Consider the following 288,358-nt stretch of genomic DNA (forward strand, 5'->3'; position numbering starts at 1 on the left):
ACTGGCAACAGACCAAAGTTGTTGTCATCAAAATCCACCACCAAAGTCCAACTTGGTGAACCAATGGGTTTATTGTGATTACTTACAGGAACATTAACAAGGGGTTACTTGTAAGAGCAGAAATGACTCAATAGATAGGTGTATAACCAAAGCCCCCCCCCCCCATGTGTGTCAGCTCACAAAAGCTGGAAACCTGGAGCATTCTGTACAACCAACCCATAGGCAGCTTGGGATGGGACAGACAGCCCAGACTGGTTGACTGGTCTCTGCTTCTTCTAGAAAGCTTGGCTTATCTGAGCCTCTTCTAGGTAGATCATCTTATCTGAGAATGTCTTTCAACAGTCCTTACGGCTTTATATGAGCTTGGAGAGCAAGGGGCCTAGTGAATCTGGTAAGTTTTAGGTACTTCCTGAAGCTCTGAGTTGTTTACTTGATTGCTGAGCCTAAGGAGTGTAGTAAGAATTTTGGTTTCTTTAAAGACACATAAATATTATTAACATAATATTAATATGTTTTCATTTTAATTCTGGGAATGGAATATAAGGCTGCTTCAGATTGTCTGTGACAGCTGACTATGATTTGTCTCACGCTCTAGCAGGGTTGTGATTTTGCCAGCTGCAGATAGCTTCTGTGAATGTGTGACATTTGGAATTCTGGGAACTTTTCAGAGGATGTATAAATGCTAGAACCCCAATAATTAGTGGCTGGTTGGCAGCTTGGAGGTTGGCTGGGACTGGCTGGCTGATTGAAGGTTGGGCTGGTTGGCTGCTTGGTTGGTTTGTGGTTGGTGGTTGGCTGGTTGGCTGGTTGATTGGTTGTTGGTGGTTGGTGGTTGGCTGGTTGGTAGTTGGAAGCTGTTGGTTGTGGTTTGTCAAGTAGACATGTGTGAACAAACAAAAAGAAGAAATTATGTATCCTGATGGTGAAGATCAAACTTGCCCAAGGAACTTGACAACCCTAATCAGCAGGAAGTAGTCTAATGATATCTTCATACCCTTTCCCCCTATCCTTTTTCTCTCCTACCTGGTGTTAGAAGGCTGAAAGGATAGACAAAGAGAGGTGGAAAAGAGTGGAAGAAAAAAAGGAACCCAGCTACAAAGGAGCTTACCTCCCTCCAGAACATCCTATTAACCCACTTCCCTGTAAACATTGCCTTTCTTTTTAAAGATTTATGTATTTATTATATGCAAGTACACTGTAGCTGTCTTCAGATGCACCAGAAAGATCTAGTTACAGATGGTTGTGAGCCACCATGTGGTTGCTGGGATTTGAACTCAGGACCTTTGGAAGAGCAGTCAGTGCTCTTAACCACTGAGCCATCTCTCCAGCCCAAACATTGTCTTAAAATATAAGGGCTCACCAGGAGCCCACATGCTTAAGTGGTAGCCTGAGGCCCAAGATAGAGGCCATTCCTATCAAGAGGGCTACAGTGATACAGACACTGGGCTGAAACCAGCCTCATGCCTTGCCAAGAACTTTGGACATAGTGTTGGGGTCAGCAATCAGATGGGCAGAGAAGAAGAACCAGGTCCAGGAAAACACCATCTTCCTACAAAGTGCCTCCAGATTCCTCTGCTACCAAGGGTTAACACTGCAGTTACTGCAGAGGAAATAGCTTAAAGGATCTAGGCCAAAATCACAGTGATGTGCACAGAGCGTTGACTTAGCACTAAGACACAACAAATCAATACCAACACAGCAGACTTTAAAATGGCTGGAATAATCAGGTCAGGGAGTAAAAGCAGAGACAAACACAATGAACAAGCAAATGGGAAATCTCAGCAGGGATGGAAACCATAAAGACCAGAGTGGGCTGGAGCTGCAGGATGGAGAATGGCGGGCCGCCGACTTCTGACAAGAGAGCAAAACAACCCAAGAGGGAAAGGAAACTTTACAGCAAGTTCTACAGAATAAGCAGCGGGCAGCGGCTGGAGCCTGAGTCACTACCACACACACAATTCTTATAAGGGAAAACATCTAACTGAGGTTGGCTTACAGTTACAGAGGTTCAGTCCATTATCATCACGGCGAGAAGCCTGGCAGCATCCAGACAGACATGGTGCTGGAGAAGGAACCAAGAGCTCTACATCTTGGTCTGAAGGCAGCTAGAAGACTCCTGTGTCTCACAGTGGGCCGAGACTGAGCACATATATTACCCTCAAAGTCCCACCCCCACAGTGACACGCTTCCTCCACAAGGCCACACCTACTCCAAAAAAGGCCACCCTCCCCCAATAGTGCCACTTCCTGGGCCAAGCATATTCAAACCTCCACATTGCCTCACTCAGTATCTCTGTATTTGTATTGTTTGAGGCTACCTCAAGAAAAAAAACGTCATCACAGCAGCTCTCCTGTCTCAGTCTTCTGAGATTCCAGATCTGCGCCAAAATGCCCAGCACACTGCATACTTTTGAGACAGAATCTCACTGTGCTACCAAACTCCTAGACTTAACAATCCCTCCTAGTTATCCTGGAAGTTCTGTAAGACTCAACCAGTCTTAACTTACCGGACACCCTGAGTAGACCACAAGGAGATAGAAATTGATGCAAAACACAAGAGAAATTTTTATTAAAACCAGTATGCTGGGGCCACTCTGCACAAGAAGAGAGAACAACCTTGACCCTCTTGCTGTGCAGGCTTTTATACCCTCCTCAGGGTGCCGCCATTAAGTGCAAAGTGATTGGCAGAACAGTGTCACATTCAAACTAATTGGTTGTTAGGTGATGAGGTAGGTGGCCAACGGTCAGTCCTTCTGAATTCGTCCCCACCCTTAGGTCGGCCTCCCCCTCCCCTTTGTGGTCTGAGGAATGTAACTCAGCCTCTGACCTTTTTAAAGTTCCTGAGTTAACTCTTTCAGTTCAGGGTCACACCACCAGGACCAGCTCAGCTAATAAACTTTGAATTGCACTTTCACTGAAGTATTGTGGTGCATCTCCCTCTATCCTGCTGTCTACAGTACAGCCTACTTATTGTTGATTGATTACTTAAGCTCTCAAAGGGATCACATGACTGTCAGCAGCACAGTGCTTGGGTGCAGATATCTCCCGTAACATATTCAGACACTTAATGATGACACAAATTCAAGTAGTGATAGTTACATTGGTTGTGACCAAGTGTAGGTCTTCAAGCGCTCTGCTGCTGATCACGGCCTTTTGAGGAGTAGAATGCGGGAGTTGACTGTGCTTAACCCCACACCACTGCTGAGGTGGGTGCCAGGCTGTAGGAAATCGCCAAGACACCAAGACACTGCTTCGGGATGGGAAAAGCGCACTCTGAGAGGAAAGCCGGAGCTGATGGGGGGAGGGGGGTCCCCAGGCATGCAACGAGGCCAGGGCCATGGGTTTCTCAGACTCTTGGACATCCAAGCACCCCTGGGAATTGCAGAAGAGCTGAGAATGGAGTTGGAGGCCTGCGGGCTGCGGACAGCGTCTAGCCCGGGCTGGTGGGGTGGGGTGAGGGTGGGGTACGGGTGGGGGGTGGGGAGGGGAGCTCCAGCTTGTCCCAAGGGGTGATTGTCCTTTGCAGGTTTGGTGACCATGGCTGGGAATGCAGAGAGGCCTTCTGTGGGAGACTTAAGCTGCAGCTCTGCAGTTGAAGGCCTCCTCCTTGGCTCCCCACAGAGGATCTTGATGAAAGAGACAACCCATGGTTCTAAACAGTTTATTGGTCGTTCATGGTTGAAAATGGATGCATACTATAGCGTACTCGCTTCTCAGGGTGGGCCTGAGATTGAACACCTTTTGCAGGGAGGACTGTCTGGGAAGGGAAGCTTATTAGCTGAGCCCTCCGCCTGGAGCACCTCATTACCATGGGGCTCTGTTTTGGGCCTATGAGACCATAGACACGATTTCTTTTATGTGAGGAGCATGGCAGGGAGCCCAGAGTCACCTAAGCCTCAGGTGTGTGCCCACCAAGTCTCTGGCTCTCAACCTGTTCTACCTTACCAAGTTTCCTGGCATGGTTTTATGTCCCACAACCACAGGAAGCTGCTGGGTACTTTTTATGAATGAAAAGGTGAAAGTTCTCAACTTGGTATGGGAAGGGAAATGTTGCAGGAATATTTAAAAAGATCCTGCCAACTCTCCTACCCTGCCATAACACCAGGTCCCAGCCAGGTTCTGCTCCTGCTGTTCTCGCCCCCTCCCCCAGCTAATCTCCCCCAGCTAGCTCCCACAGCTCCCAGCTGTGTTCCCTCTCCTCCATAATTCCCTGTAAATAGGCAGGCCCACATTCCAGTAACCAAGTAAATCAAGACTCTTACAGCCTTTTATTTTGTGATGACATCATCCACACACACTCCCATATAGCCCTCCTTGCTCTCTTCCAGATGCATGGCATCTTATTTTTATTAGATATATTCTTTATTTACATTTCAAATGTTGTCCCCTTTCCTAGTTCCCCCCTCCCCCGAAAATCCCATAAGCCATCTCCCCTTCCCCAATCAACCCTCTCCTGCTTCCCTGTCCTGGTATTCCTCTACACTACAGCATTAAATCTTTCCAAGACCAAGGGCCTCTCCTCCCTTTGGTGTACAGTTTTAAAATAAATAATAAAAACAAAAAAAAAATTAAAAAGACTCTTAAAGCCAAATTAACCAATCAGATTTATGTATAAATGATATTACAATTTGCAAGATGTCAATACAATAATTTTAGAGCCAATTGATAATGATAAAGCCTTAAGCCAATTATTCTAAGCTTTTGATAACAGCACGTCAGATTCCATCTCCTCTCTCCTCCTCTCTCCTGCGACCTCTCTCACTCCCTAACTCCTAGCTCGGCCTCCCCTTTCCTGTCCAATCACAGACCTTCCACTGCCCCAGTGTGATTGGACAGGAAATATCCCGCAACAGGGAAAAGATTGTATGTCAAGGTTCATAAGATCTATGGCAAGGTATTGTTAATCTGTGGCTAATTTATGAATTAAAATTTATTCTAGATAGGAGTATCTAGACACACACAGGTGTAGATGTAGATACCTCTCAGGTGAGCATGTTGTGAGGAGATGAGGCATCTGGAGGAAGAGTGTCAATGGGAAAGTGCATTGACAGGCTTGGTTTTGAAGATTTAACTTTTATTTTACATCTGTGGGTGTTTTGCCTGCATGTATGTCTATGTACCATGTATGTGTAGCACCCACAGAGGCCAGAAGAGGTTATCAGATTTCTTGAGACTTAAATTACAGACAGTTGAGATTGCCATTGTCAGTACTGAGCATTAAACCCAAATCCTCTGAGTCAACTCTCCAGCCTGTAGGCCTAGTGGTTATAGAGCTCGTTTCTTGCTTCCCTGTCTCCTGACTGCCTGACTGGCCTCATGGTCCTGCTGCCCCTCCTTCCTCTTCAGGATGGACTGTATCTCCTCGGGGACTGTAATCCCAAAACAAATCCATTCTCCCCTTCTTCACTCTCATAGGGCTATTCTATCACAGTAACAGAACTGTAACTAAGAGAGATGTGCACATGCTGGCTAAAGAGAATGGGAGCTGTAATTTTGGATAGATATTTCGGTTCTCCTTAATAATGCAGTGTGAAGTTAGCTGCTGAAGTAGTGGATAAAGAGCTGTGTGAATACAGACCCATGAATTCATCTTGTATTAGGTATGAACAACCTACACAGACTTCCCTTTACAAGACGGCTTGGAAGCCTACACAATAGGCTTTCCGCAAATGTATAGAATTCACAGAAATCCAGAGTCCCAAAGAAACCTCATGTGCTTTGTCTATGAGCCAAAAAGAAGCAGATCTGGTCCCCAGCTCCACATGCAGACTAGCACAGCCTGTCCACAGCCTTCCACTTTCCCATCCCCAGATCTCGGGTGCTGCCTCCTTCCCCTCCCTGCTCAGACCCTGAGGTCATCTCAGTTACTCTCAAAACCTTGAGCTCCCACGGTTTTCTTCCTCCTGCCCACTACCAAATGGTCAAGCTTCGGATCCTGTGAAATCCTCAGAGGAGAGCATTTCACTCCCAAATGTCTTCTTTGAAGTTTGAGCCAAGCTCAATGATTAGGTGTCCATCCTGCTGTGAGAAACGAGAAGACAAGGAGACAGGTTGTTTGGAGCAGCTTCCTTAGCTTTCTGGAGTAATGGGTGTCAGGCCAAATGTTGTGCCAGTGACATCTGTTTCACTAGAAAGAACAAGAACCCCAAGAATTCCAGATCCTTTGCCAATCTACGGGTTATCTTAGAAATCATGAGTGTATCCAGAGCCTCCATACAGCCCACCACTGGCGCCTGTAGCTCTGGCACCAGGATAAACAGAGAGTTAAATTCTCTAATCAGGACAAGATCAGTGTGCTTCAAGAAGATTCCTAGGCAACCTTAAAAAACTGTGGTGTGGCTCAAAAGAATAAACTCTATTTCCTAGAAAACCAACTTCTATCGCATGATTTATTCTTTCAGGGGTTTTGTGGGATGACCATGAGAAGCAAGAAAGATATGGTGGGATGACTGCGATGATTAGGGTTGGGGGTTTTTAAGATTTATTTATTATGTATACAGTGTTCTGCCTGAATATATGCTCGCAGGCCAGAAGAAGGCACCAGATCTCATTATAGATGGTCTTGAACCACCATGTGGGTGCTGGTAACGGAACTCAAGTCCTCTGGAAGAGCAACCAGTACTCTGAACTATTTCTCCAGCCCATGATGACTAATTTTAATTGTCAATTTGATACAATCTAGAATCATCTGGAAAGGGACTCTCAAAGACAGATTGTTTAGATCAGGTTGACCTGTAGGCTTGTCTGTGGGTGATTATCTTGATCCTGTTGATCAAAATGAGAAGACTTGCCCACTGTATGTGGCACCATTCCCTAGACAAAGAATCTTGGCTTGTGAAGAGTAAAGAAACTGAGTTGAAAGGGGGCGGGGTATGACTGACTAGTATGGATACTATAGAATCTAAAAAGCTAATCATATATTTAGTCAGATCTTGTGATGGTCCGTGTTGGTCATCAACTTGACAAATCTGAAATTCGCTGGGAGATGAACCCTTCAGACACGCCTATTAGGTGCTGTCTTGATTGAATTAATTGTGTTAAGAAGGTCTGCCCACCATGAGCAGCATCATTCCCTGCCCGGATCCCAGGTTATGTAAGTGGAGGGAGAGGCTAAGGAGGAACACACATCTGTGGTTCTCTTTCTCCTGATGGCGGAGTCCATACGCCTCAGGCTCTAGCTGCGTTGATGGACTCTACCTTTGAACTGTGAGCCAGAGTAAACTGCTTTGTCAGAGTATTTTATCACAGCAAAAGAAAAACTTTAGGTGGCTCCTACTTAATCTTCTTCGTACTACATATGGACCAAAGGCCATCAAGGGAAAATTTTTATTTTAAAAGAAAAGAAAAGGAAATTAACAGAGTCCTTTGTGGTAGAAAATAAAGACCAACTGATAAGAACGAGAAAACGTTCATGCAGAGCTTGACCGTTTCTACTGTTGCTTCTGTTCAGTGGTGACACAAAGGCAGCATAGAAGGAGGGGTGGAGATGGGCCCTGTTGAGGCAGTTGGCTTGGGGACTGGACAAAAGACTCACTAGAACTGGTGCAGCCTGTGTGGCTGATTCGGAGAGCGCACTGGGCTTTCTATACGTGGTTCTGAGTTAGTCCAGGTACAAAATCTGAGGAAGTGGGCTTGGGAAATGACTTAGGTAGCCAAACACCAGCTTCAAATGCGAGTCTAAGCTCAGCTCCATAGCACCCGTGTACAAGGCCGACACACTGAGAAGTGTCTACAGCCTTATGCTGGGCAAGAAGTGACAGGCGGGTTCTTCCTCCACGTGGAGCTCTCAGGCCAGTCAGCAGAGGCAAGGAGCGAGTTCTGAGTTCCATGAAACACAACCTCAAAAACTCTAGGAAATAAGAAAGACGCCTGCCCAATGTCAACTCTTGGTTTCCATACACACACACACTCTCTCTCTCTCTCTCTCTCTCTCTCTCTCTCTCTCTCTCTCTCTCTCACACACACACACACACACACACACACACACACACACACACACACATACACACACACTTTTAAAAAACATGGAAGCTGCCAGTGTTTAGCCAAGTCTCATTTGCTTTGGGGCAGTTGCACAATTGCACCAGGAGCCGTTGTTCAGTTTTCTGGATTAGAAAGACGCAACAGCCTGATTTCCTTAAGTCTGAATCACAATGAGCAATCCTGTGTCCTGGGCCAGTCACCCTTTACAATTACTGTGACAGGTCCATTTCCTGTTCTGCTTTGTTTGTTGCTTTGGGTTCTTTTTCATATGCTTTTAGACTGGGTTTCTTGTATCCCAAAGCAGCTACAAAGTCCTTTCATAGTCAAGGATAACTCTGACCTCCTGTGCCTCAAGCGTCCACTTCCCAAATGCCTTAATTACAGATATGTGCCACCATGACCTGCCTAGAAACTTTTTATGTATTGTCTCTAGCTTATAGACTCTTAAACTGCTTCTCTCTTCCTTCTGAAGCATCTCCCTCTACAGACAGTAGGTAGAAAAGCAGCACAGAAACATTGTCTGGCCACTGTGTGGTTGTATCTAGTCTCTCAGCCGAGCAAGCTTGCTTATGCGTGGATTTAAGGTCACGAACACAAATGAGCGTGTCCCTTGGCAGCTTCTCTAGGCCTCTGTGCCTTTGTTCCCCCATCTATGAATAGACGATTACTGAAATTTCTACCTTAGAGAGTTTCAGAGATACTAATTCCAACAGAGGGCCATGGCACACAGCAAATGTATTATAATTATCCTCAAAACTTAGAGAGAGCTCCCTCCAGGCACTTCCTCTCAATGATTTTTGTTCTAATAATTCTTATTTCTATCACAGACTCTGGAACTCAGTAGGTACTCAGCAAATAATCTGGTAAATGAACAAATGAATCATGGGAAATCAGAGCTGGAAGGAATTTGATGTTCCATTTCAAATAGAAAGTACTCTCTTTGGCTATTTGCAAACACTCACTAAAACAAATCTAGAAACAAATTAGTAACACTAAAACAAATCTAGAAACAAATTAGTAACAACAGAAGCCTAGCCTTGTCCCACCATCCTCTTTGGAATTCAGCCCCCACCCTGTCTTTAAGCTAAGAGAAATCTTATTTGGAGCCATTTAACAAAAGAGGCTTCGTCAGGGGTCAGTCTCTGACTCTCAAAGATACCCAGGTGTCTTATCATTATTCTAGTGGTGTCTCGGTTGCTTCCACAGAGTCCCATTGGTTCCCTGCCTTTTGGGAAGCTTTCCTGCTCCTGCAGTGGGTCCTGTGGAAATTGGTGCCAGTGTTTACACTCTGACTCAGTGGTTTTCAAGGCTGCAGTGACTTTTTAAGTTAATGGAAAAATAACTGCAGGGCAAGATGTCTCTGACCTGTCTCCTTGACCTCGACGAAGCCAAACCAGCGGAGAAGTAGGACCCTGGGGCCTGGGAGAAGCTTTAAAGCTCCCAACCTTCAGTTGCTCTGCCTGGGAACATCACCGGTTCAAAGCCCACAACCACTAAAGTCCATCTTTCCATAACAACCCCCAGAATATAACCCCTGCTTCCAAACGGAAAAAAAACGATCCTGCTGCTGTCCCTCTGGTTTATGTCCTTTCTATCCTAGACCAGCTCACATTTCTCCAGCCCTCCTTTCTCATCTATATTTTGGATTGAAAGGATAGAAAATAATACAGCCTAACTCTAATGACCCCAAGAAATCAGGAGTTTAAAATGCTATCTCACTTTGTTAAAAACTAGGTAAAAGGTCACATTCCAGAGCCCGCCCTTTGTTTAGACCTAGCAGAAAGGCCTTGGATAGGTCTTCCTGGTCCCACAAGATAACTGGAAATGGGCTAAGCTTATCTTGCTTCTGTAAACTTATGCCATTACCCCTAAGCAGGACTTCACGCAGCTGTAGACATTATAGGAAACTAATTGGTCCACTGAGTGCGGGCTCCAATAATTTAAACTGATTAGCCTAAAAACTATGGAGTGGTACAAATCGATAGGCTCACATTTCACAGGTTCTCCATGCTAAGAAATGATTGGTTTGTGATTCAGGCTCTGTCGTAAACTTATAAGAGCTATCGCAATTTGGCACTCGGGATCCATAGTTCTCTAACCCTGAGTGGTGCACGGCTGTGGAACCCAGAATTCTGGAAATAAAGAAATCCTCATGCTATTGCATCAAGACTGTTTCTCACGAGTGATTTGGGTGTCACCTTCAGGGGTGTGGGGTGCTGGGGCATCCTTGTTTTTGGAGTCTTACATTTTTTGGTGCATGGGCCGGGAAGTGCGATTTCCTTTCACACGCGAGAACCAACTTGGAGGTAAAGGGGATCCCCTCTGGAATGTGTGTGTGCCGGCGATGTTTTCGTTCTAAATGTCCTGAGTGTTTGAGTGCGGCGCTGCTGTCTATGTGCCTTGGTTTCTGTTTGTTGGAATAACGGAGCAGATGTGGAATTCAGTTCCATGGTTAGTTCACAGCTGCCACTGTGGGTCGTAAGAACCCAGTGACAGCAGAAGGGGACGCCCTAGGGCTGCAGGCTGTAACCCCGGAGGACGCTTCGAGGGTGAGAGACAGGGGAGCCTGATTGTGGTTTTTTGGAACGAAGGGGACTGAGTGCTTCTTCTACTGAAAAAAAAAGTGGATGTGGAATCCCACGGGGTCAGAGGTTGCGCTTGGCGGCTGTTTGTTTAAGTCCAGATGTGGACGAGTGTGTTTGGAACACTTGTTAGTTTTGTGTGTCTTTGTCTACAGTTTGACCATTAGATGGTACCGCGGGTTTCTTTTCTGTCTGTTTCACTGGGTCTGGAAGCTTTTTGTTTTTGCTTACAAGCTTCTGGGGGCTCGGAGAGTCTGTCTGGTGCAGCGTGTTCGACTGGCTATGGCTAGAGTTGAGACCGCGGGGGTCTAGAGGAAGCTTTAGACCCAGGAGAGCTGAATAAGGCTCTCCTCCATCTGTAAACAGCAAGTCAGTAATGGCTGAAGCCATTTTCTGCTGGAATCTGGTATCTGGTGTCCTCTAGAGGCAAATTGCATGATTTTCCTTGCTCTGTGTGACCTGACAGTGGCAGGGTCAGGCTGTCTATGTGGTGGTGTTTTGTATTGTGTTTTGTGTTCTTGGACTTAGACAGATGATATTATTTTGACTTTGACTGAAAAGCAACTCTGTCTGTGGCGCCAAAATCAGGTCATGTGACTCAAGCACACCAACTTAGAACAAAAGGAGAGACAAAATACTTGGACTCTGACACCCCCTGGTGGGGAAAATAAGTCTTGACAAGACACGCAATGTGGCAGCTGCAAAAATTTTGGGTTTAAGTTGGTACAAATGGTTTATTTTATTTTAACTTGTTTAAATTGTTATGATATATGTGATGTTAAACTTTGTGGTTATATTGCTCCTCTGGGAGAGAGGTCAAAATAAGGGAGACCTCCAGAAGACTAGATTCTAAAATATTAAGTAAAAAAAAAAAAATCTGTCTTTGTGATACTAAAATCTTTATAATTGGTACTAAGTTCAAGGCATAAGTTCTTATTTGATATAGGTTTTATTTTGATACAAAATCAAGGCTTTCATTGGTATAAATACTAAATTTGAAAGTACAGGATTTACACCCAGTTCTTTGTTATTATTACTTATCTGAGATATGTTTAAGCCTATGAGTTTAGGGCTAAATAGAAATATAAGGCTCTGAGTTTATTGTTAGGGTGTTTTCTAGGTTTTAATCAGAAATAGCTGAAGATAGTTTAATAGACAACAGTCCACATTAATTTACATAGATAGTTGGATTTCAAAATGTCAAAAATCCATTGTATATGATGTTTATGTCTTAAAAGCTATGTTAAGCTTTCTCTATATTTTCAGTTACTATTGGTCACTCTTAGATTTCTGATGGTATTGAAGATTCACAGACAGCCCAAGCTGTTTAATCCTGAGAAAGCTGATATAAATTTAAATGATTTTCAAGTGACATAAAATTTAAAGCTAGAACATAAGTCAATTCTGACAATGTTAATTCTTAAGTTGTATTGCCATATTCTTAAGCCATATTAGGGAGTCACGCCTCATGGTGGGAACTTGACTTTGGTCAAGGACAATCCTTGGCTTTGGGCAGGAATCTGACCTTAGGGCATAATAGGGAAGTAGGTTACAGTAGGAATTTTTATCCTAGGGTAGAGTGCTAAGAGTGTACTTGACATTGGTCAAGGTGAACTTCTCCCAGCCTTTGTTGATCATGGATTCCTGTGTGTAAGACTGCCCCAATATGGCTCTGTACATGTCCTCCCTTTTTTTATTAATTTGAACACGAGGAGGTAGAAAACAAGTGGATAAATATCTTTCATAAGAAGGCGGGCCTTAACCAGGAGGGGAAGCATTGACCGTAATTCCTCTTAAATATTGTATAACGTCTTTTTCAGAGGAGGGGTAATAGGCTCCCTTATTATTTTAAGGACAGCCTCTCGACGTTAACCCCTATGCAATTAGGTGTACTTCCTGGGGACTCAGAAGCAGAAATTTACCTCCCCATGCAGTGCTTTGCCTCGCACGTCTCGCTGGTACCCATGTTTGTTCATAAACAAACACACATAGATCTGAGTTCTATGTGGCTCCCTCTTTGGAGATCCACTTGTGTAAGTTTTGAAGCCAGGGGGGTCTGCAAGTGTCTTTAACAGACATGCAATCTCTCCATCCAGGTGAGCCTGGGTGGAGACAGCCAGTCTGCTTAACAGACAAGGTCAAGAGTTAAAGGTGGAATAGGATTAACTTGTCCGAGAAGTATCCAATTCAGTTGTAAATTAACAACTTTAAGGACCCAAAGCTTGGCCTCTGAGGTGGGAGAGGTAGCCTTGTGTATCAAGAAATAAGCTGTTACTTCTCAGGAAAAGTGGAGACTATATGTTAAATTAACACAGCTGGCTGAAGATTGTTAGCCATCTTCAAAATTGGAATCTTCAATATTGGAATTATTTCTAGACCAGTCTATGGTTGAGTCAGCTGAACACAATAAGGAGAAGAGTCATTTTAACTCTTCTTTAGATTAATTTTTCCTAAGCTAGCTTAACAGTCTCCAAGTTCTGTCCCACAAAGTCTAAAAGCTTGAAGCTAGGCAATTTATCTAACCTGGGACATTTAACAATTAAGGTAAGTCAAGAACATATACCCAATATAGCTCTTATGTTACCATGGTCTGGGCATTTAGCAAGCACACAGTCAGCATATCTTCTGCAGCATTCTGTGGAAAAAACAGAGGACATGCCTTCTCCCCCAATATTAAATCAGGATCATGGCATATGTTAATAAGTGAATTCCTTCATTTCACCTAGACATCAATATGTCTAATTACAAGATGTCATATACATTTAGCAAGGAGTTTCTTGGCATCCAAATTTTAAAATTTTCTTAAAAACATGCAAGCATAATATAAATGATATGCACAGGTACACGATTTCCCCTCTCTTCTCCCTTCTAAGAAGATATTGTTTTATTAATTTAAGTTGGAACACAAAGTATAACCCATAACATAGGCAATAACTATGTAATTATATAAAATAAACATAGCATTTTTAGTTGTTTTTTCTGTTAGAGCAGTTGTAACTAGACAGCCTAAAAATGAATCATTAGTCAAATGTACATATTTTTTAATCTTCTAAATTAGAAATATGAATATCATTTATCTGTAATAACTAAGTCCTCTAGGATTAACACCCTTACGTGGTAGAGGTAGAAATTGAGGACATCAAGAACAAATCTTTATAATTTGATGTGTACAAAATATAAAATTATTTCAAATACCTAAAGGACAGTCATTTAGAGAACATATCCTTTGTTCTTAGAAATTTGAATCACATTTGTATAAACTGTAGAAATTAAGAATTAGCAGTATTAAAAATGGACCAATTTTAAGCAATTATAAACCATGAGCTATATATATATCTACTATTATTAAAAGCTTGACTTTTAACATCTTAAAAATAGCTGCTATAGCACCCAATTCAGGTATCTGTGTTGAAGCAGGGAGAAACTTAAAGGAATGAACATGTGATCTGATAGTACAAATTATCTTTTGGATAACAATTATTAATTTTGCCTAAAAATGTTTGCCATGTAATAGACCAACCATTAATAATAAATTTGATTGTTGCTTGAAGCAAGGAACAAACGTTTCCTACCTTGAAAACAGAGGTTTAAGACTTTCTGTGGCAAGCTTAAAATGAGGTAAATATAAGATAAAGCCAATTAATATATCCTAACAACCTTTGAAAGCCATTTACCTAAAAATTCTAAAAGTCCATAGGAGCAAGGGCCTGTAACAAACATTCTATGAACATTATACACTGAAAATTTTAAGATCTTAACTTCTAGTATTGAAACAGAGACAAAACACTTTTTTTTTTATCTGTCCTAGGATCCACCTTTAGTCCTTGGCAAGGACTAGATCTGAGCCTTTTAACTAAGACCAGACCCAAACCTGCTAGGACGTTTTCAGGATTAAACAAAAGAAACCTGTAATTCCATGGTCAAAGGAACCTACTTGATATCAAATACATTTCCACAGAGATATCCTTTTTAATCTTGGAGGGTTAAATTTTGCTCCTACCATTGTAGCCTATAAACTTGTGGAAAAGTGGCAATGGGCCTCTAAAACCCATAGCTGCATCACTCTCAAAATTATCATAATTACAAAATGTTAACAATTATGAGCCTGCAAACTGAAAACTGTAGCCAATGACACACTGATTTTTATTGTAACTCAATGTTTTCTTGTAATATTAGAGCACAATTGTAATTTTGGAAGCAAATCCCAATTTTAAACAATCTATTTTCTTTAAAATCAATGGCAAACACATATTTACAGCACAAGGTTTGTCTGCCAGTTCTTATGTTCAAGTGTATGACAGTGTAACTTATTAAAGAGACAATATTTTAAATCTTAATCTTCATTAAGTCCAATCTCTAGGCCAAGATTTACATGAAACACCATGCCAATTTAGGAGCGTCCCAAAGGCCTGTATTTCCTGGATTGCGTCATGCCACGTGTTGTTTAAAATGGCGACTACCCTAAACTACCAGCTTTAACCATCATGCCACGTGTTGTTTAAAAATGGCGACTACCCTAAACTACCAGCTTTAACCTAACTTTTGTTAATAACATTATACCTTTTAAATCATGTCCAGTGACTTAAGCCAATACTCTATAGTCAAGACATGCAAAATATACCTTTAAATCTAATTATAAACAAGAACCAAGCATGAGTGGCGTTAGGCCACATGTAGTTAAGATGGCTCTAACACTGAATCACCAGTTTTAAACTAACCTTTTCTTAATAACACTATACCTATTACATAATACCCAATTAATTTATAACTCTTAAGTCAAGAAATGTAAAGCCTTATACCATTAAAACCAATTAGAAACAAGTATAAAGCGACTACATGAATTTCACAAGCCAAACCAAAGTCTTCTCAAATCTTGAGGTTTCTGGGCTTTTAAGAGCGGCTTTTCCCCCAGCCATGCTTGCCTCTTGGGTGAGTGAGCTACGCTGCTGCGGCGCGCCTTTAAATCAATCTCCACACAAACTGTGGCTGGCTCAAGAGGTTGCCAGCAGATGAAATCCTTACCAATTTTTCTTTTTAACATGAAACAGTCATTCACACAAAGACACAGAGAGGACATAAACATACACATAGACAGTCGGTGCACCGGGACAAACACGGAAAGATACACAGAAAGTTAAGCGCACTTGTTAAGCAATTACATCCATTTTCCTCTTTAAACAGCTCTTAGAAGCTGTGGACATATGCCTATTTTTAAAAACCCCTTTCTTTTCGCCGAAATCAGCTCTTACGAGCTTTGGGCAAATGCCTACCAAATTCCTTCCCCATATTTCCCTATCTTTTCAACCCAAGCAGTCACTGTGCCGGGCCCGCACAGTTGCTTGAAAAACCGTATCCTTCCTACACTCATAACAATAGACACGAATTCACTAGCGCTAGTTTTGACCTCTATGTTGCTTACCGTGTGGATACTACTTCTTACCACCTTTTCTGCGAAGCTTCGCTGGATAGGGCTACCTCAGGAAATTCTCTCGTACCAGGTCGTCCCACGTTCAGGCGCCAATTATGTAGCTGCCAGCAGCCACATGTAAACCGGGTTACCTGTTGAGAGAATTTTGGGGTTATAGGGAAGAGGGGCGAAAAGAAAGTGCGGCTAAGACAATGTTCACTGATCAAAGCCCGAAACTTTAATGGCGCCAGACCTTTTAACAGTTTGGGCAAACCCTTCCCCCCAGACTCCAGGCTGAGTTCCGGTGGAAGTTGTCTAGCTTCTCTTGGAGGTCCTCGTCTTGACTGCTCCGGCAGCTGGGTGGGTCACCTGCTTAATTCAGGAATTCCTAGACCTGGAGGAACAATGAACTTAACCTTTACTTCGAGCGCTCCACCCTGGGTGGAGAAGGATCCTGGCTAACTGGGAGAAGTTAACCTTGACCAAAGTCAAACTCTGACCAAGTGCAAGACTGCCCCAATATGGCTCTGTACACCTGTGCTAGTCAGGATCCTGCTCCACCTAGGGTGGAGAAGCTCTGTGAAGGTTGAGCTCATTGTTCTTCCTGGTCTACAAATTCCTGAATTAAGCAGGTGACCCAAAGAGTCAAGCAGTAGAGTCAAAAACTGCCAGTTGACTTCACTGGAACTCAGCCTAGGGTCTGGGGGGAAGGGCCTGCCCCAACTGTTAAAAGTTCTGACTGACATTAAAGTTCCAGCAACCCAGTTCAAAGTAGTGGCAGGCAGCTATGGAATACAACATTAAGTGCTAATTCTTACAGTCTTTTAAGATAATACAGATGAAAAGGGTTTTGTTTAGTTGACAGGGATGATAAACTAAGTGTTTTGTCTATCTTATAGTTTATAGTTTACAAAATGGTAATAATTATGCTCAATTGATATTTAGAGAGGACCACAGAGTGGAGCAGGAGAGGACCTGAGACCACCTATCCTGATACCATGGTAGCTCTCTCACTAAGGGTATATTTCCCAAGAGACTAATTAATCTCTTTGAGACTTTTATTTGTAATACGGGAAGCCAAAAAGATTACCCCCCCCCCCCCGACAAAAGGTGAGAGGCAGCTGACAGACCAACACCAGACTCCATTGGCAGGTCTCGAGGGCATGGCAGCCCATGAATTTGACCAAGGTATGTAAGGTTAAGCAGGGACCAGATGAGTCACCTGCACCTTTTCTAGAGCAGCTCATAGAGACATTCTGCCAATATACATGCTATGAATCCAGGGGCTTGGAATATAAAGCTACTATGACAATGGCTCTTATAGACAGGGCTAGTAGAGATATCAGGAAAAAGCTTCAGAGGTTAGACGGATTTGGTGCAGGTTGCTGAGAAGGTCTGTAGAAGGATTTAGTAGTGTCGGTTATTGAGAAAGTTTGTAGAGAGATTTAGTAGTTTGCTGAGACAGGGAGACAGAGGAGGAGAAGAAATGGAGAAAAAGAAAGAAAATGACAGAGAAGGAAGGAAGCTACAGAGAATCCTGAATATAATAGTTAAAAAAAGCAGAAAAGGGAGACAGAAAAGGACCAGTGTGCATACTATAAGGAAAGAGGCCACTGAGCCAGAATGTGCCCTAAGAAATAGAAGCCGGGAGCAGGAATTCCCAGGTCTATGGAAAAGTGCCCCCAAATGGCAAACCCAGGTGAAGACAGTGACTAGGGGAGATGGGTTTTCTGACCACCTCCCCCAACCCAGGATAACTGTGGGAGTGAAAGAGAGACCCACTCAGTTCTTGGTGGACACAGGGGCTCAACACTCGGTCTTCCAAGCCAATGGCGCTGTTTCCAAGAAAAGATCTTGGATCCAAGAAGCCCCTGGCACCAAACTGTATTCATGGACTACTTGAAGAACAGTGGACCTAGGGATGGGATGGGTAGCCCATTCATTTAGGGTCACTCCAGGCTGTTTCTACTCTCTGTTGGAGGAAGACATACTCTCCAAAATGGGGAGGGGGGCACATACGCTTCCTGCCCAACGGGCTGCAGTTTACTGGCCCAAAAAGAGAGACTGACCCCTGCTGAAAGTTGCTACTGACCAGAGCAGTTTTCTCCATGATAGAAGCAGGTGCTGCTATGGTGGACGGCACAAATGTCATCTGGGTAGAAGAATCTTTACCCCTCCTGGCATGTCAGTGCAGAAAGTGGAGCTCGTTGCTGCTATGGTGGACGGCACAAATGTCATCTGGGTAGAAGAATCTTTACCCCTCCTGGCATGTCAATGCAGAAAGTGGAGCTCGTTGCCCTCACAAAGACCTTGGAACTTGGAGCTCCGAAGGCTCCGACGTCTTTGCGGCCCAGAACATGGGTCACCGACTATTCAAAGAATATTCTTTAATTTATGAGGCCTAGTGTCACCACACCAGGAGTCAACGCACAGAAGAGCCACTTCCCTCACTTATTGTAGAGTGCAGACAACCTTCTTGCACAGTCAGAGAGGGGAGTGGTGTGCTTGTCCAAGGATCAGTTTCCCCAATCACAGAGCTACAGGTGCACAGCTTCCACCAATGACAAGCCAGGGCTGAGCACCAGTCCCAAGCCTGTAATCTGCACGAAGGCCAGGCTTTGTGCTGAGTCATGGGAGGTGGTACTCTCCAAGTCCCGAGTCAGAAGAGAGCTAGCAAGAGTTGGGGGAGGGGAAGTACTAGAGAGATGGCACAGCAGTCAAGAGTAAGCACTGCTCTTGCAGAGGGTAGAGTTGGGTGTCTAGAACCAACCTGGGTGAATCACAGTTGCCTGTAGCTCCTGCAGCGCCCTTGACTTACCGAAGGTACAGTTGCCTGGGTGGTCATACCTGAAGGCCTCCCGAAGGAGCAGGTGTTTCTGAGGTATCCCTGGTTACACAGTGTGCCCTGTGGGTAGGGTATGTGTTGAATCTTCAAGGTATCTGGAAAGTGCTAATTTAATACCCGAACCTTCTCAACCTACCAGGGCCCTGAGTGAACCACGATGCAAAACGCAGGAGGAATATTATTAAAACCAGCATGCTGGGGCCACTCTGCACACGAGGAGAGAACGACACCTCCCCACTCCCACCCCCACCCTCCACCCACTCCACTCCCTCACCCCCCACCCCCCACCCCCACCCCCCCCACTCCCCACCCCCATCCCCCACCCCTCCACCCACTCCACTCTCCCACCCCCCACCCCACCCCACCCCCACCCCTACCCCCCCACCCCCCACCCCTACCCTCCACCCCCCCACCCCACCCCCCCACCCCACCCCACCCCCACCCCCACCCCCCATCCCACCCCCCATCCCCCCACCCCCACCTCCCCATCCCCCCACCCCACCCTTAGGTCGGCCTCCCCTCCCCCTTGTGGTCTGAGGAATACAATGCAGCCTCTGACCTTTTTAAGGTTCCTGAGTTAACTCTTTCACTGGAAGCAGGCAAGAAGTCTAGCTGGTTACCAGGAGAAGGGTGAGTAGTGGACAGGTGTGTGTTCTAAGCAGCCAAGGACAAAGGAAAGTTTTGATGCTGTCTGTCTGAGAGCCAAGGGGCACAACTCTCTTCAGATGAAGAACATGTAAGCACTAACCAGTGCTCACAAGAAATTCTATTATATCAGGACTAGGGAAACAGCTTAGCAGGTGAAGAGTAGATAGTGCTCTTATAGAAAGCCGGAGTTTGCTTCCCAGCACCCATGTCAGATTACTTACAATCTCCTGTAACTCCTCCAATAGATCCAAAGCTGCCTTCTTTTCTTCTTTCTTTTTCTTTTCTTTCTTTCTTTTTCTTTCCTCAATTTTTAGAGACAGGGCCTCACTATGTAGCTCTTGCTGTCCTATTCCTCCCAAGTGCCATGCTGGGGTTAAAGGCATGTGTCACCACTGCCCACAATGTCTTCTCTGGCATCCATGAGTACCTGTATTCAGAGATATATGCTCCCACACAGATACATGCATGAACATAGTTAAACGATCTATTTTTAAAGCTCTTTTTGTCTTATGCATGTGAGTGTTTTGCCTGCATGTGTACCATAGGCATCGACAGAAGACATCAGATGCCTTAGAACTAGAGTTATTAGTGGCTGTGACTTGTGAGTTGTCATGCAGATGCTGGTGACTGAGTCCTCTGCAAAAGCAACAAGCACTCTGAACCACTGAGCCATCTCTCCAGCACCCAAAAGATCAATTATTAACATTCTCAATGTCTTCAGCAGTCCTTAACTCCTAGCCAGAGAGGTTTAGGGAGAATTGGGCACTCCTGACTCTTCATCATCAGCCACAGAACCATCCTCGTGCCAATCTCCACCCAACCTTGCCCCTGCCAATCACTGATCTATACTGTACTATCTCTACCATTTTATTCCCCTCCAGTGTCCCATCAGTGGGAAGGCACAGTATATAACCTTCACTCAGCACAAGGTCCATCTGCAAGGTTCTACACACCAGCGGTTGGTGCTGCTCCTTTGCTGAGTAGTATTTCAGTATCTGAGTGTACCGTGCATTATTTATGCTCTACTTGAGGGACCTCTGGGTCGTTTCCAGATTTGGGAAATTATAAAGCTGCTATAAACACAGATTTCATTTCTCTTGGGTAAACACCTCGGAGTGGGAATTTGGGGCTGCTTGGTAAATGTGTAACTGTCGAACTGTCTTCCAAAGAAGCTGTGCATTTTCACAGGGACTTTCCAGTTGCTTTTCATTCCCACCAGAATGGTTTTTAAAGCTATTCTGATAGGCATGTGGTGGTATCTCATTGTGGTCTCAATTTGTACTCCTCTAATTGCTAATTATGTTGTTCATATCAGCGTGTACTTATTTCCCATGCACAAACGGCCCTTGGGAATGTATTAAATCCTTTTCTCATAGCTTCAGAGTCTAGTTTCTTTGACATCTGAGGTTCATGAGTTCTTGCATATCCAGGAATCAATTCTTTTATTAGCTATGTTTTGCAAAATTCTTCCGCGGTTTTGTGGCTCATCCTTCCCTGCTCTGTCCCTCCCTCCTTTCTTCTTCCCCCTCCCTTCTGCATATGTACATATGTACATATGTGTGTGTGTGTGTGTGTGTGTGGTTACAAGAGTTGTGTATACATATTTCATATGCTTGCACAGGCCTACAGTTTACAGCTAACATCTTCCTCAGCTACTTTCCACAGTATATGTTAAACCAGTTTTCCTTCCTTCCTTCCTCCCTCCCTCCCTCCCTTCCTCTCTCTGTGTGTGATATGTATGTGGAACATCTTTTGGGATTCAGTCCATCCTGTCACCCTGTTGAGGCAGCCTTTCTTTGGTGTCTTCTAGCTGACTCTCCAGCCTCCTCTGCACTGTAGGAGCGCTGAGATCACAGATTGTCAGAGACCAAACCCGAGAAAAACAGACCCTCAACAGCCCTCACCTTGAAAGTTCACTGACCTTGCGGTTTATAGCTGAACCCACCCCCCTTCTTCACACAAGGCTGATCAACCGATCAATCAATCCAATCAATCGGTCCTTTACCCAGCGAACACCTGGGATGGTCTGGGCAGAACCAGCATTCCAGGAAAGCTGCAGATGCCTCGAGCGGAGTCAACTCCCACCCCGATGACCTTTCCTCCTTCTGTGCCTTTAGCTTTCCCCTCAGCCCCTCCCTACTTCCTCTTAAGATGGGTTCAAAGCCAGGAGTTTTGCGGTTCATTAAAGAGGCCTTGACAAAGAACACCCCATTTGCTTGGCCTTGCTTTTCTTTCCTGCCCATTCTCTCTTTCGGGCTTGGGTCCTCCTCAGCTCCCCTAATTACTAAGTACTGCGGGTTGGGACAACAGATGTGTGTCAGTCAGCACAGATGACTTTCTGTCTGGGTCCCAGGGATGGAGTTCAGGTCTGCATGCCTTCTGTGCAAGCATGTTTGCACTCTGAGCTATCTCCACTGCCCCGAGCCAGAGGTCCTAGCTGAGTGGAGCGTTCTCCATTTGGACTAGTCTGGTTAGCCAGCTTGTCCCAGGATTCCCTTCTTTCGTTGCTTCCACTGATGTTACAGACAGGCTGTCGCCCACACCCAGCAGTGTGTGGAGTGGGTCCTGAGAGCTAAACTCTGATCATCACAGTTGTTCATAAAATGCCTTATTGAGGGTGCTGGAGAGATGGCTCAGGGGCTAGAAGCACTGGCTGCTCTTCCAGAGGACCTGAGTTCAATTCCCAGCAGCTTACAACTACCTATAACTCCAATTCCAGGGGATCTGGCACTCCCACACAGACATACATGTAGGCAAAACACAAAATCACATGAATTATAAAGAAAGAAAGAAAGAAAGAAAGAAAGAAAGAAAGAAAGAAAGAAAGAAAGAAAGAAAGAAAGAAATGTTTTACTGATCCTACAGCTGGCCCTTTGTTTCTTTTTTATTGGTTATTCTGAGACAAGGCTTCATGCAGTCCAAGCTAACCTGCAGTTTATTTACTATATAGCTATGGCTAGTCATAAACTCCCTGATCCTCCTGCCTCTGCCTCCTCGGTATAAAAAAAAACCATGTTCAAGATCCTCTCTCCCAGCCAGGCGGTGGCACATGTCTTTAATCCCAGCACTTGAGAGGCAGAGGCAGGAGGATTTCTGAGTTCAAGGCCAGCCTAGTCTACACAGTGAGTTCCAGGACAGCCAGGGCTACACAGAGAAACCCTGTCTCGAAAACACAAAAACAAAAACAAAAAAAGATCCTCTCTCCCTTCCTTCTTTCCCTCTTTCCCTCCATCCCTCCTTTCTTTCCTCCCTCCTTTTGTATTACCCCCCTCCCTCCACCACCACCCCCTGTCCAGCCCTGGAATAGCAGCAGTGGGCCCAGAGCCCTGTGTACAGTGAGCACACACTCACACCATCTGAATCATCCCGGCCCTATAAGAGACCTTTATATTGGTTCAAGTTAATTTTTTTCTTTTGTGATTTGTATTTTGGTATTCCATCTAAAAAAGCTTAGCTTAAACCAAATTCCAATTTTACAAATATTCTCTGTTAGTAGCTTTACCATGTAAGGTTTTATATTTTTTATTTTCTTTTGTGCTCGTTGTTTCCCAGTTTTAGCAACATGGGGACTGATCTCAGAGCCTTGTGCATGCGAGGCTGGGCTCTGCCTCTGAACCACATCCCCCGCCCCTTTATGTTCATTTTTGTGATCCATCCTAAGTTATTGTATCCAGGGTGTGAAGCAGAGATTGGCTTTCTTACGGAGGGAGGCTGTCTATGTGCAGATCCAGTTCCCTGGAAGACTATCTTTCTACACTGCATCATCTTCAAGGCTTTGTCCGGCATCAGCTTTCCTTATTCCAGTATTTCCTTTTCTGAGCCTCCTCCCTCCACACCAGAGACCAGCAGATCTCAATGTCCCTTCCTCGGAGCCATACTGTCTTGACTCTTGTGGATTCACAGAATGGAAGTTGGCTCATATGAATTGTCTGACACTGTTCTTTTTCAAAAGTATTTTGTTTCTAATCTTTTGACTTTCTACGTTTATTTTACTTTATTTTTTATAAGAAAAAGAACACAGAATTTATTACACCCTAAGGCATACAATATTATCTGGCCTTGGAGATATATAGGTCAGTATACTGGAGTCACAGTATAGCTCAGGCTAGCCTCAAACTCCACAGTCACCCTGTCTCAGCCAGACTGATGGGATTACAGGTGTGACCCACCACACTTAGTTCTCTCCATGTGCATTTTAGAATCAGATTGTTTTGGGTTTGGGGTTTTGAAACTAAGTCTCATATAGCCCAGGCTGGCCTTGAACTCACTATGCTACCAAAGATAACCTTAAACTCCTAATCCTCCCTCACGGTGCAGGAATTACAGTCTTGTCTCAGCTCAGACTCTGCTCCTCTCTAAGGGTCTCCATGCTCGTAGCGGCTATCAACTGAAATCCACACTGTTGTTCATGGTATACCACAAAGGTAGGCTTAGCTGGTTACTCCTGCAATCCAGATACTGTGGAAGCTGATGTAGAAGAAGGATCCCATGTTCAGGGCTACCCTAATCTTCACAGTAAGACTCTATCCAAGAACAAAATGGCAGTGATATGGAAGCATGCTCTCTAAGGGTCTCTTCCTCAGAGATACTTTTAATTGTTAAAGAATTAAAAGAGTGATAGGGACACCAACCCACCCACAAAACATTCCACCCACAATTTATCCTGTCTACAAGAAATGAAGGAAGGGGGATAAAGCAGAGACTGAGGGAATGGCCAACCAATAACCAGCCCAACTTGAGACCCACCCCAAAGGCAAGTACCAATCCCTACAACTCAACTATTAATAATACTGTTATGCTTGCAGACAGGAGTCTAGCATGGCTGTTCTCTGAGAAGCTCCACCCAGCAGCTGACTCCACCCACAGCCCAACAGTGGATGGGGCTTGAGGGCTCTTATAGAAGAATAGGAGGAAGGATTAGGGGCCCCAAAGGGGAGAGGAATTCCACAGGAAGACAAACAGAGTCAACTCACCTAGACCTGTGGGGTTCGCAGAGTTTGAACCACCAAAGAACATACAAGGGCTGGACCTAGGCCTCCCCTCACATATGTAGCAGATGTGCAGCTTGGTCTTCATGTGGGTCCCGAACAACTGGAGTGGGGGCTGTCCCAAAAGCTGTTGCCTGTACATAGGATATGTTCTTCTAGCTAGGTTGTTTTGTCTGGTCTCAGAGGAAGAGGAAGCACCAAGCCTCAAAGAGACTCGAAATCCCAGAATCAAAGGGGGTGGGCTACCTGGTTAGAGGAGAAGGGGAGGGAGGGGGGAAGAACTGTGTGTGTGGGGGGGTGAATGGGAGGGGGCAATAAGCAGGGTATAAAGTAAATAAAAAATAAAAAAGAATTAAAAGGCAGGAAAACTCTCAAGCCCCAACAGGCATCAGCAGAGAAAATCTCAAACACAGCAGACGTAATCAGTCCATTAAAAAAAAAATCTCAAACACAGCAGACGTAATCAGTCCATTAAAAAAAAGAAGCTTTTAGTAGGGATGGAGAAACACGGCAAGATCCATCAAGGCAAGGGCCCTCTGCAAAGCAGGAAGGAGACTCTAGTCCCACTTCTCCTGGAGAGTTGAGGTTTTAAGAGTATTTAAGGGCCTTCCTCCCAAACTTACTGTAAATCAGTATTAGGTCTCAAACCCTGGCATAGCCAGCTGCCACCCTAAACTCCAGCACAAGGGCTGGACTGGGCTGCTCTTCCTCATATAATCAGGCCATACTCTGTATCAGGTAGAGACTGAGGGATGCTGGGAGAACCTGGTGGCCAAGTCCACCCATTTTGATATGTTAGACACCTTATCCCTTAGTCCTAAGTTTGAGACCTAACAATGAGTTTGAACAGAGACAGGGTGGCTAATAGGTCCACTGTGACCGTAAGTATGTCCTGATCTGGCTGGAACTAGCCCTCTAGTTCAATCACCAAGGGGCCTATAGGAGAGAATAAAAGCCAAAATGCCTTTTGTTTTAACAGGCTTTAATCTCAGGTCAGCCATCTTGGAAGTTTGCCATGTTTATTACCTAGACATGGCTTTGTCCCTATCTCTACCTGTCTGCCCAAATCCTTGCTCTGGTTCTTTCTATAACTCAAAGAAGGTACTTGACAGCCCTAAGTTCAACTCTCTGCTCTGTAAATGGTGGACACGCAGTATCTATTTTTATAGAATTGTGTGTATTCCCCGCTAACACTAAGGACAGAATGGAGCCGTTGGCGTAGCTCGGTGATAAAGCTCTTGCCCAATAGGCAGCAGCAGACACTGGGTCAAGTCCATAGCACCACAAAAAACAGAAACAATAGTTGCACATAATAAGTCAGTGATAAACGTTAGCTATGTTATTTTTCTCTCAGTCTTTCTCCTCTCTGAAATCCTATTAAAATAAATGCTGGACTCTACTGATTTTCCCACTGAACCCTCTAGAGGATTTGAGGCTTTAAGGCAATACCAGCCAACATATCAAATTACCATGGCCATCCTGGATGATCAATAAACTCTGTGTGGCCACCCCTCTCCACCACCACACTTCAGACGCCATGTGCTTTGTGGTAAAGGACCAGGCTGAACTCTGGTTGCTGTGTCCTGTGACACCAGGAACATCTGTGACCTCTGAAACAGACAAGCAAGGCCTAATTCTCTGGCTGTACAGGATGTGGAAATGGTTTGCCCCACAGCACCAGGGTTATCTGAGAGAAAAGCTCCAGTGTCCCAGATGTACCAGGCTCTCTGCAGGGAGGCTCAGACTCGCCTACCTGAGGTAGGTGAGCAGCAGGGCCGAATCAATGCTATATACCTTTTTTCCTAAATATTTTAATAATTTTTTTCCAAAATGACCTAATCCATGCCCAAATTCTTAGTAAATCGTTGATGTATAGTTCTGTGAGCTTTGAGGTCCGGTGCCTACACAGAGAGGAGGAAACTGCTGTGTCTTTCAGCTCTCAAGCCTCTGTAGAAATCTGGGCTGAAAATATGTGTGAACAATAACCTGAGAATCCCAGTGACATATTTTTGAGCAATATAAAATCTCCTACCCTGCCATTCCAGACTAACCCAAGAGGGCAGTGTGCTCAGTTGTATTTCGTTAAGGAAAGAAAATGCAAGTAAACATTACACTGCTCACATAATTATTGGTAGAACAATGTGTGTCAAATATATTGCCTCATTAACCCAAAACTGAATGAACAACAGGAACATCAGAGCTGCTGAGGTGGCCCTGAGTTGGTCTCAGCAGAACTCCTCTCAATGCTTAGAAGACAGAAACCCAACTTTGTTATGAGTGAGTACTTTTATTTCCACAGGGAAAATAGTTCTCATTTAACCCATTCCCACTCTCTTATAAAACAGACACTTTTGGCAGATAATAGCGTATTAAAAAACGTGTTGGGAGCTGGACATTGGTGCCGCACGTCTTTAACACCAGCACTCTGGAAGCAGAGACAGGTGGATCTCTGAATTTGAAGCCAGCCTGGTCTACATGAGACTCTCTCAAAAACCAAAACCAATCTGTTTCTAAAATGTAGGTGGAGAGGTTAAGTATGGTAGCTCACATCTGTAATCACATCTGGGTGATCTAGAATCACCCAGAAGCAAGCCTCTGGGCTTGTCTGTGAGGGTCACGTAGATTGGGTTAAAGAGGTGGAAGACCTGACCATTGTGGGCGGCACCATCCCCTGGGCTAAGTCTTAGACTCGGCAGAAAGGACAAAGCCAGCAGAGCACGAGTCTTTCTCTCCTTCCTGATTGTAGCTGCCCCAAGCCTCGCTGTCACCCTAGACTGACTGTTCCCCAAACTGTGAGCGAAAGAAACCCCTTCTTCTCTAAGTTTCTTTCATCGGGCATTTTGTCACAGAAAGGCAAGTGACTAACACAGCATCTGAGCTCTGGTACCTCCTGAACTGAAAAGATGTAGCAATTCTCTCCAGTGTGAAAACAGAGGATGAAAAGCATCACTGTGCATCCCCACAGTCTTCCAGTTCCTGGTGTGATTCAGAAAGTGTGCTGACAGCAACGTGAGCCTGCATTAGAGTGTGCTGAAGACAGAAAGAAGTGTAGCCCACTGCAGGAGCCCTGGGCCCAGGGGATGGGGTGAAACCTGAACACACAGAGCCTTCTCCCTCCCCCCACCCCACCCCCTCCTGGAGCTCAATTTCCCTCCAGTTGTGTCTCTGCAGCAGCTCACAACTGCCTCTAGTGGAAGGCAATCCTCATTTTCTCTGTCACACACTGTTTCTGTCGTCGTTCCTTCCCCAGTTATCATCAAGTCAAGACATTCTCCGGGGAAATCACTGTAACCTCTTCGGGGTGTGCTACAAGCCCCTCGAAGGTGATTCGAGTGCGCCCAGGTGCTGGATTAGAGGAGGAAATCATCATGAGCTGTTGAAAAGCTCAGCTGCTGCTTCTGCTAAATCACTCGTCAGCTGGGACGGCCAGCGGCCAGCAGCAGCAAGATGCCTTGCTGACAGGATTAGCCTCTTGCTCTTCTGGTGAACCACACGCAACCTCTTTGCTCTAAACAGACTGCCACTGGCTGTGATGTCACCATTCTGCCAACACTAAGTCACAGAGAGGCGGTGAAAATACTTACCAGACCAAATTGAGATAAAGGTTTCAATAAGCAGCCTGCTATTAAACAGACATAAACACAGCAGGCCAGTTCTCAAGGAGAGTCACTCTGCTGAGGAGGAGGTCCTTTTGTGGCAGTTAAGAAAAGCTACATGGAGCCGGGCAGTGGTGGCGGACGCCTGTAATCCCAGCACTCTGGGAGGCAGAGGCAGGCGGATTTCTGAGTTCGAGGCCAGCCTGGTCTACAGAGTGAGTTCCAGGACAGCCTGAGCTATAAAGAGAAACCCTGTCTCAAAAAAACCAAATCCAAAAAACAAAACAAAACAAAAAACAAAAAAAAAAAAAAAAGAGAAAAGCTACATGGCTTTGTATGGGACAAGAATTTGAATAGCTAAGAGGAAGGCAGCTCACTATCTTGTTAGGTGGTGTCTTAGGGTTTCCATTGCTGTGAATAGACACCATGACCATGGAAACTCTTGTAAAGGAAAGCATTTAATTGGGACTGGCTTACAGGCTCATTATCATGGTGGGAAGCATGACACCACGCAGGCAGACGTGGTGCTGTAGGAGGGACTGGATCTGCCGGCAAGAGGAAGTGACTATGACATGCTTCCTGCAACAAGGCCACACCCACTCCAACAGGGCCACACCCACCCTAGCAAGGCCACACCTACTCGAATAAGACCACACCCACTCCCGCAAGGCCACACCTACTCGAATAAGACCACACCCACTCCCGCAAGGCCACACCCACTCGAACAAGGCCACACCTACTCGAACAAGGCCACACCCACTATAACAAGGCCACACCTACCCGAACAAGGTCACATTTCCCAATGTAAAGCCCAACCAACCTTCGTTTTGAAGAAACTCCATTTTGTGCAAAACTAGGGGCTAAACTCCAGTTCCAGGAAGAAAAACCACAAAGTCCACCTGAACAAACATCCTGTGACAAACCCCCACCCCTCAGCAGCAGCCAGTCAGGCTACAATAGCAGGGTCATGGTACACAGAGATAGCCTAAGGCATCCTGCTGAGAACAGATAACCTAGCCACCCTGTGTCAGGTGGTTTTGCCCCCATGTTTGGTTCCTGCAGATTATGCCAGAAATGCAGTTTTTAAAATACTAACTTGCTGACCCATATGGAAATTCTCCAAGCTTGCTGTAACCACAATAATTACCCTGCACTGATAGACTCTAACCCACTGCTGTGGGGACCTTGCTCTTGAGTTCATAATAGAGACCCTTATGTGTTTACATCAGAACTGGCTCCTCCGAGGTAGTCTTTGGGGTCCCTCCCACACACACTTAGGCATGACACTAACAGTACCACTCCCTATGAGCCAAGCATTTAAATACGTGAGTCCATGGAGCTATTCCTACCCAAACCACCACAGGTAATGAATGCTAAACCCCCCTTTGTCCTTCCTCCAGACTGGCTATTTGGGGTGAGGCCCCAGGGCCTTTGGGAGTTAGGCTCCAATTGCCTGTATGAGACATTTATATAGGTCAGAGTCAGTGAGCTCCTAGCAGTCCATGTCTACCTGTTAGAGGGTGAAAGATGACGATTGTGATTTTTGGCCTCTAATTTTGCATCTTCATTTGCTGCTGCCTTTGCCAAAGGCTCTAGCAAACCTCCTTAAATGTTCCTTATGGTTCTTACAGCTGTCAGTAAAGCCTGTAAGAAAATCGGAGATGAAGTTCTTGTGGTGGGGGCAGGCGGCAGGAGGGGGCAGCGGGGTGGGAGGCTCTGGAGAGGGGCCAGCTCCCTCTCCCATTTCCTGTTCCTGCTTCCGATCTAAATGGCTTTGTTCACTTGCTTTGATTTTTGTAGCCATTTCCTGTAGATCAGGCCTGGCCTCCAACTTCTGTCTAGCAGAAGATGGTCTTGAGCTCCTAATTTTGAACCCTCCTGCCCCCCTTCCACCCTGTGAGTGCTTTCAAATTTTCAGGTTCTCTACTTGTTCCCACCTCACTGAAATGACTCCTGCACAGAAAATATTCATGGAGCAGAATCTCAACAAACGAAAACTCAATAACAATAATGTCCCCTACTGTAGATTCTGCTGGCAGCTGGACTCCACGCTATCTTTGGGTCTTTCCTTTCCCATCTGTTAAATGGAACTGTACTTGGGGTAGGTCCACCTTTAGTCTAAATAGGTCAATTGATAGGAAAAACAAAAGAAGCTATGATATTTTCAAACAGAGAAAAAGAGATTTGTTTGTTTGTTTGTTTTCATAGGGTTTCATGTATCCTAAGGTCACCTCAAATCCACTATGCAGCCACCGACAATCAAATGTTGATTCCCCTGTCTCCACCTTCCTAGTATTGGGATTCCAGATATGCACCCCAACACCTGGCTTTTAATGCTTTGTTTTCTCCTCTCAAGGACCCAGAATTGAGCTGTACACTCCTGGAAATATTAATAAGCTCTACTTTCCCAGAGCAATAACAAAGAGCCTCTAGTTCATTAAACTTGCCTGATCCGAGCTAGCAGCTGCTACGACCTGGAAATAACACAAGTCTCTCTGTTACGGGCTGGGTTGGTCTACTTGTCAACTGAAGGGAAAAGTTGTTAGAGCAAGGAGACAGATTTAATTAAAAACCAACAAGCCAAAGATGGAGTCTCTTAGTAGGTGTTCTATTGCTGTGAAGAGACACCATGACTGGCTGGCTTACAGTTTCAGAGGTTCAGTCCATTATCATTGTGGCAACATGCAGGCAGATGCTGGAGCTGCAGCACCACATCCTGATATGTAGGCAGAGAGAGAGACTGGGGCTGGCTTGGGCTTTGAAACCTCAAAAACCCAGCTCCAGCAACACACTTCCTCCAACAAGGCTGTACCTACTAATCCTTCTAATCCTTTCAAATAGTAACTCTCCCTGGTGACTAGTATTACTGACTGGGTTGATGAACACATGAACCTATAAGGGCCATTCTTATTCAAACTACCACACAGGGCTATCACATACAAAAACATGTTAGGGGATCCAGACACAGAGAGAGATTTTATTGGGAGAGAAAGAGAGAGCATTGAAGCAGATAGAAAGGACACTTGCTGAGTGGGGTCTACACCCTCAATAGCATTTATTTTTTCTCTTCCACTAGAATATCCCGAGATAACAGCTGACCTTTGTTGCCCAAGCTACTCTATAATTCTTTAAACAAACACATCACTTATTTCCCTTTGAGTTAAACATTATTCTACTTCTAATTAAATGTTCTTCCAATTAAAGAACAACACTCCAAAATGCTCAGCCCATTTTCTGGTGTTATTGAAGACCATTAGATATATACTAGGTTCTGTAAATCTAGCAAAAATTTACTGATGGGGTCATTTTTACAATTTGTAATTGGAGTTTCAAGAGCTTGGACTCTGGCAGCCCCAGAAAGCTACTCCACCCATCATGTCAATTAAAGGAACACGATAGAGAAAACAGACAAAAGAGGTTTATTGTTTATTTTTGTTATCCCTTTGTTCTCTCTCTCTCTCTCTCTCTCTCTCTCTCTCTCTCTCTCTCTCTCTCCCCCCCCCCCCCAGAGTCCTAGCTCTGGCTGGCCTAGAATTCACTATCTAGATCAGGCTGGCTTCAAAGTCACAAAATATTAACCTGCCTCTACCTCTCAAGTGGTGGGATCAAAAGAGTATACCACCATGCCCAATCAAAGAGATTTGGCCACATCAGGAGGAAGAACAGACAAAAAAAAAAACCGCTCAGTGACCCCCCCAACCCCCCACACGTGAATGTGTGTGAAGGATGTCAGAGGACAACTTGGAGGAGTCCCCTCCGTCTCCATGTGGGTCATGTGGCTGATGGTAAATGCCCCATCAGCAAACTGTTTAGGTTTAAACAGAGGATGGGTTCTGGCAAGGGTCAAGGGTCAAGGGTCAAGGTACAGAGGTGAGCAACCTGGCTGGCCTAGAATTCACTATCTAGATCAGGTTGGCTTCAAACTCAAACTCACAAAGGATGGACCTGCCAGGTGAGGAGTCCTGGTCAAGGTGTGGCCCTGCCCGTCATGTCTCCGTCTGAGTCCTGCAAACGTAGTCAGAAGGTCTTATTTGAGGGGACAAGTCAGTCCTCAGGTGATGGTTCCTCCTGCCTTCTCTGGAGGAGGGGTCTGCCCGCTGGGGTGTGGCTTTTCCAGGGAGCCGGGATGACTGCTGGTTTAGGAGCGTGAGCTATCTCAGGGTCCTCTGGCAAAGTAAAGGGGATGGAGATACACGCAGAGATGTCATCTTGCCTGCGTCAGTCATCTGTGGGCTCACGTAAGAAGTCAGGGCTTTCCAACAAAAGCAGCTTCACAGGGGCTGTTTCAAAACCAACGCAGAGCACTACTGAATACCACCATTCATCTTGTTCTCACTGGCGAGGCCCGTCAGGCCTGCAGAGGCCTCGCGTGCAGCTGGAGGCCAGGAGAGAGGCAGGGCCTGGTGTGTGTGTGTGTGTGTGCAGGGGGTAGGGGGTGGATTTCAGTGAGGACTCGATGAGGTCTACTTAGACTGAAGGCCACCGCTTGAGGGTTTGGAGGCCAGACGTTTGCAATTATAGGTTATGAACATTTCTATTTATTTGTAGTTTATTGTAGTTGGGCATGGTTGTACAAACCTTTAATCCCAGCCCTCGGGAGCAGAGGCAGACAGATCTGTGTGACTTCAAAGTCAGCCTGGTCCATAGGTTCCAGGTCAGTCAAGGCTACATAGTGAGAACCTATCTTTAAAACAAAACAAACAAATACACATACATATGTATATGTGTGTATATATATATGTATGTATGTGTATATGTATATGTGTGTGTGTATGTGTGTATATATATATATATAATATATATAATTTTGTATGCATGTGTGTACTATAGAAGTGAAGAGAGATAGAGAATTCAGATGTAACTGTGTGTGTGTGGGGGGGGGGGGGACTGTGTCCCTGAGGTTTATTCGACAGGCTTACTGCTGTACCCCTATTTTGACCTCACATTTCTCTCTGGGACCAGCGAGATATGGAGGTACTGGCTGCTTCAGTAGGATGGGGTCCCAGGAGCTCAAACTGAAAGATCAAAGCGGAGCTTCAAACTGAGTTGAGCCTCTGGGTTCACGGCCTGGCGAAGGCTGACCCCTGGTGGCTGTACCGGGTCTTGCAGCTGCAGCCCGCTTGCCCTGGCTAGGCTCTTGCAGACCTCTACCAAGAGCCGTGGGGAAAGAAGCCAGTGAGGCAGGTTCAGAGCCACGTGATACTTTTCAAATCTATCAGCCAGACAACAAGAGGCAAACATCATAAACTCATATCGTTAGTCTTAGGTAATTCAGGAGCAGTAAGGAGGACAGCCTGGGAAAGGGTGGGTGCGTTGGTTGGTCAGGTTGGTTTAGTTTGTTTGCCTGCTTGTTTCTTCAGACTGTTTCTCTGGGTAGCCGTGGAAACCTCCAACTTGAAACTTTGCTGAGGATGATATTGAATTAATCCTCCCACCTCTGCCTCCCGGTGCTGGGACTACGGGTATGTTCTTCCACGCTCCGCGGTAGACGCAGGATCCCGCATTCCTATTATTCTGTGTCTATGTATATGATGGCCGTCCTCTTCAGGCACAGGGCAGGACGCCTGGTACAAGAGATGCGTTCAGGTCAGATGGCCTGACAGTACACTTCTCGGGATGCAGCCCTATTGTTAGGAGATAAGTGACTGTATTCAGAAATGCCCACAGGTGCTCTATCTTAGGATACTTCTTTTTGAACCCCAACAGTGGCAAGCACGGCCCGCCTGAGTCTGCCTTGGGAGGCTGTTGAGGAGATGGATCTGGCCACAAAGAGAGTTAAAGAGACATGTCTTACTCCCTCCACAGGCCTGAGGAGACTTACCTACTGGCTCTTTCTTCAGAACAACTTGGGTGACTTTACAGAGCTCTCCCGCCATCCTCACAGGTCCACTAGCTGCTTTCTCCCCAGAAATCAGGCTGCACCCCACTGATTGCTCTCATAGAAACCTGGCAACCCAGCTGTTCTATAGCCAAGTATCCCTCCTGCAGCTGCAAGCCCAAGACAACCTTGAATTATAAGTTTACTCTATTTAAAGAGGTAGTTTTATTTGTGTATGTGTCTGTGTATACTGTGTATGTATACGTACCCTGACATGTCAGGAGAGGAGGGCATTGGATCTTTTGGGGCTGGAGTTAGAGGTGATTGAACGCTGCTAACAGGGGTCCTCTGCAAGAGCAGCAACTAGGAGTAACTGATGAGCCTATAACTTTAGTCTTTAAACCAACAACTCTATTACGTGGATGGGTATTTTGCCGGTATACATAGCTGAGCGTTCTTGTAGAGAACAGCCAGTACTCTTGGCCACTGCACAACCTCTCCAGCTCCAGCATTACTCTTATACAGTGCCTTTCGCTGAGACTTTTAGCACACAGGCCCCACCTCAAACCTAAGACAGAGAGAAATTCCCTCTGTGGTGTGGAACTGAATGGGGGGGTGGTGTCTGTCATTTTCCCTTCAAGTCATGGAGGGGAAGAGCTGGCCCTTACTATCTACAAGGGCCAGATCTCCTAATGAAGCTGGCTCTGGACCAGAGCCCTGCTTTTGCAGCTCAGGCTGTGACGCAGGTGGGGGTCTGTGCTGTGCTTTATGTCAAGTTGACACAAGCTACAGTCATCTGAGAAGAAGGAACCTCAGTTGAGAAAACGCCTCCATAAAATGGGGCTTTAAACAAGACTGGAGGGCAATTTCTCAGTTCGTGACCAATGTGGGTGGACCCAGCCCACTGTGAGGGGATGCTCGGGGGCTGGTGGTCCTGAGTTCTACAAGAAAGCAGCCTGAACAAGCAATGAGGTGTAATCCAGTGAGCAGCACTCCTCCATGGCCTCTGAATCTGCTCCTGCCAAATAAATCCTTTCCTCCCCAAGTTGGTCTGGTCATGGTCTTTTTTGACAGCTATAATTACTTTAAGACAGAGATCCAGGTACTCATTTCTTTGGTGATGGAATGTAGTTCTAAGTTATCAAATCATCACTATGTTTGTCTGCCTCAGATGGACAGCAGTAAGGCAAATAGGTAGGGAGTGGACATAGACATCACTCAAAGCCTGGGCCTCCATTCTGGGCTGTTCCCATCAACTCCCAGCTCCCTGCCTGGACAGAGAAACCAGCACAGCTAACACCCCCAGGAAGCACTCTGAAAGAGCTGTGTGCAAGGGAAATCCCAAAGGTGCAAAGAAAACACCCACATCACTACCTACTGTCTACAGTTGCCCTCACATCACCTACCTAGTGTCTACAACCCCTCACATCACCTACCTAGTGTCTACAACCCCCCAAATCACCTACCTAGTGTCTACAACTCCCCCAACATCAACTACCTACTGTCTACAACACCTACACACATCACCTACCTACTGCCTACAAACCCAAACATCACCTACCTACTGCCAACAACACCCCCCACATCACCTGTCTACTCTTTACAACACCCTACATCATCTACCTACTGTCAAAAGCCTCTACACATCACCTACATACTGTCTACAGGCCCCCACATCACCTACCTACTGTCTACAACCCCTAAACACATCACCTACATACCGTCTACAATCCCTCCCACATCACCTACATACTATCAAAAGCCTCTACACATCACCTACCTACTGCCTACAACCCCCACACTTCACCTACCTCTCTACAACCCCCACACATATATAGCTTACCTACTGTCTATAACCCCACATCACCTACCTACAGTCTATAACCAGAAACAAACATAACCTACCTACTGTCTACACCTCCACATCTCCTACCTAATGTCTACAACCCCAAACACACATCACCTATCTGTTACTACTTTGTTTCCAACCCAATTCCCCGGTAAAAGAAAGCTCAACATAATCAGTTGACAAAACAAGCTATAAGCCTAGATTGGGCAGATCTCCCACTACACTACTCTATTCCATCTATATTATCCCATATAACTTGTGGCTTCTCCAGGCCACGGACTTCTCTCTCTGAAGCCTCTCCATCAATCCTCGAGATCCGTTGTAAATTAGCAGCAGGTTCTAGTATTGCTCTTGCCATATACTTCCAGTCTTGCAGGATTATTCTATTTTTAATAGCCCAAAAAGTCAGAATTTGCTTTACAAATGGCGAATGCATTCCAAAATTAGTGACACTTTCCTTAAATTTTCTTAGACCTAACACATCCACAGGTTGCCATTCGAATTCCTGATAACCCTGTAGATGATCACCATCTGAAGGTCTTTGTTGTATATTGACCAGATAGACTAAAGGTTGTGTTTTTATAACCTTTGGTTGGCTTTCTCTACTTTTATCTTCTATTTCTACCTGAGTATTTTCCTTTTCCCTGAGTTCCTATATTTTCTGTTCAAGGTTCTACCTCCACATTTTGATCTTTTCTTTATATTGCAATTCTGATGGTCTACTGTCCATTTTATTTTGATTGATTAATTTTAAAAGATTATTCTCCAAGTCTAGCTTCCAATCCTCATTATTTTCTCTCTGCTGCTCAGTCTGATTTGTGAACTGCTGCATTCTTTGTTCTAGCGTCTTTTCTAACTCCTGTCTCCCACCTTCATTCTCCTTCTCTGTCTCTTATTCTGTTCTATAATTTCCTGGGTCTTCAATTCTAGTGTTTCCTCTAGGTCACATTGCCAAGTTTTAAATTTCTCTTTCTGGTTTTCATGCTGTTCTATAATTTCCTATATCTTCTATTCTAAGCCCTGCTTCCATAATCTTAGCTTCTCTTTATGTTGTAATTCTAATATTGCAGTATCTGCCTTATTTTGACCTATGAAATCCTGAACCGCCAGGCAGTGGTGGCGCACGCCTGTAATCCCAGCACTCTGGGAGGCAGAGGCAGACGAATTTCTGAGTCTGAGGCCAGCCTGGTCTACAGAGTAAGTTCCAGGACAGCCAGGGATATCCAAAGAAACCCTGTCTCAAACAAACAAACAAACAAAAAATCCAAAAAACAAACAAACAAATAAAAAATTCTGAACCTTTAGTTTTAGTGTTACTTGTAATCTCTTTTCTAAGGCAAGGAATTTTTTGTCTAGAACCCTGTCTTTTGAGATGACATAGTAAATCAAGAGAATAAGTATTGGACTATCAATGACTTTTTCCTTTAAATCCATCCCTGTCAAATCATTGAAAATATCATCACATAAAGCCAAAAAGGCGTTTATTGTTTTTATTTTCTTTAAGTATCAAGATGCTATATATTTGTATATTTGTCTTAAATGAATGAATTACCTGGCCTGGAACTCTTTTGTACCATAAGTACAAATAATAATAATAATAATAATAATAAGTCTCCCGATTTATTCCCAGGGTTTAAGGGGCAGTGAACTTTTTATCTCAGGATTGTTAGGTTCTAAACAATACGTTGGGCACCATTTTGTTGCTGCTTTGTTTCCAACCCAATTCCCCAGTAAAAGAAAGCTCAACTCAATCAGTTAACAAAACAAGCTATGAGCCTAGATTGGGCAGATCTCCCACTACACTACTCTACCTATCTACTGTCTAAAATACCCCATATTGCTTACCTACTGTTCTATAACCCCCCACATGACCTATCTACTGTCTTTAACCCCACCACATCACCTATTTACTGTCTACAATGTCCACACATGTCACCTATCTACTGTCTACAACCCCTGACATATCCTAGCTACTGTCTATAATACACCCACATCACCTACCTACTGTCTACAACCCCCACATCACCTACCTAGTGTCAACAATCCCACACATCTCCTATCTATCATCTACAGCCCCTCCACAACAACTACCTACTATCTACAAAACCCTATCAGCTACCTACTGTCTACAACTCCCACATATATCACCTACATACTATCTACAGTCCCCCCACATCAACTACCTTCTGTCTACAACTTCCACATACATCACCCACCTACTGTCTACAACCTCACATCACTTACCTACTGTCTACAACCCTTCCCTGTGCATCATCTATCTACTGTCTACAACCCCACATTACCTACTGCCGCAGTCCAAACTCAGCCGCAGGATAACCAGGATCCTCTTGGTCCAGGAAGGCACGGGTTCGGCACAAATGACACACAGACACCAAGATGGTTTTGGGATCTGAGAGTATTATTCTGGGTATCCCCTAGTCCAGTCAAGTTAAAATCTCAAATTAAGCCTCACATTCATCTGTCCAAGCTTCAGTTTTCTCAGGCAGTACAAGGTGTTTGCCATCGTCCAGTTGGCCAATTGGCGCATACTGTTAAACTGCTTCTTCATCGTGGCCCTGCTGTCTCGCTAGCCCAGGAGCTGGGGAAGGACAGCTCCCGCGCCTAGCCTCCCGGGCGAAGATGGCGGCACTGCAGAGCTTGGGGAGTCACCTGGCCTGCACTGTCCTCACAAGAGCACCTCAGCCTAGTTCCGTCTGCCACATTCTTCTATGTGCCATGCCCAGGGCCGCCCTAGGTGCCCTGCGATTAGCTCCGGCTGCAGCCCCTAGTCCCAGCCTGGTGAACTAACCGGGGAGTCTCTGTGAGTAAAAAAATATAAACTGTATCCTGAACCACACCTGGATAAGCTAAGAAGGTTGTGTGGGTCAAAGACTCCCTAGGTGGGGTCTGCAAAACAAAAACAGTTTCTCTCAAGCTTCCTTTGAGGCAAATCACACCTAAATAAGTTAAGAATGTTGTTTGGCCTAAGACTCCCTAGGTGGGGTCTGCCAAGGTCTTTAACAGACTTTGGATCTTTCTATCCAGGTGGTGGAGACAGCCTGTCTGATTAACAAACAAGGCCAAGAGTTAAAGGTGGAACAGGATTAACTTGTCTGCAGATGTCCCTGAGGTATTCAATTCAGTTGCAAATTAGCAACTCAAAAGACTGCAAACCTGGCCTCTGGGGTGGGGGAGGCAGCTTTGAGCTTTGCACCAACTCAAATGTAAATTCTTTCTAATTTGCCTAACACCCAACTGTGCAGCAAGGACTTTGTATGAGGTTCCTCAAATGTAAATATCTTCTAATCTGAGCCTATTGCCCAAATTCACCCATCCTGCAAGGGTGACTAAAAAACAAAAGGAACTTGTAATTTTAGGATTCCTGGGAAATTGTACTGCCTGCTATTAGTGCTTTTTATGCCATATTTGGAGCCATACTTCATATATATCCTGTTGGGAGGTAAATGGAATTACATAAACCACTGGAGCAGAGCGTTGCAGAATTTTTTGGCTACAAGATGGATTCTCTTACATTTTAATTTGCTTGGTTTTTCTAGGTCCCGGCTACTAGGAAGGAGGAGAATTTTAGAAGTATAGTAAATTACCAAGTAAGATTTTCAGCTTCTAAATAGAGGTGTTCTGCAAAGTCCCAGGAGACATTTCTCGCCTCAGTCTGTAAAATTTTGTTTTACAGGTTTCACTGGGGCCACTGCAGCAACCTACCAACTGTCTACTACCCCCCACATCACCTACCTACTGTGTACAACCCCAAACACACATCACCGACTTACTGTCTACAATCCCACACGTCTACCTACTACCTACAACCCCCTCATCACCTAGCTACTGTCTGCAAAACCCACACATCACCTACTTAATGTACAACCCCCCCTACATCACCTACCTACTGTCTAAAACAACCCACACCGTCTACCTACTGTAAACAACCCCCCAGATCATCTTCCTACTGTCTACAACTCCCCCATATCACATAATGTCTACAACTTCCACACACATCATCTACCTACTTTCTACAACCCTCCCAGATCTCCTACCTACTGTCTACAACTTCTACACACATCACCTACCTACTGTCTACACCCCCCCATATCACCTACCTCCTGTCTACAACAAATACCTCACATTACCTACTGTCTACAACCCCCACATCACCTACTTACTGTCTACCACACCCCCATATCAACTACCTACTGTTACAATACCACACATCAACTACCTACTGTCTACAACTACCACACATCACATACTTACTGTCTATAACTCCTGAACATATCACCTACTTATTGTCTACAACACATATCACCTACCTACTGTCTGCAATCTCCCCCATAGTCTACCTACTTTTTACAACAACCCCACATCACTGAACTCTGGTCTACAACCTCCCATATAACCTACCTACTTTTTACAACCCCCACATCAGCTATGTACAGTCCCTGACATCACCTACCTACTGCCTGACCCCCCCATATCACCTACCTACTATGTACAAGCCCAAAAAACATCACCTACCTACTGTGTACAACTCCCACAACATTACCTACCTACTGTCTACCACCCTGCACATCATCTACCTACTGTATAAAACACCAAATACAGATCACCTGCTGCCAGGAGCCATTCTCACTTAGATCTCAGAACCTACTCCTTCCAGCCCTCTTACATGCTCAAGAAGAAATATTAGCTCTCAGGTTTGCAAATATCAAGTTGGTCAGCACATACAGAGCTTATGTTGGTTAGAACAAACAGAGCTCACCTGCAGTTAGGTTACTATAGCAATCTCTTTCCACTTCACCTCCTCGTGATCATTTTAGTTTGCCAACTTCCTTGAAATCCAGCCAGCTTTGTCATGAGATTCTGAGAGACAATTCTGAGAGACTACTTCCTAGAGACAATGTTTAGAGACAGTGCTTGCCCCCTGAGAGACTGTTCCTCGTAGACAATGTTTGCCCCCTCATACTCCATCCCTACATCCTGCTTGCTTTCCTTTATATTGTGATGTGTAAAACAATAAAATTTGCCCACACACATCACCTAGTTACTGTCTATAACACCTAACATCACCCACCTAACTGTCCACAACCCCAAACACACATCATCTACCTACTGTTTATAACCTGCCTACATCACCTACCTACTGTCTACAACCCCCACACATCATCTACCTACTGAACAAACCCCTATAACACCTACATAATGTCTACAACACCCCCACATCATGTTCCTACTGTTTACACCCCCCACATCACCTACCTACTATCTACAATTCCCAAGCATCACCTACCCACTGTCTACAACACCCCACATCACTTATCTACTATAGAAACACCTATATCACCTACATAATGTCTAAAACACCCCACAGATCAGGCACCTACTGTCTTCCAGTCCCCAACATCTCCTACCTACTGTGTACAACTCCAAACACAGATCACCACTTACTGTCTATAACCCCAAACACACATCACAAACCTACTGTCTGCAAACCCCTGCATCACCAACCTACTCTCTACACTCACCTATTGTACAATACCCTTACATCACCTACCTACTGTCTAAAACTCCCCCAACATCACCTCCTACTGTCTACAACACCCCCACATCACCTATGTAATATCTACAACACCAACACACATCACCTACCTTCTGTAAACCCCCACATCATTTACCTACTGTTACAACCCCTCCACATTACCACCTACTGTCTACAACACCCCCCACATCACCTACCTAATGTCTACAACACCCCACATCACCTACCTACTGACTACAACCTCCCACATCTTCCAACCTACTCTCTGTACACCCCATATAACCTACCTACTGTCCACAACTTCTACACAAGTCACCTAACTACTGTGTACAACCCCCTACATTTCTACCTACAATCTACGACCCCCACATCACCTACCTACTACCTAAAACATCCCATATAACCTATCTACCGTACAAGCCCCCTACATCACCTACATACTGGCTAACCCCCCCCCCCATATCACCTATCTACTCTCTATATACCCCACATTATCTACTTACAGTCTACAACCCCCCACATAAACAACCAACTGTCCACAACTTCCACACATTACCTATCTACTCTCTACAACCCTCCACATCTCTACCTACTATCTTGTCCCGACCCGCAGGACAGTCAACAGGGTTCCTGGAGCTACCTAAAAGAAAGGCAATGGGACAAAGACACAAAAAGACTGACAGCAAGTCTAATCCCAATCAAGCTGTCAAATTTTAATTTTTACACAAGTCAATATAAAGGGAAGTTTACAAGGTTTGGGAGGGGTAAAGGGGGAACAATCTCAGGGGGCTGACATCATTTCTAAGAAACAGTTTCTCATAATTTCTGGGTAATGCTAGTTAATGCTGCTGGAATTTTGGCATGATAAAGGAGAGGTCATGAGGAGGTGAAGTGGAAAGGGGTTGTTATAGTAACCTATCCACAGATGAACTTCAAAAGGAGGGGATTTGAGATCTAGGTAGGAATAGTTCCTGGCATGGAGATCTAAGTGAGAATAACTCCTGGTATCGAGGTCTCCTGGCACTGAGAGCCAGGTGAGGATGGCTCCTGGTATGGAGAGTTCTTTGGCATTGAGATCTAGATGAGGATGGCTCCTGGCACTATCTACAACACTCCATATCACCTACCTTCTGTCTACAAACCCCATATCCCCTACCTATTGTCTATAACCCCCTACATCACCTATATACTCTCTATACCCCCAACATTATCTACCTACTGTCTACAACTGCCTACATCACCTACCTACTGTCCACAACTTCCACATACATTATCTACCTACTTGCCACAACCCCACCACATCACCTATATTGTCTACAACCCCCACACATTACCTACCTACTGTGTACACCCTCTAAATAACCTACCTACTGTCCAAAACAGCCACATCATCTAACCAATGTCTATACCCTCTCATCACCTACCTACTGTCTACAACCCCCCACATTACCTACCCACTGTTCACAACTTTCACACACATCACCTACCTACTGTCTACAACTTCCCACATCTCCTATCTACTATCCACACCCCCCCCCCACATTTCCTACCTTCTGTCTACAAACCCCCACATCAGCTACCAGCTACTGTCTACAACCCCCATATCACCTATCTTCTATCTACAACCCCCACAGTATCTACCTACTCTCCACAACCTCTACATCACTTACCTACTATCTACAACAATCCATTACCTACCTACTGTCTTCATCCCCCACATAGATCACCTACCTCCTGTCTACAGTCCCCACTCACATCACCTACCTACTCTATACAACCCCTCCCACATCACCTATCTACTCTCTACAATCCCCATAATACCTACCTACTGTCTACAACTTTCACATATATCACCTTCCTACTGTCTATAGTCTTTCCCACATCACTTCTCTATTGTCTACAACCCCCCACATCACCTATCTCTTGTCTACACCCCCCATTTCATCTACCAACTGTCTGTCTACAATGACTCATCATCTATCTACTGTCTATAACTCCTCCACATCACCTACCTATTGCCTACAATCCCCCACCACATACCTACTGTCTACATCACCCCCACAAAATGTAAATACTATCTACAACACCTACACATCACCTACCTAGTGTTACAAACCCCAAATATTACCTACCAACTGTCCACAACTCCCACACACATTACCTACCTACCGTCTACAACCCCCCACATCTCCTAGGTAATGTCTACAACCCCCCACATCACCTACCTACTGTCTACAACACCACAAATCACCTATCTACTGTGCACACCCTCCACCTCACCTACCATCTATACTCCCATCACTTACCTACTGTCTACAACCCCCCCCCACATACATCGCCTACCTATAACTATAACTTACACACACCTCACCTAACTACTGTCTACTACCCCCCACATCTCCTACCTACTGTCTACAACACCCCAACATAACCTATCTACTGTCTACAACCCTACACTTCACCTACCTTCTGTCGACAATGCCCCATGTCACCTACCTACTGTTACATCCCCCTACATCACCTACCAACTATGTACAACCCCCATGTCACCCAACTATTATCTATATCACCCCATATCACCTACCTACTATACATAGTCTACCTACTGCACCCCCATATCACCTACCTCCTGTCTATACCCTCTTAGTACCTACCTACTGTCTACAACCCCTTCACATCACCTACCTACTATCTACAACCCCTTCACATCACCTACCTACAATCTATACCCCATATCACCTACCTACTGTACAAACCCCTACATCACCTTTATTATGTCTACAACCCTCCTACATCTTGTACCTACTGTCTACACCCCCTCATCACGTACCTACTGTCTACAGTTGCCCACATCACCTATTTACTGTCTACAACTTCCCCACACACACACGCACACATTGCCTACCTACTGTGAACAACCCTAAACACAGTTCAACTACTTACTGTCTACAACCCAAAACACACATCACTTACCTACTGTGTACAACTCCTGTTGGGCCGTGAAAGGCAGTCTGTGTTCTGGTTGAGCCGGGTTTAAACCCTTGTGACCCAGTAGAGAATTCTACGAGGGATGAAAGGTCTGTTTGCCCATGCGCCTATCCACTTAGGCTCCTGACACAAGACTTCAGCATTCCATAGTTCTGTGGCCATCAGTCACAGAGGGCCTTGCCCTGAGCCCCTAGTATTCCGGCTGGACTCCACCCCCACAGTCACCTGGCAACATCCAGGTATGCCCCGCCCCATGGTTACCTGGCAACAGCCAGGTAGGCCCAACCCACTATAAAAGGAGGTGCCTTGCCCCCTTCTTTCTATCTCGCTCCCCTCTCTGTCTCACTCTCTCATCTCCTGACCCCTTGCTCCCCATTCCCTTTCCCCTCTCTCCATGTGGCCATGGCCAGCTTCTACTTTTCTACTCTGTCTCTCTGTTTGTCTGTCTGTCTGTCTCTCTCTCTGTCTGTCTCTCCGTCTCTGTCTCTGTCTCTGTCTCTGTCTCTCTCTCTCTCTCCTTTTTTACAATAAAGCTCTAAAACCATGGACTGCCCCCTTTCTGGACTCGCTGTACTGGAACAATAGAATAGGCCTTCCTCTAAGGAGCTACATCTACTCTCCCACCAGGGAGGCCTCTCCACGTTCCAACCATGATCCACACCAAGTCCAGCGGCCAACAGCCGCCAAACCAGACCAAGGATATTCTCGCCCGCGTGCAGAACCAGCCAGCGCCTCTTCCCCCACCCCTTTTCCCTTTTTTCCCTTGACCTAGGGCCACTGTTGTCCCGGAGCCCCACCCGTTCTCAGCTCTTCTATGGTAGCCAGTGTCATTCTGTGATGCCCAAGAGTTAGAACCTATTGTCCCTGGCTTCTGTGAGACCCAGGGACCAAAGACTGAGCTTTCCCCAGCCCATTCCCCAGAGCAGAGTCCAGCGTCCTCGCAGGGCTGTGGGCACGTGGGGTCATACGGACTGTGGGGTCGTGCAGCAGTCTCCCACGTCTGCCCGACAGTGCCGTTTCTGGCGGGATGCGGGTTTCCCCTCCCTCCTTTTATTTCCCCACAAACTCCCACACACATCACCTACCTACTGTCTACAACCCCTACACATCACCTCCCTACTGTCTACAATCCCCCCTTATCACCTCCCTACTGTCTACAGTCCTCCCCACATTACCTACTTATTGTCTACAGTTCCACATCGCCTACCTACTGTCCACAACCTCTCCACATCACCTACCTCCTGTCTGCAGTCCCACACACACATAGACACACATCACTTACCTACTTATTACAGTCCCATTGTTACCCATCTAGCCAGTGTGTGAATGCTGAACCGCACAGGCTGCCCCTGTGCAGGGGATTAAGGGATGGTGGAGCTACAGCTTAGCTTCTGAGAGTGCTGCCTGACAGCCTATCTCCTTCACTCTTTGGAGACCCTCACTCTCTAAGCTCAGAAACTTATACACTCTAATGTTTATGAATTCCTTTGCTCTGTGGGTTACTGTTGGGTCTCCAGGCCTTCCCTCTTCCCCAGGCTGTGAGTACCAGGACTTATTGAAGAGCTGGGGAAGTCCATCTCACCACATTGCTCCCCTGAACCTGGAAAGAATCTTTACTATTGAAAACATGGAGGACTCTGACACCAATGCTAGATGATAAATCACATTGGTTTCAATGTCCGCTCCTCAAATCCACTTGCTGAAGACATAATCCCTGTTATAACAGTGTTGACTGGCAAGATGGCTCAGCGGTTAAGAGCACTGAATGCTCTTTGGAAGGTCCTGAGTTCAAATCCCAGCAGCCACATGGTGGCTCACAACCATCCGTAATGAGATCTGACGGCCTCTCCTGGAGTGTCTGAAGACAGCTACGGTGCACTCACACATAATAAATAAGTAAATCTTAACAAAAAAACAAAAAAACAAAAAACAAACAAACAAAGCAACAGAGTAACTTTGCCAGGCGGTGGTGGTGGTGGTGGTGCACACCCCTTTAATCCCAGCACTCTGGGAGGCAGAGGCAGGCGGATTTCTGAGTTCGAGGCCAGCCTGGTCTACAGAGTGAGCTCCAGGACAGCCAGGGCTACGCAGAGAAACCCTGTCTTGGGGGGGGGGGGGAAGTGTCAGCGAGTGGGCTTTGGGGAAGGTATTCGGTCCTGAGGGTTCTGCCCTTGTGAGTAGGTTGATAAAAAAGAACCTAACAAATTGGCCAAGGCTGTGTCCATCTAAGGCAGGAATGTCACCTGAACTGGTGAGTTCAAGACCAGGTTGGGCAATATAACAAAACTCCATCTTAAAAATGGGGTAGGAGGGGCTGGAGAGATGGCTTGGCTCAGCAGCTAAGAGCACTGTCTGCTCTTCTAGAGATCCTGAGTTCAAGTCTGAGAAACTACATGGTGGCTCACAACCATCTGTAATGGGGTTCAATGTGTACTCATATAATGCGATAAATAAATCTTTTTTAAAAAAAAAAAAAGTGTGGACAGGATTCAGCTCCTCAACTTTCCGCCGTATGATTTTTACTCTCATTGTAATCTGGGTAAATAGAGTAAGCAAGAACCACACCACAGCCTGAATATTATTTGCAGTTTTCTCCACAAACCACTTAGTCCATTCAGTCTCATTCAGCTTCTCAGAATACAAATGAAACCCTGCCAGATTCTTCACCAGACACAACAGCCTGTAACCCCATTCCTGGGAGAGGCCCTACTCCTCTCTGCAACTCTAGAGCCTGGCTTTCACCCTCCACATCTCTATCAGTATTCTAAATCTCTGTGCACCTCCCAGAATGGTGCAGTCAGCAATTCAGACAGCATCTCAGAGGTGCTCTAGTTTACAGATCCAAACTTCTTCAAACACCTCCTGAACCATTTCCAGAAGTTCATAAACCACATGGTCAGCCACAATTGGTAGCACAGGACTTTAATTCCAGTACTCAGGAGACAGAGGCAGGTGGACTTCTGTGGGGTCAAGGCCAACTTGTTCTACATAGTAAGTTACAGGACAGCCAGGATCGTATAGCAAGACCCTGTCTCAAAAGTCAAAACCCAAAAAACAAAACTAAACAAAACAAACAACCGAAGGAACCAAACCACATGGTCAGGTACTGAGTGACCTCATTCTCTGGTATCAAATGCCAGACAAGGACCCACCTGAGAGGAGAGGTTGGCTCAAAGCCATGGTATTAAAAGAATGTGGTTCATCATTGCAGGCAAGTGTCTGGTTAGTTATTGTCAACTTGATGCAAACTTAGCTGTACCTGAGAAGAGGGAGTCTCAGTTGAAGAATTGCTCTTGTCAGACTGGCCTGTGGGCACATCTGTAGGGTATTTCTTTGGTTGATAATTGATGGAGGGAGGCCTAGTCCACTGTGGGCAGCCCCACTCCTAGGCAAGTGGTCCTGAGTTATATAAGAAAGGAAGGTGAGCCGGCCAGAGGAAACAAGAGAGAAAAGAGCATTCCTTTGTGGTCTCCACTTCAGTTCCTGCCTTGGTTTCCCTTAACCATGAACTGTATAACTTGGAAATCAAATAATTCCTCTCCTCTCAAAAGTTGCCTTTGGTCAATGTTTTATCACAGGAACAGAAAACCAAACTAACAAAGCAAGGCATGACAGCAGATGGCTCCTTAGTGGAAGAGCGGTAGGCAGCTACTTGCTTATATTCAGGTGGATCAGAAAGCAGAAAGGAGACAGGAAGTGAGGCCAGGATATAAACGGCAAGACCTACCTTAGACCTCTTCTGCACCTAAGCTCTGCCTTCCATAGATTCCACAACTGCTCAAGGCAGCACCGCCAGCTGGTGTCTCGGGCTCACTCACCTGGGGCTGACTGTTACTGATGATTTCTCATGTGCTCTGAAAAGCATGTTTTCCAGTGACCTGCTCGCCCAACCTTCCAGGTAACTGGGACTACAGCTTGTGCTGGCTAGCTGCTAGCCTCCATAGCTAAATTGCATGGTTTGTGGTTTACATTTTAGGAATAGCTACTTCCTAAAGCAAACTATCAAATTATTTTTACTTAGTTCCAATCTAAGCCTGGAGCCAAGGGCTAGGAGAGTGTTGTTTATTTCATTTCTGAACACTACAATTATCTGAGAGACCTTAACTAAGTGCCTTTTCCTCTCTCAAATAACTGCCAAATGATACTCTGTGCTAGGCAGTTCCGAGCACTTAATGGAGAGCCAGTCACTGAATTCTCCCAACAACCCTTTGGGATGAATGCTATTATTTGCCAATGGCCATGTTTAGTGGGGAGGGGTGGGCTGGGAGCCCAGGCCTCGCACATGCTAAGCACATGCTCTGCAACTGAACTGTACCAACACAAAATTTGGTCCCATTGGGACTGGCTGGGCAAGATACAAAGGCTCTTTAAGGAGCTTAATAGAGAAAATAATACCTGCATCAGTGCCAAGTACATAGAGGCGAAGACCCCAATCATAGCCATAGATTTTGCATAGCTGGTAAACTTAATTTGTAAAGGTATGCACCATCCCTTTGTAGAGGGATTGTAGGCCTTGCAAGACTCATCATCTGTTTGAAAACTAGCTGGGGGTAAAAAATTGTGTTTTACTTGGATGAAATCCCACGAGGAGAAGTCCAGAGGCTCTCCCAAGGGTCCCAAACAACCAAAGAAAATCCTGTGGATGTCTTAAAGAAAATAAATGGCAGGCCATGTTCTATCTGGTCTACACTTGAAATCTGTAAAATTTAAATATATGGCCTTTTGATACCCTGAAGGGGGGCAATCAGTAGTAGCCAATATCTCCCCTTTAATCTGTTTATAATTTGTTTAATTTTTAGCTAAATAAAATTGGCATGCAAAGAGGGATGTTGAGTCTGTAGATGTCTGTGGTGTCAGCATTAGTAAGGGGCATCCAAGGGTGTTGAGGACTGTGGCCATTTTCAATGATTATAATCAGCATCATTCTTTGTCTCAGTGTTGGCATACTTTGGCAGCTAGCATGTTCCTTCAGCATCCTGCAGAAAAAACACAAACATGCCCTCTTCTCTACACTCAGAGAGTTCCCTGGCATTAAAATTTTAAAATTTTTGTGGTATATAGAGATGTGAGTCTCCCCTCTTTTATTATAAAAATATTGTTGTAAAGTTCTATGGGCCTGTTCCATAATATCTTGTCTTTGCGAATTATAAGGAATCTCAGTAATATGACTTATATTGAATTGTTAATAAAACATCTCAAATGACTTACTATAATAATCAGTTATAATATATGTCCTAATCTGATTTGGAACATTCAGTATAGAACAATACCATATGTAATGACTAATTTTATTTTGTTGTTGTTGTTGTTTCTTCTGTTAAAACAGCTGTAGCTAGAAAGCTTGAAAAGCTGTTAATAATCATATGCATATTTTTTAATTAACTTTTAAAATTGTATTTGTATGAATCATTGTAAAATTTAAGAAGTAGTAGAATTTAGAAAAGAAACAATTTTAAGCAATTGTAAGCCATGAGCATATATGTATGCATATATATATATACATATATATATATACATATATATATATAATCACTATATAAATCAAAAGTTTGATTTTTAACATTTTAAAAAGAACAGCTACAGCACCCAATTCAATTATCTGTGCTGAAGCAAGGGGAAACTCAAAAGAATAAACATGTGATCTAGTTATATGAGCTTTACTCTCACAGTAGATGCATTTTTATAGAATGCATGTATAAATCTATAAAAATATAAAAACATGTATGGAGGCAAATTTTTAACAATTTATCTTTTAGATAACAATTATTAATCTTGTCAAAAAGGTTTGCCGTGTAATAGATTATCAATAATAATTAATCTGATTGCTGTTTAAAATAAGGAACAAACATTTCATCGTGCTCTTAAAACATTCCTTTTAAAATATTTCTAGGATTTTATCTTGCAACACTTTGTTATTACACCAAATCTTCATTGGAGGATGTCAAAACCATATTTGGAGAGATTTTACATTAATGTTCTCTTTGTTAAGGAATGGAAGTATATCATAAACTGTTAACAAATACTTATGGTAGCTTTCTCCAAGTTATATCTCTCAATATTTATTTTGCATTTACCTTGTGTCTTAGTCAGGGTTTCTATTCCTGCACAAACATCATGACCAAGAAGCAAGTTGAGGAAGAAAGGGTTTATTGAGCTTACACTTCCACGCTGCTGTTCATCACTAAAGGAAGTCAGGACTGGAACTCAAGCAGGTGAGGAAGCTGGAGCTGATGCAGAGGCCATGGAGGGATGTTTCTTACTGGCTTGCTTCCCCTAGCCTGCTCAACCTGCTCTCTTATAGAACCCAAGAATGCCAGCCCAGGGATGGCACTACCCACAAGGGGCCCTCCCCCTTGATCACTAATTGAGAAAATGCCCCACAGCTGGATCTCATGGAGGCACTGCCCCAACTGAAACTCCTTTCTCTGTGATAACTCCAGTCTGTGTCAAGTTAACACCCCAAACCAGCCAGTATACCTTGAGAACATCAGAGGCTTAAATCCTCTTATGGAAAACTTAAAGCAGTGTCTTAGCCAAAAAAAAAATTATCTTAACACCTTTTGAAAATCATTTTCTTAAAAATTTTAAAAGCCCATTGTTAAGAACAAGCCATTTCTTGAGGAAGAACTTTCTAATGAAATCATTTTATTGGTTTTTAAAAGTTAGCTTATGCTCTTTTAAAGTTAGAAGTAAATGCTTTTATAATTATCAGTATCCACAAAGCAAAAAGCAACCATTTAAATCTATAATGATTTTGTATGTAGTAGACAGGCCAAATTTTAATGCCTTTGTAATTTCTACATAGCCTTATTAATCTTTCACAGATCTAAGTTTGAACTGTATTTTGAACCACATCTGTATAAATCTGTTAAAAATGTTCTTTTGGCCAGAAACTCTCTAGGTGAGGCCTGCAATATAAAAGCTGTATCTCTCAAGCCTCTACTGAGGCAGCTCTGAGCTTTGTATTAACTCAGATGTAAATTTTCTCATCTGAGTCTATCATCTCTAAGACCAGACCTACATCCACCAGTCCTGCAAGGAGTAGCCTGTAACCAGACCCCATTGTATGAAGGTCAAATAACAAAAGGAACCTGTAATATCAAAGCAGAACTACAATTTTTTAAAGCAAAACCCAGTTTTAAACAATCTTTTCTCCTAATATTAACGGCAAACACATTACTTTCACATTGCAAAGTTTGTCTATCATCTTGTATGTTTGAATGTATGACAGTGTAACTTATTGAAGAGACATTATTTTAAATCTTATTTTTTATAAGTCTGATTTCTAGGATAAGAACCACATAAAACATTATGCCAATTTAGAAGCATCTCAGAGGCCTGTTTTTCTTGGATTGTGTCATGCCACATGTTGGTTAAGATAGCTTTAACCCTAAATTACGAGTTTTAAACTTACCTTTTGTTACCATCATTATATTTTTTAAATCATGTCCAATAACTTATGAGCCAATACTCTATAGTCAAGACATATAAAACATTTATACCTTTAAGACCAATTAGAAATAAAAATAAAGCGATTGCCTGATTCTCATGAATTTAAACCAAATACATTTTTTCCAGCTGTAATTTCAGGAGAATAAAGTACTTTGAACCCAATCATCACCATGGTAGAAATTTTTCTAGGAGAATTAACCATTCCCACTTGTCCTACAGGTTGAGGCTGCTGGCCCTTTAAGAAGTAGCTTTTTCTCCAGCTGTGTTTGACTCCTAGTTAAGAATGTGAGGCACCTCAAATCAGCTTCCTCTTTGTAAACTGTGACTGGCAGGACAGCCAGTAGATAACATTTTTTTTTACTTTTTTTTTTCTTTTCAAAAAAAAAAAACAAACAAAGAAAGAAAGAAACAAAAAAATTAAAAAAGGCTGGGTGGTGGTGGCACACGCCTGTAATCCCAGCACTTGGAAGGCAGAGGCAGGCAGATTTCTGAGTTCGAGGCCAGCCTGGTCTACAGAATGAGTTTCAGGACAGCCAGGGCTACACAGAGAGACCCTGTCTCAAAAAAAAAAAAAAAAAAAAAACAAATCCAAAACAAACAAACAAACAAACCTTTTTTTTTCCTTTTCAACATAAAACATAAAAACAACAATAATTCAGCCAATCAAAACAATAGACAACATAAATTGACACACATATGGACAGGTTTTGGTGCACCAAAGACAGACAAAAGACAGAGAGGGAACTTGATGTCCCAAAGAGATCCATATATCTTCACCAGAACTAAGGACTTCTCCAGTAGGATTCAGAGAGAAAACAGGATGTCTCCTGTTTTCCTCTCCTCCCCAGGAGAGCTTTGAAATAGCTTTTAACCATTTTTCTTTCTTTTTTTTTTGATACCATATCCTGCACATGGAAAAACTACTTTTCTGAAACCTGCTTTTTCTTTGGTTTAAGATTTAACTCCTTATCTTCTTTTTCTTCTGGGAATTCTGCCAGAGAAGGGAGGGGAGGCACAGTGGCAACTGTGATAGTTACTCCCCCAGCACCTTGCTTTTTTAACCTCTATTGGATTCATAAAAAGAGAAAGAAGTTTAAAGAATGTGATATATGGTGATGTAGGGAAGGGGGTGCCTAGGTGAACACACACAGACATGGTATACAATAAGGTTTATTCAGGACATTGACAGAGGATGAGAGTCAATGGGGTAGTGGAGGCAGAGAAAGGCAGAGAGAGTGTGTAGATAAGTACAGACTGGCCATGACCATGTGGAGAGAGGTGGGAGGGGAGGAGAGCCCAGAAATTTCTTTGCAGTTCAGGACTTAGATTCTGCCCATGAGCGGTTTTTACTTTTGATTTCTCCGGCCGCTTCAGCTGCCTCCGACTTCCAAAGAACAAATTCTCCCCCAGAGATCTCAGCTCAGGCAAGGTGGATAAATTCCTCGTGTGTGAGCCAGCCCTTGGTGGAAGATTCTAAGTGCCAAAGTGAAGGGAGCAGTCCGCCCATCGGCTGTAACTGTGGACTTTAATTTTTAAGTCAAGGGGCTTGTTTTGGCTCTGGCTTTTTCTGGGTATTTGTCTTTGAAATAAATCCTGAAGTTAGAGTGACCATTTGTCTTTCTAACTCTCCTAGCTCCTTTAAGAGAGCTACTTGCTCCTTGCAGCTATCATTTGGCAGAGAGAAGAAATTTTTTTCAGTGGCTCTTCTGCTGGCAGCTTTCTCCTCCAAGCTGGCTTCCTCCCTGGGAGATAGAGTGTCATCACCTGAATTATGACTAGATTTCAGAGTTTATAGACAAGGATAGACATTGGTCTTTTTGAGAAATAAGGTAAAAGAGCAGACATACACAGAGACTGTTTTAAATGTCCCTCCTCCATATCTGTCAGAGGTGGGAGGGATAAGAGAGCACAGAGACAGTGTATGGATGAGCACTTTTTCAGAGAACTAGATCCTGGAAGCCGGAGGAATTCTGAATAATGTCATTAATTAATCAGAGACCAGTAGTTAAAGGCAGTAACCAGAACTCCCCACCCCCACGCCCGACCAAAAGTTGCATAGTAATCTCTAAAACAATTACTTACTCTAGCCCTTGTTTTCTTATCTATGGTTCCTTCCTCTGGGAACTGGGACAATTTGTCTGACATAATACTTAAGACCCTAAGTACTTCTCAAAGAAGTACCTAAGATATCCTTTTCTTAACCCTTAACCTTGTGTCTTGAGCCTTAAAACAGGCTGAATAAATTCTTGTCCCATGAGGTCTCACCTTCCGAGACGTGGTTCGGTGGAGATTTTCCCCTGGCTAAGCTCTGGCGGGTCAACTGTGCCTTGACCTAATCTGCTCCTGGAGCTGTATGTGAAGGGTCCTCCTTCTTTCCTATGGCCTCCTTCCTCTTAATTGCTCCACAGGTACCTCACTGTTGGGCGCCAGAGTGTCCTGGCCTGCAGGACAGTCAGCAGGGTTCCTGGAACTACCTAAGAAGAAGGTGAGGGGCAAAAGACACAAAGAGATGAACAGCAAGTCAGTATTCGGATCAAGCTGTCAAATTTTTTATTTTACACAAGCCAATTTAAAGGGAAGTTCACAAGGTTTGGGTAAAGGGGGAACAAGCTCAAGGGGTTGGCATCATTTCTAAGAAACAGTTTCTCATAATTTCTGGGTAAAGCTAGTTATTGCTGCTGGAATTTTGGCATGATAAAAGGGGGGTCATGAGGAGGTGAAGTGGAAAGGGGTTGCTAGAGTAACCTATCCACAGATGAACTTAAAAAGGAGGGGGTTTTGATATTTATGTAGGAATGGTTCCTGGCATGGAGATCTAAGTGAGAAGGACTCCTGGTATCGAGATCTCCTGGCATCAAGGTCTAGGTGGGGATGGCTCCTGGTATGGTGTGGGAAGCCATCCTGAGCTATTCGGACTATTGCTTACTCATGGCCCTAAGGTGGTGGCTGCTAAAATACAAGAACAGTTAACTGGAGCCTCTCCCGTGGGCATTGGTTTAGCCATTGTCTCGAGATAACTGCAGAATGGTCCTGCCTGCATCATCACCTGCTGACTCCGGTAATTGCGGTGGAAGGAAGTCCTGAGATAGCTCCGGCCTGTGCAAACACCTGTTGTCTCCACCGGAGGACCCTTATCTCTTCCTGCTAAACTGCTAGATTGCCCTTCCTTCCTTTGTCCTTGCCTTGGGGTACGCCCCTCCTGAAAGCCTTAAAACCTGTGTACCCCAGAACATTAAACGAGGCTTTGACACAACTCAGAGCGACTCTGTCCTTCTTCGTGCTTGGCCTCCGTCCCTCTCTCCACCCCCTTTGACCCGCAGGTAGCACCCCTTCGGAACCCTGGAATAACTGACCCGCGGGACGGGTTACAGTATGGAAAGCTCTTAGCATTGAGATCTAAGTGAGGATGGCTCCTGGCATAATCCCAGAACTTGGGAGGCAGAGGCAGGTGGATTTCTGAGTTCGAGGCCAGCCTGGTCTACAGAGTGAGTTCCAGGACAGCCAGGGCTACAGAGAAAAACCCTGTCTCGAAAAACAAAAACAAAAACAAGAACAAACAAAACAACAACAACAAAAGGAATGCTATTTCTGCCAGGGCATGTGATTGTGCCCTTTGGACTGTTTTGTAACTGCCCTGTAGGGCTGGGTAGCCATCTCTTGATCCTCCATAGCCAAACAATGGTAATGTATTTGCATGGCTTGGCTGCTAAGTTATCTACCTGTTGTTTGATTAGGGTAGTGAGGCGATTAAAAGCCTGCGGTCCAAAAGAACACAACAATAATAGACCTACAAAGGGTCCCAGGATAGTGGGTAAAAGGGTGAGCCATAGAGAGGTGGAAAACCAATTTTCATACCAACTTTCTCCCTGTTCTCTTTCTCTCTTTCATTTTTCTGTCCTTCTCTGACTCTTCTCATGCTATCTCTTACAACTCCTGTTTTACTAGTATAGAAGCAGCATCCTTCTTTTAAGGCTGCACAAAGTCCACCTTGTTGAAGGAATAGGAGATCAAGCCCTTGCCTATTTTGGAGGACAACCTCAGCTAGGGAGTCAATGAAGTCGGAGAGATCATCTATTCCCTGTTGAAGGCGTTGGAAATCTTGGGCGATAGTAGCACTGAGCTCTATGTACCTGGAGTTGGAAAAAACAAGGGAAGAGATACTTGTCCCCACTCCCACAGCTCCGAGACCAAGTAGGACAGAGATAGTAATGGCAGAGATAGGTTCTCTATGGGAGTGGTTCAAAGAGGTGGAGTCAGCAGTGGATTGATCCCATAGGTGGAAAAAAATCTTCAGAGTGGTAATAAACTAAACAAGGAACCATCTTAATAAGGATGCAAAACTCAGGGAGCTCTGCATCCTTTTAACTTTGAAAAACCAAGGCATAGAGGCAAGGTATGAGGCCATCAAGGTATGCCCACCAGGTTCTATTGGGGGTGGGGAGGCAGAATAAAAAAAAATGCCAGGAGAGAGGGAAAAGGTTTCATTGCACAAGTGAGCATAGGCTGAGGGGACATTCATTCCACTAGTGATCACACAAAGTCCCAGGCCAGATATTTGGGTTAATGAGAGGCCTGGCCCTTCTGCCAACAGCAGCGTTGGGGATTATTAACACGTAGGGGATCACCGAGAACGGCAATTGCCTCACAAAAGGGTGGTTGGGAATGGTAGCACAAGCAGCAACCTTCAACAAGCTCAGGGGAAGTTTCATTTAAGGTGAGAAAGGTCTGATTAACTAAAGAAAGGACAAGATTTTTAGTGGAAGGTGGTTTCTGGGGGCGGGGGGGTAACAGGTAGAGTAGTGGTTAGTGGCCAGAAGATATAAATCTTGCTACTAGGCAAATTTTCTTTTCTCCTCATATGCATGGCTTCTTTTACAGAAGTCCAGTGGCTACCCCAAGGGTCCCAAACAACCAAAGTAAATCCTGTGGATGTCTTAAAAAAAACAAAGGGCGGGTCATGTTCTATCTGGTCTACACTTTAAATCTGTAAAATTTAAATATATGGCCTTTGACACCCTGAAGGGGGGCAATCAGCAGTATCCAATATCTCCCCTTTAATCTGTTTATAATTTGTTCAATTTTCAACTAAATAAAATCACCATGCAAAGAGGGATGTTGAGTCTGTAGATGTCTGTGGTATCAGCATTAGTAGGAAGCATCCAAAGGTGTCGAGGACTGCAGCCATTTTTAATGATTATAATCAGCATCATTCTTTATCCCAGCATTAGCATACTCTGGCAGCTAGCATGTTCCTTCGGCATCTTGCAGAAAAAAAACACAAACATGTCCTTTTCTCCACATTCAAGAGAATTCCTTGGCATTGAAATTTCAAAATTTTTTGTGGTATACAGAGATATGTTTCTCCCCTCTTTTACTTATAAAAATATTGTTTTAAAGTTCTATGGGCCTGTTCCATAATATCTTGTCCTTGAGGATTATAAGGAATCTCAGTAATATGAGTAATATTAAATTGTTAATAAAACATCTCAAATGACTGACTGTAACAGTCAGTTATAATATTTGTCTTAATCTTATTTGGAACATCCAGTTTAGAAAAACAACATACACAATGACTAATTTTATTAGTTGCTTCTTCTGTTAAACAGTTGTAACTAAAAAGCTTGAAAAGCTGTCAATAGTCATATGTATATTTCTTAATTTTTTTTAATCAGAAATATGAGTTACATCTATTTGTCTTGATTAGGTCTGAATCCTCAAGGATTAACACTATTATGTGGTACATGAAGAAATTGAGGACACTGAAAGCAAGTCTTTATAATTTGACTTGTATATTTTTTAGAAATATCAAATTATTCTCTTAAGTTATTACTATTTTGATGATACAAAGAATATTATTGTATGGCCAATTGTTCCTATGTAAGGCCTATAGTCTGCCTGGGATATAAATCTCTTGTGACCTTGCCTTAAGGAGTCTTGTCCTGGCTAGAATGAGCTCTTTTTTAAAGATTTATTAATTGATTATATATAAGTATATTGTAGCTGTCTTCAAACACACCAGAAGAGGGTGCCAGGTCTCATTACAGGTGGTTGTGAGCCACCATGTGGCTTCTGGGAATGGGCTCTTATATTTTTGGTTGTGAGCCTAGCCTTTAACAGCTGAGCCATCTCTTCAGTCCCTGAATCATCTCTCAAATGTCCAAAGGACAGTCATTTAAAGAACTTATCTTTTTTTTAACTTTAGTTGTATTTGTATAAATAGTTGTAAAATTTAAGAATTAGCACAATTGGGCTGGAGAGATGGCTCAGCGGTTAATTGCACTGACAGCTCTTCCAAAGGTACTGAGTTCAAATCCCAGCAACCACATGGTGGCTCACAACCATCTGTAATGAGATCTGATCCCCTCTTCTGGGGTGTCTGAAGACAGCTACAGTGTACTTACATTTAATAAATAAATAAATCTTTAAAAAAGAAGAATTAGCACAATTAAAAAAAGAAACAATTTCAAGCAATTGTAAGCCATGAAACACACACACACACACACACACACACACACACACACACACATATATATAATCTGTCCTGACTGCAGGACAGTGAACTGTGTCCCTAGACCACCTAGGAGAGAACATAGGGACAAGAGACACAAAAGACGGACAGCAAGACAGTATTCTGATCAAGCTGTCAAATTTTATTGTTTTACACAAGGCAATATAAACGAAAGCAAGCAAGGTGTAGGGAGAGGTAAAGGGAGCAAGCATTGTTTTGGGGGAACAATCTCAGGGGGCAAACATTGTTTCTCAGGAACAGTTTCTCAGAATTGTCTCTCAGAATCTCATGGAAAAGCTGGCTATTGCTGCAGGAAATTAACACAATAAATTGATCACGAGGAGGTGAAGTGGAAAGGAGTTGCTATGGTAACCTAACCACAGGTGAGCTCTGTTTGTTCTAGCCCACTCAGGTGAGCTCTGTATGTACTGACAACCTTGCTACTTGGCTAATCTTGAAAGCTAGTATTTTTCCTTCTAAAAGCAGACTTGAAATGGCTGAGAGGAGGAGGTTTCCTGGTCTATGTGAGAATGGCTCCTGGCAATTATCAATATACAAATTAAAAAGTTGATTTTTAATATTTTAAAAATAGCAGCTATAGCACCCAATTTAATTATCTGTGCTGAAGCAAGGGGAAACTCAAAAGAATAAACATGTGATCTGATTATATGAGCTTTATTTCCACAGTAGATGTATTTTTTTTATAGGATGTATGTATAGAAATATAAAAGCATGTATGGGAGCAAATTTTAACAATTTATCTTTTGGATAACAATTATTAATTTTGCCTAAAAAGGCTTCTCACGTAATAGATTAACAATCAATAATAATCAATTTAATTGTTGTTTGAAACAAGGAACAAACGTTTCATCAGGCTCTTAAAACATTCCTTTTAAAAAATATTTTTATGATTTTATCTTGCAACATTTTATTATCACACCAAATCTTTATTGGAGGATATTAAAACTTTATTTGGAGAGATTTTACATTAATGCTCCCTTTGCCAAGAAATGACAGTGAACACATATCATAAACTGTTGACAAATGCTTACAGTAGCTTCCTCCAAGTTATGTCTCTCACTATTTCTTTTGTATAAATATTTTGTATGTTCTCTACCTTGAGAACATCAGAGGCTTAAATCCTCTTGTGGCAAGCTTAAAGCAGTGTCTTAGTCAAATAATTTATCTTAACGCCTTTTGTAAATCATTTACTTAAAATTGTTAAAAGCCCATTGGTGAGCCAGGCAGTGGTGCCACACACCTTTAATCCCAGCAGTTGATAGAAAAACCCTGTCTTGAAAAACCAAAAAAAAAAAAAAAAAAAAAAAAAAGAAAGAAAGAAAGAAAGAAAGAGAAACAAAGCCCATTGTTAAGAGCAAAGACCTGTAATAAAATTCTATGAACAATATATATTGAAACATTTAAGGTCCTAGATTCTTGTATTGAAGCAGAGACAAAACATTTCTTCCCACATAAGGTAAAGCTATTAGCCATTTCTTGAGGAAAAACTTTCTAATGAAATCATTTTATTGGTTTTTTTTTAAAGTTAGCTTATGCTCTTTTAAAGTTAGAAGCAAATGCTTTAAAAATTATCAGGATTCACAAAGCAAAAAAACAACCCTTTAGATGTTAATAATTCTGTATGGAGTAGGCAGGCCAAATTTTAAAGATTTATTTATTTATTATATTATGTAAGTACACTGCAGCTGTCTTTTTACACACACCAGAAGAGGGTGTCAGATCTTGTTACAGATGGTTGTGAGCCACCATGTGGTTGCTGGGATTTGAACTCAGGACCTTCAGAAGAGCAGTCGTTGCTCTTAACCACTGAGCTATCTCTCCAGCCCTAGGCCAAATTTTAATGCCTTTAAAATTTCTACATAGCCTTATTAACCTTTCACAGATCTAAGTTTGAACTGTATTTTGAACCACCTCTGTATGAATCTGTTAAAAATGTTCTTTTGGCCAGAAACTCTCTAGGTGAGGCCTGCAAGATGAAAGCTGTATCTCTCAAGCCTCTGCTGAGGCAGCTCTGAGCTTTGTATTAACTCAGATGTAAATCTTCTCATCTGAGTCTATTGTCTCTAAGGCCAGACCTACACCTACTGGTCCTGCATGGAGCAGTCTGTAACCAGACCCCATTGTATGAGGAATTACAGAAGGAACCTGTAATTTTAGGATTCCTGGAAAAATTTTACTAGCTGTTTCTAGTAGTCAAAGGAGCCTGTTTGATATCAAATAAATTTCCACTGAGATCTCCTTTTTAATCTGGAAGGGGGTAAATTTTGCTTTTACCACGGTAGCTAATAAACTTGTGAATAAGTCGCAACAGGACCATACTAGTCACAGCTGTTTTTAACCTTTATTACTCTTGAAATCATCTAAATTATAAAATATGTTAAGAATCATGAGCCTTCAATCAGACTGCAAACTGCTGTCAATGGTGCACTGTCAAATTTTATTGTAATTTTAAATTTTCTCTTATACTGTTAAAGCATAACTACAATTTTGGAAAGTAAAACCCAATTTTGAACAATCTTTTCTCCTTAAAATTAATGGCAAATGCATTACTTTCACACTGCAAAGTTTGTCTACCAGTTCTTATGTTCGAATGTATGACAGTGTAACTTATTAAAGAGACATTATTTTAATTCTTATTCCTTATAAGTTTAATTTCTAGGATAAGATCCACATAAAACATTGTGTCAATTTAGAAATATCTTTGTTTTGTTTTGGGGTGGGGTAAGAGAGTGTAGGAATGATGTCTGGGAAGAATGTTATTTCAAAGAGCCCTCTCCTTCAGAAACTAATTTCTAGAGGTCAGGCCATTATGAGGAACTCTGAATAATATCATTAATCAGTGATCAGTAATTAAAGGCAGTGATGAGGATTTTTTCAGGACTGAAAGTCTTATAGTAATTTCTAAAACAATCACCTACCCTAGCCCAAGTTTTCTTATCAATCATTCCTTCGTCAGGGAACCAAGGACAAATTTGTCCGACCAAGTCTAAAAAAATTCCCAAGATCCTTTTCCTTAACCCTGGTCCTGAGAGACCCCAACTCAATGTTTTTAGACCCCAAAACAACTAGCCCAGCACAGAGTAACTTGTTTTTCTGCTTTCAGCTTGAGAAAGATAACCCACCCTGTTCTAGTTCCAAAGTTTAACTATACAATGTGCCAAGGACGTTTGTTCCAGATAATCTCTAACCTTCCTTAAGGCATAAACTATTGCCTGACTTCCTCATTCTGTACTTCCCCATTCCATGCATAATTTGTCCTCCACCCCTTGCCTTGTGCCTTGTGAATTGTGTCCTCCACCCCTTGCCTTGTGATTTTCCCTTTAAATACCCCTGACTTCAGTTGCACGGGGTCCCACAGTCCTCTACCCCTGTGCGGTGTACGGCTGTGGACCCCAGAGCTCTGGAATAAAAGAAATCCTCATGTTATTGCATCAAGACCGTTTCTCATGAGTGATATGGGTGTTGCCTTCCGAGGCGTGGGGCGCTGGAGCGCCCTTGGTTTTTGGGGGTCTTACAGTCCCTCAAGTCTTGAGAGATTCTTTAAGCCCCGGGATTGCTGAGAAAATGCTTGTCCCATGTCTTACCTTCCACTCTAAGACTTGCGCCATGATCATTTTTCCCTGGCCAAGCTCTGGCCACTCAACCATGCAAACGACTCCTGGAGCTGCACTGAAAGGCCCTTCCCAAGTAGGATGCACAGCATTCTCTCCCAGAAAACTCCACAGGGGGCCACGTGTTGGGCACTAGAATGTCCCAACCTGCAGGACAGTCAACTGGATTCCCTGAAGCACCTGGGAGAGAATGGGGGACAAGAGACTCAGACAGACAGCAAGACAGGAAATCTGATTAAGCTGCCATTTTTTTTTCTCACACCGAAATATAAAGGAGAGCAAGCAGGATATAGAGAGGGGGGATGAGGGGGCAAACATTGTCTCCAGGGAACAGTCTCTCAGAAGGGTAGGAGGGGGCAAGCATTGTCTCTAAAATTGTCTCTCAGAATCTCATGGGGAAGCTGGCTGCATCTGCAGGAAGTTGGCTAACTAAAATGGTCAAGAGGAGGTAGAGTAGAAAGAGGTTGCTATGGTAACCTAACTGCAGGTGAGCTCTGTTTGTTCTTACCAACACAGGTGAGCTCTGTTTGTACTGACTAGCTTGCTATTTGGCTAACCTGAGGGCTAGTATTTTTCCTTGTAAAGCAGGCTTGAACATGTAGGGTGGCTGAAAGGAGGAGGTTTTGAGATCTATGTGAGAATGGCTCCTGGCAGATGTCAGTTACCCACGGACATGTCTCTTTCTGACAAGTAGGATGGCAATTCCCAGGGAGGTCTTGGGAACATCAACTATACTTGACCCCTACTGGAAGTAGAAATCTTATTACAATTAGATGCAGGTGTCTCTCTTATGTTGGGGTTCATCCCAGAGGGAGTTTGTAAAGGCAAATAACGTAAAAGCTCATACACGGGTGTGGGAATGCTGTTGGGTGATTGGTTCGTGTCCAAGCTAATTGTAGCTATCTGTACAAAGCAGTTATACTGTCTTCTGTTGTGACTGGTGTCCAAAAACAACAAAACACAGAACATTCTAATAACAGCATATGAGAAAATTTCCTTATGACATTGGAAACAGCAGGAAATGACAGGCTAGACAGGTAGTAGCTACTTAGGCCTTCACACACATAAAGTGGACCAACTGCACATGTATGTGACCCCTCATTTCTGGGATGATATCACTTTATGATAAAATAAGGATTGTGGTTCAAGCTTGTCCAGCATGCCCTGGCTCTAGTCTGCTTGCTGCCTCAACTATGGATTCTGAAAAGTCCCAACTCACTTCAAAAACAAGAGAATAGGAAAGTATTAGCATGTTATCATTCCTTCTAGGCTCTACCCAACAGTTACCTAGCAATGCTAGGTAAGCCTGGCTTGGTAGAAAAAGGACGGTTTGGCCTCTCCCTCTGATGCCTTTGTCTCTCCAAACCTTTTCTCTCTCTTTGACCCGTTTCTCTCCCTCTCTTTCCTCCCCTTTTCTTCACCTGTTCCTGGCCAGCCTTTCCTCCTTTCTCCTTCCCCCCTCTTCCCCCTCTCTCCTCCCTCTTCTCCTCCCACTCCTTCCCCTTCTCCCCACCTCTTTCCCCTCTCTCCTCTTTCTCTCTCTCTCTCTTTCTCTCTCTCTGTCCTTTTCTGTCTCCTCTCTTTCTCTGCCTCTTCTCTTCTCAATCCCTCGTCCTGTGCCCCTAAATAGACTTCTTTCTATACTAGACCATAGTATGGATTGTACTGAGAAGGCTAGGCTGATTCTATGACAGATTTCAATTGACAGTTCAGAACTAGGCAAGCACCCAGGCCTCAGAAGCTGCCCAACCTCCTGGCCTGAGGCAAGGACAATGGGTCAGCAGCAGTTTCCAGACTTCCTTTAAGTACTTCCTCAGTGACAGTTTCCAGACCTCCACAGCAAGTTTCCAGCTCCCGCACCCCAGTAATGGAATGTAGAGATAGAGCCAACAGATTAACATAGATGTCACCTACCCTGGAATTCCAATGTGTTTTAAACCAGGCCTGTGACCTCACTTGGTTGTCTCTCTATCTTGGTAATGGGAGACCCCAGGATGCCAGATTTCTGCAGAATAAAACACACTTTGTGTTTACATACCATTTGAGTCCAAGGTATCATTCTTTGTTGAATCATGGACCCTTAGAGTATCTTTGGTAAGGGGAGGGATGCCTCAGCACGGGCCTGCTGAGGTACCCCCTTTCACTGCACCACATCACAGTAAATCAGAAAGGAAAGGAACGTATAGGAGAGGAGAGGGGAGGAGAGGAAAGGGAGGGGAGGGAAAGAAGGCCCAATACTGATTGGCAGGTCCAAATCTCAAAACAGTGTGCATGAACAGCAATAACAGCCTTGGCTCAGATCACAGTGGACTATAGGATTTGCTGGTCGGCACTCTCAGCCTTCCTGAGGAACCTGTGAAATGGTTTCTGTCTGCAGAGAGCCACTTTCCTATCTCTCCTGCAGATGAGGCTTCTGGCTGGCTATTGACGTGTCCCTGTGGTGTGTACCAAAGTCAGTGGCAGCCCTATTCACTTGTTCTTCATCTTCCTGGCCCTTTCTACCCCCTCTACCCTAAGCGCTCACGCTGTTCCAGTTCACAGGCTTCCCTCCCTACCAGTTGCTCATTCTCCTTATAAGCTGCATGATTTTTACACACACACACACACACACACACACACACACCTTGACAGTTTGGAACTTTTCTTTTCCATTTTCTATCCATGGAGTGGCCGCTTCAGTGGATCTAAGATCCACTGTGCCTTCACTTACACTGACCAACCAACCAACCAAACTCCACTGTGTTTCTGACTCTACCTTCCTTTTTTTAAGATTTATTTATTTATTTTATGTATAGGAGTACACTGTAGCTGTCTTCAGACACACCAGAAACGGTCATTGGATCCCATGGGATCCACCATGTGGTTGCTGGGAATTGAAGTCAGTGCTCTTAATTGTTGAGTCATCTCTCCAGCCTCTGACTCTACCCTTATATCTTTCCTTTTGAGTTCTGAATTCTCCTGACTCTTTCTCCCCCATAGTTACCTTAGATCCCAGAAGCAAGCCTGACCACTGAACAGAACAAAGACATTACTTCCTAAGCAACAGAGACCTTCTTGGCACCAACATAGCTCTACAAGGTTCATCCTAACAGGAGTGTCCCAACCCGCAGGACAGTCAACACGGTCCCCGGAACTACCTAAGAGAAAGACTAGAGACAAGAGACATGAGAAGACGGACAGCAAGTCTGATTCTGATCAAGCTGTCAAATTTTTATTTTACACAAGCCAATTTAAAGGGAAGCTCACAAGGTTTCAGAGGGGTAAAGGGGGAACAAGCTCAAGGGGTTGCCATCATTTCTAAGAAACAGTTTATCAGAGTTTCTGGGGAAAGCTAGTTATTGCTGCTGGAATTTTGGCATGATAAAAAGGGGGTCATGAGGAGGTGAAGTGGAAAGGGGTTGCTATAGTAACCTATCCTCGATGAACTTCAAAAGGAGGGGGTTTTGAGATCTACATAAGAATGGTTCCTGGCATGGAGATCTAAGTGAGAATGACTCCTGGTATCGAGATCTCCTGGCATCAAGATCTAGGTGGGGATGGCTCCTGGTATGGAGAGCTCTTGGCATTGAGATCTAAGTGAGGATGGCTCCTGGCACTGTGGAAACCTCCAACCCTTGCCTTTGTTTCTTTTTCTTTATCATGCTGGAAGCACTTTGAGGAGGAATTTCAGTCATCAGACTCTTTCCCTTAGGTCTCTGGAAATTCTGCAGAGAAGAAGGCAGAAAGAATGTTAGAGCCAGAGGGATGGAGGTCACCAAGCCCCTCTAAATTTCAACCTATGGGTTGCCTCCCTTGGGGGGTCAAATGACCCTTTCATAGGGTCATTTCACATATCAGATGTCTTGCATATCAGATATTTTCATTACTATTCACAATAATAGCAAAAATACAGTTATGAAATAGCAACGAATTAATTGGTTGGGAATCATCATAAGATGAGGAACTATATATAACAGGGTTGCAGCAGTAGGAAAATTGAGAACCACTGCTCTATATTAACATGAGCAAAGTTCACATGCACTCAAGGGTCTCAGTGGCTCTGCACTCTGCACCTTGCATATGTATCATGGATTCCAGTTTAGTATTCTTATGGGATTCCTGAGTTTGAGAACACGTGGATCTCTCTGATTCTCGTGCCTTCTCTTGGGTTCTATTGGTTTGTTTTGTCTAATTCCAGTATGTTTGCTAGTTTGTGTTTCATTTTATTATGTTTTATTATTATCCCTTAGAAGCCTGTATTCTAATGAGAGACAGAAAGAGAGTAGATCTATATGGGAAGGAAGGTGGAGGGGGGACTAGGAAGAACAGAGGGAGGGAAATTAAAAAAAAAAAAAAACAACTGGTGGCACATGCCTGGGATGCAGAGGCAGGAAAGCCAGGAGGTCAAGTTCAGATAGTTTGAGGCCAGCCTGGGCTGCATGAGACCTTCACAAAAACTGAAAAAAGGTCAATTAATTAAATAAAAAGCACATATGGCAGTTTTCTACAGATAGATCTAGTACATGTTGTTTGTTACTTGTTTCATATGAGAAATAATAATAATTTAAATTAATAATAAATAATAATAACTAGAGAGTTGGAATCATTGTTATTAGAGTTTTAGAGGTCAAGTCTGGAACTAGCAGCCCCAACAGGCCTGGCCAACAGCTCCCAACATCCCAATTAGTGACAAATTCCAGTTAAGGGCAAAGAAAGGAGACTTCTGCAGTGTATGCTCACTGGGGACAAAGACAGCAGCCCAGTGATGCCCACATCCATCTGACTGGTGGAAGGCAGGACCTTAGAGTAGGTTAGACTTGCATCTCCCTGACAACTAAAGGAGGCTGAGATCTGCACCCCATTTTTCAGTTGGATTATTTGTTTTCTTGGGTTATTTAGTCTCTTGAGTTCTTTATATATTTTGAATATTAGTCCTCTATTTGGCTATGGAGTTGGTAAAAATCTTTTCCCATCCTGTAGGCAGCTGCTTTGTCCAAATGACAATGTCCTTTGCCTTACAGAAATTTTTCAGCTTTTGTTTCTTAATAATTTATTTTTGGAACACTGACTGGTGTTTTGCCTATTTGTATATCTGCATGAAGGTGTCAGATCCCACGGAATTGGAATTACACAGTTGTAAGCTGCCATATGGTTGCTGGGAATTAAACCTAGGTCTTCTGGAAGAGCAGTGAGTGCCATTAACTGCTGAGTCTTCTGTCCAGACCGGGTCCCATTAGTAATTGTTGACCTTAGTACCTGTGCTAACAGTGTTATGCTCACAAAGTCTTTTCCTGTGCCAGTGAGTTCAAGGCTATTCCTTGCTTTTTCTTCTATCAGGTTCAGTGTATCTGGTTTTATGTTGAGGTTTTCAATCCATTTGGAGTGGAGTTTTGTGCAGGACAAGTAATATGGATCTATTTGTATTCTTTTACATGCAGCCATCCAGTTGGCCAGCACCATTTGTTGAAGTTGCCGTCTTTTTTCCAGTGTGTATCTCTGGCTTCTTTATCAAAAATCAGGTGTCCATAAGTGTGTGGATTTGAGACTGGGCTTTAAACTCGACTGTATTGAGCAATATGCCTGGTTTTGTGCCAGTGCTATGCTGTTTTTATTACTGTTGCCTTGTAGTACAGCTTGAAATTGATCCTGGTGATACCTTCTGCAGCTTATTCAGAATTCAGGATTGCTTTAGCAATTCTGGGCTTTTTATATCCATTCCTGGAGCCACTTGCTCTGCCTGTTTGTTGCCCATTGAGTCTTTTCCCTTTGCACGTCCTGGGCAGTGAATACTCACAGTGGCTGACTTCATTAGGACATCTAAGAGGTCCAAGATTTCCTGTTGGTTTCCTCTGATGTGAGCAGTCCTCTTGGCATATACCCTGTGGACTTGGGCTGTGGCAAAGGCATACCTGTTATCCATGTGGCTGTTGATTTTCTTGCTGGTTCCAAGTTCCAAGATCTTGGTGAGGGCAATGAGCTCCTCTTTCTGCATTGACATGCCAGGGGGGGTAAAGATTCTTCTACCCAGATGACATTTGTGCCATCCACCATAGCAGCACTTGCTTCCATCATGGAGAAAACTGCTCCTGTCTGTAGCAACTTTCAGCAGGGGTCAGTCTCTCTTTTTGGGCCAGTTAGCTGCAGCCTGTTGGGCAGGAAGCATATCTGTTCCCCTCCCCATTTTGGAGACTATGTCTTACTCCAACAGAGAGTAGGAACAGTCTGGAGTGACCCTAAATGAATGGGCTACCCATCCCATCCCTAGGTCCACTGTTCTTCGGGTAGTCCATGAATACATTTTGGTGCCAGGGGCTTCTCGGATCCAAGATCTTTTCTTGGAAACAGCGCCATTGGTTTGGAAGACCGAGTGTTGAGCCCCTGTGTCCACCAAGAACTGAGTGGGTTTCTCTTTCACTCCCACAGTTATCCTGGGTTGGGGGAGATGGTCGGAAAACCCATCTCCCCTAGTCACTGTCTTCACTCAGGGCTAACACCTGGGTTTGCCGTTTGGGGGCACTTTTCCCAAGACCTGGGAATTCCTGTTCCCAGCTTCTATTTCTTAGGGCACACTCTGGCTCAGTGGCCTCTTTCCTTATAGTATGCACACTGGTCCTTTTCTGTCTGCCTTTTCTGCTTTTTCTAACTATTATATTCAGGATTCTCTGTAGCTTCCTTCCTTCTCTGTCATTTTCTTTCTTTTTCTCCGTTTCTTCTCCTCCTCTGTCTCCCTGTCTCAGCAAACTACTAAACTCTCTACAGACTTTCTCAATAACCTACACTACTAAATCATTCTACAGACCTTCTCAGCAACCTGCACCAAATCCTTCTAGCCTCTGAAGCTCTTTCCTGATATCTCTACTAGCCCTGTCTATAAGAGCCATTGTCATAGTAGCTTTATATTCCAAGCCCCTGGATTCATAGCATGTATATTGGCAGAATGCCTCTATGAGCTGCTCTAGAAAAGCTGCAGGTGACTCATCTGGTCCCTGCTTAACCTTATATACCTTGGCCAAATTCGTGGGCTGCCATGCCCTCGAGACCTCCCAATGGAGTCTGGTGTTGGTCTGTCAGATGCCTCTTTTGTCTGAGGGGTAATCTTTTTGGCTTCCTGTATTACAAATAAAACAGTCTCAAAGAGATTAATTAGTCTCTTGGGAAATATACCCTTAATGAGAGAACTACCATGGTATCAGGATAGGTGGTCTCAGGTCCTCTCCTGCTCCACTCTGTGGTCCTCTCTAAATATCAATTGAGCATAATTATTACCTCTCTCCCAGAGGAACAATATAACCAAAGTTTAATATTACATCAATCATAACAATTTAAACAAGTTAAAATAAAAGAAATAAACCATTTGTATCAACTTAAACCCAAAATTCTCCCACCTGCTACATTGAGCATCTTGTTAAGACTTGCTTTCCTTTTCAGGGGGCATCAGAGCCCAAATATTTTGTCTCTCCTTTTGTTCTAAGTTGGCGCGCTTGAGGCGCGCTTGAGTCTTGTGACCTGATTTTGGCGCCACAGAGTTGCTTTTCAGTCAAAGTCAAAGTAATATTGTCCGTCTAAGTCCAACAACACAAAACACAATACAAAACAACACCACATAGACAGCCTGACCCTGCCTCTGTCAGGCCTCTAGATTCAAGAACATAGAGCAAGAAAATCACACAATTTGCCCCTAGAGGGGCCCAGTTTCAGACACCAGGCGTCCCTGCACACATTACAGAAACTAGACAAACCAGATTTACAGATGGAAGAGAGCCTTATTTAGATCTCCCAGGGTTCAGCTTCCTCCAGACCCCTGCGGTCTCGACTCTAGCAGTTGCCCGTCGAGCCCAGCACCAGACAGGCTCTCTGAACCCCAGAAGCTTGCAAGCAAAACCAAACAGAACCAGATCAGAAAACTAGATGGCTGGGAAGGCGTATAAGTTGTCCAATTCAGTAGATCTACCGTGTCCTCTCCGAAATTCAGACGGGAATCTATCTTCCAGGGTCTCTGGAGTTCTCCCAAAATACCCGGGAACGTCTCCCCGGGTTGCAGCCTGTGGTACAGAGCACATCTGCCCACCACGGTCCTCTGGGTCTCACGAACCCGAGAGAACAGCTGTTCACCGAAAACGTGCGTCTCCTCAGATACAGAAAACAGAGCAGTACAGACATTCAGGATACAGACACCAGCCGGCACACACATTCCAGAGGGGATCCCCTTTACCTCCGAGTTGATTCTTGCGTGTGAAGGGAAATCGCACTTCCTGGCCAATGCACCAAAAAATGTAAGACCCCAAAAACTGAGGGTGCCTCAGCACGCTACGCCTTGGAAGGCGACACCCAAATCACTCGAGAGAAACGGTCTCGATGCAATAGCATGAGGATTTCTTTATTTCCAGAATTCTGGGTTCCACAGCAGTACACCATGCAGGGGTAGAGGACTGAGGACCCCATGCAACTGAAGTCAGGGGTATTTAACGGGGAAAAAATCACAAGACAAGGGTTGGAGGACACAATTCACAAGGCAAGGTGAAAACATGCATGGAATGGGGAAGTACAGAATGAGGAAGTAAAGAAGATTAGAGATTATCTGGAGCTAGCGTCCTTGGGGCACGGTATAGTTAAACATTGGAACTAGAACAGGGTGGGCTATCTTTCTTAAGCTGAAAGCAGAAAACAAGTTACTCTGTGCTGGGCTAGTTGTTTAGAGGTCAAAAACATTGAGTTGGGGTCTCTCACTTCCATCTACAAACCAACTTACCTACGTTGTTTGGGATTAAAGGTATGTATTAAGGACTCTGCATTCCAGCCAGAGGGATTAGTGTATGGCCTGTCTGCATTCCAGCCAGGTCACACAGACCTAGGTCCCCGGATGTGATCCCTTGCCAGAGCAGACATGTTGCTGGGTTAAAATTCCTCTACAATTGTTCTTTCAAGAGCTGTGAAGAATTGTGTTGGGCTTTTGATGGGGATTACACTGACTGCAGATTGCTTTTGGTAGGATGTCCACTTTTACTTTATTAATTCTAATAATCTATGAGCATGGGACATCTTTCTGTCTTCTGATTTCTTCTCCTCCTCAAACCCCTCCTCCTTCCCCTCTCCATCCTCTTCCTTTTCTTCTTCCTTCTCCTACTTCTAATATGTGTCTTTTAAAACAGGGTCTATCTCACTCTCCCAAGTCCAGGCTAGTCTGTGACTCACTATGTAATATTGACCTCAAACTCATAGACTCCCAAACCTTAGCACAACTGACTTCTGGGATTGTGGAATTCTGGTTTCTTTAAAAAAAATTATAGTAGAATTATATAAAAGAATTATAAAAATTATAAAAAAATAAAAGAATTATAATAAAATATTTTTGTTTTAATCCCAGGGGTGGGATATGGAGCTGCTTCACAGTAGCTGATTATGATTTTTCTCATGTATGGTTTTGCCAGGCGCTGATAGTTTCTGCAATTGTGTGACATTTGGAATTCTGGGGAATTTTCCAGAGGGTATATAAATGCTAGAATCCTGATAGGTGGGTTGTTGTTTGGTTGGTGTTGGGTTACTGGATATTTGTGGTCACAGTTTGTTAAATAGTCATGCGTAAAGAAGAGGAAGAGAAGAAGGAGAAGGAGAAGGAAGGAGAAGGAGGAGGAGGAAGGAGAAGAAGAAGGTGAAGGAGGAGGAGGAGGAGGAGGAGAAGGAGAAGGTGAATGAGGAGGAAGAGGAAGAAGGAGGAGGAGAAGGAGGAGGAGGAGAAATTAGATATCTTTACAGTGAAGATAAAATTTTTCCCCAGGAACTCAACACCCCTAATCATCAGGAAGTAGTGTAATGATAATAATATCACTCCCTTTCCAATCCTGAATCAGAATTAAGATTATTTTCTCTCTCTCAAGTAGTGTTATAAGGCTAAAAGGGTGGAATGAAAGGTGTGCCTTCCCCCAGCCTAGAGTAAGCTAAACAAACCTGATGGTTTTACAACCTGGCTGAAGTCAGCAGCCTGGCCTGGCACCATTTGCAGTTCCCTACTGGAGCTTTGAGGAGTTGACCACCTGCTGAGCTTGCTTTGCGACTCAATCCAGCTGAAACAAAGGATGGGTTTGGGGGTTTTCCCTATATAAACGTAGAGCTGAAAATTAAACTTTGGATCTTGATCAGAAACCTTTGTCTTGGCTTTATTCTTCTCTCGGCCCTCATGTCATTTTTCATTTCCAGCCTCTCTTTCAGGTACCCAGTTCTCCATGGCTGCTGGACAGCTAGAGAAAGGAAGTGAGAAGTCAATTTTGGATTACCCAGTGTTAAGGCCCAGGTAACTGCCATTTATTAATTTGTATTACCCAGTGTTAAGACCCAGGTAAATGCCAGTCTAGCCTGCCATTCCATGCTGTTACTAATGTCATAAGGAAACTTTCCCATATGCTGTTGCTGCTGCTACTAGGATGTTCTGGCCTTTGGTGTTCTTGGAAACCAGTCACAATAGCATTCAGAAGAACTGCTTTGCACAGTTATTCACAATAAGCTTGGACCCAAACCAACTGCCCAGCTGCACTTCCTGCACCCGTATATGATCTTTTATGGTTTTTGCCTTTCTAAGCTGCCCCTGGAATGGACTCCAAAATAAGAGAGACACCTGCTCCAATATAAGAAGCCATTCCAAATAAGACTTTCATATTGCTTAGGAGTCAAGTAAAGTTTAAGCTCCCAAGACCTCCCTGGGAACTGACATCCTACTTGGCAAAAAGAGACATGTACGTGGGTAACTGACACCTGGTTGGCAAGTTAGGACATGGATGTTAGACAAGGCAAGTCCCCTGCCACAGCTGAATACCCCCAGCCAATGGGAACAGGATAAATGTACAACAAAGGCATGTTCCTAAGGAAATCCCCTATCACTAACGCCTGATTAGTGGAGTAACTTGGCATGGATGTTAGTGGATTTTAGGCTTGAAATCTCTATTGGATTCTAGCTGGGATACACAGTTCAGTTCCTGAGTCTGGACTATGTCTCTGATTGATCAGTCTTGGGGTGTGGCATTCAATAAGTCATCCTTGTGTGGCTGAGATCAGTGTTTGAGTGGTTTGTGTGGTGACTCTAGATCCAGCAATATGTATGAAATACATTTGGATACACAGTGTGTGTGTGTGTGTGTGTGTGTTTAGAGAATGGAGGATAATCTTGAAGAACCAGCTTGCCTATATTAGGCTTAAAAGCTACATATGTTATAATAAAGGCATATTAGGTTCATGCCTGTTTATGATTAAACCTCTATTCCTCAATGATTGGACTATGTGCTACCTGTAACCTTAACTACAAATGGTTCTGTACTGCCTGTTCTAGGAATGATAATCATGTTTCTGTCTTAAAAAGTTATTCATAATCATCTTATAATCCTTCCTTTGTTTCAAAAGGTTATATGTCCATCTATGACTACCTTGCTATGACCACCTTGCAACTATGTCTTCATTTCAGGACAAATCCCCCATTTGAACTCCCCTATCCCTGAGCTATAAAAGTCTAGTCTTTCTCACATCCAATGCTGACCTCTTGAGCCCCACCTCAGGGTGAAGCAGCTTGTGTACATGGATAAAAAAATGATGATTTGAGTCAGTAGTCTTTCTCCTCCCATCTTTTGGATTAACAGAATGTCTTTGGGTTTTGATAGGCTTATTTAAGAGTAAAGTGAGGCAGGAATAAGGAGGCTATTAAAGGAGTAATAGCATGGCTAGACAGAATTAGGGATGGGGATAGTGGGGGCTTGGAGGAGAGCTCAGGCTCTGGACCAGACACAGTCTGCATGGTGGGATCTCTGAAGAGAACCAGCCTCTCTGGCAGAATATGAAGCATCTTATAGCTAGCTCTCTGAGGATGAGAGATTTCACAGCAAGAGTAGCAACCAGCCAGACAGTGGTGGCTCACGCCTTTAATCCTAGCACTTGGAAGGCAGAGGCAGGTGGAGTTTTGAGTTAGAGGCCAGCCTGGACTACAGAGTGAGTTCCAGGACGGCTAGGGCTACACAAAGAAACCCTGTCTTGAAAAAACAAAAACAAAAACAAAACAAAACAAAACAACAACCACAGAAAAGAGCAGCAACCAGGCCGGTTCCCAGGTAGGAGGCGGGGAAGGGGACAAACACAGGATGTGGCACCTCTTAGATATAAACTCACTTCCCAAGTGAGTTGTCAGGGCACTGGGAACTCAGCTAGGATTCACACTGTCTCTGTAGGATGCCCATGAAAGGGGAAGGGCTGCTGTGAAGCTGCTGGGGACCAGCCCAAACCACGACTATCCCTGAGGATTCGATGTTTGGAGAAAACTATGGATCCTTGTCCAACACCAGAAATATATTGGCAAGGCCATTAATATCCTGGGGTCAGGGCATAGGGGGAGCGGCAATTCTGGATCCCAAGTCTTCCTCTCTAAAGGTTTTGCTATTGATTTCGAGTCTTATGTGTGCTGGGTCTGTGATGATGCAATGCACTTGAGAAATCCTGTGTTCCTTTTATATAGCATTGCTGGATTAGCTTCCTGTCCCATTATGTGGTAATTTTCTGTTGACTCTGTTCCATTTGCCCCTGAAAATAGTATATATGATTCTGTACTTAATAAATTTGCTTCCATGAGTCATGAGCTCATGCAGACCTCCTGATCCCAACTTTTCTGTCTTCTTCATTTCTGATCCCCTGGACCAGGAACAGGATCTTCAGGAAACTGTCACTGAAGAATGACCTGCTAATCCTGTGACAGGGTAAGATGGTGGAAAGATTCCTCTATCTTATATTCTTGCTGAGGACATTTCAGGTTTAACTAAAATGTGATGCCCTTGATAGAGAATCCCATGGAAAATTACTCTGTTCTAGGAACCAAATGTCAGGATGTCTTATCTTATTCTGCTTGTGTGGAACCCCTCCAGATAACCAATTAATTTAGATTTGGTTAAACTGACTGCTTACACAAACCTCCCTCTCCAGCTAACTGCTTCTCTTAGCTTCTGTCAAATTGCTTACTTGCACAAAGTACCACCTACATGCTGTTGAGCAAGATGCCAAAATGTGGTTTTTGTCTTCAAAAACCCTGTTCTTTGGACACTTGGGGCTACACCTGGGTCTCCAAATAACTGAGTGTAGTTCTATCAGGCAGGAATAAAGACTTTCAATTTGCTATAAATGATAGTATCTAATGTCACACCAACTCCAGTAGATTCTATGTGACAAGTTCCACAGACTGAGGCGTTAGACTCCAAAGGGAGGAGGTCTCCTGGGACCGGTTGTGGAACTCTCTAGCTAGAGGATTGTCCTGACCCGCAGGACAGTCTACAGGGTTCCAGGAACTACCTAAGGGGAAGGCGAGAGGCAAGAGATACAAAAGGACGGACAGCAAGTCAGTATTCTCAAGCTGTCAAAACTTTTATTTTACACAAGCCAATAAAAAGGGAAGCTCACAAGGTTTGGGAGGGGTAAAGGGGGAAACAAGCTCTAGGGGTTGGCATCATTTCTTTCTCTTTTTTTTTGTTTGTTTTTTTTTGTTTGTTTGTTTGTTTTTTGAGACTGGGTTTCTTTGTATAGCCCTGGCTGTCCTAGAGCTCACTCTGTAGACCAGACTGGCCTCGAACTCAGAAATCTGCCTGCCTCCGCCTCCCAAAGTGCTGGGATTACAGGTGTGCGCCACCACCAGCCGGCTTTTTTTTTTTTTGCATCATTTCTAAGAAACAGTTTCTCATAATTTCTGGGTAAAGCTAGTTGTTATTGCTGCTGGGATTTTGGCATGATAAAAGGGGGTCATGAGGAGGTGAAGTGGAAAGGGGTTGCTATAGTAACCTATCCACAGATGAACTTCAAAAGGAGGGGGTTTTGAGATTTACATAGGAATAGTTCCAGGTATGGAGATCTAAGTGAGAAGGACTCCTGGTATCGAGATCTCCTGGCACCGAGATCTAGGTGGGGATGGCTCCTGGTATGGAGAGTTCTTGGCATTGAAATCTAAGTGAGGATGGCTCCTGGCAGAGGATAATTCTGAGCCATAGTTCTCAGGGCAGATTTTTGCTTCCCCTCTTCCTTTTTCACAAGATGATCCTAATAGCCTGGACGAGTAAAATGGATAAGAATCCGTTCTTTGAAGTAGAGTCACTGGCCATAAACTCTTTTCTAAGAACTGCAATGCTTTGTCTTGTAGTCATTTACATAATTACAACATAACCTCCCAACAACATGTAAATTTATATGGCTATGCCTGTGTAGACAGGGTGGCTCTGACACTGTGGTATGGAAAGCATTGATTAAGTACAGTTTTAAATTGAATTTCAAGAAGTTTTTACAAGGTGAAAGCTAGATGTTAGATAAGGATTACTCACGGAAGCTCATTAGGACCTAGGGAGTATGACCAAATGTTCTTAAGGACCTTTGAACTCTCTTTGAAGGTTTGCTGTTAACTACAAGTGACTCTATATTCTAATCAGGAAGATTGATGTCATCTGTGATTGATCCTCTAAATCTGTTACATGGGAAGCATTATACCTGATTGATTTTGCATTTCCTTGTGCCAAGTGGTTAATTGTTCTTTGTGCCTGCTTCACTGGATACATCTTTTGAAATGGTAATACCAACTCCTCATGTATAAAAGCCCTTGCTTGAGAGCTGCTAAATACATTCAGATTCAAACCGCCTCTGTATTTGTTTCTGTTTGTCATCAACAAACCCGTGCTGTCCTGAGTACCAAAAACCCTGATTTTCCCTCGGTCATGAATCCCCCGGCTGGGTGAGTCCATGGCAGCCTATGTTATCTCTGGTGCACTCCCTGAAACAGTCCAGGTGATAAAGATGTGGCTAGATTCTAATATTACATTCTGTCTTAGGGTTTTATTGCTATGAAGAGACACTATGACCGTGGTAATTTTTGTAAAGGAAAACATCTAATTGGGGCTGGCTTATAGTTTCAGATGTTTAATCAGTCCATTATCATCATGGCAGGAAGCATGGCAGTATGTAGGCAGACACAGTCCTGGAGAACAAGCTGAGAGTTCTACATCTTGATCCACAGGCAGCAGAAGGAGACTGTGTGCCACACTGAGCAGAGCTTGAGCATATATGACTTTAAAGCCTACCTCCACAGTGATAATTTCCTCCAACAAGGCCACACCTCCTAATAGTGTCATTCCTTATGGCCAAGTGTATTAGCTATGGTTTCTGTTGTTGTGAAGAGACATCATGGCCAATGTAACTCTTTATTTTATTATTTTATTTTTTCGAGACAGGGTTTCTCTGTGTAGCCCTGGCTGTCCTGGAACTCTGTAGACCACGCTGGCCTCAAACTCAGAAATCTGCCTGCCTCTGCCTCCCAAGTGCTGGGATTAAAGGCATGCTGCACCACCACCGCCTGGCCCAATGTAACTCTTTAGAGGGCAAACATTTAAATGGAGTTAGTTTACAGTTTCAGAGGTTCAGTCCATTACATCATGGCATGTAGCTTGGCAGTGTCCATACAGACATGATGCTGGAGAAGGAGCTGAGAGTTCTGCATCTTCATCCAACTGCATCCAGGAGAGACTGTCTTCTGTAAGCAGCTAGGAGGAAGTTCTTCTTCTATATTGGCCAGGGCCAAAGCATAGGAGCCTCAAAGTCTAACCCCATAGTGACACACTTCCTCCAAGAATAGCATACCTCCTAACAGTGACACTCCCTGGTCTAAGCACATTCTAAACCACCACACCAAGTATTCAACACATGGGGGCCTTTCTTAATCAAACCACCACACAGTCTTACAGGTGTTGGTCCTCACTTGAACCTTGTTTGAGACAAGGTTTTCTTGTTCTTGTATTTACATAGATAAAAGCCCTCAAAATCTACTAGTAACATATCTGTGTAAATCAGAAGTGCTGAAAAGAAGCTGCATCTGCAGAACTGATTGATTAAAATGCTGTACTATCCTGAGATTGGGATGCTCTAGGTCCAAAGAGCAGTTGCTTCATCTTTGCCTAGGTTTAGACTCTGAACAGCTATTTCTTTTTCTTTCCTTTTTTGAACAGCTATTTATTTCTTGCCCATCTCTTGTGTTGGAACTATCTGATAATCCAACCTGCCTCCATATTGAGACTGAAAATAATCTTATAGCAAAGTCAAACTAGGTTTATTCTTATATCTGCTTTTCAAGGATTAAGCTATGCTCCAACTGTTACCCTAACTGCGAATGATTCTATACTGCTGCTCCAGGAAATAGCATTGTTTCAGGAGGTTGTTATGCCCTTTGTCATGACATTTTTCCACATTTCCCTTGTCATGGCCACACTGACATAACCTTGTTGTTATGATTTCATTGTTACAACCAACTTGTCCTGGCCACTTTGTGATGCCCACGTTGTAATGACCCCTTGTCATGACTCCGTTGTCGTGAGCATTTCACTGTAACTCCCTTGTCATGACTCCTTTTCTGTGTCTCCCTTGATTGGATCACCTTCTTATGAGTATCTGTTGTTATGACTACCTGTCATGATCACCTGTTGGTGTGACTGCCTCATTATGATCATCATGTTACCTTTGTTCCAGGAGATTTTTATGACAAACTTGTTATGTCTATGTTCTGGTTCTGTGATTTCTACTCTGTGCCTATCAAATATGCCATTTGGAAAATCCTCACTCTTGAGCTATAACAGCCTTATTCCCCATGTCCAATGCTCATCTCTCTCTCTCTCTCTCTCTCTCTCTCTCTCTCTCTCTTTTTTTTTTTTTGGATTTGGTTTTTTCGAGACAGGGTTTCTCTGTAGAGCCCTGGCTGTCCTGGAACTCACTCTGTAGACCAGGCTGGCCTCAAACTCAGAAATCTGCCTGCCTCTGCCTCCCAGAGTGCTGGGATTACCACCACATCCCAGCGCCCAGTGCTCATCTCTTAAAACCTGCCTTATGGGAAGACAAACACCCTGTTTCCCAAGTGCTGAGAGCAAGGGTGTGGCCTATGATACCAAGTTTCTTTTGTTTTTGTTTAGTCCTCTGTGTGTGTGTGTCCAAATCTTTATGGAGCCCAAGTGTGGAGATCAGAGGTGATTCTAAGGATAGAATTCAGTTCACCAGGCTTGGCTCCAAAGCACCTTTACATGCTGAGCTGTTTTTGCCCAACAAAGCAATTTTTGATTTTTTTGTTTTCTTTGGATTTGGTTTTTTCAAGACAGGGTTTCTCTGTATAGCCCTGGTTGTCCTGGAACTCACTCTGTAGACCAGGCTGGCCTCGAACTCAGAAATCTGCCTGCCTTTGCCTCCCAGAGTGTTGGGATTACAGGCCTGCGCCACCACCGCCCAGCTTAAAGCAAATTTTTTTTAATCCTTTTACCAAAGTGAAGGTGTTGCTAGCTAGAGCTAATTCCATACTTATTAGAGCTGAATTAAGTCTCCCAATTTCTTTTTCTTTCTTTCTTTCTTTCTTTTTTTTTTTTTTTTTATTTAGTTTTTTTGAGACAGGGCTTCTCTGTAACAGAACCCTGGCTGTCTTGGAACTGTAACCAGGGTTGTCCTTGACCTCAGAGATCCATTGGCTTCTGTCTTGAGCAATGGGGTTAAAGGCACACACCTGCACACTCAGCTCCAATTTCTTGAATTTGAATAGGAGCTTTAATTTTCTAAAAGTCTTGTAATCAACCTGGCGGAAGGAAGAAATTCTGAAGAGAGACACCCCTTTGGCTATCAGACAATTGAAAAAATTTACCCAAAGAATTGCAATTTCTCTAGGAATATCTTGGTGGGGAGGGTAAGGCTCCGTAGTTAGACTTCCTCTAGTTAGTCTGAGGAAGAACTTGGTTTCTGGAGATTTCACAAATATCTGAAACACGTTGAAACACCTTGAATCACACTTCTGGAGCTGAGATTATGGTGGGCCAGACTACCCCTTGCCAAGACCTCTCTGGTTCCCGTTACCCTGTTTAAACCTAAACCTCATGTCAGTATCCCAAAGATGAACTTTGAGGGGGGTCTGAACTTTATCCTCCTAATGAGGCCCTTTGAATAAATCTTTCTCTGGTTGCAATTGTCTCTTTTATTCAACTATTGAGGATGAGTGGGTGAGTCTGGCCAGGCTTTGACGCTAAACATTACCTTAGCAATCTCAGTTTCTAAAATATAAAAAAAATTGGGTACACCTATGCCAAAGGGCTCAGATAAGACTGTGGAGGAGCTTAACTGCTCACCTCATAGTAAGGCGTGAACTAGTTAAGGCAGTAATGGGCCAAGGAAAGTTTTGTGGCTAGCTGGTCTTGCACTTGGCATTCACAAGTGCGCTCTGCACACTCTGTACGTGGCAAATGCTAACAGTCCATTTCTCAGCTCCTTGCAGTCCAACCGCAGGACCGCCCGCAGCTCCAGGTGTTTCCGGAGCAAGTTCGTTGCGGCTTCCCGCAGGGTGCACCCCGCCGTTCCAGCAACCAGCAACCGCGCTAGCCACTTCCTTCTTCTACGTGCAGACACGCCAGGGTAGCTAACGCGAGCCCGAACACTTTCCAAAGGCCCAGTTTCACGGCCCGCCAACCCGAGCGTGAGGGAGGGACCCACGTCGTCCCGCCCACCGACGCCTGGGCACGTCGGAGGCGGGGGGCCCCGCCCACCGCGCAGGCCGAGACGCCTCTGGATTGGCCACCGGGCTACGGGTGCTCGGATAGGACGCCCCCCCCCCACTTTCCCGCCAGCAGCGGCCGCGCGGTGGATGCGGTGCCTTTAGGCGCGCGGAGTGGTGGACCGGTCGGCCTGTCAGCCTTCATCATGTCGCGACAAAGCACCCTTTACAGCTTCTTCCCCAAGTCCCCGGCGGTCGGCGACACCAAGGACGCCGCAGCTGGGGCCTCACGCAAAGGTGCCGCCGCCTCCCGATCCTCTGCTTCCCGCGGCAGGGATGCGGCCTGGAGCAGACCTGGATCTCGGCCCGCGGCGGTATCCGCCTCGTCGCCAGAGGCAAAGGATCTCAACGGAGGGGCGCAGAGGCCAGCCGCGCCGACCGTGCCCCCCAGGTAGCCGGCTCCGGGCTGAGGGAGGGGGAGGCTGCTCAGTGCCGGGCGGCGGGAGGAGGGGCGACCTGCCCGGGAGAAGCGGGGCGCGCTGCAAGCGCACTCCCACCTTGGGGGTGGGGTGGTGTGGGGTGGGAGGGGAGGCTCGTGCGCGGAGGCCCCCTCCCCCGAATTGGCCAGGGCGGGGAGAGCGTCCTGCTGCGGTCCGTGCCCGAGGGGGCGGGGCGGGACGGGGAGGGGGGGAAGGGAGGGAGGTTCCCCCCCCCCCCCAGCGCGCCTATGGCGGAGACGCCTGGAGGGGAACTCTTGGGTTGCAGGTGGAAGTTTGTATGTAGTGAAAGCGGTGTTCCAGTTTGGAATCCAGAATTTCACAGGAGGGCAGAGTGCGGAAGCTTTTTCGCAGTTAGTGGGTGTTCGGAGTGTTGGGCAAGAAGGTTTACTGGGGAAGCTTGCCTGGAGTTGTACTCGCACTTAGTGAATTTGGCTGTCCTTTGTAGGAGCAACTAGGAACATTTTTAAAAGCCCTCTTGTTTAAATACATAATGTAATGGTGACCGTTTAAGTAAGAGACTAAAAAAATAAGATCAAATCGTTAGCTAATGGTTCTTCGCAGCGATTCCTTCTCTTCTCTCTTCTCTCTCTCTCTCTCTCTCTCTCTTTTTTTTTTTTTTAGGTTTTTCGAGACAGGTTTTCTCTGTGTAGCCCTGGCTATCCTGGAACTCACTCTCTGTAGGCCAGGTTGGCCTCGAACTCAGAAATTACGCCCCCCAAGTGCTGCCGCAGCCATTTCTGATTGGCTGGATTCCAGGTTTCCTACAGGAAATGTTAGATTTTTCAAAGTTTAACTGTAATTGTAGGGGCAGTCGGTGCGTGTGTGTGTGTGTGTGTGTGGGGGGGGTGGTTCTTGTTTTTGTGGTACTGCGCCTGGAGCATAGGACTTTGCAACCTGTACCACCGAGCTTTCGTGTATTGCCTGCAGTTGTGGATTTGAATACAGGAAAAGGCCACTGGAGTAGTCTAAGGTTGGAGGTTGTAACTGAGAGCGCTTAGTGTGTTCAGGCCTGTTAGAGAATTATTAGTAGGCTCTGCTTGTGGGGAAAATAAATGTAGCACCTGATGAGAATTGAATACTTACTTGGATGTGAATTGGTTTTGTGGTATCCAAAATAAAGGCACACACTTACCTTACTATAAGGTAGTTTATGTATTTTAACGTATCCTAATTATAAAGTGACCTAAAGCCAGATTCCATCCATACTACTAAGTCCAAATAAATGTCCTTGGATCCATTTCCTGGGATTACAGGCTCTGGTCTTTTTAGTCTCAGTTAGAACACCCCTCGCCCCCCAACACAGACACACACACACTAGTATTAGAGGTTTGTCTGTAGACTTTATTAACGTGGTATCTATAACTAGTTTAAATTTGCCATGTCTTGCTTTGTAGACCACATTGGCCTTGAGTTTGACAACCCTGTTCTCAGTGTTTCTGGAACATGTTCCCCCCCTCCCCCCAGCCCTGGAATGCTAGAATACAGCCGTGCGCCATTCTTTGACCTTCATACATAGATGAAGGTGGCTTTGAACTAAGTTTTCTGTTTTCTTCTCTCAAGTGCTGGGCTTACAGGCCTGTGCCTCCGTGTGTCTAGCTTCTGTTTTCAAAGAGTCAGTTAAAATGTTTGTTGATGAGTTAGTTTTACAATTAATAGTTGGTCCCACAAGCACTAAGTATAATCCACAGTCTCCCAGATAACCCGAAAGTGTTTTGCCTGTGACTGAGCACAGGCAAATTTTAAAGATTTATTTCATGTATATGAGTACACTGTTACTGTCCTCAGACACACCAGAAGAGGGCATCACATCCCATTACAGATGGTTGTGAGCCACCATGTGGTTGCTGGGAATTGAACTCAGGACCTCTGGGAGAGCAGTTGGTGCTCCTAACCGCTGAGCCATCTCTCCAGCTCCTGTGTTTTACTTCTTAACTGCCTTTGAAGTGCTGAAGTGACTTGCCTTGACTCCTGTTTTTTGTGTCCACCTAGATACCTTCGCCCTCATTCACCCAGTATGGGTGGCTTTGGCAACACTTGGAACTGTCACCATGACCACTGTCTAGATGTAGTAATCAATGTAATGTTTGCACAAGCTAAAATATAAAATAGCCAGGAAGGGTAAATAAAAAATATCTGTAGTGTAGTGTCTGGGGAACACTGCTAAGCTTTGCAGAAAAACAAATGTTACAAAGCTACTCCAAAACCGCCCTGGCCCTGCCTTCCTCAATTTAATTGGTTTGTCTGTAAAAAGTGCCTTGTCCCTGAGCTTTGGTGCTGAGAGACAGTTTGGAGGCCTTAACCTGCTTTTGGTTTGAGCATTATTAAAGGACTCTTCTGCTCTTAACTGGCTTAAATAGCATGTTGGTGGTAACTATTTGACTTACATGTTGAAGTCAACCCTTTAATCCCTGCACTTGGACAGCTTGATCTCAGGCGGGTGGAGGCTAGTTTATTTAGAGTTCTAGGCTAGCCAGCACTACATATTGAGGATATCAAAAAAGTAAAGTTTATTTTGTGTTTATGGGTGTTAGGACTGCATGTGTGTCCATACCACAGGTATGCCTAGTACCTGTGAAGGGTAAAAGGGTCATGAGCTCCTATGTGGGTGCTGAGATTTGAACCTGGGTCTTCTGGAAGAATAGCCAGTACCCTGCTTCTCTGAGCCTCATCTCTAGGCCCTTGATTAATATTTTGAGATAGTCTCTTGTATCCTAAGCTGGCCTCAAAACTTGCTGTGTAACAGAGGACAACCTTGAACCTCTGATTCCTCTGCTTCTGGATATTTGCTTTGGTTTTTCGAGACAGGGTTTCTTCATACAACACTGGCTGTCCAGGAACTCGTCTATAGACTGGGCTGGCCTTGAACTCAGAGATCCACCTGCCTTTGCTGGAATTAAGGGTGTGCCCTACCGATGTCCATTGATCTGTTTAAAACTTAAAACGTTACGGAGTACAGTATTCTGGTTTCCTCTTGGGTATCAGGAAGAGCCAGTGTATGCTATTGGGGCAGAGAAGATAAGTTTGGCTAATTTCTCTCTTTCCTTCTCTTTGGTTATAAAGGACACAATTTAGGAACAGGTAACAAGTGTATTTTGCTTACATGCATGTATGTGTTCCCATGTGCATACCTGCTACCCGAGGGAGGCCAGAAGAGGACCTCAGCCTTTGTAGTTACAGATCATTGTGAGCTGCCGTGTGGGTGCAGGGAATCGAACTTGGTTCCTATGAAAGAATGCCAGTGCTCTTAACTGCTGACATCTCTCCAGCCCCGTTATTTTTATATTTTTAAAAATTACCTGTTAGTCTGTATTCATGCTATAGTAAGTTGTTAGTGTATGTATGTCTGTATTCCTGCTATAGTAGGTTGTTAGTGTATGTATGTCTGTTTTCATGCTATAGTAGGTTGTTAGTGTATGTATGTCTGTATCCATGCTATAGTAGATTGTTAGTGTATGTATGTCTGTATCCATGCTATAGTAGATTGTTAGTGTATGTATGTCTGTATCCATGCTATAGTATAGGTTGTTAGTGTATGTATGTCTGTATCCATGCTATAGTAGGTTGTTAGTGTATGTATGTCTGTATCCATGCTATAGTAGGTTGTTAGTGTCTGTATGTCTGTATCCATGCTATAGTAGATTGTTAGTGTGTGTATGTCTGTATCCATGCTATAGTATAGGTTGTTAGTGTATGTATGTCTGTATCCATGCTATAGTATAGGTTGTGGAAATCAGAGGACAATTTGGAGTTGAATCTTCTACCGACTGTCCTGGGGATAGAACTCAGGCCATATATTGACTTTGGTATTTTTTTTTTAGACAGGGTTTCTCTCTGTAGCCCTGGAATGCACTCTGTAGACCACCTGTCTCTGGCTCCCAAACACTGGGATTAAAAGTGTTTGCCACCACACTTGGATACCTTGACTTTTCTGAAAAAATAATTACACTATTGGGGTGGGGCATGTATGGGAGATGGGTATGACTGTGTAAATTTTGGCACAGGGTGTGTCTGGAGTTCAGGACAATTTGTGAGAGGCACCTTTACTGAGGTACTTCAACTTGCTGAGCCATCATCACGCTGGCTTAGTCTGAATCCTCCCTCCCTCTCTCTCTCTTTCGAGACTGAGTCTGTATGTATCCCAGGCTGACTGTGAACTCACAGAATCTGCCCCTGTTGTCCTCATCGTCTTTGTCGTCATCATTGTCTTGTCGTCTTCCTCCTCCTCCTCCTTCTTCCTCCTCCAACTCCTCTTTTTTTTCCCTCCCGAGACAGGGTTTCTCTGTGTAGCCCTGGCTGTCCTGGAACTCACTCTGTAGACCAGGCTGGCCTCGAACTCAGAATCTGCCTACCTCTGCCTCCCAAGTGCTGGGATTACAGGCATGAGTCACCACTGCCTGGCTGCTGCTGCTGCTGCTTTTCTTTTTTCTTTAAAGATTTACTTATTTTATGTATACGAGTACACCATTGCTCTGTCCGACACACCAGAGAGAGCTTACGATTCCATTACAGATGATGGTTGTGAGCCACCATGTGGGAATTGAACTCTGGAAGAGCAGTCAGTGCTCTTAACTGCTGAGCCATCTCTCTAGCCCTGCCCGTTTTCTGAGTGCTGAGATGGAAGCTGTGCCTCATCAGTTCATACGGGGACTGGGAGATTGGATGGATTGCAAGTATTTTAGTTCAACACACAGAAGGAAGCCACCTAAAAGATAAGCTGGGCACGGTGGCAGATGGCCTGGCACTGGGGAGTTAGATCCTGATTTGGCCAGCCCATCCTATTTGGCAAGTTCTAGGCCAGTGAGATTATGTTTCAAGACAAAAAAGGTGGCTGGTAACTGAAGAATGACACCTGAGGTTGACCTCTGGTCCCCATATCCTTGTGTATATATAATTTGCACACCTGTACACACACAAAGCTAAGCTTTTAGTATTATTAGAGAGATCTGAGCCTGGTAAGATGGCTTACGAGGTAAAGTGGCTGCTGCCAAGTCTGATAACTGAGTTTGAATCCTGGAATCTCGTGGTGGAAGGAGATTTATTTATCCTTGGCTTTCATGTGCATGCCACAGCAGTTACGCAACCACACACGGACACACGTTAGGAAAAAGGGGAAAGGAGCCTGAGCCTTGCATCAGCCAGTGTCTGTTTTATTGTACCACTTCTGGAAAATGCCAGCCAGCCTTGACCCCGGCTTCTTTCCCCTGCAGCAGAAAAGTCTGTCTTGGCTGATACAGAGGTTAACCGGGAAAATTCTCCATGTGGGGAAATATATCCATTACATTTAATAGCATAAATAAAGGGGTGCTTGGAAAGTTTATGTTCTCTTCCCTCTTAAAGATTTAAGAGAACTTTGTTGGTGGCACTCGCCTTTAATCCCATCACTGGAAAACAGAGGCAGGCATCTGTTTGATGCAGTCCTTGTGAGTTCCAGGATTGCCAGGACCACACAGAGGAGCTGTCTTAACAAAACAAAACAAAACACCCCAAACAGAACAAAACAAAAAAAGATGTAGAGAACTTGTTTTTCCAGATGTGATTGGCTTTGTGGTAAACTGGATGAAGGGAAGGGAAGGTCTGACAAGATTGAAGGCCAGCCTCTAGTTTCCCCTGTAGTTGACCCTGACCCTGTTAGTGGTGAGGACTGTGGCTTTCCCTGAGGCCCTGATGTATGGAGAAGGAACTTACTAAAGTTCCTTGTCTAAAACCTGGTGTTTGGTGAGGCCAGTAATAGCCCTGCTCAGGGCTTTGGGGAAAGCTTCTGGACCCTGGAAACACCCTGCCTCCTACGGAGAGGCCAGTGGCCAAGGGCTGGCTATGGTGTTCAGTCCCAAAGCAGTTTCCTGCACTTGAGATACCCTTCAATACCCTGTGTTCTCTTTGTACAGCATTGCCTGATTAGTTTCCTGCTGACTTTGACCAATCTCCCTTCTGCCCCCAGGCTGTAATTTAGATGCCATACTTAATGACCCAGCTTGGCACCTTAGCATGTGCAAAGCCTCCTGACCCCAGTTTTCATATCTTTATTTTTTTCATCCTCTAGTTTGTCCTCAGAAATGTGTACCCAAAGAAAAACTTGTTGGACCAGGCCAGATTAGGAAGCAGTTATGTGGCTGTCTGAATTGTGCAGGTACAGCTTCTTAATGGTGACCCATGAAGTGAGCCTTAGGTGATGTTCATAAACTGTTGTATGGTCACACTATAGGACCTGAGATTGAGAGCTGGTCCTTCTAAAGAAGGGGAGCAGTATAAGATGGTGCTCATATTACAGTTGTAGTCTAAAAGTAATCTTTTTCCCACTTGAGTGCTGGGGATGGTAGCCATAGCTATGCCCATGTTAGGCAAGTTCTATAGCAATGATGTATGTCCCCAAATGAGTGTGTATCTGCACACAGACATATTTATTTATTTATTTATTTATTTATTTATTTATTTATGTCTTTTTTCGAGACAGTTTCTCTGTGTAGTCCTGGCTGTCCTGGAACTCACTCTATAGACCAGGCTGGCCTCCAACTCAGAAATCCACCTGCCTCTGCCTCCCAAGTGCTGGGATCAAAGGCGTGTGCCACCACCACCCAGCCACAGACACATTTTTGAGATAGATCTTGTAATCAAGGATGACCTTAAGAAAAATGATCGAATTCCTTCTCCTTTTTGTGTGCCATCATGCCTGGTTGGTGATATATTTTCGGAAGCGATACTAATACTTCATGATTGGGTCTAAGTCAGATGACTTGAAATGACTACTCCAGAAATGCATCAAGTATTCTTGCTGTAGTAATGTGCTTACTTTAATTGTTGTAAGGTGCTGAGGAAAACTTGCTGGGCTCAGAGAACATTGCTATTGCTACTTAATATGCTTGGGCAGTAGTTGTTAGTGGTCTTTCTATTGTGGACGGGATTCTTGTATGTCTGTTGCTTCTGAGTTCTCTTCTCTGTCTCTTCTTTCCTCAGAGACAACCTACGAGAACCGCATCAAGGTTTGTTTTTTTTGAGACAGGGTTTCTCTGTATTACAGGCATGTGCCACCACTGCCTGGCCTGAAGAATGAACCTTTGACAATTTTTCATAGGAATGTGTATTCAAAAGTTAGGTACTTGTTAACAGAACTAGTTTGGTGAGGGGAAACACCTTGGATGTTGAGAGTACATAGTAGCTCAGCTGGAACAATTCCAGGCTAAATTTAATGAATTAGATAATATAATTAGCAAGCTAATAATCATGACTTCAGGTCTTGTGGATTCTGATATGTGCTGAATTACAGTATAGCAATGACTCACACTGTGGAGAGCAAGGCTCCTTCCCAGTGACAGTGCTCTCTGTGAGGAGCTGCTGAAAGCTTGGTCTCTGGCTTCCCCTTGAGGAAATACAGAGAGCAGCCTGGCTGAGGAGCTGACAGGCGCCTGACCTTCGGGAGCTAGAGAGCAGAAGTTTCTGAGAACATAAAGTTTTAACTACAAAGTGACCAAGCTGTTCTGACTGTTCTGACTAAGACAAGACAAAATAAAGTTAACAGTTCTCTGAATCACCCCCACCCCTCCTGCTACTGGGTCCCAGGGAAGGCCACAAACTGTCAACAATCTTATTGCAAAAATCCCTCTTGACCAGTAAATTTCAAAATATATTACTCATAGTAATCCACCCCCCTTGCAAATAGGGTATAAAAGATGTCTGCTTTCTTTGTTGGGGTGAACTCTCCCTGCGGGGATGAGTGACCCCAACGTATGTGGAACAATAAACCTCATGTTCTTGCATCAATCTTTTCATCAAATTGTGTGCTCAGGTTGTGTGCCTAAGCTCAAACCCTGAGGGGCTGTTGAGTTACACTACTGTAAGTTTGTTTTGTGACTGACAGGATACAGTCTGAATTTTGTCATCATTTTAAGACCAAGAAACAGTTGTTCATTGAGTACCAGTTTATTATTGGCTTGTTAAATAAGCATTGTCTTAACTTGCTTGTGTTACTAGAAAAGTTCCTTGAACCTTCTGACTTGCCAGACGCCTCCAAAAGAGCCTTAATGACTTCCTTAAACCTGTTTGTGGGTAATTGCCATTGAGGTAAGGTAGCCAAATAGTAACTGGCGCGTGCATGCATATATATATTTTTTTTCTTTTTTTCTTTTCCAACAGTTCTTGTGACTTCTCACCAGGTGATTTGGTTTGGGCTAAGATGGAAGGTTACCCCTGGTGGCCTTGCCTGGTTTATAATCATCCCTTTGATGGAACATTCATCAGGAAGAAAGGGAAATCTGTTCGTGTTCATGTACAGTTTTTTGATGACAGTCCAACAAGGGGCTGGGTTAGCAATCGGATGTTAAAGCCATATACAGGTAAGAGATGAATGGGGTGGGGGTGAGTCGTGAAATCGTGATGCGTGTGCTTCCTTTGCAAATGAAGGAATGGAGAGAGAACCAAGAGTTTGACTATACTTTTTACTTATCTGTTTTATCTTGGTGAATGTCTGTTACTCTATATAAAATGACCTCTTACAGCATCTGGTGATAAATGGGTTCTTCAGGACTAATTTTGACTTTAAAACTGCCTGGGCAAAATAAGAGTCAGGAAAATGTTTGTATTGTCATTGTGTATGTGCAATGTTGTGTCTTGGTCTTTAAATTTTTATCTTCTTTAAAGTTCCCATTTTTTGGACTGAAGGTATAGTTTGGTGATAGAGCCTTTTGCCCAGACAGTGCACAAGTGCAACACTTTCAGTGCAGAGTGCAGGGGTGGGGGTCGGGGATGGGGGGTTGGCAGGTGGATTGGGAGGGAGGACGGGACGGGATGGGACTGGACACACACTCCCATGGTTAGCTCTGGCTGTCTAGGCTAGTCTCAAACTTGTAAGAGTCACTTGCTTCTGCTTACATTCCAGAGTGCTGAGATGAAAGGGACAGAGGGAGCTTCTCTTTACTTTCTGAGACTAAGCTGTGCAGGCTACCTTGACCTCACTTAGTAGCCTAGGCTGGCTTTGACGGTTTTTGTTGTCTTGTTTTTCATCAGTGTGTTCATGTAGCCCTGGTGGAAGTTGAAATAATGCATGTTTTAATGCATTAGCCAGCCGGGTGGTGGTGGCACAGGCCTGTGATCCCAGCAGTTGGGAGGTAGAGGCACGTGGTAGGCGGTTTTCTGAGTTCGAGGCCAGCCTGGTCAACAGAGTAAGTTCCAGGACAGCCAGGGCTACACAGAGAAACCTTGTCTCGAAAAACCACCCAAAAAAAAACCATTAGCCAAGAACATGGATGGAGGGAAAGGCCTCCTTTATTCCAATCAAGTGTTTATGGGGGGAGTGTGGGTGTGCTGTGGTGTGTGGTGAAGCTAGGGTGGGTACTCTGGGAAAGATTCAGAGCCACCTTCCTTCCCACTGATAATGTTTGCTGCACTTACAGATTTTGTTCTTTAGAGAGATGAGAAGTTGTACCTTCAGCTTGTCTTAGATGGTCAATAAAAGATGTTTCACTGAATTTTAGGTAGTCCTGTTTTCTTGTACAAAAAAGGCCATATAATACTTTGGATCTGTTTTAATTTATACATTTGGCTACTTTTTTTTCCAGTCATGGTTATATTTGGGCAGAAGAACATATCAGAGACACTTCCATTTCTAGTCTCTTAGAAAAGAAATAGGGTTTTAAAAATTATTTAATATATGAGTGCTGTCAGCATGTACACCTGCAGGCCAGCAGAGGGCATTACCATCATTACAGATGGTTGTGAGCCACCATGTGGTTGCTGGGAATTGAACTCTGGACTTCTGGAAGAGCAGTTGGTGCTCTTAACTGCTGAGCTATCTCTCCAGCCCCAAGAAATGTTTTTTTACCATTAAATTTGTGATATTATGCTTCTGTTGAATAGAGAGAAGTTCTCACAATAATAATGAAAAAAAAGTGGTAGGGATTGTCCCTGGCCATGTACAAGATAGGCCAGCACCCAGCCATTACATTACATTCACATGAAATAATTCTTAAATGAAAATGAGTTTTATTTTACAGCAGGGGGTCTTTGAAATGTTGCTTTTTGGTGTTATTAGGATAAAACTTTATTTTTTTTAATGATAGGCCCCTTGTTAAATTTATTTTCTGTTGTTTTTTTCCTGAGACAGTTTTTATGTAGCCTGGGTTAGACTCCATCTCTTTGTAGCTGAACATGCCTTGAGATCTGATCCTCCTGTCTCTCCCATGTGCTAGAGATTATATTTAGTATTACCACTCCTGTTCAGCATAGTGCAGGGTTAAAATCCAGGGCCTGGGCATGCTTAGCAGGCACTCTACCAGCTGAATTACATTCCTAGCCTTGTTATTCAGTTGGGACAATTTTAGAAAGAGTTCTAACAAACCACACTTGTATCTGCTTTGAGGTTTTTCATACCTTGACCCATGATTCTGAGACATTAGAAGAAAGACTTAAGCGGTCTTAGATGACTAAATGGCAAAATCAAACAAGTAAAATTGAAGATTCCTATGTCATTGCTACTTTTTCCCTGATCAGCTTTTGATCTATGCATATTTGATCTATAAAAATTATAACTGATTATAACTTCTTGTTCATGTTATAAATTGGCCAACTCTTCAGCCACCTGGCTCATATTTATAAGTATATTTCTAGGTTCAAAGTCAAAGGAAGCCCAGAAGGGAGGTCATTTCTACAGTTCAAAGTCTGAAATACTCAGAGCAATGCAGCGTGCAGATGAGGCCTTAAGTAAGGACAAGGTTGAGAGGCTTAAGCTGGCAGTGTGTGATGAGCCTTCAGAGCCAGAAGAGGAGGAAGAGACAGAGGTCAGTTATTCCATTCTCTTGGGGGTAATGGGGGAAATGATGTGCATGTGATAAAGTGAAAAATAATAAAATATAGCAATTTTATGTGACTGCACCATTTTGTTTGTGCATGCAGACATCTGTTCTCCCTGGATTTTACCTTATTTAGAATTTCAACAGTCTCTCTTTTTTTTGAGATAAACTTTGTACCTGAAGCTGGCCTCAAGTTCAGAATCTTTGTGCTTTTCAAGTATTGGGATTACAGGTTGTTACAAATGTTGTCTCCCAGTCCAGGGGATTGAACCCAGGGTCTCAGATATGTTATGCAAATACTCTTCCACTTCGCCCACCCGCTCCCTTAGGAAAAAAAACTATTTTTTATTTGAGACAGAGTATCACTGAGTTGCTCAGGCCAGCCTAGAACTCTTGCCTCAAGCTCATAAGTTATACCAGGTTCCGTTTATGTTTAAAGTTAGGAAAGAACAGTTTCTCACGGTGTGTGACATTGAAGCCTATGAGTAAGATTGCACAGGGCTCATGGAGCACATGCTGGCCTTGAATTCACCAAGGAAGGGAGGCTAACTAGCGAGTCTCCTGCCCCTGCCTCCTACTGCTCCTGCCTCTTCAGTGTGGAGGCCAGAGGTGCACATCAGCATGCCTGGTTTATGAGCTGCTGAGGATCAGACCTAGGAGCACCTGAGCTCCATCTCCGCCCCGTGCTGCCTCACTACAGAGGTCCTCACAGCTCAGCTGCTCAGTGCTGCAGTCACAGCATTGCTTCCACAGATGCACTTTCCAAATTTTGCTTTGTTTTGATTGATTGATTGATTGATTGCACCAGAGATTGAACTAAGGACCTGTTTTATATTTACAAAACCCTTTCTTTGGCAGGTGCATGAGGCTTATTTATCTGATAAGAATGAAGAGGACAATCAAAACGAAAGTGGAGAAGAGGCACAGCCTAACGTTCAGGGGCCTAGGCGAAGTAGCCGGCAAGTCAAAAAGCGAAGGGTTATCTCCGACTCTGAGAGTGACATTGGTGGTTCTGATGTAGAGTTTAAGCCAGACACTAAACAAGAAGCCAGCAGTGACGAAGTGAGCAGTGGAGTTGGGGACAGCGATAGTGAAGGCCTAAGCACCTTTGCCAAAGGTGCCCCAAAGCGGAAGAGAGCCGTGGCTGCTCATGGTGGACTTAAAAGGAAAAGTATGAAGAAGGAAACAGGCTCAGCCAAACAGGCAACTCGTCTTCTGTCAGAAACCAAGAGCACCTTGAGTGCTTTTTCTGCCCCTCAGAATTCTGAATCCCAAACCCACATCAGTGGAGGAGGTAACAGCAGCAGTGGACCCACTATTTGGTATCACGAAACTTTAGATTGGCTCAAGCCAGACAAGAGAAGAGATGAGCACAGGAGACGGCCCGATCACCCTGATTTTAATTCTTCCACACTGTATGTGCCTGAAGACTTCCTCAACTCTTGTACTCCAGGGATGAGGAAGTGGTGGCAGTTCAAGTCTCAGAACTTTGATCTTGTCATCTTTTATAAGGTGGGGAAGTTTTATGAATTGTATCACATGGATGCTGTTATTGGAGTCAATGAGCTGGGACTGATATTCATGAAAGGCAACTGGGCCCATTCTGGTTTTCCAGAGATTGCATTTGGCCGATTCTCGGATTCCTTGGTGCAGAAGGGCTATAAGGTAGCACGAGTGGAACAGACTGAGACTCCAGAAATGATGGAGGCCCGATGCCGCAAGATGGCACAAGTATCTAAGTTTGATAGAGTGGTGAGAAGGGAGATTTGTAGGATCATCACCAAGGGCACACAGACCTATAGTGTGCTGGATGGTGATCCCTCTGAGAACTACAGTAGGTATCTTCTTAGCTTCAAAGAGAAGGAGGAAGACTCTTCTGGTCACACACGTGTATATGGTGTCTGCTTTGTTGACACTTCACTGGGCAAGTTTTTCATAGGCCAGTTTTCGGATGATCGCCACTGTTCCAGATTTAGGACTCTAGTGGCACACTATCCTCCAGTACAAATTTTGTTTGAGAAAGGAAACCTCTCAACAGAAACCAAAACCGTCCTGAAGGGTTCACTGTCATCTTGTCTTCAGGAAGGTCTCATACCAGGCTCCCAATTTTGGGATGCCAGTAAGACTTTGCGAACACTCCTTGAAGGAGGGTATTTTACTGGAAATGAAGATAGTAGTACAGTGTTGCCTCCAGTGCTTAAAGGTATGACCTCGGAGTCAGATTCTATTGGGTTGACACCAGGAGAAGACAGTGAACTGGCTCTCTCTGCTCTAGGCGGTTGTGTTTACTACCTCAAAAAATGCTTGATTGATCAGGAGCTTCTGTCAATGGCTAATTTTGAAGAGTATTTCCCCTTGGATTCTGACATGGTCAGCACAGTAAAGCCTGGTGCTGTCTTTACTAAAGCCAGTCAGCGAATGGTGCTAGACGCAGTGACATTAAACAACCTGGAGATTTTCTTGAATGGGACAAATGGCTCTATTGAAGGGACTCTGCTAGAGAGGCTGGATACTTGCCATACCCCCTTTGGCAAGCGGCTCTTAAAACAGTGGCTTTGTGCCCCCCTCTGTAGCCCTTCTGCTATCAGTGACCGTTTAGATGCTGTAGAAGATCTGATGGCTGTGCCTGACAAAGTCACCGAAGTTGCAGACCTACTAAAGAAGCTACCGGATCTTGAGAGGCTGCTGAGTAAAATTCATAATGTTGGGTCTCCCCTAAAGAGCCAGAACCATCCAGATAGCAGGGCTATAATGTACGAAGAAACGACATACAGCAAAAAGAAGATCATTGATTTTCTCTCTGCTCTAGAAGGATTCAAAGTAATGTGTAAGATTACAGAGCTTATGGAGGATGTCGCTGATGGCTTTAAGTCTAAGATCCTTAAGCAGGTTGTTACTCTACAGACAAAAAGTCCTAAAGGCCGCTTTCCTGATCTGACTACAGAACTGAACCGATGGGATACAGCTTTTGACCATGAGAAGGCTCGAAAGACTGGACTTATTACTCCAAAAGCAGGGTTTGACTCAGATTATGACCAAGCACTTGCTGATATAAGAGAGAATGAACAAAGCCTCCTGGAGTACTTAGACAAACAGCGCAGTCGGATTGGCTGTAAGAGCATAGTCTACTGGGGAATTGGTAGGAACCGCTACCAGTTAGAGATTCCAGAGAATTTTGCTACGCGTAATCTACCTGAAGAATATGAGTTGAAATCTACTAAAAAGGGCTGTAAACGATACTGGACCAAAACAATTGAGAAGAAATTATCTAATCTTATAAATGCTGAAGAACGTAGAGACACATCTCTAAAGGACTGCATGCGACGTTTGTTCTATAACTTTGATAAAAATTACAAGGACTGGCATTCTGCTGTAGAGTGCATTGCAGTGTTGGGTAAGGCTTTAGTAACCCTTTTTGTCCCATCTGTAAACCTATGTTTAATATGGGTGTGTGTGTGTGTATACACATATGTATATACTTATTTTGCATCAAACTGACTACATACATTGCAATTTAAGTAACTAAAACTTAGGTTATAGCCTTATGACAATTTCTATATAGTCTTGGAATAGTTTCAAATTTTTATCAGAGGGAATTATTTTCAAGTTTCTTTTTAAAAACATTTACTGGCACTAGGTAATTTCCTGATTTGTTTAAGGATCCATAGCCCAAGCGGACCTCAAACTGCTAACACTCCTCCTGCCTCAGATCCCTAAGTGCTAGGATTAGAGGACTGGGCCACTATTTTCCAGCTTTTACAATTTTATTATGTCATGTGGGGATCAGATCTAGAGCTTTGTGCACTCTGGGCTGTTTAAACTCTGCCACAGAGCCATTTTTTTTTTCTTTGAGTTAAATTTGCATGGAAATAAGACTAAGGCTGCATCTAGGCTTTCTGTGAGCCCTTTGCCTTGATTAGTGTATCTGGAGCCATTGAAGCATCAGCTTGGTTGGTGCGGGGTATTGAGCAGTGCTGGGGAGTAAATGTGGTGCTTTAAGCACAGGCTCTACCACGCAGCTAAGGCGCTATGACGCGGAGGTCTGTAACCGAGCTCATCTAAGCAGTGAGCAGATGTACTACAGTAGAGAGGTAGAACCCTCTCACAGCACAGGTGCTCTGAACTGTGCTCCTTTTAATGTCATTGTCAACTTTCCCCCACAGTCAGTACTAGCTGTAAAGTCACTCTCAGACATACCCTGTGCCACTAGTGAGAAGTACAATACTTTATTTTGTGTGTTAGGAGTTTCAGCATGCAGTAGTTCTTATGGGGATCCCTTTCCACAATATGGATCCTGGGGATTAAACTTGGGTTGCTGGCAAACACCTTTGATCTGAACCATCTTGCTGGTCAATTTTTAAAAAGACATATAGGAACAGGCACACATACTGTGTTTACCCAACAAGAAATTAACAAATTGATCAAGTCTTACATACATTCTCTTTTGACAGATGTTTTACTGTGCCTGGCTAACTATAGTCAAGGAGGAGATGGTCCTATGTGTCGTCCAGTAATTCTGTTTCCAGGAGAAGACACGCATCCCTTCTTAGAGCTTAAAGGGTCCCGACATCCCTGCATTACAAAGACCTTTTTTGGAGATGATTTTATTCCTAATGACATTCTAATAGGCTGTGAGGAAGAAGCAGAGGAAAATGGTAAAGCCTATTGTGTGCTTGTGACAGGACCAAATATGGGAGGCAAATCTACACTCATAAGACAGGTAGGTAATTTCTTCATGGTTAATTAATTAGAAAATCATTGTAATCTAGTCCATTTTCCAGAGAGCAAAGTTACCTAAGAAAAGCAGAGGGAATCTCCTTGTATAATTAAAATTTGTCTCCTCAGCCAGATGGCTCTTAGCCCAGATGGCTCTTAGCTAATGTTAAGGAAAGCTGGTAAGAAACACATGATTGCCGGGCGGTGGTGGCTCACACCTGTAATCCCAGCACTCTGGGAGGCAGAGGCATGCGGAATTCTGAGTTCGAGGCCAGCCTGGTCTACAGAGTGAGTTCCAGGACAGCCAGGGCTACACAGAGAAACCCTGTCTCGAAAAAAACCAAATCCAAAAAAGAAACACATGATTATCATGACCAACAAAGGAAGGAGTGGAGGTTTTAGAAAGTATATCCATGTTAATAAAATTATAGAGGTTATATAATAAAATAATGTACTGATTTATTTTGGTGCCTAGCAAAAAGGATTGAGCCCAGGACTTTTTTTTTTTTTTTTTTTTTTTAATGTGAACATAGTCTTACTGCTGAGCTGCACCACCAGACATCCTGTCTGCCCCCTAGTACTATTACAAATTAAGACTTGTTTCTGCTCCTTGATTTTGTCCTTTTAGAGGAAATTTTGAAAAGGCTGTAATAGTCATATCATTGTAATGTATTATGCTAACAAAATTGGCCGTATTGTATATATTTTTCAATTTTAAAACAAGTATAGGGCTTGTTTTCTGAGATAAATGTGCTAGGCCCAGGACTGGTTCCCAGCATCTGTAGTTAAAGCCCAGACAGAGGTCTTCGTTAGCTAGGCTTCGCTTGTGTGGAGTACCAGACTCCTACCATCGACTCTTGAATGTGTACTGTGTGCAGAAAGGCTTTTAAATGCCAATCATAATAATACCTACCTCCCATCTCCACAGGCTGGTCTGTTAGCTGTAATGGCCCAGATGGGTTGTTATGTGCCTGCTGAGAAGTGTAGGCTCACACCAGTTGATAGAGTGTTTACTAGACTTGGTGCCTCAGATAGAATAATGTCAGGTGAGTTTTTTTTTCTCCACAATTCAGTTGGCAAGGATAACCTGCCTTTTGTTTTAAACTTGGTGTTATTTATTAAAAAGAAAAATCACAGCATCCATGTTTATAGTTTCAATTCTTGCTCGTCATATAACAAGGTATAACCTGCTGTTAAATCAGTTCTATTTCTTTTTTTAGGGGAAAGTACATTTTTTGTTGAGTTGAGTGAAACTGCTAGCATACTTAGGCACGCTACAGCACATTCTTTGGTACTTGTGGATGAATTAGGTAAGACAGTTTTTGTCTAATGCCATGTCCCCAAAAGCTACTAAGAATGTTTCCTGCTCCAGCTGTCCTGCTGAGGTGCATTGTCCAGCTCTCCCTCTTTTAAATAAATGATTCATATACATCAGTCAAGAGCACGCAGATCTGCACGGTGTATATCTCTACTGTGCACGCCATGGGAGGGAGGCCCCTGGATGGCCTGCCCTTTTCTTCTCTCTTGGTTTTGAGACACAGTTGCCCAGGTTGGGCTTGAAACAGAGATTGCTGAGTCTTCAAGCCCACGTGAGCACGCTCAGTTTCTCCTTTCCCATGCATGATGCCACTGAGCTGCTGGAGGGTAGGCGGCCCCTCTCCCCACCTTACCCTTCTGCATTCCCTCTGTACCCGACTTGTAGGTATTTATTCTTGTCATGAGATGTACATCTCTTAATGTACAGTAATTTCACTTCCACAGGAAGAGGTACTGCAACTTTTGATGGGACAGCGATAGCCAATGCAGTTGTTAAAGAACTTGCTGAAACCATAAAGTGTCGAACACTGTTTTCTACACATTATCATTCATTAGTTGAAGATTATTCTAAAAATGCTTATGTGCGCCTAGGGCATATGGTATGTGGAATCAACCAGACATTTTTTCTGTTGGCATAAAGTAAACAGTAAAACTGATAAAATAAACTCTTCTTTCTTGAAGGCATGCATGGTAGAAAATGAATGTGAGGATCCCAGCCAGGAGACTATTACTTTCCTCTATAAATTCATCAAGGGAGCTTGTCCTAAGAGCTATGGCTTCAATGCAGCAAGGCTTGCTAATCTTCCAGAGGAAGTTATTCAGAAAGGACACAGAAAAGCAAGAGAATTTGAGAGGATGAATCAGTCATTACAACTATTTCGGTAATTATATCAGCATAATCTTCCTATAGCTGACTTTAAAGACTTGGGAGGGCTGATACAGAGACAAAAATCAAATAAATTTTCTTTTTTCTTTAAAGGGAAATTTGTCTGGCTAGTGAAAGGCCAACTATAAACGGTGAAGCTATCCATAGATTGCTGGCTTTGATTAACGGATTGTAGACTACATTGGAAGCTGAGTTGGCTTTTGAAAAAGGTGGTAAATTCAGACAACATTATGATCTAATAAACTTTATTTTTTAAAAATGACCATTTTTTCCATTTTCTTTCTAGGAAATTAAACCCTTTTAATTCTTATCTACCTTCTACATAATGGTTATTGAATACTCCACAATATATTAAGTCTAGATGTTATGGTACATGCATACACTTTCAGGCTGTTTATACCCACTGTCACCAATACACATAAATGGGGGGAGGGGTGCTATGAAACTGTATAGAGCTGTATATATACTGGTCTCAGCTTAATGCAGGAAATTGCTGTAATTTCCAGCTGTTTTGTCTAAACTGTTCAAATAAAAACTATGAACAGAGTTCAAATACAGGACTGTTTTGAAGAGACTTTCTAAAGTGTACTTTAAAACATAGTAGTTTTTACCTTTCACAAAACTGAGATACAAGAATACTTTTGTTTTACAGTGCATCCCTTCCTAGGAAGTCTCATTAGAACACTCACTTTTCTAGGGGTGATTTTTGAATGCTGCACAGGAAAGGGGAGGAAATAATAGTCTTAACTTTTCTTAAAGGATACCAGAAACATTGCTGGATATAATTTAAGATTAGTGTTTTTCTCTTTCATAGAAAGAACGTACATACTGGGACATGAGTACAGTTACAGCAAGTCTAGGTGTGCTAACAAAACAGGGCACATTCAAGTACAATAAGATTTGCTTGAAATTAAAAACAAACTACATGAGATTAAAGCATTAAAATCATATTCTCAATCTGAATACATGTTAAAAAAAAAAAAACTCAATGCAGAAGTGCTAGCTCACATTTTTTACCATAGTACAAAAGCAATCGGTACCCATGTCCGCAAAGGCAGCGACAAAGCTGCTTGTCTATTGAAGATTACGACTGCAAACCAGGCTGCATTCAATGCTAGTTGTGAAAACACCAGCCTTTTCAGAAGTTGGCATCTGTACAAAATTGCAGCTTATTTCTTCACTTCTGTCCCTTCAAAAGTCTTTACACAGTAATGCTAAAATACCCAGCTCTGAGATCCTGAGTCACTATATTGCCACTTTCTTTTTGGTAGCTTGAGCTTCATAGTGTCAACTGACCTTGTGTATCCATTTTCAGTACAGTCTCTTTCTGTAGCATGGGCAAGTATTTTATCTTCCAAAAGATGTTTAAGTTATGTTAGAATGGCAGGACTTTTTCTTTAGGGAAGGAATTCAGTTGTGCTGCAACGTATTAGATTCTATAGGTGGAGCAGAGTCATATAATGTATCTGTATCGTGTGTAGGCTCACCAGCTAATGTACAAGGATTGGACAGTGTTCCAGCACCACAGTCACAGAAAAACCTAAAGCAAAATGAGAATCCAAGAATTAGCAAAGTGAAGGGAAATAACTGGGTAACATAGTGACACATGTACTATTACATACCTATCATGTCTAATGAACTCTACATCATGTCCCTGGTGGCACTTCTTAATGCAGTTCACACATATGGCGTTTCGATCTGTGGTGTTACAAGTATGACATCTAAAAAAGCAAAATCTTGTATTATTGAACTTGTCAGAAATTCACAACACTGCATCTATGTCTGAATTTCTTTGTGGCTTTGAAAGGGAACTAGATTATTGTATTTGCTCAGGAAAATCTGGGTTATAAATACAGGCAGCCATGCTTTTAGTCCCAGCACTCGAGAAGCAGGGACAGGTGGATTTCTCTGAGTTCAAGGCCAACCTGGTCTATATAGCAAGTTACAGGGACTACACAGGGAAATCTTGTCTCAAAAATAGTTTGTATCATTTTGAGGATGAGAAGAGTCAGAACTAAAGCGGTGGTGTGTGTGTGTGGGAGACTTAGAATATATATGTAAAACTTGTAAGCAATCATTCTACATGCCCCCCACCCCTGGTATCTAGTCTCTGATGTTAGGCAATGACAATTTAAAGGAATCACTTCCACTTTTCTGTATTCGATCTGAGTAATTTATAAATATACCTGTAGAAGTCGTGCATGGGATAGCTGGTATAACTTGATATTTTATATAAACATTGTCCTCTACTAACAGCCTTTTCTATGGCATCTTGATTGTTCATTATTTTGTTATCTGTAAAAACAAAAAAGTTTTCAGTAGCCGAGGATACAATTATATGTAAGGATACAAATAGGTTTGTTGTCCTTGTATAAAACATTCCAACTTCTAGAACAAGCTTTTAAGGAAGACTCAACACTGGTCGTTTAAAAGTGCTGCTAAGTTGGAGAGTGACAGAAGGAATCAACAGTGCTTTGCTTTGTGGTCACTAAAGAACTTACAAAAGAACATACCTTTCATTGTCACATTAACACCAGATGCTAAAAATAAGCCTCCAAATCGGTTGTTAAAGATCTGATTGCCTTCTAGTGTTGCAGTTGCATGATTTGTAATTTCAATACCTGAAGTGAGATTTATAAACAAATAGATGCATGTCACTTTACACCATTCTCAAACTCTCCAAGCTGGGAGGGGTAAGCTGGTGCTCTTTGACCTGTTTGCTAACTAGCTAAAGAACAAACCAAGTAGTTAATCACTAACAACATTCAGGTTTGACTGCTGGTAAACTAGGGGGATTTTTAAAAACTACTGCAAAGTGGAACAGATGGAAGCAGACTGGAAGAAAGGATAAAGCTACTCAGAAGTATGTGGAATTAGTACAATTCTAAATGGTTATTTGAAGTAATGAAAGTAACCAGCTCTTGTCTTTTCCTTTTAACATCTAGAAGTTGTCAGAAGACTCACTTATTTCCATCTGAGTAAATTTCAAATAGGGTCTCTCCTAATAACATACCTTCTCTTAAAGAAGAACCTTTATAGTTACAGGTTGTAAATCAAGCCACAAACAAAGAAAATACAAACCTGCAGCAAATCCATCAAATATTCTGTTTTTTCTTAAGACTGGATGACTGTTAGTGCTGATAAGAACACCTGCTTGAGCGTTCCTGAAAATATCATTTTCTTCAAGGAGACCTACAATGAAAATATTTAGAGTAAATATTTTTAATTTAGATTAATATATAATATATATTATAGAGCAGATGTTGAACCAGGATCTCATTGTATAGCCTAGGCTGGCCTACGTGCTGATCAGCCATCTAGGTTAGCGGAAGCACTGCCAGCCACGCCCAGCACCTGCAGCAAGCTCTGCTGGCCCCTTTTACTTGGCTTGTTTAGCACTGCATTATAAATTAGCCCCTCTTTAGTTCAAAAGAAGGTTTTAGTAATTTGCAGAATTATGACCATTTTCCTTATTCCTGTCTTTCATCTGATACTCTTATATTCAGTTTTTGAGGGTTTTAAAAATCAATTTGCATATGAAGACTTAAGAGTATTCTAGTTTATAGACAACCTGTTTTTAGGTGCTGAAGTAGGTCAGTGGTTAGAGCACTGGCTGCTATTTTTCCAGGGGACTTGAGTTTGAGTCCCAGCACTATACGGTAACTCACAACCACGGTTAACTCCAGTTTTAGGGGATCTAAAGCTCTCTTCTGGCCTCTGTAGATATCAGGCATGCACAGTGTTACACAGACTTTAATAATAATGAATAAAATTGCTACTGCCTGTTTTAAATACATTTACATTTTATTTTAGCAAACATCTGACCTCAGGTACTGCTCACTGTGATGTTCTCTCATCCTTCCCTTGCATGGGAAGAGCCGATAGACAACTGACACCAGCCCCAGCACATCCCATCTATTTATTTTCCTTGCATGTTTGTGCACCATGGGCAAGCCAAAGAGTCCAAAAGAGGGCATTAAAATTCCCTGGGATTGGAGTTAAGATAAGCTACCATGTAGATGCTAAGACTTGAACCCAGGTCCTGTGCATGACTAGATTCTCCTGCCCCATCCCCACCCTTCCAGGCATGCAACCATTTCCTTGTAACTTTCTAAATAACTTCTTGCCTAACATTTAGCAAGTCCCTGCTGCTAACCAGCTTGCTTGCTTGTCTTCCTCATTCTCATTTATTGAATATATCCATGAATTCAGATGTGCGCGCGTATAGGTCTCTGGCTACTTAGTGAGATATGGGGACTAAAGCACTTTTACAGTATCTCGTGGTCCTCGAATGAGATTAAGACAGTTAAAACCCTTGAATGCACATAGAAAACTTTACCCAGTTCAGTTCTGTTAACTTCTTAAACATTCTAAACCACTTTCAGTTTCCTTCAGATTCTGTTAACAGTGTGCTACTCCACAAAACTGTAGATTTTATGGATGTCATACTGTTTTATTCACTGTGTGAAAAATTAGCTATCTCTACCACAGTGTTTGGTACAGAGATGTTCCATCAGGCATTAAAAAATAAATAATAGGCAAACAATTATATTTGGAAAGCCCTCTACCAGTTGACTATCTAGAGACATAGCTCCAGCTACTTATTTTATTATAGATACCTCAACACCCTGCAATGAAAACCAAGCCTTCTGTACTTTTTATTGGGGGTGTGGGGAGGGCAGGCTCACACTGAGCCCAGATTGGCTTTAGACCTGTGCTACTTCTCGAACCCCAAACTTCCAGGTACTGACATTAGGTGTGAGCCACTACAGTAGTTATCCTCACTGTAGTTACTAAAAAATCTAATTTCCATCACTGATGGGATCATCACTGTTCTGATGTAGTGAATTATTTTAAATACTAGTAATTCTTCATGTGTGATAATATAGTCTTGGCTTGCTGACACTGGAGCAGCAGTCAGTGCTTTGGTCTCAGTACTGTCTCCCAATCTATGAAAGATAATCACTGTGGGCTACTGCCTCAAGGCAGGAGCTGGCTTTACTGACCAGGATCAAGCTGGCTATGTTCTCTAACAGTTATAGAACCAACACTTGTTTGCTAGAGTTGCAGGTGTTTACATACTCATTAATTTTTGCTAGAGTTGCACGTGTTTACACACTCAATTTGTCACATCTTCTGTACTTGACTTTAATGTTAATTAGGATAGTAGAAGGACCAGAGTGAGGAGTTACAATTCTTACCTTCAAAATGCTTTCTGACAACTGGCAGAGTTAAGGTGGTTACAAAAGATGGAAACACTATAAATATTCATTTGTCTAATTCTAGGTACTAATTTCTTAAACCATCTAAGGATGTGATATAAAGTTTCATTCATCTGAACGAATTTTACCTGGTGATGTCACTGAACATTAAAGATAGAGAAGAACAACACAAAACTGGGTTTTTTCACTAATGAAAAATTAACAATACCTCGACCCCCATTAAATATACAGATGCCACCATCTCTCCCATCGTGGATTTTGTTTCTTCTTAACGTAGGATTACTATCTGTTTTAATCCAGACTCCAGCCATTGCATTGTCAAATATCTCATTGTCTTCTATGCAGCCTAGACCTATAAATGTAAAATTTAGATTTTAATGTAAATTATTATTTAGAAGGTATATTCCTAAAGCTTATTAATGCAGAAAAAATGATGGGTTAAACATACCAGAATTATAAACTAGAATTCCACCATTCTGTCCTCCCCAAATTTTGTTGCGTCTAATTTTGGGGTTACTTCCAGTCCTACGAGTGAGAAAAAGAAATCAGTATCATTTCAGTCATCCCCATTTGTATATCATCGTTTACAATAACAAGCCACACTCATCATGGAAGAACTCCATACGGCCAGTGAGATGGCTCAGCCCTTACACCATGGCTGACGTCCTGAACTCACATGATAGAAGGAGAATTGAATTGAAAGCTGTTCTCTGAACTTGACATCTGTACCTTTGTGCACATACCTGCCCACATGCGTACACAAAACAAAAGCTCTTTTATAAATTAGCTAGTACTTAAAAGTTTGATTAATCCTGTTTTTTTCCACAGAACCACATTTTGTGTCATTTAGCTACAGAGCCTCCATAACTAAGTTAAATGACTTTACATCTCTTCTCATATAGAAGTTAACCGTTCAATTTATAATCATGGAAGACTCTTAGGCCAGGTGTGGTAAGTGGTATATGACTTTAATCCCAGAATCTGGGATGCAGATAGCTGGATTTGAAACCAACATGGTCTAAATAAAGATCCTGTCACAAAGAACAAAATTCAAACATCCCTCTACCCCAAAAGTCAGGATTCCATAAAATATTAAAGAGTAGATATAAACAGTCATTCATGCTAGACATGGTTCTAAGGCACATATTTAATTCTAGCATTAGAACTGTGGAAGTCGAGTCTAAGTCAGATCTGACTTCGAAGCTAGCCTGGTCTATAGAGTAACTTTAAAAGTTTGTTTAATAACTATAGCATAAAACCAAAAGTTTCCATTTTACAAAATGCCAATGACATGCCAGGAATAGGGTAGGGTAGGTGGCAGCTGAGCTACTCTGGACTGCATAAGAGAGAAATGGGCTCTTGTGGCATCTAGTATTACCTCTTGAATAGGAAAAGCTAAATGTGCAAAGACAAGTGAATGCACACAACAGAATGCCCATTAAATACACAATTTCTATAGTCCTTCCCAAAAGAAAGGTAAGTAAGAAAGCATTTACCTTATCTGAACCCCTGAATACATATGATTGTAGATGTCATTATCTTCTAGAACACCATGTCCATTGTCATAGAAATAGACACCAACCTAAATTTGAGGGGAAAGAAAGGAACAACTCTTTCACATCCTACTTTTTTTTAATAAAGCATTACTGATACAAAGGAGACCAAGTAAGTGCACTTGCCTGCTTGCCACTGTGTATCCGGTTTCTTCTCAGTACTGGTGTGCTGCCCGTTGTCACCCAGACGCCAGCCAGAGTGTTGCTGTAAACTTCATTCTCTTCTATTACGCCTTGTCCCTTTTCATGCTGAATGCAAGTTAAACTGGTTACTGTACATGTTGTCACAGCAAACAGTCTAAATGTGCTCCTCCCTCATCAGTTCTGCCCTCAGTTGTAGTGTTTAGGCTTTGGTTTTTTTTTTTTTTTTCTTAGCTAGGTAAAGAAATGATGACAACTTTCTCCTTTTCTAGTGTTAGTAACTGAACCTAAGACTTGTGAATTAAGAATATGCTCAGCTATTAAGCACACTCACTCCTTCCAACACTGTCTTTTCCCCTAGTCTTTAACTGCTCAGCTATTCTGCAAGCTTTCCCTGCTCGTTACTAAGGTTGTCAGGCTTGTGGCACAAGCACCTTTACCAGTTGCACCATCTCACTGGGCCCCAAACTGCCCTTCCCCCTTGAGACAGGGCCTTCAAGTATAGTAAGGGCAGGCTGGAACACGTTGAGTAGAGCAGGCTGATCTCAGAGACCTGCCTGCCGCTGTCTTCTGAGTGCTGGAAGTGCAGCTGTGGGCCACTACACCCAGGACAATGATGATTTGTAGTTTCCTTAGTTCTTTCACATTTTTTAGACAGGCTGGCCTCCAACTTCTGATCCTCCTACTTCTTCCTAAGTTGGGTAACACACCATCATAATATTTTTTGAAAGGTAGCTTCTACTTGAATTTAATCTTCTAAGGCTTTTAAAATACCAACTGTATAGTTTTTATACTTTAAACACATCATACTAAGAGGAAAAGCATTTTTTTTTAAAGGAACACTTTTTAAATGTGTAAACATATCAAACGGGTTTCATTTAGCAAAGTTATTAAAACTTTGGCTGTAAAACCACTCCAAAATAATAAGGTCTCAACGATATCAGAATTTTTTTTACCACCTTCAGAAAAAAAAATTTAAGATTGAGGTAGCTGTTTCATTTTAAGGTTCTTTCTTTTGGGGGTGGCAGTGGTAGTTATAATTTACACATTGCTTTTATAGAATTTCAGATTCACAGTCACACTGACAAAACTCCAGTGTGCCACACAACACAAAGCAGACGCCTCGTGCGGTGAGTCACCCTGTAAGGGTAGCTGGGGGCAGAGCACCTGCAGGCTTGGCTCTGTGTTTCATGACTTGGCTGTAATGCCTGAGACCCACGTGGCAGAAGGGAAGAGCTGATTCCCACCAGGGGTGTTCTCACCTCCCCGCTGAGAAGCGGCTGGCATCCCCTACCCACAAACACACACATTTATGTACCAAAGTACTCAGCTACATACATATCAAAACTAGAAATCATTTATGTATTCAAAGGAAAACTAAGACTAGTACTTAGTTTACATACTAAAGATACAAATTCATAATCCAGAAGTTTAGTATATATTCCTGTCACGTGTTTCTCTGTGTCAAGCTCCCCATGCAGCCAAGCTGGTCTCAGATCTTTCTCTCACTGTGGTAATTTATTCCCTTCTCACGAAGGGACCCTTCCTAGCACACCCACAGCCGCCACATCTTTTTTGTTTCTAAGTGGGTCCTGGAGTCATCCTGCCTGCATGGCAAGTGCAGTGCCCACGAAGCCACCATGCAGCCTAGGTCCATGCTGGGATTATGGGCCTTCAAACCTGGCTACCCTAGCTCTTTTTTAATGACATAAGAGTCGGGAATTTAACTGATATTTTTAATATACGGCTTGAACATGAGAATTAAGAGAAACAGAGATACTTAGAAAGATGTCTCCAGGATCATGCATATATGGTTCTTTTTTTAAGTTTTTGTTGAGACAGGGTTTCTCTGTGTAGCCCTGGCTGTCCTGGAACTCACTTTGTAGACTCAGAAATCTGCCTGCCTCTGCCTCCCAAGAGCTGGAATTAAAGGTGTGGGCCACCACCGCCCAGGGCATATAAGGTTCTTACTAAGTCACTTTTTGAAGTTTCTCCTTCCTTCTCTCCCATTTCTTGAAGGATCTCATGTTGTCCAGGGTAACCTTGAATAGGCTTATACAGCCTACCATGGCACTTGGTACTTCTGATCCTCCTGCCTCTTCCAAATCCTGGGATTATAGGCTTGGGGGCTATGAGGCCTGGTTTAAGTGGTGGTGGGAACTGGATCTACTCCAGGTAAGCACTCTACCAATGAGGCACATGGCTAGTCTTGGGCCTTGATTTTCATGCACAAGCTTAAGTAACAACATTCATTAACTTACCACATAAATCCCACCATGTTGTCCATCATGAATTTTGTTATGTCGAACAATAGGACAACTGTTTGTCCTGATCTGAATTCCTGCTAACGCATTACCTATTTAAAAATAAAGTTTACAAAGTCAGTGTTTAGAACCCAGTAGTGGGAGTAATTTTACGTCAGGCAATAGTAGCAATTCATGTGCTAGAATCTTAGTGAGCATTACGAGATAAAGTTAAGAGGACTAAAGTCTAAGTAGATGCAGAGCCGTGGGCAGATGAATAGTAGAGAGCAAGCAAGCCAGGTTGTCAAATAGTCTACTTGTTTCCAATATGACTTAGAGCCAGTGTTTAAGCCACTTCATGCTTGTTTTCTAACAACTAGAAGCATTGTGTCTCTCTCACAGAACAGATGTGCATACCATGTGTCTGGCACATGGTTTGCTGAACTACAGTGTTAGTAAGGGGCACTTCCCTTACCTACTGACCTTAAAGTAGACTGGACTTCAACATTATTAGATATTTAGTGAATGCAAGAAAGTCAAACACAGTCCTTAGGTCTAGGGTCTCATTTATATTTTCCTGAGATATTTGGGATAGTACCCAGTATACATAGCATTGAGTAAATGTTTAAGTATCCAAGAATAATCTTTGACACTTTATATTTTTAAGTTTTATCATTGTTTTCTGTATTATGTTCTCATGAATATCCATGGATCACAGACTCATAGACACCCTGGAACTGGAGTTACAGATGGTTGTGGGTACTTTGACTTGAACCTGGGTCCTCACAATTGTTAAGCCATCTTCTACTCTTTTATTGAGACTTACAGAGGTACCTCAGCAAACACACCACGTTTATGTGACATGTGACCCAAGAGGTATGCGATTCCTTGCCCTAATGTGCTACAGAACTGCTCAAGGTCTCCAGAACAAGCAGGTACTCAGGTTCATCAAGAAGAGGGTGGGGTACAAGCAGAGGCAGCACAGGCAGCTATGGGAAAAGTGCGTGCCGAGGCCAGCCGCCCCACATGTCTATCCACACACATAGATGTCTCCTCAGTCAGTAATCCATGTGTGTCGCATTTGTATGCACACATCCACACAGAGGGAAGAAAAAACAAGCTAATGTGTAAGTTTTACACAACAAAATCATATACTTGCCATAAATGTCATTTCCTTCTATAAGGCCTCGTCCGTCACCAAAGATGTAAACTCCTCCTTGATTTCCATTAAATATAGAATTCCCCCTATAATGTGAAATGAGATTTTAAAAAATCATATACTTAATAAAGCTTATTTTACTATCTGTGGTAATATGAAAATCATTTAGCTTCTTGGGGCTTAAAAGTTTCTTAATTTGCAAATTATGGCTGCCTGATTAGATATTTCTAAATTCTCTTTTAGTCCTTTCTAGTACTAAGGGCTGGGAAAAAAAACAAAAAACCCTACCTATTATCTAAAATGCAAAAGCATTTATTTATGTCTACTTTTGCAATGCTGAATTAATACAAAGACTATTACTGGGCAAGCTCTGAGCTACATCTTCAGATCCTAAATAATATTCCTTTTGCTGTTTTAATTTTTTTTAAAGAGTCTCAGTATACAGACCAGGCTGGCCTCAAACTTGTGGGGTTCCTCCACCCTCTGACTCCCAAGTGATAGGAATATAAGTGATAAGTATCACTCCCAGCTCCAAAATTAAACACTTAAAACAATTTCTTTAGCTGGCTTAGAAACATATAATGAAAGTTTGCAGTATGTTTTCATAAAGCTAATAGATAACTTGACAATTAAAACTAAATCAGCCAAGCATGGTACTGCATGCCTTTAAACCCAGCACTCAGGATGCAAAGGTAGGTGGACCTCTGAGTTCACAGCCAACCAGATACACAAAGACCAGGTACCTCATTGAAACAAAACAATGAGCAACACAGCATTTTCAACTGCTCATAAAAGAACAGAACAAACAACATAAAAAAGTGAAATAATTATACTCATTTAGATGCATCCAGAAAAACCCATTTTACATCAATCAGTGTGTGCACGTATATTGTGCAATTGGTTTTTATTTTTTATTATTTCTAAAATTTTATGCGTGTTTTGCCTGCTTTTATGTATGTGTGAAGGTGTTGAATCCCCTGGTGGTAGAGCTATAGACAGTGTGAGCCACCATGTGGGTGCTGGGAATTGAACCCAGGTCCTCTGAAAGCGCAGCCAGTGCTCTTCACCGCCACTTCTCCAGCCTCACACACAAAAATATTTTAAGAGCAAAACAAAAACAAAACCAACCTGTATCTGTAATTATGCAAATACCTTATTGTTGGGTCACTATTTGAGGTAATCCATACGCCTGCGAAGTTGTTTGCATAGATTTTATTCTCTATAAATTGTCCTCTTCCTTTCTCATGGACATATATTCCTCCGGTCTGCCCATGGTGAATTTCACATCGAACCACTGTGGGATTAGCATAGGCTTTTACCTCAAAGCCTGCTATCCTGTTTCTGTGTATGTTGCAACTTTCAAAGTAGCCCTGAAAAAAGTTAAGATCTGTATGTAAAGGCTACTTTCTAAATAGAAATGAAACAAAAATGAAAAACTGACATTAAAGTTCAAATGATAATACAGAAACAATACAGATCTTCTTTCTTTTTTTGAGACCGGGTTTCTCTGTATAATCCTGGTTGGCCTGGATCTCAACAGACCAGGCTAGCCTGGAACTCAGAGACCTGCTTGCCTCTGTAAGGAATAAAGGCATGTGCCACCATTGCCCAGCAAATTTTCTAGTTACTATAAATGCATTCAAAGGTAGGAAAGAAAAGCATGTAAAGTTGTACTCAATAAATGTAATTATGTACTTAAAACGTATTACCCTTTGGGGCTGAAGTCATAGAAAACTGTTGATTATTTTTATAAACACTGCCCAACTGCAGCTGAATAGACAGACGGCTCTAGGCTCTATAGCTAGGAGCGCTTGCTGTCCTTGCAGAGAGCTTGGGCTTGGTTCCCAGCACCAACTCACAGCCATGTCTTTAACTCAAGTTCCAGGAAGGCCAAGAATGTGCTCTGGCCTCTGGGCACCAAGCATGCATTTGGTACATACATGCATACAAACAAACAAAACACTTACACAACCAATTACAACAGATTGGTTGGAGGGTGGTAAAAATAATTGCCTACTCTGTTTAATCCTCAAGAGCATAAAAAGAGAAAAATAAAAATAGTTCCAATAAATCGACTTGTAGAAGATGACCTACAGTTAGGCACAACAGGCACAACACACAGGCCTGGATGCTCTGCAGGCTGATGAATAGAAGACTGACCTACAAACAACCACTAAGTATGGTGGCCTATGACGCACCTGGATGGCAAAGGAAAGGCAGAGGCAGGAGGATGAAGAGTTCAAGCCCAGCCTTGGCTACATAAAATGTTTGAAATCATCCTGGGTTATATGAGATCCTGTCTTAAAAACAAACAAACAAACAAACAAAAAAACCCATCTATTTTGTTAAGATATAACTCCAGTAAAATTATACTGGAAATATAGCCAAACTGTAAAGCCAAACTGTAATATGAACTTATATTCATTGTAATAAAACTATAAAAGCTCTTAAAATTTTATGTAATTTTATTAATTACCATAAAGTAGGAAGTGCAAGAGACTCACCATGAAATAAACCTCTCCAAATTAAAAAAAGAGCCAAAACATGGTGCTGTATGTTTATATTCCAGACTTCAAAAGACAGGAAGGGATCTTAAGTTCAAGGCCAGCCTATGCTATACAGTAGAACCTCTACTAAGTAAATAAATAAAATTAAGTAAAATTGGAGGAAGAAAAAAAGAAAATGGTATTTCCATTGAAATCAGTGCCCATAACCCAAATTATAAATTAATTTACAAAGCATCTGCCAAATCTTGCATACTCTGAATAAAAAAGACACTAATTTAATGTTACCACAGAATGTCCTTAGAGTAGAGTTCTCAAGTAACAAATGTTACTAAGGCAAGCAGAGGATCTTTTATTGAAGTTAAAAGGCTATCTGGCTTGTCTTTCTGAAACTCCCATTGGCAGTTATTAAGACTTAGGGTAGGGCCGGAGAGATGGTTCAGCAGCTCAGAGCACTGGTCGGTCTTCCAGAGGACCCAGATTCGATTCCCAGAACCAACAAGAACTCAAAACCGTCAACAGATCTAATACCCTCTCTTCTGGGCACCATGGGCACTATATACACATGGTACACAGACATACATGTAAGCAGAACATACACTATATGAAAATGAAGGGGGAAAAGAAAGACTTAGAGGACAGGAGCTGCTGCTAACAGTTTATAGGTAGGGGCCCCTCTCATGTGTGCACCAAAACCAACCCAACTCCTAAAATATTAGAATATACCTCTTCCCCAAGCCAAACTCCCAAATACTTGGAACCTCAAACCAGCTGTGTTTAGAGGCATGGTCTCTGGAAAGTGATTAGGACTAGATAGGACCACCAAGTGGAGCTGGTATGATTGGATACAGGCTGTTTGCTAAGAAAAAAGTGACGAGACCAGGAGAATTTGGAAACATTTTTATGTAGCCCTGGAACTGTAAGATCATAAATGTTTTCAAGATTTACAAAGGAATTTGTTGGCCTGGAAAGACAACTCATCCATTAAGAGCACCTGCTATTCTTGTAGAGGACAAGAGTTGAATTCTCAGCATGCATATAGTTCATAATCATCTGTAACTCCCGTTCCAGAGGATGCCCTCTTATGGCTTGTGTGTGTGTGTGTACGTGTACACACTCTAGGCATGTCAGTGTACAACTTTAAACCCAGTGCTCAGGAGGTAGAAGCAGGTAGAGCCACCACCGCCTGGCTTGCAGTGTAATTTCTAAGCCAGTCAGAGGTACATAGTGAGACCTCATCTCAAAAAGAATCTCCCAAAAGATTATGAGCAATGGGATAAAGCTGATTGAAAAGTATTATTTGGCTAGCATACGCCTGTAATCCAGGCACTCTGGGAGGCAGAGGCAGGCAGATTTCTGAGTTCGAGGCCAGCCTGGTCTACAGAGTGAGTTCCAGGACAGTCAGAGCTACACAGAGAAACCCTGTCTCGAAAAAAAACCAAATCCAAAAAACAAACAAACAAAAAAAGTATTATTTATTTCCTTATTTGTAAAAGACAGGGTGCTCAAACACACAATTAACAATAATAAACTCTGAAGTTATAGCAAAACTTTTTACTTTATTTTTCTTAATTTCTTTTAAGCCAAAGTTTAATTGTTTTTTAAATCCCAAGGCAGAAAATCACTTGGGTGTTTGTATATATTAAGTGGGCACATGTATGTGGAGGAGCAAGCAAGCACACATGTGCGCACAGGGTAGGCTAGGGTCAGTCCAGGTGTTTCCCTCCATTTGGTTCACCTAATTCTTTAACAACTGTCTGTAATCTGTCATCAGTGTGGCTTGTCCGTGTGGGCACAGGTGCTCTTGGATCTCTCTGGAGCTGCAGTGCAGGCAGTCATGAGCTGCTGGAGCCTTTGAGGGGGAAGCACTGCTAACCTCTGAGTCTCTCCAGCCCTCTTCCACTTATCTTTTGAGAAGGGGTCTCTCAATGAGCCTTGAGCACCCTGATTTGACTAGATTAACTGACTAATTGGCTTCTGGTTTTATCTTATCTCTTATTTCCTTGGATCTGGGATTACAGGCAAATAATGTAGTACTCAGTGTTTTAGATGGATTCTGAGGGTCCGAACTCAGGTTCTCCTGCCTGTGCAGCATCCATTCTACATAATAAGCCATCTCCCAAGCCCTTAAAATCTCTTATGATTTATTTTAGGCTTATAGGAATTTAAATTCTAGGAATGTAGTATACACAGAAAAAGATAACTTAAAAAAACTGACCAATAAATATGAATATATTTAAAGATAAATAATAAACAAGTATGCGGTTTTAGTGTTTATTTTGATGTTCTTTGTAGTTCTAGAGAAAACAAAGCAAAATTTTAGAAAGGACATGACTTCCAGCGGTGCAGTGCCAGCCCAGGATGAGCTGGAATCGGGCTGTAATGGAAATCACGGCACTAAGGGATCCCTCTCAGCTGTGTCTGTCACAGCACAACAGTACAGCAGCAAGCCCACAAGATGGACAGGCCACAGATACACTGCTTTTTCCTCACAATCTGTAATGTGTTAGAACGCCTCTCAATAACCTTAAATGGAACTGTGTAAATCCATTAACACTGTGTTGAGTTTTTTGAAAAATACTATTATAATACTTGTAAACCCAAATCTGTAAAGAAATCCCCAGAAAACCCGCGTACAGAGTATTAAGACAAGGAGAAATTACTGAAGTGAACTTTAGTAACTAACCATCCCCACAGGTCCTTCATCAATGAGGAGCCTGTACTCAGGCTACATTACCTTTGTACCTCTATTTGTGAATGACAGAAAAGCATTCATAAATATACTTGAATTGTATATAACACTTGGACACATCCTAAAGAAGACACAGGAAGAAGTATAAACATACAGTACCATTAAAAAACAAAGATGGTTTTATTTTTGTCTTATGTATGCGAGCACATTGTAGCTGTCTTCAGACACCAGAACAGGGCACGGGACTTTATATCAGAAGGATGTGAGCCACCATGTGGTTGCTGGTAACTGAACTCAGGACGTCTGGAAGAGTACTCTTTACAACTGAGCCATCTCTCCAGCCTGAAAATGACCCTGAGAACAACTTCTTAACAATCTTATTTCAATATGCTTCTAATAATTATCCAGACTCCCTCTCTCATCTGTCAGTAATAGAGCTCTATTTCAATAAATATGCCCCCTCCAATCTCTCTCTCAGCCATAGAGGCTAGTCTTGAGTTTGTAGTCTGGAAGACGTCTTCTCCTATGTGCTAACATTGCAGGAGTCAGCAGTGAGCCTTCCTTCTATTCTCCTTCTGTTTGTCTACACAGATGAAGCCACAGTCTGAATGTTAGATAGACTGGTTTCTTACGTTATAGGGCTGACACTGACTGAGTTAATGTAGAAACTTGGCTTCTGACCTAAACTCTTTAGGTCTAAGCAGCATTTGAAAGATGGTATTCATCGTGGTTTAGTTCATCTGGAATCCATATTGTTCTTTGCACCCACTTTGCACCTTGGACCCACTGTGGTCAGGTAGTGTAACTAATACACCACAGCAGGCAGGTCTCCCCACAGTCCTATTTGTCACCACCTTTCCCGTGTCTCTGATGCCTATAACATAGAATGCTGGCAAATGCTGTGTGAGGAAGACATAAAATCAAAATAGAACATCTAAACGTTAACTATCTTGTCTATCAGAACAGAGTCTTTTATGTAGGCCTGACCTGCTTGGAACTTGATATATACGGCTCAGCCTGGTCTCAAACTTCTGGTGAGACTCTTGCCTCTGGTGTTGGGATTACAGGCCTGTTCCATTACAGTTATCACTATTAACACTATTCTAGAATAATGACCTGAGGGAACTCTAAAAGTCAAGTCTAGAAGATTATGTAAAATAAACAGCCAAATTTAGGTGCTCAATAATTTCTGCCTGTTAAAAGATGGCTTGGTAGTTTTGTTTTATTTTTCCCTAGCACTGTTTTAATATATCCAAGGTTGGCCTTGATTCTGGATCTCCCTGCCTCTACCTAGCAATGTCAGGATTATAGGATATTGGCATATGGTCATACAGAGAAATAAAATGGAAACCAAATTAACAATGAGAGAGGCTGGACAGAACACTTGCCTACGTTCTCCAGGTCTGAGGCTCGACTTCAATACTGCTCTCTACCAAAGCAAACAAAACAAAGGAACAAACAAAATACGCCTCAACAACTAAGACTACTATGTGCAAAGTATAAACACTACAGATAAGCTGTATTAGACTCACAATAGTGCTAAGTAAGAGTGCTTTTTTTGGGGGGGGGGGGCTCATTTTTGGAAATTCTTATTGTACCTGATATGGAAATAGAAATACAGACTCAGACATACAGACACATACCCTTTCCCCATTGGATTCCATGAGATTTCTACATACATTCAGTCACGAGAACTACTGGGTCAGGCTTCAAAGATCATTATCAATTCGATGAATTCTACCATAAACATATTTTACTGGATATGATGCTTTGGGCATGAGAATTCATAGAATTTTAAAGTATGACTTAAAAATATAGTAATAACCCTTCAATTCAGACAATTTGATATAAAATAACGTTGAAGCAGGATATGTCAATCGGCAGAGCCAGCTTTTATCACAAGGATAACTCTTACCATGCCATGATCGAATGTGAACACACCAACATCACGTCCATGGTGAATGTGATTCCGTCTAATAATTGGATTTCCATGATTTTTAACCCAAATCCCAGCTAATGCATTATTAGAAATTTCATTATCTTCATATATTCCCTACAAAAATGAGAAATAAACATTAGTGCAGTTTCAAGTATATTACTAAAAAATAGTTAAGATAAAAAAGTCCAAACTAAGTACCTGTGCATGATCTGTTATATAAAGTCCGACATTTTCACAGTCACTGATGTTACAATGCTTGATAGTGGGACATGCTCCCTGACCACTGACACATACTGCAGAACCAACTGTAAGAAAAATATTTGTTAAAAAGCCTACTAAGGAACACCACCACAGGTTTACGCCACACAAACCAGAAAGGAAGCAGGAACCTGTGCACGTGCTTCGGATTATACAGTGGTCGATAATAGGGCTGCAGTTGACTGTGATCTCTAAGCAGTGGTGTGCGTTGTGATGCTGAGCAGATTTGTCATCAGGGTTGAACTGAAAAGTAGAAATTTTATTTGAAATAACAACTACTGAATTACCTAATTCAAAAAGTATTTCAAAATGAAAATGTTCTTACTCTTATTGTCATATATCCAACATAAGCATCTTCAGAACCTTCCATAAAAACGAAAGTTGAATCTCTAGTGTTTTCAATGATAACCTTGTCTGCAACTTTCCCAGGTGCTGTAGAAGACATTATAAACAAACAGCCTTTACCTGTTCAGTCAGTGAAGTATTTGTAAAGAGATGGATGATTTCCACCCTCCCTCCCTCCCCCCCCTTACCCCCTGCAAAAGGCAGGCTCAGGATGGCCTCAGACATGACATCTTCCCAGTGCCTCTTCCCCAGTGCCAGGGAGACCAGCCTGCCTCACCATGTCCAGCTGAGGGTGCTTAAAGCAGTAGTGAGCACTAGACTGAAGGTCGCTCAGTACATAAGAGCACTGCCTGCTCTTCCAGAGGACCCGAGTTCAATTCCCAGCACCCACATGGTGGCTCACAATCATCTGTAATAAGATCTGATGCCGTCTTCTGACACATGGATGTACATGCAAATAGAACACTCACATACATAAACGAAAACAACCACAAAAGCACATCAGCCCACAGGGAGTGATCTCTTTATTTATATTAACTTTCAATATGACATCCATTTTTTTTTTAAGATTTATTTATTATTGTATGTTGCTGTCTTCAGACATCCCAGAACAGGGATGTCAGATCTCATTATAGATGGTTGTGAGCTACTATGTGGTTGCTGAGATTTGAACTCAGGACCTTCGGAAGAGCAGTCAGTGACCGTTGAGCCATCTTTCCAGCCCCCTGAGCTATGACATCCACTTTTAAAGTTGAAAGTTTAAAACTAAGAGCAGCAAGCTTTCTCTTGTCTTTAGAGAATGATGGCACTGGGGCTTGAAGAGGTCCTCAGACATGCTAGCTAAGTGCACTCTCAATCCCTCGCCTCTCTTTATGACAGAGGTGGGGAGGGGCACAGAGAGGCAGCATGTGCAAAGTGCATCAGTAAATAATATCGCTAGCTACCTTTAAAGTGGTCTATTTAATGTATTCTCAAAAAGAAATCAAATATGGAGTCAATTCTTGAGATAACTTATCAATATATAATAAATATCTCATTGCATTTAGTGCTAGAAACTTGACTTTGTAAAAAAGCACTTAAGTTTTATCATTCATTTCTTTAAAAACACAGCAATAGGGGCTAGAGATAGAGAGCTGGCCCAATGATGAAGAGCCTGGTCCAGATCCCAGCACTCACATGGTGGCTGGCAACCATTTCTAACTCCAGTTCCAGAGGCTCTTATGCCCTCTTCTGACCTCTGCAGGCACTGGGCAAGCACATGGTACACACGTTTACAAACACACAGAACACATGAAATAAAATAAACAAATCTAAAAGACAAAAGCAGTCTATCCCAGTATTACCATGAGTGCTACGGAGGTCACTCAGGGTGAGTGCTTGTACAGTAAGGATACACAAGGTCCTAGGTCTGAGCTCCAGCAGCACAAAAAACAGAACCAAAGAACCCAGCATGCTTGTTTTCAAAAGAAAAATAATATACCTATTTTTCTTTTTAAATGAGTAACTGAAGGCAATTGGAGAAGCCAATGGCATCAAACCCCACGTGCACCTGTAACTAACCTTTCTACTTCCACCTCTCTTATGTGAAGTAATCCAAGTATCTCCACTGCTGTGCTTTCCCATCATTAAAGTATTAGCAAATTCCAACCAGATTTTAAGCCACTAACACTAAAAAAAGACCTAATATGTAAATGAACTAATATGAGAAGTGCTAAAACTCTAACAATAATGAGTTTCAAAATACCTGCACCAATCATAGTGATTGGAGATTCAATATATATCCATTCATCAGTATATATTCCAGAATGAACAAAGATAAGCCCATCAAAATGTGCTTCTTGTACTCCACCAAGGGCATCTTCAATAGTATCATAATACTAGAAAATAAAATAAAATAAAACTGTCAGTACAGAACAGTTACTATGTAACGTCATAAGTACAAATGCCAAGACTAGATGTGCTCACAGAAGGAGAGAACAAATGTCACACAGCAATAACAAGGGAAACAAAATGGAGGAGGTCAACAAAGACACGTTGTATTTGAAAACAGTGTAATAAAACCCATATGCCAATTACAAAACAAAAGCAAACATACCAACATATTTTCTCTTCCTTTATATCTTGCAGGATTACTATAGAAATGTTCTGCAAATCCCGGCTTTACATGTGCACCTTTATACTAAGATGTCAAAAACAAGAAAAAACATTGTCTACTGTAAAAAAAAAAAACCACTTTATTTTAAATCAATATATCAAAGTGTAACACTTATTAAATATAAAACAATTAACAACTATCCCAACTAATTTCCAGTCATACAGTACAAGGAAGAAATCTATTCATTACTATATAGTAAGGCAGGCAGACTTTCAATTTTGCCACTACTATTAGTTTGGGCTACATAATTCTTTGACCTGGGAGTTGCCCCATGAAGTGGAGGGTTCGGTATTATCTGTGGCCTCTGCCAAGCTTAATACTAAATGTAAGTGCCCTCTTCTGCTTTGTCAAACAGAAGTATCTCAAAACTGTCAAACATTCCAACATTTAAGAAAGCAAAACCACCCCTAGCTGAGAACCACTCAAACTGATGGACTAGAAGAAAGTTCAACTATGAAGGGTATGGCATATGTCTACAATCCCAGCACAAGTGGAGGTAGACATGGGGGGCAGGTCTTTGAGTTGTAGGCCAGCCAGATTGTAGGGGGAAGAGGAGGGGGGAGGGAGAGGGGGAGGGGAGGAGGAAGAGAGAGAGAGAGAGAGAGAGAGAGAGAGAGAGAGAGAGAGAGAGAGAGAGAGAGAGAGAGAGAGAGGGAGGGAGGGAGGGAGAAAGGAAGGAAGGAAGGAAGGAAGGAAGGAAGGAAGGAAGGAAGGAAGGAAGGAAAGAAGGAAGGAAGGAGGAAGGAAGGAAGGAAGGAAGGAAGCTATATGTGGAATTTTTAAGTTACTAAAACCTAAGTAATGCACAAATTTAAACAGATCCACTACAATCATAACTGCTCATGCTACTGACACTTCCTCTATTTTTCTTTCCTTTGAGACAGTCTTATGTGGTGACAGAGGCTGGCCTTCAGCTTGTGATCTTCCTGCCTAGATCCTGCGTGCTGGGATTACAGGTGTGTGCCACTGTGCCTGCAGCTTATACTCTAGTCTTGGACACACTTATTTATTTAACAAAAAGCTTTAAATTATGTAGAGTTGTGTGCGGATATGTGTATGTGAGTGCAGTTGGCCGAAGAGGAAGGACATTGGATGCCTGGAGCTAGAGTTACAGGAAGCTATGAGCTGCCCATGTGGTGCTGGGATCTAAACTCAGGTCGTTAGAAGAATAGGGCATGCTCTTAACTCCTGAGCCATCTCTCTCTGGAGGACTTATTTTTTTAAAGAACTGTGTCTACAAATACATAAGTCTGTATTTCATACCAACTGTTGAAAACTCTCTTTCCATGGATTTGGATGTTCATATTCTTCTGGATTAATTTGGTAGAATTTACCAGGTTCAGGATGCATCATAGGCCGGGTATATTCAAATACTTCCATATATAATCGTTTCCTGGGGAGGGGGGGGGAGGAAATAAAGATATCCTTATTAAATATCCTCCTGATTAAAAAAAATATTAAATATAAATTAGCTGAATGACCAAAATGTCAGTGAGGATAGCCAAATTAAATACCATAATATAGACATTAGTTAATGTAGTAGTTCCCGAGACGGTGATGGTGGTGTACGGTCTTCTCCGTCGTCCAGGCTGGCTCTAAGAGAGCCTTCTACCTTACCCTTCTGAGTAGCTGGGATCACAGACATGTACCAGCACACAGACAAAATACCTTTTTTTCCCTTGCCGACAGGATCTCACTATGTAGTCTTGGCTATCCTGAAACTCATTTTGTAGACCAGGCCAGCCTTGAAATAACAACGATCCACCCACCAATCCATGCTTCCCAAGTACTGGGAGTAAAGGTGTGTAGTACTATACCCAGCTGATGAAATACTTTTTTAAATTACTAATTTTAAAAAGGTGGGCAGTAGTGACACATGTCTTTAATCCCAGCACTCAGAAGGCAGAGGCAGGCAGATCCAAACTCAAGGCCAGCTAGGTCTACAGAGTGAAGTTTCAGGACAGCCTGGGCTACACATAGGAAAACCCTGCCTCAAACAAACAAAATTAAAAATTAAAAAGCCGTGTGTGGGTGTTTTGCGCACACGTACATGTGTACATTCATACACACACACACAAACAAAAGTATATACCACATTTGTGCTGTGCCTACAGAGATTTGAAAAGATACTGGAACCCTACAACTGGTTGTGCTCTTAACCACTGACTCACCTCTCCAGCCTGGGAAACACGTTCTCCCCAGACACACAGCCCGCAGTCTCACTATGTAGCCTAGGCTTGCCTGCGCAACTCTCTATAGGCCAAGCTGGTCTTGAACTCAGCAAGCCTCTGCAGGGAATGGACTAAGGGCATGTGCTACCACACCCAACTAGCTCTACTTTCACAATGAGGCCGCAGTCCCTGGGAAGCCTGTGCGACACTTGGGTATATCTCACTTCACCTGACTCTTCTTTGGTAAGGCCACACACATGCTCCTGGCATGTTCTATTTTCTTCTGAGCATCTGTCTTCACACAGACAGAGTCTATACTGAAGTATCTTTATTAAACCCCAACTCTGCTTCATAAAAACAGCAAACAACACAGTAAAGATGAAGAGTTGGGAGTGGTGGCATACTGCGGTATCCCAGGCTGAAACAGAAGGCTCAGTAATTTAAGGGCAGCCTCAGCTACAGTCATTTTGAGGCCAGCCTGTGCTATAGAAGATTCTGTCTTCTACCTGACTCCATAAATAAAGATTTCCTCACAAATCACTCAGTTGTTATGAACTTGTAAATGACAGAAATAACTTCTTGTTTATAGCATTTCTTGGATTAACAAGTTCTTCACATTCCACAGACAACAGAATTTGTAAGCATTTTAATTTTCTTTTAATTACTTAGTTGTAACTAGAACCCACACTTCCACTCCCTTCCCTGCAGTCTTGGCATCACATGTCATCTTTCTCGGTAACAAGGAAGAGGTCTCACTCACCACAAAATTGGATCATTAGCAAGCTCACTGAAGCGTTTACACACGCAAGCAGCTCTACAAAGATCTTGTTCCAGCAAATAAGAGAATATTTTTAAAACTACTTCATCTGGTAGCTTCTCCTGAAGATACTGTTCAGCAGGTGCTGCTAAAAGAGATTAACAGACAGAATGAGAGCCATTGAACAGGGATGACTTCCTCGCTAAAGACATTATTTTATCTAACAAACAGCTTGTACCTTTACTGATACACTTTCCCTTTATCTTACATATATGTATACACACACATATACAATGTGTTATCTGGGTTTTTGTTTGTTTGTTTGTTTGTTTTTGTTTTTTTGCTGTTGTTTTGTGTTTAAGGCAGTCTTGAAAAGTTTCTTAGCAGCTGGGCAGTGGTAGCGCACGCCTTTAATCCCAGCACTTTGGAGGCAGAGGCAGGCAGATTTCAGAGTTTGAGGCCAGGGGGGTCTACAGAGTGAGTTGAGTGAGTTCCAGGACAGCCAGGGCTACACAAAGAAACCCTGTCTCAAAAAAACAAAGACCAAAAAAAAAAAAAAAAAAAAGAAAGAAAGAAAGAAAGAAAAAAGAAAAAAAGAAAAGAAAAAGAAAAGAAAAAAAGAAAAGAAAAAAAAAAAGAAAAGCTTCTTCTTAGCCTGGTCTTGAACTCACTCTGTAACTTCCTTTTCCAGTCCCAGCCCTTCAGCCCCCCAGGTAGCTTGGGTTATAGCTATACCACTTGGCTTGGCATGGCTATTAAAAAAAAAAAAAAGAGCAGGGCGGTGGTGGCCCTGTAATCCCAGCACTCTGGGAGGCAGAGGCAGGTGGATTTCTGAGTTCAAGGCCAGCCTGGTCTACAGAGTGAGTTCCATGACAGCCAGGGCTATACAGAGAAACCCTGTCTCGAAAAACCAAATCCAAAAAAAAAAAAACCCCAAAAAACCGAGAGAGAGAGAGAGAGAGAGAGAGAGAGAGAGAGAGAGAGAGAGAGGGGAGAGAGAGAGAGGGAGGCTTATAAAAATAAGACACAGGCTAGAAAGATAGCCATCATGTAAGTTTGCACCGGTCTTGCAGAGGACCCATTTTTGGTTCTCAGCACCTATGACGTGAAGCTCACAACAGCCTGTAAATCCAGCTCCACGAAATCTAATGCTCTCTTCCAGCTTATTTAGGCAACTGCAGTAGTCTCCTCACAAAAGCACACATAATTAAAAATAAAAATAAATTTTAAAGTAAGTTAAAGAGGGAACGATTAGGGCTCTAATGTATTTAATAGTAACTACTCAATATATTCAGATATTTAATTTTCAGTTTCACTTACCACCACCACCACCACCACCACCACCACCACCACCACCACCACCACCACCACCATTAGAGTCTCTATATGGCCCTGACTGTCCTGAAACTCTCTAGACCAGGATGGCCTTTGAACTCAGAGATACCCCTGCTTCTTACTCCTAAATGTTTAAAGGTATGCGTCACTATTCCTAGGCTCAAATATAAACTTTTAAAACTCATTTTGCTTTTTTTCTTCTTCTTCTTCTTCCCATTCAAAGTACCTGAGAGATCGTGTGACTTTCCAGACACTCTTGCACGCTTTGCCCGATGGCCGAAGTTTTCTGTAGTTGAAGTAGAGGCACCCTTCAAAACCAAGAAGAAAACTTATCAGTGAAGTATTTCTACTGTGCATAATTCTCAAAACGTGTGACCCATTCTTTCATTACAGAAACAATACAATTAACCAACCTCCATACTGTTCTTTGTAGGACACGCTGTTCTTTTTGGCAAAAGAGTTTTTCTACGAAGTTGGTATGGACTATTTTGTGCACCAGGGCCTGATTCTTCTGCAACCATATCTGCAGGAACATCATCTGTAAAGATAAAAGAAAAATGGTATCCATCTTTTTACTGAAATCTCAAATGTGGCAAGAGAAGGGAAGAATAGAATTTGTTATGGAATTCCAGTCAATTGGATGAATTATCTGACAGAACTTGGAAAAACTTGAAGAAGAAAGGGGGAGGGTGAAGAGATGTCTCCTCATGGAAAAGAGCAGGACAGAGCAGAGCCAGGTGAGCGGCCGGGCAGGCCAAGTGCAGGCTCACCTCTGTGTGCCACCCTGCGGAGACACAGTGGGGGCGGGGAGGTGTGCCCACAGAGCGGTCTGAGAGGTGGTGCTAAAGATTAAGAACATGAAAAAATTTTGCAACAGGGGGGGAAAGGGAGCGACCTTAGGTAGAGCAGGAAGAAAGTCTCACCAAGCTGAGGTGAGAGCAGAGACATTACAGTAAAATGAGGCCAACTAACTACATGGGATAATGGGAGCCTGATTTCTGTTCAAGAAAACAGCTGTAAAATGTGTGTGTATGTGTGTGTGTGTGTATGTATGTATGTATGTATGTAACAAAAAACAAAACCAAACAAGCAAAACTCCAGGAACTCCAGGAAGCACCAGTAAACATTTTTGATGTTGAGCCTGGAATTAAAGGTGTAAAGTGTGAAGTTATGATTTCCAGGCAGGGATATAGGAATGCAGATGTAAACCCTTGGATGTACATGCCGGCCTAGCACTCTCCACATCTAAGAACACAAAGCTTCCCAACATAATGAGCATGGAAGTAGGTGGATCTTGCTTCTGAATAACATTTTCTATAAAAGGGAAGTTTCACACTTGTTGGAGCAATGGTAGATCAGGGCGGTTGGGCAGCAAAGGACAAGCCTAGATTATCTTGTGGCTGAAGGAAATGATATAAATAAAGGAAGTGGACCTGAGCTTGAAAAGGCAAAAGTATGCTAGAGCATCAAATACCGCGAAGGATGGTCTACTCCATAGAGCGGCATGATATAAATCCCGAGACGCACGTCAAGTACGGCATGCAGCTCCCTGCCCAGAGCAGGCGGGGACAGAATACACGCGAACCATGGTGCAAGCTGAAAGCCAACAGCAGTGACAGACTGAAAGTGCACCACCTCACAGCACAGTTTCTACAAGATTCCTGACAAAGATGGACAACATGAATCAATTATGAAGAATCAAGCAAAGCTGTGAGAGCAAACGTTCTATAGGATTTGAAGAGATAGGGTGAGACTAAATGCAACCTGTGGCTCTGGTGAAAAGAACACTTCCTACTCCCGCCACCCCAGTATGTGAAATCTGGAAACCTAGAGTAGAAGACAGAATGTTTTAGTGTTAACCTCGTGGCTCTTTAGGAGACACTTTTGTTTGTAGGGTACATACACTCACATACGAGGGAATAAAAAGGCAACTTGGCTCTTAAAGAGCTGGGGACCTCTGTAGCTTGGATTTTTAAAATCTTGAAAATCTTCGATAGTATAAATTCTTAAAACATAAACACCACCGGACAAAAGAAAAAGATCGTTGGGGGGGGGGGGGGAAATTACTGCAATACATTACAAAGGGGCAATGTGTCCACAAATCAATATATGATTAATAGGCTAGTTTCAGGGGTACATAAGATGTGGACAGTTCCAAACTAAGGAAATACAAAGAAAAACTACAATGTGATAATTTTTATCTATCACATTATTCAAGATCCAAAAAATTCTTTACACACTAGTGTCATCAAGAAGAGGAAAGAATGCCAGGTGGTGGTGGTAGTGGTGGTGGTGGCAGCGGCCTTTAATCCCAGTGCTTGGGAGGTAGAGGCAGCAGATCTCTGTGAGTTCAAGGCCACCCTGGTCTACAGAGCAAGTTCTAGGACAGCCAGGGCTACACAGAGAAACCCTGTCTCAAAATACCGGAGAGGAAAAAAAAAAAAACCCACAAAAACACAAAGAAAGAAAGAAAAAAAGAGAAAAAGGAAAAAGACAGTGTGGCGAGCTGTCGCTAGGCTGTCACATGTCTGGCAACTTATCCTGCACGCATACACATGTGGAAAATCAGTAGGACATACCCAGACATTCACTGCAGTAGCTATTCTACTACAAAGCAACCACCAAAATAATCATCTACCAGCTACAAAACGAACTATTTTATGGCTGTTACAAAGTACAAAGCAATTCTGTATAGTATGATGAAGAACTACTTCCAAGGTTAGTAAACAAATCAGGGATGAGAATTATAGCTTAGTATGAGTGCCTATTATGTATAAAGCCTAAACTGCAAACACAGACAAAACAATCACTTAAGCAAAACAACAACAACAACAACAACAAAAAACCCTATACATATATCTATATATGGAACTGTTTAGGGGACATACATACTCTCCACAGTTTAGCAGTCAATTTGAAGAGGCTGTCTTATGCTGTGAACAGATACCATGACCAAGGCAACTCTTATAATGACTTAACTGGGGCTGGCTTACAGGTTCAGAGGTTCAGTCCATTATCATCATCATGGTGGGAGCACGCCAGTGTCCAGGCAGACATGGTGTGGGAGGAACTGAGAGTTCTACATCTTGTTGCAAAGGCAAACAGGAGAACACAACTTCTAGGCAGCTAGGACTAGGGTCTGAAAACCGAGGCCATCCATAGTGACACACCTACTCCCAACAAGCCCACACCTATGCCAACCTCCTAATAGTGCTACTCCCAGGGCCAAAAGTATATAAACCATCGGAGTCTTTTTGGCCAACAAAAAGACAGGCTCAGTGGCCAAAAGCACTGGCTGCTCTTGCAAAGGACCAGGGTCAGTTCCTGACACCTACATGGTGGCTTACAACTCTAGCTTCAGGTGACCTAACATCTTCTGACCTCTTAAGGTACCAGTACCAGGCAAGCATGCAGACAAAGTCCTCAAATTCATAAAGTAATTTAAAAAAATGTTCTTCCTGGCTCAACAGAAGCATCTTCTAACCAGTAGATGGGAAGCAGATCCCTACAGACACACATTCCAGAAGAAGCTAAACTGCAGAATCACTATTTTGCAATCGCTTAATGACTAGACTTAGCCACGGAGTGGCAATCATCCCCAGTACAGTGAAAGGAAAAACCATAAGACTTTGTATTTCCTCATGAAAGAAGAGAAGCCCGCAGCACAACAGCATAATTAGCTGAAGGTTTCCTGTTACTTCAGTTCAACACTGTGCTTAGCTGGGTGTCAGGGCACATGCTTCTTAACCCCAGCAGACAAGAGAAGGACACACACACACACACACACAGCTGGAGAACCAAGAGTTTCAGGGTATTCTGGGATGCATCACAAAAACTGTTCTTTTTACATCATTTTCAAGTAAAGCCTTGAAAATTAAGTTTTGCACTGTAGTCAGAAACTAGTCAGCCCTGTGACACTGGTTATTTGAGGAGTCGTCCCTTTTGTGCGTTAATACATGGCTAAATTTTACACTTCCACATCAGTCCATCATTGAAGGACATCAGACAGGAGCCTGAAGGCAGAGCTGATGCAGAGGCCACGGAGGATGCTTCCTGGCTTGCTTCCCATGGCTTGCTCAGCCTGCTTTCTTATAGAACCCAGGACCATCAGCCCAGAGATGGCCCCATCCACAATGGGCTGGGCCCTTCCCCATCGATCAGTAATTAAGAAAACATTTTACAGCCCAATTTTATGGAGGCATTTCCTCAACTGAGGCTTCATATCAAGTTGACATAAAACCAGGCTGTACATCTACCAACTGAGGTATTCCTCCAGACCCTATAGCCTACATTTCAGAGGACAACTTAAAAATCTCTAGCCGAGTGGTGGTGACGCAGGACTGCAATCCCAGCACCAGGGAGGCAGAAGCAGGCGATTTCTGAATTCAAGGCCAGCCTAGTCTACAGAGTGAGTTCCAGGACAGCCAGGGCTACACAGTGAAACCCTGTCTTGAAAAAAAAAAAAAAAAAAAAAAAAAAAAAAAGGAAAATAAGTAAGTAAGTAAATAAATAAATAAATAAATAAGTGGAACTGACGTTAACTCTTCCTATCTCCAAATTTCTAATTTTTTGACATTGTTTTTTTTTCCCTCTAAAATGATAGAGAAGTATTCCCCCAAGACAGATCTGGCATTCAAGATGCAATAAAAATATGATTTATTATATAAATAAACAGAACGATAAAGACAATGGTCCATGATAGCTTTCAAATACTAAGTCAATTAGGGCTTTGCTATGGAACTTACACATACACACAGACACACACAGACACAGACACAGACACACACATAGACGCACGCATACATACAGACACGCGCACACACGCATGCATGCACTACAATTTTCATAAGGAATTGGAACCACTGGGGTAAGGAGGGCCCTAAGAAAATAATCAGGGTTCTTAATTTAAAAGTAAATATTTAAAGACTTTAAAGTAGCAATGAAAATGTATTAGGACACGAGTAACAATCTGGTATCTATCTAGCATAAGGCTAGAATATCTTGACTATATATCTATATCTATATCTATCTATCTATCTCTATCTCTATCTCTATCTCTATCTCTATCTCTATATCTATATATATATATATATATAGAGAGAGAGAGAGGGAGAGAGAGAGATTGCAGAATATAGTTTATGGAAATTTATAGAAGTTATCCCTCCACACACAAAGACTATCTATATCCCAAATTACTTACCAGAGACACAAATTCAGACTGGAAATAGTGACGTCTGTGCTGGTAACAACCGTGTGTTTAGAAACAGCTCCAAGTATTATAGTGCAAAGAACTATCACTTGACAACTGTTTCTAACACAGTTGGAAACCACCACAGCCTTTTCCCAATTAAAAATACTCATGAATAAACTGAAACAAAGGCAACACTTATTTTAAATTTTCTTTAATCTTTTTTTTTTTTAACCTAAAGCAGAGGTATTTTAAGATAGAGAATCCAAAAGTATTTTAAATCTGCTTTTGAAAAGCAGATTTCATGTGCCATACAATGTGTAATCAGACCATTCTGGTAATATTTATGTTACAAAATTTCAAAATTTAACAATTCAGTAAGTACAATGCTACATAATACCCTGCAATAATGTATTTGCTTATATGAACAGATATACATCTGTTAAACTTTCACCACCACTTAATCCCTCAAAAGATAAATACATTTTTTTGTTAAAGTCAAAAGTTATCAAAGTGTCATTAAAGAGCATCTGTTCCAGAACTGATTAAATTTTGTAGCTTTAACTTGAAAACTAAAACCATCTCTCTCTACTCCATTCCCACTTCAGCGGCCTCTTTCTCCGTTTCTGAAACAGGGTTTCTCTGTGTAGTTCTAGCTGGCCTCTAATTCATATCTGCCTGCCTCTGCCTCCTGAGTGCTTGCTGAGATTAAAGGCATGAGCCACCATGTACAGCAACTTGCATAAGTTTTAATTATTTCCAAGATCAATAAAAAATTAGCTAGTTAAAGTGGTAATTAAAAAGCAATGTTAATCCCAGCATTCAGGAGGCAGAGGCAGCCTGGCCTACAGAGTGAGTTCCAGGACATCCAGGGCTACACAGAGAAACCCTGTCTCGAAAAATAAATAAATAAAATAATAATAATAATAATAATAATGATAATAAATTAAATTAAATTAAAAAGCAGTGTTATACCTGTATAGCAGGTGATATGACTGGAGCATCAAATTTAGCATAATAACCACTGACCCCAATCAACAATCTTAACTTTAGACTAAGATTTGGAGAAGTCAATTAAATATTATTTTCACCTGTAGCCCTCACTGTAACTACATTTTCAAAATTCCACCACAAAACTATTCCAGGAGACGTAAACCATGTAAAACTTGAAAGCAGGCCAGTGAGTAAGGCATATATGAGCTGTTTCCAACATGTAAAGGGAATATACATGAATCCAGCTTAGGAAAAACAGTACAGTCTGCCTCTAGTTTTATTTTCACATAAAATTTAGAAACTTCTAAAAATGTCTTTTACTGATATATATTTACTGGAGAAAGAATAACCAAGATCAGGGAATTATGAGATGCAAGATGAGAATAAGGCTATCTTTTTAAAAAAAAAAAAAATTAAGATTAGTATGTCTACGTAAGGCTTTCTGAGGTCAGAAAAGGGTGGTGGGTCCTCTCAAACTGGATGTCCAGGTGGTTATGAAGGATGTGGTTGTGAGGAACAGAACTCAGATCCTCTGCGTAAGCAGCAACTGACTGCTGAGCCATCTGTCTGGCTCCTATTTTATTCTTATAAGCATTAACTATTTAACTGAGGGTGGAGATGGCTCAGCAGTTAGGAGTACTTGTTGTTCATACAGTAGACCCAAATCCAACTCCCAGCACCCACACAGCCACTCACAGGTGTCTATAACCCCAATTCCTCCCTTTGGCCTCCTCAGGGACCAGACACACAACTGATGTACAGAAATACATGCTGGCACATCACCTAAATATATACATGAGAAAAGATAACTGCACTCATCTGCTCTCCTTCCAGTAAAGTAGTTGTCTTAGCTGACAGTGCCTCTGCTTAGTCGTCCATCATTAACTATAACCACAGTACAATGTCTAGGACTGTTTCTAAATAAAACAAAACAAAAACAAAACCCCAAAACACCTGTATCACCTAACAAGGCAGTCATGGTTGTACAAATCTTCAATGGCTATGGCAGAAGGATAGTTTATGATCAGCTAAGGTTTTATAGGTTAAATTGCTAACTAAGGCACTATCTAAATACAAACTGTATTAAGTATTATCAAGTACACTGGTTGCCAGTAGTATTTTAGAAGCTTGTAGAAAAAATACAATGCAATGGGGCACAAAAGAAAATCAGTATTAACTGGATCACTTCAGTACAATGTAAAGATACAAGTTCTAGAAAGACTGGCCATTGTTTAGAATCTGGTGTTAGCCCTGTCCTGTTTAAGAATTTGTGTGTTTGTGTGTGTACACATAAGGAAGATATATAGTAATGGCTTCTCTACTCTTTTTCAAATTGTTTAAAACATTTTGACAGTGTCTCCCTGACTTTGGAGCCCACTGGCTGGCCAGGACACTCCTGGAATCTCACTGTCTCTGCTTCTCCAGTTACCTTGTTTTTGTTTTTGTTTTTAAAAAAACAGAGCTGAGGACTGAACCCAGGGCCTTCTCTACCACTGAGCTAACTCCCCAACCCCGTCCCTGCTTCTCCAGTACTGGGATTATAGATCCATGCTGCTGGCTGGGCCTACCTGATTTCCATGGATACGGAATGAAGATCTGAATTAGGTCTTCATGCTTACACAGTAAAGTATTTTACCAATTGAGGCTTCTCCTGGCCTCACTTTCTCATACTGAAACTTGAACTCCATTTATAAATTTTCCCTTTGTCTACAAAATGGAAATAACTAAGTAGGCCAGCAAGTTGACTCAGTAGGTGACAGTGCTTACTGGCTGACAATCTGAATTCTTTTTTTTTTGTTTTGTTTTGTTTTGCCAAGACAGGGTTTCTCTGTGTAGCCCTGGCTGCCCTGGAACTCACTCTGTAGACCAGGCTGGCCTCAAACTCAGAAATCCACCTGCCTCTGCCTCCCAAGTGCTGGGATTAAAGGCGTGCGCCACCACCACCTGGCTCACAATCTTAATTCTTTTAATGCCCAGAGCCCATGATGGAAGAACTATGGAAAGATGTCCTGACCTCTTACACACGCAGGTGCGCACACACTCTACATTCTTGAAAATGGAAATGTGTCAGGGCTGGAGAGATGGCTCAGAACTTATACTGACTGCTTTTCCAGAGGTCCTGACTTCAATTCCTGGCAACTACACGGTGGCTCATAACTATCTATAATGAGATCCAGTGCCCTCTTCTAGCATGAAGGCATACATGTAAGCAGAACACTGTATATAAATTAATCTTTAAAATTTTTTGAGATGTGTCATGGTCAGATAACTTAGTAATTATTATCTAACTGATAATAGTTAGTGCCTGGTAAAAACACCTCAATATTAGCTATTTTTTTTATAATTGAGGTGGGACAGTGAAAACTATGAGAACGAATATAAAATTTATTATAAATCCCAGGTAAAAGATTTCTTTTAATATTACCCCATCTAATATCTGGAAAATCCTATGAGGCAGAAATAATGATTACAAAATACATCTCATGATAGGTCTGAAAGAGCAAAAATTACAGAATTAAATTCATAAATGACCAGGGCTGACTGACAGGTAGAAACAAGCAATACTGTTTCCTTTAAGTACAGGTTCACCTTGCAGGGCTGTCACAGAGCCGATGGTGTAAGGCATTTGTTAAAGCTGGGAAAAGGCAGCAGCTTGCCAGTTAGTGTGATTTTTTTTTTAAACTATAGAACTACAAATACAACAAAGAACAACTGTCACTGTGGATGTCAAAGCAACAGCTTTCACTGTTAGTCACAAAAGAAGTGAGGCTCTTCATTACACTATCAAACACAGGGAAGATAGAATAAGGCACATGGCAGACATCCAGACTTAACTCAGTCAAACTAATAAATACAGAAATAAGATGAAGACAGGATCCATCAAGTCACGCAGTCTCCATAAAGGAACAAGGAGGGCAGAAGCTCCAAGATAAAAGAGTACCACTCTATCTTTGAAGAAGACTCAGGCAACTTTTCCAAGAGTAATAGCAGCATATAGTATTTAAGAACAACCCACTGGAACTGAAGAGGGCTCATAGGTTAAACGCACAGGCTGCTCTTTCGAGGACCTGGGTTCGATTTCTAGCACCCACATAGCAGCTCATAAATGGCATAACTCTGGTCCCAGGGGATCTTGTGCTGTTCTTTGAGGTCACCAGGCATGACAGTAGTGCAAAGATATACATGTAGGCAAAACATCCATATGTATTAAAATAAAGTCAACAACAGTCCATCAAAATAACTAAGAACAATCTCTTGAGTGGCCCAGAGATATAGTGATACTATGTACTGGAGAAGGAAATATACTTCTGGTACATATTTAGCATTACAGAGTTATTACATACATTCATATTCTTAATAAGGTGAACACAAGTATATTTTCAACTTCTATGCTCAATGCACACACAAATCACTGAACAACTTGTACAGTTTGCACACATCACCAATACAGACACCCTTAATAATGCAAATGCAGAACTTAATCCAGGGTAGTGTTTCAGTGAAAAGCAAGAGCCATAATGTCATCATTATGCTAAAGACAGATCTACAGCTATCAACCAAAAGGTTTAAGGGAATTAAAAGTAAGTTAATCACCACAGTAGAACTCAATAGACAGTGTAACACAGAAATGACTGGAAACACTCTGAATGGCCAAATTCATCTACTTTACTCAAAACCTACCACTTAGAGCCATCTCTTTATGCAAAGTCTTTCAATTAAGACAACAAAATTCCAAGTCTATATGCCTAATAGTACATGCAAATTTTCTAAAGATTACAAAATAAGTGCACAGCAGTTAACAGTAGGTAGTGCTCTTGCAGAGGACCCAAGTTCATTCCTAGCATCTGAGTTGTTTACTCACAACCACCTGTATTTCTAGCTGTATAAGGATCAGATGCCTCTAATTTCTGGGGACACCTATATTTGTACAGACATGGAGACATCTGTTGAGACTTATACCTGGAAATTACTAAACACAATAATCTTTTATATTCCCATATATACAAATTGCTACACTAGACAAAATACAAGACAGATCATGTAAAACTTAAAGACTATGACTATAAAATAGGATGCTGTATTTGTAGTGGAAATGATTTATATAAAAGAAGCTATATACAGGCATATACTATCACAGAAGAGATGCAAGGGTAATTAGGAGTTAAAGCTAGTAATAAGCTACATAGTTGGAGTTGAGAGCTAGCTTGAGGTAAATGAAAACACTGTTTCAATGCTCTGGAAAGATGACTCAGCTAAGTTAAGAACACTTGTTGGTCCTACCTGGGTTCAATTCTCAGAAGCTACATGGTGGCTCACAACCATCTGGACAGCTACAGTGTACTCATATACATAAAATAAATAAATAAGTAAATCTTTTTAAAAAAAGAAATGCAGTTTAGACTTATGGGGCTCATTTGAATGGACAACAGAGGAACTTTACAGATAAGAGACCAACCAATGTAAGATGAAAAAATAGGTGTTCAAAGACGGAGACCCCATAAGCTCAGTCTTAAGGAACTTAAAGGCACCGGCTGAATATTCAAAACCAGTAGATGCAAGAGTACAAAAATATTTGTACGCAAGTCTATAGTCTCTGTCTGATGGGATGCAGAAATCAAGGCAGATAAATTCAATTTTATGCTTATTTGGGCAAAAATATGAAAGAATGTATTTCAATCTCCTACTTATGAGTTTTATCAAAGTAAATGGAACATCACATTAAAGAACAGCAGATGGCGCCAAAATGTCATTTAAAATACTGCTTTTGGGTTACTATAAATGAAAACAATTAATTGAAACTGAAGGTGGAATCCAGGAGCCATCATAGTAAAATGGGAGAATATCAGTTGGAATAACAAGGTATTAAAGTTTCACGTGGTACTGTTATTTGAAGACAGGGCCGCATTACACAGTCTGCCAGACTCCTAAGTGCTGGGACTCTGTCTGGCTGTCACGCCGTCAATTTTTCTAGCCGTCCACCAACAGTACAGAATCTCCCTTTTCTAATAAATCAACCAAACAAAACATCTATATCTATTTTTAAAGTAAACAGGCACTTAATGAGAGACTTCATGTTGCTCCTCCCAATGATAAAGGTATATAGAATTTAAATCTATGTCAGATTTAAATGAAAAAATAGGTGTTCAAATATGTCAGGCTGCACAGAAGTCAATATTGTTTCTGTTTCTTGGTGTTAAAGGATTTCTGAGCATTTAATTCCAAATAATTACAATATTTTCTGGGTAGGAAAGAGGCTTAGAGCTAAAGGCACTTGCTGGGCATGACTGGCAAACTCAGATCTTCCCAGTTTGATCACCATATTTATGTACACATGCATACAAACCCACACTAGCCCCACCACACACACACTGACACACTTAAAAACTTTTACCACTGTTCCAATTGGTTAGCTCTTGCCAGAAATCACATAACCAGGATATTAAAAGAAGACTATTTGACACCGATAGTTAGCAAATGTAAATGTCAATTATGAATATAAGATTTTAATCCTTATCTTAATTAAAAATTTAACCCTGGAATCCAACCAACACTAATAAAAACTTTAGCTTTGGGGTCAGCAAGAGAACTTGAGTGCCCAGTCTAGAGACCTCTTGACCCCTGGATCCGTGAAAGCGTGGCAGGTGCAAACCAGCTTCAGAAGGCCCCTCTCTGCCCTCCCTGGTGCCACGGCACCACCTCCCACCCCAACACACAAGAACAGAAACACTTCAGAAAAAGATAAAGAGATATGACAAGCCATAATCACACAGCTAACTTTGCCTCACTGGAAACTGAGGGGTTGGTCTCCACCCTGTTTTTAAGCCCAAGACAGGGAAGTGCAGACGGTGTCACCTCAGCTGCACACTGAGTGGCCTGCAGACCGTGCAGCACTGGCCAGCCCTGCGACTCATCTCACACACCCAGCACCACGGCAGCGGCAGCTCAGGCCAAGCCAATCTCAGGCAGCACTCTTTTAGGGTGGTGGAGGCTGTGAGATGGCAGAACCAAAACCAGGTGAGTGCTGTACTGTGCCAGACTGTAGGGAATCATCCCAGCTCCCTGAGGGAGGAAAGCCACAAGGCCAGGCTGACAAACTGACTTGGGCAAAGCTGCAACTGTGGAAAATCAGAAAAAACTGACTGTATGAGATTTGTTTTTATGTTTAAATATTAGATCAGATTTAATTTACACCCTAAAGAAATCAGGCAGCCTGGAGAAACGTGCAGAATCAGAGAAGAGTGAAAATCAAAACCTACTCTACAGGGAGAAGAATAACAACTCAAGTCCAAACCTCAAAACATGGACAATGTACATTTCTTTCTTTGGATCCTCCCTCAACAGCAATTATCATAGTATCAGACATATTACTGCTAATTACCAATTAGGACAAATCTAAAACAACTGTTCGAAGACTTAACTTTAACATTAGTTTCGAATATAAGATTTTTTTGCTGCATCCGAGTCTGTGTCAACGTAGGAAATAAAATCCAAACTAAGCTCTTGTTAAATTAACTCAATAAGAAGAACTGCTGAGCCATGGAGCAGACAATAATGGTCAGGCCAGCAGAGGCTCGCCTGTTCCTGACCCCAGGAACATCAGTAGTCAAGAGACTGAGGCAGAAGAAGAGCAAGGCCCCAAGGCAAGCCTGGGCTACAACACAGGGAAACCTCATCGTAAAAAACAAAACAAAATAAAACAACCTCCCCCATAAGCTAATTATTAAATAAGAATTCTACTTAGCTTTTTTGTTTGGGGGAGGGGGGATGTCCTGAAATAATCAGTCACTGGCTGGCTTTATAGAAGATGTTCTAATTTAAGGTTGGCAAATACCACAGCAAATAAAATATTTTAATTTCTAGTTAAATAGCTCATTTATATGGATCTGAAACAACTCCGCTATAGAAACCTTCAGTGTACTCTATACACTCAGATCACGAAGGCATCAATTTAGTAGGATGTCCTAAAAATGATTTGTAAGTGGCTTCTAATACAAGAGGCATAAGGATTTTATTTAAAGTTCCAATATTTTTATTAAACCTAACTGGGGTTATAGTACAAAAATTTTCAAAAGTGTAGACCAATTTTTAAGAAATACAGCATCCTCCACACAAAGGTAAATAAATCTTAAACAAGACTTATGGTTAACAAAAAAAAATGGTATATTTTCTGGAATCTTAAGCTTATCTCAATTAAAAAGTTATCAATTTGATCATATTTACAAAAGCATGTGAATATAATTTCATTGATATTCCATTTGTAATACCAAACTAATTATAGTAAATAGAATCCATCCAAAAAGTATTCCTATTCATTTAATAAGTTAGTCGTATGCTAGCTGTGGTGGCAAATGCTTATAGTCCCAGCACTTGAGGCACAGGCAGGCAAATCCCTAGTCTGAGGCCAACCTGTTATCAGCCAGGCCATGATAGTAAGACCCCTTTTCAAAAACAAAATCAAAGCACAAAAAATTATTGTGTTATTTATAAATAGTGGCTTGTGTCAAGGCTGAGTCTAAATCTACAAAGGTCAGGTAAACAGCTAGTTTATTCAGGAGGTCAATGGCAGACATATACATTGAGGATTTTGTTTGACACAGAAGAAGGGAGGAGGGACATAACAGAAGCACGCCTCTGGGATTTAATTCTGCTTTTCAGATCGAGAATGAAGCTCTCTACTTGCTATCTGAAACCAGAACACACGTTCTGCCTGTTGTGGCAAAGTGTTTTTTTTTAAAGGGAAGTAACATATGCTGATACATCTAAGTAAATAAAAACACCCCGAGTACTTGATAGTTTCATTTCAATTTCCTAAACTATAACTGAATACAGGAGTGTAGTCTTCTATACATACAAACTGCCATACTATCAATAAAAAAATCTGAAAACAAACCATGAGTGAGCCGGGCAGGGGTGGCACACGCCTTTAATCCCAGCACTTAGGAGGCAGAGGCAGGTGGATTTCTGAGTTCGAGGCCAGCCTGGTCTACAAAGTGAGTTCCAGGATAGCCAGGGCTACACAGAGAAACCCTGTCTCAACAAACAAACAAACAAACAAACAAAACAAACAAACCATGAATGAGTGCAGCAGGAACTGCTGCGGCTCCATCTGTGACAGGCCGACCTGTCTGAGTGTGGAGGGGATGAGCATCTAGGAAGACCCAGGACCTCTCAGACTAGCTCTTAAAACAAAGAACGTCCTTCCTCACCGTTGCCTGCTAGACGGAAGCTAGATAGATAATGTATAGATAATTTGCAACATAAAACTCATATTTAAGAGAATGGAGTGGACTAATAAAACAGGAGCCTAGGTCTCTTATGTCACAACAGTGCTTTCATACCAACTGTAGGTGCTAACTTACCTCTAAGTCTCCATCCAAGAGGGAAACCCTCTTACCTTTCCCCTACCCTTCTGTGCATGTGATGCATGCCTGTATGTGTTCACAGAGGTCAGAGGGTCAAGGATAGACGTCCTGCTCTACTGTTCTCCATCTTATTTTTAGAGTTTTTTTTTTTCATGTGTATGTGCTTGTGGATGGGCTCATGTGGGAAGTGCCTGTGGAGACTAGCAGAGAGGACGCAGGGTTCCCAGCTGTCTGCTGAGAGCCAAACTTCAGCCTGTGTGAAAAGCAGCAGCAGTCTAACTGCTGAGTAATCTGTACAGCGCTAGCGCCCTCCCTCACTGACTCTGGAGGGCACCAGTGGACCCAGGGAGTCCCCCATCTCTGTCCCTCCAGGTACCATGCCAGGCTTTCTAAGTGGACACTGGAACTCGCAAAGTCCAAGTCCCTAAATATTTTCAAAAGTTGTTTGGGGGGGGGGGTCCTTACCAATTTTGACAGATCTAATTTTAAAAGTAGTTTTAAAATTTATGTACATGTGTATGTACAGAGCTCAAAAATTGTATCTCCCAGGGATGAAGTTACAAGCACTTACTTGTGTCACTTTATGTGGGTGCCAGGAGTCAAACTCATGTCCTCTGAAAGAGCAGTAAACCAATGAGCCACTCCAGCCCCAAATTAATTCTAATTAATTTACACAGAGCCAAAGATTTCACTATGTTCATATAAAATCTTCAACAAACCTAAGATACTCGTGAAAACAGGATGGCTATTACAACCAATACAAACTGTTCAAACAGATTATACTTTTAAGATGGAGTGGACTAATAAAACAGGGATTTATCTGTAACCTCCATGAGCCTCACTCCCACAACTTGAAGATAGCAGGAAAATAATCACTTATTGGAATGACTTGTTAGGATTAAATATAGAAGAGAAAAGAGGCAAAAGGGGGTTAAAAAGTATTAACTGGGAAACAAGTCAAAATGGTCATTTTAAAAGCTAGAAACAAGACCTGGAAAGATGGGTCAGTGGTAAAGAGAACTTGCTGCTCTTGCAAGCACCCAAGTTTAGCTCCCAGCGCCCACAGGGCAGCCCACACCCATCTGTAGCTCCACTTCTAGGGGATCCCTCTGGCCTCTGTGGATGACGCACATAGAGGCACGCACATGCTCCTTAACGCTGCTAATTACTAGCTGAAGGGGCAAAACCAGGAGAGATCTCTGAAAGCCTCATACTGAACCGTTCATACCGAAGGTTACAGTGGAAAGGACAAACATATTTATTTACAGCTCTTTGGTCAGAAATACGTATGCAGGCCAACAACGTGGCCCAGACAGTGGCAGGTGGGAAGGCAACAAGCACAACTCTGTCGTTAAATGCAGTGATGGGATTGATACTGCCATGTGTGCCCAAGGCAGCACAAGCAACTCAGATGACGTGTCCCTGATGACCCTCACTCCTGCCCTCTCCCCCATCCCTGGGTCCATTGATGACCTCCAGATTCAGAGACAGAGCTGCACAGAGAGCAGTCAAGAGTGTGTGCTGTGCTTTTTCAGAAGTCTGAACTCTGGTTCTCAGCAGACAGCTCCTAGTGTCTGTAACTGCAGCTCCAGGGAACCCCATGTCTAAGATCTCTGCTGGCCTCCACTGGCACCTCCCACATCCCCACCTGCCCATGTGACTCAATGGAGAATTCTCTTCAGTTTACAAAGGTACATACACTAGGCTCACTTTACAGGCTGTCTCTGTATACTATATAGGAGCCACTTCCAGATGGATAGACTAGTATTGCACTCCATTCTAGGCACCATTGAAGGGCAGTGATAAGGAAAATAGCCAGACATACAGTTATATACCAATCCAAAAACTGTGATCAATGGGTGGTCAGGAATTTGATCCACAACTCAAAGTTGGGGATGAAGAAATCTGGAGAAGGGGTATATGGTTAACTCTGGCTATGAAGACTTCTGGCTGCTCTTTCAGAGGACCTGGGTTCAACTCCCAGCATCCACATGGCAGTTCACAACTATTTGTAACTCCAGTTCTAGAGGATCTGGCACCTTTACAGACATACATGCAAGCAAGCAAAACACCAATGCATATAGAATAAAAATATATAAACCTAAAAAGAAAAAAGAATGGGGCTGGAGAGACGGCTCAGAGGTTAAGAGCACTGACTGCTCTTCCAGAGGTACTGTGTTCAAATCCCAGCAACCACATGGTGGCTCACAACCATCTGTAACGAGAACTGATGCCTTCTTCTGGTGTGTCTGAAGATAGCAACAGTGTAGTCATACTAAATAAATAAATAAATAAATCTTAAAAAGAAAAAGAATAATAGTCTTTGAAGATTGTTAATACTTTATAGGGATGGAGAAAGGATATACAAGCAACTATGTAGTCTCTGAATTAATGTTTAACATATGTACTGTTTCTTCAGTAGCCAGGATCCACAGGCCTAAGAATCAAGAGATAAAAATGAGAATGTTCTTTTGCCTTTAGTAACTCACAAACAAAATTTTTTTTGTCAGTGTGAGCATATACTCTTCTAGCCTAGAGATCTCAGCTCCAAAAGAAGAAATAAATGCTTCCATCAGGAAATAAAGCTATTCCACTGAAATGCAAATTAACATTGGCATGTAGCATCTTTGAACACTCATGTATCTGAATCAAAAAGGAATGGAGTTATTAGGCTGAATATTTTATCTGGATCACTAAGAGGAAATTGGATTGTTACTGCTAACTCTGAAAGGGAAAAGAAAAAGTATGTTTGAAATATAGGAGATTCTCCAGGTCACAGCATAGCATCACTGCTTAGGTACTGAAAGGCAACAGAAACCACAGCTCAGCTCTCAACTTTCAGACATGAGGGAAATTATGACTAGCTGAGGTACTTGCTAAAGGCAGAAAGAACACAGAATAGGTAGCAAAAGGAAACTGTCATGAGCAGCAGCTATAATCTTCTAAGAAGTACAGAAACAAGGACATGTTTCTTCCTCATGTGTGCATGTACAGAACATACACCGTCCTGTGGTGAGGGCGGAGTAGACTGTAGTCAGGACACGCACAATAAGCACTCTACCACTGAGCTATACCTCATTCCCTGCTATTGTTTTTTTCTGGGTTTTTTTGTTTGGTTGGTTTTTGCTTTTTTGTTTTTTAAAGACAGGATCTCATATGTAGCTCTGTCTATCCAAGAACTCAGAGATCCAAATGCTTCTGCCTCCCTAGTGCTGGGATTAAAGATGTGCACTGTACCACCTGCAAGTCTTGACGCTTTAAAAAAACAAAAAACAAAACAAAAAAGTGATTTATTTATGAGAATTATCTCTAATGAGATTCTGCCAAGTATGGTGGTGTATGCCTTTAATCCCAGCACTCAGGAAGCAGAGGCAGGTGGATTTCTGTGAGCTGGGGGGACAGCCAGAGATTTTATATATGACTTAAGAAAATAAATCTGGGTACCAAGTGGGAAGGGGATAGAGCTGTAACAGTTAATTTTATGTATCAATCTGTAAAGTGTCTTGGGATAAGATGAAAATTTAAACCAACAAACTATTTAGAGTAAATAAATAGCTCTCCATAGTGCTGAATGGATCTCAGTAGCTAAAGATTTGAATGGAACCAAAATATCTATAGCCTCCAAACTTTATCTGTACCATCAACTTTTCTGGGTCTCAAGCCTACTAGACCACACACAGGTTTTAAATGCCAGAGACCACACAACTATATGAGCCAATTTTTTTAGTAACAAATACATGTATCAATATATACATACTTGGTAATAAAAGAAATGCAAATACAGAAGCAGATACATATTTGTAAATTTGGACATTGAGTCCCAAGATTATAAAACAATGCTACTAAAAACGTGTTTGTTAGCCAGGCAGTGGTGGCACATGCCTGTAATCCCAGCACTCTAGGAGGCAGAGGCAGGCGGATTTCTGAGTTCGAGGCCAGCCTGGTCTACAGAGTGAGCTCCAAGACAGCCAGGGCTATACAGAGAAACCTTGTCTCGAAAAAAACAAATCCCAAAAAACAAAAAACCGTGTTTGTTAATGGAGAAATTAGCCTATTACTTATTTTTCTCATTACCATGACCAAACCAAAATTAAAAACAAAAACAAAAAGATACCTTATAGGGAAAAGACTTGTGGGAACTATGGTGAGATATCTCTGAGGAAGATGCTTGCTCATGTCATGTCTTTGATTAAAAAAAAAAAAAAAAAAAAAAGCTAGACCAAAACTAGGGCTAGGCTATACCTTCCAACAAATTGCCCAGGTCCTCTTCCAAAAAGTTCCACAGCCTTCCAAAATAGTACCACAGGCTGAGAACTAAGCACCCAATAAATACACAAGCCTGTAGGAGAAAGTTCAGATTCAAAATATTACTTTTCACAAAAAGAATGCCATATTGACATATAAGTTTCGTGCTAGGGCTTCTAAAGGACCATTTTTATTTTACACTTGTCTCTAGTTTTGTATTTGTGTATATATATTTTGTGAGGAAGTTAGACACAGTCTGCAAGAATCCCTTCTCTCCTTCTACCATGTGGGACCCAGGGACTTGGCAACAGGTGCCCCTGCCTACTGAGCCATCTTGCTTACCCTCGCTTTATGCCACAGCTACTGTATTAATAGCTCTAACCCCCTTTAATGTGACTAGGGGTACCTTGATAACTCTGAAACAATTCTAAGTCTTGAAATAAAAAAGCTTGCTACCACAGAGTAATAAAGAAGGTCATACTTAGGTTTCAGCACAAACACTGGGGAGTGTACGGCTCTCCTTGTGGGCTTTCCTGGGAGGAGGTTGTAGGGAGCGGCAAACTGACCCCAGGGCTGTGTGTGTGTGTGTGTGTGTGTGTGTGTGTGTGTGACGGCAAATGCTCTAACACCCAGTCTCGGCTCTCACTTTGTGTCTAGATAGGTCACTTGTCTCCTTTGATGTCACGCTGGGAAGGCATGTTATCCTTGGGAAGGCACTTCTAGAAAACTAGTATTTAACCAGGCAAAGGTTAAGATAACAGAGCTTTCACTTTTTCATGGACAGACAAACTTCTCACTTAAATCTTCATCTTAGGTTTGAAGACCTGTATCTGTATCGTTCTGTAATCTTTCCCAGCTTGGCCTTGATAGTAGATAGAAACAGTAGATAGTAGATAGATGCCTAACTGCAGAGACACAGGAGAGAAGCTGGACTTCTATCTGGTTTTATCAAAGTCTTACTCCTACTATAGACCCAGACTTGAGAGAAACCGGTACCTCTAAATCATCTTTCTGGCTTGTTCCTTGTAGCTTCCATACAGGCTTACTTTCAACTTTATTGGGCACACTAAATTTGTTATACCTTACTTTTTGATTTCCAAAGTGATTTTGTGTGTATGCATGTATGATATTTTCCTTTTCTGTTTTTGAGTTCAGACATGTACAAAAATGTTTTAATAGAGTAAGGTGTGTGTGTGTGAGAGAGAGAGAGAGAGAGATATAGAAGGAAGAAACAAAGATATACACTCTGGAACTGGAATTACAGAGGGTTGTGAATCATGCAGTGCTGGGAACTGAACCCAGGTCCTCTGGCAGAGCAGACAATATTCTTATACACTGAGCCAACGTTCCAACTACAACTTGCAACTTGTGTTTTTTATAAAGGACCCTTTCTGGAACTCTTAAATACATTTTGCTAGTCCATTAATTGTGACTGACCATACTTGTACTACCTGATTAGTACAACTGGTCAACTTCCCACTGTTCTTACACTTATGCTGCAGTGTATCATTTACTACCTGTGTGCAAATGAACCTCCTCAGGGAACGTTTTCTATCACTTTATGGACAAATCACGAAATCTTGAATTTTTCCCCCTTTTAACTTTTCTGAAACAATAACTCAACTCTCTAGCCCAGACTGGCCTCACAGTCTAGCTGCCTCATCCTTCTGAAGACTGAGATTATAAGGTATGTGTCACCATGCTTGGCTGTAAGAAAATTAGTAGGAAGGATCTAAACACAGTCTCTTGTGCTAAGCTTTTCATATATTTTCTATGTTTTTCTAAAAATTGTGTTTTATGCTTTTTGTTTTATGTTACAAATATTTTTGAATGACTGACTTGATTATTTTTATTCTTAGAAACATATAGAATGGAGGGGTGTGGTATACAAACCTTTAATTCTAGAATTTAAATCAAGGTCTGTGTTATAGTGAAACTCTGTCTCAAAAAAAAGTACATTTATTCATCAGAAAAATCTTGTCTACTGATGAGTTAGTTCTCTTGAGAAAATCCATATAGGATATAATATCAAGACTCATAAACCAGGCACAGTGGCATGTACCTTGTCCTAGCACTCTGGAGGCAAAGACAGGTGAATCTCTGAATCTGAGACCAGCCTGGTCCAGCCAAGCTACAAAGAAACCCTGTCTCAAAAAACAACAACAACAACAACAAAAAAGACTTCTGGGTTGAAGAGATGGCTCGGCACTTAAGAGCACTGACTGCTCTTCCAGAAGTCCTGAGTTCAAGTCCCAACACTATACTTGGAGGGTATAGATTTGAATAAAACACATTAATCATGTATGTTGTGATCTAATATACATTGTATACATATACATTTTCAAACAAAAGAATTTGCAAAAATAATTTACCAAAGAATACCCAAAATACACTTTATGTATGAAATTCTCAAACACATTTTTTAAAAACCAGAATTATAGGCTGAGATTTCATTTACACAACTGACCTTACTATTATCAACATCAGAGTACAGCATAGCAATATCCAATAAAATTGGATATGAGGACTGCAATTCAACTCAGTTATGGCAAATGGCCACTTAGCAAGCATGAAGCCCTGTGTGCAATGCCCAACAACATGGTGTATACTGGGCATGGTGGAACACACCTGCAATCCCAGAACTAGAAAGGAAGAAACACCTGGAGTTCAAGGTCATCTTTAATTACACAACAAGTAGAGGCTGGCCTGACCTATATCTGATACCTCATATAAAAAGCAGAAGGAGCTTTCTACAACGAAAACCTCCCCTATCTGTGCAGCTGAACATAGTCACAATAATATGGGAAAAAAAAAGCCTTAATACATCCTTCTACATAACCACCCCAAATGCAGTCAACCAGCATGGCTGAGAAACACAACTTTAAACTTACTAATTTTAACTGATTTAAATATAAAGTCACATGTGACAAATGGCTATCAAACTCAGGTCTAGAGTGCTATTTCTTTTGTTGTATTTAACTGACTTGTATGTCCCTCAACTTCTTTTGTATCTTTGGAAGGAAGATGCAGTATTTATTTGAACAATGCAATGAAAAAACTAAAATTACTGTTTTACTGTTGGATATTACTTATCAGCTTTTCTTTTTAGAAGATTCTAAACATTCTTAGTTTCTTACATTGGTCATTTTCCAGCATAGTATGAATAATGACCAAGTTTACGTAATTAAATAGCAAGGCATTTCAACATATAGACAAAATAAGATCACTAAAATTCACAGTATACCTTAGCATTTATAAATCTTTTTTTTTTCTTTTAAAGACAGGCTTAGGCCAGGTGGTGGTGGCACACACCTTTAATCCCAGCACTTGGGAGGCAGAGGCAGGCGAGTTTCTGAGTTCTTCTGAGTTCGAGGCCAGCCTGGTCTACAAAGTGAGTTCCAGGACATCCAGGGCTACACAGAGAAACCCTGTTTCGGAAAAACAGGGGGGGTGGAGAGGGCTTAGTGTGTAACCCTGGTCTGGCCTCATGATCCCTCTACCTCTGCCTCCAGGAGACTGGGACTATAAATCAAAGATATTCATATGGGATTGTGAGATTAAAAACTCTTAAGTGTTTAAAAAAAAAAAAAGTAAAACCATAAAATTTCAGCTAGTGTGTTAGAGGCTAAGCTTTCGGTGCTACAGACAACTGTCAAGAGCACTGGCTGCTGCTGTAGTAGTCCCCAGTTCATTTCCCAGCACCCATATGGTGGCTCACAACCAACTGTAGCTCCACTCCCTTTTCTGATGCTGGTTTCTGGCCTCAACAGGTGATGTACACATGGTACAGACACATACAGAGAAAACTTGCATATACAGAAAATAATAAAGTAAAAACATTTTTTTAAAAGATTAAACTTTCCTTTAAATTGGTTATTTTAGCCAAGAAAATATCAATTTCCATGATTTCTATTCTTCTTGTGGATATTATTTAAGAAAAGTAGCAGCAACAACCCAGTACTTACAGAGGGAGTCATAATTCGACTTATACATAAGAAAATGTAAGATAAGAAGGTGAAGCAATTAGTAAGGGAGGAGGGACAAGCCAGGGTACCCCTCCCCTCCCCCCTTTTTAACTATGTTGGCCTTGACCTGGTGACTCTGTCTCTAAGCTACAATTCACTCAGGCAGCTTGGGTGTAGAGTCACAGGATATTTCTTCAAGAAGGCTCAAAGCCCTTTAGTATGTCAGTTACAAGTTGATATACTTGTAAACAAGGAAAGTAGCATTTGAGAGTGGAAACAGGGTATTACAAGTGTGAGACTAGCCTGGACAATAGAGCAAAACAAAGTAGCATTCTTGACATAATAAACTCCTCTCTCTCCATGTTTGTTGCAGTCTGAAACTTTGGTTCTATTTTTAAAATAAGGGGTGAGTATGGGGGGGGGGAAGGGAGAAAGAGATAACAACTTGATCTATCGATATATTTAACAATTTTGTGCTCATCACTATATTGCTTATATCTTTCCATCTGGTTTATTATTCTGCAGAAATACATCCTTTGCTTCTTGCATCAAGCTTTCCTAAGTAACTGATTTTTAGTTTTCTGTGCAGTCTTATTTTGAGCCTTATCTTGACTTGACTGTTAATAGTTTAAGGTGTTAGGGAAGTGGATATATTTCACACTATATTTCAAAGAGCATCCTATTATCTTCTGAAAGTAATGACAGTGTCTACTACTATTTTGTTTTTTGTTTTTCATTTTCATTATTTGAACTTCTAGAAGTAAAATTTGGATTTTATTCTACTAGAGAAGCAATTGTTCCACAATCTGCAATTTCAATTTGAAACTCAGTCAAATAAAAAATTTACTTCTGGGGGGAAAAATTTTAAAAAATATTTCTATAAGTACTTTGCCTGCATGTGTATCTGTGTACCATGTACACGGCCTGGTACCTGTGGGGCCAGAAGAGGACATCAGCTTCCTTGGAACTGAAGTTAGAGAACCTGGGTTCTCTGCAAGACCAGCAGTGTTTTTAATCACTGACCTGTATCTCCAGTCCTCTGGAATAAAAAACTTTCAATCATCATCTCATTAGATACTGTCTTTAAAATTATTGGGACACAAAACTTATATTCTCATTCAAGAGAGAGTGTTTCAATAACATTCAATAAAGGTGTTAACATCATAAGGTTAGTAATTCCTGTGTATCTTTTAACTGGTTTGCAAATTAACTGCAACATAGTTTCTGAGAGGTAGAAGGTGTGTTTACCCCATTCTAGCAACTTTTCATTTGCTACCCTCTCTAAACTTAAACTTCCCATCCCAGAAATGAGGTCTTTAATTACTATAGGTAACTGCTCCTTATCACCAGCAGGTTAGCACAACTTATATACAGAAGATGTTAGCTAGCTTTGTTTTTTTAGCCACCATGACATGTAACTTAGAGATGCCATGTCCCTAAGAGTATCTATCCTCTTTTAAATTCTTCTTTGACTCTACACTCTACTTTTTTGGGTGGCAAACACTAATTTTGTACTCTCCCAAATGTCCATAAATACAGTTTTCTACTATATAGGAAAATACCCTTAGCTACATCTTATTTCCAAGCTATATTCCAGTAGACTCCTCTATTTACTAAGCACACGAGTAGTGAATACATTGGCTTTTGTTCTTCTTTTAAGCCCAAAATGATGGCTTACACCTTTGATTTGTTCTTTCAAGTTTTGAGCAAATAAGTTTCTTAGAATTATCTCCTAATGATAGGGCACTTGGGGGTGTTTCCAACCTTCTACCACTACAAACCATACTACAAAATAAGCTGGTTATATCTGCCATGTAGCAGGTATGTAAGTTAAGTTTTAGGAAAGTTATCTGCTGGGTCAAATATTGAACATATCCTTAGTGGTAGAAAGTACTGCTCAATGGTACTTAGTGGTAGTGCCATCCACAGGCACTACTGCAAGTTCTATATCACAGGAATCTGTGAGTCTCACTGCAGCGGGAGGCTCAGCAGCATTTGCCTTCTTATGGGTGGTTGTTTGACTTAGCAAAACATCTTCAACCTTTATTCACGGGGTGTGACATGCTTTTTTTGCACACACCACATTGTCTACATACCAGCAGAACACATCATCCAACCTTTATGTTCCTAATAAATAGGTCCAATGTTACTATAACATTGTAACTTCAGTTTCCTCTTCTGTGAATAAGGCAGTGTTCTCCAAGTTCCATGTGTGATTTCAAGAATAGTGGGGCTGGACATGAGCAATCTTTAGCTCCTACACTACTCCTGTAATAAATGTAGCTCTACTATGCAGTCTAATTTCAATACCTTAGAAATTACGTGGATAGATTGCTGGGACGTGGCTGTTCACCAGTCATATGATGATCAGTTTTTTCTTTGTACAGTCTTTAATGTAGACATTTCAGTCAGTTGGCTTCTCTTACCAGTTATCCTGCTGTACTGTCTTGGTTTTTATCTACAGAGATTCTAATTCTAAGTACTTGATCTACTGTGGTTCTGGTAACTTTTCTTTTCTGCTTTGTTTTACTTTTTGAGACAGGGCTGCATGTAGCCCAAGCTGGCCTCAGACCCTGCCTCTCCCGTGCTGGGCTCACAGGGAGCCTTACTCCCCGCAGAGCTTCTGATCATCTCTCACCACTGGAGCATCACTGTTTCCACAGTCACAGCCAATGCTGTTCTGGAATTCACTTAACAGTCCAGACCGGCCTCAAACTTACAACCTTCCTTCTTTATAAGCTAATAGAGAAAACAGGCATACTGAGAGTATACGCAAGGACCACCATCCCTCTTCGTCCTTCTATTAACTCTCCCTCCCCGCCCTCTAAGACACAGTCTCTTAGAGCTCAAGCTGGTCTTAACTTAAACCCTCTATGAAACTAAGAATGATGTTGAACTCACAATCCTCCTGGCCTCCACCCTGCAAATCCTAGAATTACAGGTATGTGTCACCATGCCTGGCTTCTCATTCTAGGCTAGCCTAGGCTATAAAGTGAGACCTGCAATCAAACATTCTCATTCATTCATTGATTCATTGATTCATTGATTCATTCATATTCATACCCCCCCCCTTTCTAATGTATCGTTTTGTGCTTTGGTTAAGTTTCTGCTACCATGACTGCTTTAAAAAAAAAAAAAAAACAGAATACACTGGTTCCAAAGGATTGGGCAGGGCAGGGCAGGTGACACAATGCTAAGACCTCCCAATGCCAGAGACCAACAGTTTCTGAACTGTGTGTGTGCTTCAGCACTGCTCTACTTTCTCTTCCTTCTCAGATGAACCAGACACTACTGCTATGGACTCATTACAACTGCCTTCACCTTGAGCCCCCCACCCCTCCAGGAAGTACATGCTGTCTGCCCTTCTCAGGTGCTTCTGATAGCCTTAACTAATCATACTCTTTCATTTTACTGAAAATGAGAAAGGGTTTTTTTCCTTTCTCCTTTCTTTTTTATAGTTTCTATAGGAAAAAAGACACAGGCAAAGGCAGCTGCTATTTGTCCCAAAGACTATTAACTGTCTGTTAGGGTTTCATTTGTCAATGCTGGTTTTGGAGAAACAGAGACTCTCAATACTGAAATTCATAGCATCTTTCTTTTGGTTTTTCTCTATGGCACAACTTTAAAACACAGAAAAAATAATGGTGATTCATATGTCTAGTACTGATTGAGTAAACTTCAATATACATGTAAAGTATTATGCACCCATTAAGAACCATTTTCAAAGAAAGGTACATATGCTTGTATATTTCTAGTGGATAAATAACAATATAAAAGTAAACATTACAATATAATGTCTAATAGACACAATTTTTACAAATTTCTATGTTTTAGATACTTTCACCAAATGAAAAGAAATAGTTTTCTTAAGTTTGTTAAATTGTTGCTATTTTTACCTTTTAAACATCCTGAATTAAAAAAAATTGTAAGACTGTAATTTATTACTTATTACTTTCTCTTCCTTTCAGAAAAAGGTAGGTAACTGCAGCACAATTAGTGATTAACCTTATGTAACAAAGAAGGCTATGCTTCTTGGAAATATTTTAAAACCTTTTATATGAGAGACAATCATTACTGGTATAGTATAATATAGTTAATTAAAACTTCATCCAGGCTGTCTAATCAGAAAGAAATGGTTTCTAGTCTACTAACATTTCCTAAACTTCTGTTCTGTCGTATGCAAACTATATACATTATCTGTCTAATGAGGGCTATTACTAAGGGCTAAGACTAAAAGGCATTTAGTGCTTCCCTAGAAGAGTAACCAATAAGTAACGATTATTATTGCTATAAATTGTATTTATTACCATTATTAGAAATATTCTACATTGTTTCCCATGTGTCAAGTAAAATAACAGGAAAATAGATGCTTCCAAAAAAAAAAAATCTTGTCATGCTTAAAATAAATTATAGTTTCTATTGTATATTACAAGTCCATGGATTGATATTATACACTTTTAAAGAAAAATATGCTCCAGTTAAATATTTAGCAAATTTATCTGTCAAACAGCATTATTGCTTGGAAATCTTTGTCTGAAATGCTTGGGATAAGAGTGTGACTCCTCCCATCTCAATTTTTTTGAGACAATGATCCAAAATTCACTAGAGGTAGAGGCTGGTCTGTAGGATGGTTCTGAATGCCAGTTTCTCCAGCCTTCGTGTACCAAAGTCTGGGATTACAAGTCTGCCCCACTACAATCACCAGGTACGTTTGACTTCTATCTGCCTGGATTACCTACTCAATACTGCTAAACCAAAACCCACAACTGAAAATGTTCAGAAATCTGAAAATCATAAGCACCAGCATCTGCTGTATCAGAAAGTTTGAGTTCAGAGCACTCCAGACTTTTAACATTTAGGATCATGTAAGACAGTAACTAAATAATATTACTACTACATAAAACATTGCAAAATATTTACTGATAATTCATCACTCATTATGGATCCATAAATTGGCCTTTCCAGTAACAGTGGAAAAGTAAGTACCTGAGGTTGTAATATAGGTAACTGCAAAGGTGGCATAGGAAGCCAGGTGTGGTGGCGCACATAAACTTTTAATCCCAGTACTCAGGATAGAGGCAGAAGGATCTCTGTGAGTTCAAGGCCACCCTAGTCTATACAGAATAAGTTCCAGGACAGCAGAGGCTACACAGAAAAACACTCTCTTAGAAAACAAAACAAAATAAAAAAAATTACTTGACAGAAGTGGTAGCCCATAACCCCAGCATTTGGGAAGAAGAGACCAAGTAACATCCTAAGCCCAGTGTCTGGCCAAACTAAACCAACCCACAACAAACAAATCTACTTTCTCTGAGCATCTCTGGGAACCATTTCAACCCCAGTTGTCCCATATATATTTCATGTACTCATTCATTAACATTTCATCTTTCCATTAATGGGAATTACACAATAAACAAATCTGGCAATTTTTACCAAACTTTAAAAATACAAGTCCCTCCAAACTCATCCTGTTTACAGTCATTAGTCATCAAATATATACTTTTGGTATATCGACTATGTCTCAAGAAAACCTAATAAATGGAGTGCAAAAAAAAAAATTTCCAGCCAGGCGGTGGTGATGCATGCCTTTAATTCCAGCACTTGGGAGGCAGAGGCAGGAAGATTTCTGAGTTCAAGGACAGCTTGGTCTACAAAGTGCGTTCCAGGACAGCCAGGGCTACACAGAGAAACCCTGTCTCGGGGAAAAAAAAAAAAAAGAAAAGAGAAAAAAGAAAGAAAGAAAGAAAGAAAAAAGAAAAAATCTTTGTGATCCAATGACATGAATTTATGAATCTATTTCCTGAAACTGTGACATAAACATGCAAAGATACTAGCATAAGATTAATTGCTACAGTTCAATAAAGGCAAAAGTTAAAAACCTATCAATCAATAGAAAAATACTCCAATAAATAAAGTGTATTTACATAGCAACTATTAAAAAATGAGTGATGGATATAGACAAATATTCGGGGTATCTTAACTAAAATGCAAAACTTAAATCACAAACTAACTCCTGTATATGCTGTACCTTCTTTTTAATTAAAAAGGTGATTATATACAGTCAAATCAAAAAAAGTGGACTCCTCCATGAGGCCTTCGAGTGCTGCGAGCAGAAGCATGCACCTCACCCAACTGACACGTCTTACTTTTTATTATTTGTTTCCTGAGGCAGGTGCCCTGGAGCCCAGTATGCAGCTGAGGATGACTTGAGCTTTGGGTCTCTTGTCCCTCCCAGGCGTTAAGTGTGCATCACCATGCCTACTTAAGTGAAGCTGGATAGCAACCACAGATACTCTGTAACAGAGCTTCATACTTAGCCCAAGACATGTAAATAACCCTGCAAGCTGACGCCATGTGTGCTTGCTGGCTGGAGCCTCGCTGGAGCCCATATCTGTTATACTCATTTCTCTCTAAGAGTATAAGTTTTCTAAGAGTCTACTTTCTTTGCTTGTCCATGTCAAAAAAATATCTGTCTTAACAAAAACAAACTGGGGCTGGAGAAATGGCTCAGGGTTAAGAGCACTGGCTACTCTTCCAAAGAACCAAGTTCAATTCCCAAAGAACCCAATGGAACCCACATGGCAATTCACAACTGTCTGCAATACCCATTCCCGGGAATTCGACACCCTCATACAGACACACATGCAAGCAAAACACTAATGTACATATAATAAAAATAATTTTTAAAAAAAGTTACTTTGATTTCTTGTTTCTTTTTCAAATTTGTTATCTATAAACCTACTAAAAATGTTTAGTAGTGCAAATCAGTAATTATATCAACGAAGTTGGGTCCAGAGAAAAATACGAGGAATGAAATCTAAGTATCTACTGCAAACCGCTGCCATTATTTTTGTGAGCTTACAACTTTCCTAAGACTACTTTTAGAAGTTTCCTACAACTGATGAAACACAAAATACAACTGTTCCATAAAAACTTTATTTAAATTTGTTTTTATTACTCCTTTGTCGAAGGAAAGAAGGAAGGAAGCAAGCCTGCCAGATTCTTTTTTTTTTTTTTTTTTTAATTTTTTAAAAATAAGTACATTGTACTCATTCAGACACACCAGAAGAGGGCATCAGATCCTACTATAGATGGTTGTGAGCCACCAAGTAGTTGTGGGATTTGAACTCAGGACCTCTGGAAGATCAGTCAGTGCTCTTAACTGCTGAGCCATCTCTCCAGCCCAAGCCTGCCCAATTCTTAAAACAATCAGTAGCCTTTTTCTTTCTTCCTGACAGGGTATAATGTAGACCTGGCTAGCCTGGAAATCACAGAGATGAGGCCTCCTGTGTGCTCTACCATGTGCAGCTACTCAAGGCTTGTGTGTTTTATTCTTTTAACTTAATGTTTTTATTAATTTCACATATGCACATCCCAATCACATTCACCTCCCCGTCTCCCAGACCCTTAAACATTTTTAAATGTTTTTTTTTTTGTTTTTTTTTTTTTTAAGACAGGGTTTCTCTATGTATCCCTGGCTGTCCTGGAACTTGTTAGACCAGCCTGGCCTTGAGCTCAAAAGATCCAACTGCCTCTGTCTGGTGTTAGCCACCATGTCCTATTACTTAAGCTTTTAAATGGTATTAATTGTCAAATTTAGTACTTGAGCATGCTAAGAAGTCTTTCCACTAAGCTACATGCCAGTTCATTAACCTTTAAAAAACAAACATCTTTCTCTTCTTCTGATAGGTCTAAGATAGGCATAAACAGGTAAGTTTTCTCTTGGTCTAGGTTTATAAGAATCCTATAAGATGATCAGATAATTGAATAGACAAATCAATTAAAAATCTAGTGACTAACTGCATTTCAAAGACTCCTACTATTTTGAAAACAGTTACTCCCAAACATATTAGGTCTCACAAACCAAAAGTAAGAGGGTAGGGGGTGGAGACAGCTCAATAGGTAGATGTGCTTTCTATGCACCAAGAGTGAGGACCTTGGTTTTGTTATTTCCAAAACCTACACAAAACACCTAGTTTTGCCTAGGCCTGGAAGCCTCTAGCCTCCATATAGTCTAACTAGGCCTATGATGTTCTCAGTTTCTGACACTTGCTGCTGAGTAAGATCACCCTTTGTTTTTTCTGAGCTCTAACAGGCCGATTTAACTCACCTGTTCTGGTTCAAACTTTTCAAGCTGACTGATTCAATCTGGCTTTTCTCTGGGCCTCTCCTGAAATCTGTTTTAATCTTCTGGTTCGTTCTCATTCTCTGGCTTGTTCTGTCTTAACCCGTGTCTAGTTTGTTCTCTCTTCAACCTGTCTCTGTACAAATGTCTGGTCAAACTGTCTCCTCTCTCTTACTGCCACTCAAGTGGCTTCCCTTTCCTCTCCTCATGAGAGTTGGGCGTATTCTATTCTGTCAAATCCATCTCTGATTTGTCACTTTGCCTGACACTCAATCAGACATCACTTTCAAACATGGGTGTGCTTCCTTCTACAAACTAACTTTACCTTCATAGTTAGGGATTAAAGGTGTGTGCTAAGGGGCTGAGCCACACCAGAATTTTTTTCAGTTAAATAACAATCTCAGGGTTTGGTGTGATCCAATATCCTACAAAAGATGAACTAAAAACCCTGACTAAAATGAGGTGGCAAGCAGCAAGAAGCAGTATCCAAGGCTGTTCTCTATCCACCTCACAAATCCTGACCCATGCACACATCATATATACAAATCATTTTAAAACTGATGATGGAACAATTCCTTTAATCAATTTCTTTCAACACCTCATGAACTAGTCAGTAGTCATTATTTTCACTAGGGTCAAACTCAATTTTATGAAAAGCACCGAACAGCCTTCAATCTATACCACTGGTATTTAAGAGAAGAGCCAATTATTGTAACAAAAACAAATTTTCCTTTCAAACCATTCAGTTTACCTGGACACTAAGTTTCTGCCTATTTGCTATCATGATGTAATTGATACATGAGGATTCCTATGCTACACTCTGGTTTACTCTGGAAAGAGTTGCCTATTCAGTGGTCCAGATTTTAATCTTTAACTTCTGAACTAGGTTCTATTCAGTTCCTACTCACAATAACTTTAGCCGATTATCACTGTAAAGTTACTATGGTTATACCAAAACTGTTGACAATTAATAAATATTTGAGTATACTGAAAAATAAAGTTTTAAACTTTTTTCTAACTTAAAAAAGAATTACATTGAGGATTACATCATTAACCAAGTAGTATGACTTTATTTCATAATCAAAAACACTGGCCAGGTGTGATGGTACACACCTTTAATTTCAGCACTCAAAAGGCATAAAGGCAGGGGCTGGAGAGATGGCTCAGCAGTTAAGTGCACTGACTGCTCTTCTGAAGGTCCCGAGTTCAAATCCCAGCAACCATATGATGGCTCACAACGTACGTGCGCGCGTGCGCGCGCGCGCGCGCGCGCACACACACACACACACACACACACACACACAGGGGGTGTTGACAGGCAGAGGCACAAATGCTGGGAAGATAACACACGCTAACTCCAGCATTTGAGAAGCTGAGCTGCCCAGGCTTGGAGATCACTTATGAGTGTGAGCTATGAAGGAAGACACTGCCTTTAAAAAAACAAAAAGGCATATACAAGTAGAAGGATCTTTTTGAGTTCTAGACCAGCCTGGTCCACAAAGGGAGTTTCACTGCAGACCCAGCTAATATAGAGAGAGCCATCTCAAAAACAAAACCAAACTTACTAAGCCACACCTTTCTTTTTTTTTTTTTTTTTTCTTTCGAGACAGGGTTTCTCTGTGTAGCCCTGGCTGTCCTGGAACTCACTCTGTAGACCAGGCTGGCCTCGAACTCAGAGATCCGCCTGCCTCTGCCTCCCAGAGTGCTGGGATTACAGGCGTGCACCACACCCTTCTAACCAGTTCCTTTTATTTGGTCAAGATCACTCAAGGCGAGCTTTGTTGTGTTGACCTGTGCTGAGGATCCACAGATCTCCATGAAACCTCACTGTTGATGCTATTTCTGGCAAGCCCATCCAAGACTCTTAGAATCTGGGAAAATATTTTAGATATTTCCCATAAAAGAAATTAGACAGTACTTATCTTTCAGTGACTGGCTCATTTTATTTAACAGAATGTTCTCACAATAGTCAGTGTCACTGCATATTGTAATATCCTTTTTAAAGGTTGAATAACATCCCTGTGTAAGTGTGTGTATACTGTTTATCCATTCACTTATCAATAAAGTGGGTTATTTTTACACCTTCCTTACTCTGATCTTTATGGCTATGAACCTGAGAAGGTCAGCATCTCTTCAAGACACAGCTTTCTGTGTCTAAGAACATAGCCCAGTTGGAGGGCTGACTGCTCTGCAAGAGGCTCTAGGTTTGATTTCCAGTAGGAGGGGAAGTATTGATTTTGACTCTCTTTTGAGTCAATAAATGGGTAATATACTGTTCTTTTTAGAAACCTCCAGTCTTTTTTCTATAGGAATTCTACTATTTTACATTCTAAGAAAAGTAATACAAAGGCTCCAATCCCCCATTGCCCCCTCTTGTCTTTCAGGGAGTGAGGTGCTAAGGATTGAATACAGGACCTTGCACAGGCTAGCAGGAGCGCAACCACTGAGCTACATTCCTAGCCTTGTCTGGCTGTCTTTTTTAAGGTTAAGGTTTTCAAGTGTAAGTTTGCATGAGTTTGTGTGCACGCACGCATGCAGGAGTCCCCGGGGACAGGAGAGCTGGGACTGGAGTGCAGGCTGACGGTGCCATGTGTGTGAGCGAGTCAGGCTGGGTCCCTCACACTACGCACATGGCTAAGCACTCTTAGGCCCCGCTCCCAGCTCCCCATCATTTTTTGCTGCTGTTGTTATAAATAGTACATCCTACAGGGGTGGTGATCTTAAGTTTCACTTGAATTTCCCTGATAGTAAAAGATACCAAGTCTTTTTTCACATATTTGCTTGCTAATTTGTCTTCTCTGGAGAAATCTCTTAAGTCTTTGTCCATTTTTAATAATGTTATTAGTTTTTCTGCTATCACAGCTGTACATACACTACTTGAAAAATAAATAAAAAGAATAATCGCCAGTCAGTGATGGTGCACGCCTTTAATTCTAGTGCTTGGGAGGCAGAGGCAGGCAGATTTCTGAGTTTGAGGGCAGCCTGGTCTACAGAATGAGTTCCAGGACAGCCAGGGCTACACAGAGAAACCCTGTCTCGGACAACCAAAACCAAACCAAACCAAAACAAACAAACAAAAAAACAAAAAACAAAAATCATTTTACCTTTACCACCCTAACTTCTTACCTAGTTTCTCATCTAAACCTTTTAGATAGTTACCAACTCAGGAAGGCATGCTTCCAATTTCTGCTTGTTAAAACATGCATACAATAGGTATGCCAATTTTTCTAGCCACCTAAAATCAGACTTTTAATGTAATAAGTTTCATTCATACTCCTGACATCCAGTTTTTCCCAGCTTAGGTTTTCAACTCTTGGAGATTCCAGATAAGGTTTCAAATCAATAACTCAGAAATAGAGTATAGATTTCCTGTGAGATCAGAAAGCTCCATATGAGAGGCGCCCTGGGCGCTAACTGCCACGGCACCTGTGAGAGACCTGCTAGTGTTTGCTCTCTGCATTGAGAGGTATTTAGACTCTTGCAACATACAATTTAATTTAAACTCATCTTCCTACTTTTAATTCCTAGATAAGGGCAAAAAAAGGTGCAATTAAATAAGGACATCACCATGACAATGAAAAGTGCCACTGCGTCCTAGGGGTAGTGACTTTAAAAACAACGTGCATAAAAAAGTTCCTGAAATGTAATCGTTAGGTTTCGTGGTGGTGGTGGTGATGATAAATAGCTTTGATCCCAGCACTCCTGAGGCAGAGGCAGGTAGATTTCTGAGTTCAAGACTAGCCTAGTCTACAGATCGAGTTCCAGGACAAACACAGAAACCCTGTCTCAAAAAACAAACCAGACAGATGCTAAGACGCGGAAGGTAGCCATCTCTATGAAGCTTTTGTGGACAGGAAAGACAAACCTCAGCATAGACTGACAAATAATAAGAGCAGACTTAAAATAACAAACTCCTCCTCCTCCCCCTCCCCCCTCCCCCTCCTCCTCCTCCAGCTACCATATCATCCATTTCAAGCAAGCAGTTCCTTAAAAGAGCTTGGTCTGTCATTCTCAGGGGATATCTGTATCCTAGGGGACACGAGCTTAGAAGTTACTTTAGCATGAGCTTTTACTTGAGAACTTAGCAAGGAGGCTGATTTTTCAACCTTTTCTATGTCAGGAATGATAAAATCAAGGACTAGAAAACAAATAGCAAAATATGCCTCATGTTCTTTGTCAAAGTTTACAATTCTTTAAAAAATGTGTTTTAAGCATTTATTTATCCCATGTATATGGGTCCTTTGATTGCATGAATGTCTTTGCACGCTGTACATGTCTGGTACCCAGTGGCCAGGGTGGGTATCTGATCCCCTAGAATTGGGGTTACAGATGGTTGTGAGCCACCATCTGAGTGCTGGGAATCAAACCCTGGCACCCCTGGACAAACAGCCAGTGTTCCTAGCTCTGAGCCATTACTCCAGCCCCAAGTTTTTATAACTAGTATATGCTGACTATAAGACAATAAGGAGGAATTAAGAATGAACAGAAAACCAGAGAATAGGAGAACTGTTTTTTGCTAGGTGTTGAGGGAGCATACCTTTAATCCCAGCACTAACTAGGAAAGCGGGTATATCTCTGAGTCCAATCAGTATTTATCTACATAGGGAATTCCAGGTCAACCAGGGCCACTTAGGAATACCCTGTTTGTTTGTTTGTTTGTTTGTTTGTTTTTAAAAAAAGGATATGTTCTCACTATATAGTCCATGTTGGCCTGGGACTCAATTATGTGCCCAGGCTGGTCTTAAACTCATAATTCTCCTGCCTCTACATGTGGCGCCTGTCCAATGCAAGATACTTTAAAGCTATTAAAAGGGACACACTTAAAAGGACTCAGAAGTTTAAATGTAGAAAGAAAAATACTTAGGACCACTTCAGTAGCATTAGTTCTTAAATACTCAAAAATCACATGTCCAAGTCTGAAATATTTAAAATTCCTAAATATCAAAAGCTGTCCTCCTCCTTGAAATCAGTTAACCTGTAACTGATGAGGGGATCATGAAGTATATTTATTTTCATGGTAAAATTGAAGACTAATAATGAGATACATCTCCAATTCTCATTTCAAAGTTTTATTTTCAGACAGAAACTCCCTAAATTGCCCAGGCTGACCTTAAATTTATAATCATCCCGTCTCAACCTCCTGAGTAGATGAGATTCCAGGCACTGATAGGTGAACTTTTTTTTTTTGTTTTTTTTGTTTTTTTTGTTTTTTTTTTTAGATTTGGTTTTTTCGAGACAGGGTTTCTCTGTATAGCCCTGGCTGTCCTGAAACTCACTCTGTAGACCAGGCTGGCCTCGAACTCAGAAATCCGCCTGCCTCTGCCTCCCAGAGTGCTGGGATTACAGGCGTGCGCCACCACCGCCCGGCAGGTGAACTTTGAAGTACTGACAACAGTACTTCTTCTGGGCTAGACCGATAGCTTGGTGGGTAAAAGCACTTGCTACACCAGTGTGGAGGTCTCGTTCCGGCCCCCAGAATCTATGTAAAAGCTGGACAAGTACACAGAGCATCCGTAATCCCAGCAGTCCTGCAGGAAAATGGAGGCGGACACAAGCCAGTCTCCAAAGCTTGCAGGCCACCTAGTGTGGACAAATGGAAAGACACTCTCTCAAGGTGGGAGGTAAGGACTGAACCCAGGCATGTCCTCTGACCTCCACACATATGCTATAGCATACAAGCACCCACAACTCACACACAAAAGTGCACATGCACAGAGACACTTAGAAAACAGGCACAGTGGTGCACATGTTAAATCCCAGCTACTTAAGTAGGACTGCTTGAGCCCAATAGGTCATGGTTAAACCAGGTTCATAGTGATCCCTGACCCTTGACGATGGTGATAGTGATGATGGAGATGGAGGAGGAGGAGGAGGAGGAGGAGGAGGAGGAGAAAAGGGTGGTGGGGAACAAGCACAAATGTTTACAAAATGTCTAAGGCATAACCCAGGCATAATCATGTGTATGGCATAAAACTCTTTTTAACAGTAATATGACTATCTGCAAAAATGAAAACAGAGGAAATGGTAGTTTCTTCAAATATTTTTTAGGATTGTAAGTCCCAAATTGAATGTCAAAGTAATACTGGCATAATCATGAGAAACAAGGTTCTCCTTTCTTCAAACTATCTATCTTCCATTTCTTGTAAATTTCTTTGGGTAAACACAATAATATATGTTGATTATATGTCGTGGGCACGTGCGCACTAAATTATACAATATAGTGCTCAATGACTGTAGCGTTCGGCTAAGTTGTAGCATATTTAAACAATGTAACACTGTATAAGAATGAACGCCCTCATGCTGTAAGCCTTTCCATTCCCGTGAATGAAGGCCACACACACTAAAGGCAGGGACACAGGAGAGCGCAGCGCGAGTCTATTTACATAGACTTAAAGCATGCGCACCTAATCCACGAGACTGGAGGGAAGAGCTGAGAGCAGCAACAGGTCTTCAAGGGACTCCCAGGTCGCCAACAATGCATGTCTTCATCTATGTGTTGGTTACACGGTTCCATGCATACTTTGATTGCAAACCTGATTTAGCAAAAATCACTTCTGTAATGTATACACACACTTGTGGGTGTAAAGCAGACTTTATGATCCAAATGTCCTTTACTGATTCCAGGGATTCATACATACCTACAACACTTCAACCTATTCCAAATCTACTTCAATACCAATCCTCAAACCAAAATCAGAGTGGGAAACCCTAAGAAAATCAAATTCTGAAGCACGTTAGGAAAAGCTGTGTGTAGAATGTGCTGCTTGCAAAATAAATAAATAAATAAATAAATAAATAAATAAATAAATAAAAAATTTTAAAAAAATGTTTTTCTGCTTTCCCCTACCCAAAATCACCGAATTTCACTTTCTGCTTTAAGCTGGGCCCAAAATATTAAAGAACCCAGTACTGCCCGGCAGTGGTGGCTCGCGCCTGTAATCCCAGCACTTGGGAGGCAGAGGCAGGCAGATTTCTGAGTTCGAGGCCAGCCTGGTCTACAAAGTGAGTTCCAGGACAGCCAGGGCTACACAGAGAAACTCTGTCTCAAAAAAACCCAAAAAAAATTAAATTAAAAAAAAAAAAAAAAAAAAAAAGAACCCAGTACTCAAGATTCTTAAAAATGTAATGACTTCAGAGTATTATCAGTCATCCACACACAACTGTGAATTATAATTTATTTAGTGGCTATGTTGGCATATATCTAATCTTGTAAAAAGAAGAAACATAAACATTTACCCAATTTTTTATACTATAAATCACTTTGTTAAAACATTTCAAAAAAAAAAAAGTCTTTTTTTTTTCTTTTCTTTTTTTTTTTTTTCTTTTTTGAGACAGGGTTTCTCTCTATAGCCTTGGCTGTCCTGGAACTCACTCTGTAGACCAGGCTGGCCTCGAACTCAGAAATCTGCCTGCCTCTGTCTCCCAGAGTGCTGGGATTACAGGTGTGCACCGCCACCGCCCGGCCCAAAAAAGTCTTTTATTTCCACCTCATTCAAACAAGTCTCTGATCTTTCTTAGCTGAAAGGGGCAAGCTTGTCAGACTGACCACATCTTTCCCCCACTTTTTTCCATTTTTGGGAAATGGGGTTTCTCTGTGTAGCCCTGGCTGACCTGCCTTCCGAGTGCTGGGCTCCTGTGTCACCACACTTAGCTTACCCTAACCTTTCAAAGTGCGTCTTATGTTTTGTTTTCTCTCTCTTTTTCAAAAAGGTGTATGACCAGTTAGGTGGGAAGAAATAAATTACTAGTGACATGGATATACTTATGCTGTCTACCTCAAAATAGCAAGTGAGGGCCGGGCAGTGGTAGTGCATGCCTGTACTCCCAACACTCTGGGAGGCAGAGGCAGGTGGATTTCTGAGTTTGAGGCCAGCCTGGTCTACAGAGTGAGTTCCTAGACAGTCAGGGCTATACAGCGAAACCCTGGTCTTGAAAAACCAAAAAAAAAAAAAAAAAAAAAAAAAAAGGTGAATAAAAGGGTTTTAAATTCCTTTTCTCCAGTTACTTCTTTTAAGAATAAAGCTTTCATTTACTATTATTATTACTTTATGTGCACTGGTGTTTTGCCTGCACATATGTTTCTATACCTCATGCATGCATCATGGCTTCAAAGACCAGAAGGTACTGGATACCCTGGAACATGAGTTACAGACAGTTGTGAACCACTTGTGTGTCTCTGTGTGTGCACCCTGGGAACTGAACTCAGATCCCCTGGAGGAACAGCCAGTGCTCTTAACTGCTGAGCCATCTCTCCAGCTCCAGATTATAGATTCTTAAAACTATACATGCTCCTGTATGCATGCAATATGTTATATATTATGGGTACAGGATGCAAGATCAATTTTTATGCATAAAAATTTTCATAACTTCTGAACTTCAAGCAGGAAAACATCTACAACCAAGTAGAACTAGCAAAGACTAATGCAAGATTGGTGAACTAGCAGAGAGGAATACAATGCAAATCAGATGGTTGTTTTAAGATGCTAAAGAAGTTAACACCAAGGGGTGGAACCCAATTGGTGGCCAGTTAATTCGAGACCAAAGAAAAACCTTCAACATAGATTCTGCCACAATCAAAATCCTTCTGGAAGATAGTGTTGGTTCAATCAGGAGAAAGTGAAACTAAGATTAACATTATTATTGAAAAATAATTTAAAGCACAAGTTCTTAACTTTAGTTCTCCTCCTTAAATGTTTACATTTGAGAAAATACAACTGTAATCTGGGTTAGAGAGGTGGCTCTGTAGTTACTTTGCAGTTCTTACAGACAACCTGAGCTCGATTCTCACAAGCTCAAAAGCATTCGTAAGTACACACAAAGTGCAAATACATGCATGCAGCAAACTTTCATACACATTAAAAAGAAAAAAATGTAATATTTTGCTATAAAACAAAAGAGAGACATTAAATACATAATTATTGTTTCCCACCTACAACCGTAAACTAAAATGGTTTTCCATCCTTTACTCTTAAGCTAGGAGTCATTCAGAGCCATCTACCCTTCTTTGTACAATAGTTGCTAGTGTTGTTATTAACATTCTAGGATAAAGCAAAACCACTGTGGTAGTCAATCAGAGCACAGCCTTCCCAACACGTTACAAGTGAGGTGAAACTATGATCAGGTTATTTGGAAAATGTGAAGCCACATGACTCATTAATGGTACAAAGCTAATGTAACCATCTCCAAAAGCAGATTAGCTTGGATAAAGGTCAAATCTGCTGCACGGGCTAGGATAATCTCAACTCTGAACATGATGCAGATTCAACCAAACATGTTCTGGCACCTCCCTTTATATGGAGTCAGTGACATAAATCAATTTAGATATTCTTTTTTTGCTACTTTTTATGCATTGGAACTGTGATCCTTGGTTGTTTTGTTGAAAATGAATAATAAAATGTACTTTTCTAGACTCGTTGAATGATTAAATTATGAAAGTGACTGCCATAGGTTAGTACACAGCGGAGAGTTAATATAGTTGATCAATACCTGTTTCTTGTTTCCTACTAAAAACCAATAAACAACAAAACAAAGTCAACCAGGACTGGAGAGACAACTCAGTGGTTAAGAGCACTTCCTGCTCTTGCAGAGGAGCCAGGTTCGATTCCCAGCACCCACACTGTGATCCACAACCATCTTTAACCTCAGTTCCAGGAGATCCAATGCCCTCTTTTGACCTTCATGGGCAGCAAACATGTATATTTTTCCCATACATACATGTAGAGAAAACACATGTAAAATAAATCTATTTTCTTTAAAAGACAAAACTGAACAACAACAACAACAAAACAGAATAGCTTAAAAAAAAAAAAAAAAGAGCAGGGTTGTCCTACTAACACCAAGTCATCTATATCAAAACATTTGGAGCTTCCAAAGGCTTTAAGGTCTCATAGACACTTACTTTCCCAGATTTAATTCTGGGCACAACTGATCAAAACCTCCTCTCTCTTTTTCCTTTCATCTTTTTTTTTTTTTAAATTTCCAAGAGCTGTCATTTTTGAACAATTATTGGATGCTAGATAGTATGCAGCTTTTTTAAAATTTATTTATTTATTTATTTTTATTACACTTCTGCATAGTTTAAGTGCTCATCTCTGCAAAGACTTTAAGAGTTTATTAAAGTACAGCACCGCACTGTGCCGCCTGCCTTCTAACAGCTAGGTTCTTCACATCATACTGTCTATCTACCTTGTATTTGTGTGTCCATGATTTTGTTTCCAGTGGACAACAAATGCAATTTGGGGAGGACCACCTTGCCACCAATCTCACATACTAATCTGCATTATTTAGAATATATTCAAGCTAAAAAAATAAGTGAAAATCAACATGCTTGAGAGAGAGGTACAACAGGATCTATACAAAATAAGAGTCCCTTATTAGTAACAGAGAAACAGGAAGTCAAAACTCTTACTCTGAAATACCCCAGAGGCTGGTTATTTTCCTTCCTTCTTTTTTTATTTTTAAAGACATGGTCTCACTATAACCCTGGCTGGCTTGGAACCCTTTACCCTACCTCTGCCTCCTGAACATTAAAGGCATACACTACCATGCAAGGACTTAAGTAAGATATTTCTAGCATTAAGAAAAAAAATTAAGGGACTGGAGAGATGGCTCAGCAGTTAAGAGTGTGGACTGCTCATCCAGAGGTCCTGAATTCAATTCCCAGCAACCACATGACGGCTCACAACCATCTGTAATGGGATCTGATGACCTTTTCTGGTGTGTCTACATATACTCATATACTCATGCTGGGCGGTGGTGGCGCACACCAGTAATCCCAGCACTCTGGGAGACAGAGACAGGCGGATTTCTGAGTTCGAGGCCAGCCTGGTCTACAGAGTCAGTTCCAGGACTGCCAGGGCTACACAGAGAAACCCTGTCTCGAAAAACCAAATCCAAAAAACCAAAAAAAAAAAAAAAAAGAAATTCTCCTTACTCTCAGACACTTTTATATATATATACATATATAAGTATATATGTGTGTGTGTGTGTATGTATATATATATATATATATATATATATATATATATATATATATATATATATATTGGTTTTTTTTCGAAACAGGGTTACTCTGTGTAACCCTGGCTGTTCTGGGACTTTCTGTAGACCAGGCTGGCCTTGAACTCAGAAATCCGCCTGCCTCTGCCTCCCAAGTGCTGAGATTAAAGGCATGTGCCACCACTGCCCGGCTTTCAGAAACTTCTATGTAAATATTATTGACCTAACTCAAGTTCTCTTATTACAACATGGTGATGGAGAAGCTATGAAGAGTGATGGATCCCAAGCAAAACTTAGTTAAGTGATGGCACATGCAACCAAGGGACACTGAGGGCTGGTTGGATGACGCGGTGGCATGGCAAGAGCACATATTCTTCTTGCAGAAGACCTGAGATCAATCCCCAGCATCAGGCAGTTCACAACTGCCTGGTTTTTTTTTTTTTTATTTATTTATTTATTTATTTATTTATTATTTATGTTTCGAGACAGGGTTTCTCTGTATAGCCCTGGCTGTCCTGGAACTCTGTAGACCAGGCTGGCCTCGAACTCAGAAATCCGCCTGCCTCTGCCTCCCAAAGTGCTGGGATTACAGGCGTGCGCCACCACCACCCGCCACCACCACCCAGCTACTGCCTGGTTTTCTAACTCCAGGTGACATGACACTCCTCCGGCCTCATACACCACAGACACATGAACACCCAAATAAATAAAAATATTTAAGAAAAAAAGGAATTTAATTTCAAAATGTGCATACGTATTAACTATTTTTTGAGTCTTGCTTTGTAGTCCAGGCTAGCCTACAAATGATTCTGTGGCTGCTTCCCTACAGCTGGGATTATAAGGGTCAAGGGTCAATCATATCGTTAAAAAAAAAAAATCTAAAAAATTACTGGATAACCAGGTATGTTTGTTTGAGTTAGAAAACCTCCCATAGGCTCATGTTTGAATGCTTGGTCTTTGTTGGTGGAACTGTGTGACTGTGTGGGAGTAGGAGGTAGTGTCTGGTTAGAAGAAATCTTCCAACCAAATGTCATGGGCCCTGGCTCCCAGGTTTGAAAGCCCACACCATTCCTAGCTGGCCCTCTCTGCCTGGTGTTTGTTGAACAAGATATACGCACTCAGCTACTTACTAGCATCATACCTGCCTGCTGCAGTGTTCCCCACCAGGACTGTCATGGACTCTGACCCTCTGGAACTATAAGCCCCAAATAAACTTTCTTTTGTAAGTTGCCATGGCCATCATGCCTTATCACAGCAACAGAGAAGTAACTAAGAAACTGGGGATGGTGGTACACACACTTGATCTCAGTGCTTGGGAGCAGAGGCAACCAGCATCTGTGAGTTCCAGGCCTGCCAGGATTATGAAGTGGCACCTTGTTTTTTTGGTTTTTTTTTTTTTTTTTTTTTTTTTAATTAAGGCCTAGGGAGATGGCTCAGCCCTTAAGAGAGCTTGCTACTCTTCAGGACCCAAGTTCTATTCCCAGCACCCATGTCAAGGGACTCATAACTACCTGTATCTACTCTTAAGGATCTGGCACCCTCTTCTGCACTCATACATGTACATAACCCACATACAGACAAATATACATTCTCTCTCTCTCTAACACACACACACACACACACACAGAGAGAGAGAGAGAGAGAGAGAGAGAGAGAGAGAGAGAGAGAGAGAGAGAGAGAGAGAAGGGTAATTAAAACACTCTTTAAAAGAAAGAGAGACCCTACTGGTTAGAATATCAATAGCACATTTGGCAGATGTTTCCCCTATATTTCTAGAAAAAAGAGTAAAAACATAAGTTCTAAGAATAAAAAGACTGAATTCTGTGGGGCAGGTTACAAAAGCTAAATCCTTTAGAACTTAGAACAAATATCCATGTATAACCATAGGAAATGAATTCAGTATGTTAAATCTACACTGCCTTGTTTACTGTTCTTAACAGGATATGGAAACAACTCAAAAACCTATCAATTAATGAAGAAAAGGGTTTTTTATACACACACACACAGAGAGAGAGACAGAGACAGATACATATTTAGGCAGAAAAATGAATGAATTCTGTCATTTTTATGATGTTAAGTGAGACAAGCCAAGCACAGAAAGACAAATGGGTATATAGAACTTCAAAAGTTGATCTTATTGATGCTGGGAACGCAATTAGTGATAGAAGCTGTTGAGCGAAGTTAGCGTGAAGGGTGAGGAAAGGTGGGTCAGCACACTGTTACATTGTAAAGAAAAGAACTAAGCACTAGAATTCTGTTATAGTAGAGAGACTCTAGAAAACAGTAATGTATTACATATGTCAAAAAAGCTACAAGAAAGGACTCTGCATGTTTCTAATCAAAAAGAAATTATAAATATTCAAGGAGAGACATACTTATTTGATACTTATCCTGATCTGAACTTTACAATGATATGTATGTAAATTAAAAATGTAAGATATAATCAGGCATGGCAGTGCATGTCTTTAATCCCAACACTCCAGAGGCAGCAGCAAGTGGGTCTCTGTAAGCAAGAGGCCAGCCTGGTCTACATAGTGAGTTCCATGCTAGTCAGAGCTACAAACTAAGACCCTGTCTCTAAATATGTAAATAAATAAGATATATAAACAAAACAAAATCCAACTCCAAATATTTTCCCATTTCAATAAATCATAGAATATATCATTCTTTTAGTTTTTAGTAGTATGTGAAATCTCAAAGTACAAACTTTGAGACACAAACTCCTGTGTTAGTGTGCAGTTCTAAACCACCTCAGGTTGCATGATAATTTCCCCAGAAGCACTTGGGCACCCTCTCCCAGGGTAGGCTAACAGAAACCCTCTACGTAAGTGGCACAGAATTCTGCTAAGATTCCACCCAAGTTTCTACTGTATTTGAAACCCTGGTCACTTCATAGAAGAGAAAATGTAGGGCTGGTAGGATGGCTTAGCACTTAAGAGCATGGACTGCTCTTCTGAAAGTCTCAAGTTCAAATCCCAGCAACCACATGGTGGCTCACAACCATCCGTAATGAGATCTGACGCCCTCTTCTGAGCTGTCTGAAGACAGCTACAGTGTACTTATATATATAATAAAGAAATCTTTGGGCCAGAGAAAGGGGGGGAGGGGGGCTGAGCAAGCAGTGGTCCTGAGTTCAATTCCCATCATCCACATGATGGTTCACAACCATCTGTACAGCTATAGTGTACTCATATACATAAAATAAATAAATCTTTTTAAAAAAGGAAAATGTATACATGTACAAACAGAGAAATGCATGTCATATGTAGGTATATATTCAATATCACTGCCAAGCACTCTTTTATTCTAGTTAACTTATGGATAAAGAGATAACTAAAAAATTAACCTGAAAGAACTTTTGTTTGAAAAGTAGCCAGGCGGTGGTGGCTCACACCTGTAATCCCAGCACTCTGGGAGGCAGAGGGAGGCGGATTTCTGAGTTCGAGGCCAGCCCGGTCTACAGAGTGAGTTCCAGGACAGACAGGGCTATACAGAGAAACCCTGTCTCGAAAAAACCAAATCCAAAAAAAAAAAAAAAAAAAAAAGAGAGAGAGAGAGAAAAGTAAATCTTTATGTGTTTTACAATTAAAAAGCTTAAAGCACATTTTCATAAGTCAATTTTATACACAGATTGAACTAATTTGTCTAAAAATTATGATTCTCATTTTGATATACTACCTGAATTGTTGTCTAAACCACTATTATATAACTCTAAGACTAATATAGGAATTACATATTCATCAAGACTTAAAGAAAAAAATAACCACAAATACATTAGTTTTAGCTCATTAATTCCCTTATAAAATCATTTAAAAATTATACTATTCATTTATTTAATGTGTGCGCACGCGCGCGTGTGTGTGTGTGTGTGTGTGTGTGTGTGTGTGTCTGTGTGTGTGGGGCGGTGTATAAGAAGGTCAGAAAATCACCTAAGGGAGTTGGTCCTCTCCTTCCAGCACATGAGTCTCAGGGATAGAAGACAGTCAGAGATAGGTCATCAGGCTTGGTGACTTGTGTTTTTACCCCCTGACCCAGCTTGCTGCCCCCTTATGAGATTATTGCAGTATAACCATAAACAAGTATTAATAAAAGAATTTTCTCAAACTAAAAGTACTCTGTATACCCTCTAAAACTTTTGAGGGAAATGCTACTTTTAGGTGGCTCCAGCCAATATATGAAATGTACGTTAAAAAATGTAATAAGAATGCTAATCTTTTAAAGAATATTATTTTTCCACAAGCTTAGCAAAATCTTCATTATTTTAGTCTTAATTCATCTTAATATTTATTCATTTTTAAGGCCATTAGTTGCCCTTGGAAAGACTCATGCTATTCTCCCTGAAGGCTAATCAGCAAGTTCTTATCCCCTCTGTGCCAACCCTGAACCTCCAGGACAGTTGCTACTATAGAGCTGCAGCCTTAAAGTGCACATCACTTACCACTGGCTAAGTACATAATGAAACCACAACTCAAGAACATCTTTGTCAGCTTTTGAACAACAATAAAAATAAAACTGACACTCTGGCATGTGACTGTCAATAACCAAGATGCAAGCAGAAATAGACTCTGGTAACTAATAATTTAGAATAAATGAAGAAAATGCCCAGGGTCTACTTCAAGTAGAGTGGGAATTATAGCAAGTGGTGAAACCGGAATGCAGAATAAACATTTAAAAATACACGATGGTAGGGAATTGAGTTTGGCTGTCACTGCTGCTTCTAACAGATCAGGACATCTTAAAAAGGCTTACTATGAGAACAGAATCCTTAACACACTTCATTAACATTTCAATTTTGCTTGTTTTCCCTCTGTCAATTCTATAAGACCTGGTAACGTGAATGGAACACCAGACAACTTGGGTACATGTAAGTGAAAGGTAACATGAGAAAAAAATTTTAATTTGTCAAAAATTGGTAAATGTATCAAAGAATCGGTAAAACATTTTTACCAACCATGTTGCAAAAGACTTCTAGCTGATTTGAAACATCTCCCAAATAACACAGCCAACTGCTTTCTCAAAGACTATTGTAACAGTGACTAATGCAAATCTTTTAAACTGTTTTTCTAACTAACAATTTCCTTCATCTGATATTTTGATCAAATACAATGAAGCACTTAAAGAAAGAATGTACAATTTTAAAATTATATTTAAACGCAGTCTCCTTAATCAAAGGAGGTGTGACAACCAACTCAACGCATGTAAAAATTAACCTTAATCCGCCAACCAAAACACGCAAAATGTCCCCTAACAATTCTCCTCCTTAAAACAATCATACACAAAATACCGTGCTGACTTACACCCCGCTACAAGCAGCTCATTAATAAAGAGACTAGTTATGTTTGGAGATCAACGTGCAAGACTCTCATCTCACAAACCTCTCCACATAACCACATCATCCAAGCAAAACCGAACATTATTTTTGCTAAAGCAAGAATCCAACCCCAGGGAGCCTCAGCCCTTAGACAATGGTGGTTACCAGACAGCGCAGCACAGTTGAGTCCAAATGACACATTTCACTAGGCCTTGTTCACAACACACGCGCGCGCGTCTACATTCAGATACACACTCGATCCCAAGGGGCCCGTTCTATGGCAGAGGTGCTCAAACCCACCCAGAGACAGAGGGGAGCACCGCGGCGTAGCAGGGAGGAGAGGAAAGGGGGACGACACAGCGGAAGGGTAACTGCACTGCACACGAGGGAGGGGGCTGGAAATGGCCGATAGCTTCTATATTTATTTATTTAAAGGTATTGATTTAACGGGTTCTTCCCCCGGGTTCTGTAACTAAAGGCAAACTGCGTAGCAAAGATCTTGAGGTTGAGCGAGGGGCCGAGGCTCCCCGTGCCCCGTGACCTGGAGGGGGGCACACAAGTTCCCTAGCCAGCGCGGCGGACCACTCCGGCGCTCCTCTCCCCCTCCTCCAGGGCAAGGGGGAGCCCACAGAAGGGGAAAACAAGTTCCCCGGCCAACCTCAGCGACCTACGCTGCCAGCCATCCCCCCACCTACCACGAGAAAGGGGGAGCCCAGACCGAGCCAGGCGGCAGAAAGGGGGGAAATCCCACCCTCTGCCCGCCCCCGGCCGCGAACAGACTCCCGAGGGGTGGGTGAGCCAGCCGGGAAGCCCCAAGAAGGGATGGGGACGGAGGGTGCCGGCCCCGAAACCAAACAAAGCGCGGCCTGAGCCGCAGCCCGAGCGGATCGCGCAGCCGCGGCTTTTCCTGCCGGCCAGGCCGGCCCGGCCCGGCCCGGCCCAGGCGAACACTGCGGCACGGCGGGACCCGCCTCCGCTCGGCCTCCGTCTCCCACCCCGGGCGCGCCGCCGCCGCCCCCGCCCGGCCTCCCGCCCGCCGGGCCCGGAGCGCGGCCTTACCCCTCTCGCCGGCGTTGTTACGATCCTGAGGCGGCGGCGGAGGCGGCGGCGGCGGCGGCGGCGGGGGCTGCTGCTGCGGTGGCGGCGGGGGTTGCTGCTGCTGCTGCTGCTGCTGGGGCGGCTGCGGCGGCGGCTGCTGCTGCTGCTGCTGGGGCGGCTGCGGCGGCGGCTGCTGCGGGGGCTGCTGCTGCTGTTGCACCGGGCGCGGCCGCGACACTCGCCTGGGTCTCCGGTTGGCGGCTCGGACGGAGTTCATTTGCCGGGCTGAGGTGGCGGCGTTGGCGGAGGGACACACACACTCACGCGCACACGCACCGCGAGCTCCGGGGCCGGGGAAGGGGGTGGGGAGCGGGAAGGAGCGGGGCGGCCGGGGACGCGGGGACGGGGGCCTGGGCGTGAGCCCCCGGGTCCGCGGGGAGGCTGGGGCACAACCGGAGCTCGAGCGAGGCCCGCCGGCCAGGCCTGGCGCACGGGCAAGGCCGAGGCCGCCGGGCGGGGCGGCCGCGAGGGACGCAGACAGAAAGACGGGCCGGGCAAGAGAAAGAAAGAAAGGGCGTCCGTCCGCCTGGGGAGCCCGAGGGGAAGCGCGGCGGCGGCGGCCGAGCAGACGAGCCGGGCCCGCCGACTCCCGAGCGGCGTCTCCGGCGGCGGGGGGAGTGGGCGGGCGGGCGATCTCGGAGAGGGCGAGCGGGGCGGGAGCGCGCGGGGGGCGCCCGGCTCCTCCGTTCCTCTTCCTCCCCCCACACCCCCTGAAAGAGCGCCCTGCGAGGAATTTTCTCTTTCTTCGGCCTCTTCTCTCTCCTCCGCCCCCCCCCTCGGCGAAGGGGAAATGAGTGTAAAGGGAGGAGATAGGGGCAAAAAGAGGCGTCGTCGTTCCTCCTCCTTAAAGGAACCCTTCCTCCTCAGCCCCAGCGCCGCCGCCGCCGCTGCTGCTGCTCCGTGGCAGGAGGAGCCATTGACACCGCCGAAGCCTCCACTCGAGCCTAGTCGGTCCCTCCCCGCCGTGGGGCTGGCCTGGGGGCGCGGGGGAGGGCCGCGGGGCGGCGGGGGAGGGGAGGGGGCGGGGACAGAGGGGGCGTGGATTCCGGCAGGACTTGACCAATGGGAAGCGCCCGTACAGTCTCGGAGCCAATGGAGCCTCCTCTCTTATCGCGAAGTCCCTTCCAACAACGCCCTGTTTCCTCTCTGGGGTTTCCTCCTTCCCTGGCGGAGGAGGAGGAAAGAGGAAAGGGGGAGTGAGGCAGGGCGGGTGATAATGGGGAGGTATCAGGGCATATAATGGAGCTGGGGGTAGGCGAAGGAGCGGCAGTACGTAGCGAAGATTCTAGGAGAGGAGGTGCTCGTTAGAAAGGGCGGGGGCTGCTGATGTAATTGGGAGAAGTGATTAATCCTGCATTTTGCCGTTTCAGCCTCCCTCCACCCCAACCCTCACCTGGTTTTCTTAAATGGAACAAGGAGTGAGGGACTCAATCTTCGGTAACTCCGGATTTCTGTGTTCGGTAGGTTCAAACTTTCAGCTGTAGGGAGCGCTACAGGCTCTGTGCCCTTTAGTCCAGCTGAGGATATTTGCAAACCTTAAGACATCTGCTTTGACTCAGCTTAGAACTTCAGAGGCTGGAGTCGGTTCTAGCTTTTGTCACCCAAACTTTCAGGATGTTTTAGCTCTTTTACCAGTTAGTTTGCTTTCGTTTTTGGAAAAGTGGTCTGCATGATGTTCCGGAAGAAATAAAACAAAATGGATGGAGACTGTGATTGACTGTTGTTGTTTTTTAGGTCCCACGAAGTCAAGAAAGATAAACCCCCAAGAGGAATTCTCTTTTGTATCTGTACCTGGTCCCCTTAGCATAATCTCTCCCCGAGGAGAATGTGTTTCTCTCCCCAGGCCGCCGTTGTGAAGACTGAAAATACACTCCGCTCCCCATCCATTACTGCTGGCTACTGTACCTCTGGAGCCTCTCACTGTCGGAGCTTTCGGTGATTTTCTACTTGAATTTCATTGATTGCGTACTAGGCTTAAGACAGATAAAACATTACAAAGCTTCAGAAAGGGAGGGAGAAAAGTGAATTCTGGGAGAAGCACAAGGAGAGGTAAGCTGGTATTGTGCTCTGTGATTTCTTATGTGACTCCAGGCAAATCACCCTTCTGGATGTCAGACATCTCGTGACATTTAAATAAAACTTTATCTTATGATGTACAATTGCTATACATTTCCTTTTTTTTTTTTTTCTTTTTTGGTCATTTGATTTTTGAGATGCTTTGTTTTTGGTCAAGAAAATAGAGACTGGGATAATTTTTTTTCTTCAAAAATCTTTCCCAAAACCTGTATGTGAAGACAGCTATTTGAGAACCATCTTGAGGGGCTAGATAGATGGCTCGCCCTTTCGGAGCTCTAGCTGTCCTTCCAGAAGTCTCACTGCAATCCCAGCAACCACGTGGTAGCTCGGCTCTCGGCCACTCCAGTCCCAGGGCACCTGTCACCCTCTCTGGCCTCTGTAAGCAGCAGGCATGCACTTGGTGTACATGCATGCAGGCAAAACTCACACACCAACCTTTAAAAAGTATTTTATAAAACAGCAACGAGAACAACTTGAGTCATGCATGAATAGCTCTGCCTATACTCACAGAAGGATGCCAAGTTCTAGACTATCCTAGACTGCGTAACAAGACCCCGTCTCCAAATAACTACGTAAATAATATTAAAAATGTTATGCTTATTAACTGGGTGAAAATAAATATTTACGGTTGGGTTAAATAAACATTGAGGAAAGAATTTTAAAAGTCTGAAAAATACCATATTATAATTGTGTCCATAATTCTAATTATATTAAACATTTGTAGCTGGGTAGTAGTGGCATATGCCTTTAATTCCAGCACACAGGAGGCAGAGGCTGATGGATCGCTCCGAGTTCGAGGCCAGCCTGGTATACAGAGTTAGTTCTAGGACAGCTAAGGTTACACAAAGAAACCATATCTCAAAAAACAACAACAACAACAAAAAAAAAAAACCCAAAATTTCTACTCAACAAATACATACTGGTTCTTTTGATGTAGCCATGATTTTTAATTTGGTGTGGTAGAATCAAAGATTTATTCATATTCATTCAAATGTAAAAAGAAACTATAGCTTATTTGTCCCTAACTTTTGGGCTTTTTTTTTTTTTTTTTTTTTTTTTTTTTTGGATTTGTTTTTTTTTGAGACAGGGTTTCTCTGTATAGCCCTGGCTGTCCTGGAACTCACTCTGTAGACCAGGCTGGCCTTGAACTCAGAAATCCACCTGCCTCTGCCTCCCAGAGAGCTGGGATTACAGGCATGAGCCACTACTGCCCTGCTTTTCCCTAACTTTTTATTACATTTTTACTTACTTTGTGTGTGTACCTGTGGATTGTGTGGACACATCTGCATGGATCTGGAGGTCAAAGGGCAAGGCAGGAAGAGTGGGTTCTTTCCTGCCTTGGGGGTTCTGAAGACCAACTCTATTTTCCATAGTTTTTTTAGCCCCAGGACCACACACCTCAATCTTCTACATAACTATTTTTCAAATTTTATTTCACAATTTGCTTATTCCAAAGTATGTTTGGGGTAAGGGGTTTATTTAAGATGTAGAGGACGCCTTTTGTATTTACTAGATGTCTGAACTATAACATTTATCTGGCCAATAAGGGTAATATGTCATATTTCTAGCATAGCATTTCTTGTTTTATAACATTTTCCAAATACATAAAAATAAGTGTTTTAAGAAACAAAACATTGAGCCGGGCAGTGGTGGCGCACGCCTGTAATCCCAGCACTCAGGGAGGCAGAGGCAGGCAGATTTCTGAGTTCGAGGCCAGCTTGGTCTACAAAGTGAGTTCCAGGACAGCCAGGGCTATACAGAGAAACCCTGTCTCAAAAAAACAAAACAAAACAAAAAAAAAACATTGCTCCTTCCTTCTAGACAGGGTCTTGGATGGCCTGGACTTCACTGTTTTTTTTGTTTTGTTTTGTTTTGTTTTGTTTTGTTTTGTTGGTTTTGGTTTTTTCTTTTTTGAGACAGGGTTTCTCTGTGTAGCCCTGGCTGTCCTGGAACTCACTCTGTAGACTAGGCTGGTCTCAAACTCAAATCCACCTGCCTCTGCTTCCCAAGTGCTGGGATTAAAGGCGTGCGCCATCACAGCCCAGCAACCTGGACTTCACTGTATGGACCAGGCTGCTCTTGAACTCACAAAAATCCATCTACTTCTGTCTCCCAAATATTAAAGGCATCTGCCAACCCGGGAACTGTCTTTTCCAGTTAGCAATGAGTGAGGAATAGGGGATCTACATGTCAGGACAAAAGGAGTCCAAGACACAAAAGCCTTCCCTTGTGATGGTCTCTGGTATGGTCCCTTTAATGCTCAGAAGTGCTAACCCCAAAGGGAAAACTAGTCATTTCTATCTTTTTGAGATACTATGTAATTTCCTTTCATTGTAATTCATTTTGAGGTATTTGTCACCTTCCTCTCCTCCCCCACAGTCCAAAGTCTTTGTACGGATCTCAAGTCTCCAGGGGTCAGATCTTCCTCCCAGTGGCAGGTGCTCTGTCTTCTCACTGACTGGACTTCCTGAGTACCCGCTGTAGGCCTTGACGAGGCAGGGCCTGGCCTTGCCCTCGCAGACCACCACCTGCCAGTCCCTGCCTGTGTCACGGTGAACCAGCTCTGCAGCTGAAAGCAGCCCTCGGCCTTTCACGGTGTGCCCAGAACAGCAGTCCTCAGCCCTTGGCCTCTCTATATCTGTGTATCTTCTTTTCTTCCCGCCAGGATGGTGCATGGACTGCTCTCCCCTCTCCTTCAAGGCCACGAAGGATGGACTTTCTCTCTTTTTTGAAACATTACTTATGTACTATATTCTTCTCCTCTCTTCTTTTTTTAAGACAGAATCTATGTTGTAGTTCAGGCTGGCCTTAAACTTGTGTCCTTTCTGCCTTCACGCCTGAAGTACTGAGGGCACAGGCTCTTCCTCCTTGAGATGCATTTGCACTGCTCTGTTCCTTAGATGAAATGTGAAAGAGAAATTAGTTTAACAATAATGGATCTTTTGGGAGATTTTTTTAAAAAATATCCTATTTCCATGTCACTGGTTTAGACATATTTTTAGTTTAGTTCTCGGAATTAAGTCTGGAATTAAGTCTTAGAGTCTTAGTACAACAATGTTCAGAAACATCTTAAAATTGTGGAGTTTTGGGGGTGGGCTTTGGAAACCATTTAATCTCCTATCTATTCAGCAGACTACAAAAATGAGAGGAGAGATGCTGAAACCATACGCCATTCACCACTCAGGATCAAAGCCAGTCAGGCAGACAGCCTTTCCATGCCCAGGTCGTGCGGACATGGAATGTGTCTGGGGAAAACCCAGGCATTCCAGAGGGTTTCACCCATCACCAGACCCACATAGGTTAGCAAGGGATCCTGACGGCTGCCAGAGACATTGTGAATTGTATGGTTGCTCACAAATGTAATTCCAACACTCAAGGAGCTAAGGCAGGAGGATTGCTGTGAGTTTAAGACCATCATAAGCCAGGCGTTGGTGGCGCACGCCTGTAATCCCAGCACTCTGGGAGGCAGAGACAGGTAGATTTCTGAGTTTGAGGCCAGCCTGGTCTACAGAGTGAGTTCCAGGACAGCCAGGGCTACACAGAGAAACCCTGTCTCAAAAAAAAAAAAAAAAAATCCAAAAAACCAATAAATAAATAAATACATAAATAAATAAGACCATCGTGAGCTACATACTGGTTTCCAGGACAGTCTAAACTACAGAGAAATACATATATCTGTCTTGGGTATGTGAGGGTGGGGTGGGGGTAGTGTGCGCACCAAAACCTTGAGGAAGACTTCAGGGGGACAGCCTTCAATTGTGCCTTATTCCTGTGAGGTAGGGTCTCTCACACCTGGACTTAGGCTGCAGGCCAGCCAGCCCTGGTGCTCTGGCTGCGGTGTCTGCCTCAGAAAGCACTAGAGTTAAACGTGGGTGCAAACCCAGCTGTTTACATGGATACTGGGATTCAAACTCTGCTTCTCATTTTGTTCAGCAAACACTCTTTCCTACTGAACCAAACCCCTTGGGATTTTTTGTTTGTTTGCTTGGTTGGTTGGTTGATTTTTTTTCTTTTGTTTCCAGAAGTTGTTAGGTGATGTAAAGTAGAAGGAAAAGTAAAGGAGGTTTTCATCTGGGGTAGCCCTTCAGAAGTACTTGAGTAACACTTAGGATAATTCAGAGGACTGAATTCCCTCGGGGTTTGCTCTGTCTTCAAGAACATTTGTGTTTGTTTTTCTCAACTAATTACTAGTGCTTAATAGGTTAGCGCATTTAAAATTATTTGCTTATGAAACCTATCACAATAGGAGTGTAGAAAATAAGCTCTTTAATCATTTAATACCTGGCAGGTGATGTTTATTGTAATTTTTAAAATTACAATTTCTGCCATTTTAAAGATTGAGCTTCCTTTCCCTGTCAGCCACCATCCTGTCCCAGGCATCAGCACTCAGCCAGTTACATAAGCCGCCCCGAAGCCTCTCACTCCTTTTATGTCACTTAAGAAATTAGTTTGATCTGAATATAGTTCCCCTACAGGAATAACCAGCTCTGTTTAAAATACCCATGTTAGAGTATGAATGGTTTATCTCACTAAGCTACACAAAGTCATTCTTTAGTACATGCTCCGAGAATACTTTATCAGGTAGTGAAAATTAATTCAAAAACCAAGGATTAAATGTGTGTGTACATGGGAAGGCCTGGTAACCGCAATCCAGCAATGCTAACACAAGGGGTTATTTTTAAAGAATTGCAGAGTAACTTTAATAGAATAATACAAACAGCACAGTAGAAGAAGTTAATTATGTTCAAGGTTTAGGGTGCTTTGTGGTTGATAGCCATACAGCTTTATATTTTGCTTTTAAAGGGAGAATCCAGTTGCTAGCTGTAGAGAAGGCTAGACCGCAGTCCTGGAGCATGTTGTTCCTTGGAGGCGGGGCAACGCCAGCAGCAGGGGTGGCTGGGAGGGAGAAGGCCACAGGGAAGTATAGTCACTGGCTGGCTGGATGACCTTGGGCAAATTCCTTGGCCTTTGTGGACTAGTTTTATGGCTGCAAAATGGGTGTGGGGTATTGATAATGTTCTCATTTTGAAAGACTGTGAGGACTAAATAAGCCAGTATGTATAAAAATGCTTAAAGCGGTGCCTGCTGCAGAGACTTGGCCTCCGTACCACACCATACTCCAGTCCACGCTTGGCGATTATTGTTCTTGCTGATGGTAAGTTTATGTCACACATTATCTAGTGAATGTTAAGACTACATAAACATGGGGAGAGAGGGAGCAGGTGTGTTCTTGTAAGGAAATGTGCCGAGCAAACAAATGCTATGAGATTTTTTTTTTCCCAAGATGGGGTTTCTCTGTGTAGCCCTGGCTGTCCTGAACTCACTCTGTAGACCAGGCTGGCATCAAACTCAGAAATCCACCTGCCTCTGCCTCGCATGTGCTGGGATTAAAGGTGTGCACCACCACCATCCGACTGAGAATTTTTTTAAGATAAAAGAAAGACACAAAAGAGGCAGGACAACTCTAGGCATCAGCCAGACAGGACTTAATACTGTTGGGAGGAGGCTCCTGGCTAGGGCTTGTCCACTCAAGCTAGGCCTGATCTTGTAGATGAAGGATGGGCTGCTAAGGACAAGTGGAAGCCGAAAGGGCTGGGGGGGGGGGGAGGGGGCAGCAGCGGGAGGCTTACTAATGTTAGAGGAAGAGCTGGGCCCACCTAAGTAGCAGAATTTAAATGCTTAGTCCAGCAAGGTGGAACATGCCTTAATCCCAGCAGCACTCAGAGGCAGAGTCGGGGAATCTCTGTCATCGGGAAGCCAGACAAGCCAAGGCCACAGAGCAAAACCTTGTTTCCAAAAAGAAAAGAAAAAGGAAAAGAAAAAGGAAGGGAGGATAGATGGGTGGAAGGAAGAAAGGAAAGGAAAGGAAGAGAAAAACCACAGTTAAGCCCCATTGAGAATAGTTGTGCTAGAAAATGACGGAAGGCAAAGGGGGCAGAAATGAATGTGCGTGGTAGGTTACTGTCGAGCAGGAGGTTCTAACAGCTGAAGGAGCAGGCTGTTTGGAGAGGAGCACACATCAGAGGCCATGTCAGCCCCGCTGTGTTCCTGTGGTTATGGCCTTCTGAAGCAATCACCAGTTTCAGAGTCAGGAGTCTGTGCAGCCACGCTGTAGGAAAGGGGGCCTCGGAAGCAAGGTTAATACAGAGTTCTAGAAAAGAAAACAGCAGTGGCAGCTATGCCATGAAGTTTAAAAAGTCTCTGCTTATTTCTGGAAATGGATAAAGCACAGAAAAATCATCTGTAAGGCTGTAAGAATGAATTGTAGCGTTCACAACGGTAAATGTGGAGTTCTGGGGTCATGCGTGGGAGAAATCCTGTCATTGCGCAGGATCCAGCCCTAAGTTCAGCATTGTGCTTCCAGGCCAGAAACACCTGCCTGACAGTGGGGGAAAGAGAGTAAAGCATTCACGTATGGAGAGGATCCTAAGAGAAAGACGGGCAGCTGGAGAGTGAGCTAGTCCCTGAGGTGCTACCCAAAACCTCGAGATCACAAGGAACCATAATTCCTGATTTCTGCCAGAGGAGGGAGAATGGCTCTCAGACCAGTCAGAATAATCAGCTCTGGATCTTCAGATGGAGTGAAATGGATGAAGAGATAGAGATCTTTTTTTTTTATTGTTGTTGTTTTGTTTTTTTGTTTTTTTGAGACAGGGTTTCTCTGTATAGCCCTGGCTGTCCTGGAGCTCACTCTGTAAACCAGGTTGGCCTCAAACTCAGAAATCCTCCTGCCTCTGCCTCCCAGAGTGCTGGGATTACAGGTGTGCGCCGCCACCGCCCGGCTGAGATATAGATCTTTAGAAGAAAAACTAAAGATATTTTAAATTTTTTTTGTTGGTTTGTTTTTATTTTTATTATGTATCTACACACACACACACATACATATAAAGCTTTTTCAGACATTTTGTCACAGCTGTGAAAAGTAACCAATATAGAATAGTATCAGAAGTGGGGTGGTTATTGAACTAAACCTGACTGTTACTCTTAGACCTTTGCCACTGTTTGCAGGAGGAACAGGGAAGACTTTGGAGCTGTGGTCTAGGGAGGAGAAGAATGAGGATATTGTTTTAAAAGTGTTATGGTTTGAGTGTGAAATGTTTTAAATTCTTGGTCTCCAACTGGAGCTGGCATTGTAGAAGATTAGTGGACCTTTAAGAGGTGATCTGGATGGAAGAAGTAGGTCAGTAGGCATGGGTCTTAAAGATTTATCTGGGGCTGGAGAGATGGTTCAATGGTTAGGAGCACTGACTGCTCTTCCAGAAGTCCTGAGTTCAAATCCCAGCAACCACATGGTGGCTCACAACCATCTGTAATGGGATCAGATGCCCTCTTCTGGTGTGTCTGAAGACAGCTACAGTGTACTTACATATAATAAATATAATCATTAAAAAAAAAAGATTTATAGCCTGGCCCTACTGCCTGTCTGCTAGGTTCTTTCTGAGTGCAGAATCACTGAGCCTCCTGCTTCACCCACCTTGCCTTACTTACCATGATGGAGAAGCCAAAACAAACCCTTCCTTACTCTCTATGTATACAAGCCGCCCAGCAGTAGATAGGAGATTCAAAAGGAACCCAATATTTTTGGAGAATTTTCATTTCATAACGGTTTGTCTGGGCACTTTTTACTTTAAAGGTCTTTGACTTACATTATGGCCTCCTTTGTGCTTACATGGTTTCCTATGTGTTTACATGGTTTCCTATGTGTTTACATGGTCTCCTATGTGTTTACATGGTTTCCTATGTGTTTTTACATGATTTCCTATGTGTTTACATGGTCTCCTATGTGTTTACATGGTCTCCTATGTATTTACATGGTCTCCTATGTGTTTACATGGTCTCCTATGTGTTTACATGGTCTCCTATGTGTTTACATGGGTTTCCTATGTGTTTACATGGTCTCCTATGTGTTTACATGGTCTCCTATGTGCTTACATGGTTTTCCTATGTGTTTACATGATCTCCTATGTGTTTACATGGTCTCCTATGTGTTTACATGGTCTCCTATGTGTTTACATGGTTTCCTATGTGTTTCTGTATCTGTGTTACTTCTTATGCTTTTTCTTCAGTTTTTTCCCCCTCTGTTTTGCTTTATTCTTGTCTTTTTGTTTGTTTTCTAAAGAAAGAGGCTTGTAGTCCGAAGGGCGGGAGGAGAGGTTTGGAGGGTGTGGGAGGGGATGAGAAGGTGGAAGCTGGGGTTAGAACACCGTAAACAAACAGATAAATAACTCTCCCTTACATTGCTCTCTTTTTTAAGGGCTGGGGGCTGGGCCAAGGTAACTCTACCTGGCTTAGAACTCGCTATGCAGACCAGACCTGACTTCTCAGATACCTGCTTGATTCATAGATAACTGCCTGCCTGTGCCTCCGGGGGCTGAGATTAAAGGTATGTACCACCACACCTGGCTTGTTTTTCTACTTCAAACATAATTTTTGTTGTATTTTTATGTATGTGTCTACACAGTGTGGGTGCTTGTGGAGGCAAGAAGAGGGTGCTGGGTCCCTGGGACCTGAAGTTATAGGCAGTTTTGAACTGCTCAGTGTGGGCACTGGGAACCAAACTCTATTCATCTGAAAGAGAAGCAAGCATACCTTAACTGCTGGGCCATCTCTGCAAACCCCTCAGTTGTATCCTTCTTTTTTTCCCCACAATGTTGAACAGTTGAACACCGATCTTCGTGCATACCATTGAGATATGTCCTCAACTTTTCTTAAATTTAAGGCAGGAGAGCATTCGGGCTGTGTCATGATTACTGCTCCTGCTCGTATCCAGGTCTACACAGAAAGGCAGAGCAGAAAGATGAGTTGTGCAATTTGGCAAGGAAGGAGAGTAAGAAGATGCAAAGTTGCAGACAGGGGGCCCACGAGATAGCACTGTGGGCAAGGCCTTTGCTGCCAAGCCTGCGCCCGGGGCCTACAGGGTAAACAGGAGACATTGCAGTTGTCCTCTGACCTCCACGAATATTTCAGACTTTCCATTGCCAAGATAAAACATCACAACCAGGGGCTGAAAGATGGCTTAGCAGTGAAGAGCTCTGGCCATTCTTCCACAATACCCAGGGTCAATTCCCATCAACCACACAGAAGCTCACAACTATCTGCAACTTTAGTTCCAGGGGACCTGACACCCTCACACAGATATATATGCAGGCAAAACACCAGTGCATATAAAAAATTAAAATATTAAAAGTTATATTTTTAAAAACTACTGTAGCTGATACTTCCATGTCATAGTCTATTATTAAGGGAAGTAGGGGCAGGAACTTGGCGGGAGCCTGAAGGCAGGGATTGAGTGATGCAGGGTCCATGGAGGAGTGCTGTCACTGGCTTGCTCTCGGGGCTTGCTCAGCCTGCTTCTTTATACCATCCAGGACCACCTACCCAGGGGTGTCACCACCCGCAATGGCTGGGACCTCCCGTATCAATCACTAATCCAGACAATACTGCATAGACTTGTCTACAGGCCAGTCTTACGGAGGCATTTTTTCAACTAAGATTTCCTCTTCCCAGATATGTCTTGCTTTGGGTCAAGTTGACAAATTTAGGTTAAGTTGACAAAATAGAAACACAACGTGTGTGTGTGTGTGTGTGTGTGTGTAAACAATAAAAATAAAGTTGCAGTGCCAGGTGGTGGTGGTGCACACTTTTAATCCTGGCACTTGGGAGGCAGAGGCAGGGGGATTTCTGAGTTCTGCGGCCAGCCTGGTCTACAGAGTGAGTTCCAGGACAGCCAGGGTACACAGAGAAACCCTGTCTCGAATAAATAAATAAATAAATAAATAAATAAATAAATAAATAAATAAATAAAGTTGCAGACAAGATGGATGCAAACACAGGTTTATTTACTGAAGAGGTAGCACTATCATAGAGAAAGCTAGTGCTCTACACTGGGACAGGGAGATGGGTACACTGTGGGCAAGGCTCCACCTGTACAGAAAAGTTTGTAGAAATACAAGTGTATGTGAAAAGTGGGGGTTGGACTGAGAATACTGCTGAAGGGATCCCCGAGTCCAAAAAGACCAACCGTGGATGTGCTTGCTGGGATTCAGCCACCAAGGAACAGAGCAGGCACAATAGCTGTGCCCAGGGGCTTCCGCTGCATCTCACGCTGGCCGCAGGACTCAGCCCATCATTTACAGGGCTCTGGTGTTTCATGCATTAACTATGCACATGGAGACTCATGCCAAGATTTCAGAAAGCCAGTCAGACCAGGCCGTCCACACACTGCAAGGTTTGAAGTCTCGGAGAGGTCCTGACAGGCCAGTCCACAGAGCTGGGAAGGTGAAGGCTAACTTTCAGTTGTGGTCCTAGGATGCTGAGATGCCAGGACTGTGGGACATCGGCCAAGGAACGCTGGAAGCTGAGCTGAGCAGCCGTGAAGGGCCACTCGTGTGGAGGCAGCAGATCTGGAGGGGTGAGACGTCCAAAGCCACCGGGGCTCGGGCTGTCAGTCCATGTCAGGCTCAGACACAGAGCCAGCCGTAGGATTTGTGTTTTCCTTGCTGGATTTCAGTCTTCCTTTGCTCTGATCTTAACTTGCTTTGGCTCTGTTCCTCCCTCTTGGAATGGAAATGATTACACCATGCTCTGTGTATCAAAAGGTTGTAACTGTTTTTTTCTGTTTTGTTTTAAAGGGGCACGCAGCTAAGAGATTACCTTGAATGTCAGAAGAGACTTGAATTTTAGATTGTTAAAGTTTTGGGACTGTTAAGAGGAATGGGAGTCTCCTCTCTCTCTCTCATATACGCACACGATAAAGAAATAAATAAAACGTAATTAAATGTTTAAAAAGATTATGCAGGAACTTAAAACATTGGAACAAATGTATTTGCATTATGAGATGACTTAAGCCCGTGGGGGAGGGGAGGGGAATGTATCTCCCAGGCTCAGGTGCCTAAACATTTGTTTCTCAAACAGTGGCGGTGTCGTTTCAAAAGGTTATGGAACTGTTAGGAGATGGAGCCTCTTTGTAGGAAATGGATTAATGGGTTTGGGTCTCGCTTATAATGCTGTCTCTCTGCCCCTTTCTGCTTCCTGTCTGCAGACTGCAGTGAGCAATGTGACTTCCTTACACCTAGCAGGCCTCCACAGACTGTTTGGCTGTTTCCCTGTCTTAGTCAGTGTTTCTGTTGCTGTGGTGAAACACTGTGTCCAAGAGCAACTCGGGAAGGAAAGGGTTTATTTGGTTTATACTTCCATGTTGCTGTTTATTATTGAAAAAAGTCAGAGCAGGAACTCAACTAGAGTAAGAATCCTGAGGCAGGAGCTGATGGAGAGGCCGAGAAGGGTGCTTCTCCTGGGCTTGCTCTTCCTTCCTTGTTCAGCTTGCTTTCTTATAGAACCAGGACCACCCGCCCAGAGATGGCACCACCCACAATGGGCGGGCCCACCCACATCCATCACTAATTAAGGAACGCCCTACAGGCTTGCCTACAGCTTGATCTTACAGAGCAGTTCCTCAGCTGAGGCTCCTTCTCTTATGAGGCCATGTTGTGTTCAAGTTGACACAAACCTAGGCAGCCCGAGCTCCTTCTTAAACCGTAAGTCAAAATAAAGCCTTCCTCAGGGTTGCTTTTGTCAGGCAGTTAGTTTGTCACAGTGAGAAAAGTAACTCACACAGGAAGTCAGCTAGGGCGTGACTGGAAACCCAGCATCACAGTTAACCACATGAGGAGAAAATGCAAACTGAATTTAAAATCACAAATAACAGCTGGACAACAGTCACATTCTGATAGGCCTCCTGCTAGGGGAAGGGAGAAAGATGGCTTCCTCTTCCGTTCCCTGTGCTACTCCTTTCCCCATGGAATGCTAAGGATGGCCTCTTATATGGGTTCTAGAATAGCATTCTGCAATCATTGTAAAAAGCATTCCTACGTCTACATCTATGAGACATGAGGCCTGGGTAGATTAACTGTGAAAGTAATGAAAATGCTGTGTCTATCATGATGGAAGAAAGCTCGCCGGCCCCCGCAGGACTGCACACCCATGGGCAGTGGGCGGCGAGCCGTCACAAGACTGGAAAAACAAGCAAAGGCCGGGATCATAGAGCCCTCAGAGTTCAGCTTACAATAGCAAGAGGAATTCATTTTGGATTGAGTTTTTCTGGGAATTTACCAATGGGAATGGCTGTTACATTGTTCAATTCTTAACCATTTTGTTGTTGTTTTATTTGGACTTTTGAAAGTATTTTTCTCTGCTGACCGATTTTGGACACTATGAGTTTTGGACACTATGAGTAGATGTAATTTCAAATGGAAAATAGAGTCAGAAAGTGAAACTTTGTCCTAGAGTGCCTTGAAGTTAAGTTGATTAACGATGTGTTAGGATCTGTAATGATCCATTATAGAAAATCTTCAGAGGGCCGGCTTAACTGCAGATATTTTTGGTCCTGGGAAATTATAGTGAGGACCAATAGTTATAATCAAGAGGGCTGTTAATCTTTCTTCTTAGTTGGACAATTCTCTCTGACAAGAACTTGGTCAAAATCAGTGGTTAAAACTAATCGAGACCAGAGCCGTGGGTGTGAGCTCTCAACATCTCTGCCAGAACTCATAAAGCACAAAACATTCATCCAAGCCTCAGCCCCACCTCCCAGGTCTCACCAGATCTTCCCCGTGGAACGGAGGGACTCACCCGCCGCTGTCCTACTTAGGCTCTGTGATAATGGCGCCATGACCAAAAACTAGTCGGGCTTACACAGCCCACTCACTGTCCATCATTGAGGGAAGCTGAGACAGGAACTCGAGGCAGGAACTGAAGCAGGGGCCACGGTGGACCGCTGCTTACAGCCTTCCTCCCACGCATGCTCAGTGTGCTATCTTACACCACTCAGGACCACCTGCCTAGGGGCACCGCTCAAGGTGGGCTGGAAAATGCCCCACAGGCTTTTCTACGGCTAATCAGAGTAGGAATCGTCTTAATTAAGGTCCCCTCTTCCCAGAGTACCCTAGAATGTGTCAAGTTGACAAAAGCTAGCAACACATTGCGGACAATTTCTTAGACAGAGAGAGTAGGATATTGAAAGGCATCTCTTATTTTCTGCAAGCCTAATAGTGTTGGTGCTTTTATTTCCTGCCATTAGAATCAGCAAGCTGGTTTACACACGGGCACACACACACACACACATACACACACACACACACACACACACGCACACACGCACGCACACACGCACACACACACGCACGCACACACGCACACATGCACAGTCATGATCAAATAGTAAGCAGATAGGACCTTGTGAGACAAAATGGCTTCTGCTTCTCCCTCCCTGCCTTCAGCCTTGACTCTGGCTAGGTCGTGCCATTCCTGTATTGAGAAGACAAGTTTAGCGACCATTGGGACCACTCCCCTTGAATCTTGGCCTTATCTTCAGTCTCTGATAAGAGTCTCAAGGTTTTATTTTAGAGTAGGAGACTTACTGGAAGATTCCCGCAGGCATTTGTCAGCTAGCGTCAATAAACCGGTGCTGTGGTTCTCTCTGAGAGAGAACTCCGAGTGTGTGCTCCCTTGGGGAGGTCAGATGGGAGAAAAGGAGGTGGCAGATCTGGGTGTAGAATTTTACTGCAAAATTCAAACAGTTTTGGTGGTGAGACAGCTATCTTCTGCCATCTTTTTTTTTTTTTTGCATTTTATTTATTTATTTAGTGTATTTCTCTCTCTCTCTCTCTCTCTCTCTTTGTGTGTGTGTGTGTGTGTGTGTGTGAAGTAGTTGAGGAATGCTTCTTTTGGGATTTGCTTCTCTGTCTACTCTGTGTTGGGGAGACTGAACTTAGGCTGTCAGGTTTTCTAAGCAAACGCTTTACTAGCTGTGATGGTTTGAATAAGAAGAGCCCCTCCCTCCACTCCCTCCCCACCTGTTCATATAGTTGACTACTTAGTTGATGGGATTCTTGGATCCACTTATAAGCATTAGGAGGTGTGGCCTAGTTGTAGTAGATGTGGCCTTGTTGGAGGAAGTGTGTCACTGGGGCTTTGCGTATTCAAAGGCCCAAACCAGGTCCCCAGAATCCCCCCCCTCCCTCCCTCCCTCTCCCTTCCTTCCTCCTTCCTGCCTTAATACCTGCTTTCATGCTCACCTGTGAGAAAGGACTGAACCCCCAAACCTGTAAGCAAGTACCCAATTAAATGCTTTCCTTCCTAAGAGTTACCTTGGTTGTGGTAACTCTTCGTAGCAGTAGACCAGTGTCCAGGACACTGGCTGAGTGTCCTCTGGCTCCATCTATCTATCTTTAGGGACAGGGTCTTATGTAGCCTAGACTGGTCATGAACCCCTGATTTTCCTGCCCCCAACTCTAAGTGCTAGGATTGCACGTGTATACAGGTTATTTTCTGCATTTGAAATGTCTTACAAGAGGTTATCTAGCTCTTCCCCAAAGAAATTCCCCAAAGGTTACCCAAAGAAAAATTGAGAAAGAACAAGAACTTTGAAAAAGTTAGAATTGTTTTTAAGACATGAAAACTAGCAAAACACATGAGTGTTTTACTTGCATGTATGTTTGCGCACCACGCATGTGCCTGGTACCTGCAGATGTCAAAAGAGGCTATCCACTTCCTTGGAACCCAAGTGGCAGCTGGTTGTAAGCAGCCATGGGGATTCTGGGAATCAAACCTGGGCCCCCCACAAGAGCAGCCAGTGCTCTTAACCACGAATTTTTATTTATTTATTTGTTGTTTGTTTAATATAAATACACCTTAGCTGTCTTCAAACACACCAGAAGAGGGCATCAGATCCCATTACAGATGGTTGTGAGCCACCATGTGGTTGCTGGGGTTTGAACCCAGGACCTCTGGAAGAGCAGTTAGTGCTCTTAACCGCTGAGCTGTCTCTCCAGCCCTTAACTAGAGATTTTTGCAAATGTGAGTGACTGCCTTGCTTGGTGAGTAGCTGTTGCTATTCCAGGGATAGAAAAAGTATAAAATGAAAGATTATTCCAAAGCAGTGAGCAATATTATTATATTAAGTGAGTGTAAAAATTCGTCATTTTAACTAAAAAAAAAAAAAAAAAACTCTTTATACTTTCTAGCAACAGAAAATGAATTTCTCTGTGTCCTCGGGTATTTAAAGGCTTTTGGCTTGAAGGGTGCCCGAGTATTCCATTCTTCGAATCTCCCTCCCCGTGACTTGAGCCAATTTTCTCTGTCACCCCGGTAGTCTCCCACTGCTGCCTACTTTGTGTGATAGCTCTTCAGTGTGACCCAGCTCTTGCCTTCTGAGGCTCCTTTTGAAAATTCAGATAGATCATTGCAAGGATGGGTGGGCACGGAGGAAAGGATGAGGGTGAAAACTAAAAACAACAACTACAACGATGACAACAACAAAAAGGCAGCAGCCAGGGTGTCATGGATCTCTGAGTTCAAGGCCAGCCTGGTCTACAGAGTGAATTTCAGGACATCCAAGGCTACAGAGAGAAACCCTGCCTCAAAAAGGAAAAAAAGAAAAAGAAAGAAGGAAAGAAAGAAAGAAAGAAAGAAAGAAAGAAAGAAAGAAAGAAAGAAAGAAAGAACTCTTTCTTTTGCTGCCATCATCAGGGAGTCTCATTTCATCCAAATTCTGTCCCCCCCTCCCCCGATTTCAGGACAGCCTCTGACACTGGAGACATATGGAAATTGGCAATTAGGGAACTGATCTTTTGTGTGTAAGGAAAACCGTTCAAGCTACTACTTACCTAGGATCACAAATGAAAGGAGTCAGACTTCTGACGACAGATGGACAGATTAAACACCTCCCCGTGTTCTAACAGCCTGAGTTAAAACCCCTTAGTTAAAAAGTAAACAGAGATACTCATCAAGGTGGACAGCTTTCAGTGCAGAAGCTTGTGATTTGGGAGCTGGGAGTGGGGCGCTACCCAGAAACCATCTTGTCCTAACAAGAGGGAACTAGAACTTCAGTTATTACAAACCTCATTTACAGGGCCAAGCCTCAACCCAGGATATGTTTCTCTCCTGATAAAGATCAACTTTCTTCTTGACTTATTTTAATGAATGCCTAACATGAAATTGAGGGTATCTTTGTTTTAAAATATAGTTTATTATTATTATTTAGGAAGGATTCTCTGGAGAAGTGGGTAGGGCAAGGATGGCTCTCCTATAAAGCAGATGAGGGCGAGCAGAACACCCAGATGTGCTGTGAGTGGAGAGCTCCTTTCAATCTGCTGAGAACCAGCAGGCTGTCTCCACTCGCACCTACGGTGTCTTCTTTTTGGTGTCTTGCAGTTGGATCACCTTTTGTCCCCCAAGACATGGTTTCTCTGTGTAGCCTTGGCTGTCCTGGAACATGCTCTATATAGACTAAGCTGGCCTGGAACTCAGATCCACTTGCCTCTGCCTCCCAAGTGCTGGCACCAAAGGCTGCGCCACCACACCTGGCAGGGTGATCTTTCCTTAAGCATCTCGTTCTGTATTTGCCCTCTTGGCCCTCAGTTCCTTGTCTCTGTGGTATGGACGGTATGGACGCTGAGCTGGCAGTTTGAAGTATAAATATTTCTTTGAGATGCTAATTACCTGGACAGTAAGATGAAGTCTGGAGAGAAGAGTCTGGAAGTCAAGCAGACCTGAATTTAACTATCGTCTGCGTCACCAATAGTGGTCTGAACTGGTAAGGCATTTCTCTCAGGAGAAATGCTTAAAAAGAAGATGTTAATACTCCTCTCAGAGTAAGGTTCTGATAGGGAAGTGTGGGGATGGTTCAGCAATGCTGGGATTGCACCTTTCCTTCCTTTGCTTCTTCCTTTCTTTTCTGGGGAGGAGACAGGGTTTCGTGGAGACTGCCATGGAGACTGCCTTCGAGCTCACTTTGCAACAGACAGTAACCTCCAATCGCCATCTTCCTGCTGTCAGCTTCCGACAGTAACCTCCAATCGCCAGCATCCTGCTGTCAGCTTCCGACAGTAACCTCCAATCGCCATCTTCCTGCTGTCAGCTACCGACAGTAACCTCCAATCGCCATCTTCCTGCTGTCAGCTTCCGAGAGCTAGGATTACCGATGTGTTCCAGAGTGGCCAGGTTGGGTGGTGTGCAGGGACCAAATGCAGGGACACCTACCTTCTGACCCATATCCCCAGGCCAATTTTAGCTATTATTGTTTTTGGCTTTCTTGAACATTAGTAGTGCTTGGTTATTTGTAAATAAATATGAAACAGACAGATCTATAAAAACAAACAAACAAAAACTAACAATTTTATTTTGAGTTCATGTATTATTTTTATAAAGAAAATCACTAAGTATATTTTAAAAAGTTTCTATTTGCTTGCTTGCTTTTGGGGTTGGAGGCAGGTATCAGCATGTAACTCTGGCTGGCCTAGAACTTGCAGTATAGACTAAGCTGACCTTGAACTCACAGAGATCCTCCTGTTTCTGCCTCTGATGTGCTAGGCTTAAGAACATGCACCACCATGCTCAGATTTAAAATCAAGTTTAATGTAGGATAACAACAGAACAAAACAAAACAAAACAAAACCCCCAGCAAGACAGAGACTTGCCAAACCCTGAAGTGCTTGTTGTTGATTAACCTGGTCTTTACTGGAGTCAGGTCAGTCACTGTGACAGGAAAAAGAATGAAAAGGGACAAGGCCGCAGAGACAACTCATTCGGCAAGCAGGTAAGAGCAGGCACTACTCTTGCAGAGGACCTACACTGGAGTCCTAGCACCCACAGAGCTGACAGTTACCTGCTGTCTGGTTCCAGGGCATCTGATGCCCTTTTCTGGCCTGCAGGAGCTCTGGCATACATGCAGTGCACAAAGCCATATATATATATGTGCACTTGCGCGCATGTGCACACACGCCACACACATACACACACACATACATGTGTACATATGCAAATATAATAAATAAGCCTTCAAATGCATTCTTAGAAAGTGAAAGGGATTATCTCCCACATTCTAAAACGGGGCCAATAGTGGATCTGATTGAAAACTGATTATGACTGCTCTGCCCTCTCCTGCTGGCTCCTCCCTCCTCGTGGAGTAGATTCCTCTTTCTCAGGCCACTCTGGTGACTCACCAATGTCTGCCAAGCTTATTTTGCCTTCTGCCAAGACGACTTTTCTAGGTAGGGCTTAATTCCTGTTCATTGTGGCTAATGGATTTCTTTTTCATTTTTTTCTCTCTCTTTGTTTCTCTCCCTCTGTCTCTCTCTGTCTCTCTCTCTCTACATATATACATATATATGTATATATATATATATATATATTTCACAAGGCTTCAATATATATTCTTTTTTTAAAGATTTATTTATTTTATGTACATGAGTACATTGTAGCTGTCTTCAGACACACGAGAAGAGGGCGTCAGATCACATTGCAGATGGTTGTGAGCCACTATGTGGTTGCTGGGAATTGAACTCAGGACCTCTGGAAGAGCAGTCAGGGCTCTTACCTGCTGAGCCATCTCTCCAGCCTTCAGTATGTATTCTCAACCCTCCAGCCTCTCCCTCCTAACTTCTGGGCTCACAGAGCAGCCTGGCGGACGTTTTGGTGAGGATTCTTTTTGCTGGATGGGCCACTCCACCTCATGCCTAAGGACACGGCTCTGGCTTGTTTGGTCCTCTTGTCTCTCCCTGCTACCTTCCAGCATATGAAGTAAAGCAGGGACTCTACCCTGCTTCTCGGGTTCTGTGGTGCCTTGCGTAGGGCCTGGCCCACAGTGGCCACTCTGTTAAGGAAACGGGGTTCCTATGTATCTGACACCTTCTTAGTGGGAGCTAAGGACGGATAATACATATAAATGGGAGTGTCCTTCAGCCCAGGGCTGCGTGCCCACCTAGAGAGCAGTGGGATGAGGTCACAGAGACATGTGGAAGGGTTTTGTATCAGTTTTATCTCTCCAACTCCTAAGGCCCGTAGTATATTATATAGTCATTGGGTGATACTGTGTTCCTATCCCCAGACTTCAAAATAATCATTGCTCATGGTTTTCATATATATATATATATATTTGAAATTAAAAAATATAATTACATTGTTTTCCCTTTGGCTTTCTTCCCTTCAACCCTTCCTGTGCACCCCCACCAACCCTCCTCTCTCTCAAGTTCACAGACTCTATTTCACACTGTCTGTCTGTCTGTCTGTCTGTCTGTCTGTCTGTCTATCTATCTATCTATCTATGGGATATATATATATTTTTTTTTTTGGATTTGATTTTTTTCGAGACAGGGTTTCTGTGTGTAGCCCTGGCTGTCCTGGAACTCACTCTGTAGACCAGGCTGGCCTCGAACTCAGAAATCCGCCTGTCTCTGCCTCCCAAGTGCTGGGATTAGAGGCGTGTGCCACCACCGCCCAGCTTATATATATATATTTCTAAATAAATGAATGCAACCTTCTTGGTCTGTTAACAGTTAGCCGTGTGTATGGGTCCAGTGAGGCTCCTCCCGGGAGAGCACTATCTCTCTGACTCCCAGTGCTCCCTAGGTGTCTGCATTTGTCTGAGACCCTAAGAGATCCCGCTTTAACCGAGCATGTCTTAGGTGCCATCCTTGTTCAGCCCTTGGTTAGGCAGTGGTGGAGATGAGAGTCTTACACCTTTTGTGCTGTGTATTCTTTACAGAATAAGCATACAATTATTACATAAATGTGTCTGTTATAATAGTCCAGGCTTATAAGTGCTCCTAGTTGGATTTATAGAGTGAAAGAAAACACCTTCACTATACTAGGCGCCCAGCACACTTACTGTAAAACGTCCTGGTTAAAAAGAGCTCATTTGACCTTTATTCACAGGATGTGCTTTCTGTTTAACTGACTTTTTCTACTCTGAAGCAGAGGTTTATACATTCCAAGATAGGAGTCAATTATCAGGTAAACACAGTAATATCCAATGACTATATACTATGAGACTTAGTTTTTAAGTGATTTGCATTTCTGAACACAAAGAATTCAAAATATTAAACATATTTTGGGTATATATTTGATGAATGTGATTGTTTTGTCTGCAAATATATATGCGCACCATGTGCTTGCCACATGAAAAGTGAGAGAGGGGGCTGGAGAGATGGCCCAGCAGTTGGAGCACTGGCTGCTTTCCCAGGGGCCTGATTTCAACTCCCAGCAACCACGGGGTGGCTCATACCATTGTTAATAGGATCTAATGCTCTTTTCTGATATGCTGATGTACATGCAAATGTAGTACTTATAGACATAAAATAAATAAATCTTAAAAAGAAAGAGAAAGAGAAGCAAGAGAGAATAAAGTGGTGTGGTAGGAGGTGTGTGCACGACAGGTTTAATAGGACGGTTTTGCAGACAGGTTAGAGAGGAAGCGAGCCAGACACAGATGAAGGAGAAGTCAGGGGCTTAGAACAGAGCCCAGAGTTAGTGTGCGACTAGACAGAGCAATTCAGTCAGAAGCCGAGAGAAGCCAGATTGACTCAGTCAGCTTGGCAGATTAGCGTGTAAGGAGCCTACAAGCTTCCAGGCCTGGGTCCAGGGACGGTCTAGAACAGAGAAGGAAATGCTTTGGGCTTGGGTACGGCTCTCATTTCACCACTTCATGTGAGGAAATAAAAGTGACATTTATAGCCCAGTTTCCCCAGCAGGCCAACCAAAAGGTTATTTGCCTGTTGCTGAGGTTTTGAAAATATATTTAGGGAAGAACTTTCCAACGTAAGAGCCCACCTGTGTAGCTTCTCCCAGGTTTCTGTTTCTACAGAGTTACTTAAAATTTGAGACAGTGATGTAACCAGGTGGTGGTGTAACACATCTTTATGCTCCTCCCCTGTATGACCTGTGACTGCACTGAAGATCTCGGTCACCCATATTTTCACATAATGTGTGCTGTGTTGAGAATAATAACAGAATAGACATCTCTAGAACCAGTCGACTTGTGTACTGGAAGGGGATCAGACGTCACCACCTTAAAACATCCAACATGGCCTGAGGATTATTTTGAGCTATGGCCCCCTTTCTTGCTTGTATGTGTGAACATATATATAAATGCAAGCTGCCGCGTCTGTTTAGTGTGTTTGCATGTATATAGTTTTAAGGCTGACTATTATTGGATAACCATTTAGGGGGTTCATCTTTGGGGAAGATTAATTCCCCTCTCAGGAGTCCTTAATTGACTGTAACCCTTCCTCTCAGAGGGGGGGCTCCTGAGATTTACCCATTCAAGTTGGCATGCCAACTGGTGCTGTCATTGTGCAAGCCTTATTTAAGCAGCCATATTATTGAGATTTCATGAGTGTAGCTTCCCTGTCATATCTAGAAGACATAATCTTGCAGCTGACTTCCTGATCATCTATCTGGCTCTTAGGACTTTTTCCTCACTCTCTTAAGGTCTTAGGTTTGATGTGACATGTGTTTACACATTCTCAAGTGCACGCACACATTCATATATACACATGCACATACACACTTATGCATATGCATGCACATACAACTTCCCCTCCAAACCAAACCAAAATAAAAGGGTAAAAAGCCAAGACAAAACCACAGTACAGAAAGGCTCTTTGTCACCCTCGCCTGGGCAGAGGCCAGTCCGCACAGACCAGCTCACTAAGTGACCCTTGTCCTTCACTAGTTTCCCTCACATTTTTCACAATTTACTGTTTCTAGACTTCTAATCCCTTTCTCTTTTTCTTGTCACATGACAACTTAACACCCGTCTTTCTTCTGTGGTTTATATATACGACTCAGGTTCTAACTGCCTAGTGCCTTTGCTTCTTTTCTGGAATTTTCCACATTCCTATGAATACAAATTGGTGCCAAAGAAATGTCTCAGTGGTTAAGAGCACAGGCTGTACTTCTAGACAACCTGGTTTTTGTTCCCAGCACCCACATGGCAGACTACAACTATCTGTAATTCCAGTTCAGAGGATTTGTAACGCCTATACATAAACTAAAGAAAAGAAAAGCAAAAAGAAAGATATTACTCCCAAATAAAACTTTTATGTCTTTACTCCTGTTAATCTCTTTCCTCAGTTCAGTTTTCAGGCCCCAGTGAAAGAACCTCTACGTGTGTGAGAAAGAATTTTCCTTCTCTCTGCACTTCTTAGAGTTTTGGTTATGTTTTTATTGTTAAAATTTTCAAACATTTACAAATATTTGGGCAGAGCAGAGCTGTGGCATCATACACCTTTAATCCCAGCACTCGGGAGGCAGAGGCAAGTAGATCTCTCTGAATCTGAAGCCAGCCTGGTCTCCAGTGGGAGTCCCACCACAGTCAGGGCTGCACAGAGGATCCCTGTCTCAAAACCAAAACCAAAACCAAGAGTGAAGAACTTCCTACCTTCTGGGCCTAGACTGTGGTTTACCAGGTAACGCTTACTATGTGAACATGAAAACCTGAATTCAGATTCTCAGCTCCGATAAAGGGTTAGGCTTGGAGCCAGGTGTCCTTTAATTTCAGCACTTGGGAGGCAGAGGCAGGCAGATTTCTGTGAGTTCTTGGCCATCCTGATCTACATAGTTGCAGGCTGCCCAATGCTGCATAGAGAAACACTGTCTCAAAACAACCAAAGCAAACCAAAATCCTGGTAGCAGGCTTCTGTAAACCCAGTTCTGCAGGGGAGCCGAGCCTGGCCGGTCCTAGGAATTTGCTGTCCAGCCAGCCTTGCCAATCTGAATCCACGGTCAGGCAGAGTCTGTGGAGAGAGATTGAGGAAGATGTGTGATTTGACCACAAGACTCTATATGAGTACACACACACACACACACTTTTAAATGTTGTTTTTAAAGATTTATTTATTTATTATATGTAAGTACACTGTAGCTGTCTTCAGACACCCCAGAAGAGGGCATCAGATCTCATTATGGATGGTTGTGAGCCACCATGTGGTTGCTGGGATTAGAACTCAGGACCTCTGGAAGAACAGTCAGTGCTCTTAACTGCTGAGCCATCTCTCCAGCCCCTAAATTTTTTTTTGGGGGGGGGTGTTTGTTTTTTTCCAGACATGGTTTCTCTGTATAGCCCTGGCTGTACTGGAACTCACTCTGTAGACCAGGCTGGCCTTGAACTCAGAAATCCGCCTGCCTCTGCCTTCCGAGTGCTGGGATTAAAGGCATGCACCACCACTGCCCAGCCTAAATTTTTGTTGTTGTTGTTGTTGTTTTTGGATTTGGTTTTTTTCGAGACAGGGTTTCTCTGTGTAGCCCTGGCTGTCCTGGAACTCACTCTGTACACCAGGCTGGCCTCCAACTCAGAAATCCACGGGCTAAATATTTTTTAAAAATTATTTTCTCCAGTTTTAAAAAATGATTTCTTTATTTTATTTTTATTTTATGAATATTGATGTTCTGTCTGCTTGTATGTGTGTGCAAGGGTGACAGATCCCCTGGAACTGGAGCTGTGAGCTGCCATGTGGGTGCCTGGAATGAATTCGGGTCCTCAGAGGGACAGCCAGCACTCTTCTAAAAAAAAGATTTATTTATTTATTATATGTAAGTACACTGTAGCTGTCTTCAGACACACCAGAAGAGGGCATCAGATCTCATTACAAATGTTTGTGAGCCACCATGTGGTTGCTGGGATTCGAACTCAGGACCTTCAGAAGAGCAGTCAGTGCTCTTAACCACCGAGCCATCTCTCCAGACCACTTTTAAATATCTTTGAAGGTCTTCCATGTATCCTTCATTTTACCTCAATAACAACAAACTGTTGATCAATCTTTTTATTTATATATCTAAGTTCTATCCAATTATTTTAAAGTCAATTCTACATATCATATAATTCTGTTCATGAGTATATTAATATGCATATTGAACAAAAGGATCTCAACTTCAATATTTTCATATCAAACAATAATTCTCAAACATTAGATGTTAATTTAAAATTAATTTCAATGAAATTGGAAGAATTTTATTCTGCTGAAGCAGTAGCACCTGGCAATGTCAATACAATTACTTAGACTTGAAAATGAACCATAGATTTCACATATAATGTTCACACATTTTAAAGAAGTTGAAATAGTAACAATTATAATAGAAAATATTATGAATATTTATCATATAAATTCTATTACTCTGATATTTTTGCCAGCCCCTAAAACAATATCTATGTATGAAATATTGAATTTTTTTCAACTTTTTTATTGATAGTATATCATAATGAAAAACAAAAAGAACAATATATGGTTCAGTTCACTCAGATCTCATTTGAAGGGAGCCAGACCATTGCCTGGAATGTATAGAAAATAGGAATATTTACATATAGATACAGGTTTGCATATGAACTTCCTTTTAATCATGCTAAGCTTTTGTCTCCTGGGTCCAATTTTCTCTCACTAGAATCTCATTTTTGTTGCACATTCCACGGTTGTGTTTTTCTCTAAGAAAAATGTTTTAAAATTTCAGACATATTCTACATTATTTAAAGAGTAAGCTAGTCAAACTTGTATCTGTGTTTTGCAAGATTTGTTGTTTTGGTTTGAGAGAGGCTGGCTTGGAGATCTGCGATAGCCTCTGCTGAGCTGTGAGGACAGACATATTGCTGCATCTAGCCTTTCATAAGCATTTTCTAACGTTAGCAATAGCAAGTGAAAGACCATGCCAAGTACCTGTAGTTGACATAAGATCTAAAGTGTTTTTTAGGGGCAGGAGAGAAGGCTCAGTGGGTAAGCATCTGCAATGCTCCTCCAGAGGTTCTGACTTTGGTTCCCTGTCAGGTGACTCACAATAGTAGTCTGTAACTACAGATCTAGGTGAATTCAGTGCTTCTAGTTTCCAGGTGTACCTGCCCTCATGTGCACATAGAAACATATACACAATTAAAAATAACAAAAATGAAAAACACCTAGCATAGCTATTTTTAAAAAAATCTTTTACCGTAGACTGCAATTCCTCATTTCTTTCAGGATTCTCTGCTAGTTCATTTAGCTCTCTCAGTTTTGCTCATTGTCTTGTCCAAACTAAAGTTGACATTCAGGTGGCATTTGAAGTGGCATAGCAGATGTCAGTCAGGACTGATTTTGAGGTCATATTTGGTGTGTATTTAATAAACCTGATCCAGATACATTATGTAGAATCTTTTAATTCCTCCAAGGAGTGTCTATACCATCGTCAGCCTTGACACCCTATCTTCTAGGGACATGCTAATGAATACTTAATGGATTTATCTGTATGTACATTTTGATATGAAGGTGCCTGAGTGTAAGAGTGCATTGCGTACCAATAATTATAAGAATTAATAATACCTTATGATTTGTATATGCTACATTTGTGAGGGGCTTCCATCTGTACACAATTTCTTTTGATCTTCCTAGCTGGGTATTCAATTGGGTAATTAGAGACAAAAACTAGAGGTATAGGGAGGTGAAGTGATTTATTTAACATTATGCATATAATTGGCAAGAGAGCAGGAGCTGTAAGAGTGGAGCCCAGGTTCTTCACGCATGTCTTTCTGTGCATTGTTCTATTCGTGTTGTGTATTATCTTATTCTTAGTTTGCCTGCGACAAAGCAACCAGACAGTTGGACAGGTCACAGCTTAACATTTTTCATCTCTTAAGACCCTTTGGATTTTAGTACAGAAAGTAAGGCAATGAATAAAAACAAGCCACGTTCTCCTTCACGCCGGCTCAGCCCACGGGGGACCAGTATATTCATATTGACCAATGTTTCAGAAACTAGAGATTTATCTTCTTTGAGGCAGAGTCTCACTTGAGTAACACAGAATAAATCTTCCAGAGGCGAGGATCACATTCTTTAACCCTTGCCTAAGGTAGTAAGAATGATTCTGGAAGAAAAACAGGATCTTGTAAGGGTCAGGTCTTTTGGGAGTGGCTATCCCTTAATTCAATAAATATATAATAAACATGAAATAAAAACATGGGTGTGAAAGTAAATACATCTCCCTTTTAGTTATGCACCCCAGGCTACTTGGGTGTTACTGCTCTCCACTCATACAGATCTGAGGTAGCAAATGCTTATTGAAATCCTTGCTATATTTTCTTTATTTTTTTAGTACCTTTCAATTTAGAGGTGTCTTATATGAAATAGACTATTGCAGACTGTTAGGAATAGCTACCTTGGGGGAGATCTGTATGTGCATCATTTTACAAGAATAATATAATACTTTTGTAATGAAATCAAATTTAAATAACTGTCTCTGTTATACACACACACACACACACACACACACACACACACACACACTACCAGGTACCTGAACTTTGTCTCTTAGCACTGAAAGGGCGCTCAGACTGTAATGACAGCAATCAACATTTCGTAAGTTTTATATTGGTGATAGGTTTCACAAGCCCTTACACGTCAGCAGCTGGCTTAGTAGTTCTGAGGTATTCCTCACAGCAATTAGCTAGGACTTACCCAGATGGAAATGCCCCCAGAGCTAGCTCTCTGCAGCACTATACTGTCATTGCCTCTTTCCTTGATCCTTTCCCCATCCGAGTGAGAGGTTTGTGAAGTAAGACTGGACTCACTGCTTCCTGATTCTAGTGTTCAATATGGAGTCAATTGATCAATTCCTAGGACAGAAAAACTAGTGAAAACCTTATAGGCATTCTTTCCTCCATCCCCTCCCCTTCCCTCCCCTTTCCTCCCCTTTCCTCCCCTCCTTGCCTCTTCCCTCCCTTCTCCTCCCCCTCCCCATTTTGGTTTTTCAAAACAGGGTTTCTCTGTGTAGCCCTGGTTGTCCTGGAATTTGCTCTGTAGACCAGGCTGGCCTCAAAATTACAAAGATCTGCCTGCCTCTGCCTCCCCAGTGCTGGGATCAAAGGCGCGTACCGCTGCTGCCACCGCCACCACCACCACCACCACCACCACCACCATCACCACCACCACCATCACCACCACCACCACCACCACCACCACCACCACCACCACCACCACCATCACCACCACCACCACCACCACCACCACCACCACCACCTCCACCACCACCACCACCACCTCCACCTCCACCACCTCCACCACCTCCACCACCTCCACCACCACCACCACCACCACCACCACCACCACCACCACCACCTAGCTCTACACATTTTCAGCATTATTTCTTTCCATGAAGTTTAACAGTTTGCTTCTGCAGGGGTCTAGGGTGTGGCTCGTTGGCCTTTCCTCTGTGATTGGTAAAGCATAGTCAAGAGGGTTTCTCTGTGTAGCCCTGGCTGTCCTGGAACTCACTCTGTAGACGAGGCTGGCCTCGAACTCAGAAATCTGCCTGCCTCTGCCTCCCAAGTGCTGGGATTACAGGCGTGTGCCACCACCGCCCAGCAGATATGTTATTTTTTAAAAGAGAATTATTATATTTCCCCTGCAGGCATCTACAGCTTTAGTTTTCTGTTATTAATTCTGTTAATCTAATTACTGTGCAAGTCAAGAAATATACTTTCCAGTTTGCTAGTAAACTAAATACAGTCGGGCACTGCTTAATGACAGGAATAAGCTCTGAGAAATGTGTTGCTGGGCAATTTCAACATTACGTCAAAATCATTGAATGCATTTACAGAAATTACAATGGCTATGACATCACTAGGTGGTATGATCTTGTGGGACCACCACTACATATGTGCTGTCATTAACCAAGTCTTCATCAGACATTGCGTGACTGTATCTTACTAAGACAAGTTATGAACCGAGGAAGTAGGAACCTGAAGACAAAATTGCCAATGGAAAAGTCTTGTGATTTCCAAAGATTGTGTGTGTGTGTGTGTGTGTGTGTGCACACTCCCATTCATGGTGTATGTGGTGAGAGAGACAGACAGATAGACAGACAGACAGGGCCCTCTGCTGGAGCAGCAGGGAAAGCTGAGCCATCTTTCCTGCCTGTCATTCAGTTTTTAAACTACAGTGTAGTTTTTATAAAGACATAGTCTGTTTGCTGATTCTCATTTCCTAAATAATTAAGGTAAAGTTTAAACATATCTTTTAAGTAGGATCTGATACATGAATAAAAATAAAAAATAATTGGTAACTCATGAAACGAGAGAAAAATACTTGCAAATCATACATTGTGGTGGTTTGAATATACTTGACCCAGGGGGTAGTAGCACTGTTAGGAGGTGTGGCCTTGTTGGAGAAGCGTGCCACTATGGGGGTGGGTTCTGCGACCCTCTTCCTAAATGTCTGGAAGCCAGTCTTCTCCTGTTTGCCTTTGGAAAAAGAAGTAGAACTCTCAGCTCCTTCCCCGTACCATGTCTGCCTGGACGCTGCCATGCTTCCTGCCTGGATGATATGGACTGAACCTCAGAACCTGTAAGCCAGCCCCAATTAAACGTTGCCCTTTATAAGAATTGTCTTGGTCACGGTGTCTCTTTACAGCAATGGAAACCCTAACTAAGACACACATCAACAAAGGACTGCTATTCAGAGCTGATAAAGACCATCTACTACAACACAACGGGGCGGGGGAAGGGGAAGCAACCCAGTTTTAAAAAGAGCAGAAGCCTACGTAGATGTTTCTCTGAAGAGACAAATGGCCGTAAGCACATGTAAAGACCCTCAGTATTGCCAGTCACCACTGAGCACAAGTCCAACACAGTGAGGCGTAACCTTCCATTACAGGAGCTGTCACTAAGATGAAGATAAAGATGGAAAATCACAAGTTGACAAGCCTGTGAAGAAATTAGGAACTTGCTGGTGGGGGTGGTGGTGAGGGTGGGGGTGATGGTGATGGTGCTGGTGGGGGTGGGGGTGGGGTGGGGTGGGGTGGGAGGGTACTGGTGGGGGCGTTGGGGGGGGTAGGAGGGTGCTGCTGCTGCGAAAGATGGCATGGCAACTCTTCAGAATGCTCAATATGGAATTACCCAGCAACTGCATCACCAGATAAGTACCCAAAAGAGTCGCTAGCAGGGCTGGAGAGATGGCTCAGCAGTTAAGAGCACTGACTGCTCTGCCAGAGGTCCTGAGTTCAATTCTCAGCAACCACATGGTGGCTCACAACCATCTGTAATGGGATCCGATGCCCTCTTCTGGATTGTCTGAAGACAGTGACAGTGTACTCATATACATAAAATAAATAAAATCTTTAAAATAAAAAAAAAGAGTCTCGCCAGCAGCCGCCTGAACATCTTGCTTGCCAGTCATCGCAAAAACGTTACTCATTGTCACTTAAAGAGTAAAACGCCTCACATGTGCTTTGACAGATGCACGGATATACCAATGTGGGCGTCTCTGAAACAATTTTCAGCCTAAAAGAAGTGCTGTTCACTTCCTACCCAAGAGTTCTGGCAGGTGAGGCAGGAGAATTGCTTAAATCCAGGAGTTTGAGGCCATCTTGGATAACATAGCAAGACCCTGGCTCAAAAAGTTAAAAATGAAAAACAAAATTTTAATGCAAAATGTTAACAAGGGAGGCCCGTGGAGGTGTTGTGATTTGTGAAATAGAGAAAAAGTCAAATACTGGCAGGTGGTGGTGCACGCTGGTTAGTCCCAGCATTGAGTTCAAGGCGAGCCTGGTCTACAGAGTGAGACAGGGCTACACAGAGAGACAAACAAAAACAAGACAAGACAACAACAGAACAACAGCAAAGGCAAATACCATGTGATTCAACATGTCGGAGGACTTAACATAGTCTAATCATGGATCTAGATGGTAGCACGGAGTTGCAAAGTGTGTAAGGAGGAACGGGGCGGGATGGTTTAGGGAATGAGGAGCTTCAGTCTGGGAAGATGGCTGTTGGGCTGGTTGCGATACAGGGTGGTGGTGTTTCCTACCACTACTCCTAAACATGTGAAAACAGATTTTTACATCGTATTTTGCCACAATAAAAATTGTTATAGTTGCTTAGGATTTTAGAATTTCCAAAGTACTTGTCTCTTGAGTTGTCTTGTTTGTTCCCCACAGTAACTAAGAGGGAGTTAGAGAAGTTATTATTTCTTTATACAGAGGACCAATTGACAGCTCATTAGTTTAAGTGGACTGCCAATAGACACAGCTCTACAAAGGGACATGGGCAAAATTAGAATTAGAACCCAGGATTCTTTTTCTCCTCCCTATCAGAGTCTGCTGTGTAGTCCAGGCAGGTCTCTGGCCTCAGCCTCCTGAGAGTTGAGATTATTAGTATGGGCATGTAGTGTTCCTTTGTCTATACAAACTACCCTTCCCAGAGCGTAAGCAGGCGCTGACAATGGACAGACACAGAATTGACTAGTGGATGCCTGTCCTCTGCTTGGACTGCATGTGTAAAAGCAGGTTTCCAAAGAAAAACCTTGAAAGGGCTTTCTGGACAACACAGCCAAAACAACAGGCATAGAAATCATTAACCAGGATCCCTTTCCTCACGGTAACGCATGGCAGGCAGGCCAAAGAGAATCCGGAGACTCAGGACAGCAGGCGGTAGTATGTCAGCCACCCGACTTCTCATCACCGCTCTGGCCCTTTTAGACAAGTTTTAGGGACACCGTCTAGCTCAGTTGGCATTTTGCTCTTGTCAAATACTCTTCAGAACTCATTTGTAGACTGTAAGATGATTCTTGACAATGTTTACATTGTTGGGTTTTATGGTTGCCACATAATGTAATTTGATCAATGTAATTTGATAGCTTCTTTGAAAAATGGTTACAATTTAAAAACATGCAGTGAAGGGAAGGATAACAAAGTGGACTTTTTAAAATCAGAGAGCAGTGTTTGCATCATCATTTCCCTTTCATAAACTCTTCCCAGTAAATTAATTACCGCTAGGTATGAGCCAGGGTCGTAAAGAGCGAGCGGCAGAGGATGCGGAGCCGGCTGTTCCCTGAGCACACACTGTCTTGTTTTCTGAGCATCCGGCAGTCCCAGAGCACGTCCACAAACTTCTGAATGGACTGTGGACTGAAGAAGGGAAGTGTCTGCTGTGGAATATTAATGATTCCAGTGTTTGCAAGTCAGTGTTATGCAGGCTGAGAGCTGAAAGTTTGTGGCAATAAATTTTTTTTTTATTATTTTACAAATTTAAAATGTAATAGTTACACAAAGACAAAAGAGGACTTTAAATTTTTCTTGGACTTTAAGAGAACTTTAAGGCAGAGGTAGTCAAATCTAAATGAATTTGGGGATAGCCTGGTTTAATTATGGAATTCCAGAACAGCTAATGCTATGTGGTGAGACTCTGTCTAAAACAAAACAAAACAAAAACAAAAACAAAACAATAGACAGACAGACAGACAAAACCAAACCATATGACCCTGTCTTGAAAAGACTTTAAAGGGCTGGAGAGACTGCTCAGCAGTTAAGAGCACTGACTGTTCCTCCAGAGGTCCTGGGAGGATGCCATGCCCTAACTTCTCTCCAGAAGCCTAACCTAGTGGAAATTCTGCCGTCTCCTAGGGGCCGATAAGCCTTTTACTGCACAGAGAGGATATGCGCTGCTTGATGTAACCTGTTTCTCTGACTAAACTGGGCTGGTTTCATTCTGTTTCTTCAAGCAGGTGTTGGGCTATGAAAAATACTCATTTACTATTTATAAGGGAATAATTGGCTCAGCAATAAAATTTATTTTTTATCCAGCAATGTTTAAAAAGTGTTGTTTTTTATGTTTTGTTTTGCGACAGGGGAGGAGTCTCACTGACTAGCCCTGGCTGATTTAGAACTTGCTGTGGAAACGAGGCTAGCCCAGATCTTGCCTACCCAGGCTAGCCCAGATCTCCCCTTTGCCTTCTGAGGGCAGAGCTTAAATGAAGCGCTCAACAACAGCAAAATGGTGCGGGTTCTTTTGTTTTTTTGTTTTTCCAAGAAGATATTTCTCAGACGGTGAATAATATCCGAGTTTGAATTTCATCAGAAACATAGGAAAAGAATAATTTAGGCCCACTCCACTTGAGACCATGAAACTATTGGAGTTGGCACATTCTGTGTGCCACAGAACAGATTAGCATCTGTCCCAGGATCAAGGCTTATCAGGCTTTCTGATTGTTTATCCCATAAATTAAGATTTGATATGTGAAGGAAATCTCAACTTTTTTTCGGGGGGGGGGGGGGGGGGAGGGGGGTGTTTTTCGAGACAGGGTTTCTCTGTGTAGCCCTGGCTGTCCTGGAACTCACTCTGTAGACCAGGCTGGCCCCGAACTCAGGAATCCACCTGCCTCTGCCTCCCAAGTGCTGGGATTAAAGGTGTGCATCACCACCGCCTGGTGAAATCTCAACTTTTATTTGTTAGTTTCAAATCAAGACCTCTAAGACCAGTTAATTGGGGAGGTTGTTTTCAGTCTTTTAAGGACAGATCTTTAATCACTGTTAGAATGATAAATGCCCAGATTGTTTCCCTGTTTCTAAATAACTTTTCACACCAACACCACTAAATTGCCACAAGTCAACTAAGCAAAAATCATTCAGTTGTTCCAGAAAGACCCAACAATCCTCCACTACAGACTTGTGGCTGCAGGCAAGGCCCATAGTGGTTGCTTGGATGAAGTGGAGGGGCGTGGTAGTTATTCGAATTTGCAGGAAAGATTACACCAGTGGAGTATCCAGCAAGGACAGCCTGTTTTCTGGCTCTTTGGTATTCTAGGCGGGGATCACTGGTAAAATGACGTGGTAGGGCTGACAAGATGGCTCAGTAGATAAAGGTGCTTGCTGCTAAGCCTGCCAACCTGAGTTTGATCACTGGGGCCAACTTGGTGGAAGGAAAGAACAGACTTCCCACGTGCATCCTGTGGCTCTCACGTGTGCACACGCAGGTACATACACGACGAATAAGGTTGGCATTAAAAATTGTATGTGATCATTTCAAAGTGGTGGCTTGTCATTTTCTTATTTGCATGTCACTCAGGCCATGTAAGGTAGCAAAGGCACTCTCTACAGTTGGGACATGGAGGTCACAAAATGGAAAGAAAAGAGGTGACTAACCTCAGCGACAGCTTGGGCGCGGTCCTGGGGCGGAGCACTCTTCCTCTCAACTGTCTTCTGTTTGCTGCCTGGGTCTTTGGGTTTTTTTGGTGGGGGGAACATGTAGGGAGAGGGTTCAGCTTTTGGTTTTGTTTATGTGCAGGGATAACGTTTGGATGGAAGTGACAGTCTCTGCCTCATGCAGCACTGAAGGTGTTTCACAGTAGAGGGCAGAGGAAAGGATTGGGCACTGTGGGTGGCACTGGGACAGTGAGGGCTGGAGGGCCTGAAGCGCAAGGACACTCTGGTCACGTGAGGTCAAGACCAGCCTAGGCCACATAGTCTTTGCTCTCTAAATTATAAATAAAAACATTAAACAATAACACCCGTGAAGGACACCAGGCTATGGCGCTGCATGCGCTCCAAGCCAGTGCCTTGAGTTTCATCCCCAGGACCCAAACGGAAAGAGAGAATTAACTCCCAAAGTTTAAGACTTTTGTTGTTTTTCTGTAGCCTTGGCTGTCCTGGAATTTGCTCTATAGACTAGGCTGGACTTGAACTCACAGAGATCCTCTTATATCTCTGCCTCCCAAATTCTGGGATGAAGGGCATCATTACTGCCTGTCTCCCCCATAAATCCTCTCTCTCTTCCACATTCTCTCTCTTCCACACTCTCTCTCTTTTCCACACTCTCTCTCTTTTCCACACTCTCTCTCTTTTCCACACTCTCTCTCTTTTCCATGCTCTCTCCCTTTTCCACGCTCTCTCTCTTTTCCACGCTCTCTCTCTTTTCCACGCTCTCTCTCTTTTCCACGCTCTCTCTCTTCCACACTCTCTCTCTTTTCCACGCTCTCTCTCTTTTCCACGCTCTCTCTCTCTCTTCCACGCTCTCTCTCTCTTCCACTCTCTCTCTCTCTTCCATGCTCTCTGTCTCCCGTGCTCTCCCTCTCACTCCTCGCTCCCAGCTCACATTCTTTTGTTTGCTTTGAGACAGGATCCTGTGATGTAGCCAGGCCAGGCTACCCTGTAATTTAGAGTCATGTTGCTCCTGTATTCAGAGCACTGGTATCCAGGTGTGGCCACCATGTTTGACTACATTTTTCCCTTTTGTGTTTTTAAGAAAGGGTCTCAACTTGCTATGTCACTGTGACCTTGAAGGATGAAGTGAACCTGTGATCCCACTGTCCCCACCTCCCAGGTGTTAAGATTACAGCTATGCTCTGCTACACCTGGCTTCAAAATTCTTAGTATCCATTCAAAATTCTTACTTTTGAAGTAAAAAGCTGAATATAGGCTCTCTTCATTCCTGTCCTAACACTCCTAATTATCTAAAGGGAAGGAACGTTTCATACAGAATAGGGGTGGGATCATAGACACAAAGAGTGTGCAGAAGAAAAAGCACCGCAGTGATATAGTTAAAAAGGACTTTCTGCTTTATATATGCATGAAAAACACTCACAAAAATGTTAATAATGGTTCTCTTTTCAAATTATTTTATTAATAACCTCCTGTATTTTCTGAATCCAAACCGATTACATATGTGCTCTTTTCATATAAAGAAAGCGAATACAATATTCTTTGTTTGATGATGTAAAGTAGTAGAGCAGGGAGTTATATAGAAGAGGTACAAAAAAGTATGTTAAAAATATCTGTACCTCCATTAATTGCTGAATCAGTAATTCAGATGTGATTGTAATGAAAACCACCAAACAGCATTTAATTTTTTTCCTTTTTGAGTTATAATCCTTCTCTGATACAATTTACCCCCTCCCCTTTTTTATTATATATAAAGTACACTGTAGCTGTCCTCAGACACACCAGAAGAGGGCATCAGATCTCATTACAGATGGTTGCGAGCCACCACGAGGTTGCTGGGATTTGAACTCAGGACCTCTGGAAGAGCAGTCAGTGCTCTTAACTGCTGAGCCATCTCTCTAGCCTGAGTCGTGTTTTTCTTGATCTCTTTTCCTGAACAGTCTTTCTCCAGGTGCTACAACAGTGCTGATCCTGTCCCTTGACTTCTGCTGTGCGAGCCCACGGTCTAGAAACAGACTATTTTTGACCTCAGCATTGCAGTCTCTGCCTTATGTTAGGTTCAACTGCACAGAACACTAATTGCAATGGCTGTCAAAAGTCACATTTGACTTTCGGACAGATTATTGTGGTAGGAAAGGAAGGAGAAAAGCAGTTAGGCTAAGGATTTAGTTGTCTTGGAACCTGAGGTTGATATTATGAAACAGGTAGGGAACCTAGCACAAGTGTCTTCTGAGGACTGGGATCCTATACTTTCTTAGGTGAACACTGATAACGTTGGACAAGTTAAATGTAACTATCTTAATTTTTTTTAAACTACACGTTACTCTGTGTGTGTCCATCTGTCCAGCTGGCATGTGCCAGGGCCTGCATATCAAGGTTGGAGGACAGTTTGGGGGAATTGGTTCTTTTGGTTCTTTCTTTGCATCCTGTAGGTTCTAGGGGTGAAAAGGTGTTTCATTTTTTTGTTTTCTATCATAGATAACTAGGTAGGCAGGGGCCAATATTCCACAAATCTTCTACCTAGTAAAACTTTTATGGAAATCTCTTTATCTCTCACACCAGATACACTTTTTGTTTATTACAACCCCCACCCCCACCCCCAAACAACCCCCCCCCCACCTTTCCTGCTATCACCTTTCTTGCTATCGCCTTTCCTGCTATCACCTTTCCTGCTATCGCCTTTCCGGGAACTTCACCCTGGAGCAATGGACTCCTCCCTTTCATTCCCTTTGATCAACTCTTTGTAAACAGGCCTATCCCAAAAGATTTGTAAAGTCTCCGCATCCAGGGGTGAGAAGACCCATTCACAGCCCTGAATTCCTCAGGGACTGGGTTGGGTTTTGGTGCATCCTTTGTGTAAAGGAAGTTGCTTTGCTTGGTTCTTTCTCTTCGTTCTTGTATTGAATTGTAGGACACCAAGATTATTCTTTTCCAGCAAGAAGGTCAAACCCAAGTTCTTGGCCTTAGCAGCAAGCATTGTCTATCTGCTAAACCATCTTCCTGGTTTATGGATATCCTTTTAAGTCTTTCTTATTTCATCATATTTATTAGTACTCATAGATATTGGTTATGCCTTCAAGTCAGAAATAAGACTAGGATCCTCAATTTTGAAGTTGTTTGTAAGCCTACGTTATAAATGGCCATAAGATCACCTATGTATCAGTATTCTATAGTCTTTTGTGAGTCATTGATGGGGTTATTTGAATTTCTGATCAGAGTTTTGACCCACAATGTCTTAGTTTGATTTGCTATAACAAGTTATGACAGACTAAATGACATTTTTCAAGTTCTGGAGACTGGAAGTCCAAATAAAGGTAGCAACAAATTAAGTATTGGGTGAGGACCTCTCAGTGTGCTGACTGCTACCATCCTACAATACTAAGATTTGGGGGGTGGGAGTGGAGAGAAACTATTTCCATAATTAGTGCCCAAGCCTAAAGAACTAACCCAACCATAAATGGTCCCCGACACCCTCCTCCAAATACCACTACACTGGGAGTTAGGATTTCCAACATAAGAATTTTGAGGGACTTTTTGTGCCCAGAATACAGTCCTCAGATTGAGAACCCTGTTTATAACATACAAAAGTTTCAGACCTAAATTCTCTTGTTCTGAGGGACTGTGTCTGAGAACACAGTCTCCGTCATCCAGATGAACTGAAGAGGAAGAGACACAAGGGTAATCAGAAGGGTGAGGCTACGACATTGCCCACAGAAGTCCTGCTGTAAGATTGGTGGGGAATTTCTTCCCTCCTGTCAGATCTCCCCTGAGAGCTTAGGGGGCTGAGAAAGCTTTAGTCCCTTCACATAGACTGGGGAAGAGCCCGGAAGAGCAGGGTATGCCTCCAGCCAGATTCACTAACAAACCGAGAGTAGATTCAAGGTCAGGAAGAAGGAAGTCACACTCCCAGGAGCCACCAGGAAGTCAACTACTTGAGCATCAGATCTTTCTCTAGGGACAGTTCAAGGATTGTTTTGTTTTGTTTTGTTTTGTTTTGTTTTTGTTTGTTTGCTTTTTTAATTCTCTTTCCACTCCAGACTTTAATTCTTTTTCCAATCCAGAGAAGCTCCAGCCTGGTAATCTGGTAATCTTTAAAGGACTGTGTAATTTAAGCTTTTGTTTGTACTGTTTCAGAGAAACTGGAATTTTATCAAACAAACAAACAACCAGAAAGGTAAGCTCTGTTTTCTTTTCTTTCTTTTCTTTCTTTCTTTCTTTCTTTCTTTCTTTCTTTCTTTCTTTCTTTCTTTCTTTCTTTCTTTCTTTCTTTCTTTCTTCCTTCCTTCCTTCCTTCCTTCCTTCCTTCCTTCCTTCCTTCCTTCCTTCCTTCCTTCCTTCCTTCCTTCCTTCCTTTCTTTTTTTTTTAGATTTGGTTTTTTATTTTTCCCGAAATAGGGTTTCTCTGTATAGCCCTGGCTGTCCTGGAACTCACTCTGTAGACCAGGATGGCCTCGAACTGAGAAATCCGCCTGCCTCTGCCTCCCCGAGTGCTGGGATTACAGGTGTGTGCCACCACCGCCCGGCTAAGCTCTGTTTTCTTGGGGTTTGTTTCTCCTCTCCTCTGGGAGCTGCCAGAGTCAGTCAAGTCAGAAGATCCCCTCCTCTTCTTCTTTTTACCACAGAGATGAATACAGGATTTGTGTCATTTGCAGGCGGCTCCAGGCTGGGGCCCAGATGTTAGCGCCCTCATCCTGAGTGACGCGTTTAGATGGTACCAGAGAGCAAGGCTTAGCAGCATAGGAAGCTAATGGGCTTTTATGTCAAAAGGGGCCATTTTTAATATGTCAGTCATTATTTTTAGTATGAATAAATATAGTATCATACATCAATGTAAAATTTTCTCTTATTTTACTTTTAGAAGGATTGCCAGGAAAAGCTGTAATCTATATTTTGTTACTCTGATGATGTATTTTCTTCAATGCTTGAAACAGCCTGTGCGTGCCAGGCAAGCTGTCTGCCATGCACACTCATCTTCGTTCTCTGATGTTCGTTCTTTAGTGTTCCTGTGGCCTAATTTATCTATCAGTAGTATATGACAGTTTGCTGCTCAGTTTTTCAAAGCAGGGCCTTCCTATGTAAAGAGGCCTGCTTTGACCTCTGGATTCATTCCCCTGCCTCCACCTCAAGAATGCTAGGATTATGGTATGTGTCACCAGCACTGCACTGCTTTTTACTAGTTTATTGAAAAACAATTATTACTAAATTATTTTGTATTTTGCTTTGGTGACATCCTCATCTCCTATTTCTCTCTCTCTCTCTTTTTTAAAGATTTTCTTCCTCAAAATTTTTTTTGTATATTTTGCTTATGTTTTCTCCAATTCTTCCCAGATCTTCCCCATGTCCCTATCCAATTAACTTTGTTCTTTTTCTCTGTCTTTAAAAGAAAGAAACAAAGGCTGGAGAGATGGCTTAGCAGTTAAGAGTACTGACTACTCTTCCAGCGGTCCTGAGTTCAATTCCCAGAATCCACAAGGTGACTCACAACCATCTGTAATGGGAGCAGATGTATGTGTGTTGTATGTGTGTATGGGTAGTGTGTGTGACTGTGTGTAGTGTGTATGTATGGTGTATGTGTGTATGTGTATGTGCTGTGTATGTGTGAGTGCTTGTGAATGTGAGCATGTGGGGTATGTGTCTGAGTGTGTATAGTATGTGAACCTGTGAATATGAGTGTGTTTAAGTGTAGGTGTGTGTGGTATGTATCTGGGTGTGTATAGTGTCTGAGTGTGTGTGTATAAGTGTCTGTAGTGTGTATATAGTATGTGTGTGTGTGTGTCTGTGTGTAGTGTGTGTGAGTATGTGTATGTGTGTGTGGTGTTTGTGTCTACATGTCTATATGTGTGTGTGTGTGATGTGTATGTATGTGTTGCCCTTGTGTTTCCCATGCACTGTTGTTTTCCCTAAGGCAATGTCTAGCTATGTAGACCAAGCTGGCCTCACCATGCCTCCTGAGCTGGAGTTAAGAACAGGAGGACTATACCATTTGCAGACTGTCCTGTTCCCTTCTTCCTTATTTATTTATTTACTGACAGGGTCTCGCTGTGTAGCTCTGGCTAGCCTGTAACTCTCTGTGTAGAGTGGGTTGGCTTCGATCTCAGAGATTCTTCTGCCTCTGCTTCCCAAGTGTTGGGTTTTTTGTTTATTTGTTTTGTTTTGTTTTGCCGTTCCTTTGGAGGACTGGGGACACACAGCTCAGTGACAGACACCATCCTAGCCAGTGCAGGGCCCTGGATTCCATACAGAGTGTCATGAAAAGCACAGAACAGGACAAAAGCAAGACAGACAACACCTGTCTGTAGGTGTGCTTGTGAATAGCTGGGCGGCCATTTCTAATCTCTCTGTTGAGCATCTCCTTGGACAGCCTCTATCTAACGAGCTGTCCCCACCTCTATCGCACTGCCTGATCCCCACCCTCCTCCCTTAGCTCCCTCCTAATCCCTGGTGGAAGGAGTCACTGTCTGTTTCTCTCCGTTCCAATCTTAAACCCTGGATAAACTCTGTCTTCAAACTCTCTCCAGGACCTGTCCGTCTGTCACCACCGCCACTGATGCTCACAAGGCCAGAGCCGCCATTGTTTGGAGCTGCCATCGTCTCCTGCGTCAACTGCAGGAACAGCCAGTTGATCTCGCCCAGCCCCTTGCCCTGGTTCAGTCTCACAGTACTTAAAACAGACCACTCCACAACGGCTTGGTATCCTCTGCTGCTTTCACTCACCCAGAACAAATCTCAAAGTCCTCACAGCGGCCCAGAGGACCACACCATCGGCCGTATACATACATCGTATACATACATCGGCCTGTATACATACATCGGCCTGTATACATACATCGGCCGTATACATACATCGGCCTGTATACATACATCGTATACATACATCGGCCTGTATACATACATCGGCCTGTATACATACATCGGCCCGTATACATACATCGGCCCGTATACATACATCGGCCCGTATACATACATCGGCCTGTATACATACATCGGCCTGTATACATACATCGGCCCGTATACATACATCGGGCCGTATACATACATCGGCCTGTATACATACATCGGCCGTATACATACATCGGCCTGTATACATACATCGGCCGTATACATACATCGGCCTGTATACATATATCGCCTGTATATATACATCGGCCTGTATACATACATCGGCCTGTATACATACATCGGCCTGTATACATACATCAGCCTGTATACATACATCGGCCTGTATACATACATCAGCCTGTATACATACATCAGCCTGTATATATATATCGGCCGTATACATACATTGGCCATATACATACATCGGCCTGTATACATACATCGGCTCATCTCTTCTCTTTCGCCCGCTAGGACGCTGCGGTTACTCTGTCTCCGGCCTTCCACTGCAGCTCTGGAGGCCTTTTCTGGTTAACTTGACCATACCTTAGTCAGTGCTGAGCTGGGGCTCCAATCCACCTCCGATTCTAATCTACTGCTTTTATTATTGAACTCTGTGACCTTTATACATTAAGTGGCATTCATTCATTCAAAAAGTGCTGTGCTGCTGGACAGCCGCCTCAGTGGGTCCCAGTGCTTGTTGTTCTTCCAGAGAGGCGAGGCTCAGTGGTCAGCAACCAGGTCGGGCAGCTCACAACCTCCTGTAACTCCACCTCCCGGGGACCGAGTCCTTCTGGCCTCCTTGGGCTCCTGCTTAAAATAAGTGTCATGCTAAGGATGCAGCAGCTAACAGTCCAGAGGCCTTGGTTTTGTGGAGTGCATACTCTAATTAGGGACTGTCCTGGCTGGTGTTGTGTGTCAACTTGACACAGGCTGGAGTTACCACAGAGAAAGGAGCTTCAGTTGGGGAAGCACCTCCATGAGATCCAGCTGTGGGGCATTTTCTCAATTAGTGATCAGGGGGAGGGCCCCTTGTGGGTGGTACCACCTCTGGGCTGGTGCTCTTGGGTTCTATAAGAGAGCAGGCTGAGCAAGCCAGGGGAAGCAAGCCAGTAAGAAACATCCCTCCATGGCCTCTGCATCAGCTCCTGCTTCCTTTAGCAACGTGGAAGTGTAAGCTCAATAAACCCTTTCCTCCCCAACTTGCTTCTTGGTCCGGTGTTTGTGCAGGAATAGAAACCCTGACTAAGATAGGGACAAAAACAACAAAATAAACTCAAAGCATCGTATATCCAATAATGGTATATTGTGCTGTTGGAGAAAAAATAAAGCAAGACAAAAGAAAGGAAGTGCAAAGCAAAATTGTTAATTAAATGGTGGCTGAGAAGGCTTTGAGCAGAGACCTGAATGGGGGTGTGGAGGGGAGGTGTGAGAGTGAACTGTAGGGACAGAGGGGAAGTGTCAAGTCAGAGGAGCCAAAGGGATTTACATCTATGAAAGACTTCTCTCTGACTCTTCTCTCTGTGTCTGTGTCTGTCTGTCTGTCTGTCTGTCTGTCTATCTCTCTCTCCCTTTGTGTCTCTCTCTCTCTCCTTTCTCTCCTGAAACAGTTTCTTATATGATGTAGCCTTAAACTTGTCATGCCCCTGTCTCAGCCTCAAGCATACTAGCCAGAGGTATGTGCCACCTCTTTCTGGCTCTGTGTACATTGTCTTCCCTGTGAGCACCAGCATACTGAGGGTTCTGTGCGACCGTGGCTCCCTCCTTGTGATTTTGGAGATGGTATGACCAGGCTGCCCGTGCTCAGTGGGAGTGTCACCAAGTGTCTAGACGGCGGCTCTAGAGTTAGAAGCACACACAGAGCCCCAGCCCTGCCGCGTGTCTCATGTGTGTCATCCAGGAGGACTTGCTCCTTTATGAAGCCTTACTTTAAAAGGTGTGTGTGTGGTGGTGGCAGTGGGGGTGCGTGCACAGCCGAGCTGGTGTCTGTGGAGCCTGGAGGACGCAGACCCGCTGGAGCTGGAGCCGCAGGCACTCACGGGCGCCAGGCACCGTACCCGGTGCTGAGCGCAAGCTGCATTCTCTTCACTCTCTTCATTGCGGGCTTTCTCTCCAGCCCAGGGTCCCATCCACCCAGGTACACCCCTGTCTACATCTGCGTTCTGTTTGCTTGTTCGTTTCACTTGTTAACTATGTTCAACATCATCCTTACATATGAGTAATTACCTCATGGGAACCACTGTGAGTACTCTTTGCATGTTATAGTTATTATTATTAGACTTATCATTATTAGTATAAAGAAGGGATTGGCAAATGATATGTTGTGTTTGAAGCCCAGGCACATCCTCCCTCTCCAAAACCTTTGTAGATAAGTCTTTTTTTTTCTTTTTGTTTTTCTTTTCTCCTCCCTCCCCCCTCCCCTCCCTCCCCTTCCCTCTTCCTCCCCCTCCCCCTTCTTCTCCCTCCCCCTCCTTCTCCTTCCCTCTCCCTCTCCTTCCCCCTCCCCCTCTCTTTCCCTCTCCTTCCCCCTCCCCCTTCTTCTCCCTCCCCCTCCCTCTCCTTCCCCCTCCCCCTCTCTTTCCCTCTCCTTCCCCCTCCCTCTCCTTCCCCCTCCCCCTCCCCTTCTCTCTCCCTCCCCCTCCCTCTCCCTCTCCCTCTCTTTCCCTCTCCTTCCCTTTCCCTCTCCTTCCCCCTTCCCCTCCCCTCCCTCTCCCTCCCCCTCCCTCTCCCTCTCCTTCCCTCTCCCTCTCCTTCCCCCTCCCCCTCTCTTTCCCTCTCCTTTCCTCTCCCTCTCCTTCCCCCTCCCCAACCCCTCCCTCCCCCTCCCTCTCCCTCTACTTCCCTCTCCCTCTCTTTCCCCCTCCCCCTCTCTTTCCCTCCCCTCCCTCTTCCTCTCCCTCCCCTTCTCCCTCCCTCTTCCTCCCCCTCTCTATCTCCTTCCCTCTCCCTCTCCTTTCCCCTCCCCCTCCCCCTCTCTCTCTCCTTCCCTCTCCCTCTCCCTCTCCTTTCCCCTCCCTCTCCCCCTCTCCTTTCCCCTCCCCCTCCCTCTCCCTCCTCTCCTCCTCTCCCTCCCTCTCCCTCTCCCCTGCCTGAGGGCCAGGATACAAAGCTCTCAGCTACTGCTCCAGTGACATGCTTATCTGTCCCCCCTCCCCCCTCCCCCTCCCCTGCCATGATGCTCATGCAGCACTCTCTGAAACCATAAGAAAACCTGCAATTAAGCTCTTCCTAAGAGTTTCCTTGCCATGGTGTCTCTTCATGTCAATGGAACAGCAACTAAAATACAACTGAAATGATTTAACATAACTTTAAAAACTTAAAAATTCACCTGTTTTATGTGTATGAGGGCTTTGCCTGCAGGTGTGTATGTGTGTACCTGGTGTCCAGAGGTGATACACAGCACAGGCACCGGAGCCTCTGGACTTGTGGTTACACGTGGTTATAAGCCACCCTTGGGTGCTGGGAACTGAACCTGGTCCTCTGCAAGAGCAGCATGCAGTGTTAACTGCTGAGCTGTCTCTTCAGCCTCTGATCTAACATGCTTTGAAGGAAAGGAGAAAAAAATATGTTTCCATCTAAATTGGCTTATTTTAGCTTAAAAAACAAAAAAAACCTAGGAATTTAGAGCGCCATATGGGAGAGCCAAAGGAGACACTCATCTCTCCGCCTTCCCAGTGTTCGTTCTCTTGGCTGTCCACCAAAGAGAGGAGCGGACGGGACATCGACCAGCGGAAAGCCCGGGTTCAAGTGCCCCATAGCTGTGATCAGTCCTTTGCATTATTTGTTTTGGAAAGACTAAAATCTGAAACGTTTCATATTAGAGAAAGTTGCTGTGACTTCCTTCTGTCCCCCTCCTCTTCTTTTCCTGGGGAGATGAGGAGATTTTATTTTAGTTAATGTTTTTGTTTTTAAAACTATGGATGGAGGGATAGAAAATGCTTTGCTGGCTCGCAGCATACTTTCCCATAAAACTGTCTTTGGCCATGAACTAAGCACAACATACATTGTGCCAAGAGGGGTTTATGCCTTTCCTTTATGTCTCCTGCAAAGGAAAAAAAAAATCCCAAGCCCAGGATCAAAATCAAGGCAGAATGAAAACCTCCTTTCCCACCCCACCAGGGCTTCTAGCCTACCTCTCTCTAGGGTCACTTAAGGAGCTGGTTTTGTTAAAAACAATGAGCTGGGCAGTGGTGGTGCAGGCCTGTAATCCCAGAACCCTGGGAGGCAGAAGCAGGCAGATCTCTGTGAGTTCAAAGCCAGCCTGGTCTATAGAGGAAATGCCAGGACAGCCAGGACTACACAAAAAATGAATGGGAATATTCTGTCTCAACAAAACAAAACAGAAAACAAACAAAAAGCCAAAAACAAACAAAACACCAAACAACAACAACCTTAAATAGCCAAGTTATGGGTCTTCCCATTGTACTTCAGAACAGTGAGCAGACCCGTGAGATGAGACCACTACCATGTTGGGCAGGCACAGTAAAACCTCACCATTTACCAAGTAGGTCCAAGCGGCTCAACACTGCTGTCTGGCAGGTACCTGACTACTCTGCTAACTTGTACAGCAGGCAGGTCCACTGCCTGGCAGTTTCAGCTCTAGTCATTGAAACCAGAGACCCCCTGCATGCTTGGAAAACCAGACACAAGAAGCCACTGCATTGGCTGGGACTGTCCTCTGTCCAGAAATGGATTGCATTACTTTTTCTGGAGAGATGTAAAGAAACATTTGTTCAGCCCAGATACAACAGTGACAGGCATAAACAAGCTATTCCACTCACCCAGGCTGGCGAACCCATGAACTTCCTGGGGTCACATGCGGGAGCATGAGTTACTCGTGGGCGCGTGAATGACTCAGTAGGAAGTTCCACCCCAGCAGGTGTGGTGACACAGAAAGCTTCGTCACCGAGCTTCACCGAAATGGGCTTTCCAGGATGTATTCTGCCCCTCCCCCACACAGAGTTCAGGCACGGTGGGAGTTGGGGGTGGGACTTGAGGTGAGGGTCTGCTGACCCTCTCAGCCTTGCTTCCACCAGGGGACTTCCTCAGCTCTGTTCTCATTACATAGCTGTCACTATGTTCTTTCTGCTTGTTTCTTTGCCATGACTGTGGTCTGAGGTCCCCTGTAGGTCACTGCAGCCATTTCTGCTCCATGTTGGCCCCTGGTCACATCGAGCCTAAGTAAATAGCTACAGGTGGGAACAATCTTTTCTACCAGAGATAAAAGAGCTGTGCTGGTGACTTAAAGAAGACAGAAGACCGCTAACACTTTGGCAGAAGTTGCAATTTAAAATCCAGACTTGTTCTCTCTACCTTTAGGCTCCTATTTCAATTTCTTTACTCTAGAAAGTGAAGGGTGTGGATATATTATAGGAAATAACATTTACATTCATGTGGTTACATATCATCTACATTGTGAATATTCCCATTACATTTAAACTTCATGGAGATTAGGAAAAATTTTCCTAAGTATAAAAATAATGGGAGTAAGGTTACTAAGCTAAAAAATGAATATACTTCATCTCATAAGAATGTAAGAGTTTCTCTCTACAGCAAGAGAAACTATAAATAAATCCAAGTCAGATGACACATGGGAAAGTACTTATAACATGAATAAAAGGTGAAGGTTAAAATAGTTGCCAATGGGTACACAGCAATCAGGAAAAAAGAAATGAATGCTACTATCTCACTGTGCACGTGCACAAGTCCTGTGTGACGCTGTGCCTCTGTAATTCTGTAAACAATGCCTTGCCATTGCACTGTGTTGGGCTGATAATTATTTGTTTAATATGCAAGGTATCTGGGCCCCTCTCTACCTGACTGGATCACATATGTCTAATTGTAAAAGAGTAAATGACAAACTACTAGAGAAAAAGATCATAGAAGAGCATCCACACACTCTTGGAGTGGGCAGAGATGACGTAAGCAGCTATTATAAAAAGCACCAGCCATTTGTGACTGCATTAAAGTTCCTGAAACTTCTGTTAATGCAGCGGTACTATTATGAGAGTGAAAAGAGGAACTTGCAGACGGGACAAAGATATTTCCATACTGTTCAACTTAGTGGGTATGAAAATAAGCAGACCAGAACAGATGGGGAAATTCATATCAAAACCACAAAGAGAGCACTAAATAAAGGTTCCGTGTAAGCACAGAAAAATGCACGTTCACCAGAACAGCTAAAATCTTAAAGTCTGACAGCGCCAAGTGTTGACAAGGACACAGAGCAACTGCAACTTCCATGCCTTGCTGATGCGGAAACTGTTAAAATCTCTTTGGGCAGTTGACAATGTCTATTAAAGCTAAACATGTGTGGCCCAATAATTCCACTTTTAGGAAACTCTCAAAAACAGTGGGCATTTATTTTCTAAAAGATACATTATAGGGAAAGAACTATTGGAAAACTGCCTAAGAGCTCAGCATGGGGTGAGTGAACTATGACACCTTCGCCAGCAGATATAAGAAGGAACGACCCACGCTGCATCTAACAGCACGAGGGACCGTTATAAAATGGACACAGCAGTGAGGGTTCTGGGTAATGAGATAGATGCTAGAGTACTGACCTAGCATGGCCACGCCCCCGGGTTCTGTTCCTAGCACTGAAATTTAGAAAAAAAAAGTTCATTGATTTCATTCCCATTTATAAGACATTTTTTAAAAGTTGAAAAAAATCTTTTTCACGTGTTTGAAATGTATAAATCACCTGTTCTGAAAACTGTTTATCAAATGGAAAAATGTGTCAAGATTTCCAAACACTAACTGGGTGTGTCGTACACACCTTTACTCTCAGCATTCAGGAGGCAGAGGCAGAGGAATCTCTCAGTTTGAGGCCAGCCTGGTCTACAGTAGTGAGTTCCGAGATAGCTAAAGTTGCCCTGTAAATTGTGCTTGCTCATGCTTAAGGAATATCTACAGATACTCATGTAGAGTTATATCTAAATGTATTTATACTAGGGTTATCATGACAATAGCTTGTGGAGATAAACATCTGTAATGGAGAAGTGGTTACATAAATAACACAGGAGACCACTACAGTTCACATGTGTATGTGTGTGTGTGTGTGTGTGTGTGTGAAGCCGGCAGCAGTGTTAAGCACACAGTTTTGGGTGTTGGGGCTATTGGGGTTATCCCCTCACAGAGAGTTGCCTGACCCTGCCTTCTTTTTCCTGTTTGAGTCCTGGTCATTCAACAGCTTTGAGATATGCTCCCTGCCATGAATCACTAACCTATCACAGGATCAAAAGCAACATGGCCATCTGACCATGAATCCAAAACTCCAAAACCACTAGCCAAACAAACCTTGCTCTTTTGTGAGTTGAATTTCCCAGGTATTTATTTTGTGTGTCTGAGCGTGTTTCTGTGTTGTGTATGTATCTGTGTTTTGTGTGTGTGTGTGTGCAGTGGGGGCCTTCATTATCCTCCATCTTAGTTTTTGAGCTAGGCTGTCTCATTGAACCTAAGGCTCACCCACTGGCTGGACTGGCTAGCTAGAGTCCACCGCCTCTGCTTTCCCCGTGCTAGAGTCACAAACAGATGCCATCCCAGTTGGCTTTTAAGTGGTTTCAGACTCAGGTCTTCTCGTCTGCTGGATTGCTGTGAAGGGGCACCAAGGCAACCCTTATAAGATAAAGCATCTAGTTGGAGACTGCTGACGGTTTGAGAAGGTCCGTGGAAGGAAGCAGAGCAGCCAGGTTGGAAAAGTGCCCGAGAGCTTTACATTGCCATCCTCAGACCGCAGGCAGAGAGCCCCTGGGCCAGCCTGGCCTGGCCTTTGAAAGCTCAAAGCCCAACCCCAGTAACACAGTTCCTCCAACAAGGCCACGCCTCCTAATCCTCAAACTGTATCACTCCCTGGTGACTCAGTATTATGAGTCTATGGGGACCATTTTCATTCAAGTCACTATAAATACTGTGATTTAATTTTAGAAGAAAAACAAAAACTAGGAAAGTATGTAATGCAGGTCTGTATAACACACACACACACACACACACACATGCACACACAGTACAAGGACATACCCTAAGTCAAAATTGGTCATTTCTATGAAGTCGCTGACAGATCTAATCCAATATGCTTCTTCTCTCTACCTTTTTCTGTTACTTTGTGGGACTAGCTCAAAGGTTGTTTGTCATAGCGCTGAGCAGGTCATTAAATAGGACTAAAACTCCTCTTCTGTTCATAAGCAACGAGCATTGCTTTGTACTGAATTTTTTTTCTTTTAATTGCATTTTGGGGGGACACATGCACCACAGCATGAGTGTGGAGGTCACAGGACAGCTTAAAGGAGCTGGTTCTCTCTCAGTGTGTGGGGTCTGGGGATGGGGACTGAACTCAGCTGGTCAGCGAGCAAACCCCTACCTGCTGAGCCGTCTCCTCCATCCTTTATAGAAGATTTTGTAGGCAAGACAGGAGCTTCCACTTGGGTAGCAGCTAGACAGAGTAATGTCTGGCTTCCTCAGCTGCAGACATTTCCTGTCTCAGACCTCCACGTCTTTCCCCAACCCTTCCTATATTTTCTCCTTTTTTGGAAAAATATTATTGCTGCCTGGGCTGGCCTCAAGCTTGCAACACCCCTGCCTCAGCACCTCAAGAGCTGAGGTCCCAGATGGGTAGCACCACCCCAAGTCTGCTCCCCACTACCTCACTGGAGAACAATTCACCCCTGGAATGCATGCATGCATTATTCAACTAAGAAAAAACAAAAGAAGCCAGGCAGGTGGCTGTGGCCTACTTAATTCCAGCACTCCAGAAGCAGAAGCAGGCAGATCTCAGAGTTCAAGGCCAGCCTGGTCTAGGTGAGTCCCAGAACAACCAGGACCACAAAGAGAAACTCTGTCTCAAAAAAAAAAAAAGTCAAGAAACAAGAAAAGTCACAAGCCATGTTTCCATTTTCTACAATAAGTTCCTATTACTTTCAGAATCAGACATTTCTGAAATACAACAACCCAGCGGGGGAACTTCTCCCAGCAGCAACGATATTCATTAAAGCACATGACTGAAGACCAAGCACGACTGGATAAAATTAACCTTAAGGCCAGAAATGCCTCAACGTAACAGAAATATGCATATCTTGGGAAAATGCACCGACACTTTGAATTATCGGTGCAGTGGGTTCCCTCAGTGAGGCCAGAGGTTGAAGAATTCTTTGTCAGCCTCACACAGCACGGGTCATGACCCTTATTTTGTGCTCTAAGGAAGTAGCCACACCAGCAAATATAAAATGGTGGTGGTAGTGTTGCTAGGGAGTTTGGGATTCCTCTTTTGAGGGCTTAGCCTTGCTAATAAAAACATTTAGAATGGACTCAAAAGGAAGCTTGAATATAATTTATTAGCATCTGAGAGAAAAATAATGGAGCTGACAGGCTGTACCTCTCAGCAGCTGCAAAGGGAGGGCTTGGGAGAGGGAACTGAGGAAGCCACGCCTTCCCACTCAGGGTCGCAGAAGACAGCAAGGCTTACCAATGGAGTTCAGCTTCCTGGAGGGCAAGGTGCCCAGGAGGCACGAGGGATGGGGTGCTTCAGAGAATTAGTGACAACGCCTCAGGTATCCGGGAAATTGTACATAAGTCAGTAACTGAAAGAAAAAGAGACAGAAAAGAAGCAAGTTTCTTTCCTCAGTAACTTCTGAGTGACCCAGAAAAGTAGGCAGACCACAGAGCCGTGTGAGAGGAAGTCTGTATGGGAGTGAGGCTTTGGGGTGGGAGCGGCAAGGATAGTATCTCATTAGGAAGACAGTTATTCCTCCTGTGTGTTTAGTATGTCTTCAACTTCCTTAGGGACCTTGGCCTGAATCAGTTTTCCTTAGGGGGTCAACTCCAGGCCAGGTGAGTGGTGAACCTAACTGGATTAACTCCTAAAGGAGGAGACAGTAGCAGAGCTCTAATCTTTGAAGCAGATCCGGATGTCTTGTCCCAGCCCAGAGCCAAGCTATCCCACTCTTCTGTCCACAGGGCTGAGGAGGGGTAGATGTGACCTTTCCTTTCTACCAGAGAAACAGGAAGTGAAATTGAGGTCCAGCCTCTACAGCCCCTGGGGCTATTAGTCACTGTAGCAATAGGAAACCCATACCTTCTTGATGACATACATACACACATATGCCTATTATACATACAAACATGCATGTATAGTGTGTTATATATATATATATATATATATGCATATATATAAGCAAGAAGATAAATATTTTCGTGTGTGTGTGTGTGTGTGTGTGTGTGTGTGTGTGTTAGTCACTGTGAAATAATAAGCATGTGGTGGTATCTTCTCCATCTTTCCACCTGAGAAACTGGTGTGCCTCCTCACACCAGCCACCGTGCACAGACTGGGGTACAGTAGCAGCAGGTACAAGAAGCTAAATACAGATATTATTATGCCGGGCAGTGATGGCACACGCTTTTAGTCCCAGCACTTGGGAGGCAGAGGCAGGCAGATTTCTGAGTTCGAGGCTAGCCTGGTCTACAAATTGAGTTCAGGACAGCCAGGGCTACATAGAGAGACCCTGTCTCGAAAAAACAAAACAAAATAACAACAACAAAACAAATATGTGGGAAGACAGCACAGAACACAAGGGGTTAAAAATATTGTCAAATGTGTTTCAAAGTTAGCTATTTATTAGGGCTGAAGAGGTGATTTTTGTGGTTTAGAGCACTTTTTGCTCTTTCAGAGGATTTGGGTTTGATTCCCAGCACCCACATAGCACTTCACAAACATTTATAACTCTAGGTCCAGGGAGTATGACATTCATTTCTGGCCTCCCCAGACTCAGGGCATGCCCACACAGAATAATTCATTATTAACTTATTTACTAATTGTGTGTGTGTGTGTGTGTGTGTGTGTGTGTGAATGCGTGCGGGCACATGCCACACACATGTATGCAGGTCAGAAAACAGCTTTGGGGTTCTTGTACTCTGCAATGGCCTGTGGAGATTGAACGCATGTTGCCAAGTGTGTGCGTGTGGCAACTGTGAACCCATGGAGTCATCTTGCCAGCCCTGTCAAATGTATTTCTGTTGCTATATTTTTCCAACCCAATTACCTGGTAAAAGAAATCTCAACTCAATCAGTAATAATACAAGCTATAAGCCTAGACTGGGCAGATCTCTCACTACACTACTCTATTCCCATCAATGCTATCACACCTAACTTGTGGTTTCTTCAGGCCACGAGCTTCTCTTTGCAGCCTCTCTATCCGTCCTCCTTGGCTCCTCCCACTTCTCCTCGATCCTTTTCTCCTTTATTTGAAAAGTTAAGTTAGCAAGGCAACTCTTCACCTGCAGCCCCTCCCAGGAGTAGAATTAGCATCAAAATACAAGCCCAGGGCTATCCACAACTTATTTCTGCATCCTATAAGTCTGACAGGCACAGGACAGGGGCTTTCAGGATCCTCCTCCATCCCCAGTTACTCAGCCTTCTTTCATAGATTGGGGAAATTGTGGTAAAGAGCCTGGCATCATCAAAATAAAATGGGGAGAAAAAGATTTCCTGACTTACTTTACACATTAGTGATAAAGTCTGAAAAGATCTGACCACGGGATTATTCCACAAGGTAAAATTTGCGAGCCGGGCGTGGTGCTTCCTGTCAGTAATTCCAGGCAGAGGAGCAGATCAATTTGAAAATCATTCTGGGCTACATAGGGAATTTGAGGCTAGCCTGGGCTACTTGAGATCCTGTGTCAGATGGAAGAGCAAATAAACAAAAGCAGCACGGTCTGGAACGTTCCGGAGATTCTGTGAACTACAAGCAGAAGTCCCTTAGCACTGTTTAAGAAAGCCAAGTCAGCACTAAATGACTTCTCCTGCATGTCCGACTCAGTTTCCTGAGACAGAGTCCATCTGGCCTGGCCTCCTAATAGAGATCTGCCTGCTTTTGTCTCCCAGGTGCTGAGATTAAAGGGAGCTGTCAACACACCTAGCTTGAACCATCAATTTTATTTTTAAAATTTCATCTGGGGGATGTCCCAGTGGCTGTTCTTCCAGAGGACCTAATTTAAATTCCCAACACCCATGTGGTGGCTCACAACTGGTGGTAACTCCAGTTCTAGGAGATCCAGTGCCTTCTTCTAGCCCATGCAGGAATGTAGTGCACATAAACACATAGAGGTAAAACACTCAGACACGTAAGTCATGTATGTGGTAGGGACAGCGGCCAGAGGGATGTGTCACAGTACACACGTGGATGTGAGAAGCACACTCGTGGGCTTCAACTCACCCCATGCCATCCTCAGGCTTGATGGCCTGTCCCCAATGACGGACCGGCCACTCAAACACAGTACAGTCCAAAGACTGACTAACGTCGTCATGAAGAATGATGGTAGGAAAATATGAATAGATTTTAGGTTTTTTTTCTATAATGAAATAATTACATTCCTTTAAGAGCTGAAAACAGTATGTGTAAGGTAAAAACTCTGCGCTCTGTACCACTTACTAGTCGTGAGTCTGAGCCGAGGTGTTTTGGGCAGTTTGACATCAGGTGCAGACAAGTGCATGTGTTGTGTGCTCTGTTCCTAAGCTGCAACAAAGTCCCATGATATCATATGGGTAAAACACCATAAACACCATGGATTTACTACATGTTTGATTTTAAGTTAAGTTTTGGATGTTGTGCATTCAGAAACCTTTTACTGTTGCTATATTTTTGGTACCCCTAATTCAGCTATGCAACCCAGGGGGTTGCATATATATGTATATGTGTGTGTGTATGCATGCATATGTGTGTATATGTTTATATGCATGTGTATATGATGTATACATATATGATGTATATATATATATGATATATATGTGAATGCATATATGTGAAGGGGGCTTAAAAAGAGAGAAGGGGGGTTTAGAGAATGTGGCATGGCGGTGTGGGGAAGGGGGTGCTTAGGTGGGCCCATGCCAGATACCTCTTCCCCCTGAGGGACCACACGCACACAGACATGGTATAGAATAGAGTTTATTCAGGCCAGAGGATGGGAGCTAGAGAGGCAGAGAGAGAGAGTAGAGAAGTGGAGGCCGGCCAGGACCACATGGGGGGGGGGGAGGGGAGGAGAGCCCAAGAGGACCAGAGAGGTAGGAGTGCAATGGGAGAGAGCGAAGAGAGAGAGAGTGCAAGCGAGGAGGGGCAAGTAGTCCCTTTTATAGTGGGCCAGGTCTATGGGGTGGGGCATACCTGGCTGTTGCCAGGTAAGTGTGGGGTGGAGCTCAGACAGAATACCAACAATATGTATATAATGTATATATGTGTATGATATATATGTGTATATGTATGTGAATGTGAATGTGTATATGTATATGATGTATATGATGTATATGTGCATGTGTATGTGCATGTGAATGTGAATGTGTATGTGTATGAGTATATATATGTGTATAGTATGTGAATGTGAATGTGTATATGTATATGATGTATATGATGTATATGTGCATGTGTATGTGCATGTGAATGTGTATGTGTATGAGTATATGTATGTGTATATGTATGTGTATGTGAATGTATATATGTATATGATGTATATGATGTATGTGTATGTGCATGTGTATGTGTATGTGAATGTGTATATGTATATGATGTATATGTGTATGTGCATGTGCATGTGTATGTGAATGTATATATGTATATGATATATATGATGTATATGTGTATGTGCATGTGTATGTGTATGTGAATGAGTATATGTATATGATGTATATATGTATGTGTATGTGTATATGTATGTGTCCCCGTGGCTCACATTTTAAGGAGCAGATCCTAGAGCGTAGGGTGAGGGCTCAGTGCTTAGGAATACTTGCTGTTCTTGCAGAGAGCCTGAGTGTGGCTCCAGCACCCACATGCCTCACAGTCCAGTTCCAGAGCATCTGTCATCCTTCTTTAGATTTCTTCAGCACCAGGCATACAGAGGGTATACACACATGCAAGCAGAGCCTTCATGCATGTAAAAAAAAGAAAAAAAAAAAACTTAAAGCAAAACCAAACCAAAGGACCAGCACTCAAAGGACCGCTTTAATTCCAGCACTCAAGAGACAGAAACAGGTGGATCTCTGTGTGTTCAGACCCAGCAAGATCTTTTCCAGGAAGGTCAGGGCTACATAAAGAGTCTGACCTAAAAAAGGAAGTTGTGTCCTAGAACTAGGGACCTCAGAGAACATCAGTGCCAGCAGTCTGTTCAGGGTGAGTGGGGGGTGGGGCGACCCTCCAGCAGACTGGAGAAGAATACAGACCAAAAGAAGCCCTAGAAGATGGAGGTGCAAGGATCAGAAGCACCTGGAGTTCTAGATACGGGTGTCGCATATCAACCTCAGTGGTTGGCCATGAATGTCCTTCCCTCTGCCACACCGTTCCAGGAAGCCACACAGTCCTGCCTTTCTACAATGAAGACCAGCATAGAGCCACACAGGACATTAGAAGACGCTTCCACTACATCTTTTTTTGTGTGTGTGTGTGGGGGTTCCAAGACAGGGTTTCTCTGTATAGCCCTGGCTATCCTGGAACTCACTCTGTAGACCAGGCTGGCCTCGAACTCAGAACCCGCCTGCCTTTGCCTCCCAAGTGTGGGATTACAGGCGTGCGCCACCACTGTCGGGCTGAAAAAGCTTAAGATTGAAAGCAGCAGCAGCCCTACAGTGGAGCTTCGGGAAGACTGGATGGTGCTGATACCTCATTCCTGTGTGGGCGTCTCACCCACTCTTCTGTCTCTGCAAAGAGACTCCACGCCCAAGACAACTCGTGGCATAAAAGTATTGAGTTAGGGGCTTGCTTACAGTTTTAGAGGGTTACTCCATTGTCAGTGTGTCAGAAAGCAAACAGGTGTGGCACTGTAGCAGTAACTGAGAGCTTTACATCCTGAACCACAGAAGGGGGAGGGGGAGGGGGAGAGAGAGACTGAGCCTGTGTGGGCTTTTGAAACCTCAAAGCCCACTCCGAGTGACACATTTCCTCCAACAAGGCCACACCTCCTAATCCTTTACAAACAGTTCCATCAACTGGGGACCAAACATTCACATATGTGAGTGGCCTGTTGGAGCCACTCTCATTCAGACTACCACACTGAGCTAACTCAAGCTGAGATAATTTTGTGCTCTCAGATATGATAGTCACTAGTCACACTGTAACTTAAATTTACTAAAATTGTATTACTACAGAGCTACAGTAATCAAAACAGTGTGACACTTGGCATAAGAATATACACATGGATCAGTAAAATAGAATTGAGAGTCTGAAAACAAGTCAACAAATCTATGATAAATTAATTTTTCAAAAGATGACAGATCACTCAATGGAGAAAGAGTAGTCTGTTCGGCCAACGGGGCTGGGCCAACGCCGTAGTGCATGAGAACGAATGAAGAGGAGCCCTGCCTTGCACTTACACAAAAATAGACTTTAAACAAATCAAAGACCTGTGTGTAAAGGCTAAAGTCATGAAGCCCTTAGAGAACACACGGGTGGAGGGGCCTCACGGCCCTACTAAGGGACAGAGTTACATGGGTATCAGCCACAGTCATAAGCCACAAAATCAAAAAACGAGAACAACATCAAGAACAAAAGGACATCCAAGAGTGGTGCCTTTAATCCCAGCACTCAGGAAGCAGAGGCAGGCATAGCTCTGTGAGTTGGAGGCCAGCCTGGTCTACACAGTTCTGAGTTACAGAACAGCCAATACTACATAGTGACACCCTGTCTAAAACAGAACAGACAAACATACAAAGCGAATAGCCAGGATGGGTCAGTTGCCTCAGTGGGCAGAAGGGGACACGTACCTGCCACCAAGCCTGATGGCCTGCGTTTGATCAAAAGGTGGGAAGAGGCTTTTTCCTCCTAGCGCGGCCGACTCTGCGGGTCTGCGTGGAGCCGCGGTTGCGGGGCAGGATGGGGTTCGTGAAAGTTGTCGAGAATAAGGCCTACTTTAAAAGATACCAAGTGCGATTTAGAAAGCGGTGAGAGGGTAAAACTGACTGCTATCCACAGAAACAGTGACCTAGGTCAAGAACAAGTACAACATACCCACCTACAGGATGATAGTCCGTGACTACGGGAGATATCATCTGCCAGACAGCTGTGCCCGTACAAAAGGGGATATCATCGTCTGTGTAGCATATGCACATGAACTTCCAAAGAATGGTGTGAAAGTTGGCCTGACAAATTATGCTGCAGACTATTGCACTGGCCTGCTACTGGCCCGCAGGCTTCTGAATAGGTTTGGCATGGACAAGATCTAGGAAGGCCAACTGGAGGTGATGGACGAGATCTAGGAAGGCCAACTGGAGGTGATGGACGAGATCTAGGAAGGCCAACTGGAGGTGATGGACGAGATCTAGGAAGGCCAACTGGAGGTGACTGGATGTGAATACGATGTGGAAAGCACTGACGGTCAGCCTGGTGCCTTCACTTACCATTTGATGTAGGTCTTGCTGGAACTACTACTGGCAATAAAGTGTTTGGGGCCTTGAAGGGAGCTGTGGATGGAGGCTTGTGTATCCCTCATAGTACCAAATGATTGCCTGGTTATGACTCTGAAACTACGGAGTTCAGTGCAGAGGAACATCGGAAGCACATCATGGGTCAGAAGGTGGCAGACTACGTGCGCTACCTAACGGAGGAAGATGACGATGCGTGTAAGAAACAGTTCTTTCAGTACCTGAGAACAACGTAACTCCAGACATGACGGAGGAGAGGTATGAGATGGCTCATGCTGCTCTCTGAGAGAATCCAGTCTATGAGAAGAAGCCCAAGAGAGAAGTGATGAAGAGGTGGAATCGTCCCAAAATGTCTCTTGCCCAGAAGAAAGACTGGGTTTTTCAAAAGAAGGCAAGCTTTCCCGGAGCTCAGGAGCGACCTGCTGAGAGCTAAAGCAATTTTACATGAAGAGTTTTTCATAAAGACAATAAACACTGGTCAAGCAGCTTTCTCTGTGTTAAGCTGTTATTATGAGACTATAGCAAATAGTGTGGAATTACAAAAGCAAAGGAGCAGAGAGTTGAATTTATTTCACCTTTTTTGTTACACCACGACTTGCCTCTGCTGGGATTAAGGGCAAGTGTCACCACACCTAGCTGAGAGTCTTGCTGCTTCTCTCACAAAAGGTTTTTTCCAGGAAAACCCAGCTTACAGGGTTCCTGCAAAGCTCGAGTGTTTCTTGGGTTTCTCGCCTTCCTGGAAGGAGTCCTTACCTTTCAGATTTTCAGATCTGGTAATTAGGAGCATGATCATCAGGACACAGTTCGTTTATTACAGCCAGATGATTAGTGAGAAGAAAGTATCTCAAGGTCAGTCTTAAAGTGAACAACTGGTGTTAATTCATGGCTTTAAAGATTTGAGAACAACAGTGAAAGTCATTTTTGAGGTGAAAGGAAGGGCTGGGGTTTTTTTATATTTAATTTTTATGGTAGATGTCAGACCCAAATGTTCATAGGAAGATAATTTGAAAGAGCCAGATATTAAACGTTGCATGTCAGGTTCCTGTTGGGAAGCACTAGGTGCTTATGCCTCTTAAGAAATAGCCCTTCATTCCTCAAAGAGCAAGACCTGGCTGCCTGATTTATTCCAGTCTATCTCAGCTGAGGTGGTGTGCATCTTTACTACCTCTGCCTTACAGTGCCAGGCTCTGTGGTACTGGGGCGTCACACGTGTCAGGTAAACAGTTAGCTGCTTGTCTACATCCCCAGCCTAAGAGATTTGTATCGCCTGGACGATACTAAGATGAACCTATCAGAACTTCAGGATAATGAATTTCAGTCACAGTGATAACTGCATGCTAACTTCAGCATGCAGAATATATCCTGAAGCTAAAAGCCATTCCACAGTTGACTCCATCTGAAGTTAAAATGTGTAAGAATACTATAATGTGGAAGAATATATATGTGTAAATCATGCTATATTAATTGAACCTTTTTTTGTTTTGTTTTTCAAAACAGGGTTTCTCTGTGTAGCCCTGGCTGTCCTGGAACTCACTCTGTAGACCAGGCTGGCCTCGAACTCAGAAATCCACCTGCCTCTGCCTCCTAAGTGCTGGGGTTACAGGCGTGCCACTGCTTGGCTGAACTTTTTAATAAATGAGTCATTTGAGTTAAAAAAAAAAGGTGGAAAGAGAAAACTGATTCCTGCAAGTCTGCCTCCGACCTCCACACCTGTATTCAGTAAAGTAATGGACAGAGGCAAAGCATCAGGATTAGACACAGCCTGCTAAATCCTGCGTTAGTTACCTTGAGTGGTACTGGTTATTAAAAGCAGGGATTAGGAACTCAGTGGAAGCCTATACAGCTGGATTTTTTTGGAAGCCCATTCTTTTCTTCTTACTCTATAGCCAAGCCTGCCCTGGATTCACTGGAGAAGCCCAGGAAAATGATCCTCTTTCTTTAACCTTACAAGGACTGGGACTACTGTGCTTACGTGTGACCCATTATAGGCAGATTCTCTTCCTAGTTTTGAACTGACTCTACTTGTCATGACTTTCTATGATCCCCCCCCCCCAACCCCACAAATCCTCTGACTTCCTTTTGGCTTCAGTTCTGGACTCCCAGGTACTCCTGGCTACGAAGGCTTTTTTGAGGCCAGCCGCCGGGGTTTTCTGTGTCATCTGGTCTCTGGCTTCCCATCCTTAGCATCCTCAGAGGAAACAGTGTACTCATGTGTTCCCCAGTGTGGTGCACTTGCACATCCATCTCAGCTTCTCTATCTCCTAGGGGGAGGGTCAAGGACAAAGGCATAGACTTACTACAGCAGAGGCCTTTGGAAGGAACAAGAGCCACCATCTACCTCATAGATTTCCTTCTGGGTTAGATAGCTTGGCCATTAACTAACTGAGTCCAACGTGCTATAGCACCGGGAACAGGATGGCTGTTATGGATTGAGTGTGATATGTCACCATAGGCTCTTGCTTTAGTTCTGTTGTGGGAAGCTATGGAAATTTTGGATGGTGGGACCTAGTTGGAGGGAATCTGCAGGGGCAGCTGCTCGGGTGGTGTCTTAGTTAGGGTTTCGTTGATGTGAACAGACACCATGACCAAGGCAACTCTTATAAGGGACAGCATTTAACTGGGGCTGGCTTGCAGTGTCAGAGGTCTAGTCCATTATCGTCATGGTGGGAGGCATGGCAGCGTGCAGGCAGATATAATGCTGGAGGACCAAGAGTTGTATGTCTCGACCCCAGACACCCAGGAGAAGGCGGTCTTCCACAGGTAGGCAGGAGGAGTCTCTCCTTCAACACTGGGTGGTATCTGATCATAAGACCGCAAAGCTCACCCGCAAAGTGACACACTTCCTCCCACACGGTCACACCTCCTAGCAGTGCTATTTCTTGGGGCCAAGCATTCAAACCACCACAGCGCAAGTACTCCTCGAAGCTCCCTGTCTGAGAGCATGCTTCCTGGCTCACCGTGTTGTGAAATGAGCAGCTCAGTTAGAGTATCGTTGTCATGGTGGACTGGACCCTCTAAAACCCAGGGCCAAAATAAACCCCCTCTCTTATTTATTTATTTTTATTTTGTTTGCATTGGTGTTTTGCCTGCATGTCTGTCTGACTTTGAGGGAGTTGGATCCCTGGAACTAGAGTGACAGTTGTGAGCCACCATGGGGTAGCTGGAACTTGAACCCAGGTCCTCTGGAAAAGCAGCCAGTGCTCTTAACCACTGAGCCATCTCTCCAGTACCAATAACCCTCTCTTAAGGTGACATGTAGGGCACTTGGCTTCAAGAAAGAGAACATGATGTAGCCAATTATGAGGGAGTTTGTGGGTGCGTCTCTCTAGGATTAATGTAATGGAGTCTTTTAAAAATCATTTTCTCTCTTTTCACTAATTGCTAGGATTCCATGTGTGTCAATCTACAAGTGTGATTCAGACTGAGTGGAAATGGAGAAAGCATGGAATCCTAGTTAGTGGACCTCCAGGGAGCTCGGTAGAAAGGCACCGCGGTGGAGTGGGTGCCTCTGCTCTTCCCACAGGAGGAAAGATCTCACCTCTTTTTCAAAGTTCTCAGCTACGCGTGCTTGCCCGATTTGCTTTCTAGGGTGAAGCTAGGCTAGTAGTTTCCAACCTGGAAGTTGATCCCCAGAGTGACCCAGAGCAGAGGGCAGTGGGGTGGGGCTGCAATCCTAACCCTGATGGAAAGAAAGCTCAAGGCCAATCTAGAGAAACCCCTTCTCTTGTTGAGGCTGTGGCAAAAGGGGATTTGGAAGAGGGAAAGCTTAGAGGACAGAGAGGGCAGCTGTGGCTGAAGACCCAATCTTCCATGGGTGTGGCTGACCTAGCTAAAAGCTAGAAGGAACTGTGAACTTGTCTTTACCACCTGCCAGTCAACTTATCCCCTGCCATCAGACCCCAGCAGGAGCCGATGTCTGTAGTGAATATCCCCAGAGCCTGATTCTGCAGGCAGTTAGGGCGGCATCACAGACTAGAGTTTCTCTAGGTTTCTATCCTCTACTCAATTTCTATCACAGTGCTCTAGAGATGCGCACGGGAAACTCTTCGGTAATTTCTACGGCATTCTCCTGCGTCCACCTACTGTGCTAGCATACAGGCATGGGCCACCATGCCTGGTTCTGTGTTTCTGGGATAAAATCAGGAGCTTTCGGCACTGAGCTCTATCCGTGCAAGCATTCTATCACTGAGTGACAGCCGTAGCCATCCCGTAGTCTCTCGCTGTCACTCGTCTGATCATTTCCTACTTCCTAAATTGTCTTATATTTCCACTCATTCCTAATAAGAAAGGTAGCAATTCTCAGAAATTTGAATATATCAGTGTCTGTCTGTCTCTCTCTGTGTGTCTGTCTGTCTACTGTGGTTTGATTGTGAAATACCTCTCTGTACCCAGTTGTGTCATTTGGGAAGGTTGTGAACCTTTAAGAGAACCTTCCTTTGCTGGAGGAAGTGAGTCACTGGGGAGCATGCCTTTAAGTTTTATAAGCCAGCTCTATTTCCTGTTTAGTCTCTGATTCCTGTTGATGACTTGTCACCACACCATGCCTTCTCCTTCCTTAGGTTTTTATTTTTTGTTTTTGATATTTTGTCATAGCAATGAGTAAAGCAATCTTTCTCTCCCTCTTTCTATTTCTCTCTCATCTCTATATCTAGATGTCTATCTATCATCTATGTATCATCTATCAATCATATATATCTACTATCTGTCTATCTATCTATCTATCTATCTATCTATCTATCTATCTATCTACCTACTTATCTGTCTCTGCCTCCCAAGTGCTGGGACTAAAGGTGTGGCCACCACCGCCCGGCTCATCAATCTTTAAGGCAAGCTGTCTGATTCTGATCCACAATCAAGTTCAGGAACTGCTGCTACAAGTTACTATCAAATATAAATACACTATGTGCTTATACATTTTAAAAATAATTTTTCATTGCCTCCAAAATAGGTTACACTATTAGTCAACACTCAGTATTCTAACTTATATGCCCCACATCTCAATAAAATTCAGCTCCATTTCTATGAACTAATGAAAATACACAGTTACAATTAGAAATTCTGTGCTGTGATTCTTCTGGAACTAGCTTAGAAATAACAGCAGCAACAACAAAAATCTGAAATAAGACCCGTGGATGCCCTTCTCCAGACGCCTTTCTGGTGCTGACTGTAGTCTCCAACCTCTGACGTCTGCCTCCTGCCTTGGCCTCCTGACTTCTGAGGCGACTTGACTTCATGATCTTCCTTTCATGTTATAAAACGCTTATATTTACTAATGCTTAGCTGTTATGTTGTTTATCACACAGTAAGACGTGTTTGTTGTAAACAGCTTTAATTACAGGAGAAAAATGTAGCTTTAATAAGAATAAGAAAAATACAAGGCCAAGCCTCAAAGGTGACCCTATTAATCGTTGTGTGATACCAATGGTTTAAACATTGCTTCACCCCACCCCTCATCATTTTATTAATTGTATGTTTGAAGTATTTGGCTCATAGTTGAAGGTAGACCATATCCACTGATTTGATGGAAGTTTTTTCTTCAAAAATATTATTTTTTTAAATTACTATTCTTTAATAATCACTTTTCTGAGATTTACCCAGGTTTTCAATCAACCGTTTAAAAACTTTCACATATGGTATCTCTTATGCATAAACTACGAAGCATGCACATTATAATTAGCATGTTGGCAGAGAGAAGCACAGACGTGTGTGAGAGTTCTCTAGGGATTGTTAATCTCAACGATGAGAGGAGGAAGACCACTGACCCAAATCATCATGGACAAATTAATGAATGCAAGCATTTGGGCTGGAGAGATGGTTCAGTAGTTGAGAGCACTGAATGTTCTTCTAGAGGTCCTGAGTTCAAATCCCAGCAACCAGTGGCTCACAACCATCTGTAATGAGATCTGATGCCCTCTTCTGGTGTGTCTGAAGACAGCTACAGTATGCTTACATATAATAAATAAATAAATCTTAAAAAAATGGAATCTTTTCTGTTCTTGAACACAGCTGCCTCTTCCCGCCTCCACCAGTGGGCTTTGTGAGGTCAGCACTGGTTGTGAGAAGACAAGGCTTTTATAGCTCAGGGGGAGGGGGATTTGGCAGGCAAAAGGACGGAGTCACAGGTCAGACATAATGATCTCCTGACATGGTTGCAAGGGGCCATAGCAAGGTGGTCATCAGTGGTCACAGAACCTTTTGAAACAAAGGTAGGGTTGTAAGATGGTTATAAACAACTTTTGAGACAAAGACATGATTGCTGTTCCTGGAACCGGCTGTTCAGAACCATCTGTAGTTAAGGTTACAGGTGGGCATAGCCCAATCCTCGAGAGACAGAAGTTGAGTCATGAACAGGGAGGGACCTAGTCTGTCTTTATGATATGATGGCTTTTAAGCCTAAGATGGAGGCCGGCTGGTTCTTCAGGCCTGGGACCTAACTCAGTGGTAGGGCACATGCATTATCTGAAGCAGTTTCTACATTCTCGTATTATTTTAATTTCTTATTTCATTGTTTTATAATTTTAAATAAATGGTTTATTTTTTATCTTACCTATATGGTTGTTTTGCCTGCGTGCATGTCTGTGCAGGATATCCCTGTAGTGCCCACAGAGACCTGAAGAGGATGTCAGATTCCCTGAAACTAAAGTTAAAGGCAGTTGTTGGCCGCCTTGTGGCTGGGAAATGGATTCCAGCTCATCTCGAAGGTCAGCCAGTGTTTGTAACTACCCAGGCAGCGTCCTTCTAGGCCGGCCGGTGTGGTCCCATTTTCTACAAGAGCTTTGCCCTGCTCTTTGTCCTGGTCCCGACCTTCCAGTCATGTTTGTCTCCGTGTTGGATTAGATCTGGTTTTCTCCCCGGCTTCTGCACAGGTGTCTTACGGCTCCTTACAACGTCTCTTCTTCTATCTGCTTTTCTGACCACGAGAATGTGGCTGAATGACAGAGGAGGGTTTTGGGGTTTTTGTTTGTTTGCTTGCTTTTTACCTCTGTGTACATTCTACGGCATGTACCTATGACCATACACACACCTGTATACACACATTGAACAAACACACACATTAAAAAATCAAGCCACTTTTGAGTAGACATTAGAAAAGTGATAAGCCCTCTCTGTCAGTTCTGGGCTCTCTTCTGTTTGAAGCAGAGTCGCGACTTCATCACTGTAGACAGCATGGTTTTCCTTACATGTGTGGGTGTATTGCCTGCGTGCACGTCTGTGCAGATGTACATGTAGTGGCCACAGAGAGCAGAAGAGGATGTCAGATCTCCTGACACCAGAGTTAAAGACAGTTGTTAGCTGTGGGTGCCGGAAAATGAACCCCAGGCATCTGGAAGATGCTGGCTAGCTGGCCAGTGACTTCGGGGATCTCCCCATGGAACCGCATGGTGATTCACACTCAGATCCTCACGCCTGCATGACGCGTGCTCTTACCCACCACGCCATCTCCCCAGCCCCCACATTAGCATTTTTGTGGACATTAATGCTTGTCTTTGTCACTTACTTCAGGACTCCCTGTGTCGCTCGGGGCCATGTTCTGTCATGTGCTTCACCAGCAGGCAGATGAGCAGCTGACTGCAGGGACAGTCCTGGAAATTTTCATCCTTCCTTCTCTTGACTATTTCCCTGCTAGAAGCACAGATTTTCAGCGCCTTTAGATTTATTTATTTGTTTGTTTATTTATTCGTTTTTTTTGAGACAGGGCTGCATAACGTTGGTTGTCTTTGAACTCACTGTGTAAGACTTGGAGATCAGCTTGCTTCTGCCTACCAAGCTAGGCCCAAATTTTAGTTACAACATTATTGATACAAAATTTACATCTCTAGCTTTAACATTCACATTTGACAGATTTTTTTGTACAGTCATGCTTCTTCACAAATACGATTCTAACCAACTTACATAGGTTTTCTTCACCTCCACAAGAATCCTGAAGTCCATTAGTAAACACTCGTCACTTCCTCAACCCCCCTAGACAACCACTGATCCATCCCCTGGATGCATTTTACTATTCTGGATATTTCATGTCCTTTCTGACTTGGTGTTTGTTTGGTTTTAATGCAGTATATATAATGGTTGAAGATTTATCCATGCTATAGCATCTATCAATTCCAGGAGTATCCCTTCCCCACTGCTTTTTTGAGATAGGGTCTCAAAGATATATAACCTAGGGTATCTTCTGTGTGCCTCTGTCTCCTGGGTGCTAGGGTCATGTGTCACCATGCTGGCCTCCTTATCTTTTATGCCATTGCAAGAATAGCCCACCTTCTATTTATCTGGGTTTCAGTTGGTATGTACTTGGGTTGTCTCTACTTTTTGCATATTACCAGTGATACTGCTTTGAAGGCTCCCTTACAGGCTTCTGCATAGACATGTGTTTTCATTTCTTTAAGTTGTGTACCAAGGAGCAGAACAGCTAGTGTTGTGACACAGGCTTTCCTGGGGAGGTACAACATATACACGTGTCTCCTCAAATCTAGAACGTGCTGGGGTAATGATGGTACCAATGTGCAATTTGATGAACCAATTGATTTTCATTAGGGCAGGAGTATGGGTGAGTCGTTGCTTACAAGGAGCAAGAAAGTTCTCAGAGCAGCTGCATCCCTGGAAAGCTCTCCTCAGACACTCAAGAGGGCCAGTCCACTTTTTTTTTTTTTTTTTTTTTTTTTTTTTTTGGTGACCTGTTGTTTACCTCCAGAGGCTCTTGAGCCTTCCTATCCCTCCTGGAGGAAATATCTCAATTCAGAGAAAACTGCCACATGGTAGCTGGCAACAATAAGTTTAATATTTTGAGGAATCACTCACTGTTTTCCAACATGATTGCAATGTTTTTATGGTCCACTCGTAGTCTACATGATTTCAGATGTTTCCATTTATGTGTGTGTGCACACATGTAGGCATGTCTATTTGTATATGTGCACGCACGCGTATGCACATGTGCATGCATCCATGTGCATGCATCCATGTGTGTGTGTGTCCATGTGTATGCATGTGCGTGTCCATGAGCATGTGCGCGTGTATCTGCCTGCATCTCCCAGTGGACATTGGCATGGCATTCTGGGAGCCCCCTTCAGCGTCCTTTCTCACTTCGGTCATTTCTGCCTTGGGGTTAAAAGCTCGAATTTAAAAATGTACCTAATCATACATAGGAGACAAAACAGTCAAGAGTGTAGAAAAGCCTCAACCCTGTAGCGTCTGAGGCTCTCCCTTTTGAATTAGTTCCCAGAGGTCAAGCAGCTCATAAGATAAACTGTTTCCTGGTCAAAGTCGCCTTGGGGTCCTGTGTCTGGGACTGGAGAGCTTGCTCTAGTGTGCAGGGCAGAAGACAACTCCAGGAGCTGATTTTCTTCCACCAAGGGATCTGGGAATGGTGTTCAGCCTGTCAGGCTTGGATGACCTTAGAAGTTTTAAAAAATTTAATCGAGATTCAATTCCCTCATCAGATTTATAAAATCTCCTGCGTCTGTAACTTGTCTTTTGACTTTCTTCCTGGTACCCAGAGATTTCATTCCTATGACTCCGCCTGTCTCTTCTGTTGCTTGTGCTTTGGTTTCATATGTGAAGTGATGGCTCTCATCTTAGGGTGTGATTTCCAGGGGATTTTACATTTACATATTAAGGGTGAGGTTTTTAATTAATTAATTAGTTAATTAATAATTAACTAATCTATGTTGAATTTGTTTCGATATATAATGTGAGTTAGTGTCTAACTCACTTCTTTGCAAGTTGTTATCCAGTTGTCTCAGCAACACTTCTTGGGAAGACGGTGCAGTGGTGACCTGCTTGTAACCTAGAAACCTTATACAATGCTCGATTCTTCAGATCTAGAATGGACCTTAGGGATCTTTAATCGTCCTTGACCATAGAAGAATATACTCAAGATATTTTAATCAGGAAGACAGTTATTAAACTGTTGTTAGAAGAGACAGGCCTTCGCAAACCTCAAGTCCAGAGGTCCCAAACCCAGCTACATGTTGGAATCTCCTGAGTGCTGTACCTACACTATGTTCCACACCACAAGTTGTCAGTGATGGAGGCTAGGCACTTGTATGTATGTATGTGGATGTACATATATATGTAGCTTTTTTGACATGAGGCCTTGCTATGTACACAAAATTGACTTTGAACTCACAATCCCCCCGCTTTAGTGCCCCCAGTAGAGGAATTGTGATATGTTCAACCATATTTGCTTTAGATGAATCTGTATGTTGAATAATCTTCTCATGCACTAATCCAAATGAATGTAAAAATTATTCATCGTATGTCTATGTTTTGCCTACATGTCTGTATGTGCACCAAATTCATGCCTGGTACTGATGAAGTCAGAAGAGGGTGTTGAATCCCCTGGAACTGAGGTTTTGGATGTTCGTAAACTAGCATGTAGGTTCTGGGAGTCAAACCCAGGTCTTCTGCAGGAGCAACAAATGTTCTCAAGCCCTTTGTGATCTCTCTAGACCGTCATCTGACATTATAAGGGAGGAAAACGTCTTTACCCATTGGGAAGTGTTGCTTGCCTGACAGCATGTTGGGAAGCCACCAGGAACTTGTAATTCCAAGGAATATAAGTGCACCAGAATCTCCCTTATGGCTGCCAGCAAAGCCTGTGTCACAGCTGTGTGAAAAGGCTTGCTCTACATGTGACTCCAGAGAGGCAAGACAGACACACAGGTTTCTACCTCAGCAACTTTAGCCAGGAACTTAACAATGAGAATCATGGGTAGAAAGGCAGGAAGGGGGACTTGGAGAGATGGCTCAGCAGTTAAGAGCACTGACTGCTCTTCCAGAGGTCCTGAGTTCAGTTCCCAACAACTACATGGTGGCTCACAACCAACTGTAATAGGATATGATGCCCTTCCTCTTCTGGTGTGTCTGAAGACAGCAACAGTGTCCTCATATAAATATAATAAATAAATATTTAAAAAAAATAGAGAAAGGCAGGAAGGGGTATGTTTACTACTCGGGGTTATAGATATAGTCTTTCTTATCCTCTGGGATGCTATTTATCTACCTGTTGGAGAACTGTGAAAATTATATTTTTATTTATTAAAATTTAGGTTTGTATATAAATCAATAGGTTTTATCATAGCACTTGTCTTAGAGTTTTCATTGCTGTGAACAGACACCATGACCAAGAACTCTTCTTATAAAGACAACATTTCATTGGGGCTGGTTTACAGGTTCAGAGGTTCAGTCCATCATCATCAAGGCAAGAACATGGCAGCTTCCAGGCAGGCATGCTGTAGGAGGAGCTAGATTCTACATGTTCATCTGCAGGCTGATAGGAGAAGACTGGCTTCAAGGCAGCCAGGATGAGGGTCTTATAGCCTACACCCACAGTGACACACCTACTCCAACAGGGCCACACCTTCTAATAGTGCCCCTTCCTGGGCCAAGCATATACAAACCATCACAGCACCTTCATACGTAGGACTCTCCCTCTCCCTTTCCATCTCCCTCTTCTTCTCCTCCCCCACTCTGTGTGGTGGGGACAGAATTCAGGTTGTCAGGCTTGGTGGCAAGTACCATTTCCCACTGAGCCATCTCCCCAGCCCTGACCATTATTCTCTTATCTATTCCCCTTCCCCATTGTCCCCCATGTCCACTCTCCATCGCAGTGACTCTTTTCCTTCCCTGGTAAGTCCCTCTTCTATTTCCCCACTGCTTGGACTCCATGACCCTCTATTTCCACCTTTCCAGATGCTCTTTCATGATCGTGCCTCTAGTTTTGTGATCTACAAACACACATACATACTTGTATTTATAATCTTGAATTTAGGTCTCTCTCTATATATAGTTGTTTGAATAAGAATTACAGCCCCCCCCCCCCCCCAATAGGCTCATATATTTGAGTGCTTAGTTCCCAGGCTTCTTGGGAGCTAAGCCCTTTCAAGGGCACTATTTGAAAGGATTGGAAGGATTAAGAGGTGTGGTCTTGTGGGAGAGAGTTAGTCACTAGCTTTGAGGATTCAGAAGTCCAAGCCAAGCTCAGTGTCACTGTTTCTGCTTATCAATCAACATGACACTCTCAGTTACTGCTCCAGCTTCTGCCCTCCAGCTGCCATGCTCCCCACCATGGTGATAATGGGTCAGGCTTCTGAGACTGTAAGCCAGCCCCAACTAAATGCTTTATCTTGTTATAGTTGTCAAGTGGACATTTCTGGTTGTATTATATGATGCATATTTTTGTGATGTTTTTCTGAGGCAAAATCCGTGGCAGTCACGTGATACTTGGAGAGAGTTTAAGTGGGACTCAGTGGACAGTGACTGGGGCTTGCATTGCTAGCAGCACAAGTCTTCGTTGGTCTTGATCTTTGCTGATCTTCACTTCAGTGTGAGAGGCATGGCGGGGAACTCCTGATTCCTGCCGGTTCTGGACACTTCCGCTGACTCCTGCTGATTAGGTGATTAGGCAGAGGCCTGGTAGTTTCTGCTGGATCATGCTGCCATTGCTGATTCATGTTTGGTGACACTTTTGAATAGGTGATATCCTAACAAATGGAGATTGGAATCACTCCAAAGAAACAGGTCCAAATCCCCTTGTCCTATTTACCATTTTCCTCTCCTGTGTTTGGATGGTGAGCTAGAAGGCAGGTCAAAGCATCTGAGAACCCTTATTAAAGTAGGTTTTAAAAAATCTAAGGGTACATTGTTGCCTTGGCCATGGTGTCTCTTGATAGACATAGAACACTGAGTAGGAAAATAAAAGAATAAAATGTGCCTTTTTGAGTCTAGCTTATGTCCTTTATTATTCAACTTTCCACTTGTGTCCCTTTTCCTTCAAGGCTACAATTTCCCTTACTGCTGCCTAACATTTCATTATGTATGTGTTCTATGTTTCCTTTGTCCATTCATCTCATGTTGGACTCTTGACTGGTTGCTTTTCTGGGTACTGTGCAGCTATGAACATGGAAGCCCAGTATCTCTGGGTTTGTTGACTGAATCCCTTGGGTTTGTTGACTTAGAATCCCTTGGGTTTATTGACTTAGAATCCTTTAGCTTTGTTGACTCTGTCCCTTGGATTTGTTGCCTGAGTCCCTTGGGTTTGTTGACTGAGTCCCTTGAGTTTATGCCCAAGAGTGGCATGGCTGGGTCACAGGGTTGAAACCTCATTTTTTTTTCATTCTGGAAGACATTTAGCAAGTAAAACCAATCCTTTAGCATCTTCACAATGAACATAACTACAAGTAAAACTAGTTAGAGTTTTCCAAGCTGCTGGGAACATACACTAGTGTACAGACCATCAGAGTCCCTATGAGGGTAATTGTATAAGGGTTTCATAACTATGCGCATGTGGTGGTTTGAATGGAGTGACTCCTACAGGCTCATAGAGTTGAATGCTGGGTCATTAGGGAGTGGTAGTACTTGATTAGGGACTAGGGGGTGGCCTTGTTGGTGTGGTCTTAGAGGAAGTGTGCCACTGGAGGCCAGCTTTGAGGTGTCAGTGTTTCTCTCTTCTTGCTGCTTGTGGACCGGGTTGTAGAACTCTCAGCCGCTTCTCCAGCAACATATCTGCCACCAGGCCTCTCACTATAACAATGGGCTACACCTCTGAACTGTATGCCTCAATTAAATACTTCCCTTTGTAAGGGTTGTCATGGTCATGTTGACTCTTCATAGCAAAGGAATACTAAGACAGTGCATAAGATATTTGTTCAAAAAGATATGCAGCCTTGCCCTAACCCACAAGTCCTTTCTTTCTGAAAAGGAGAGGGTGGGAATTCAGAGCAAAACAGGAGGGTGTAGGCTCTACTGAAGGCTGTGGGCCCAGCCATTTGTCTCCGGTGTCCAGCAAATGCACAACTTCCTTCAAAAGATCATAGCTTAAAAGTACTCCCTGGAGTCTATAAAGCACAACTTTAAAAAAAGTGCTGCAGCCCATGTGACCATGGTCTCTTATTTAATGTTTTGTGTAGTCACCATGTGCTGGGTAAGGGCTACATTACATCTCACCTTCTTGGAAAGCATTTTATCAACTTGATTGATGAACAGCAACGATCCATCGTCCTCTGTGCCCCTTCTGCAAGGTTTCCCCTCTACACCATGCCCTCTTTACAGGGAATGAAATGTGCATTGTTTTGAATTGTGATTGGCCAGAAGTGTCATGGGTTATTCAAGAGACTTGTTCAGGGCAGACCCTGAAGACAACAGGTTCTCACAGTGCAGCTGAGAGCCATGTACACTGCTTTCTACAGACTGGGAATACATGCAACCTCAGACCTAGCAGGCGAGGTGCTCTGCCGTCTGCAGGTTTTCTGGTTTCCTAACCTCATGACTTAAGGGCATTATGCTCTGCCAGGGTTTGGGACTGGGGAGGGAAGATTGGTCCAAAGCATAAGGAGTTAGGGATTTAAGTTTGTTGGGAAAAGTATCCCGATTAACATGTTAAAGGCAGCTCTTTTACAGGTATTAGTCCCTTCATTACAAACTTGCCCCACTGAGGTGGATGAGTCACCTGTATTCCTTCTGCTGTTGTCCAGCACAGGTCACCTTTGCAGTCCCCAGTCATTGCGTCCCTGCATCCCTTCTTGAGGTCTTTTCCTTCTGTGGGTCATGACTTACGTGTGTGTTCAGGTTCATTCTTCTTTCCACAATCTAAGGGATCATAAATCATCAGCATCAAAATGGGTTCTAATCCAAATACAAAGGTGACATCTGCTGTGGTTTTGTACACTTCGGCTACTGGTGCCAATGTCTGTCTTTTGTATTATGTCTTCCTAGGGTAAAGGACATCTGTGACTATTTGTTTCCTCCAAACTAGACAGTTAGTCATGAACTTCCTGGGTCAGAGGTTTCTGTCACTCATGATGACAATGATCCTACAGCAGCCAAGGATGAAGAGTCCAGTCCAACATTCAGGACAGGAAAACATAGTGAGTCGCTTGGGGTGAGGGAATTGCTCTGTCTCCTCAGAATCATGATGGAGAGGAATCCAGAGTCTTCAGCTGCTTAACAAAGCCCAGACTACTAAAACAAACAACAATGAAACAAGCAGTGCTTGCAGAAATGGGGTTCAATAGGCTTGGTTTCGCAGAGCCGTGTGCAGAACCGTGTGTAGCTTTGCCTGTGACAAGGCAGAGAGTTGTCTTCAGAGCTGGATGACTGGTGTCGTAAAGGGAAGCCAGCTCATGAGAATGAAGGGGTGTGGAGAGCACTGTGGAGAGAAGTGTGGCTCTCTGCTTTTTCCCATCTGTGGTCTGGCGGTCGGGAGACACAGTCCCACTTCCCTCCAAAGCAGATGAAGACAGTGGGAACTCAGGATGCACCAATACAGGCACAGAAATGCAAACTCGGCATTGAACGAGGCCCTGTACGTGTCAGAGGCTCGATTTCCCAGGACTGAGAGAATACTGACAGGGGTGTCAGGCTGTAGTAACGTCATTCCTGTCACATGGTGCTGGTGGAAGGAGGAACGACCCAAAACAACAAAACAAAACAAACAAACAAACAACGACGACAAAAAAACCATGGTCTTAATAGAGCACAGGCTGGCCTTGAACTTGACATGTAGCTGAGGATGATCTCAAACTTTTGAGCATCTCACCTTCAATTTCCAAGTATTAGGATTACATATGTGTGTTACCATGCCTGGTTTTACCCCAATATTTTTGGAGCAGGAATCTCTCTAAATGGAGAATGAGATCATTTATATATAAGTATATCCACACAAAAGGATGCCTTAGAAACCATGTAAATGAAATCCAGAAAGATACACAGAAACATGTTAGCAGAGCTTTTCCTTTGGGCGACAAAATCTCCAGTTTTGTTTGTTTGTTTTAGAAAACAGATTTATTCACTATCTTGCAAGAGGCTTGGCAGTAACAAGATTACTGCCTTCCAGGACTATCTCTCTCTCTCTCTCTTTTTTTTTAATGATAATTAAAAATGGACAGAACTCGTTACTCTTTAATAATTATAAAACTGAGCTGTTTTCCTTCTTCCGTGATAGGGCTACAAATATGCAGTATGTGAATTCTAGGAATTAGGAAAGGTATTTGTTGTACTTTTTCCATGTAGAGGCAAAGCCTTATGTGTTATTCAGTGTTTTGTTACTATAACAAAACACCAGAGTAAACAACTTGAAGAGAGAAAAGGTTTATTTAGTCTCATGACTTCAGGAATTTTTTTGTTGTTGTTTTGTTTTTTGTTTTTTGTTTTTGTTTTTTGTTTTTGTTTTTGTTTTTGTTTTTTTTTTTCGAGACAGGGTTTTTCTGTGTAGTCCTGGCTGTCCTGGAACTCACTCTGTAGACCAAGCTGTCCTCGACTCAGAAATCTGCCTGCCTCTGCCTCCTAAGTTCTGGGATTACAGGTGTGCACCACCACCACCCAGCCAACTTTAGAAATTTTTGTCCCTGGTTAGTTAGTTGGTCCGAGTCTCTGGAGAGGCTGGACATCATGATGGGACACAGGCAATGGATCAATACTGCTCACCTTGTGGCAGAGAGCAAAGAGTGAGAGAAGGCGCTAGGATTTCAACAGACCTTCAAGGCTTGTGAGCCACCTTCCTTCTCTTTGGCACCTCCTCTTACGGTCCCACCACCCCCAGAAGTACTCGACACTAGCAACTGAGTCATCACATGGTCCCCGGTGGACACTTCTAACCACAGTAACTACTAACTACTAACTAGTAACTCCTAGCCCAACCCTTGCAGCCAAGAAGCTGTAAGAGAATCCTACTAAGGGGAGGCAGGCAAGACGGTGTTCACTCGTAATTTCAGCATCAGGAGATAAGGGCAGGAGAATGGTGAGTTCAAGGCCAGTCTGCACCACATAGAAACATCTGTTTTAAAAGACCAATAAAATGGGCTGATAAGATAGGTTAGCAAGTCAAGGTGCTTGCTGCCAGAACTGACCTCCCGAGTCCAATCTCCCGCACCCATGTAGTACAAGGAGAGAACAGCTGCCACAAGTTGACCTCTGACCTCTACACAAACACACTGCAGCAATGCCCCCTTCCCAAATGCATAGCGTAATGCATATATGCAATGTATATGTACTACAATATACATTATGCAGATACACAAATGTAATAAATGAAAATACATAAATGTAATATATAAATACATAATTGTATTGTATATACATAATACATAAATGTAATAAAAAGAAAAATAACAAAGCAGCTTCCCAAACAAAAAATGTGTGTGTGTGTGTGTGTGTGTGTGTGTGTGAAAGAGAGAGAGAGAGAGAGAGATTGATTTACTAAGAAGAAACCCTTCCTGAGTTTATGTGCTTCATTAACTGTTGAAGTCAGAAATGCCTTACATCTCAGAGAGAGGATAGTTCTTCAGGACCAGCAGTGGCCACTTGTGATGGGAGACAGAGCAGAATCTTTCCAGTGTTCAACTTAGGAATCATTACATTCACCCTAAATCTTTGGTTGCCGTGCATTCACACAGCATGCACCTACTTCATTAATTGACAGTGGACTTTGAATAAAGCGACCATCTATAAAGAGAGGGCTGTGACCCAGAGCGGAAGGTGATGGACCTGAAACAGCTGAGAACCTGGTACCTCCTCCTCGGGGTGTTAGTGTACACTGGTCCTTCAGGTGTCTCTCTGCAAAGACCTCTAATTCTGGTCACAAAGATCATCCATCTCCTGTATGAAGCTGCACACACCTGTGCTTCCTTAAATCAATACCTAATCCCCACCAGTTCTCTCCCCAGCACTCCATTAATGTTGAGTTAGGGACTGAGTGCAGTGCACCGGCCCCTGCCCTCAGGATTTTACAAATGCTCAGTCTTGTCTAAGAAGAGATTTATGAAGCGTTGCCTCAATTCTATTTCAGTCCTCAAGTGTCTGGCTTTTAAAATCCCTCCACCTGTGTGTGTGTGTGTGTGTGTGTGTGTGTGTATGTGTGTGTGTGTGTGTGTGTGTGTGTGTGTGTGTGTGTGTGACAAGCTCACTGCTCAGAAAGCATTTGGGTAACCTCTGGTCTCTGCCTCCTTCATGAATAGCAACATTAGGACTGCAGATGTGCGATTCTGTGCCCATCTTTTATGTGGGTTTGGGGTGCTTAAACTCAGATCCCACACTTTCTTAGCAAGCGCTTTACCCACTGAGCCATCTCCCCAGCCCCCAACACCTTTTTTGGGTCAGGATCTCATATGTTTCGAGTTGCCTTCAGAGTTAGTGTACAGTAGACGATGACCTTGAACTCCTGATTCCCCTGCTCCCACTTCCTGAGTGCTGGGATTATAAATGTGCACTACTAGTTCCATTTAATATGGTACTAGGGATTGGATCCGAGATGACCTACATGCTAAGCAAGAACTCTACCAACTGATAGAAATCCCAAGTCCAATAATTATATTCTTAAAAAATTTAGAGAAACAGAATTGCCTTTCTTATTGCCTAAACAGAATTTTTGTTTGTTTTTCAAGACAGGGTTTCTTTATATAGCCCTGACTGTCCTGAAACTTACTTACACTATAGACTAGGCTAACCTTGAACTCTCAGAGATCTACCAGACTCTGCTTCCCAAGTGCTGGTATTAAATGCATGCACCACCACCATGTGAGACCTAGACAGAATTTTAACAGAGTGGTCATCTTCATGACCACTTTGGTTAAAATTTATCAGTTCTGAGAAGAGGTATAATAAAAGTGAATTTTTTAAGGAAATAAATGCCAAGGTTTATCGAGTCTCAAACCCTTCCCTGAAGCCCATCTCTGGCTAAGAACTGTGAAGGTGCTGCTTGCAAGCCTCTGCTAGCAGACAGCATCGGAGGGATGGTTGCCCCAAGCATGCCCAGGAACTAAAACTGCATCCCTGGCCTGCAGGAGCCTCTTCCCTGGTGATCAGTCTGCATTCCTGACTTGGAAATTATCTGCCATGTGTGCAGATTTAGATGTGAGATTCCCATACACTGTGCGGAATGGTTGGAGAAAATCCCAGGGCACACAGTGGGAGCACAAAGAGGAAGCACTGCATTTTAAAACCATACAAAGGATACTGGGGAAAGTTGACTGATCTTACAAGCATCTTGCATGTAAGAAAAGTCAGGTAGGAGAAAATTTCCATATTTATAAATTTTCTTCTTAGTTTTGGGTATTTTTAGTCTTGAAGGAGCTATGTATGAGTTATTTGGGAGGGGAGGGAGGTTATATTCTGAGACCTGAAGTATCCTATGGGCTGCTTTATCAGATAAACTCACTATAAAAGAAGCAGGCCTCTTAGAACAAGAGGAATGCAAAAGCCCGTAGGCCAGTTCAACAGGAAGAGGAGGAGCTGCTCGGAGGGACGCTAGAGCCGTCCTTCCTGTCCAACAGGAAAGGCAGCAGCTAGGGACATCAGTGGAGCAAATGAAGGGTTCATGCAGTGCACTAAACAAAAGCCCGGACCCCTCACAGTTCAGTCAGAGTGGAGGGGCATGGACAGACAGACAGACAGATGGGAGCTACCTCCTGCAGGTTTGTTTGTGCAGCTGTTGGTCTCAGGCTGTCCTCAAACTCACCTTGCGGTTCAGGATGGCCTTAACTTCCGACCTTCCTGCCCGTGGTTGCCCCGTCCTGGGCAGTGGGTGTGCACTTTGATGCCTGTGTGTGTGTGCCGGGCTGGCACTCTCCCAGCAGAGCTCCATCTCTGAACTTCTAAGAGTCTTTCCATACACACTCGTTGGGCAGGAGGGCTGGGTTGTCCTTCCCTGAGTATCTAAAGGCCCAGGAATGATGATACAAATATTAGGCGGAAGACAAGTTTGATCAGACACACACGGAGACACACACCTGGGACACACACACTGCCCTAGGTAGAAATGAAGGTGAGAATTCCGTGTCTAACGCCAACAACAGCGCACAATGCCCTGACAGGTCAGAAAACAACCCCTGGAGTCACTGCAAAGATTCACTGAAGGATTTCCAGCAAAGTCTCTGACTGTTTACTACACAGCATGGAGATGCTACTACAAAAGTTTCATACAGAGCACCTGGACCAAGGTCTGTGTTAAAGTCAGAAGGTCAGCATCAGTGTAAAAGCCAAAAGAAACAGTTCTTTCTTTTAAAAAAAAAAAAGATTTATTTATTATTATATGTTAAGTACACTGGAGCTGTCTTCAGATACACCAGAAGAGGGTGTCAGATCTCTTTACAGATGGTTGTAAGCCACCATGTGGGGGCTGGGATTTGAACTCGGGATCTTTGGAAGAGCAGTCAGCACTCTTACCTGCTGAGCCATCTCTCCAGCCCCAAAAGAAACATTTCTTAGTCTCTTAGGGTTGAAATGATTCCCCTTGGTCTAAGAAATAAGGTCTGGATTTGGAGATTCGGCTCAGTGGTCAATAGTCCTGGATGCTTCTGCCTAGGACTGGAGTTCAGCTCCCAGTTCCCATCTTGGGCAGCTCACAATTACCTGTAACTCCAGCTCTAAAAGATGTGTTACTGTTTTCTGGACTCTTTGGGCACCCACACTTACACGTTTGCACAAACACACACATACCACACACATACCATACATATACACGTGTACACACACACACACACACACACATACCATACACACATACACGTGTATACACACACACATACCATACACACATACACGTGTACACACACACACACACACACATACACACACACAGCCAGGAGTAGCGGCATACACATTTACTTCCAGCACTTGGGAACCAGAAGCAGGCAGATCGCTGAGTTAGAGGACATTCTGGTCTACAAAATGAGTTCCAGTACAACCAGGGCTACACAGAGAAACCCTGTTTTGAAAAACAAACAAAACGAAGAGAAAAAAGAGAAAGAAAAAAGGAAATAAAGATGAAAAGCTATTGTTGAGTTGTCACATACACAGTGTATGTAGTTCTGAGCCCTGGACAAGGAAACCCACCATGATCACAGTGTAGCTTCCAGCCCAGAGGCCGGCTCTGCTGAATATTTTGCTTTTTAGAACTCAGTGGTGAGTCCATAAAAATGTCTGCACCCAGGTGAGGTTGTCGGTTCTTTTTAAAAAACAAACAAACAAAAAACAAAAACAAAAACCAACCAACCAACCAAAAAACCCAACCCCCCCACAAACTCAAGACAGGAACGAGATTTACTGGAGTGTCTCTGGCTTTGTTTTTTTCTTTTCTTTTCTGATCCCCAGGCCCGGAGCAGCCTGTCTCGGTGAATTTTGATTTGTATTTGTCTCACATGAATGTGAGCATCCATCCTCCCAGCAGAAATGGTAAGTAGCTGTTCGCATCTATGGCGGGGAGTGTTCATAAATAACAATCACTCTCCCAGCTGGCTGCCCCGCACAGGAGAGCGGGAGGGCATGTGGCCTTCCTCTTCAGAACCACAGTGAGCTGCACTGTTCGAGACGGTTTTTGCAACTAAAGGGGTGTTTATATTGATTTTTGTTGTTGATGATTAAAATTATTATTATTATTGTTTTGGTTTTTTTTTTTTTTTTTTTTTTTTTGGTTTTTTCCAGACAGGGTTTCCCTGTGTAGCCCTGGCTGTCCTGGAACTCACTTTGTAGACCAGAATTCAGAAATCTGCCTGCCTCTGCCTCCCAAGTGCTGGGATTAAAGTTGAGTTCCACCACTATCCGGTCTAAAATTATTATCTTAAAGTAAAATTCATAGCTAAAAATCCAATATCCCCAGCATTCGTCAGAGAGTGGTATTAAATGGCAATGCTGTGGGGCTTACCGCCTCTGCTTATTTTTATGATTAAATTGTAAAATACGATGTGTGTGTGTGTGTGTCAGAGTGTCGAGGTGCACGTGGGTGCCTTTGGCTTTGTTTTGTTCTTTTTTTTTTTTTTTTTCTTCGAGACAGGGTTTCTCTGTGTAGCCCTGGCTGTCCTGGAACTCACTCTGTAGACCAGGCTGGCCTTGAACTCAGAAATCTGTCTGCCTCTGCCTCCAAAGTGCTGGGATTACAGGCGTGCACCACCATGCCGGGCTTGTGTGGGTGCCTTTGGAAGACAGAAGAAGTGGCTGGATCACCTGGAGCTGATGTTGCAGGAGCCACCCAGAGTGAGCGCTCAGAACCAAACCTGCTCCTCTTACCGCTCAGCCACTCCCCCAGCTCCTCTAAGTCCTCGCCCCAGTGGTAGCCACTTAAGAATGATCGGGTTTCCGTTGCACAAGTCATGTGTATTTTATTGTGAACGTTTCACACCAAGTATATAAACCAGATACACCCCCACCCTCTGCCCATCCCCACTGCATTCTTCCCTCAGGGGCGCTGACCGCGTGCTACACACGTGCTACACGCGTGCTACACGCGTGCTACACGCCACTCTATCACAGGTTCGCTTTGAGCATTTTATTTCACCCAAACAGCATACCAACCACATTCACTATCCCACCGCTTGCTTTTTTGGACTTAATGATATGTCTTGCATATTTTTCCCATTCTAGTGCATGCCGAGTCCATTTTACTATTTTAAATTGCTATCTAATAGAACTGTGAGGGCTGTTGTTGGTTGTCAACTTGGCTACATCTGGAATTAACTAAAACTCAAGCAGCTGGCTACAGCTGTAAGGGATGGCTTTTCTTAATTAAATCATTTGAAGCAGGAAGACACACTTCAAATCCATTAACATCTGTATCTTTTGAGGTGAGAAGATATGCTTTAGTGTAGAGGAAAGCAGGAAGATCCCCCTTTAATCTGGGCCTACGCTGTCTGCTGGCAGCCCAGAAGAGGCCAGGAAGAAGGAACACTGCTCTCTCTTTGCCTGCTTCCCCTAGCTGGCAAACCATTCCTGCAGTGGCACCAGAGCCTGCTTCTTCAGGGTTCTGGCTTATACTGAAGACCATCTGAGCGACCCAGCACTGTGGACTGCCAAGCTACTGGGTTCTTGGACCTTCCATTGGTAGAAAGTACGGGTTAGATGACTTCCATGTCAGCTATGTACCGCTAGAGAGACCGGATGAATACAGTGACTAAATATGATTGTTTATGAGCAAGAACAATTTTGATATTTTCTTTTCTTTTTGGTATAGAACAAAAAATTCAGTGTTACATCATACTTGCTGGTATATATGTGGACACGTTTTAATAGACTTTTAGCTGGGTACACGCTTTTAATCCTAGCATTTGGGAAGCAGAGACAGACAGATATCTGTGAGTTCGAGGCCAGCCTGCTCTACAGAGCGAGTTCCAGGGTAGCAAGAGCTACACAGAGAAACTGTCTTGGTAAAAAAACGGACTTTAAAAAAAGCATATACATTTCTAGCTCTTCTTCTGGTCACCATGATCATTTAGAATAATACATTAAATTTTCCTCTCTCTTTGAGACAGGACCTTGCTATGTAGCCCTGGCAGGAATTCTCTATATAGTTCAAGCTGACCTTGAACCTATGGCCTTAGCCTCCAGTGTGCTGGGTTACGGGTTGTGCCACATTGCTCAGCTGTGTATAGTTTGGTTTCAGGTCTTCTCAGTTGTTAAACACATTGCACTTCCTTCTGGTCTTCATACTCAGAGACCACACTGTGTTTGCTTTGAGTCATAGGCTGAGGATACATTGTAGTGAAGTCCTCTCTTCTTTCTCCCTCCCTACCTCCCTCCCTCCCTCCCTCCCCTCCTTTGTCCCTGTCTTTCTTCTCTCTCTCCTCCCTTCCTTCCTCTCTTCTCTTCTATCCCTCCATTTCTTCCTTTTCCCTCCCTGCCCCTCCCTCCTTCCCTCTCTCCCTCTCCCTCTTGGGTCTTTCCTTCTTTCCTTTGGTTCCTGACATCTTGTTTGCTATATTGCTCCTTCTAATCTGTCTTTAAGAAAAATAAACTCTTTTTCTTTTCAAGAAAGTCATCAAATTCTCTGGTCTGTGAACGGTTTCTCCCTTCAATTCTCTTTCATGCATCAGTCCTGTCTGAGGAGGAAGTTGAACTGAGCAGAAAGTACACAAGACAGGGAAATCCTAAAAGCCACTGTTTCTTTAAGACGTTCTAGTCCTGTATGGCCTACACTTGAGCAAACAAAGCAGCACTTAGTTTTTCAGTTAGCTGGAGACGGATAAAAGGAGCTATAATCCAAACCACCAAACCAACCCAAAACCCTGGTGGAAATGGCATTCATCGGTGACCTTGTTACAGTCTAAACACTTGGCCTCTTGTCATCTCTCAGTCCCAACTAACAAGGGGTGGGATCCAGAGAAACTCCTCGCCCAGAGAGGAGCTAGTTTCTGTAGTAACCTATCCTTTATTAGGTTGTCCCAGAGAGCTGTACCGGAAGTAGGCAGAGGAAAACCATGATTAAAATTTAGGAATTCAGTTTCCCGACACTTCCTAGCTCTGTGATTTTTCAGTACTTAACCTCTTAACCTTTGGCTTCCCGGTTTATAAAGTGGGCATCGTAATAGTGCCCATCTCACAGGGTTGTGTGACGCACAGAAAGCACTTGGTTCAACAGCGATGCGCGGTGAGATCCAGTAAATGTTTTCATAACAAATCTTGCCCTCTAAACTCATGCAGTACTGTGTGGGAAATTCCAGGGGAAGGAAGGAATTGTTCCTCACTGTCAGGTTCATGGTCTGAGATGAAGAGAAAGCCAGTATTTTCTCTCTACACTGTTTTTCATGTAGCAAGAATTTAATAATTATCTGTTCAATAGTTATTCAATAGCTTCTTGGTCTAGATGGAAAGAATATCTCTTCCTTTCCAGAAATATGCAAAGAGAACTAGACATATTACATAAATGTGAATTCTGACCACGTCATGAGACAGAGGTCACTTATGACACGCCATTCAACTAAATAACATTTGTTCTTTGTTCAGTACATAAAGACATCATGTTAGGAAATGTGAGCCAGGCACTGGTGGTGCAGGCCTTTGATCCCAGCACTCTGGAGGCAGGCAGATCTCTGAGTTCAAGGCCAGCCTGGTTTACAGAGTTACAGGAGAGCCAGAGCTACACAGAGAAATCCTCTCTTGAAAAACCAAAAACCAACACAAAATAAAGACAATGTTAGGAAAGACATAGTTCCTGACTTAAAATCTTCAAGTCTAGTAGGTAAGAGTCACACACAGCCACCTCTGCCAGGGTGAAGAGGTCCTTAGCTCCCCAGGGCCCTTTTCAGTCACCTCGTCCCTGTGTCTGAGTGGCCCCTTCCCTCTTTAAGGGCTGCCGATCTCCCATGATACATCTGTAGCATGTTTATCTCTGAGATAACAAAAACATCACTTAGGCTGAGTCTGAGGAAAACTGGTCATGGGTGTCTAATGCCTGCAGAGTTTACCTAAAGAGAAGTAGTGGGGCTGGAGAGATGGCTCAGAAGTTAAGAGCACTGACTGTTCTTCTGAAGGTCCTGAGTTCAAATCCCAGCAACCACATGGTGGCTGAAGAGAAGTAGTTTTGTAGAGAATATATATTGTTTATACTGACTTCCTGGCCCTTTGCAGTTGCTGCCTGCTCTGCTGTAGAAACTCTTCAGGTCATTAATCATCTTAAAAATAAATATGTCGCTGGGCGGTGGTGGCACACACCTGTAATCCCAGCACTCTGGGAGGCAGAGGCAGGTGGATTTCTGAGTTCGAGGCCAGCCTGGTCTACAGAGTGAGTTCCAGGACAGCCAGGGCTACACAGAGAAACCCTGTCTCGAAAAAACCAAATAAAAAAAAAATGTCAATTTGGAAATTGAGTAAGATCTTTTACTTGTAAATTCCACAATTACCTAAAACTCACAGTGTTATATATTTAAAGATAGGGAAGGGTGGGGAGAAAAACAGGCTTTGAAGCTAGATAATATGGTTCTAAAATTCAACTTCTTCACTCAGTATACATATATTAGTGACTCTGCATAGTTAAACTTTGATAGTCAGTTTCCTACTTATTGATTCATTCATCTCTATGTGTGTGTGTGTATGCATGTGTGCATGTGTGTGTGCATATGTGTGTGCACGTGTGTGTGTATGTGTGTATGCATGTGTGTGTGAATGTGTATGTGTGCATGTGCGTGTGCGCACATATGTGTGCATGTGTGCATGTGGGTGTGCATGTGTGTGCATGTGTGTGAATGTGTGAGTATGCACGTGTGTGTGTGCGCACATGTGTGTATGTGTGTGCACATGTGTGTGTATGTGTGTGTGCATGTGCATGTGTGTGTGTGTGTGTTGCACATTACCATGGCACCACTATGCAGATCAGAAGACTACTTTGGGAGGTTCTGTTTTCCCACATCCAGGGATCACACTCAGGTCGTTGGGCTTGTGCCGCCAACATCTTTACTGTCCATCTTGCCAGTCCAGAGATATGGTCTTATCCAGACTAGCCTTGAACTTGTTCCTTCTGTGTCTGCCTCTGTATTAGTCAGGGTTCTCCAGAGTCACAGAACTCATGGGTAGTCTCTATATAGTAAGGGAGTTTGTTGATGACTTATGTCTGTTGTCCAATTCCCAACAATGGTCAGCAGCAGCAGTGAATGGAAGTCCAAGGATCTAGCAGTTGCTCAGTCCCACAAGGCAAGCAGGTGAAGAAGAGAGAGAGAATTTTCCTTCTTCCAATGTCCTTATGTAGGCCTCCAGCAGAGGTGTGGCCCAGATTAAAGATGTGTGCCACTATGCCTGGATCTGGGACTTGCTTTGTTCCAGATGACCTTGAACTCAGAGATCTCCCTGTCTTAATATTCTGAAATTCATAGCCACTGTTCATCAAGATCTCGATGCCAAGATCCATCAGAAACTTGTATCTCTCAGTCTCTACATTAGGGTCACAGGTGAGCCTTCCAATTCTGGATTGTAGTTTATTCTAGATAGAGTCAAGTTGACAACCAGGAATCGCCACCACGGCCTCCTAAGTGACAGAATTGCCACACTGCCAAGACAAAAACAGCCGTGTGTGCCACAGACTGTTGGTTCTTCTGCCAAAAGTTTATCTTTCACCACAACAGCTGAATTTCTAGCTGTGAAATTCTCCAAAGCAGAGCAAGCTTTCCCTGGCCATGTAGTAAGCTCTGCTGAGAGATGTGTGTAGGAGCATGGTGTGCTGACAAACGCTTAACTGATCCCTCCCTTCCTCTCCCTCCCCTTCCCTCCCCCTCCTCCTTCTCCCTCCCCCTCCCCTCCTTCTCCCTCTCTTCCCCCCTCTCTCTCACACACACATATACAAACATACACAAGGCATTTGCATATATGGTTTTCAAATGTATGCTTATTGTAGATACACAGGTTCACACACATATATGTACAATAAACATGCTTATCACAAAATTTGCAGATAGTAATGCTATACAACTTACAAAAAAAAAACAAACCTGGGACTTTTTTCTTAAAAAAAGATTTTTTTTTACTTTATGCGTATGAATGTTTTGTCCGTGTGTATGTCTTCTCACCATTTGTAAGTCTTATGATCTCCGGGTACAGTAGAGGACATTGGGTCTCCTGGAACTGAAGTCATAGACATTTGTGAGCTGCCACATGGTGCTGGGAACTGAACCTGGGCCTCCTGGAAGAGCAGCCAGTGCTGTTAACCTCTGGGCCACCTCTCCAACCCTATCCAGGACTTTTTAAAAGTTTCACGGAATGAAGGACTATTACTGAATGGTTTGCCTTTTGCTGGAGTTATAGTAAGAAGTGGTGTATGGTTTTGACTCAACGGATTTCATTCAAAATCACTAATCTGCTCCCCCCCCCAAATATTATCAAGTTTGAGGCACAATGTATTAGGAAACTTTTTTTAAAGATTTATTTATTTATTTATGTAGGTACACTGTAGCTGTCTTCAGACACACCTGAAGAGGGCATCAGATCTCATTACAGATGGTTATGAGCCAGCATGTGGTTGCTGGGATTTGAACTCAGGATCTCCGGAAGAGCAGTCAATGCTCTTAACTGCTGAGCCATCTCTCCAGCCCAGGAAACTTTTTTCCTTTTCTTTTTCTTTTTTCTTTTTTCTTCCCCCCTCCCCCCGAATTTTTGTTTGTTTGTTTGTTTGTTTTCGAGACAGGGTTTCTCCCCTGGCTGTCCTGGAACTCACTCTGTAGACCAGGCTGGCCTCGAACTCAGAAATCTACCTGCCTCTGCCTCCCAAGTGCTGGGATTACAGGCGTGCGCCACCACCTCCCAATGGAAACTTTTTTCTTATGCTTATTATATTCACCACCTGTGAATTTGTGACTCACAAGTTAATAGTCATGAGCTGAGATCCTCAGCTTCAGAGTTACTTGTTGAAAAGTCCCTCACTCACCAGTGATGAAAACAACATTTCCTGAGCTGGGGAATTTCCAAAGAATGGCAGAGATCAACTTTTTTTTTTTTTTTTTTTTTGTTATTCACAGTAACTAGAGGCATGCCATGCTTTCAAGTTTAACACACAGCCAGTAATACAATAAGGAAAAATGGAGTATGTAACGTTTGCTAATCTCCATGATGTAAATATTCCCATCATCACTGGATTCAAACTACCCACGGTAAGTCACTGGACACAGAGTTGGGAGGTGTGTGCATCATCTCCTTCCTAGGACCGCCAGAGGCGTCCCTCTTTGTCGTTAGTTATCTGCAGCCCTTGTTTGCGTTTTCCTGGTTTCCATCTGCTGGTTGTCCTCTCACCTGCAGATCTCCGTCGTCTGCAGATGCGTCATCTGTCGCTGGGGTGCAAAGGTCACGAGAGCAGGGATATTCCTTATTCTGCTCAGCAGTGCATCCTGCTGCAGCAATGGAATAAAGCTTCTTAAACAATATATTTCTTAACTGAACGAGTGCGCTGCACATTTTTTTCAAGAGCATTTTTTTTCAGAGTCATGCTGGTGTTTTTGCTATATAAAAATGTTAAATTGTATGTTGTCAAATATGTCTGCCTTTTCATTTATTGCGTCTGAGCTTTCTGTCATATTTAAAAATGCCTCTCTCACCCCAAGGTTGGTTACTCTCCTAAATTTTCTGAGAGTTTCATTTCATGTTTGTTATGTATAATGTGGAATCCATCTGGAATTTATTTTTGTGTGTGATGCTCATTTCTCCCAGATGGCTAGCTTGCTATGCCACTTTGGTAAATAAATTATCTTTCTCTGCTAAACTGAAATTCCACCTTTGTGGTACATGAAGTTCTCGCATACTCTGGCTTCTATTTCCAGTCCTTTGTTTGGTTCAGGCCTGAGTTTGTCCACTTCTGGGCTTTCAGGGTGCTCTTTGTGTACATAACTTTACGGCCGTTATAATGATGGCATAGCTGCAGAATAGTTGTGTGTTACTGAACTGGGGGACGCGTTCTGAGGAACGTTTCCCTACATCCTTCCCTCACTCCCTTCTTATGCCATATGTAATTCCAGATAACTATGGTTTCCAATCATTAAAAATGAACCAGAAAATTGGATGTTTATATAAAATAGTCTAATTAATGATTTTGTTTAATTTTAAGAGTTACTTTTCAGCACACATAAGCAAAAATATACAGGGAGAAGCCAGCTTTCTCCCTACCCCACAGTCATAATTTTTATTAAGTTTTTATTTTTTAATCTTTAGCAAGCTGTGGTAGTTAGTGCATGCCTACTGCAATTCCAGCACTGGGGACTTAGAGGCAGGGCAGCACAAGTTCTAGGCCAGCCTCAGCCACATAGTGGGTGGGGGGGGGAAGATCAGAGAGGAGGAAGAGAACATGAGAAAGAGGGGAGGAAAAGGAAAAACATTTGCACCTATCATATTATTTAATTTTTATTTTATTATTTAACTTAATCCTCACTAGGGTATCTAAAATATTGGCTAGGCACAGGTAGCAGGCTTATCTTTATAGATTTTGCTTTTAAGTCAGTAGCTTAGAAATGCATCTTTTGATGAATGCATTTAATTTTTTGTGTAGTCCAGACTAGCCTTAAACTCATGATCCTCCTGCCTCAGGCCCCTGAGTGCTGGGATTACAAGTGTGTGCTATTATGACCAGCTCTTCAATGAATTTTTTTGAATAATTGTTGCTGTTAGGTTTGATAAACAGTTTCTCACATTTAGGTACTTTTTGTTGAGTTTGTATTAGATGTGAATGTTGATTTTTTTCTTTTATTTATTAAGAAAATTGTAATGTTGAGAGATTACTGGTGTAAACCAGTCTTGATTTCCTCCAGGAAACCCAGTGTCTCCTGTAATATCACTTAACATTTTTATATTGTATTTAGCTCTAAAATATCTTCCTCAGAAGTGGGGATCATCTGTTATAGTCATCTGGTTGGTACATGAGAATTCTGTTTCTATATAGTTTAAGTATTAAAGTTCTGTTAGCTTCATAAAATAATGGATTTTAAATATTTGAGATGAAATTATTTGAGAGAATTAAAAAAAACCCACTGGCCTTATCTGTTATGTATATGTCTGTCTGTCTATCTATCTATCTATCTATCTATCTATCTGTCTATCTATCTATCTTTTTTTGGAGACAGCATCTCACTTTATATCCCTGGTCTCTTTCTGTAGACCAGGTGGTCTTGGATGTACAGAGGCCTGCCTGCCTCTGCCTCCTAAGTACTGGGATAAAAAGCGTGTTCCACGCCAGAATGAACTTGGGCAGGTCTTTAGAATAAGGTCCAAGTTACCTGTAAGGACAAGGTCAGGCTCAGAGGGGTCAGTTTCTCTAGACCATTCACCCAGCCTTTCTCGAGAGCCCCGCCCCACGAGCCCCACCCCGATCTGCCCACGCAGGTCTGGGATGGATGCTGCGGGTGGGGCTTTTGTTTTGTGTTCACTGCCGCTTGTTTTTGTCTTTCTTTCCTCCCCATTCCTTCTCTTCCCTTTTCTTTTCCCTCCCCAAACTCTTCTTTCTTGTCAATATTTTCATAGTAAAATAGAAACAGTCACAGAAGTTGCAACTGTTGCGGGGAAATATTAAAAAAGGGAGCCGGCGCGTTCCTGCGCTAGTGCAGACAGGGCAACGGCGCTCCGCAGACCTCACCCCGGGCCACAAGGCTCCTGCTAGCCGGCCAATGGATCCTCGAACTCTCCTTGGACCCTCACGCTCCGGTGATATGCCCACCTGCCCACTTTCCAGCCCCCACTCAGCCAACTCTCTGGCAGGGGTCCCACGAGTTTATCTGGCTTCCACACAACGCCTACACATCCCACGGTCTGCCAGCTCACCTCCCATTTACCCAGTAGAAGCATGACTCTTAATAATTAACCAATTAGATTTATGTATATTTAAAATTACAATTGCATAATGTTAATACAATAATTTTAGGGTCTATTGAAAATGATAAAAGCTTTATCCCAATATTTCTAACCTTATAAAAACTTAGCTATTTGTGGCTAGTAAATGCCGCATAAGTCCACAGCCAATGCCATCTCAGTTCTCCTCCTGAGACCTCTGTCCTCTCAACTCTTAGCTCCGCCTCCCTTTTCCTGTCCAATCACAGGCCTTCCATTGCCCCAATATGATTGGACGTGGAAAATCCTGCAACGTGGGACAAAATAAGTTTACGAGGTAATGAGAATTAATATAAGAACAATATCCTTGCTCTGGAGAGCCAGCCAAGTGGCTCGCCCAGTCTCAGTTCCATCTCCGTGAACACCTTTCCTGACTCAACTCACTTGCTAGTATTTCTTCATAGGGTTATCATTGCCTAGACGTGATCATTTACTCTAGCCCACTTAAAATGTTTTACATGCGTTTACAATCTTTAGACTAGTTTTTCTTCCACCTTTTTTTTTCTTCTTTTTTTCTTTCTCTTTTTTTTTTCTTACAGCTTGTCTTTTGAAACACTGATGATGTTTATAGTTTGCTTGAATCTAGATGTTACTGATTACTTTATCATTTGCAGGTCCACAAACTTCTTCCTGAAAGTTGGAAGCCGAGTACATCAATTTACAATCCTTTACCAAGATTCTAGAGGTGTGTTCTCTCATCAGGAGGCATGTGAACTCCCTCTGCCTTTCTTTTCCGATACTTCCTGTATTAAAGCCCAATGCCGGCAGACTGGGTAGTCTGTACAGATAATGCCAGCACTCTGAAGGTGGAGGCAGGAGGATTAGGAATTCAAGGCCTCAGCTACAGAGAGTCTGAAGCAAGTTTGGGTTACACAAGACTCAGTTTCAAAACAAACAGCCCAATGCTTTTAATCCATTAATCTGCTGGAGAGTGTGACAGGGCGACTGGATTCTGCTTCTACTACCTTGCCTTCTGGGCACTCGGAGTCCTTGTATATAAAGATGGGCAGGGGTGTGGCAGATCTCTGGGCAGATCACTCAGTGGCAGGTATGCAGCGTCGCTCAGACATAAAGTAGGAAAGGCAGGGTAGACTGTCAATTCTTTTGCTTCAGTTTACCACCTCTAAAGATAATGAGTTAGCCTTCTGTAATCATCTGAAGGTAACAACCGTTCTTTCTTCCCAGTCTTTTAAAAGCTGTGGCCAAATACCTATAAAGTTGACCTTTTAATGATTTACACTGCCATTTAAACATGAGCACTACCTACTTCTAGAATAACTCCTTCACTTCCCACAGAATGTCAATGGCTGTAATTCCAGCTTTCAGGAGGCTGAGGCAGGAGGATCGACAGTTACATTTCTGAGGCTCAGATTTAGTCATATGAGCCTCTTTAGTCAGCTTTTCTGTTCTTGAACGTCACATTATTTTTCCTGGGCAAGTGGTATTATGGGATAGTCTTAGTGCATTGTGTATATTTCCTGTTGCAGACCCAGAACCTTCCATCTCTCTAAGCTACTCTGATTTCTTTCATGGCCTGCTTCCAGAACACATTTTGGAAGCTAGATTAATTCACTGATATTGAATGGCTGGTTTCCACACATTTTCAGTAAACAAAGCTACTAATTAGCATCTTTACCTAAAAATTAGTTTTTTCGAGATAGGGTTGTTTTTTTTTTTCTGTAGTCTTGGGTGTCTTAGAACTTGCTCTGTAGACCAGGCTGGCTTCAAACTCACAGATATCTACCTGCCTCTGCCTCTGCCTCTGCCTCTGCCTCTGCCTCTGCCTCTGCCTCTGCCTCTGCCTCTGCCTCAAGTGCTGGAATCAAAGGCATGTAGCACCACTGCCCTGCTGCTAAATTTTTATCGTGCTATTTCTACTCAAGTCCACAGGTTGTTGTTGTTATTGTTTTGTTTACTTGTTTGATTTTACCTAGCCTCTTTTATTTTGTAACTGTCTCTAGTTATTTCTACACTGAGAGTTCTGGTTCTCAAGGTTATAGGGGATAGTGGAACTAGAATACCACATGATCTTTCATTTGCTTTATCCCAGATATAACATATATAATAGTTCAGTGAAACAGTAATGTTTGGTGAGAGAAGACTTTCTAAAAATTATCTATGTTCCCTTATTTAAGTCAGTGGAGGGAAGCATTCTATCAAACAAGCTTGGCCCAATGACTGCTAGCCTTTATTGTCTATGACCAAGTTAAAGTTTTCAAATGAAACCCAGAATTTTAGACAGCCTATTGTGCCTCCACCAGCCTGGCAGCTTCTGAAACATTAAGATTCTTCTGGTAAAAAGCGTGGTGGCATTTATTTTTGTGAAAGAATAAATACTTCTTTATTTTATTATTTTATTTATATTTTATTATATATATATATATATATATATATATATATTTGTTGTTGTTGCTGTTGTTTTGTTTTTTGGATTTGGTTTTTCGAGACAGGGTTTCTCTGTGTAGCCCTGGCTGTCCTGGAACTCACTCTGTAGACCAGGCTGGCCTTGAACTCAGAAATCTGCCTGCCTCTGCCTACCAGAGTGCTGGGATTACAGGCGTGCGCCACCACCGCCCGGCCTTATTATATATATTTATATTATATATTTATATATATTTTATTATATTATTTTATTTATTTGTATTCTTATGCATTATTAGGAACGAAATAAGGATGATTCAGAGGTCCAGTTCTTCAGAAGGTCAGTGCACTGCTGTAAAGGCAGTGCAGGTCAGAGATGCACCAGCCCTCTTTCACGAAGGAGCATGAGCCATTACTGACTGACATTCATATTCCTGTTGTACCTAACTTTCAAACAGCTCTCACTGTTAAAGTTCAGTTAGTGAGTGTTCTCGACTATTAGAAAGATCGTTTTCCTGTGGAACAACACAGAGAAGGCCACTGTAGCCACCACACAAAAGTGGCATGCAAACTCAGAAAGCATTTCATAGCTGTGAGGCTTTGTGTGCAGAGGTAGAGGGTGTACAGAAAACCCCTGTGCGGTCCGGTGACTTCTGCTCTGATTCTAGCACTACTTTAGTCTATTCGCTTTTTTCGTTTTAAGAACATTTTCCTTGCCAATTATAATTGCACACCTGTGCAAAGCCAGCTCTTTCTGCTCACTCAACTAATACAGCATGAAGACGTGGGTTGCAGTCATGCTCATGGACGCCAGCGCTTCTACGTCTGCTTTGAAGAGGCCACATGAATTCAAGACCGTGCTATTCTCCCATCAACCCACCCTTTTGGTTTTGGGAGTTACAGATACTTCTCTTAAGATACGTTATCTAGTTAACATAATGGGCACAGTATTCTTTTAAAACTAGTGAACGTTTTGACTATCACTCAGTTTACATTTTGGGTGTAAAGCACCGTAGGTGTGGTGTGCCTGTGTAAAGAGTGTGAAGCTGAGCTGGGCTGTGGCTCTTTCCGTGTGCGTGTCCTGCGTGGCAGTGCCTTGCCTGCCTTCCGCCCTTAGCATTGCATGCACTGCATGGGTAGCACATGCTCTGGATGACTGTCCTCAGGGGAGGTAGAGGCAGAACCACTGGGAGTTCAAGGTCATCTTCAGCTACATTGTGAGTTCAAAGCCAGGCTAGGATTCGAAAAAGCCAGGCTAGGATTCAAAAAACGCTAGGCTAGGATTCGGAAAAACCCTGTTTGAAAACAAAACAATATAAAACAAAAATCAAAAACAAAACAAAAAAACCTTTTTTGGGAAGATCACCTTACTATTTAAATAATTTTTAGAGATTTGTTTATGTGTATGAGAGTTTTGGCTGCACGTGCCTATGTGCATCATATACATGCCTCAGGTCCACAGAGGTCAGAAGTGGGTTGGGATCCCCTGGAGTGCTGGTACAGATGGCCGTGGACCTCACAGGTGCTGAGAATCACCCCTGTCCTCCGGAAAGGCAGAAAGTGCTCTAACCACTGAGCCATCTCTCCAGCTTCTCCCTCACTGGTTTTTAACGGTGTAAATAAAGGCGGGCTGAGAATAAATGCTTAGACTATGAAATTATCTGCAGATCATTGCCTTTCATTGTGTGATAACTTTGGGTGGTTGTCCATCTCAGCTGCTTCCTATTGTTCATTTTTAAACACGGAGTTGTTTTCCTGAGCCTCTGGAGGGAAGCTGTGCCCCACCCCCAACAGCCTAGCAGTCTCTCTTCTTTATGTCGTCTTTAACTGAATTTGAAAGAGTCACTCTTTTTATTGGTTCTTTCCGAGCACCAGATTTAGAGGTTTTATTTATATTTTCATGTACTTTTTTTTTAAACTTAGCAACTTCAATATCTAACTTACTAATTACTTATTATTTTTGTTTGGTCTCTCTCTGCTATTTTCTACTTTCTTAGAAGTTAAACTCACTTCTTTTGCATACCCAGGCTGTAAATTTTCCTCAGAATATACCTTAAGCTCTGACCCACTGGTTTTTACCATAAGGTATTCTCCTTTTCAAGATATTCTACATAATTTATAATTTCAATATTTATTAAGTATTTCTTCGATGAAAAAGTCTTATAAAATAATGAAAATATGGGACTGAAGGGGTGGCTGTAGGGGTGTGGCTGTAGGGGTGTGGCTGTAGGGGTGTGGCTGTAAGGGTGGCTGTAGGGGTGGCTGTAGGGGTGGCTGTAGGGGTGGCTGTAGGGGTGGCTGTAGGGGTGGACTCTTTCACAAGAGACTAGAGTTTAGGTCTCATCACAACCACCTGTAACTCTAGTTCAAGGGGATCGAGTCCCTCTTCTGGCCTCTGTGGGCACCTACATTCACAGACACAACACACATACACATAATTAAAAATAAAATAGATCTTTAAAAACTGATGAAATATGAAATAAAAAGCAAGGTAGATAAACAATAACATTAAAAAAGTAAATGTGTGTCGGGCGTGGTGGCGCACGCCTGTAATCCCAGCACTTGGGAGGCAGAGGCAGGCAGATTTCTACAGAGTGAGTTCCAGGACAGCCAGGACCACACAGAGAAACCCTGCCTCGAAAAACCAAGAAGAAAAGAAAAAAAGAAACAACAACAACAACAACAAAAACCAAAGGTAAATGTGTACCACCCAAAGATTACTGAACAATAGGAAGCAGCCACACACAAGGTTATCACACCATAAAACCAGTAAAGTGCTAAGAAGAGACATAGCTGTAGTCAGAGGAGTGTGCACTTTCTTGGGTTGTTTGAGAATCAAACCAATGAAGATCAGAAAATCACATGATCCGGACGGGAATTGTGTCACCTAGTGATGTAATGCAAGAGATGATGATAGATGCTCAAGCCTGGAGCCGTGGTGACAGCTGGCTGGCGGGGCTATCAGCTCAAAGACCACTGAAAACTGGTCACCCAGAGAGAAAACAGTGAAAGTGTAACAGCTCGCTTACGACAGAAACCTGTTAATACTACCTGAGTGTGACAAAGGTTCTATCTACCAAGTGAAACGACACGTCTCAGATCAGATTGTAATGCTGAGGGAAACCTAAACTATCCTTGATTTGTAAACATTGCTGACGTGTGTGTGTGTGTGTGTGTGTGTGTGGTGTGTGTTTGTTGCGTGAACACCATGCATGTACCTGTTTTCTGCAGATGTTGAAGTTTGATCCTCCTTACTTGGAGTTAGTTATAGTCAAGAGCTACCTCGCGGGTGCTGGGAACAAGGCCTCATCTTCCTGCTGAGCCACCTCCCCACTCCCCTACCAGGTGCTTCCTACCAGGTAATAACAGCATTTCTCATACTCTATGAGGAACAAGTTTTCTTTCTTTCTTTCTTTTTTTTTTTTAGAAATGTATTATTATTATTACATATTCTTTATTTACCTTTCAAATGATTTCCCCTTTCCTACTTCCCCCCTCCCCGAAAGTCCCATAAGCCCTCTTCCCCTCTCCTTGTTCCCCAATCCACTCCCTCCTGCTTCCCTGTCCTGGTATTCCCCAACACTGCTGCCCTGAGCCTTTCCAGGACCAGGGGCCTCTCCTTCCTTCTTCTTGGACATCATTTGATATGTGAATTGTGTCTTGGGTATCCAAGCTTCTGAGCTAATATCCACTTATCAATGAATGGATACCATGTGTGTTCTTTTGTGACTGGGTAAACTCACTTGGGATGATATTTTCCAGTTCCACCCATTTACCTAAGAATTTCATGAATTCATTGTTTTTAATACCTGAGTAGTATTCCATAGTGTAAATATCCCACATTTTCTGTATTCATTCCTCTGTTGAGGGACATCTGGGTTCTTCCCAGCTTCTGGCTATTATAAATAGGACTGCTATGAACATAGTGGAGCATGTGTCCTTATTACATGCTGGGGAATCCTCTGTCTCTGGGAGACAGCACCTGCTGTCTCCTGAGTTTTTTATCTTAGCCATTCTGACTAGTGTGAGGTGAAATTTCGGGGATTCAAATGGATTGGAGACTAGGCAACACCAATTTCCTAGCTGTGTTCACAAAAATTATCTTAAAAACATAAAATACAAAATGGTTTTTAGTGAACTTGGCACCATTTAGACATCTGAAAACTGAACACCAGCTTGCTCCTTGGATCTGATATATTCCAGATGGATCAAAGATTTAAACATAAAACACAAAGTCATAAAATGGTAGACAAAAACATAGGGGAGTTTTATATAATATCAGTGTGGGAAAGGGCTTTGTAAGTTTGATACTGATCCCAGAAGCCATAAAAGAAAGGACCGATGAATTTTAATGTATAAAAATAAAGCATTTTGCCTGCTAGGAACAACAAAGCTGAGGGATAAACAACCCGAGGAAAGTAACACCTTTCCCAAGGGTCTAACTTACTCGTGGGAGAAAGAATCACTACATCCTAGTAAGAAAAAGGATCAAATACTTCCTAGAAATATAGGAAGTGGAAATTCAAGATAGCTTACGGGAAAGAACATGTGCTTTGTAAACACAAAAGGTTGTAGTTATCTTTACAATAAAGAAAGAATTCGAATTGGTTGACACAGACCCACACGTCTGATACACTGTGCAGGCGAGGATGCTAGGAAACACACGGCTGTTGACAGGTACTCTGGGAAGGGCAGAGTGAATGTGACAGTTACTTCATTTGTAGGAATTAGAATTATAGACTTGGCTTTATAAATTGTTACAGGTGAAGGGTGGCTGTGTATTATTTACAACAGCAAAGGACAAGAAACAACCCAGGGACTGGAGAGATGGCTCAGCACTTAAATATGCATGCTGCACCAGCACCCACACAGGTACATCACAACTACCTAGAACTCCAGCTCTGAGGGCTCTGTCTTAGGGTTTCTACTGCTGAGCGGAAACACTATGACCAAAGCGACTTGGGAGGAAAGGGCTTATTTGGCTTATGCTTCCCCATCACTGTTCTTCGGTGAAGGAAGTCAGGACAGGAACTTAAGCAGGGCAGGAACTTGGAGGCAGGAACTGATGCAGAGGCCATGAGGGGTACTGCCTACTGGCTGGCTCAGCCTGTTTTCTCATAGAACCCAGGATTGGTTCTATAAGACCAGTCTAGGATTGTAGCTGTTCCATAGCTTGCTCGAACGTGTTACACCTGGAAGGAGAGCTGGGTCTGAGGGAGAACTGACCGGCATGAGGGATAATGAAGCCAAGACAAAGTTCTGATCAAGGCTTAATGTTTAATGATTAAGTGAGAACTTAAATGGGGGGGGGGGGACTCTCCCCCAGTAAGCTGGGATCTCTGCTGCTCAATGGGAGGCTGGCTCATCTCAGGAAACTGCAGATCTCCAGAGGACAACAAGCCTTTGCCTGAGTCAGAAGACTGCCTCAGGTGGGCTGGGAGTCTGTGGCAAAGGATGAGGTCTGAATTTCCCACTCAAGGGCTGGTGGGAGGGCACACAGGATGGCACCACCCACAGTGAGCTGGGGTCTCTTTCACCAATCACTAATTTAGATGCCTTGCAGCTGGATCTTACGGAGGCATTTTCTCAATGGAGGCTCCTTCCTCCCAGATGACTCTAGCTTGTGTCAAGTTGACATAAAACTCTCCAGCACAAGTTCTCCTGGTCTCTGAAGGCACCAGATGTGCCAGTGGTGCTCAGATATACCTTAAGGTAAGACATCCATGTTCATAAAATAAAATGTTATTTTTTTGTCTTTATTTTATTTTTTTTTAAAGAATGGGTGGAACAGTGCCAGTTAAATGGATGCTTATCATGGGATAGCGCCATAGTAAAGATGGTGGCTGCTTCCTGGCAGAGACCTAGAAAGGATGGGGAACACGGGAGGCCGGCTGGGAAAGCTTACTTCACTTGGTCGCCTTTGTGCTCTCTGGATATTCTCATGGACCACCGCTTAGGGTTCCGTTGCTATGAAGAGATGCCGTGACCAAGACAACTCTCATAAATATTTAATTGGAGTTGGCTTACAGGTTCAGAGGTTCATCCATTGCCATTATGTTGGGGAGCATGGCAGCCTGCAGTCAGACATGGTGCTGGAGAAGGAGCTGAGAGTTCTACATCTTGATCCAAAGGCAGCCAGGAGGAGACTGTCTCTTGCCCACTGGGCAGAGCTTGAGCCCTAGGAGCCCTCAAAGCCTGTCTACAGTGATCCACTTTCTCCAACAAGGCCACACCTCCTAATAACAGCACTTCCATGAGCCAAACATCTTCAAACCACCACAGCCATGCGCCATGTTGCTTATTTAAATGACTTTTACAGAAAATGTGATGTACTCTGTGGGGAGGTTTGTTTGTGGTCTAGACCATGTTTCCCTAACTAGATTGTTGGCCTGGGCATGATAATGCTTTCCTTTAAGCCCCGTAGTTGGGATGCAGATGCAGGCCAATCTCTGTGAGTTTGAGACCAGCCTGGTATATATAGTAAGTTCCAGGCTGTCCAGAGGTATACAGTGACACCCTGACTCAAAATAAATAAATAAATAAATAAATAAATAAATAAATAAATAAATAAAGGAAGGAAGGAAGAAAGGGAGAAAGGGAGAAAGAAAGAAAGAACTTGTTGGTTCATTCCTGAAACTACACAATAGAGCGCAAAGTGACCCCACGTGTAAATGCAAGGATGCTCTGTGCAAATCAGTGTTAGAACAGGGATGCTTAGGCTGTGGGAATGTTAGAACCTTCCCAGTGACAGCCATTGTCTACCCTCAGGAGAACTCTGCAGCTTAGCTTGACTAAAGGCAAGCCTGTGGTCTGTGTTATCTCTGGTTGGTTATCTCGACTGATGGAGGCTGGATGGCCAGAGGTAGAACTGGAAGCCCAGAAAGTGGAGTTTGTCCTTTTGGACACATTGGTCTGGTCCTGATGAGGAGATGCTACTAAACTGTCTTTTAGCTTTCCTATAAGTTAGTAACTGCAGCCAGGTGGTGGTGGCATACTTTTTTTTCCCCGAGACAGGGTTTCTCTGTGTAGCCCTGGCTGTCCTGGAACTCACTGTGTAGACCAGGCTGGCTTTGAACTCAGAAATCTACCAGCCTCTGCATCCCAAGTGCTGGGATTACAGGAGTGTGCCACCACGCCAGGCTCAGGTGGTGGCATACTTAATACCAGTGCTTGGGAGGCAGAGGCAGGTAGATCTCTATGAGTTCAAGACCAGCCTGGTCTACAAAGTTCCAGGACAGCCAGGGCTACATAGTGAGACCCTGTCTCCAAAAGCCCCCAAAACAAAACAAAAACAGGTCAAAACAAAAATTAGTAACTGCTATTTAGTAATCCTGCAGTTTGGCTAAGAATATGGCTTTGGAGAGGAGTAGACCGGAGTTCAAATGTTAAATGTTCTATCAGATGAATGCTTTTTAGATCAATGCAATTCTCTACATATAGGTAAGACCTGGATAATAATCTTTACTTGGGCACTGTTGTGAATTCAAAAGAACACCCACCCCAAGGCACATGCAGCACAGCGGCCTGTGCAGGTGGATTTATCGATTAGGAATTCTTACTCTTATTGACCCATTTCTTTGATTTGCTTATTAGTTTTGAGGCAGAGGCTCCTAAGTGCCAGGACTGCAGGCCTGTGCCACCAGGACCAATTTACAGATTAAAACAAAACAAAGACCACAACAGAGAAATGTAGCCATTTAAACTACAGAGGGAGAGCGAGGGAAGTGAGTTCAGTGGAGGTAACAATGTAACTCCTCTTGGTTAGCAATTCAGCCACACAGGTCTTCGAGAAGGAGAGAGAACTACTTGTTTGTTTGTTTGTTTGTTATTTATTGTGAAGGAGAGAGTTTATTGTAGTTAAAAGGGAGAATGCAGCCGGAAGCAGAAACAATTAAGAGTCCCGAGTGGGCGTGACCCTGAGCCATGGGGGGAGGGGACGGGGAGAACCACAAGCAGCAGCCAAAATGGCAAAAGGTGAAAGAAAGCTAATTTGAGGCTTTTATTGCATAAAATAGAAGGGAAAAGTTTAAAAGTGTTTTCCAAAACTTTGTTTCTTTTTTCTCTCTGTCTCTTTCTTTATTCCTTGTGCAAGGATCAAGCTCCAGGACCCGAGCTTGCTGGGGAAATGGTCCTACCACCGAGCTACACCCTAGCCTTGCTGCTTATTTTATTTGTGACAAGTTCTCACTACACAGTCAGCACTACCCTGACACTCCCTATGTGCCCCAGCTGGCTTCTGAGGCGCCGTCCCGCCTCGGCTGCCCAACTGCAGGAATTACAGACGTGATACGCTGTTTTACCTGGCTGTGTGTGAATTCTAAATGCTATTTACATCGATCGGCTGCTGTAAAGGATTTGCGTCACTCATGCAGTAATAATGATCCGTAGGGTGCGGGTGTCTCGAGCCACAGGAAACGCCCCAGAGAGACGAGGGTTTTACTACAGATGTCATCCTTTTCAGTCGGGGTGTTTCAGTAGCTGCAGGGATGATTGTCTTTGGTGCTGACTTCAAAGGGCAAGAGCCGAAGCTCTTCCTGGAAGTGAGAAACAGCCAAACGGCGTCTGGAATCCTCACGCCCCCACTTCCCACCCCCCACTCTGTGCACCCGAGCAGGACAAGAGAATAGGTGAGGCCCTTTCATGGGCTACAAAACCTCCCGACACGTTTCTCTCCTTTACTTCCTTGGCATTTCTAAGTTTCCAGTGATACAAAAGCCTGCATCCGCGCCCCCTCTCCGGCTCGGCTGGTGGCGAACAGTCGTTCACACTAATCTGGGCAGGCTGACACTTGGGGGTCTGGATAATTCGCTTGTAATGCAAAGAAAACCCAATTCACTCACCTTTCCTCGGATCCCGGGGAGCTGCTTCAGCCCGGTTACAATCAAGAAATGCCACAGTTAAAAGACTCTTAAGGAGCCAGGAGAAAGCTCCTAAGTAGGGGCTCCAGTTGGACACCAAAGAGAAATGGCCCATTTTCTCCCTGGTTGAGCGAGTTTTTGCTGCTGACCTGTACATTTTATGCCATTTCAAAGTTACTGGCTGGGAAATTAATGGGAGCTGAGCAGGGATTTTTTTTTTTAAATCCTGCATGTGATGCCTTATTTAAAATAGTTCAGATTGGAAGTGAATTTCTAGCTAATGGTGCTGTGGCTGCTATTAAATTTACTGATGGTGAATTCAGCGCTCTTGCTTTTTACTGGCAAAGCTGCTAATATGATGTGGGTGTTTTCGTTTTGTTTTTGTTTTTTGTTTTTTTTCTCCACGGCGAAATTTCTTAAAATCCAGCGCTTCCATCTACCCCCTAGCCCTCTAAATGATGTCTAAAGATGTCGTTTAGCAAATTAACTTACCATTTTGCTATTTTGTGATAAAGGCTTAAAAACATTAAATAAAACATTTATACACACTCATATACATTTACGTACATATACACCTATATTTGGGGAGCTTTGATGTGCCACCCTTTATGTAAGTTTGTTATCTTGATAAAGCCAGGCAAATAAATGCTCATCTTCATGCCTAATAATTCAACTTTTACAAGGCCAGAGCAAAGCTGAAAGGAAATTCATCTCAAAGCTATTAAGAAAAGCCAGATAGAAAGGGAACATAAAACGAAATGAGCTATGGCCAAAGGACCAGGCCTTCCTCAGCCAGACTTCCATCATCCCAGCTACCCAGATGGAACAAAGATTTAGAGCTTCAGACAGAACTGCAGAGCAGAACAGAGGGAAGTGGGGCTGCCAGCGTGAGAACCGGGTCTGCTAATTTATTCTGTGCTCTTAGAGGCAGGAAGACAAAGAAACCACCTGGCGATGACCTAGCTGAAGCAGAATAACTCCCACTCCCAGACTGTCCCTGCGGCCCCCACCGGATGCACCTGAAAATCAGTGTTTGCGTCCTCACGTCTGTCTCCTGTGGATATGTGCAAGAGACAAAGCAGCGGAGTAACGAAGCCACCGCGTACCTCCTCAGTGTCAGGGCAGGCTGCGTGATCGATCACCTGGCTGGAGGCCTTTGCCCTACCTGGACAGAAATGACTAGTAGGGAAGAGAGAGTTCTTTACTGCTGGTAATCAAGCGCCTTTGGATGCTTTAAACTTAGGGGCTGGACTGGTAGAGCCAGTGGTTTACAGCCAAAGCCATGACAGTTGGAACCTTATCGTTGTAGGCTTTAGAAGTTAGAGAGTCTAGCTGGAGCCTTGTTGCTCTGAGCTTCAGCCACAGATGGCCCTGACACTTGAACTCTACTGGAACCTTCAACTTGAGTCGTCACCATCATCATCACCATCATCATCATCATCATCATCATCATCATCAGCAGCAGCAGCAGCAGCAGGTGGTAATGCCATGCATTCCATTCCTGAATAGGCCTGGATGTTGAGATCCTGACTTTCTGTGCTAACTAAAGGTACAGCTCTCAGCCTGGGATGCCAGGATCCTTGGCCCTTGAGACAGGTTATTGCTGTAGGCCTCGACCTTAAGGTGCCTGGCTCCTCAGACCTCAGGGAGTGGTTCTCAGCATGACTACTGACATGACTACTGGAGTCTCGTTCAGATATCCTGCATATCAGATATATACACTACGATTTATAACAGCAGTATGTTTTTATGGTTGGGGTCACCACACAAGTACTGTATGTAAGAGTTGCCGTGTTAGGAAGGAAGGCTGAGAACCACTGCCTTGACGATTGGCAGCTCTCTTGCATTCTTCTAGGAACTGGGTCCGTAGTTTCTCATCCGCAGCTCTTGAAAGCCTTCGCCATCACTGCCTCTCCTCTCTCTTGTGCTCCGGAATTCTTCAGCTGATCTCTTGGGGCTGCCCCTCCATTAACTCGGCTTCCACTCTCGCTGCCTCTTATCACAGCACGGCCACTTCTGCCATCTTTTCTTGTGCTAGCGGCTCACTTAACAACAAAGAGCCAAAGCTGGCAAGAATAGACGATTCTAGAGAAACATTTTACTGAGCCTGAGTTGCAATACTGGGTGCGCTCAGGAGGGTATTTCCTGACTGATGCCAAACAGCCTTGGTACATAGCCAGGAGGGAGTCGTGGCAAAGACGCTTGCAGCCCACATCACAACCCTCAAGTGCTTGCACTGATTACAAGCTGCCCGCTGCATCCCCTGAAGTGCGCCCCCTCTGGCGGAAGTGAGAATAGCTTCGGGTAAGTGGGCTTGCATTTACCAAGACTTGTTCCTTATTACCTCCCTACGCCAGTACAGGCGGCCTAGTGTGGTCATGACTAGAGCGTGACTTTGGTCATAGCTGTAGTGCCTGTCTGCACTGCTTCAGGATCCTCAGAGTGACTGTAAAGGATCCGAAACAGCCAGGCTGCTGCCGGTGCTAGCTCGTTGCAGCAGAGGGTCAGCTCGCCTGTGGTTTCTGCTCGCCTGAGTTGATTCTCTGCTTGAGGCTGCCGGCATAGTACAAAGGCTGGTCTGTCAGTCTGCTCTTGGTAATTTTTAACACTATCACCTGATTTCATTTTTTTATTGTTTTAAAGAGATTCATCATATTTAAACTTTTTTACTTATGTGTGTGGGTGTCAGGGTCTGTGTATGCCACCTCTGTGCAGGTGCTCAAGGTGGCCAGAAGAGGGCACTGGATTGTCCAGAGCTGGAGTTAGAGTCAGTTGTGAGCTGTGCAACAGGAGTGCTGTGAACAAAACTTAAGTCCTCTGTAACTGTAGCAATATTCCCAACCACTGAGCTGTGACTCCAGCCCTGCTCTGCAGTCTAATTCCAGGTTATTTCTGTTCCTAAAAAGAGTCCCACACTCACTAGTAGCTTCTTGTCCCCAGCTCAAGGAATCATGTTACAGATGCTCTGCGTCTGGCTTTTTCTCTGAGCGCGTTTTCATGGGTGCCCATGTCGTGTTTCATTACCACGTTACGGGTCTGGTGGCTGACTAGTGTTCCATCCCATGGATACTTACCACTCTACTCCTGCATTTGTCAGTTGATGACGTTGGGCTTGTTTCTATTTCCTGGCTGCTAATGGACGATGACTCTGTGAACGTCACCATGTATGAGTTTTTGTGTTGATAGTATGTCTTCCTTTCTCCTAAACATAGGGTAAGTCATGAAAGTGCTAGATCATAAGCATGTTTATCCTTTGGGACTACTACCTGTAATGTGTGGTTTTGCCACTAAATTTTAAATAAATTCTTTCTTCTTTAATTTAGTTTCTCCTTATTCAATCCATACTTATTCAATCCAAAAAGAAAATCTCAGAAATGTAACTGACGTAGATTTAACTTTTTTCTATTGTTCATTGTGAATTTCACATCATGCGCCCCAATCCCACTCCTCTCCCTCTCCCCCCAGACCCTCTCCACCCTTAAAACCTTCCCTGCATCAGAGAAAAAAACCTCACTGTGGAGGCTGTAGTTTGTTTCAGTGTGTCCGTCCCATAGTGGACCCTTTGTCCACACTTCTTTGCTTGCAAATGGTTATTGTAAATGAGTCCTTGGTCTGGTATGAGGCTCTGGCTTCTGCTACTCTATCATTACTGGAACATTGAGGTTAATTTCTAAAATTATTTATTTATTTATTTAGAGACATGACCTCACTGTGTATCCCTGGCTTGCCTAGAATTTTCTATGTAGAGCAAGCTGGAACTCACAGAGATATGCCTGCCTCTGTTTCCTGGATGTTGGGATTAAAGGTGTATGCTAGCATGCTCTGTTTATTTTTAATTATTTGTGATGTGTGTGTGTGTGTATGAGTGCGTATTAATATGTGCATATGAGCACAGATGCCAGTGAAGGTCAGGAGAGGGTATCAGCCCTCTGGGAACAGAGTTATCGGAGCTCGAGAGCTGCCTAATGTGACTGCTGGGAACTGAACTTGGGTCCTGTACAAGAGCAGCAAGAGATCTAGACCTCCAAGCCATTTCTCTGGCCCCTGAAATTGAACCTTTATTCAACTGTGGACAAGTCTGTGGACATGGGAAGCTTTACTGCTCTCCTGGTGTGACTCCGTTATGGGTCTGAATGTCCCCATGGCCTTCCTGCTCCCTCATGAAAATCCTTCCTCACTTTCCTTGTGATTCAGTAAACGTCTCCCCCATTCTCTCCTTAAACAGCCTCAGTCATGGAGACATGTGGCAGGTGCCGGGGACATGGATTTTGGAGACTGATTTGGGTTAGGTTCCAATTCTGTCTCTAGTGATTGCCAGCCCAGAGCCCAGAGCTCAGAGTCCAGAGCCCACTAATGAAACTCTGCGCTTTGGCTTTCCTATTTACAACGAGAGATAATAACAGATCTCTCAGATAATTGTTATGAGGATTAAACTGCATCCTGCATGTAAAACAATAGAACAACAGCGTGTGGAAATTGCTTAATAAATATTAGTTTCCTCTGCGCCCTCGCGCTCCTCCCAATCCTGCACGCGCTGTTTCCCCAAAAGATGGAAGGAGGCTGCTGCAGATACAATGTAAATAATACCGTCTCAAATAAATGTTGTGCCAGAGAGCGAAGAGACTGGAAGCCAAGCGAGAGAGAGATAGACTTTGTCCAAACCTAGTTTAGAAAGCAGAGAGCTGATGACTTAAGGGAGATCGGCGCTGCCCCTGGGAGGGGGGAGCAGGATGGGAGGGAGGAGCAGGATGGGGGGGAGGAGCAGGATGGGGGGGAGGAGCAGGATGGGGGAGGAGCAGGATGGGAGGATGCTCATGCTCTGCTGTTTATAGGCTCTGTTCCCCCAAAGCACTCTTTTTTGGATTATGACCACATAGGCACAGAATCTTTTTGAAGGAAAGTTGATGTTTATTTCAGACAACCTATTTCTAGGGACATTCTGGGATCTGACGGATGAAGCCTTGTGTACACCACAGGCTGAAGGATTAATGAGGAAGGGGAAGGCCAGGAATGTTGCTGTGGGAAGGGAAGATCCCTGTCTAGCAGATGTCTTTATCCACAGTGCAATCTGAGAAAGCATCTAGCCATACTGGGGGGCTTAAAATAAAGTGTCTAATTGAGTGAAACTTTTTTCAACAAGACTGTTAGCCTTGGAGCTGCCCTTTGTGTTCTAAACTAATGGAACTGGATGTGACTTTTGAATGAAGCTTACCTGTAGAACAGTGGCTCTCAACCTGAGGGTTGTGACCCCTTTCACAGGGCCTGCCTGAGATCATTGGAAAATATTATGATTCAGAACAGTAGCAAAGTTACAGTTATGAAGTAGCAACAAAAATAATTTCCCGATTGGAGTCAGTACAGCATGAACTGTCTTAAGACATCAGGAAGGTTGAGACCCACTGCTGTAAGAGGATACAAATTTTTATTTAGTATTAAAGTCTTCTCTGACTTTCCCTTGGTCACTCAAATTCCTTTAGCAGAGGAATTAGATTATGTCCTGCCCCATATTCCTCAACTAAAGCTCAGGTGACAACATTGGAAGGACTCGCCTTTATTATGCTGGTTGCTTTTTAAATCAGGAAGCCCCCATTTCAGAATCTAATACAATTTAAGGATCAAGCAGCAAGCGGGGAGGCTGAAACCGTAGCAGCCGACGTTATTTTCCCCAGCCCTTGCCCGAGGGCTGGGCACAGTGATGCAAGCATTGAATCCCAGCCCTTGAGAGGCAGAAGCGGGCAGATCACTGTGAGGCTAAGGCCAGCCGGGTCTACAGAGCCAGTTGCGACATAGTGAGATGCTTTGTTTTCCTTAGTCAGTCAACAAGCATACAGTGCACATCTATTATAGACCGGCGTCAGGGCCTGGATGGCTGAGGCTGGGCTTTTACTATGTTGATCCTTCATGCTGGTGATGTTCCTTTTCTAGACTGGTTCCATCTACTCTGGAGCGTCTGTTCTCACGCAGACCATCCTTCTGTGGCCAACTTGAAAACTTATAAGTAGAAAGGATTACTGTAGAACTCAATTTGGGGGCAGTTATATACATCTACCTTCATGATGAGTTTGCACAGTTGTCTAAAAAATGGTATCATGATGTTTTTTTTATTTTTTGAGATAGTGTTTTACATTGTCAAGGCTGGCCCTGAACTCATTGTCTCAGATAGAAGAAAAATCCAGGCTAATCACATGAAATTGTAAGACCCGAAAAAACCTGAGGGCACCGCAGCGCTCCATGCCTCGGAAGGCGACACCCATATCACTCACGAGAAACAGTCTTGATGCAATAAGCAAGAGGATTTTTATTCCAGAGGCCCTGGGGTCCACAGTCATACACTGCGCAGGGGTAGAGGACTGTGGGACCCCAAGTGCAGAACTGGGACAGCTTTTATAAGTTTACAACAAAGCCCGCAAATCAGCGAATCACAAACCAATCATTCCTTAGCATCGAGAGCCAGTGTAGTGCAAGCCAATCGATTTGTACCACTCCATAGTTGTTAGGCCAATCAGTTTAAATTATCGGAGCCCACGCTCTGTGGACCAATTAGTTTCCTATTTTCTTGGAGGTCTATAGCTGCGGGCAGGCTCTGGATTGTGACTTTCATCTAGTTTCTAACAAAGAGTGGGCTCAAGGAATGTGATCTTTCTAACAAAGAGTGGGCTCTGGAATATGAGGTGTTTGGGGCTCCTTAGAAGGCTGGAGTTAGAGCTTCTTTGGAGCAAGATAGCATTTTAAACTTTTGACTTCTTGGGGGTCATTAGAGACTTAGGCTGCATTTTCCATCCTTTCAAAGTGAAGCACTGTGTGAGAACCACTTGGGGTGTTTATGCCATGTGTGGAGAGCACGGGGAGGGGGTGATCACGGGCCTTAGAAGAACCTCGAGCTAGGACTCCCCAACACATGGTAGAATACACCTTCAACCAGTGAAAAACAGCAGCCAGGCCTCTGGTGGGGACAGAGACAAGCAAAGGTTTCCAGCGGGAGTACAGCAAGAGGCTGAAGTTCTCTTTCCCAGAATCCTCATGGGCCGGCCAACTTAGCTCCTGGGAGAAACACCAGCTACCACTAAGATCCAGTACCCAGGGCCATGGGCCGAAAGCAGGGGCGTGGGATGGCTCTTCATACGGGATGAAGAGTTTTGAGGGTCTGATGTAGCCCCTATCATAACACCTCATGCTCTTAACGCCGCTATAGAAATTGTAAAAACACCATTGTAATAGGATATGTACCAAATGATAAGGGGACTTAAGTGAGCATCCTGGCTACCAAGGCTCTGGAGACAAAATGGAGATCACAGAGGGGTAGATGAGGCAAAGGCAAGTTCACACACACACACACACACACACACACTTGCACATGCATGCACTTAGGCAGAGTTTTCGTTTCAAGCCAAGTGAGTTTAACCAATCTCTCTTTCTCTCCCCCTCTCTCCCTCCTTCCCTTCCTCCTTCCCTCCCTCCCTCCGTGTGTGTGTGTGTGTGTGTGTGTGTGTGTGTGTGCTGTATATTTAATTTCCTGATTAATAAACCCATACTTGACTTTAAGTGATGAAATTAAAAAACAGCTCATTGGTGAAACCCATCTTTCCCACTATTGGTTGGGTGTGTACTACTCGTCTGCAGAGGGCTTGAGATTGGCTTCCAGCAATCATGTTGGGTGGTGCCCAAGAACCTGAACTGTCAGCAACGAGGAATCTGGCGCCCTCTCCTGGCCTCTTCAGGAACATGTACATATATGCACAAACCACACATAGACATACACATATACATATATTTAAAAATAAAAATGAAATCGTAAAAATGAAGGTTGTGTTTAATTTTCTGCAAATGTGTTATTTGTCTAAAGTGAAGCACACCTGGGCTGAGAATTCACAAACATTCTATGTAAAGCTATGACATCTCATGCTGCCGTAAGCAACAACCGCTTTCTCACGTCCCAGAGCAGAGACCAGAGGTTGTTATCTCCGTATTGCAGTCAGGAAAGAGAACTAGGAGGAGGCTGCATCTCTTCCTCAAGGGTCCTTCATATCCCAGAGCATCTCAGCACCAGAGTGCGTGCTAAACCATGGAAGTGCCCAGATAGAACAGTGAGCAAGCTGCTATCAGTGATGAATATTGATGGAGCCCAGATGCCATCCTCGTCCGATAGTGAAAGCTATAAATTACTAAAATAAAAGACATAGCTAGGCAGTGGTGGCGCACGCCTGTAATCCCAGCACTTGGGAGGCAGAGGCAGGTGGATTTCTGAGTTCAAGGCCAGCCTGGTCTACAGAGTGAGTTCTAGGACAACCAGGGCTACACAGAGAAACCCTATCTCGAAAAACCAACCAACCAAACAAACAAAAAACACAAAACAAAAACAAAACAAGAACAAAAACCCAATAAAATAAAAGATGTATGATGTGCATTTCTGGATTTAAAAAAATCTGTGAGAGACCCCAAACCTCAGAATGTTAAAAGTTTACAAGAATACTAGAAAAAACCTTAAGGTCTCCAGAAAACATCCTGGTCATGTATGCTATGGAGGAGTGTGTGTGTGTGTGTGTGTGTGTGTGTGTGTGAGAGAGAGAGAGAGAGAGAGAGAGAGAGAGAGAGAGACAGAGAGAGACAGAGAGACAGAGACACACACACACACAGAGAAGGGAGGAGGGGGGATGAGGAGACAGAAGAATTCGTAAAGCAGTGGGGATTTAACTGGGCCTTGGAGAATGCAGACTGGATGGAGAGTTATCACTAATCTTATACGACGAGACTGTGCTTATGCGTGAGAGCAGCTGTGTAAATATGGAACTTTCCAAGTCTCCATTTGAGAGCACTCTTTGAACAGAAATCTGAAAGCAATTCCCTTTGCGTAAGCGTCCTGAGGAGGGGGTGGGTGGGAAAAAGGGCACACGAGGCCCTCCGCTTCAACCCCATTGTTCATTCCTTGGGTTAGGTTTCCATAAGCTTTCCAGGCCAGCTCGCACACCTCTGTGTGGAAGGGCTCTGCGGCTGGGGTGTGTTTGTGAGTAAATTCTTCACCTCTCCGAGTTCCCAGTGTCCTGAAGCTGTGAGACTCCAAAGCCTGTGTCTGTCCCAGGCTACCCACTTCAAGAGTTCTCTGAGGCAACCTCCGAGCTTGGCTAACACTGTGACGTGGTGTGATCTTGGCAGGGAGGAGCGCACTTTCACTCTGCCCTTAGAAATCTAAGGTTAGCAAGGAGTGGGGGTGGGGGCACTTGGGATCCGGATGACCGGCTGATGGAAGAGAGAGGCCTGTGTGCACAGACTGTCACTAGAGTCCTTTGTACTTACTGGAGGGGCCCCGTCAGACAGCAGACTCATGGAAAACCTTTTTATAACAAGTTCTTTGCATCTGGGACCTGGATCCAACTCTACCCACTCCCTCGCAGGCTCCTCTGAGTCCATGATGACGGAAAGCCATATTCTTTTATTTACCTCTCCAAAGATGTTGGTTGATCTACAGAGAACCAATCTGTTGACAAAACACAAGCATCCAGCAATTCAAGCCTCTAAATTTAGAAAAATGGTTGGCTTTTAGCTGAAGAGAACATCGGAAATTTACTTTCCATCCCAAACAACTAAATTGCTACACATCAATTACATCTGAAGAACAAAGGCATATGAGTAAGAAAGAAAATTTCATTTATCAAAAACTAAAATAGAAGTTCAGGAGAGATGACTTAGAAGTTAATAGTGGTATTCCTCTCCTTGAAAAGAACGCAAATTCGTTTCTAGTTCCCAAGTTGGGTGTTTCCCTGCCACCTGTAACCCCAACTAAGGCGGATTCTGATGCCCTCTACTGGCCTCCTTGGGCACTTACACTCATGTGCACATGCCCATGCCCAGTTAAAAACAACAATCCGTCCTTAAAAAGAAAGGACCGACTAGGATGGGAGAGTCCCAGGGGGTCTGTGACGGGAACTCTTAGCTGAGACTCCTAGCAGCAGGGCGCGTGAAGCTTGAAGCGGCCACTGCCCGCAGCCAGGCAGGACACCAACCCTCCCACAAAGTCTTCAACCTAAAATCTGTACTGCCTACACGAAGGCCAGAGACAAAGATGGAGCAGACACTGAGGGAACAGCCAACCAATTCCTGGCCCGTTGAGACCCATCCCATGGGCAAGCTCCAATCCCTGCTACACTTGCAGACAGAAGCCTGGCATAACAGTCCTCCGAGAGGCTCCACTCGGCAGCTGACCGAAACAGATGCGGAGACCCACAGCTGAACATTAGACAGAGTTTGAAGATTCTTGTGGAAGAGTCAGGAGGAAGGATTGAGGACCCTGAAGTAGGTAGAGACTCCACAGGAAGACCAATAGAGTCAACTAACCTGGACCCTTGGAGGCTCCCAGACACGGAACCATGCACCGAGGCGCAAGCATGAGCTAGACCTAGGCCCCTCCCCCTTTCATAGCCCATGTGCAGCTGTCTTCATAAAGGTCCCCCAACAACTGACTCCATTTTCTGCTTGTGGATCCCGTTCTCCTAACTGAGGAACCACCTAGTACTGCAGTGACTTGAGGGGCCTGGATGAGGGGTGGGGGTGGGGGTGGGGTGGGGTGGGGTTGGTACCCAATGTGAACTTTCCCTTTCTCAGAGGAGAAGGGGAGGGGGGACTTGGAGGAGAAGAGGGGCTGTGATTGGGTTATGAAGTGAATAAATGATTAATTCATTAATGGGAAAACAGACAGGCAAGCAACAAAAAACAAAAACCAACCTAACCAACCAACCAACCAACCACAACCCAACAAGAGAGAAAGAAAGAATGCACAGAGATAAATGAAATGTAAACACTGTGATCACACCCCTCCCCCTGGGATTGTTGTTGTTGTTTTTTGTTGTTGTTGTTTTTTTTTTTTTCGAGACAGGGTTTCTCTGTGTAGCCCTGGCTGCCCTGGAACTCACTCTGTAGACTAGGTTGGCCTTGAACTAAGAAATCTGCCGGCAGCAGGGTGGTGGCGCGCACGTCTGTAATCCCAGCACTCTGGGAGGCAGAGGCAGGCAGATTTCTGAGTTCGAGGCCAGCCTGGGTCTACACAGTGAGTTCCAGGACAGCCAGGGCTACATAGAGAAACCCTGTCTTGAAAAAACCAAATCAAAAAAAAAAAAAAAAAAAGAAAGAAAGAAAGAAATCTGCCTGCCTCTGCCTCTGCCTCTGCCTCCCAAGTGCTGGGATTAAAGGTGTGCCACCTCTGCTCAGCTCCCCGCCAGGATTTTAATCAGTGCTGTGAACAGGTTAAGTCTTCAGGCTGCAGTTAAGCTGCTCAGTTCCCTAGAGACCATGGTTGAGACCTGTTCCCATTTTCGAGCTCTGAATATCTATAAAGAGGCAGCAGTGGAAAAGCCTCACAGGCCTTCTCTGTCTCCCAGAGCACAATGCAAACGGTCCACAGAAAGTGAGAAAGGCTAGCCTGTGACGGCCTGTGATGACGGATACGTTTTAAAGAAGGGAGATTTGGCTGTCTATCTATCCATATCTCAATCAATCATCTATCAATCATCTATATAGCTATCTATCATCTGTTCATCCATTTTATCTATTATCTATCCATCTATCATATCTATCTGCCTATCTATCTACTATATCTATCTACCCATTCTTTCTATCTCTCTCTCTCTCTCTCTCTCTCTCTCTCTCTCTCTCTATCCATCCACAAGGTTTCTCTGTGTAGACCTTGCCTTCCTGGAATTCGCTCTGTAGACCAGGCTGGCCTTGAACTCACACATATGCCAGCCTCTGCCTCCCAAGTGATGGGACCAAGGTTGGGAAGAAAATTTTAAGAGTTATATAAGATCTTCCAAAGTCGTGTTTTCTTAGCCACGACTTATTTAGTACCTTTATGTTGGGTAGAATGTGTCCTTCCAAAAGACTGACCTATGACAGGGATTTTCCCTAGATGGTGGCTCTACTTTGGGGCACACTGGACTTTATGAGGTATGATCTAGTTTGAGGCTGTGGGTCACAAGGGACCTGTCCCAGGAGGCTATACATTGTCCTAGAACATTCTCTTTCTCCCTCCCTGCATTCTGCCTCCCACGAGGTGCCTAGCTTCTGCCATATGCCTTTGTGTCATGGTGATCTAACTTATCGGGGCCCAGAATCAGGGGAGCTAGGGGCCATGGCTGGAACCTCTGACTCTTTGAGCCAAAACAAATCTTTTCCTCCTCTGCTTTCCTGAGAATGCGCCTGTTGCTCCATTGAGAGGAGGGGTTTCTGCGCCCTCCTGGGAGTGGTATGACAGCTGCAGCTATCACACTGCTTAGATGTGATACTGTGCAACTTAGATCGGATCAGAGCTGTGGGGCGAGTCTGCTCTGCTTACTGGACAGCTCGCCCCAGGGCCACAGGCTGACAGAAAAGGCCTGCTGGTAGCTTTCAGGTTCAGAAGACAAGAATGGCCTCTGCATGCAGAGGTGCCCCGCCCTTTCCCAGCCTCTCCTGCTCTCTGCCATTCCAGTTCTAGCTACTTTACAATAGTGAGAGCATGTGAGCTCCGAGTATGAGTTCCTAGTCCCTGGACTCATGAATGCTTTTGACATAAAATATTCTCAAAATTTTAGAAGTTAACATTTACAAAATTTAATGGATAAATTAAATTGCAATTTAGAGTTTCTGAATAGAAAATAACAGAAATAGATATGTATGTGTATGTATATGTGTATGTGTACATATATGTGTATGTATATTTATGCAATGTATATGTATATGCAACGTGTATGCAACATGTATGCAAATGTATATGTCTATGTAAATGCATATGTATATTATGTAATGTGTATGCAATGAATATGCAATGTGAATGTATATGCAATGTGTATGCAACATGTATGCAATGTATAAGTAACGTATATGCAACATATATAACGTATATGCAACGTAAATGTGTATGTGTATATGATATATATGTGTATGTGTGTGTGAATGTATATGTCCTGACTTCCTTCCAGGATGAATAGTGATGTGGACATGTAAGCCAAACAAACCCTTTCCTCCCTAATTCACTGTGGTCATGGTTTTAATTGCCACAGACCTCGCTTCCGCTGTACGATTTGGTTTATTTCATTGCCTGACTTTAGGCCCAGGCCACCTCTGCTCCCCTACATGTAAGAAGTATGTCAAGCCTGGAGCAAAGCAGTTATTCTATAACATGTGAAATAAGTAAGAAAACATTAAAATAGAAGCACAAGGTAGTGGAAGCCCAGAGGCACAAAGTAAAACAAAAGTCTCAAAACTTTAAGAGAAAGAAAAATTGCTGGACTTGGTGGCATATGCCTTTTGTCCCAGCATGTGGGGAGACAGAGGCAGGCAGATCTTGGTGAGTTCGAGGCCAGAATAGCCAGGGCTATACAGAGAGACTATCTGGAAAAAAACAAAAACAAAAAGCCCCAAAACACCAACACCAAAAACAAAAACAAAATAAATTATCTGCTAGGCAAAGCCATATGGAATGTATGTCTGTTGCAGATACAATAAAATAATGTAGAACTTTTGCTACCTCTATGAATGTCTGGCTGCTGTACTAATCACCTGAAGTGGTAGCATGTTAGTCCACTCTAAACTCCCTGGAGGGTGTGTGTGTATGCGTTTCTCACTATTGCCCCTCTGTTCTGTATTCCTGAAAGAAAGACACACACATACAGACACACACATGCACATAATGAGCTGTTTAAATATCTTAAGCGGCTCAATGGCCAGGCCACTCCCTAACTCCACGCGGCTAGCACACACTCTCCTCTGATATTCCTGAGTTCGTATTTACTAAATCTACATTTTATCTTCGCTGCCCTGGACCCTGCCGGGCAGTCCTCCTGGGGCCGCTTTTCCCTTGTACTTACATGTCAACTGTGTCTTCCTCCTGTACCTTTCCGAAGGGTGGGTCTCCTATGCCCTCATCATAACGTAACTGTCTTTTCCCTTCTCCTTTTCCTTGCCCGGGAATTCTAAAATCCCTGCCTCTGTTTCACTGCCCTGCCATTGACCACTGGTAACATTATCTTCCAATTAGAGCCAACTGGGGGCAGGGCCCTCAGCGGGACATGCTGGTTCTGGGTGATTTCGGGAGCCAAATGAACACAAATAACATTAGAAGCAATCTACAACGATTGCCCTCTCCCCACGCATAGCCACACCACCAAACAGAGTGTATTGACACAGTTATCTATGAAACAGAATATGGCGTCTCTAAACATCATTACAATACTACTCTTAAGTACAAAGGGAATAGAGCTACCAGCAAATGAAGAACCCAAGTCACCCTCAGAAGCAGGGCGATAAATAAAAGGAAAGATACAAAGGACTCATATTCCGGATTCCACGTGTCTGTGTCTGGGATCCTAGAAGGTTCAGCTGACGCTGAGCAGAAAACCGCAGGTGAGTTGTCCTGGGAGGAGCAGACGTAGGAAGAGGCTGTAGAACTTGAAGAGGTGTCTGACCGTGTGTCTTGTGCTTCTGGAAATGTTTTATATCTTGATGGTGATGTGCACTTCTGCACTTACCAAAAACTCACGGAACCACACACTCAAGATTGATACATTTAATTATTTGCAAACTTACCTCAATAAAATAGGTGAACACCAGATATTTTATGTTTCAATTGAACAGAGACAGAGACTTTTCATTAATAATACTGGATGCTGAGGGTCTAAGAAATAATATTTTCAAAACTGAGAAGGCTGTGGTAAATCTGACATTAGCATGCATCAGAGACAGCTGGGGGTTATGAAAACACATTCTCAGAGTGCTGGAGCCATTTTTTTTAGAGGGCCAATGACTTTCCAGCAAGTTCCTAAGTATTCTGGGGTCTGTAGTGACTGAGCCTGAGAACTACCAAGCTGGATCCTGGCATAAAAGAAGGTGTGAAAAGGAGCACTCTGCCTCAGGACAGCGAGGTTGAACCCAAGCCTCTGAGGGAGCACTCTGTCTCAGGACAGCGAGGTTGAACCCAAGCCTATGAGGGAGCACTCTGGCCTCAGGACAGCGAGAGTGAACCCAAGCCTCTGAGGGAGCACTCTGTCTCAGGACAGCGAGGTTGAACCCAAGCCTATGAGGGAGCACTCTGTCTTGGAACAGCGAGGGTGAACCCAAGCCTATGAGGGAGCACTCTGCCTCAGGACAGCGAGGGTGAACCCAAGCCTATGAGGGAGCACTCTGGCCTCAGGACAGCGAGAGTGAACCCAAGCCTCTGAGGGAGCACTCTGCTTTAGGACAGTGAGTATGAACCCAAGCCTATGAGGGAGCACTCTGTCTTGGGACAGCGAGGGTGAACCCAAGCCTATGAGGGAGCACTCTGCCTCAGGACAGCGAGGGTGAACCCAAGCCTCTGAGGGAGCACTCTGTCTCAGGACAGCGAGGTTGAACCCAAGCCTATGAGGGAGCACTCTGTCTTGGGACAGCGAGGGTGAACCCAAGCCTATGAGGGAGCACTCTGCCTCAGGACAGCGAGGGTGAACCCAAGCCTCTGAGGGAGCACTCTGTCTCAGGGCAGTGAGGGTGAACCCAAGCCTCTGAGGGAGCACTCTGCCTCAGGGCAGTGAGGGTGAACCCAAGCCTCTGAGGGAGCACTCTGCCTCAGGGCAGTGAGGGTGAACCCAAGCCTCTGAGGGAGCACTCTGTCTCAGGACAGCAAGGGTGAACCCAAGCCTCTGAGGGAGCACTCTGCCTCAGGACAGCGAGGGTGAACCCAAGCCTTTGAGGGAGCACTCTGGCCTCAGGACAGCGAGAGTGAACCCAAGCCTCTGAGGGAGCACTCTGCTTCAGGACAGTGAGTATGAACCCAAGCCTCTGAGGGAGCACTCTGCCTCAGGGCAGTGAGGGTGAACCCAAGCCTCTGAGGGAGCTAGCACTACAATCTCTGTTATAAAGAGACTAAATGGAAAGAGACAACAGAGGTAAGAAGCATTTTAAATATTATTGACATATTTCCTTCCACCCCCCTCCAAGGATATATTGAATGACTTCGGAGCAATAAAAACTGTGTGTTGTTGTCTTGGGGAGGCGTGCAGCAGGAGAGTCCTTGCTTAGCATTTAGAGGCCTGAAGTTCAGTCCCCTGTCTCCTCAACAAAACAAAAAGCAGAGAAGAAAGGAAGGAAGACTCAGCTCTGACGCTTGTGAAGCCAGGATCCTTTTCCTGCTATAAATGTGAAGGAACAATTGGGCGCAAGGGCCAGGCACTTCATGGAGCAGCCAAACAAGAATGGGGCGCTGGGAAAGATCACGTCCCCGGGAAGCAACAGAGGGTGGGCTTTCTTCAGGACATCTAAAAACAATAATAAAACCTAGTAAAGTAGGTGGGCCCCATATTGTGATCATGTCTGCACACTGCCAGTGATAAAATACTGTCCATATAATCTTCTGTCCATCTCCGATCTGCTGGAGCCAACTGTCACACTTGCATCGGTGGCAACCTTCAAATCGACAAGGTTTCCTTCCTTTCCCTAAGTCCTGCCCTTCACACAGACGTTTATACAGAGATTTCCCAGTCAAGAATTGGGTTCTTGGCCACAGCGCTCCACAGTCAAATCCTGCTGGGAGAGAACTGGTCTCCCAGAAGTGCTGATACATCTGAGAGCACAGGAGAGACCACCTCTTCTGCTCAAATTCCTGGCCCAAGAGGGACCTTCCCGTAGCCCTTAGGACACAGGCACCTAGGAGCAGCCTGGGGCAGGATCCTTCACCATGCCCTGGAGCTGACCCTGTGCACAGCTCTCCATACCCAAATTCTGCCTGGGAA

The 288,358-nt window shown here is 43.3% G+C and overlaps 2 protein-coding genes, 2 long non-coding RNA genes and 1 pseudogene across 5 annotated transcripts; 3 read left to right on the forward strand and 2 right to left on the reverse strand.

The window, feature by feature from the left end:
- Nucleotides 1-80,430: 80,430 nt before the first annotated feature.
- Msh6 (mutS homolog 6) lies at nt 80,431-98,792 on the forward strand. The gene is made up of 10 exons (XM_052186577.1): nt 80,431-80,784; nt 88,961-89,160; nt 91,430-91,599; nt 92,470-95,005; nt 96,063-96,331; nt 97,256-97,373; nt 97,548-97,637; nt 98,089-98,243; nt 98,326-98,525; nt 98,624-98,792. The coding sequence occupies exons 1-10, from the start codon at nt 80,540-80,542 to the stop codon at nt 98,703-98,705; spliced, it is 4,065 nt and encodes a 1,354-aa protein (XP_052042537.1). The 5' UTR covers nt 80,431-80,539; the 3' UTR covers nt 98,706-98,792.
- Nucleotides 98,793-99,499: 707 nt separating this feature from the next.
- On the reverse strand, nt 99,500-172,048 carry Fbxo11 (F-box protein 11). Of its 2 annotated transcripts, none has more exons than XM_052186578.1 (23): nt 171,252-172,048; nt 123,418-123,542; nt 123,231-123,312; nt 121,673-121,814; nt 120,005-120,134; nt 118,682-118,765; nt 118,331-118,463; nt 116,567-116,673; nt 116,373-116,484; nt 116,182-116,288; nt 115,960-116,097; nt 110,001-110,218; nt 108,849-108,934; nt 107,708-107,802; nt 105,432-105,554; nt 105,249-105,334; nt 104,201-104,277; nt 103,961-104,104; nt 101,612-101,722; nt 101,044-101,151; nt 100,717-100,825; nt 100,153-100,251; nt 99,500-100,070 (listed from the first exon to the last, which is right to left on the reverse strand). In XM_052186578.1, the coding sequence occupies exons 1-23, from the start codon at nt 171,505-171,507 to the stop codon at nt 99,941-99,943; spliced, it is 2,802 nt and encodes a 933-aa protein (XP_052042538.1). In that variant the 5' UTR covers nt 171,508-172,048; the 3' UTR covers nt 99,500-99,940. The 2 variants fall into 2 exon arrangements, with proteins under 2 accessions (XP_052042538.1, XP_052042539.1); XM_052186579.1 differs by having other exon boundaries at nt 121,673-121,817; nt 171,252-172,019.
- A 297-nt stretch (nt 172,049-172,345) lies between these two features.
- Nucleotides 172,346-184,737, forward strand: LOC127687696 (uncharacterized). Its single transcript, XR_007978474.1, has 4 exons — nt 172,346-173,225; nt 181,621-181,749; nt 183,675-183,777; nt 183,998-184,737. It is a non-coding gene; the product is annotated as an uncharacterized LOC127687696 (long non-coding RNA).
- Nucleotides 184,738-198,645: 13,908 nt separating this feature from the next.
- Nucleotides 198,646-217,817, reverse strand: LOC127686773 (uncharacterized). Its single transcript, XR_007978242.1, has 3 exons — nt 217,751-217,817; nt 199,619-199,776; nt 198,646-199,028 (listed from the first exon to the last, which is right to left on the reverse strand). It is a non-coding gene; the product is annotated as an uncharacterized LOC127686773 (long non-coding RNA).
- A 10,997-nt stretch (nt 217,818-228,814) lies between these two features.
- Nucleotides 228,815-229,795, forward strand: LOC127686774 (60S ribosomal protein L5-like; annotated as a pseudogene).
- The last annotated feature ends 58,563 nt before the right edge of the window (nt 229,796-288,358 follow it).

The sequence above is a fragment of the Apodemus sylvaticus genome, chromosome 6 (assembly GCF_947179515.1).
Source record: "Apodemus sylvaticus chromosome 6, mApoSyl1.1, whole genome shotgun sequence".
NCBI lineage: Eukaryota > Metazoa > Chordata > Mammalia > Rodentia > Muridae > Apodemus > Apodemus sylvaticus.

What these genes read in the sequence shown, in the direction of transcription:
- Msh6 (XM_052186577.1), top strand. Translation starts at nt 80,540, where the DNA reads ATGTCGCGACAAAGCACCCTTTACAGCTTCTTCCCCAAGTCCCCGGCG. An exon ending in AAGAGGAGGAAGAGACAGAG is followed by an intron (nt 91,600 to 92,469) that starts GTCAGTTATTCC and finishes TTTCTTTGGCAG; the next exon opens with GTGCATGAGGCTTATTTATC. An exon ending in AGAGTGCATTGCAGTGTTGG is followed by an intron (nt 95,006 to 96,062) that starts GTAAGGCTTTAG and finishes CTCTTTTGACAG; the next exon opens with ATGTTTTACTGTGCCTGGCT.
- Fbxo11 (XM_052186579.1), bottom strand. Translation starts at nt 171,507, where the DNA reads ATGAACTCCGTCCGAGCCGCCAACCGGAGACCCAGGCGAGTGTCGCGG. An exon ending in AAGAGAGTTTTCAACAGTTG is followed by an intron (nt 118,766 to 120,004) that starts GTATGAAATACA and finishes TTGACATCTTAG; the next exon opens with TATAAAGGTGCACATGTAAA. An exon ending in TATTCAGGGGTTCAGATAAG is followed by an intron (nt 104,278 to 105,248) that starts GTAAATGCTTTC and finishes TCTCACTCGTAG; the next exon opens with GACTGGAAGTAACCCCAAAA.